This window comes from Notechis scutatus, chromosome 6 (assembly GCF_049901735.1).
Source record: "Notechis scutatus isolate UNSWTSFEM ecotype Mainland chromosome 6, rNotScu1.2, whole genome shotgun sequence".
Classification (NCBI taxonomy): domain Eukaryota; kingdom Metazoa; phylum Chordata; class Lepidosauria; order Squamata; family Elapidae; genus Notechis; species Notechis scutatus.
Genome location: NC_142014.1, coordinates 52,802,026 through 53,073,534, shown reverse-complemented (window position 1 = coordinate 53,073,534; position 271,509 = coordinate 52,802,026). Strand labels below are relative to the sequence as shown.

The 271,509-nt window shown below is 37.6% G+C and overlaps 5 protein-coding genes and 3 long non-coding RNA genes across 11 annotated transcripts; 2 read left to right on the top strand and 6 right to left on the bottom strand.

The window, feature by feature from the left end:
- Positions 1–1,075: 1,075 nt before the first annotated feature.
- LOC113432721 (extracellular serine/threonine protein kinase FAM20C-like) lies at positions 1,076–16,756 on the bottom strand. Of its 2 annotated transcripts, none has more exons than XM_087968306.1 (10): positions 15,972–16,756; positions 13,705–13,859; positions 12,401–12,479; positions 9,786–9,878; positions 7,962–8,077; positions 7,436–7,616; positions 5,858–5,967; positions 4,197–4,278; positions 3,195–3,254; positions 1,076–2,382 (listed from the first exon to the last, which is right to left on the bottom strand). In XM_087968306.1, the coding sequence occupies exons 1-10, from the start codon at positions 16,457–16,459 to the stop codon at positions 2,145–2,147; spliced, it is 1,602 nt and encodes a 533-aa protein (XP_087824432.1). In that variant the 5' UTR covers positions 16,460–16,756; the 3' UTR covers positions 1,076–2,144. The 2 variants fall into 2 exon arrangements, with proteins under 2 accessions (XP_087824432.1, XP_087824433.1); XM_087968307.1 differs by lacking the exon at positions 15,972–16,756 and adding an exon at positions 14,828–14,894.
- A 24,682-nt stretch (positions 16,757–41,438) lies between these two features.
- On the bottom strand, positions 41,439–73,758 carry NPTXR (neuronal pentraxin receptor). The gene is made up of 5 exons (XM_026694864.2): positions 72,911–73,758; positions 49,356–49,578; positions 48,476–48,720; positions 47,038–47,217; positions 41,439–46,125 (listed from the first exon to the last, which is right to left on the bottom strand). Exons 1-5 carry the CDS (start codon positions 73,550–73,552, stop codon positions 45,901–45,903), a joined length of 1,515 nt encoding a protein of 504 aa, XP_026550649.1. The 5' UTR covers positions 73,553–73,758; the 3' UTR covers positions 41,439–45,900.
- An 8,844-nt stretch (positions 73,759–82,602) lies between these two features.
- CBX6 (chromobox 6) lies at positions 82,603–97,948 on the bottom strand. 2 transcript variants are annotated; one of them, XM_026694862.2, is made up of 5 exons: positions 97,489–97,948; positions 97,303–97,346; positions 97,006–97,071; positions 96,780–96,846; positions 82,603–94,192 (listed from the first exon to the last, which is right to left on the bottom strand). In XM_026694862.2, the coding sequence occupies exons 1-5, from the start codon at positions 97,555–97,557 to the stop codon at positions 93,224–93,226; spliced, it is 1,215 nt and encodes a 404-aa protein (XP_026550647.1). In that variant the 5' UTR covers positions 97,558–97,948; the 3' UTR covers positions 82,603–93,223. The 2 variants fall into 2 exon arrangements, with proteins under 2 accessions (XP_026550647.1, XP_026550648.1); XM_026694863.2 differs by having other exon boundaries at positions 82,603–94,138; positions 97,489–97,939.
- On the top strand, positions 97,151–123,326 carry LOC148130225 (uncharacterized). The gene is made up of 3 exons (XR_015750116.1): positions 97,151–97,331; positions 99,183–99,291; positions 122,717–123,326. It is a non-coding gene; the product is annotated as an uncharacterized LOC148130225 (long non-coding RNA).
- Positions 107,311–129,002, bottom strand: CBX7 (chromobox 7). Its single transcript, XM_026694865.2, has 6 exons — positions 128,564–129,002; positions 126,722–126,765; positions 117,996–118,061; positions 117,107–117,173; positions 116,115–116,457; positions 107,311–113,164 (listed from the first exon to the last, which is right to left on the bottom strand). Exons 1-6 carry the CDS (start codon positions 128,630–128,632, stop codon positions 113,007–113,009), a joined length of 747 nt encoding a protein of 248 aa, XP_026550650.2. The 5' UTR covers positions 128,633–129,002; the 3' UTR covers positions 107,311–113,006.
- Positions 129,003–130,035: 1,033 nt separating this feature from the next.
- LOC148130224 (uncharacterized) lies at positions 130,036–149,779 on the bottom strand. The gene is made up of 3 exons (XR_015750115.1): positions 149,686–149,779; positions 138,683–138,784; positions 130,036–130,377 (listed from the first exon to the last, which is right to left on the bottom strand). It is a non-coding gene; the product is annotated as an uncharacterized LOC148130224 (long non-coding RNA).
- A 24,062-nt stretch (positions 149,780–173,841) lies between these two features.
- On the bottom strand, positions 173,842–212,081 carry PDGFB (platelet derived growth factor subunit B). Of its 2 annotated transcripts, XM_026694861.2 has the most exons (8): positions 210,687–210,998; positions 210,059–210,159; positions 191,581–191,677; positions 188,504–188,593; positions 187,754–187,959; positions 180,393–180,528; positions 180,068–180,235; positions 173,842–176,961 (listed from the first exon to the last, which is right to left on the bottom strand). In XM_026694861.2, the coding sequence occupies exons 2-7, from the start codon at positions 210,146–210,148 to the stop codon at positions 180,099–180,101; spliced, it is 756 nt and encodes a 251-aa protein (XP_026550646.1). In that variant the 5' UTR covers positions 210,149–210,159; positions 210,687–210,998; the 3' UTR covers positions 173,842–176,961; positions 180,068–180,098. The 2 variants fall into 2 exon arrangements, with proteins under 2 accessions (XP_026550646.1, XP_087824427.1); XM_087968301.1 differs by lacking the exon at positions 173,842–176,961 and adding an exon at positions 178,733–178,864 and having other exon boundaries at positions 210,059–212,081.
- LOC148130223 (uncharacterized) lies at positions 206,285–232,996 on the top strand. Its single transcript, XR_015750114.1, has 4 exons — positions 206,285–206,363; positions 207,527–208,054; positions 229,056–229,295; positions 230,545–232,996. It is a non-coding gene; the product is annotated as an uncharacterized LOC148130223 (long non-coding RNA).
- The last annotated feature ends 38,513 nt before the right edge of the window (positions 232,997–271,509 follow it).

Here is a 271,509-nt window from a genome sequence, read left to right as displayed (position 1 = left end):
ACTCTCTGATACCTTTTATGAAGTGAGGGAAGTGATTGTCCAGCAGCTAATGAATTTCAGCTCTGCTCTTTGTTGCCCAATCACAGCAGGCTCTGACTGTTTCCTCCTTGGCCCTAAGTGCTGACTGCCAAGATTCTAAAAAGAGACAGCTACTTTGGGTGGGTTACAAGTTATAATTCACAATTTATGCTTATAACAACTCCATGTTCACAAGTTAGGACAGGATATCAATGTGTCCAGATAAAAAAGAGTAAAGCATATGCCAGTGAGCATATGCTACCAAGTTAACTCAGTAAAAATTACAAGTCAGCTAGGTGGCTCATTAATCCCACTTTGGTTAATCTCAAGAAACTAAGGAGGTTTTGACCTGGTAGAAGTTGGATTGGAAACTAGCAGGCAATCTGCGTGATTTCCTACAGATACTTTGACACTACTTAAAGTTTTTAAATTCTGCTTTTTCATTTCATTTTTCCCTCTACAAAGTATATGAGCTTTAGAACAAAGTCTGAGCTAATGAATCAAATTAAGTATTCTGTTATAAAGGTGACAGATAAAAACTTATTATGATCATAATTCTCATGCATTTATAAATGTATAATGGTTAAAGCATGTCTAATGCAACTAGGATTTAGTTAGATGATTATGCATCCTGGACTTCTTGGTCTTAACATTTTCACAGGGACAATTGTTAATCTACTGTATCAAGGACCAAGTCTTTTAATTCCTTCAAAATTATAATTTGTTATGGTATACATTTTTATGGATTGAAATTCTTTGTATCTGATGACTTTAGTCTGTGAAATGTTTTTCTACAACAAACAAGTTAATTCTTAAGGTGTTTGACTCTTAATTGCATAAGACTAACAGAGCTATATCCATATCTATATATTTGTGCACAATGAATATACATCAAATCAGAGATTTATCAATTTTTGGCTTTTTCCAGATGTGCTGCCAATTGGCCTCAATAGGTCAAAATTGAGGATGACCCTGTATTGAAGCTTAATTTTCAGTATAAGATAAAAATTGTCTGTTGCATCCCATAGGTGTAGCTAACATAGAAGTTAAACACATATTTATATCATATTCTGGGTATTTATTTTCATCTTACACTCTTATTTAACAGGATCTAGAAAATCTGTTGCTGTGAAAAACTTGAAAAAGATATATATTAACATTGAGGCACAATTAATAAACATGATGCAATATTTTCAGAGTTAACACAATACCCTGAATAAACCATGGCACATTTGCTTGTCATTTTCAGCAGAAAATATATCTTGGCTTCTTTCCCCTGAAATATCATTAAAACAATTTGTTATTCATTCATTTGTTATATTCTTGGAGAAATAAGAACACTCATACCTGAAGTTCCCAATAAATTTGTTATACAGTTATTGACAGTAGCTACAATAGTATTTCTTCAATTGCTTTAAACAAAATTTCCATCCAAAAGGCCATAAAAACCAATTCGTGGGCAGCCATATTAAATCATTCATGTAACTATGTATGTATGTTTTCCTTTGAATCCACCTATCCAAGGACAGGGGTAAGCAACCTGTGTCTGTCAAGATGCTTTTGAACAGCAACCTTCATTGGCTATTTCATTGGCCGTTGCTTCTGGATGTTGCTAGCAGGTGTTGTACAAGAATATCTGGAGAACCACAGGTTAGAAGTTGTCAGAAGTAGATAACTTTTTTTCCTATCAAGAGCGGCAGAGGGAACCTCCTGGACAACTTCAAGGAACTGGTGACCCAAGAGACACTATGAACTCTCCCCAGCCTCCAATCCCTTTTTACTCCTGATACTCTTTTCTCTCTCAAGAGGCAGCCTGGAGGAATTGACTGGAAGTTGGCACCATAGTCAGAATTGATCTCTTGCTGTGCATGACTGTTAAGGCAACAGGTCATCCAGACCTTACTTAAATGAACAAATGGTCTGCTCTGGCAGTGGACAAAGTTCACAGTTCCATATTGGAACTCAAGAAACTATAGATGCCCCCCTCCCCAATAAATAGCAATGGTAGATCTGAAATAATTTCTTCATGAGTAAACAGAAATAGCAGGCTGGGGTTATTATATGTATACGGTAGGTAAGACCACTAGTGTCTTACCTACAGTAGAGACTTCTCTAGCTACTGTGAACTAAAAATACTGGTTTCCTTTTAAGTCATCGACTATTACTTCTTTATGTCCATCTGCCTTCTTGCAGTTTTCCACCATAGTCAATATCTTTTTGAGTCGTCGATCCAGTGCTTCCAGATGAGGTTCTGATAAGACTGGAGACAGGGGATCTGAGGCTAATGATTCACGCATGACATCACTCAAGCGAAAAGGCTCAGTAGCAAGCAGTTGCAGCCGCAGGAAAGTTGACTTTTTAATACTAGGAGACAGTAACAACAAGGAAAAGAGAATATATACAGGAGAAAGAAAATATATTTAGTATTTCTATTAATGCATTTTAATTAAAATAAATGCATATGGACTTGAAATACCAGTATGTATCAGGACAGTCATGAGAAGTCTTAGAACTGTCAAGGTGAGAAATGCTCATAATTATTATGGAATTCAGTAAAGTACTATAATTTCTGCACTGATTGCTAAGCTTAAAAATAATATTATGCTATGGGTATTTGGGAAAAATCCATTCCTTATGACTCAATTGAATAAACCTTAATTTGGTGCTGTTTACAAAAGGTTCTCTGGTTCAGATTACAAACAAATTATGGAAGCCCAATATCTCTTCGAGGACATTCTCTTTGAGAAAGACTGAATTAGGCTGTCAGGACCATTGTATGGGTAAATGTAATTAATGGGCATGCCTTTTGTTATTTACACAGTCAAGAAGTATCCAAATCATTAGATATGAGATGAGTGGCAAATAAATCTCATAATTAGATAAATAAAGGATTTTGAGTCGTCTCAGCAATATTGGACTAGTGGTAAGAAACAGGTCAACAGAAATTACTCTCGCTCCCACGTACGATCTACTCTCCTGAACAAACTAAACAATGGAGGATTTGGATGTGTGATGTCCTCATACTAAAAAAACAGCACTTTTGAGAGAGCACCTTGACAATCTTATTTACGAGCAACATTAGTTTTTCATTGCAGAAATCTGGAACTTTCTTAAACCATCCTAAATTATATTACCCCAGCAAATGCAAATTTTGAGAGGTAAAAAATTATCCTTACATGCAGCACTGACGAAGAGGAGTTAGAATAGACATTTCATCATGAGAATGTCTCCCAAACCTGAGAACAAGAATAAAAATAGCAGATTAGGGCATAGTTTGGGGGAGGAAGGATGCTATTCATTACAAACAATTTCCCTGTTCTTCAGAGAAAGAAGTAGCATAAAACTGCATTCTGTTCTCTAATTTTATCCACACAACAATCCTGATGTATGTTGGACTAAAACAGTGAATAATCCTGTTACTTGGAGCTTGAATCTGGATCTCCCAGTCTAATCCAACAGACTGATCAGTACATGACATGAGTTCATCTCAAGGGGTTATTGTACACAATTCAAATGCTGCTGTTGAAATACAATGTGAAAATTAAACACAGCTGGATAATGTAGTTATCTTATTCTGTTACTGAGAAGAAACGAATTATCCAGAGGTAAAACATGGTACAGTTGGTAGGAATTCTTCTAATCATACTGCTTGTAATGTTATATTTTATATAATGTCATTCTACTGTTAAATTTTAGAATAATACTATCGCTGTAGTCTTAAAGTAAATTATAATTCTCCTTATCATGCGTAAATAGTGCCAGTAGATAAGTATTCCTTGGCATTCAAACAATATTTGCCAAATGCTGAGACAGCAGAGACTATGTTCACTGGATTCTAGCACAAGGCTACTTTGCAACTAGCTCTTCCTTGTTTGAAACCCTTAACTTGTAAACTCTTGCTTTCAAAGTCTATCCCACAATGGGGGGAGGGAGTTGTTTTGAATTAGTGCAGAATAGTTGTTATTGTTTTTTTAAACTGGGACTTTCCAAAATGTGTTGGAGCTACAGTTCCCAGATTTTTTAGCCAGGCACATCGCATTCCCCATACATCTGAAGAATGTACTGAGATAACCTCTGGTGTTAGCCCTGCTTTCAAAGATACAGATAATTATAGTCAGAATTCAAAAGCTTTCCAAAATCTCTTGTCCACCCTTAGGAAGATAGCAGCACTTTCTCACCCTCTGCCATTGTCCAGGTGAAGATAAAAAGTGTGGTTACCAAACTTTTCAAATGTCTCATAGTGGTGCCTGTCCATATTTCCTGCAGATAAAGAAAAAGCAGTGGAAGAAAATGTGTCACCAAAATTTGCCCGTACCAGAGCTATAAGACCAAAAGTACATAGTACATTTGTTCTTTGGGAAATATGGATGCCAACTGTCACTCAGTACTGTTTCTGACATGATTCTGTTCAGACAGAGAATTATCTTGAGAATGATCCGGTTCTTAGGTGGCCATTAGAATATATAATATTAGGATATAAACATATATTACTCCTCTGCCACTGTCAGAAGTGTATTTGTCTGAGTCTACATTTTAAAAAGAGGGCTAAACATGCTAAATAATGGATGAACTATATTACTTATACTGCAAGAGATAAAGAATATGAATTTTGAAAGCCAAAGGTCATGTAGAATATAACCTGATTTATAGGAAGGGAAAGTGAATGTGTGTAAACCTTTTCTTCTAATCCTCTAACTGAGGAGCATTTAACAAGGCAGATTATCAGTATTTGAATAGATTATATTACCTTTTAAGATGCTATGTTTCTGCTTCTGCTGCCCATTAATCAAATAGGTTACTCTGACTGGTCAGTTAAACATTGTAATAACAATACATAATAAGCAGTTGCATTTTTGGAGCAAAAATTGGGAATAGATCGGATGGCCAATCCTCTAAATGCTTATACTGTATATGTCTATTGTTGAAATATGGGATATAGGATATGAATATGAAAAAAATGCAATGCTTCCACTAGAGGGCATAGCAACACATGTTTGCCATTATAAACTATAATAAACCATTGTATGTTGAGTAGTAATTTGAATAGTTTTTTAGCAAGCCACATTTTATCTGAATTTTCTTACATGCATCCTGAAAACCCTAAGGAAAAGATTAAAGTTTTGTCTCTGTAAGTCTGAAAGGTGAAACTTTGTTTGCATATTAACCTGAAGCTGAAAAAAAGAGCTAAAATAAGTTACACTTTTTACTATATAAAATGAAACCTGTTAATGAAACCTGCAGAGCCACTAACAGTTGGTTGGACAGAACTGGGCTAAATCAACCAACAGTAGGCCTTGGTAAATGGTGAATATATAAGGCCTTCAATGAACTTTCTGAAATTATTCAGGGTTCTGAAATTTAGTTAAGTTGCAGACCTCTACATTCCTTACTGTGACAAGTTTTAACTGGTCTGAGTTTGATTCTTCTGAAGTGGGATAACCAGCTGAGAAAAAGAATGTCCCCTTCTGGAATTGTAAGGCAATGCTAAAAAAAAAAAAAAGCCCAGAACAAGCAATTTTGAGAAACGTTACTGAAGGAACGATTGTTTTCTTGTGAATTTCAGCACAATGTATTGCCAGTGAAAGACTATTCTGGAGAAGTTGGTGGGCAGCCAGTTTTACACGGACAAAGATCCTTTGTTTTGCAAGATGCAATGGGCCTTATAGTTAAGAAACTTTAGCACCCTAGTCTCCCTCCTGCAAGCTGAGCTGAAACATCTGCAATGGAAATGCCAGACAGAGTCTGAATCAGAGGTTTGATCTGGGGCCTTCTGCCCCTGCCTTCTGCTACCACCGACCCAGGTCCCTTGTCCCCAATATAAATACATTAACATACTTACCCATGAGAAAATCAAGCATGGTCATGTCAATGAGACTCAGAAGTCGGGCCGTGTTGTTATAGGGTGGTGTCTTTTGAACCTGAGCACAGTAATTTTCATTCAGCTCCCACCTGGAAAGGTCAGCCATTGTGAAATATTATATGCTAAATTTTTGGCCTAATGTCTCTGTTCATAAAGGCCTCAAAAATTCATTGCTTTGGACAGGTTTCTAATAGTTAATCATTTACAGTAGTTCACTTTTAGTATTCTGTTTATCCAGTTTTCTCTCCTTCTCCCAACCACTACTGTTGTACACTTTTGAGCGTAAGAATATTTACCAACATAAAATATCCATGGTGTGTTTTCAAATATAATTTAGTTGTTCTTCATTTTAATGTTATTTTGTCTATTTTAAACTGCGGAGGTGTATTGGTAAATGGTAGTGTACATGTAGTCTTAATAGCAACAATAAATAAATCTCATATTGGAAAAAAGCAGCTTTGGTTGAACTGCTTCCTCAGGTCACCTTATGCATTTTGTCATTTTGCAAATGCACGTTGTATGGGTACAGAAATTCTTTTGAGCTTGTTTGCATGATGCAGCAATTACTTAAACAAAGGCCAAAATACTTTGCTGTGTGAGCTGATCTACAAGTGACTCTTCTATTTTTCCACTCATGCAGATGCATACTAAGTGATGACACTGAAACCACTGAAATCTCTGAAGCATCTTTTCCTCTTTCTGCCAGTAAAATTACCATGAGAATAAATGGCACAATGAAATTTTGCTCCCTATTCAAAGCAATGAAAATGTGCTGGCACTTCTCATTTCTGATAGGGTGAACCTTGATCCTGAGATCTTAAGAAAAGCAGCAGAAATAGAGAAAGTGGCCCAGAAATATAATGTATTTTTGTGACATACCACAGGTATGAAGCAGTATGTCTCAACCTCTTAAAATAAGAGGTTCATTTCCTCTTCTTCATTTCCAGAATATCGTACCAGACAGGTAACAGATCAGCATTTATTTATACAATGATGAATAGGGAAATATAGCTTTCTGTTGATGTCTATGGTCTGTCATGGTTGTAAGTTTACTTTTTACATTTTTTTAGATTTCTGAATCTTTTTTGATCTTCTATCTGAAGCTCAAGATATTTATCTATATTTACATATAGAAAAGAACACCTATTTCTATTAGTAACTTGAGACCCATACTTTAATCTATTTTAAACAGAATCAGCTTCTCCAAGCCACTAGTGATAAAGGAGCCACTTTTGTAGGTGTGGTATTCTTTGTCTTCTTGCTGGACTTTTCTTGGGCTCACATGAGCATAAAATGAAGAAGAATTAAAAAAAAAGTAAAATAGATGCAAAACAGAAAAAGGGGCGGGGAGGCAAGATGGCCAAATTGGTGGGCTGAGGGATGTACCTTCATGGTTTGTACAGATTCCCTTGCGTTTAGACTAAGTGACTCCCTTTCTTCTTTCTTTCATTGTCCTGTTTCTCCAACCATCTCATTTGTCTCCACTCTATCTAGATTCTAGAATATTCTTTTTGCCTTTTAAGTAGTGGTTTTTCTTTTCTCCTTTTGGATACTCACTCAGCTTTCTTGAACTTGGAATAGGAACGCCTCCAGGGACTCCGCCAAGACTGGCGTTCAGCTATCGTTTTGTCAGGCAACAAGGCTGCCATGGATCCCTCAAGCTGGTCAGGTTTGCCACACAAAGCATGTTCAGTGGAGCAATAGTAAGAGCACTCACCAAAGAAACAGGTGTTGCCAGCTGGTTGATGCAGGCAAAATGAAGGGAAGCAAAAATTAGGGAACTGCAACACAGAGACATTTTTTCTGTGATAGATCATGTCACCACCTGTCTTATAGATTTGAAGAGAGCAGGGAATACTTTAAATTCCTGTCATAGTTAATCTGTCTTGGTCTTCTCTAAACTGTTGCATTTACTACAATGCAGTGGTGAAGCTGGCCAGGAATTGTAGGAGCCACACTAAATCTAGATGGCAGTTTATTGGGAAAGATTTACACAATTACCCCCATAAATTCAAAGACACAATTATTCATTGTTTCCAAAGTTGGGGGGAAGATGTCAAGAATGGGGCAGGTAGATACTCACCAGGGGAGATGAAAAACGTTTTAAACAGTTTCTTATCTGTTGTAATGTCACGAATTTCCTCGCTTATGTTCACCAAGCGTCCAGAAACTGGAGGAATTCTTCTAAAGTCCAAGATCCTGCATGGAAAAGGCAAATGCAGGAGAAAAGTTGGAATAATGAATAGATAGCTTAGCCTATACAGTTTTAACGTCATAGAACCTACAATCAAATGATATCAATTGTTTTTTTCTAATAGTTGTATTTGCCACCACATTATGATGTAGGCCTCAAGCCTCAACCTGAGATTTGCCTTCTAGCTTAGCAAGTTGCTATGGACTGGGTGCATTGAAAGGTATCATGTATCATCTTCTGCCAGATCCTTTATGGAACTTTTTCTGTATTCTCTACAGAGGTAGATAAACTCAACAAAATATCAATACAAAGTATTTATTATTGGTTCATCATCGAGGGTCAAATTAGTGACCAATTGGGATTACAGATGTGGCCACGTGACCTGAACTACATTTCCCAGGATACCTTTAACTACGTTTACCATGATGCATTCCCTTAAGGGGACAGCTCATAATTCCTAAGTAACTATCCAATTCCCATAGACTGTCTGGGACAGCACAGAGCTCTTGGTGAAGGATTCCTTGATGGATTGCTTCTTATCTTGGAGAGTTTGGATTATAACAGCAATGCTCTGAGTGAATTAGAAGCCTCGCCTAAATTCCTCAGAATGCTCCCTTTGCTCTGAAAATTAAATGGGGCTTCCCAACTGCTTAGAGACCCAGGGCAAAGGTGTAGTAAACCCTGCTAGAAATTGGGCTGTACCCTTCAAGGATAGTTTTTAACTGAGGCTAATCTGAACTCAGTGATGGATAAGCTTTGAAATGCCCAGACCTCATATAAACATGAAACACTCAATGTAATCTTGGATACACAAAGCAGAGCTAGAGTTTCAAAATGGCTACCAATAACTTTGTCATGGTCTCAACACACTAGATCAAATGGTGAAAACCTGTGGTCGTCCAGAAGTGTTAGGATTCCTGTTTCCTTTAAGTAAACACCATAACCCTGTAATCAAGGATATTCAGATTTATATCCCCACAAAATCTAAAAGGTTATAGATTACCCAACCCTGTTCTATAGCTTGTTGTATGCCTGGATCTCATATCAGACAAAACCACTATTTTGATTGATTATGTGCCATCAAGTCATTTTCAATTCCTAGCAATGGCAAAAATAGATTTTCTCCATGGTGATTTGTCCTTATCTGGTCTTTCAAGTTTTCCAACATTGCAGTCATTGCCACTGTAACTGAATCCACCATCTTGCTGCTGTCACCTTATCCTCCTCTTTCCTTTCACTTTCCCCAGATTTAGACCCTTCTCCAGGTTTCCACATAATATGTCCGAAGTAAGATAATTTGAATCTGGTCATTTGAGCCTTGACTAAGAACTCTTGCTTGATTTATTCAGTGACCCGTTGGTGTCCTTGATTTTTTCAGGTGTCTTCTCAAACACTGTTTTAAAGCATCAGGCTAGTTATATTGTTATTTTTATTATATTGTTATTTATTATAATGGTGTATATCTCACCATTCTTTCTACTCACATTCAGGGCAGGAAGTTGTCTTCTACTACTCAGCCTTTTCTACTCTGATAACAACAGCTCGAAAGAGCCTAAGTAGAGTTCTTTTCCTGTACTACTGGGATTATTCTGCAACAGAAAATGCCAAAACCTGAATTGGTCTAGGATTAAACTATGGCATTTTTTTTTACTAACCACTTCCCAAAAATAAAGCATAGGTATATTCTGAAGAAGAGAATTAGACTGAACTTACCTGTCCAAGTGAAAAGCTGATATTTCTGCATTGTGTCGCTCAAAGTCTGAAAAGTAAAAGAAGTCTTCTGAAGTTTCCTGGTCTCGGGTTTGCCTAGGAAGGCAGAGAGAAGAGTAGAATGGGATATCAGAAACAAAAATACCAGATATCATAGTTTCCCTAAGATACTTCATCCTGCTCACAGAATTCCCCAACAATATGGTGTTACTGGGAATTCTGGGAAGATGTCAACATTTGGCAGATGCTCATATATAGGGAAATTGTCAAGAAAGTATCTTTTGGCTGAAGTCAAGTCTGTTTCTCCTTTGCACCTGGGAGATCAGTTTGCACATGAGATAAGAATGTGCAAGGTTCTTACAGCAAGTCAGCTTTCCATCCATCATCTCGGTATTTTACAGCAGTAGTAACTCGTGTGACTTCAAGTGGTGGATATTTTGTCAATCTATCTCAAGGGTGTCAAACTCAAGGCCCATGGGCTGAATCCAGCCCCCGGGTTGCTTAGATCTGGCCCATGGGGCGGCCCTGGAAATAGTGAAGGACCAGCCCAGAGTGCCAGTGAAAACGGAACTTGGAAGGCTACGCATGGCCCCTGCAGAGCTCCGTTTATGTTGGCAGAGGGCTGCAGAAAGCCATCACAGATAAAAATGGGGCCCAGGGGGGCATGCACATCCCCCCAAGCTCCAGTTTCACTGCAGAGGGCTGCAGGAGGCTGCTGGGGCTGGAAATGGAGCTCGTGAATCCATTTTCACTGGCAGAGCGCTCAGGCCACCACAGGCGCCCCTGACACGAGTGACATCAAGCTGGCCATGCCCACTCTGGCTCCCTTAGGTCAAACACCACCCTGATGCGGCCCTCAATGAAATTGAGTTTGACACCCCTGATCTATCTGGAGATGTTGGAGACATTTTGTATGCAAAGTGCATGCTTTGTAGAGTTACAGTCTTTCAGCTGTATCTGTTCAAACAAACTAGCATCCAATTAATGTTATTCAATTTTATCATTTTAAAGATTGTTCTCAATTTAGACCTTTCCAGGAATGTTTGGATTACAGTGTCCATTATTTCCCAAAGGGAAGTGTTGGGATTGTGGATTCCAGCTTGAAAAACATTAAGAACTTCAATTTAAACCTTTCACCAGCAGAGGTCACACGTCTCCATCAAAACCGAACTCTGCAGTAGCTACAACTGTGTTAGGGTGGTAATAAGGAGAACTATTTTTTACTATGGCGCCATATGTAACCATCTTGTGGTAGAAAATTTCAGAGTACATTTAAGGACATTTCTATTAAATATTCAGTGCAATCAATCCGAAAACTTATGAATATGGCACTAAGTTAGGGAAAGCAGGCATACTGATAGGGAACAGAAATGCAAGGTTGCTGTTATTTTGCTAGGATATAGGGATTACAAAATGCTTTAAAGTGTTGTAAATGTTATTTTTTTTCTGAAGCTTTGAATATTTTTGGTTCTAATTCTAATTAAAGTATGACACTGCCTGTTAGTATTTTGAGCTATTTTCCCAGATGTTCCCAATACACTGAGATGTGCCTATTTTGGAAAGAACACTTAAATTCCGCCTTTAATTTGTAATCAGATTTGCAGATGTTTATGATTTATTATATTACTCCTGTGTAATTTTATTATCTCTGTGGCCATGACATTTTTTCTGCAGATGAAACTCCATGAGAAATACAGAGCAAGTCAATCCATTTCTGTTTCAATGCCAGCCTTATAAATACGCTGTCTGGTATCAGTGGTGGGATTCAATTTTTTTTACTACCGGTTCTGTGGGCGTGGCTTGGTGGGCATGGCTGGGGAAGGATACTGTAAAATCTCCAGTCAGAGGTGGTATTTGCTGGTTCTCCGAACTACTCAAAATTTCTGCTACCGGTTCTCCAGAACTGGTCAGAACCTGCTGAATACCACCTCTGGCCTGGGATATAGAAACAGGCTTCCCAGCAAAGAGACACATCAGAAGTGGTATTCAGCTGGTTCTGCCCAGTTCTGGAGAACCAGTAGCAGAAATTTTGAGTAGTTCGGAGAACCAGCAAATACCACCTCTGACTGGAGATTTTACAGTATCCTTCCCCAGCCACACCCACCAAGCCACGCCCACAGAACCGGTAGTAAAAAAAGTTGAATCCCACCACTGGGGCACATGTATTATTTTCCTACAGTAGCCTTTATTACCTTTTGCCAAGAAACCTATATGGAGGCATCCTTCTAGTCAGTAGCCTTCGTACCTGACTTTACATTTTGATGCTTACATTTAATTGCTTTTGATAGAGCCATTTGCCTAAGTGTGTTTAGCAAACAAACTTCTTTTTCACTTGGGATACAGATGCCAACGCCAGGATTACCTTGCTATACAGCTTGCTATACAAAAATGCTTTAGCTACCAATTAATTTATAAAGTGTAGGTTTAATGTAAAGCCATCAAGGATTGGTGCAATGCATGAAAAGATGCTCAGGTCCATGATATAAGTAAAGAGCACTCTCCCATGTCAGCCTGAAATCCCAAATTTTCAGCTAGAACTGCCTTTGGAATTATACTCTCAGCATATCCAAACAGCCCATTTTGGAGGGGATCACAATTACTGTATCAAGGTGCCTTACTTCATAGGTTTGAAGAGAGCTTGGCCATTATTAGGAAAAGTCATGATAAGCTTCAGTTGAGTTCCTCCAGGCTTCTGAACTGAAATGACATTAACAAGCATTAGAGCTCATGAAGCGATTCAGATTGCTGCATTTTTTTATTTTATAGATGAGAATAAAATGATCCATTTATCTTGTTCATTCAAAGAGGATACCTCCTTGAAAAGTGTTCATTGAATAAAAACCCTGGTTTTAAAGATATGATTACGAAGTAGGCTTCTTTCTCACACTTTTAGTGTTTCACACCAAATTTCATCCTAAATATGATGGCTACCAAACTGGGTTTTGTGACCATTGGCTGCAGTGATTTTATTACCACTTAGAGACTGCTTACCCTCTGTATGTGGTTCTGCAGTAATTTAATAATAATTGACCCCTAAATTTAATTTTTGATCTGACAACCTACTGTGCTAGAACCTCTTTTGGATAAAATATCCAGTATACATACATCCAGTATCCATTAAATAGTACTACAGTGTTCTTATGTTCTTCATCAGCTTCAGGTTTTTTATGCATTTTAGATTCAAAATCAAATTATTATTCCCCCAATCTCCATCTTTCAGTATTTTTCTGTTAGAATTATTATAACAAAATACAGAATATGTATACTATATATTATAGTATGCTTGTCCACATGTTAAAGAGGAGATATAGCTATCAAGCTGTTTAATTCTGCTGTCACGTATTTGTCAGTGGCATGTGTGTATTTAAATAAAAAAAAATATTAAAAATAATAAATAGAAACATGGCTGTCTTTTGTTTGCACTGAGAATCTTGGCAAACTTTTGCCATGGGGGATATAATTAATGAGCTTATCTGGCTCCCAAACGTCACTTTTGGCAATCAAGTAGCCCAGAAACAAATTACCAAACATAAAGAGTTCATTTTCACAGCAGGTGGAGGAGGAAGGAAGAAGATAAGATGTCAGGTTGGCTTAACATATCTAAATAAAACATTCAGTAACACAAATAAACAGGAAAATCTAATCTGCCCAATATGTCATCACCTTGTACCATTGGATTTCAGGCAAAATTTGTTAACAAAAAGTGTGGATGTGGGCTACAAAAAGATAAGTCCCTAGCTTGGTTGGCTAGTACTAAGTAGCTCATCTGCAGAAGAGATCCCTCCTTCCTCTAACACTCTTCTCTGTGGATGATTTAACAGGGTTGATACCGAACCAAAGAAAGGAAACACTAGAAAAGTAAACACTAGAAAAGAGAAAACAGAATGAGAAAACAAACAATGAATTAGATGCTATGTAATACCTGAGCTGATAATTTTCTGTTTGGCCAAATCCTCCATCAAGTCATGGCGAGAAGGATCATGGCGGGCATATAGTTCATAGCGATTGATTCCAGAGTAAAAATTGAGCCAAGCAGGGTGAGCATTTTGGTTCTGAAGTGCACTGTTGCTTATGATTCTGCAGATCCAACACACAAAATCAAGCACTCTATTGAGTTATTATTACATCCTATGTATCAATACTGAATTTACACATTGAATTACAAGCAAAATGAACCTACAGGATAAAGATATCAACACATTAGGGCTATCCTGAATTCTCTAGAACAGGGCTGTCAAACTTCTGGCCCATGGGCCAGATGTGTCACATGCTGGCCACACCCGATTTAGCGAAGCAGAAAAAAGTCCCACTACATCACATGATGCTGCCGTGACAGTGTGAGTTTGATAGCCCTGCTCTAGAAGTAACCAAAAAACCAACTAACCAAACAAACAAACCCCATCCTAGGTTCTTATAAAGAACTCAGTGCAGATGAAGGCCAACACCAGCTAAAGAACTGGCAGCTATGACTTCACACGTTTTGGACAAATAAAATAATAATTAAATGTGCCACATAGCACTCCAAACTTAGCCATTGTGGATAAGAAAGGCAAAAAAAGTCAGGATAAGAGATGCTGCCTGCAAGCAAGTACTTCGTCTGGAAGGCAAGTTGCCTGCAAGCGAGAACTGATGGGACCAAAAAAAAAAAAAAAGACAAAGTAATAGTACATGTGAAGAAGTTAAAGTGCTTTGGGACTTTAAAATGTGGATAGACAAGCATTTGCTTGTTTCCTGTCTTGCTTATTTTTATAAATAATAGGTGGTGAACATTTTTAATACTTCTTCCTATTTTTCCCAGAACAGAAGAGAAAAAACCATACAAAATCACAAAATATAAAAACCTGCAACTAGTAGAACAACTGTGGCAAATGAAAGCAAAAACCAATAGCAATAGGTGCCTTGGATAAAATCCAAAACATCTGGAGCACCACTTGAACACCATTGGCATTGATCAAATCATCATTGTCAATCACAAAGGCAGTTTTGCTTGAAGAAGCTTACATCATGCAATGATACCTTTAATATTATTAAACAATAACATTTACCTATTCCAGGTTCTTGGGAAGGCCTTGATAACAAAAATGCCAAATCCAGTCTAAACATCTGGCTGACTGCAACCAACCATAGTAATAATGTAGAATGAAGAAGCTAAACATTAGAATTGGTGTGCTGGCATATTTCAAAACATAGTTGCATGACCTAACTTTCTGATTTCATTTTTCTATTACAGCTTAAACCTGTATCTGTTGAAATGGCCATGTAGTGCATCACATCCCACAGTTTCCTACCGTGGAGCAGAAAATTCTGTGCATTTGTATCTGCAATGATATATTTGTATATGTAACTATGGTTGATGGGATCTCAGTTCTGGTCAGCATACTGTATATGGGCTCCTTTTTATAGCAACTGACATTTGATAAGGATATTACATTTATTTATTTGTTTGGATCATATCTTTTATATTGAATAAATGAAACACTTTAGCAAAAATTTGTATGTCACTTTGGATGGCATGTACACCAGAGAACGTAGTTCCTACAGACCAAGCCAGGGTTGTCAATGGATGGTGTTTAATAAATGAGGGCTACAAAGGATGGGATAATGATGGATATGAGCAAAATCATATCACAGAAGAGTGGAGTGTTTTGGTACTGATTTTATATATTGTTCTTAGACATTATTATACAGGTCTTAGGGACCATTTCTGCTAGGATTACAGTACTTTCCATAATAAGTGGGCATTATGCTTCTTATATCAACAGTGGCAGAAAAAGGGAGAAAATGGATCATGATTGTAGAACAGAATTTATCTGAATGAAATGGCAACAATCAGTGATCTTCCCACCATCTCTTCCTCTTTCTCTCTCTCTTACCAGTTCACTCAGCAACCATTTCACTTTATGAAAAGTTGCTTGAACTGATTGTCATCACTAATGAGGAGAAGGTGATACTATGTCACATGGGAGGTAATGCCTCAGGGAAGAGTTAGAATCAAATTACACAATATAATCTTAGTCTGGCTTCTTATCCACACAACCTACCGTACCAAGAATCAAAATCTTCCAAAATGGGGAAAGAAAATATTATGCACTTAATAATAGAATCTGGGCAAGAATAGACACAAACTCATCCGAGAAGAGAACACACCAAACTGAATAAGTCATCCAGAAGAAAAAGAGGATCTCTCACCGTTCATCACTTTTTATGAAGAGATTCATCTTTGGCTTGATCCCAAATAGTTTGTCTTTCCTTGTGACTTTTGGGATTGGGATGTTATACAGAGGATGATGAAAAAGAGCAGACAATTTGGATTTGATTTTCTGGCTGGGTTTTTCTTTGGTTTCTGGTTGCTTGATGTTGGCATCTTGGAGATCCACATTGCTGAGGCCACCCACATGTGACACACCTTCTGTTGAGTGAAATCCTTTTTCCAGGGAGCTGTTACTGCTGCTAAAATCCTGAAGATTCCTCAGATTCAGCTTATTCTGAGCTGCTAATATGGAACTGGGTGATAAATGGTCCTTGGTACCTGTTGCTTTAGATAGACACCTGCAGGACGTATAATCAGCAGAGGGCACAAAATCTATCACGATGTGTATCAGGACAACCACAAGGAGAAAAAGACAAAGGGTGACTTTCAGTTTCCTCTGGAGAAAAAAAGGCAAGTAGCGTACCATCTTCTTGGATTATTAGATACAGCAAAATGCAATGGAATGTCAAAGATTCACATGTAAATAGAAAAAGTCTCTCTTCTTTTTTGATCCTAATTGCAAGGATGCAGCAGTAAGAATAGTATTTCCAGAACTGTAATTCAGGGAGAAATGCAGAAGTTCAACTTTTTCAAGTAAAATAAACAATTATACAACTATAATCTCTCCATTTATGTTATAATCACCTTTACTTATGAAAAAATAAATAAAGCTACTTCTGCTACAAAAATTTCCTTCGTCAAGTAATCCCCAGCAAGAAAAGAGGGGAAAGAGAGGTTGTCTATGAATTTTAACTATGTTGATAAGAGAAGAGCAGGTGGAGTCAAGGTTAATGTGAAGAGAGCAAACTCCAAATCAATAGTAGCAGATTAGCCAATCCTCTCTTCAAATCATAGTGTCATGCAACAGCAGTTGTTAAAACTGGCTATTGCAACATGATAACTTGCACTGGAACTTTTTGGCTGAAATATTTAGGATTTATTTTTTTAAAATATAGATGAAGCATGGGCTATCAATCAGATGATGTACAGGTAAAGATGTATGCACATATGTTCATTTCACAAATCTTTATTATGGAAACATGTACTTTGTCACCAGAATGTAAAAATAAAACATTTTTTCACTGTCACAGGACAATTACCCTGCTGGTTTGTTTTGGGCCTGTGCAATTGTATAAACATAGCAAGGCTGGTTTGCTAGTCATTGTTGATTGAATTAGGCTCTATGGATCAATGGTCTAACTATGGGCGTCCAACATTTTGGCTTGCCTGGGCCATACTGAGTGAAGAGGAATTGTCTTGGGCCACATATTAAATATATAATATAGCAATGTGTATAAAATCACATGATAATGTTAAAAATTTACGATCTTGTGGGGCTACATTACTAGCTGTCCAGGATTGCATGTGGCCCATGGGCTGTGGGTTGGATGTGACTGGTATATACAATAGGATACATTCTTTATGACCTTTATAGATGTCATTTATATGATATTTTTGATATGAAGCTTGTAAATGTGAGTCCTTAATCCCTCCCAATTTTTTACTCAAGGTATGTAGAAAAATATTGATTTAATGAACCTTTCAGGGAGAGTTATCTCTTTAATTCAGAATATCCATTAGATAATTTGCATGAATTTATATCACTTGTACAATTACAATTGTCATTACTGCAAATGGTATTATTTGCAGCAGTAACATCTTTTTTAATAAGCACATCCTCAAATTTAATGGACATTAGTAATTAAATGAAGGTGAAGTTTGAATTAAAATTGCTTTCATTATATCTGAAATCTGCTATACTGAGTATACTACGATACTATACTATATCTAGTATACTCATTGTTACTTCAACTTGTTACTTACTATATCCTCTGTGAAAACATAATTGTGTACATTTGCTCTGATGTATGTCAATGAAAATTCAATCATCCAGGCCAAAGGTGTCTAAAGGTTTGATCATAGTATCTGAACCAATCTTTGTTAATCTGAGACGTTTCATTGCTCATCCAAGCAACTTCATCAGTCAGAGCAAAATTAGTTAGGCAGAGAGTCAGAGGGTTGTTGGACTGTACCAACTCTTGCCATATCAGGGGTTCTCTCCAAAATGGCTTGCCATATGTCAATGGAGACTCAATCATCGATGCCATCAGACCAAGACTATGGGAAATGAATGCAAGCCTCTCCTCTGCAGAATGAGAAGGATTGCCCTGCAAACATGGAAGAACTTTTGAAATAACAAATAATACATGTTATAGCAAACGGGCTTTTTTCTTCAAAAGGGAACTGGATTGTTTTTTTTCCCTTGAGGAAGAAGAAAATGTTTTGCTTCTCATTCAAGAAGCTTCATTAGTTCTGATGTCAGGGGAGGGGATGGAAGGCTAGGATAGGTTTTGATAGGATGGGGGGTGGAATGGAAGGACTGTATTTCTTTGTAGCCATCTGGTCATTAGCATTCTCTGAGAGCTGTTGATGCCACTTGTCGGTTTATCTGTGCCCTCAGGGTCACCTGAAACAAGGTGCAATTAGTTATGGAATCTTCTTGGAAATTCTGCAAGTGTTGTGCTGTAAACTGTAGATAGGTGGTGTCTTATTCTTTGCCTTCTATTGTGGGAGGGGAGTTCAATTCTAACACAGATGAATTCTTTTACTCCTCTTTCAAACCAAACAGCTTGTCACTCTGCTAGTCACTACACAGGTGTTGCTTTAAAAGGTCTTCAGTGTGATGCCTTGCTAGATAGCTGCAGCAGGCTGTGATGGCAAGACTCAGGTCACCTCAGAATGAGCTTCTCAAAGAATTCCCCTCAGAATGGCATCTATGGGATGACTATTTGCTCATCAGCCTGAGGAGCAGCAAGAAAGGAGTCACATAGGAGTGAATGTATACCATGGGAAGGAATAGAAGAAACTCCGCTTGGCTCAAGTGGTGCTTCTCCATTTGCTTCAGGCCTTTTGATCATCCATCATATAATACACTAACTGACAAACACCCACATAACATTATACTATATGGCAATTTGTGAGCTCCCTGCTAGCAACCGAGCTTCCAAATTAAATGACAGCGTAAGAACATTTTATGCTTGTGTCAGGCATTCTTACTAAGACTCTACAGGAGGTGAACATCCAACATGCAAGAAATATCATTTTATCTGGTTTCTCAAATGTAGGCCATTTACGTCATACAGGTGAGCATTCATAATGTCACATCTGCTTCCTTTGCCACACACACAAAGACCCCAAGCTGCTGAGACAATGATGAGTTGTCTGCTCACTCATGTCCCGTGGTGCGGCTGTTGCTTAGTAACTGTCTCCAGCTAACATTTTCAGTTGCCCCAGATTCTGACAACACTATATTTCACATCAAGGCCACAGTAAGCCAACTAAGTTCTTTTTTCTCCCTGAAGCTTTTCTGGAGAAACTAGACCTTTTTTCTGCATTTGTACACAAAACCTGTTGGGAATAGAACTTTCTGCTCAAAAAAAGGGGAATTGGTGACTGATAAACATGAAGCAGGACCTTGGCATGGAACATTTAGTGGCCGTTCATCTAAATTGTGCCAAACCTGAGAGTCCCACAAGGCTCAATAAAATTTTATACATTAGTTGGGATCATATTTAACACTAGGTTAGCTATGGAGAATATTATTATGGCTGTAGGCTGCCTTTTTTGTTATATCAAGAGTTGGATTGGGCAGAGCAATAATATAAAGAGGGCAGGGGTGGGATTCAAAATTTTTAACAACCGGTTCTGTGGGCATGGCTTAGGTGGTGGGTGTGGCTTGGTGGTCATGTGACTGGGTGAACGTGGCTTGGTGGTCATGTTATTGGCTGGGCGTGGCCAACTCAATATCACTCACATCGAGGCACGCATCTCCTCTCCTGGCCTCTCATGACTGTGGGGATGCTGCAACAGTTGTAAGTGTGAAAAATGGTCATAAGTCACTTTTTTCAGTGCCATTGTAACTTTAAATGGTCACTCCACACAAGTGAAGTACCAGCAAAGGAGGGGGGAAAAACTCCAGAGATGTTCCTGAGACAGGAAGTCTAGTCCTGCCAAGAATGTAATAAGGGTTAATGGAGAAGCAGTTTCCAGAAGCAACACCAGAATATTTCCTTCCTGCCTTCCTTACAGGATTAGGCCAGTAATTTCTTCTAACAACAGGTTCTCTGAACTGCTTAGAATGTTAACAACCAGTTCTAGCGAATGGGTGCGAACTGGTAGAATCCCAACCCTGAAAGAGGGGAGAACCATACATGTGGGGGCAGGATTATCTGCTTTTCTCTAGATTTGCAGAGGTAGATCTTTTCTCTATTTTTTTTATAAAAATTTTTAAAGCCAGAATGGTTGGTTTACATATCACCCTAAAACCTAAACCAAACTTCTATTATAGATTAGATGAGAAATCAGCATTACATTCTAAATCAATAGAATAAATTACAAACAAAGCAATCTGTTCTTTTTACCTATGTAAGAGCCCCCAAACTTTGTGGACCTGACATCCAAAAAATCCTATATCCATAATGAGTGCATTTGATTTATGAATGGAAGAATGTTCTGCCCACATTATTTCAAACGTACATCTTATTTCACATAGTTCAGAACTTATATGTAGTACTGAAAGCAGAGTCTGGGCTGAAATTTGCTTCAACATAGACCCCGAGGAAAGTAAGCCATTCATCTCTCATACAGCCACTGCATCAGGCTCAGTCAAGTACTGAGAACTGAGGCAGGCTGTAGCAATCTCTTAGGATGGCCAAATATTCAGCATGGATGGGATATGTGCCAAAGCAAATGCACTCATGAACCAATTAGGACTTGCTTGTGGCTTTCTTGCACAATCATGTTCAAAATGTCATAATCTCATACAACTCCAGGGGAAATGTCATTTATTATGCACTTTACAATATGCTCAAGTACCCAGGGAATTATTTCTAGGTAAAAATCTACAGAAAAGCAGTGGTTCTTTTCTTTACACTCCTAGATGATGTAGAATGAAAGAACTTAACTTATAGCTTGAATGATAGAATTTATGCACATTAGTGTTGTTTTTAATAAAACTGTTATTGGGGTAATTGCCGGAATCCTGATAACTGTAACCGGAAGACAGGCATTTGCAGCCTTCTCCAAGCTGGCGCAACCCTCCAAAATTGTTGGGATATAACTTCCAGAATTCCCAGCCAGATTTTGATTATACTGTACATGCTGAGACTTCAATAAACTATTAACCTCAGCACATCAGCACATTTTTAGAATGTCAACCTGGAAAAGTAGTGGGATGGCATCCTCTTTTTTCATAATCTCAGTGGTCAAACCACAAGGATGTTTCACTCAAGAAAACTTTTTGATGGTCCTGTAGAGACTTTTTTCCATTACTACTTTAGGGTATATAGATAACATTCTAGCCTCCGCACCAAACAAAGTATTCAAATATTCTCCTGGCTGTGGAAAAACTGCTGAACAATGGTTTTCCTTCAATGGCATTTAAAGTCTTGTGACATAGCCTTCAGCAGACATGTGATTTGATCTCCCTCTCTCTTTCTGGATAGGATAGGGTAGGGTAGGGTAGCGTAGAGTAGGGCAAGGCAGGGCAGGGCAGGGCAGAGCAGAGTAGGGTAGGGTAGGGTAGGGTAGGGTAGAGTAGAAGAATACTCTATTCTAGAGTAGAGTAGAGCAGAAGGATAGGATAGGATAGATTGGATTGGATAACCATTTATCTGAATGCAGGGTTTCCTGCCAAAGCAGGGGTTGGACTAGAAGACTTCCAAGGTCCCTCCAACTCTGTTATTCTATTCCAATAGAATAGAATAGAATAGAATAGAATAGAATAGAATTCTTTATTGGCCAAGTGTGATTTTGCCTTCCAGCTGATCAAAATGACAAACTTGGGGAAGAGAAAACATTGCAGCAGAATAAAATTTAACACACCCTTCCAGAGTTAAGAAGAAGTGATTTGTTGCCAAAATGTTTATTGAGGTGATACCGTAAAGATGCCAGTATTTTGACAAGATAAGGAAAATACCAATTATATCAGATTTAATAGGATGAAGCATGCCAAGAAGTAACAATCTGTGACAATTGCCCAGATAATTAGGATACCAACAGCAGCAGCTACAGATAATACTCTTATGAATGAGTTTTGATAGAAGAAAATGGAGCTAATTCTGGCTGTTCTTGCTTGCTTGGTACAGATCATTGATACACCTCACATGATGACTGGTTACAGATAAGAGACAGGCAGAGCGGCCAAGAAATAGGTTGCTTAGATAAGCACCTATTTAGGCATTAGATTTTCTCTGGGTCAGCCTGACTACTAGATGGGTCACTATGACCAATGTACAAAAGATCATGGATTTTTATCTATGTGCAAAAGGTATTAATTTTTAATTTGTTTTTGTAAAGTTCCTGAAGTATCTATAAAAGCAGCTTATGTAGTCAAAAGTAGATTCAATGTTCTGAAAGAAAGGATTTCCATGGCCTTACCTTATAATCAGACAGCATTGTTGCATTCCCCCCCTTTTTTTTCTCATCGCAATACATAATCTATTAATGGGATAAGCAGGCCTGGTAGCATTGAGAAACAAAGAATGATATGTGGAATATTGATTGGATTCTCTGAATGGGATAAATTATTAAATGTCACTGAGGTGAATGGGATATTTCTACAGGTAGCTGTGAACAAATTGGCCCTATAAAGCAGGGGTCGCCAACCTTTTGGACCTCAGGGACCACCAAACTCATAATTTTAAATCCTGGGGACCACTAACTGGTTCTGTGGGTGTGGCCCAATGTGTGGGTGTGGCTTGGTGGACATGTGACTGGCTGGGCATTGCTTGTATGTAAATATTATAAATATTTATATAAATATTGAACTTTTTACACAAAAACAGCAACTTTTACCCAAAATCAGGCAAAGCAGGCAGGCAGATTGAGTTGCTCACAGAATCACAAATTCACTTAGAGATCTGTGTTTCTGCCATCGCTATCTGAGTCTGTCACATCAAATTTGCTTGCAAGCAAACTCATAATATTTGCTAGCAAGCAAGTCACAAAATTAACTCACAACACACCATGTATGTAAATATTGATTTTTTTTAATAAAAAAAGAGCACCTTTTCCCCAAAATCAGGCAAAGCAGGCAGGCAGATTGAGTTGCTCACAGAATCAGATTCACTTAGAGAACTGTGTTTCTGGCATCGGCTACCTGAATTTGCACCTAAGGAAGATTCAGTTCTGCTTAAAAGCAGAGCCGAAGATCTAAAGAAAGCAAGAAATGCAACCATTTCCTGCTTCCTAGCTAATCTAAATCTCCCGGCACAGCAGAACAGCTGATGGTCGGAAAAAAGGAAAAATAGCAACTTAGCAGGCAAGTTTGCCAGGTAAGGAGTGAGTGGGCGGGGAGGGTTCCTGCAGGCCATCTGGGCAGTGCAGCCTTGTGTTCCCCTGCAGCCTGGATTAATTGCTTTGGGGGTGCTCTGGGGGTGACATTTCTCTGCGGACCACCAAAATTTTCTCACGGCCCACCAGTGGGCCGCGGCTCACTGGTTGGCAACCGCTGCTATAAAGCATGGGTTGAAGTTGAACAACATTGGTTGTTCAAACCAATGGTTTTGTCTTGGTGATGGGACACTGAACATTATATTCAAAATACTCTTTAGATCTTTTGCGTTTCCAAATACAGTGTTGTTATCCCCTTCAAAGCATGCCTCTACGTATAATATTTTTCAGAGAGTTATCAAGTCACCTGTTCAGAATAAAAACTGTTTGATTCTGTTGAGGTAATTCCCCGTTAGGAGAATGAGCGCACACAGGGAGACATAGTGAGAGTCGTGAAGAATAACACACACAGAGCACACAGCCATACTGTATAGTAAAATGTAGGTTTTTACTTCCAGTAAACGGTTAAGCAAAGTTCAAACAAGCAGTCCAAGTCATACACGGTTAAAGCAGTCAGTTTTCAGTCCAGGGATAATCCAATAACAAAGTCCAGTATCAAAAACAGTTCAGTAACAGACTTACATCAAACCCAAGAAGAACTATGATCAGAAACGATCAATAGGAAGGGCAACACTCTCCAGAACAGAACAGAACAGAACAAGCCAGGTTTCTGGCTCCATCTTATGGCCATTTGAGGAACCACACCCAATTACAATTTTAGCATTCCCTTAAAGAGACAGTATTAAAATGTCTATCCTGGTTTATATATTTTCCAACTGAACTATTAGGTGACTTACATGCCTAACAGATTCCTTTATTCCATTATTGCTACCAGCAAACTGTCAACTCGTAAAGCATTCCTGGCACTAAGTTGTTTACAGCACAATTACAACGACCTTTTCTATAATAACAGAACTTGCTTATTAGAGAGAAGCACCCTAACACTCATCTTTTACTAAATTGAGAGTGGATGTTAACAATCAGACCTTTTACAGGAATTTTGTATAATGTTCTATTAGCTTTAAATTAGATTTGCTTTTCACTACTTTATTTCATTATTTTTTTCACAGTACTTTTCTATATTAACAATATCAATAGAGTAGTGTGTATGTGTTTGTGTGTATGTCATAGCAGATCATAAGAAAATATATTGCAACTATATCCCAATTATTTAAGTATTACATTTTCCTCATTGTAGAGGAAATCTTGAATATTTTTTAAATCTGTGGACATAAGTTTACCTGGGGGAAGGTCCATATTTATCCTTTGAGTTGGGGACTCTGCTCCCCAAAATAATGGATGGAATTAGAATAAAAATAAATTTTGATTTAATTTCATTTGTATTCAATGTACTCTCATTGATACTATTACTGATTAGATATATGTTTAATAAACTTCCCCTTTTGTTCAATTGATTTTACTATTTGGTCACAGGTTTTAGAAGTACTTAGGGGTAGCATATGGTTCTATCTCAATCAAGGAAATAAAGAACCCACTTGAAATGTTGAAAAATGAGCAGGACATAAACACAATAAACTCAGCTCTTTTCCAGGGTCAGTTGCTTATTGTATTGAAAGAATTTAATCATTTAATTCTTGCCCAAAAGTTCCAATTGAACAAGATGTCCATGTGACTTAGGATTGTATTGACAATGTCTGATATCTTGAATGAAAGATGGAGGCAAGTTCGTATCAAGGAATATGCCAATTATTGGGACACATAGTTCTGAACTAAATCATGTACCTGGGTCTTTTGGGACCTAAACTGAAATCTATTTACATACTTCCTCACCACTAATGCATGTACATACAATTCTGAGTAACTTTCTTAAATATTTATGTATGCACACATACACATCCCTCATACTCCAAATTCAAATAAGCAATGTAGAAAATACAGTTAGGACCATTCTATTCATCAAACACTGGGGTGTCCAAAATAATAAACAAACAAACAAACCAAGCTGGCACAGCAAATGTGCAATTGCAACTGCCATTTTGGCTTTGCATTTTGGCTAAAATGTCCTCATGGACCCCTTGATCAAGTACCAATTGTGACAACATTATTAGACTCTACAGAATAGACATACAATTGTACTTAAAGTTTGAGAAACTGGTTGTTTAGCTACAGCTTCTTCCTCCTCCAGTTTCTCAACAACATATTGGCATTGTGACACTCCCACCCCATCCCACATGATATGCAAAATAGTTCTATTTGTGTGCAATACGCTTCACCAACTATATCAATGCTCTGTAGGTGTAATGAGGAGGTGGAAGGGCAATTACCTTAGCAACCATTTTCTGGGTCAAAATTTTCAAGCTGTCACAGATATTTCTCACAAACAGGCAGCTGTCATATAAACAGCAAAAAATCAGCTACCTACCTCCCCAAATCCATTCTCAGGAAATGGGATTGACAGCAAGGAGTAGCAACAAGTTGAATTTAGCTTTTTTCACACTACCTATGTTGTATAGCAACGGTCTTCAAATTTGGCAAGTTTAAGACTCCCAGAATTCCTGAGCTAACATGACTGGAGGAGGTATTCTGGGAGTTGAAGTCCACAAATCTTAAAGCTGTCAAGTTTGAAGACCCCTGATGTACAGCTTCATAAATTCAGTCCCTCCTGCATTATTCTACCCTGAAACAATAACACAATAAGTCAGGTGTTTTTTGACCAATATTAAACCACCCATATAAATTTGCACACACCAAACACAAAAATATGTTTCATGAAACTGGTATATAAATAAGAAATGGCCCAAAATTACTGAAAAGAAACCTGCTCTTGTTAACTGATCAAAAAATACATCAAAAAGTCTGGGAAAAATCTGGATGGGATAAGTTTGGATTCTGAAATAATGTGTCAAGAACTTTTCCAAATATAAGCAGATAGACTTCATCTAAAGGAAGATACTTCACTTCATCAATGCCTTCAGAATAGAATAGAATAGAATAGAATAGAATAGAATAGAATAGAATAGAATAGAATAGAATAGAATAGAATAGAATAGAATAGAATAGAATTCTTTATTGGCCAAGTGTGATTGGACACACAAGGAATTTATCTTGGTGCAAATGCTCTCAGTATACATCAAAGAAAAGATACATTCGTCAAGAGTCAAGAATCATAAGGTACAACACTTAATGATAGTCATAGGGTACAATAAGCAATCAAATCATACTAGGAAACAGTCAATATAAATCATAAGAATACAAGCAACAAAGTTACAGTCATACAGTTACAAGTGGGAGGGGGATGAGTGATAAGGTATGAGGAGAAGATTAACAGTAATAGTAGTGCAGACTTTGTAATAGTTGAACAGTGTTGAGGGAATTATTTGTTTAGCAGAGTGATGGCTTTCAGGAAAAATCTGTTCTTGTGTCTAGTTGTTCTGGTGTGCAGTGCTCTATAGTGTCGTTTTGAGGGAAGGAGTTGAAACAGCTTGTGTCCAGGATGTGAGGGGTCTGTAAATATTTTCACATATTTTCAGAAGCAAAACCTTGATCAATCACTGCATTTCTCTTGATCCCATCTTATTTCTATTTGGAGACATCTTTAAAAAGCGCACAGAAGGGGATTATCTGGTCCATTTCTTAAATGAGACACAGAATTGACAATCATCACCCATAAAGGAAAGGTATCAACTTCCCCAAAGCTTGAACAAATATAGTAGATGGGGAAAAAATAAGACCAAGCACCAAGAAACCATAGAGCCACAGATTACAGAAGGTTCCACCCAGCCACCATTTTCATTTTGTTGGTAGGATATTTTCTCAGACTCAGGTTTCTTCCAACATATCTGTGTGCTGGTATTAAACACAAAGAACTTCAGTCACAGGAGACTGAATCTTCCCATCATGTCTTTTGTTTGTGCTGGACTAGTTAGGGCTGGGGGTGGTGTGGGGGAAATGTAATAACAGTAGAGAACAGGAGGCTGCTGTTACTGAGAGATTTATTTAAGCAATAGAAAATAGGTCGATATACCAGCAATCACTTCTTATCACAAAGGTAGCCCTAAGGGAAGATGTCAATGGATTTCTATTCCTTACAGGCCCCTCCTGGTAAATGCAAGATGTTAAAGCTGTTAATATATTTTGGGTGATTTCTAGTAGATTGAAAAAGGGTTTTGGCTACCAATGATTTTATAATAGCAATGACAACAAGTGTTTCCCGACCCCACTGAAATCAAACTACAGAACTGAAACGATGGCAATTCGATGTAACAAGCATTCATCTTTTGTGGAAACAGCTACACTGATTTTCTTCATTCTTAAAGTTACCCATGGCTCAATTATGAAAGGGTTCAAGAAGGGAAAAATTCTGGGCTTCTTGCCTGGTGTAATAGGTTGTTTATGAGTTTTGAATTTTACTTTGGGGTAAGCACCGTACTGTCTACATTGGTATGCGCAGATTAGTAAAAACCAAACATCTATAGCAGTGGTTCCCAAACTTTTTCAGTCCACCGCCCCCTTGGTGCTACAAACTCATCCTCAGTGCCCCCCACCCAAGGTTGGGATTCAAATTTCTGTGGGTGTGGCCTAATTTGAGGGTGTGGCTTGCTGGTCATGTGACTGGGTGGGCGTGGCCAAGTGACTGGCAAACCAAATACAAGTGGTCCTCACTTAATGGCCGCTTGTTTAGCAAGTGTTCTAATTTATGACTGGCCTCCCCAGAGCTACTTGCCCTTTTTGGGGAGTTTTGACAGCCATGCACACACATACACACACACTCCCTTCCAACCCTGCTGGAGCAGGTCATTGGACTAGAATCAGCAAAGTATCTCTGATTAGATTCTAGTAGTGAATAAAATCTAATCAGAGATGCTTTGCCAATTCTTGTTGATTTGTTTTATTTATATTTCTTTATTTTATGTTGCTGAATTGCATTGATATGTGTGTGCCTTCTTGTGCACAACCCAGAAGCTTTTGTGATTCTTTGCAGCAAAAATTACCAACCTCTGGCTTTGCTCTACTTTTCAAACGCACTGCAACTGCCGTGTTCTAGGTGCCAGCCCCGCAGGTCCACCCCATTGAGCCTGCTGCACCGGTGGGACCTGCCCAAGCAAGTCCAAGCGGAGCGGTGCACCAAGTCAATGGGGTGGCCTGAGAGAGGGAAAGAAAGAAGGAAGAAAAGAAAGAGAAAAGGGAAAGAAAGAAAAAGGGACAGACAAAGAAGGGGGAATGGAAGGAAGGGACAGAAAGAAAAAGAAATAAAGAAGGAGGGAGGGAGGGAGGAGAAAAGATAATGAGATATCTATTCTAGTCCAATCATCTGCTCCAGCAGGGTTAGAAGGGTGTGTGTGTGTGTTCTTGTAATTTACCAGTACATTTTGGTTTTGCCTTCTACAGAATTGGCACTGTAATACATTGTGGAAAAGTAATTTTTAGAATGGAGATCTGGTCCAATGGATCTTGTTTAAAGCCTCAACAAAATGTGAGAGCTTCCTGATAGTCTTGACAATGTTTCATCCACAAAACCTTTAATAGAAGCCAAAGATGTTTCAATGTGGAAAAGGGCCTCAGTCTAAATTAGGCCTCATTTCAATCTGAGGCATCAGGTCTCTCTCTCTTTCTCTCTCTCCCTCCCTCCCAGACTGGCTTTGCTCTACTTTCAGATGTGCCTGTGGGGCCGGTGCTTCAAACATGGATGGATAGAGAGACAGGTAGGTAGGTAGGTAGGTAGATAGATAGATAGATAGATAGATAGATAGATAGATAGATAGATAGGTAGGTAGATAGGTTGGTAGGCAGGCAGGCAGGCAAGCAGGTAGGAAGACAAACAGACAGACCTTTTGGACGGATGTATGGATAGGTAGGTGTTCTGTCTCACCTTTCTTCTTTCGCAAAAGATGAAAGAGTACAAACTCACACAAACACAGGCAGGCAAGCTGGCTTGGACTTCACAGAGTTAATTCTTTGGAACTGATAATGTCCTTGGCATTCCAACACGCTCTGCCTGCCAAGTCCGAACTGATAACAAGTAAAAGGCTACTCACAGAAAAATTACAAGGCAGACCACAAAAATCATTCACAAAGAAAACCTGAAGTAAGATTAAACTTTGTCCCATACAAAGTTCCAGCCGACAACACACCCACTTTTATCCCCTGTGGGGTGTGGCTCAATGACTCAGCTCACTCTCTGACCCTCCCACGCCTCCTACGTTGCTGCTCACGTTTCTCCCTACAACGCTGCCTAGGATCAAGCCAACATTCTTCCTCTTAACTCCCTGTCAGGGGCTGCTCCGATATGCCTTCCTTCTGATTAATCTCAGGCTGTTCCTCTCGGCTGTACGATGAAACCTGAGGCATTATCAGGGAGGAAGGCATTACCAAAGAGGAAGGTCCTGGGGAGGAAGGCATTCCCAGTTCCTCCTCCTTATCTTCCAAGTCCTCTAACAGCACAGGCTCGGGAATTGGAGCCACAACAGGTAGGTAGGTAGGTAGGTAGGTAGGTAGGTAGATAGATAGATAGATAGATAGATAGATAGATAGATAGATCTATATTGGTAAGGTAGGTAGGTAGGTAGGTAGACAGTAAGACAGGCAGGCAGGCAAGTAGCTAGGTAGGCAGGAAGGCAGACAGACAGACAGACCTTTTGGATGGATGGATGGACGGACGAACGGACAGACAGAATGCGAAAGTGGCAGCACTTTGGGAAAGCAGTGGTGGCAGCTTTTCCCAACATGCTGCCTCATTCAAGGTGCTGGCTCCGGTGTGGTACAACAGTCAATGGGCCTGCAGGGCCGGCAACTCAAACGCCCCTCTGCCGCCTCTTAGCACACCTCTGTCGGGCCCCTTGGGGACGCTAAGAGTCGGCAGGGGGACGTTCGAGGTGCCGGCCCTGCAGGCTCACCCATTGACTGTTGCACTGCTCAGGAGCAGCTCCCAAACAACATTGATAAAGGGCTTGGGTAATGGGTTAAAAATATAGCATTATCAAATGAAATAGTGTAAATATAGAAGAAAGATAGAAAGATAGGTTAAATATGAGAAAGAAAAGAGAAATAATATAGTAAATACAGAAAGATAGGAGAAATAACAAATTTCTTAGAGGACATTATTAAGATCTGGAGGAGAAAACATGAATTTTAATGAACAAATAAAGAAACCTATATTTTTGTGTGTGTGTTTATATTTCTCTCTCTCTCTCTTTCTCTCTCTCTCTCTCTCTCTCTCTCTCACACACACACACACACACACACACAGAGGGAGAGTGTGGGGCAATAATGGTAAATCACTCAGAAGGAGAAAGACAGGTAGCCTGAAATTCAAAATAACTTTGCTGAAGTTTGCTATAAAAGTAAAAAGAACTACTTAAAATAAAAGGAAGAATTGTTGTTATTGTTAGTTGTGAAGTCGTGTCCGACCCATCATGACCCCATGGACAACGTTCCTCCAGGCCTTCCTATCCTCTACCGTCCTCCAGAATCCATTTAAGCTCACGCCTGCTGCTTTAGTGACTCCATCCAGCCACCTCATTCTCTGTCAAGGAAGAGTTAGTATACCAAATATTCAATAAAATTATACAAAAATGTGATTGCTCCCAATTGAGCTATTCCACTCATGTTTTACATCGATCTCCTCCATTAAAAAAATATGTGAAGAGTAAAATGGAAGCAGTCTCGAAGCCCGAGATTTTAAAAAACCTATTAATTCAGAGAATATCTATTTACAGAGATTCATGTATTCAGGTCCTCAAGCACTATATTCAGAAGATTGGAAGAAATTCTTATCTATTATCTGTAGGAAATCATGGAAATTACTATAGGAAGATTATTACTTCATACATAAGATACATAAGTAACATTTTTGAGAAAGGTTTTACAGTTTGCAAAAAGAGTGTTCCGGGTTATTAATTTTAACATCTGGGAAAACAGGATATCAGCAGACCTCACAAACCGGTAAAGAAGTAGATTTAATGATGGCCTTGTAATTGTAGATGTTTTCTTCTATCTGTAGTGCCAGTTGATGTATATGAATATATTGGAACTATTTGTTTGTATTTCACAAAATGTGCTTGATACTGTACTTTGGGATTGCCTTCTAAATTTTTAATGAGCTTTACTGCTTTCATTTCCGGCTGGTTATTTTTATTCTGTCAAGATTACCGTCAGTGTTTTTCCTATTCTTTCTCTATTATGCTTTCTTAGAATTACATATTAGTTATTTTATAATGTTTTACAGTAATGATTCAAAGAACGCCTGCCATATGTACTGCCACAGTGAATGGAACATAATCTATGTAATGGAGCTAGTTACTCCCTTTATAAAGGCAATCTCCTGGGCTTTCAGTTAAACAATTCAACCGGCAATCACCACATGGTTTAAAATATCTCTACACATGACACAATTTCTATTTACTCAATAATATTTTTTGAATGAATTCCTGAACTGAGTATAAGTAATGCACCTGAGAGTGTATTTCTGAGTGTACAAACTGAAAAGACAGGCTAAGTGATACAGTAACTGATAATTATACCTTTTATGACACCTGAAATCTCAAAACATAATAAAAATTAGATAAATAAATAAACAAGTCACGTCTACTTTTGATTTACATCAGCTTTTTGATAGTTTTTAATTTTAATTGTTAATGAATATGATTTTAAGTATTAATTCATTGCTCTGACTTGTAAGCCACCAACTGTTGCTTGTTCTGTGAGATGGGTGGCTATATAAATTAGATAAATAAATACATAAATAAATTATGGCACTGCAATCTCTCTGCTATGGTTAGCGAGAACTGCTTAACTGGGTTAGAGCACAAAAGTAAATTCCTTTTTGCACAAAAGATGTATACATTGTCTTTTGCATATGATCATTTTATGCAAATTGTTTAATTTATGCAAAACTCTTCATTTTATGCAAATCTTATTTTTTTAAATTTCTTTGATAATATGCAAGTGACCACTGAGAAAAGTCTGAGGTTCAAAGTTTCTTCCTCAGTTTTTGTTTGATATTCCTGAACAAAAGTAGCTTTTTAATTTCCAGTAATCTCTTCAACATACATATTTATATTCACTGAATGTTTTGGTATGCATCTGAAAATTTTCCATTTGGTAAATTAATTATTTTTAAGAGGAAAAGAGTTTTGATGTGTATCATGTTTTTCAGCTTTCTTTATAGTTTCTTTTTAAAATCAAGATCTTCATTTTCCTTTACCATCCTTTAGAAGGTTCCATGTGGAGTTTAAACACTTTAATTTTCTTTTTTTCACCATTAAAAACATTGTGCTCCATCACATCCTCTCCCTTCACTCTACAATTGCTTTGTAGAAATGCCATTTTCTCCTCATTGTTAGGCAATCTGTTTTCAATCTGTTTTGTGTGAAACTTCTCACCTTGAAAGATATTTATAATTCTCCTTTCAACTGTATAATTTTAATTAAATTCTTTATATGGAATCCTTTGTTTTTCTTTCATGGGAAAATGTTTTCTTGATAGCAATCAACCCTCCTTGCTTTCTTTTGTAGTTCTATTCTGGTATAAAATAAACATTACCCTGTGTATGAAGGCCACCAGGTCTGATTTGAATGTATACCTCAACTGGTGGTTTTGATGCATTGTGAATTTCCTGAATACTGTGGTAGAACTGAATGGCTATACTGTAAAGGTTAGGGGACCTTTCCCTACATGCACTCTAGCTACAGCATGAGGCTGAGTCCTGACCCAGGAACATATTTTCCTGCTTGTGAAAATGCTGTCATCTCATTCTCAGAGGCTGCTTGAAGTTCTCTTTGTTCTGGTGTTACAGAAGTCTTTTTCCCCCTTAATCAAGCAACAAGTCAGGGTAATCTTGCTTTTGGTGTGAACTGACATGCCTCTCTGCAATTTGGTCTATTTTGTCAGGTGACCCTTGGGAAGGTGTAGAATCAACCCAGAACTTTTAGGCGACACACCCTTCAGTGCCTGGGCACCATCCTCTAAGGACATTTTTGAGATCAGTCAGATAGTCCAGTTCTTTCAACCTAGGCTCCCCCTTGGACCAACCAGTCCTGTGAGATGATCCCTGGCTCAGAATCCTGGATCATCCACAACAGCTACCAAAGAGGGTGGGAGGGAAATGAAGTAAAATGAGAGAGAGAGAGAGAGAGCACAAAGACGATTTTCCTGTCACTGCATGGATGCACCCACTATGCCTGGTGGGTGTTGTTGAGCTGATTTTGAACATGGATTTACCATTCCTCCAGAAATACCAAGCCACTATTTTAAACATAGATTGATTTAACTGCTGACAGATGAGCAGGTGGAATTGGTTGCAAGGTAAGCTGGAAAGAAGCCTTCCTCCTCCTGCTTGTCAGACTATTTTTAAATGTGGGCTCTAGCATTCTTCTGTAAAAAAATATTGTTTAAAAAGAGCCCGACCACGATATGAGCCATCTTTCAAAAGAATGGTGAAGTCATTGGGGTAATTGTACAATGTCTCATCTAACTTCTGTTAGATTTTCTCAGGTTGCTGAAAAAGCACCCAGGATAAAGGATGGACGTCACATCTCCCTTTCTGTTATCCCTCCTAGCCTTGTCAGTGTGGAGATTAGCTGGCACAGCTAGCAGAAATGGAAAGAAAAACCTCTTGATCTACCATCTTTGATCCCGTGGAGTTGATCCTTGGGACTGGAGACCTGGCAGAGCAGGGAAAGAGTTGTTCTATTCTTCTTCTGACACCCTTTCAACTCTGGCAGCTAATTTAGGCTGGGAGCAGAAGAAAACAGCTTGTCCCTCCTCCAGCTCTGGGGTCAACATCTAGGAGCTCCGCCTCCACTCTAGCCATCCATCAAAACTTGCCTGTCTTGCTTTCATCATTACCATTAGAAAGACACATGAGATTTGTGGTTTTGTAGAGAAATGAAATGAATCTATGATTTTGCTTCCCTGCCAGTTTAAGGGGCTATCTCGTCACCTTTTGACTGTTTCATTGGTAAATGGAAAACTCCCTTTGCTCTTCTTCATTTAAATTCCTGCTCTGTGGTATTGAATGTATTGAATAACCACCTTCTTAATCAGTTTTTGGAAATGTAGAACAACTCAGAGCTGAATTCATTCTTGAACCACATGGCAAAACAGCAAAGAAAACAACTCAGAAATTAATTTTCACAACGTTACTTGTCATTTCCTATCTCTTTTTCATGTCTTGCGCTCTGTCAGAAATATTGAATTCATGCAGATTAGAAACCACAGTGGGTGAGATGAAGCAGAACTGTACAGAAGTGAGGCACAAACTTTATTCTTTAGGTCAGAAAAATGGTAGATGTATTGCTTATGTATTTGCTATGTTTTATATTATTCCATACTTGCTACTATTGTCAGTTAGCAACAATGTGTATTTTTATTGTAAAAGATTTAAAATAAATTCAAATGTATAAGGTTGTAGAACTTTTCCTGTATGAGAGCTATTTATTAGAACACTAGATTTAAAAGTTGATTACAGTCTCCAGGCATAATTAGCTGATTTACAGCTAAACTAATTTTTTAAAACCCTATGTAAAACATCAGAAAGGTCTGTAAAGTTATAAGAATAAACAGCAATAGCACTTAGACTTTATAGTGTTTTACAGCCCTCTCTAAGCGGTTTACAGAGTCAGCATATTGCCCCAAACAATTTTGGGGCCTCATTTTACCCACCTTGGATGGATGGAAGGCTGAGTAAACCTTGAGCCTGGTGAGATTCGAACTGCCCTAAAAAAATTGCAGTCAGCAGACAGTCAGCAGAAGTAGCTTGCAGTGCTGCACTCTAGCCACTGTGCCACCGTGGCTCAATTATTAATAAACAATTATTAAGGTATTCAAATACATATCTTTAAAATATGAAAATACTAAAAATTTAACTTTTGGGGAAAAAATGAAAATTATAAATAAAAATAAGGCAATTTTGAGTATATAGTAAAAAACAACAACACAATTCTACATTGCATTAGAAAACAGCATTTCTGTTTTCTAAACCGGAATTTAATAATGAATGAAGGCGAATAGACATGTCCCTGGATCATGTTGCAGGATCCAATCTGTGTCAGGCCCCAGGACTAGGGGTTTGGCCTTCCGAACTTTCAGACTCATGCTGGAGCCCATTGTCAGGAATCTTCTCTCGAGCAGAATGTGTGCTTTAGCCTATTCTCTGTGTGGCATTTATATGGTGCCTGATGCGTGTGGCTTTTTTGATGTCGATTGGAGTATTGATGGCTGGCTATTAAGTCATAAGCTGTTGTTTCCTTGTGCTGCTACACACAAAAGGAATTTAATTCCTCTTATACAATTGATATAGAATGTAAAACTAAGCTCTTGGGAGCAAATAGAAAGGCCTAGATAAATAATTGGTCTCCAGCATGAAACAGCAACCACAAAGCAATTTTTCTATTATTAAGGTTATTCAGAGCAAATAATATAATGACTCTGATTCAAGAAATCAGCCATTTTTAAACATTTATATTTGACTTCATAATCCTAAACCAAAAGTTCTAAGGAAAAAAGTAATAATATATTACACACTTTAGAGATTGTTTAAATAGGATTGTCTACCATTTTCATTGTGCTGAACATGTAAAATGATGGAAAAGGCATCTGAATTTATGAGTTGGACCTGCTCCACTAGTACTCCCTTTTGATTTAATATCCATAAATTTATTAGTATGATTTTGGAAAGAATAATACAGTGTAAGGAAATGAGTTTTTTTTTCCAAAATCTAAATTAAAAAGGAGATACTAACATATTAAGACTGGAGCGTAGCAAGCAGATTACACTTTTAAAGACTTTGTCCTTCCTATATTCAGTTTCTACTTATGAACCAGCTTTCACAATGGAAAGACTGATTAGTCTTTCATGTGAGTAAGATTTAATGCTTTGTTTAAAATCTGCTTCCGCCATAAAGTTGTTTCCTGCCAGCTATAGACTGGTGGATAAAGCCATTTTAAGCCGTGGGGAAACCCCACTTTGCCAGCAGCTATTTCTCTCTTAACACTGGCACTCAGGAGAAATTGCAGGTCTAATAATTTTATTTGTAAATTCATCATACAGGGACTTGCATCCCATCTAGATTATATCAAAACAGCATCATGTTGCTATCATGATACAAATGTAATTTGTACATATTTGCCTCAAGTGATAAGTTATTCTTTTAACATTATGATATCATGATTTAAGTTTAATGACTTGCCTCTCTGTGGATGCCTGAGATTCAGAATTTTTGTAGAGTGAATTGGCAGAATTAATATTACTAAAGATAATAATATTTTGTAGTGTGGAGTCCTTGAGTAAGACACATGAAGGAAATCCATGTGCTTCATTTACTGTACCTATGCTTGCATATCAATTTTGTATCAATGTGTCATGCTTCAGGATTTGAAATACTGAAAATCTGCCATAAGAAAGTGAAATCAGAAGGTACCACAGAGTAGCCAAGGTTTATTCAAATTGGAAATTCAATATTCAGATCCTGGTTTGTTATTACTCCTTATAAATAACTCTGCAGGTGGCCACTAGCTTTCTAGTGCTCTGCGGATATTTCATTGATGGATTGTTTCCTAATACTTAATATTATATGGCAAAAATACCGCTGGAAGCAATCTATCATGTGACTTCTGCCAAAGAGAAATTCTGCAGTGACTATAAATTTTATTATGGAGGAACCTTTTGTAGTCTATCAGGATTCATAAATCAAGGAATTGGTGTCTACAAACAGAACTGATCAATATGATAAAGGAGGATTGGAATACTTTGAACTGAACTCTTAAATATATTTTTGAATATCCCATAATCATCATGGGATTGACTGTGCTGACGTGGAATTCTGGAAGCTGTGATATGAACATCTTGAGAGAGCTTAATGAAGGAAGTCTCTGGTATGGAATTGTGGAAGCTGTCTTATATAAACTTAAATAATTTGTAGAACTATCCCAATATTGTTTGTCTGACAACAACTCTCTAATCTTATAAACGGGACTTGTTTTCTGACCTATTCAATTAGGAGAAGCCTGTGCAATTCTTCCCCAGCCTGCTGCTGTAATCTATGTAGGATATGAATGAAACACACAAGATTGCCACTTCTTATCTTTTATCTCAGATTTAATTAGCACGAACCCTCATGTTTCTGCTTATTTTGGCACACTGCTGTAGAGGTTGTTTTTGAAGAAACTAGAGAAGAGACAATGGGAGAAAACTGAATACATTCTTACCCACAAGGGCTACCAAGAAAATTGTACACTACCAAGAAAATTGTGAACTGGGTGACCATATAAATGAAATAAGACCTTGAATGAAATTGTTCTGATGTATTGTAGAAAGTATAGAAGATAATCTTGATAGAGAAAGGCAAGATCTCATATTAAAGCACTGAGGAGAAAAACATAGCTTAAGTCCAAACCAAGCAGAAAGTATTCGCAAGCAGCTCAGACAAATATCTCCCTAATTCATATGAATATAAAAGGAGAAGGCACAGCAAAATCAAACTTGCAACATTCTGTTATAATAGCCACATTTAATAAAAAATAGTTTTAGTCATGTGTTGAGTTGACTCTTGGTCTGGCCTCTCACTGTGCATCAATTCCAGGGGACTCCTTGGTTCTTCAGTAAATAAAATTGCTCATTATTTTCTTGGAGTTGGACTCTAATGGGGCAAGTCATGTTGAGATGATGGAAAGATGGGTTGTCTGGGTAGGTGAGGTGAGTTTGAATTTGCAAGTACTGAGGACTAGAAGCTTGAGTTGATAAACCCAGTGACCTCTGTATTAGATCAATGGTTCTTTCAGCTGGAGAATGCCAGCCAGGAGGTGATATGCAATAGTATCTACTTCTTTGAGTATCCACTTCTTTCAAGAAACCTTTGCAATTCTATTCTATTCTTAATCTATTCTATTCTTATTCTTTTGGGGAAGTTTTGTGAAGGTGGTTGGATACAGCTTCAGAGTTCCCTGGAGAATATAATTATCTAAGTGCTTTTCAGTCAGGTTTCAGACCAGTGCTAATATTGAGTCAGGATTAGCTAGTATAAATTAGGCTTGTTTATGACTTTTGGCAGAATTAGGATGAGGGTGGTACAATTTATTTGATCTTGCAGTGGCTTTCAATATGACGATATTGAATAACTATGGTATTCTTCTCAGAGGTGATTTAGCAGGTTCTGACCAGTTCTGGAGAACTGGTAGCGGAAATTTTGAGTAGTGTGGAAAACCAGCAAATACCACCTCTGACTGGAGATTTTACAGTATCCTTCCCCTGCCACACCCACCAAGCCATGCCCACAGAACCAGTAGTAAAAAAATTTGAATCCCACCACTGATTCTTCTATATCAAGTGGAGGGATTAGTACCTGGAAGCATGATGTCTGGGTAGTTTTCCTCTGGATTTTTGTTGACAGAAGAGAAAGTTCGAACAAAGATCTCAGTGATGTGGGATGTTTCAAAGATTATCCTCTTGCCCTCTTGATTAACAACTATACAAGACCACTGATTAAGGTCATCCATCGGTTTTGGAACTGTTTTTTCTTTTTCAGGTTATGCATATTTATGTTTACTATTATCTTATTTTGTAAACTGCATAAAATTGTGATAGATTGGGGCTGCCTATAAATCTCATCAGTTACTCCTAGGTTTAAGCCTACTTTTGATCAAACTTTCACTGAATGGAGCTCAATCAATCCCTCTCAGAAAAAAATATTGTACTACCAGAATGTTTTTGTAAAAGAAAAAAAAATAGAGGAAATGTTGTATACTGTCTTGAACTCCTAGAGGAAAGGTGGGATATGAATTTAATCAGATCTCTAATATCCCTAGAATATTGTAAGTAACACTCAGGGGCATTTTTATTTCAAATGCAGTTTTGGCCATGCTGGCAGAAGATAATGGAATCCGGAGGGAATCAGGTTAGGAAGAATCTGCTACTAGTTGAACAATCTTGATCAAGATGTTTTGGCACATAGTAAGGAAATAGTGAATGAATTGACACTATAGGTCAAGGGTGTCAAATTTGCATTGTCATGGCAGCATCACATGATGTATTGGGACTTTTTCCCCTTTGCTAAACCGGGTGGGGGCGTGAATGACCAGCGCATGATGCATCCGGCCCACCAGTCGCGAGTTTCACAGCCCTGCTATGGGTGAATGATAGCTATGCTTGCTTGCTTGTTTATTTTTATTTATTTATTTATTTATTTTTATTTGTCAATTGCTTACAAGATAATAGGTATAAGTAAAAACATAGTTATGAATACATGGATACATATAAGAAAAATAAAAACTATATAAAAGAAACAATGGGACAGGGACGGTAGGCACCTTGGTGCGCTTATGCATGTCCCCTACAGACCTCTTAGGAAAGGGGTGAGGTCAATAGTAGACAGTCTAAGGTTAAAGTTTTTGGAGTTTGGGGAAGAAACCACAGAGTCAGGTAGAGTATTCCAGACATTGACCACTCTGTTGCTGAAGTCATATTTCCTGCAATTAAGCTTGGTGCGATTAACCTTGAGTTTGTATCTATTGTTTGTTCTAGTGCTATTATGGTTGAAGTTGAAGTATTCATTGACAGGTAGGATATTCTATGTATGATTTTATATAGTATACTTAGATCGGACCGAAGGCAGCGTAGTTCTAGGTTTTCTAGGTCTAGAATTTCAAGTCTGGTGGCATAAGGTATTTTGCAATGAGTAGAGGAGTGGAGAACTCTTCTTGTGAAATATTTCTGGACTTTCTCAACTGTGTTAATATCAGATATGTAATGTGGGTTCCAGACTGATGAGCTGTATTCAAGTATTGGTCTAGCAAATGTTTTGTATGCTCTAGTTATTAGTGTAATATTACCAGAGAAAAAGCTACGTAAGATTAGGTTAACGCCTTTTTGGCTATGTAGTTACAGTGGGCTCTAGCACTTAGATCATTAGAGATAAGTACTCCAAGGTCCTTGACAGAGTTTGGATCATCAACAAGGTCTTGACTATTCAGCCTGTATTTTATTTTCTGATTTTTTTTGCCAATATGTAGGACAGAGCATTTATTTGTTGAGATTTGAAGTTGCCATTTGTTTGACCATTCTGATACATAGTCGAGGTCTTTTTGAAGGGTAGCAATACTGTCTGTGGTGTTGAATAGCTTTACATCATCAGCAAAGAGAACACAGTTGCTCTTAATATGATCACAGAGGTCATTTATGTAGAGTATGAAGAGAGTTGGTGCTAGAACACTGCCTTGGGGGACACCACTGTTGACAGGTACAGAATTTGATAGGACGCTCCCAATTTTGACCATTTGTTGTCTGTTTGACAGGAATGCTTCTATCCAGTTATGCAGGTGTCCAGAGATACCATAAGATTTTAGTTTTAGGAGTAGTTTGTCGTGTACCACTGAATCAAAGGCTTTACAGAAGTCTATGTAGATTGCGTCTATTGCTTTGCCCTGATCGAGTTGTGTAGTCCATATGTTTTTGCAGTGTAAGAGTTGTAGATTACAGGATAATTTTTTCTGCAACTCTTACACTGCAAAAACATATGGACTTATTGTTGTTTATATTGTTACACTAAAATTAAAATGCTTGCTAAATTTTCTACTCCATTGACCAATTATGTTTTATGTATATTCTTTCTTTGTTAACAGAGTGATAAAAATATTTTCCACCAGACTCTAAAAATGGCTATATCATGTAGTGTAAGTGTGTCAAACTCGATTTCATTGAAGGCCACATCATGGTTTTATTTGACCTTGGTGGGGTTGGGGTGCGCATAGTCAGCTCGACATCATTCGTGTTGGGGACACCGGTGGTGGCCCCAGCATTCTGCCAGTGAAAACGGGCTCCCAAGCTCCATTTTCAGCTGTGACGGCCTGCTACAACCCTCTGCCAGTGAAAATGGAGCTCAGGAGGGGCATGCATGGCCCCCCTCAGCTCCATTTTCACTGGCAGAGGCACCATGGGCCAGTCCTTCACTGTTTCCAGAGTGGCCCCGCAGGCCAGATCTAAGCACCTCATGATCTGGATCTGGTCCCTGGGCTTTGAGTTTGACACATCTGTTTTAGGAATGTTTACATCCATAAGAGAATCAAATATAAACATCAAATTTATTGTCAACTGTCAAATATACCAAAAACAACCCAAAAAACCCCAAACATATGATACATACATGTGCGCACATATATCACATCCTTTTAAACAGCTATACAGGAGGATGGGAGAAAGAGAAGAAGGTGATGGTTAGAGAACTTATTCTTTCCCGCAGGCTTGGGATATTATGATCACAGTGTTTACAATTTGAACAGGATTGCTTCTCTTCCTGTGCTCACTCCTTCCTCTGAATAGTTTGGTTCCTCATAGGCAATGAGACAATTTGTGGTTAACCTTTTTAGTGGTATACATTAAAGATTAGCCTGTTGGAGTGATGATTCTTATAATTCATAGAGCCGATTTATACTTTTGTATCATTACACATATGCTGTGGAGAACTAGAGGCAAACTGTCTGCATATAATATGTATAATATGCTTCTGCACTACACACATGTTAAAAACAATGCTTATCTCCATTTCCTATGTAATAATGTACAAGTTGTTATACACTGTGTCAATCTTCCCAGTCTGGTGTTCCTTAACTGTGCAAGGCTACTTGCACAGTTAAGGAATGTGTGTCATAATTCCCGCATGTGCATCACATTATCCAACATATCAGGACACCTAATTGGAGAAGGTTGTATTAAATTTTCATTCATTAAAAGAGAATCCTCACTTATAACTGTCTCCTTAATGGTTGCCCTTATAATCTGAACAAAGCTTTTCCACCTTGCCTTCACTCACTCCGTCTGATCAGAGAGAAATTAAAAGAGAAAGAACAAATTTTGTATTGTCAGGTAGAAAAAATTACGGTAGGGGAGGGAACATAATACAGAAAAGAGTCAATGCACTAGATTCAGAATTTCTAAAACAATTGTGTCATCTGGTACTCAAAGGTAAAAGTAAGCACTGTGACTATGTCCTACTGTGTGAGCAGACCAGAGGTATTATTCAGCAGGTTCTGATCAGTTCTGGAGAACCGGTAGCGGAAATTTTGAGTAGTTCGGAAAACCAGCAACTACCACCTCTGACTGGAGATTTTACAGTGTTCTTCCCCTGCCACACACACCAAGCCACACCATGCCCACTAAGCCACACTCACAGAACCGGTAGTAAAAAAAATTGAATCCCACCACTGGAGCAGACTCTACAGCTCCCCAGTGCCCACCTCCATTTTTCTGGTTCCAATGCTTAAAAACCTGGAATGCTAAAGACATTTTAAGGTGTCTTATTTTTATCCCAGGAGAGGCATAATCAGAAGAAAAACCAGACTGGAATAAGAATAGGAACACAGCTATTTTTCTGCTGGAAAGTGTGGAGAGCTGAATATCTTTAGATGACTTTACAGATTTTAGTGCAGCATCCTGGGTTGTCTTACTCATTTGGCTTTATTTAGAATTTAATATTATTTGTTAGTAACTTAGTCAACATCACACGATACATTTGTGAAAAAATATGTCGAATAGATTCATTTGATTTAATAAAAAAATGCTTTTCCTGTGAGGAAGTCAGTGTGGGGATAGTTGTGTCTTGTAGCTGTAACGGAGGGCTTTCTTCACTCCCTAGAAAACATTACTAACAACATTATTTATATTACTAATATACTAGTGTTTGACAGCCTTTCCAGACATTGGGCTAGCTGGGAGTTTGGGGAGCATCAGATTGGGGAAGATTGAGCATCAGATTGGGGAAATTTATCATTGTTTTTGAAGCCACAAAGGCTCATAAGAGTCTTGAATCTTGATTAGGATCAAGACTTGAAAGAACATTGAGTTCTAATATGTAAGTGTTGCACTGAGATAGATTCATTTGTCATAATAGCAGCAAGAGATGCTCTACTGAGCAAAGAAATTAAATGAGTACTTATCAAGAGAGAAAGGGAGCTTTTCTTGTTCAGGACAAATGACTTGGGAAATACGTTTATGTCTGCAAATGTGTAACAATAATAAGGAAACTGTCCAATGCATTTTCTTTACTGACTGCAAGGAAAATGAAGAATTTGCAGAGGATCAAATGCTTTTATCTCACCCAACAAGCCTACCTAGGAAAATAAACATATAAACAACAGAAAGATCTGATGTCTAGATTCTGTCCACTCATTTTATATCTCACTTAGGACAGAACACTCTGACTGGCCACAAGTGGTCTGAGAATCTGTTCTGCATCTCCTTGCACACATCTGACTGTGATTGCCATGAATAAATAACGGGTATGGTCTAGTTGTTAAGGCACCAGGCTAGAAACTGGAAGGCTGTGAGTTCTAAGGCTGCCTGAGACATGCAAGCCAACTCGGTGACTTTGGGCCAGTCACTCTCTCTCAGCCCAACTCATCTCACAGGGTTATTGTGCAGAAAATAGGAGGAAGAAGGGATATTAGGTATATCCTTCCCCTTGAATTATTTATAATAATGGTGGAATAAGTAAGTAAGTAAGTAAGTAAACAAACAAACAAACAAACAAATAAACAAATAAATAAATAAATAAATAAATAAGGCAGGAGACTCCAAACACTGTAGTAGAAGCCCTATGATAGTTTTAATACATCTTTAAAAGGATTAAAAAAAAACCTAATGTCTCACTTGCCAGTCAAAGAAAAATCAGAAAATCTTAGTCCCTTAGTATGAAACAATAGTTCTCCCCACCATACTTTTTGCACCCCAACCACATGATAGGTACCAAAATACAACCCAACCTTATTTGATTTTCAAAAGCTCCTTTAACTAAGGGCTGTCTGTCAAGTAAGACACACAACCATATTTTCAGTGACACACTTATAAGTTTAGCCATAAATATGTGAGCTAATAATGAAGCAAAAGAGGATGCATACTGAAAGATCCAATATGTATCAGGGATAAGACAAATAGCAATGGTACCACTGCAGAAGAATTTCTCAGTAAACTGTGGATAAACTCTCTTGAACTGATATGTAAATTATAGTAAATGAATTCATCTCATTGCCCAACAAGCTCCCTTTCCCAATTGCACTGCCTTGCCTATTGCATTCCTCTGCAGTTTACACAGTTTTGCTGGATGTATTTGATATATTTATTGAAATACGTGCAGTGATGTAAGACTTTTTGTGGTGACATTTTTGGATGGCAGGATCAGATTGCTAGACCCTAATCATTATGTTGGCTTGTCTGTGGTCCCAAATGTTATTTCCCAACAGGTTTCTATCTGTCATGAATCAAACAATTCATCCAGTCAAATAGTTTGGCCAACTTTCTTCAACTTGAGCATTATTCAGGTACATAGATTTCAACTCTCAGAATCCTACAGTAAACATGACTTTTGCAGATAAATCTTTTGAGTTGATATTCATAGAGGAGGAGGAGGAGAATGCATGGATCAAAAAGCTATCATAGAGCATAACAAAAGTTTTCATATTGTACCACATCACATACCACATCACTTCAGACACAATGCTTTTTAATGAACACTATTCACACAACCAGCTGCAAGTCACTGTGATGATGATAAACAAAATGAGCCAAGCTTGTGAGAGTCAGCCCTTAGGAGGGAAAGGCAGCAATGAAAGGGAAAACTAGGGTAGAAAAAGGCTTGACCAGGACTGCTCATAATCTGTGCCTACCACTTAGAACTTGCCCTTCTTAAAATCTGTCATTATGGCTTATAAGAAAGGTTTAAAAAAGAGTTTGAAAATATATAATCTAGAGAAACAAAAAAAGATTGGCAGGGCAACACAAGAATTCAAGTAACCAATTAGGAAAATGATATCTCTGGTGTAAATAAAAAATCTGAACATTAAACATAGGCCTTTGTGAAGTTAAGGAAACTGCTGGCACTTTTTGATTAGTGACAATGCTTCACCTGACAAGGAAGACTACAAACTAAAGCTAGAAGAAAGATAAAACAGCTGAACATCCTGGTGAGGACATGCAGATACTAGAAGAATGTTGGGTTGTGTATTAGTGGCTTAAAGGGGGCAAATGTCAACATAGTGCTTTAATGCTTTTACAAATCCAATCAACAAAGTTCACGTTTCATCACTGAAAATATCAGCAATGGGACAGACTGGAAGTGTTGGAGATGCAAGTTCTACCAACAATTTCCTACTCACTGATACAGTTTTTTTTATCCTTTCTTGTACTGCTCTTCAGAGATTAGCTACTTTCCAACCACTTTAGTTTCCTTAGTGGAATGTCTAGTCACTCACAGAATGAATTTAAAAATATTTTACTGAAACAATGAGAAATAGTGTCATAATTTCATTTTTAAGTTTAGAAGGCTTCCTTGTGTGCATGTGCTCTCTCTTTCTCAAACACACACACACACACACACACACACACACACACACACACAACTTCCCTCTCTCCGGGCCGAATGTAAGAAGTTGCTGGATGGGAGAAAGGAACTGTTGTTCTTTCTTTCCCAAAGCAGATTGAAAGAAGGAAATGTGGCTTGCATGCTCCTTTCTTGTGGCAGGAACGAAAGATCTTCATGCCTTCATTTTTGCCTCGCAGATCTCAAAGCTTAATTTGGCTGCCCCTCCATGGACTTCAACCAACTTCTCATCCCACTGGGCTACGTTGCCCTGCAGCCGGCTGGTACAGTTGGCCAGACCTACGATCTCTGCTGGCATCAGGACATGATCCCACATGTTGAACTGAGAAATTTCCCCAACGAAGGCCTGAGTTGCATCAAATCTCCCTCCCAATGTATCCTGTGGCATCAAAATGGAGAAATAGGAAAACAAACCAAGTAAATGGGAAGGAATTTAACAACAATGGATGAATCAGCTTCAATTAAAAAGTTGATGAAAACTAGGGATAGAAAAATATTGTTACTGAAGGTAACTATTAATTTTAGTGTGGAGGTTGCCACTTCTTCAATTTCAAGGGCTGCATTTCATACTTTATAGCGGGCCACCTTTAAGGACCAGGGGGGAGAGGGGTTTGGTTTTTTACCCTAGGATCTGAGGCCGGGAAAGCCTCACCCCAGGGCCGGCCCGCCCCTCGCCCCACCTCAGGTGCCTCCTCTCCTCCTCAGGTGTCCCTCTCTCAGCCCGCCAGGCAAGGGGGCTGTCACACAGCCCCTTCCCCCCTGTCCCCACGTGCCCCTCCGCCCCTCTTCGCGGGCGCGCTGAAAAAAGGCGAGTTCAGCGGCGCCCCAAACAACCGCAGGCGGCGGCGCGGCCTGGGGCGAGCGGCGGGCGGGGGGGTGGGGAGGCCGGCGCGCGACGGCCCCCCGCTTGACACCTGGGCTGGTGGGCGCGCAGCGAGCCAGGCGGCAGGCGTCCCCCCTCCCTTTCTTTGTGTCCTGCCCAACACCCCCCCATTTTTTTTTTTCCCGGAAGCCCCCACGGGCCGCTTTATAGGAATAATGAATGATAAGGAATAGGGAAACCATGCAGGGTAGAAAAAGCCATTTCATGCTCATGGATTTCAGGGACTCCAGTTTAAACCAAAAATCTTTTAATTTTCTAAATTTTAAGGCTGATGGATTTGACACAGTCAAGAGAAGACTAATAGGGCATCTCTTAGGCTCAAATTCTGCTCCTTTAGTTCAACTGCTAGTCAAGTTGCTTGAATATTATTTTGATCATTAATTTCCAATGAAGATAAATCAGACTTACCTGTTCCTGACCCAAGATCATCACCCCATGAGGTTTGATTGAATGCCAAGATGCTAGGTTATCACTGGCACCACGCTCCACTCCATCTAGATACACAGACCATATGCCATCCCGAGTGATCCATGTAATGCAAACATGGTGCCATGTCCCATCCTTTAAAGTCATGGGCAGTTGGGCCACCTTTCCAACAGAACAGAACAGAGAGTGCCTTAACAGCCTAATGCCAATAGATTTTTAAATAGATTTTCTATTAAAGACATTTCTTGGTGCTTAGCCTAGTGCAAATAGATGTTTTTCTAGATGCCTTTTTTTCTTTCCTAAAATTCCCATACTCATCACTGTCACAGTTGGTTTCCCAATCATCTTATAGTCTAGAATGACTTGTCTGAGTGCAGCCAGTATGGCAACATGTCAGACAGATAAAACTGAATAGAATAATCTTTCTGGTCATTTTTCCAAATAAGAATCTGATTGCAAAGAAGTTCCACAGCTGGATTGTCACTACCCAAAGAAGCCCATCATGAGTACTTGGCAACATGGTATCTCTACATGGTGGGTCATATAACAGACCTCTCAATTAGAATTGTAAAATTTATATAGATTCACAGGAAAAGGTAGCTATCCTTCAGATAGCCTGAACCCAAACAATTTTGTTTTGTAGATTAAAACCACCAGCCTGAATTGTGCATAGTAGTAGATTGGAAGTCAGGAAAATATATCTAAGAGAGGTCTACAAAAATGGACCATAACCAAAAAAAAATCTGTTGCATTTGATTCTATCTGTACTTTCTGAACATTTTTCAAGGGCTGTTCCATTCAGACAGCATCACAGGCATCTAAAGAAAAAGCAACTAAACCCGAGCAAAGCCATTCCTGCTACTTCATCACTGTGGCCCTTGATTTTCCTGGACGAGAGTACAGTCACTTTTAGACTTTTTGAATCGGGAGGCTGAGCTGTCTTTTTGTGGATGGGATTGTATTTTCATTTGACAGCCCTCTAAGGGCATTAGAGTGTATTGCTGGCATGCAGACATCACTGGAAGGGTAGGGAATCAATTTTTCCCCTCCCTTTCTTTTGGAAGTGATGTAAGTAGGTAAAACAGGTACATTAAACCTATTTCTTTTTCAGATTGTTTATAGAAAAATGACTAAAACAATCACACCACTGAAAATCAACCACTGACATTGGCAGGTGCCATCTTATTGGTAGTGGCAGTTCATGTTTTAGCAATTCATAAAAAGTAAATTTGTGTCACATATGTCTAGACAGGGAGGTCATAAAAGTCAATATGATTTTTGCAGTGCAGCCCTTCCATTCTACCATGGTACTCCAGCCTAGGAAAATCATGCATTGTTACTACAGCTAATGCCATTTTTAGAGCAGGTCAGTGCCTATGCCATTCAATTCATTCTATGCTGGAAGCTTCCTTTACCTTACCTTGTCATTAATTATAAGTTCCATAGGATTGTTTCCCCACACTATCAGTACAAGCTCATTGGCTTGTCCAGGAGCAGAGTAGGAGAAAGGAGTGCCTACTTCTGCTGAATTCTTAGCTTTTAGCCACATGCTGATAGTGAAGGCATATAGTTCAGGCAAGCTTTTCTTCATCCGAGCGTACATGTAGTTGTTTCGTACAGGGATGGAGACTTTAAATGCTTCTGGAGGGTTGAAGACAGTTGTTCCTATTTGCACAGGATATAATACATAAGAGTCAAAAGAGTTATGAAAGACTAGCAGAAATAGAGAAATAATCCTGACATATGATCAGGCCATTGTTATCTGAAAGATGGGTATCAGATTTTATACATAGTCAGTACATTAGTCACGTTCTATCAGAATTTGAGATCATTTGACAAAGTTACTTGGTCATAGATTCAAGAAATGCCACCTAGCACATAACTAATTTGTGGGATCCATAGCCACAAATGGAGAAGAGATGGTTACTAGCATACCTGGCTGTAAGAGAGGACTCATCCAAGTTACAAAAGCTAGTTGTGTCAATCAATGGTTGCTAGTTATTTAACAGTGGACATATGGAGCTTTTCATTGGAGCATATGCTATCAGGTAATATTTGCTGAGGAACAGGAGCAGAAGAGACTCATTGTGTAACGAATGAGTAGCACCAGATCAGAAAGTACTTCAAAATAAACATTTCAATACCACAGCATTTTGATTCATTCTTTTCTAATTTTTAAACTTTTGTTTAAAGAGAATAAATAAGACCCATACCTAGAGTTATATAAATAGGTACTAAAATGAATGTATGAAAGTTCTGGGTTTAACCTCATATTCTGGGCTCCTAGTGGTCACACTAACCATGCTCAAATCCAACGACCCTGTTATGGAGAGCATCCAGCTCCTTTTCGACATTTTGTTGCTGTTGGTTGTGGCTGCTGGCGATGGAGGTGCGTTCTTTCTCCAGGGCCAAAAGCTTTGAGAGGATTTGTCCTTCCAGCTCCTCCATCTTGGTGTGGATGGTCTCTTGGGCTGGCACAGGGACAGAAGTAGAAGAAGCATTCATTCCAGTGGGAACATCCTGCTGCACTCAGAGAAGAAATAAAAAAGGAGATAAATAACAGATTAGAAATAACACGAAAATAATTTCACACACAAAGAATTCAGAGACGCCTTTACTGATGTATTTATATTTCTACAGTATCCAAATATGGCTAGGGTTGGGCTTTGGGAGAAAAGATCACAATCCTGCAGGCATTAGGGTCCCCAGTGATTTCCAAAGGATAAGTGCAGGGCAGGGGTGGGATTCCACCGGATCAGCCTGGTTCAGGCGAACTGGTAGCTCTGAGGATCAGCTGGGAGCAAACCGATTCAGTTTGCTCCGACGATCAGCTGTTGGGACTGCCCACCCACCCGGGCTCTAGGCTGTGCTTTATATCCTGTTTTTCAAGCTCAGCTGATTCACGTGGCACAGCAGATTGCCGCCTGTCAGCTGTTTAACACATAGGGATTGCTGGAGAAGGTCAGTAGCAAACGCTCTGCATGCGCACAAAGCACACAAAGCACATGCTCACTGAACTGGTTGTTACACCGGTTAAATTGCACCCCTGAGTGCAGGGAAGCAGTAACCCTACGAGAACTGATATCATAGCAAACAAAAACAAAAACCCTACCCACACATACACACATAGCTACACATGTATCAACCAATGGATGATTGAACATATATAATGACATATTACAATTTTTGTTATTTTTAATTAAATATACGTCTTTTTAAGAAATAAAATGGGGCTTATAAGATGGAGCAATATCTAAAGTTCTTCTTTCCAACATATTGGGGATCTAAAGTTACTTGATTGCATTATTCCACCCAGATAGTTAATATAGATTCAGCATAAAAAGCGGAGAGCCATAATACTATGAATATGTTAAAACTGTTGAGTTGACCCAAAACAATTTAAAGAATCTTTGTGCATCTACCAGCGTCTTCTGTCCTGGGCCCCAGAGTCACCGGAAGGATAGGAGAGGGATTGAAGATCAGCAATAAAACCCAGGCCTGATGTGAAAAAGACTGTTTATGGGTTCCTTGCAAATTCCATTGGAAAGATTCATATAGCAGATGAGGGGAACGGTTAGAGTAGTGGGTTTTTTTTAATCTTGGCAATTTTAAGAGGTGTGGACTTCAACTTCCAGAATTCCCCAGCCAGAAGGCTAGCCAGGAAATTCAGAAAGTTGAAGTGCATACATCTTAAAATTGCCAAGGTTGAGAAACACTAGATTAAAATTATAGCTGCAAAAATCTGGACAAAACTTCAGCAGAGGGGGGAGGGGGAGCTGGCGTTGCGACGATATGGCATGCAATCTTGGAGATCTGAGATTGTAGCCGATATCTTTGCTTCTGGACGGTCCAAGTGGATCTAAACCGTCCCGAAGAGACGGTGAATGTAAAGAGCACATCCTGTCGATCCCAGGGATATCGCAAAGTCCCTGTTAGATCCAGGAGAAGCTCTTTTTGCCAGCGGCAAAGAGGCAGCCATCAAAGCTGCTGAAGTTGGGACAGCTCCGAAACAAAAGAGAATGGAAAGAGAGAGTGTGCTGGTTTGGTGAGAACTTTTTCTTTATTTTAAGACTTGAAAGGACACCCTAAGGGAAAGAAAGAATCTGTAAAAGTTTTGATAGAAGTGATTAAGCGGTGATTTTAAACAGGAATGTCAAAGTAATATTTTTTTTTCCTCATTGCTGGATTTTCTACACATGATCTTATATTTTGAAACTGGACTGGTTTTTCTTTCTTCTTTTTATATATTCTTTCTCCTTTTTGATTTTATAATATTTTAAGCCAGAGACTCCCTTTTAGTTATTTTTTAAATATCTTTTTCTTTTTAATTAATTCTTATTATATTTTGCTTGGAAAAGGAGGGGGAAAGTGAAAGCTAAAGAAACTTTGTAACACTGCCAACTAGAGGCTTGGAAATATTCTATTTTTCTTTTGACCAGACAAAGCTGAGAAAGAACTGAGACTTTGTTTCAAGGACATTGCCTGCTTGATAAGATAGAGGGAAGAGCACGGGAGAGTATTATTACAGGTGCTCTTCTGGGTTTCTATCAACAGCTGGAGTCTGGTGTTGAAGCTTAGGAAAAGAAAAGGTGATAAGTCTTTGGAGAAGAGAGTTATAACAAGAGCCTTGGATAATCAAACAAAGTGCAGTGTGCTCTTTTTATTCTTTATAAGCTGTGCTACCCCTCCTCATCAGTTTACTTTTCTTTTTGCAATAGCTATTTGGATTTTTGGCTCTTTGGAACTTGTCTTTTTTTTCCTCTTGTCTTTGGAAGTTAAATTTCTACGTCTGCTTTTTATTTTAAAGGAAAAGCTTTAGTATTAATGCTTCCCTTCCTTTTCTTTTTAAGGGAGTAGCCTTTTTCTTCTCTTTCCCTTCTTGGTATTTTTGTCTTTCCATCTACCTTCCATATTGGTTTTTTTTCTTTTTCTATTTTTTGGTTTATTTTTATGCATACTTTTATATCTGAGACCTCTTAATTGGATTAAGGTGTTGAAGAACCTGAAGAATTTTTCCTTTCTTTTTTAGCCTTTTTCTTCACTTTTTCTCCCTTTTTTAGGATTTTACAACTTTTTCTTTTTTGTGTGTGTTCATGGTGTGGTTATGGTCTTTTCCTTCATTTTTGAATTTTTACTGTCATCTAACCAACCGACTGGATTAAGGTATACAAGAACCTGAAGAAATTTTTTCTTCTTTTTCTATTATTATTACTATTTGGCTTCTCTTTTCTTACTATTCTCCTACTTTTTTCCTACTATTTTTATTTGGAACTGCAATTGGTTATTTTACAACTGGATTAAGGTCTAGAAGAACCTGAAGATTTTGAACTCCTCAAAGTGAGTAGGAAATTAAAAGCTCCTGGTTCTTCAACTTCCACCTCTTCCTCTCCACCATCTGGAGGACAACGTTCAATACAGACAATATTAAGGCAAGAAAAAGAACATGAAAAAGTGACCCTGCAGATGATTATGCAAGGAATTCAAAATATTCAAACAAGATCAGAGAATATTGAAAAGAGAATAGAGAACATTGAACAAAGAACAGGGAAAACTGATGAAAAAGTGGAGAACATCCAACAAATGATGATGAAGTATGATGAGAGACTCCAAAAGAAGATAGATAAACAAAGAGACAAGGAGATTGGAGACATTGATAACAGATTAACTGTGGTTGAACAAGATAAAAGTGTTGAGTGGGAGATGGACAGATCAGAATTTTATCTTAGATTCCAAAACATAGAGGAAGAAAAAGGACAAAATCTAGCTGAGATAATGATAAAAATATTGGCTGAAGTTTTGGAAATAACTGAAGAGAAGATGATGGATGGAATAGATGAGGTTTATTGAGTCTTCACAAGATATGCGATGAGGAATAGCTTACCAAGAGAAGTTCACATCAGATTTACAAAGAAAGCCATTAAAACGCAAATATTGCAAGTGGCAAGAGAGAAAATATTGAAATACAAAGATAAGGAGTTTGTGGTCTTGAAACAAGTACCCAGAAGAGTGAGAGAGATGAGAAGGGAATACCGATTCTTGACCAAATTATTACTTTAAAAAGAGGTGAATTATAGATGGCTGATTCCAGAAGGTTTAATGTTTACATGGCAAGAACAGAGATGTAGAATTGACTCAATTGAGAAAGCTGAATCATTTTACACAGAATTTTTCAGAGGGGAGGAAGAGGCAGAAAAAGAAATTTCACTAATTGAATTCCAAGAGGACTCCCAAATGACGACTGAAAAAGAAGAAGGTGCAGTAGGTGGAAAGGAGGAAGCCAAAGAACAACGTGAACCAAGATCCACGAGAGCTGTCAAACCTAATTACAAAATATAACCATGGAAGAGAAAAAATTGATTACAATTAATATAAATGAACTTAACTCAGCCGTTAAAAGAAGGAAAATCTTTCATAAATTAGAGAAATTAAAATTTGATATAATCTGCCTACAAGAAGTACATATTAAAAAACAATATGAACAATTGTTGATACAGCCAAAATTAGGGAAAATATTCACTTCCTTGACACAATGTAAGAAAAGAGGAGTGGTTTTATATATTAAAGAGACCATCTCAGCGAAATTGATTTATACTGATGACGACGGAAGAATATTAATGGTGGAAATAATGGACAATAATACGAAAACACTCCTGATTGCAATTTATGCCCCGAATGACAAACAAGAAGAATTCTATAAAAAATTACATATGAAAATAGTTGAACTGGACTATGTTAATATAGTTATGATGGGAGATTTTAATGGAATTGTAGACAATAAACTGGACTACACAGCACAGAAAACAATAAAGCAAAATAGAAAGACTCTCCCTAAATCTTTTTTTAAAATGGTAGATGAAATAAACTTAAAAGATACATGGAGAGAACGAAATGCTAAAACTAAACAATACACCTTCTACTCAAATAGACACTTATCATGGTCCAGAATAGATATGATATGGATGTCAACAGAATTGTTAACTAATATTCAAGAAATAAATATTGAAACAAGTACTTGGGCAGATCACAATCCAATGACAATTAAATGGAAAGGACAAAGAAGAAGATCTAGATGGACGTTAAATAATACTATTTTAAAGGGAAAAGACTTCACATAGTGGATGGAGAAAGAATTGACCTTTTTCTTCGGAGAAAACAAAAAAGAAGATACATCAATCCAGAATGTATGGGATACAATGAACGCATATGCAAGAGGCTTGATAATAGACTATACAAGGAAAAGAAATACCATGAAAACATTAGCCTCTAAGGCATTAGAAGATGAGTATAAAGGACTCGAAAAAGAGCTACAGAAAATGCCACAGAGAAAGGACATTAAGTTAAAAATGGATATAACCAAACATAAAATGTGTCTAATAGAAAAAGAATTAGCACAAAAAATTAGACGTGCCAAACAGAACTATTTTGAAGATGCAAATAAACCAGGTAGATGGTTAGCATATAAATTGAGAAAGGAGAAAGAATCAAGGAAAATATCGCAATTAATAGATGACCAAGGCCAAGTTTGCTATGGTAGTAAAGAGAAGAAGGAAATTATTCGAGATTATTATGGGAAACTATACACACAAGAGAATATTGATGAGGAAAGCTATATATTATAAGCTTCTATATCTATCGATATAAGAAAAGGAACAAGACAAGGGTGCCCACTATCACCTCTGTTGTTTGTGTTAACTTTGGAAGTGCTAAACAGAAATATTAGAGATGAAAAGAATATAAAAGGGATGAAAATTAAAAAGGAAGAATTTAAGTTGCAAGCATTTGCAGATGGTCTGGTTTTTATCTTAGAAGACCCACTAGAAACAGCATCAAAATTGATAGAAAAGATAGAGACATATGGAAAGGTGGCTGGTTTGAAAATAAATAAAGATAAGACAAAGATCTTGACAAAGAATATGCTATCAAGACAAAAGGAAGAATTGGCAGACCTATTGAAAATTCAGGTCACGAATAAGATCAAGTACTTGGGGATATACTTGACAGCAAGATGCAGTACACTAAAAGAGAATAATTATATCAAACTTAAACAGCAGATAGTGCTATATTTGGCAAAATGGGAAAATTTACAACTGTCATTAATAAGGAAAATATCAACAATCAAGATGAATATATTACCCAGATTTTTATATTTGTTTCAAACAATTCCAATTAGGCTTGGAAAAGACTACTTTGAAGATTTAAATAAAATTGTGTTGAAATATATATGGCAAGGTAAGAAAGTGAGAATAAAGCTAAAACTTTTGCAAGATGCTAGAATAAGAGGAGGATTTGGTTTGCCTAATTGGGAGTTGTATTACCAAGCTACAAATTTGATGTGGGTTAAGGAATGGATAACATTAAGAAATACTAAATTGTTGACATTAGAAGGACATGACCTGTTGTTGGGGTGGCATGCATTTTTATGGCATAAAGGAACTAAAACACAGGGGTACTTTAGAAGACATTATATACGGGAGTCTCTGTGGTTAAATTGGGAGAAGATTAAAAGACAATGTTATTTGAAAATTCCAGTCTGGCTATCGACTATTGAAGCATTTTCTTATCCTATAATATATAAAAAGGAACAAACAGTTAGATATGGTGAAATATTGAATGAAAAGGGTGAACTTAAAAACTAGAGGAACAAGGTATAAAGATGAATTGGTTTTCATATGCGCAAATACATTCAAGGTATGATAAAGATTCTAAAACAGAAGGTTTCTATGATAAATTGACTGACTTAGATAAGATTTTGACAGGTACTGATGAAAAGGTGATTAAAAAATTGTATGGATATTTATTAGAAATTAAACTAGAAGAAGAACAAGTTAAAGAAACTATGATTGCTTGGGGGAAGTATTTTGGATATGGGATTGATCTAGAGAAATGGCAAAAATTGTGGTCTCAAAATTATAAAATGACAATGTCAACAGCATATAAAGAAAATTTGTATAAGATGTTTTACAGGTGGCACTTTCCCCAACAAGAATAGCAAGAATGTTCAAGAATAAATCCGAAAAATGTTGGAAATGTCATCAGATACTTGGCTCATATTACCATATGTGGTGGACTTGTGCGGATGCTAAAAAATACTGGACTAAAATCCACATGTGGTTGGAAAAAATGACAAAAAAGCATATAGATTTGAAACCAGAAATATTTTTATTGGGAATTTTACCTGAAATATATAGTAAAAACTTGAAATACCTGATTGTAAATGTATTAATAGCAGCTTGGATTGTATTTGCTAAAAACTGGAAAAATGAGAAAATACCATCACAGGAGGAAATCATTAAGAAAATATTGGAATGTGCTAAAATGAGTAGATTGACATTTGAAATTAGAGAACAAGATGATGAACAATTTTATAAAATTTGGGTTCTATTCTATCAATGGTTAGATAATAAAATATAGTAATGGAATATGTAGACTTTTAGAAAATAATAAATATATAAAGATGTATTCTTTTCTTATTATATCTACAAAATGATTCTAGGATAGATCTGGGATGATAATATGAATTGTCATAAAACAAATTAAGTAAAATATGATCATTTTGGAAAACATGAATGAATAAAAGTATAATCAAATGATTGATTAATAATATTAATGTATTTAATATATTGATTGAAAATACGAGATTATATACAATGTAATTATAATTGAAGACTATGAAATTGGAGCACAAAACAATTTGTAAAGCAACCGGCACACTGTATGTACATATATGGAAGATGATTTCATGTTTTTGTTTTGTTTGTTTATGTTTGTTTCAAAAACCAATAAAAATTTATAAAATAATAATAATAAATAAATAAAAAAGAAAACATATAAAAAAAACTTCAGCAGAGGGATGGCATTTTCTGTATCCATTTACTGCCATCTATTGGCCATCTGGATTTGTACAGCCCAAGTACAATAAGAAAAAAAACTACTCTGAGACATAAAGGAGAGTTCCCATCAATCAGAGGTAAAAGGCTGGTCTCTCTCTCTCTCTCTCTCTGTGGAATATTTTGGATTTAGTGTATAGATCAAATTATGCTTAAAGGTGACCACTTGAAATGAAAGGAACAGTTAAGTCATATTTAATATGACTCAAAATTACTCTTGGTGGCCAAGTAATGAAGGAAGTGTTGCAAAATGTTGCCCCAATCTCCTTGCACTGATGAGCTGTTTTGACCAATTAGAAAAGATGAGAGATGGAAAAGAAAATGTTTTTAAACCCTGTTCCTATATCTGTGTTGTGTGTTGTGTGTGATGAAGTGACAAAGTAAGCTTCCTATTTATCTGTATTTCTTCATGATGTATTTTTGGATAGAAGTGCAACTTTCCTGTCCTATGCATTTCTTAATAGTGTAAGTCCAAATATAAGTTCAAATGTAATTTATCTTTATCACAATAAGGATGCTGTACCAGTTGATTACATCTTCAGTGGCTAAAAACTGTTTGGACATAAGATTTTAACATTAGTGATAAGCAAAAAAGGAACAAGAGGCGAAATATCCTCCCTCACACAGGAAATCATTGGTGCCTTCAGATCTTTTCCAGCTTTTGGACTAGGAATAGGTCTTCAGCTAATAGTTTTATATGTTGTGCTTTTATGCCTGTACATTAGTGGTTGAGAAATTTTACTTTAAATTGGAAAATGGCTGCCAATATTTGAAACAAGCATAGTGTATATGTTTTAAAGCATTTTCAATTAATGTGCTTGCTTCTGCTTTTCCACACCCAAAAGTCTGGAAAAGAATGCCTATAAGATCTTAAGTTGCCAAGGATGGAACTGGGTTTCGGTGAAGAGTAAATTGACTTTTTCTTGCTCCTTTGATCAATCAGTTTTGTTGACACCATATAATAATTTTAATTTTACAGTTCTATATGCTCTGTAACTTCAGGTGCTGAGGTCACAGCTGGTATTAAAGCAGAGAATATCCATAACTAGAGCAAGTCCTTATTACTGTTTGCCAGAACAAATAATATTGCTGGGAAAAACGTTCCCATATAGAGAAACCTATTTTTCCTTCCTGTACTCTGATTACACATCTTTTCAGCCCCAGAACCCTATTTCACTTAGTCAGCCTTGATGTTAGACTTCATTAATACAAATGGAATTAAAATTGCAGGAAGCAGTACATCTACTCTGTTATGCCAGACCTACAACAAATGTTGCATCCAGCCTGGGAAAGAGGATTCAGATAAACTGGAAAGAGTTTGAAGAACAATGGGGATGGCAGGAAATTCAAAATAACTATGTGTAACTCTTTTAAGGGACATTTTGCTTTGATAAAGATGTAAGCTAAGTATCCCTTTGAATTGCCTAAGGGGAGGGCCATAGCACCAGGCTTCCGATTGCTGGAACAAAGCAGCTCTGAGTTTCAATACATTCCTCAAAGAAACTTCTGTGTATGTATAGAAACCATTGTGTTGAAGTAAAGGAAGTTACAAAGACAGTGGTTCTTCATTGATGCTTCATGACCTTTAAACAGTTTGTTCCCTGAGTGTTTTTAGTATCTCTGGAAGGTAAAGCACCATTGAAGCAGATGGTATAAAATCCTCAGTGGCTTAACAATTAAATTCCTTGAAGAAAGATTAAGGAAGTCAATTGCAGGACAATATAGCAACACTCTTCAAGTACATGCAAGAATGTCTCCCAGAAGAAAACTGTGACTCAAGACATGGAATAATGAGCTTCAGTCCAGGAAAACACATACTGCTTGAATGTTAGAAAACATTCGTTATGGAGAAGAACAATCTGACAGTAGAATTAGTTATGGAAGGAAATAATAGCTTGAACTGAACGTTCAAGAGGCTGGATAAGACATTTGTAATGAGCAGCATCTGTGACTTTGATTTTAGAATCTGTTTTATAATAAATCACGTTGGGGTTAACAATGATAGAACATGCAGTTCAGCAGTCTTGTCTGCTTTTTGTGTGTGTGTGTGATTCTTATTTTTTGTAAAAGAACATCAGTAAAAGCAGATTGTTCTAGAAGAAAAATGGAAAAGGAAACACTAAAGAAGGTGTGAAGCAGACAAATCTGGAGAATTTTGTTTAGCTTGGATGCCAAATTAAACCAACATTCTGCATATTTCCAAGGCTGAAATGCAATTATCTTTCAGATTTAAAGAAATATTTTAGGGCCAAATACTGTTAGAAAGTTTTGAGAGGAAATATATCTAAAACTAAATTAATGATCTGCTCTATAAAAGAGAGTAGGATATTGCTATGATGGGGCTTATTAAACCACCGTTAAATAAAAATTTAATGTTTGAATGTTTAGGAGGAAGTCAGTCACATCTTATGGTACTGTAGCTGCTTTGTGTGGCCAAATCTTTAGGAAAATCTGAAGAATGGGTAAAATGCCAGGTGCCTTAAGGATGTTCTTATTTTCAATTGCAGAATAGGGAATTATAGATCAATCTTTCTGACATCAAGTCCTGGAAAAAGGTGCAGAACAGTTCATAAAACGATTAGTCTTTTAGTCTTCCATCCTTCCAAGGTGGGTAAAATGAGGACCCAAATTGCTGGGAGCAATATGCTAACTCTGTAAACCACTTAGAGAGGGCTGTAAAGCACAGTGAAGCGGTATATAAGTGCTATTGCTATTCTAATTAACATAGCTAGTTAAGAGCGCATTAGATAGTTTAACAATTGTGTAAATATGTAGCTGGCTTGAAAATTGTACTCAGGAAGAGCTTACTAATGGAGTGCCACAAGATTCAGCAGTCCAAGGTCCTATATTCTTTTTTTGTAACAAAATTGGATGGGATAATTAATATAAAATCTGAACCAAACTTTATCACTTAGAGAAATAGGATGAAAATTCCATCCAGCAATATAATAGAAACAAATGCAAAGCTCATTACTTATGAAACAGAAATCAAATTCAAATTCAGAAATCAAATTCATTACTTATGAAACAGAAATCAAATCCACAGTTGTATGAATATGTGCCCTGAAAAAGATATTTGCTGATTGAAAACTGTATATGTTACCTGGATGATGTGGACCAAAAAGAAAAAGAAATGCAACTTTGCTTCAACAGAAGTAAACTGTCCAAATCACAGGAAGCAATAATTCTGTTTGATTTTTTTCTTGGTCAGACCTCAGCTCAAAGATTAAGTAAACTTTAAGAAAGATTCAGACAAACTGTTCAGAAATGGCAATAAGAATGATCAGGGACTATAAACTAAAGAAGAGAAATGGAGAGAAATAGGGATAATTAGCATTCGGAAGACTGAGGTGAATCTAAAAGAATGCTACACAGAATAAAATCTTGAGATGTTTTCTATTGTTCCAGGATTCAGAACATAAAATAATGGATTTAAAATAAAGGAAAACCGATTAAATGTCACAAAATCTTATTAAAACTTATTAAAAGTAAGTGAATTTCAAGTAGTGGGTGATTTATCTTCACCAGTTATAGTCAGACGCTAACTACTAATTTGTTGGGGATGCTTTACTATGGATTCCTGCATTGAGAAGTAATTAGATTTAATAACCTAAATTACCTATTCCAAAACTTTGAGCCTGTCTGTGCCTCTTTAGAAATATCTATTTTAGAACCATATGTTAAAAAAGTACTTTTCAATGGACCGAAACATTTAAACAAATATTCTATTTTATTCTAGGAGATGGATGAAGAAATGGAACAGAATGGATTTATAAATGTACATATGAGAAAATAACATGTAGACTACATTAGTATGCCGCAAATTGATGTTCTTCAAATATGAAAAGCTTCCAAACAGATCTGGAGACCATCTTGCCTGGGGACACTACCTATCCTTCCTTAGCATGGGTTTAATTAAAGGAAAAATAAGGAAGTCAAAGGTGGAATAAAAGGCAAAGATAGGCAAGAACCAAATAATAATAATAATAACTGAAAGATTAAAGTAACTTTTCACCCTCTTCTACTAGTGTTATTTCTCAGTCTATCCACTATTAGCCCCTTACATCAGATATTAATAAAAATGAAGGCAGAAAAGACTCCCTGCTGTCCACAGCTGCCTGCTGCTCTCATTCATTATTGCAAAAGCTGATCTAGAGAAATGCATCTATTATTTAAACCCCTCTCTGTGTTTTGATGAACTACTCCTAGGTGTTCCTAATTAAGGTTGTAGCTTTTCTTCTCATAATTAATCAGCACATTCTCTCTTCTTGGTAGAAGATAGGGGGGTTTTTTGCCAAGGGAAAAAGTATGTCTATCTATGTATGTTAATCAAGCGCATCGATCCAAAAGAATATTTTGTTTGTTACGGTACTAAAGCTGTGCTTTATAGAAAAATCAGGCTGTGAAAGCCAGGGAAAAGGATTTACTGGTTTTGCTTTCTGCTCTTTCTGTTCCTTGGATGTATAATAGCTGACAATCTAAGAGCAATGGCAGAATAGATATGATGAATGGGCTTCTTAAAAAGAACAGGTTATTAATATTATAAGCTTTCTCTTCTCTATAAGCCAGCATGTGTAGAAGCCCTCCTGTGGGTTCCAATCACACCCAAGTGGGACAAGGAAGTCGGCCTTTTCTGATGGCTATTCTCAGAGGACATCCACATTAACAGTCACATGACCCAGCCATCAGTGTGACAATTTAAAGCTTTTCAATAAAAATTATTTATCACCATAACAATGGCTGTAGCATGCAATAAATTGATCCTATGAAAATGTTTCCGAATTATGAAATTCCTTGTTCAGGGAGTTTATACCAAATTTCTCTCTCTGTGTGTGTGTGTGTTTGTGTGCTGTTATTGTGTTATTGAAATATTTTTGGTTGCTGAGACGTAATGTTTCCACTTACTTGTTGCTATTTATTTTTAGTACTTTTAATATATTTATTCCATTATCTACATATGTATCTATTGAAAAATATTTGTAAGTCTAAAATGAACTGATATGTTCTAATTTTTACAGCATTTCTTTACCTATCACTCTCAGATTGGCCCCTTCCTCTCTGTGGCAGCCCCTCAAATATTGGAAGACTGCTATCATGTCTCCCCTGGTCCTTCTCTTTACTAGACTAGCCAAGCCCAGTTCCTGTAACCATTCTTTGTATGTTTTAGTCTCCGGTCCCCTAATCATCCTGGTTGCTCTTTGTACTTTTTCTAGAGTCTCAACATCTTTGATGTGCTCCATGATAGCTTAAAGTAGGGGTTCCTAAACCTTTTCTCATCACTTCTCCCTTCAGTTTAATCTTAATGCACACACCTGCTCTAAAAATCCAAAACCAAGATAAACACAAATGAACAATAGAAACAATACAACAAAAATTTGGAAAAGGTGGATTTATTAACTAAAGGTTCTTTACAACTCCCTTCGACTTTGTCTGAAACTCCTCAAGGGAAGTTTGCCCTGCAGTTTGGAACTTGCCTATTTAAAGAATTGCTGTATTGATGGACATCAGCAGTCCCAAGTATGCACTTACTAGAAGGTGAAAAAGCAACCCAGGTGGCTGTCTCTATTGTGTCAGAGAAATTTTTGTGGGTACCAAAGCGCCATAAATGCAGTGCTGATGTTTGTACTTGGTTTTGCTGGATATTGACTTCCCATTTGGTGTTTATATTAAGAGATACTTTTTAAAATTTAAGTAGGGCAGGGATCCTGCTGAGCACCAAAGATGCTCCATAGCAGACTGGGCATGGTGATATCTATGGACATGATTTTACCCATCTTTGCATTAAGTAAACAAATTAATAACAAAATTTCTATCTGTCAATTACTGTTTGGGTCTGGACATATACTATACTGATATATTTCACAGATTCTTTCTTTTTGGGAATAACTTAATACATATGATGGTCAACACCAGCTAAAGAATTGACAATATGATTCTACATTGTTGTGTATATAATAATAATCCATATAAACATGTGGCAGATTATGCAACCAACAGCAATAATAAATAAACCAATAGTGATAGACACCCTGGGTGCAATCCCAAAACAGCTATAGCATCACTTGAACACTACCAGCAATGAAAAATTGCTATCAGTCAATTGCAAAAGGCAGCTTTACCTGGCACAGCTTACATGTTGAGACAATGCCTTTAACACTATCAAACAACAATATCTGCCTATCCCAGGTCTTTGGGAAGGACATGTTAGCTGGATAAAAATGCCAAATCCAATATCTGACAAACTGTGCAACCAACCATAAGAATAACAAACAAATGGTATGACAAAGTAACAATATCTGCAAGAAATACATTTGCCTGCAAGCAAGAACTGTGGGAAAGAGAAAATAATAGAAAATTAAAGAGCTAATGTGCTCTGTGACTTTAGAATTCAAGCAGACAAGCACTTGGCACATAACACCTCAGACTTAACAATTGTCAGTAAGAAAGATGTAAAAATTTCTGGATAGTGGATGTTGTGGTACCTGGAGATAGGAGAATAGAATAGAAGAGAAGAGAAGAGAAGAGAAGAGAAGAGAAGAGAAGAGAAGAGAAGAGAAGAGAAAGAATTGGGGGAGGGGATCACAAAATACCAGTATCTCAAACAGAAATAGAATGAATGTAACAAAAGATAGTACCAATAGTAGAAAACACTTTTGGTGCAATGCCAAAACAACTAGAACACCACTTGAACTCCATTTGACATTAAAAGATTCACCACCCATCAATTGCAAAAGCTTTACTCAGAACAACAACTATCCTTCGATGATACCTTTACTGTTATTAAACGATCGCATCTGCCTATCCTGGGTCCTTGGGAATGACTCAGTGGTAGATAAAAATGTCAAATCCAGCCTAAACTCCTACCTGATTGTGGAACCAACTATAACAATGAGTAAAGAAAAAGCAAAATCTTTTTCACATGTCTCCAAACACTTTTTGTAGCCCAAATAACCTTGTGTTAATTACAAAAATTTCCTCAAATTAAGTCTTAATAGTTCAGAAAGGAATGAACTCCACCACTGTGGTAGAATCACAGAAAGGCCTTCATCCCTCATAGCCATAAACTGAATTTCCAAAGAAGGCAATTCATAAGCCTACAATATTCTTTCACCAGCATTCTCATAGTGTCTTCTTAGTCTCAGGCCAGAATATCTACCCTGGTTTTCCCTAATCATAAACTCTTTAAATGACTGGAAATTCTAGGGATTCAAACCCCAACACACTAGTTTGGGGAAGGCTTCATAATCAAAACTGTACAACACAAGGGAATCAGGCTATTTTAAATATTGTTTTGGTTTCAAGAGAAATCCATTTATAGTTGGCACACCAGAGAACCCATGGGACAGCAGTAAGATGCCACAGTCTCTTTCAGGATTGTCAGTGCTTGCTGCTCTCTGTCTTATCTTAGAGTCCTCCCTCCCTCTCTCTCTCTCTCCCTCCCTCCCCCACCCGCCATCATTTTGAAGTCTTCTCTTAGGAAAAAGGAAGAAACCTCTTTTCTAAAAGAAATGGCTGAAGCCAATTGTTTAGCACCACTCTGGAAAGGCTTAATTTTCAAAGTTTGTGCCCAGGATGATCAGTGTAATATGTAAAATGCCCAACATTTTGTCACACAGAGAGAGAATAAATCATAGGAGTTTGTCTTTAAAGTAAAATATGAAGGAAATTGAAATTGAGCAAAGAAAAATTAACTTTTTTTCTAATGGCAGGCAATATGTTTCATATAATCCGTACAGGATTAAATATATAAATATACCATAAAATTATTGATTTATTTATTATAATTTTACCCCACCTTTGTTGCTTTATAAGTAACCCAAGATGGCAAACTTATGCAATATTATTCCTTCCTTCTACTTTTCTTACAACAATAAGGCTGTGAGGTGAGTTGGACTGAGAGAAAGAGCTGGCCCAAGATCACCCAGCAGGCTTTCCTGGCTAAGGAGGGGCCAAAACTCACAGTCTCCTGGTTTCTAGGTCAGTTTAACCACTACGGCATGCATTTGGGAAGCATATTTATTCATTATACTTCTATTCAGGAAAACTTACAGGAAGTTTCCAGTTAATACACTGATGAGGAGCAGATCTGATTCTTACTATACAACCTTAGATGGTGCACCACATCTAGGTTGAAGAAGAGCATCTAAAGCACATGTGATGGGACTTCGTGGTTCTGAGGATTCTGGGGAAAGCGAAGCCCTTTTTTCAGACTTGAGCTCATAAATGGCTTTCCAACAATAGGAAACTTCTGAGTGACTAGGCAGCTATAGATTCCCTTATCATACAGTAAGGTTTCACCTCTAGCCCTATCAAAGCACATTCTGAGTTCAGTTTCAGCTTTTATTGGCGTAGCCTTCAAACTATTTTTTTCATATCAAATTCAGTCTAGAAAGAAGTAAATCAATAATTAAGAAATGAAATCAGTCTGCAGCTACCGCACACATGTCCATTTTTCTGGTATTGTTCTGCTCATTATTATGTAGATAGATTCTTGGGAACAGATATTGGTATTGATAGTAATAAAACAGCCAGCTTTCCTTCCATTTCAATAAAGTAAGAACTTTGGAAAAATTCAATTTTCCCAGAGATGGGCATTTGTCCCGGTGCTGTATTTGTAGACATGACATTTTATGAATAATAACAGTCTGTTCTTACAAAACTTGTCCTCTCCATTTCATTTTGCTGTCATGAGAACAGTGTTGCACCAGAACAATAATAGCACCAGGGTTGCTTTGCTCCCAGTTCAATGAACATTTGTCATTATGTCAGTAATAATAGGTTTCCCACCACAAATGACTCAAGTACTATTCCTATCAAGGGAACAGAATCATCACCTCTGTGAGCAAACCAAGGCGTAGAGCACATTGTGCTTGGAGGGTGCCCTTTACAAGAAAAGATAATTGATAGGAAAATGCTAGATGAGAGGAAGACAATTATAGTTCCTATATCACTCCTGTGCAGTGGACAAAGAGAAGGGGGGAAAAAAGCTGAAGCAGCTTCAGTTTTGTCATGATCATTGATTAAAAGATGCTACGAAGGGGAGGCAGCATATAAGATTATCTACAGTACCTCCCTCTCACCAGGACTGCATTTAGGATGGTTCACATTGGTTCATGTCACCAGGCTGGATTCCGTTTTCATTTTCTTAACACAAAAATTCCAGCTGAGCCCTTGAGAGGCTGTTCCAGATTGTATTAAATAAATCAATAGCCATTAGGGGTCTGCTCCCAAGTCTTCAACTACATCCTCCATTTGCTTTTCCTTTACCTTTCCTCCCAATTAGGCTCATGCATATGTCCTTCAGGTAATGTGCAGCAGAACATGTGGCCTGCTCAAAAAGCCAAAACGTTACAGAATACAGGCAGCGGGAATTAAAAGAGGGAATAAAAAGAATGAACTGCTGGTAAGGAAGGGACAGCATTTTTTATAAAAAGCATTGACTGTATTTCATAATGGTGTTTGGCGCTTCACTGTTCCTTTCATTCTTTTTCCCCCTTTATGTTGCCAAACACTAGGGTAGAGTTCTGAATTATCCTGGTTTTGGCAAAGGCATAATGATATTGTTTGTGACCCCTCTTAGATCTAGTTCTCAATTTAAATGTCACATTTGTATCTTCACATAGAACTCTATCTGTTAATATCAAAGACTTCTAGGTTTAGCTTTTGAATTTAGCACCCATCGTTAGCCTGAAGACAGTTTCTCCTATAGTGAATAATGAAGTTTTTATTACCCTGTCTCTTTCCATCATCTATGTTGTTTATTTTTTTCTTTTCTTTTGAATAGCTGAAATGTAACCTATTAAAACTTTCTTCCTATCTCCCTCCTTCCCTTATGCTCTCTCTCTCTCAGAATTTATGTTAGAGAATTATCAACTTGCCACCAATATTGCTAAGGAATGATGAAGATTTTTGTCAACATATTACAAGTGCTTCTGTTATGCCATCAGATTTTAATTTACTTTAGCGATCAATAACTTAATATAACTTAAGTTTATTGTTAGGTTATTAAATTATTATTATTAAGTTTTCTCCCCTCATTACCGCCAGCTCTCTCTGTCTCTATAATAAATGAACATCTATTTATTATAATTTACTCAAAATCTATGCATCACTGTTTAATGGCATTTATTGCCATTTCAGTTAGATACTTAATTGCATTTATTGCCATTTCAGATATTTATTTGCATTTATTGCCATTTCAAATATTTCATTGCATGTATTGCTATTTCTGTTAGACATTTTGAGTCTGTCTAGTCTGTCTTTTATTTTGTATTGGAACCATCCACAGGCAAGAGATGAGATGGCATAATACATACAGATCACACATACGCACAGAGCAAGCTTAGACAGGAAGATACAATTCTCCCACATCCCCTACCCAGTCTTTTCCCAATGTAGTCACTTCAACATTTATTGAATTATAGTTTCATCTCCAGCCAAAATGACTAGACCTCTGGAAAGGAGTAGGGTAAGAAACTCCTATAGCCCAACTAGTACATTTGGCTGTATTAGTTTTATCTAGATTAAAGAGTGTAGAAGCTGAACCTGGAACTGATCAATTAATTACCTAAAATCCTGAAAATCTTTCTTCACTGCACCCTGAAGCTGGTAAAAATAAAAGAATGATAGGAAAGGCTAGAAGGGTGATATTGTGGTGGTGGTGAATGGTTGATATCCAAAATATACACAAAATATGGGTAGTAAAAATTATGCTTCTTATTAAGACATCATTTTGATCTAGATGTTATGAATTTTACTAATCACAGATTAGTTTATTACCTCTTCTTACAATGTATCCTTGTTTCACCTGTTTATTCCAATTGATTATATAGGATCATAGAATGTGGACTTGGAAAGGATCACAAGGACCATCTAGCCCAACTTCCTGCAGGAAAACCCACTAGACCATTTCTGAGAAGTAGCAGCCCAGTTTCTTCTTGAAAATCTTCAGAGATGGAGAAGCTACAATCTCCATAGGCAGACTGTTTCGCTGTTGTACAGATCTTAACCATTATAATTTTTCCCTAAATAAAATCTAGGTAGCTACAAGTTATACCCATTATTTCTAAAATAACACAAGCAAAAGCTTCCCTTGTTATATTATATATGTTATGTTGTCTCTCAAAGACCCAGAATTTTAAAGTTACAAGAATATTTATACTTTTTGCTGAACTAATGCAAAACAATAAAATTCCAGCTGTATAACAGAAAGCTGCGCAGAAAAAAATGATCTTGCAATTTTATTATTTGTTGTCATTTAATGAAAGAAAAAAACTATTTTGAAATGTATTTCAAAGAAAAGCATTTCAATAACATTCTCATGAATGGAATGAGGTCTTATTTTACTTATTTCACTACAAAATAGCTACAGTGAATGTGGAAAACACACAACTCTAAGAGAAAATGAGAATTTTCAGTCAGGAGATATGGTTACATATCACACCATTTTCTTTTACAAAAAACTGCCTTCATCTTTAAACAAAGCTACCTGGAAGCCCATGGTCTCCTTATAAGTAACAAGATTGGGAGATACCAATGTATCTTCACTAGCTTCCATTGTATCTCCAGTAGGCAGGTATATATAATGATGGGGGGCAAATGGGAGCTAATTGAGCTGTTTTGCAAATATAGTCTAGCTAGGGGATGAGTTGCGCTTAGTGGCTGAATTATTTGGGCAAAACCATATCTTGCCAAAGAATGTGCATGTCTGATATTTCATTCTTGGCTCAGATGGCTCTGTAAATTGCCAGAGAATTGTAAACTTTCTAGAACTTATAACCTGAAGCTTTTCAGTCTCCTGTACCCAATTAACTTCCTGAACTCATGATGCAGTGGGTGGTATTTATCAAAAAAAAATTTGGAAGGAAGAAAAAAAATGTTCAGAATACATATTTAAAAGCTGTTGGGTGAGCTCATAACTTCCCATCTGTTGAAGCAAGAGTGGGGGTGCAGAGTGTGCTTCTTGATTTCTGAGCCTTCCAAAAGTTTGTAACATGCCAAACAATATTAGTCATGCAAGATGTCAATGTCTGAAGTGAAAAAAGTGAGAGGAAAGTGGATGGAGAAACACTCCATTATTTTATAATATGTGATGCAACTTTTGGACTTTTGATGAATTTAGCCCATTGTCAGATATTCACGTATATTTCTATAAGCAAAAGAAAAACCATCAGTAGTTAGAGCATAAGAAATCCCCTCACATTCATTTGGGTTTTAGCAAATTTCTTTTTACTGGCTATGATAAAGACACCTGTCTAAATCAACATTAGAGGTTGATTTATATGAATAACTTCAGAATGTATGAGATGTATCCCATTCTTATATTCAAAGATTCCTTGGTATCTGAAACAATTACTGTGTATTTGAAACGTTGATACTATGGCTTTCTTGTATAAAATCTCACAAGACTAACCTGACTCAAAGAGTATTAATATGTGGTTAATAGTAAGCTTGATCATTATGATTAATACAGAACTCAAAACTCCTTGAAGAAAAAGTCCCTGAAAGAAAATTCAGACTGCAATACTAAAAACCATTCTTTTAAACTTTAATAGGTGTAGAAAATAATCTATATAAAACTGGAAGATGCCAAGAAATTATACCTGCCTATCCATAGGTAGAACAACACAGGTAGTCCTGACTTAAAGCCACAATTTAACCCCAAATTTCTGTTGACAAGTAAGACGTTCGTTAAGTGAATTTTGTCACCTTTTATGACCTTTCTTCCCACAGTTGTTAAGTGAACCACTGCAGTTGATAAGTTAGTAACCCGGTTATTAAGTGAATCCGGCTTCCTCATCAATTTGGCTTATCAGAAGATGGCAACATTTGATCACATGGCTCCTGGGGACACTGGGACTGCCATAAATACGAGTCAGTTGCCAAGCATCTGAATTTTGATCATGTGACCATGGGGATGCTGCAACATTCATAAACGTGAAAAATGGTCATAAGTCGCTTTTTTTAAAGTGCCATTGTAACTTTGAACGGTCACTAAATGAACTATGGCAAGTCAAAGACAACCTGCACACCTACTTAGTGTCTCAAGCCCTGGGAATGGGTGCAACATACCAAAGGTTTCTTGCACATTCAAGCTAGTCAAATGTATTTTACAGCATGTGTGTGTGTGCCCACGGGCATGTACGTGCAAGATACCATGGAGATTGACAGATTGAGCATTAGCGTTATTTCCTCTGTGAAGGCTCTTATGTGGCAGAACTTCATGAAAGCGATGAAACTTCCAGTCATTCCTTTCAGCAACATGGATTTCTAATCAGTGCAGTTCAACCAATAATTATTTTTTGACCTTGAAGTTCTTAAAGCACTGCTGTCAAAATTAATAAGAGAGGCTTATACTCATGTCTAATATAGGCAAGACACTAAGTAATAATTGACAGTTGCAGCAATATCAGTATATTGAATTTGTAACAATTCATTCAAATAACATAAGTTGCAGCCTAGCTGGATGCAATCCAAGAAAGAGCCATGCTGTTTAATGTTTGCTGTTGTAGACTGTCTAGTCCAGTGGTGTCCAACCTTGGCAACTTTAAGACTTGTGGACTTCAACTCCCAGAATTCCTCAGCCAGCAAAGCTGGCTGAGGAATTCTGGGAGTTGAAGTCCACAAGTCTTAAAGTTGCCAAGGTTGGACACCCCTGGTCTAGTCCATTTATATTTCTGGGGGGAATACAGTCTCTATAAGTCTGGATTCCGCCAAATCCTGCTAAAACAGCTACAAAGAAATGTCTTTACTTATCTCATGAATTTATATACCTTTTCATATGGGAAAAAAATACAGGGCGGCTTGTAGAAATTAAACTGAAATTAATATAGGAAATAAAAATAACAGGTTAGAAATTAAGCTAAAATTAATATATAAAATGGGGAAAACAACTTTTCAATCATTAAAAAGGCAAAAATAAGTTATTAAATCAACATCTTGGGAAAATGCTACAGTTTTTATTTGACTCTAGAAAGAAATAAAAGTTTGCCACTGGTAAGTCTGAATAGATTTCTCAGTGGTCATCTTCCTAAAGCAAGACACTTCAAAGAGTATATAAAAGCAGTATCATTACAACAACTTCAGAATAATTATAACAAGTTCAAGACTTCACAAATCCTCAAAAAATATTATGCTTCATTTTTATTACTTAATGATTAAACTTATAATTGTGGGAATATATGGTCCACATAGTAATAAATCTTCTGAAATGGTTTTTGAAACTATCACAAGCTATGGGGTATCATGTATGCAGAAATATCAAGTGATTACCTGTCTTGAAACTGGCATCAAATTCCTGGAGAAACCTTGATGACAGTGAACAGACATACATCAAACTAGACTTGAGCAACTTAAGAACTATAGTAGTGCCTGTATAGACACTCTATTGTTATTTTATGTCTGCATCTATATACTGAGATCACAAATTTTTAAAAAATGTTTACATATACATTTGATAGCAGGTGCACTATCTGGAAAAGTGGGATTGGCTTCTGCAACCTTCCAAATACATATTTGGTTTTAAATTATTATCTAAAATGTAAAATGGCACTCAATAGTTAAAACTCCAATCTCAATGGATTTCTCATCTTCTAAAAATCATTGACAAAGAAAATGCAAACTACTTTCCCTTCCCCCCCCCACCAATAAATTTCAAGAGGAATATCATTCATAGTTGACCTAAATGAAGTATGTCCTTATTCATTTTAATCAAATAGAAAAAAGAGATTTGGAGAAGAATTTCAAAAATTCTTCTCAAAGAATTTTCTTCTCAAAGAAAGAGTAAAATGGTTTTAGATCGACTTCTTGAATAGGTGTGAAATTATCACTTGCTGTATGAAATTTCTTTCTAAATATTTGAAACTGGTCTGTTAGCAATAGGCCTTGCAATGAATAAGTCTACAATCTGATAAAATTCTGAGGAGGAGGAATTACTTAACTTCCAATAATATTCATATTTATTTTGAAGTAGCTTATGGTAGTGTTGACAGAAAGTGCCCAATATCATATGAACATGAACAAGAAGTGTCCAGTATACCAACTGATCGACACTCCTTTCTCCATATGTGTACAACTATTCTTCATTTTCATAACATGCCACTTGACACTTTCGTCTTGCCCATTTAAGGCCAAAAGAAGGTAGCTTTAATTCAATTATCTAAATATCTAAACTGCAATTTGAAAAAACGGTGGACAGAAAAAAAGAGAAGGAAACAAGAGAAGCAAAGAGAAGTTTTTGCAGGACCCTGGCCAAAATAACAACAGAAGGAGGAGGAGGAGGAGGAGAAGAAGGAGAAGGAGAAGGAGAAGGAGAAGGTGAAGGAGAAGAAGAAGGAGGAGGAAGAAGGAAGGAAGAAGAAGAAGAAGAAGAGAAGAAGAAGGAGAAGAAGAAGAAGAAGAAGAAGAAGAAGAAGAGAAGAGGAGAAGAAGAAGAAGAAGAAGAAGAAGAAGAAGAAGAAGAAGAAGAAGAAGAAGAAGAAGAAGAAGAAGAAGAAGAAGAAGAAGAAGAAGAAGAAGAAGAAGGAAGAAGGAGAGGAGGAGGAGGGAGGAGGAGGAGAGAGAAGAGAAGAGAAGAAGAAGAAGAAGAAGAAGAAGAAAGAAGTAGTAGTAGTAGGAGGAGGGAGAAGGAGAAGAAGAAGAAGGAAGGAGAAGGAGAAGGAGAAGGAGAAGGAGGAAGGAGAAGAAGGAGGAGAAGGAGGAGAAGAAGAAGAAGAGGAGGAGAAGGAGAAGAGGAAGGAGAAGAAGAAGGAGGAGAAGAAGAAGAAGAAGAAAAAGAAGAAGAAAAAGAAGAAGGAGGAGGAGGAAGGAGGAGGAGGAGGAGGAGGAGGAGAAGAAGAAGAAGAAGAAGAAGAAGAAGAAGAAGAAGAAGAAGAAGAAGAAGAAGAAGAAGAAGAAGAAGAAGAAGAAGAAAGGGATGAGATGGGGACATTGGAGGGGGAGAAGCAGCGGGGTCTTTTTCCTGATTTTACCTCGATCTTGTCAATCCTGTCTTTCAGCGACCTGACAGCTTCCTCCAGTTCCCGGATCATAGCAGGCGAATCCCACGACAGGTCATCCATGGGCATGGCGTCTTGCCTGGGGACCCCCCAGACGGAGGGACTATCCTGGAAAGTGAGTTCCAGCCCATTCTCACACTGGCTCAGCTTGGTGGTCAGCTCCCGGATCGTCTCCTGATCGGTGCGGATCTGCTCCTTCTGCTGCTGCGCCGTCTGCCTCAGCTGCTCGGCTGTGCTTTGGAGAAAGAACAGCTCCTCGCTCGCTGCCGCCGCCGCCGCCGCCGCCGGACTGTCCCCTTGGGGGCTTCCTTCCGCGGGACACTCGACCGTCAGCGGGGTGCATAGGAAGCGGCTGAAGAGTTGCTGATGCTGCTGCGGCCGGGCGCTAGCCAGGAGGTCTAGCACAGAGTCCTGGGAGCCTGTCGAGAAGCCCCCGTAGCTGCTTTCGCCAGCCCCGTGGAGGGCTCCCAGCGTCTTGTCGGCACCGGTGGCGGGCAAGAGGGCAGAGGCCGCGGCGTTGGAGCCATTATCAGCACCTTGGAGGGCTCCGGCATGGCTGGCCGCAGGGTAGACGCTCGCGATGATGCAAATGATTGCACCAAGGAAAGCGAGCATCCCTGCGGCCAGCAGCACCACCAGAAACTTCAGGGTGGCAGTTTCCAAGGGGGCAAAAGCCAAGAGAAATGAAGACCCCAGAGGTGGGGAGTGAAGGGAGAAAGGGGAAGGAGGAGAGAGAGAGAGAGAAAGCGCCCGAAGTGACAGCGAGCAAGCTGAGTGGCAGGACCGCTGAAGAAGCCTTTCCTTGCTTCCTTCTGCTTCTTGAACCGGGGCTGTTGATTATATCCTGATTGGAGAAAAGGAACCGAGACGTCACCGACTCTTCCCTTCTGGGCTCTTTCCAACTCCTTCCCTGTAACCCTTTCCAGGCTGGTGAGAGAGAAACTTTGGCTCTTGCTTTCCTGTGTGAGGTAGTCAGAAGTTTGGGAACATCAACACCAAATGTGCTAGACTAAAAAAAGGTACTATCGGACTCTGTCTTATTTTTGGCTGCAACAGACTAATACTGCTCTCTTCATATGTGTGAGATACACAATTTTCAAGGGAGCAGAGGAAGGAGGGAGGGAGGGAGGGAGGGAAGGGAGGAAGGAAGGAAGGAAGGAAGGAAGGAAGGAAGGAAGGAAGGAAGGAAGTCTTTTCTTTGGTGAGGCAGAGTGAAACTTTCCATGCTGTTGAGTATTCTGTTGAGTATTCCAAAGTAGTGCCATCCATTTTGTTAGAGTATCAACTTTGTTTTTTAAGGGAGCAGAGTTTGTGTTAACAGATGAATAATTTTCCTGGTTTTCCTTTTCCCCTTTAAAAAAAGTGCTATATCCAATAATGTAGCTTCCAGTTTCACCTAAAAGGCCATTTCCCAAAAATACATTAAATATTTATGATAAGCAACAGACTGAAAATTCTAAAATGCAACTCATTCTTGGAGGCATACCAATTTAAATCACTCTGGGATGTAGTCTTTAAAAAATAATCACTTTAAAATAAATTAAAATAAATTAAAATAAAATAAAAATAATTTAAAATAAATTGCTTCCTCTATTTAGAATAATCTTCAGGTATAGAAACAAAAGAAAAAAATTGGTCCAAGTGTAATACAGATGGAGGAATTGCTTCAGTTTGTGCATGAAATAAAGAGTAAAAAAGTGTCTCAGCTCTTTGCCCCTTGTTCTTTTACATTAATGTGTCAGTTATTTCTCAGGTTAGCATTCCCTTTTTGGTGTATTTATGTGCCCATTTTCATTTCTAATAAACCAGTCTTCACTAGCAGTCATGCCTGGAATTGCTAAAAACGTAATTGTACTGCCAATGACATGGCAATTCACCCCTAGTTGGATTCCCACTCTCCTATCCTTTCTTCTTACAGTCTTGCTTTCTTAAATGTGTGTTTCAGTAAATTTATTTTCTATTAACTACCTGCTATGAAACATTATGAGTTTTTTTAGGAACCTTAAAACAATATTTATGAAAGCTAAAACAATATTTATGAAAGCTAACTATATTACATGAAATAATTCCTTAATGTACTCTTTAAAACTTTTTTAAAAGGTATAATTATTTTACAGTAAAAAGAGGAAATATTAATATGTTGACAATGTTTTTAGAATGCAGTATGATTTAATGATAATGCTGATAACAGATATAATTGTGACCTCTCTTTAGCAGATCTCTGGATTTAAAATATTTTTTTGTTTTGTGCAAAAACATGCTTTACCCTGATTAGGTTTTACTTCAAAATTCCATTCCATAATTACCACTTTACTGTAGTAAACCAATTTATCATTTCCAGATCTTTTAATGACAGATTGTTTCAAGACTGAATTGATGAACAAACTAATTGGTCTGAGCAGATTTTACTTCATTGTGCTTTATTTAAAAGACAACTGACTAGTTTGGGAAGAGCTAATTGGAAAGTACATAGGATTGAATTCATTGAGCATTGAATGCTGAAATGTTGTGATTTCTGCATGTGATAGGGGTTTACATGCCTTGGAAAGGGGTTTAATTATATCTTTATTCTGCTTCCATGACTTGCTTTTGCTTATGTTTCTTATCTGCAGTGTTGTCTTGTATTTTCTCTTTCTTATTCTTTCTTTCGTAAATTTAGATAATTAGGTCCTAAAAGGGTAAAATCATGCATTTCATGTACTGTTTTACAAACCAGAAAACATTATCCTAAGGGTTGAAATGCAGGGTTTTGTTTTTGCTTTTGTTTTGGTCTGCCCACCATTATCTTCGAAAGAATGGTTTAAAAAAAACCATAAATCATGTCAATCTTTCCCTATATATACAGACACACCTTAAATGATACTGTTAATTCTATACTGTTCAAACAAAGCAAATGAAATGTTTAGATAGAAAACATAGGATATTCCTTTATTAAACCAATAAGGATCTCTTTAGATTGCCTGAATTTTTAGCTGCTAAAGGGTACTAATCATTAATAGCACAATTATGTGCCTTTCCTCTCAGTAAGTGCCTTTCTGACTGCAACATTACATCTATAACATGACTTCTTTAATTTCTTATATTGGGAAACTGAAATCTGATCTGATGTCAAAGTTCATGACTTGGAGCAACATGGAGGAAAACAGTAGTAGCAAAAACCAGTATGTGACAAAAACAACAACAACAACAACAAAATTCAGGGTATTAGAAAAATAAGTTTCCTTAAGTATTCTTAAGAGGAAATCAGTGAGGAAAGAGACTGTCTTCTTCCTCCAATTGATGAAACTGACCTGGAGAACAGCTAGTTAGATTTGGTTAAAGAAGTCTAGACTCTAGAAGATGGAGAAGTAGCCAATTGGCTTTGTCTGTGTGAAATACTTATAACTAACAATCAAAACACTTCATTTTTTCAGAAACCAGCCAGCAGTGTTAAGAATGAAATACTGAAGCAATAGATGAAGGAACAGGAAAGATACCTGGAAAATAATATGCAGAAATTTAAGAAAGAGAACCCATGGAACACAGAGGAAATTTGTAATAATCAGCAAAGATAGAGAAAACTGTTTTGAGACATAGGCAAGGACAAACATAATAAAGGCAGTAAGTAGGATCAGACTCTTACAGTGACAGATCCTATTATTGAGTCCCTGTAGTCATTCAGTTCCTTGATGGAGGGCTTCTTTGGCACTGGGATGATAGTAGAGCATTTGAAGCAGGAAGGAACATAGCACATCTCTAGTGATCTATTGAAGATTCGGGTGAATATGGGGGCCAATTGGTCAGCACAGACTTTTAAGTAAGAAGGAGTTATCTTGTCTGGCCCTGGTGCTTTTCCTGGCTTTTGTCTGTGAAATAGATCTTGCACTTCTTTTTCTGTGATCACCCGAGGTTGTGAACCCAATGGGTTGTGGCCAGTTGTAGGAGGCTTGACTGTTGTTGGTGTGTTTGAGATGGGGGTTGTGGAGATAAGTGGCTGTAGTTTCCTTTCAAACCTGCAGTAAAACACATTCAGGCCATCTGCTAGTTGTTGATTTCCTTCTGCCTGGGAAGGAGGTTTGCTGTAGCCAGTGATGTATTGGAAGTATAAGGAAAAACTAACTGTATAAAGTAATAGAACATGCTTGGAATTTTGTTAAGAGTTCAATTACATGGAACAGGAAGTTAGATACAGTGAAATAAGCTTAATTTCTCTGTCGTTTGGGATCATCGTTAAAGCTATTGTGCCTCAGTCAAAAGACAAAAATAAATATGTTATTGCCAGCATTACACTGTCTCTCCCATCATTTTTATTTGGTTTACTAAAATGAATAAAGCACACTTTCCCATGGGAAAAATTGGTGGGGTTCAGATATGTTCAGTCTAAAAGTAAATACTTCTATAAAAAAGGGCAGGACTTTGATTGCATGATTGGGGACACCCAATCATGATCCTCTCCCTATGAACACTTCTGGTGGAGTTCAAACATTCTACTAAGCCAGGGGTGTCAAACTCATGTTGTCATGGCATTGTTATGTGATGTATTGGCACTTTCCCCCCCTTTGCTATACTGGGCGTGGGCATGGCCAGTGTGTGATTCATCCAGCCCATGGGCTGGGAGTTTAACAAAGCGGTTTACAGAGTCATCCTATTTCCCCCAACAATTTGGGTCCTCATTTTACCCACCTTGGAAGGATGAAGGCTGAATCAACTTTCAGCCTGGTGGGATTCAATTTGCCAAATTGCAGGAGGAGTAGCTTACAGTACTGCACTCTAATCACTGCGCCACCAAGGCTCTACAATAGTGTAGCTTGGCTTTTTAAAACCTAATTGTATTATATTTATGGATACTGATAGGGTATCCTCCTCATGGTCCAACTTGGTAGCAGCCCCTAAACACCCATCTCTGATCTTAAAAAGTTAAAGAGGTTTCTGGTTGGATGGCAGACTATTAGGAAACATTAAAGTTGTAGGCTAGACTGGGCAATTTAAAAAAAATCCTGGAAGAAAGTAGAAGCAGTTGCTGATTTTGACTTCAGGTAGACATTCTTTTGGCATTTTTACCTGCACTTTGGAAAGCAAGTAGCCTACTTTTCACCAATAGGAATTTCGTTATAAACCAAATGCAATAATTTCTTGCCATTTAAAAGTGTTTCCTGTTAAATACACCTCTCTGGGCTTGTATTATGCAGACTGCATTCACACGTGGTGCTAATTCATAGATGGCGTTGCTTGATACATGTTCTTTTGTTTAGAGCAGAGCTTTTCAATCTTGGCAACTTTATTGGACGTTTAACTCCCAGAATTGTATAGCCAACTACTGTGGCTGATTTAATAAATCCTAATTTAATTTGATGTGAAATCTATCAAGTTACTTGATAAAGGGATATTTTTAATTTTAATTTAATCCTTAAAATGGGGGGGGGGGGAACCACACAAAAATCCCTAAGACAAATACTTAAAGCAAAACATTTTGCAAGTCTGCTACAGGTGGTCTTTGAGTTATAACCTCAAATGGGACCAGAATTTCTGTTAAGTGACTCATGCCCAATTTTACATTTTTTTGCTATGAATCGGTGTAATTGAATCACTCACAGTGATTAAGTGAATCCAGCTTCCCTCATTAAATTTGCTTGTCGGAAACTGGGAAGGGGATAAATGGCGATCATGTGACTTCTGGAACTCCACAATCATCATATATAAATGCCAGTTGCCAAGTGCCCAACTTGTGATCATGTGACCATATGTCATGTGACATATGAGGGCTAGTCATGTCACTTTTTTCAATACCATTGTAAGTTCGAACAACTGCTAAACAAATGGTTGTAAGTTGAGGACTACTTGTTTCACAAAAGCAGCTGTAGCTTCTTATTTGACCAAAAGTTTCCATCTACCAACCTCACCTGTTTTCTTAAGGCCCATTGTTTCCCTTCAGCAGGGAAAGCCTCATGCAGCTGCTTTACCACAAAAAGAACCAGGATGTCCATGCCAGTGCTGGCCCAGCTTTTCAATCTGCTGCTGCCACAGGCAGGGTTTTAATTCTATTGATTTTGACCTGCTGTAATAGATTGCGCTCTGTATTTTAATTTTATAGCTTGAAACCCAATTGAGCAGAAAAATTAAAATCGGGAGAACATACATTGCTTAATTTTTCCATGAATTGAGGAAGGAGAATGTCTTCACAAAAACTCTTTAATCCACAAAATCATAATTGTTTTTTTTTTTTTTAATGTTTACCAGTCTTCAGGCTCTTTTCTTGTAATGGAGTAACAAATCCATTTTGAATAATTTCCAAGACAAAAGCAAATGTTGGGTTTTGGAAGTTTGGTGTTCTTGAGTTTTCCAGGCAATGTTTGATACTTTTAAGGATACAGAGAAAGGCACTATGATTCATATGGGACAGATGGTAGTCCTATTCAAACACGTTTTCAGGCTATATTTAATTCAGTGAGAACTGGCTGCTGCTAACCTATTCTCTCTTGATATTCAACACATCCTGAATTACTCAAGCTGTACAAAGTCATTGGCATGACAATCAGCTTAGGAGAAATTAGTGTCATTTCCTATTAATGTAGGTGTACCAATACTTATACTCTGTGTCATCACTTACCATTCAGTTATCCTTTGAATTGGAAGGAATGCATCTCTCAGGGAAATAGATATTCAGGAATATCAGCTACACTAGGCAGCAGTATCTGGTATCAGTAGGTATGCCACACACTTAGCCTAATGTTATATGCACTTTATTTCAGAGTCTTTGTAGCTCCCCAATACTCTATCTTGGACATGTACAACAAAATAACTATCAAGAATTTTTTAAAAATCTCAGAATTAATAAAAAATACCCTGCATGGGCACCCAAATCCTTACATTTGGATTAAAAGCACAACAAAAAATGGCATATTATCAGCTTGACAAAATGCCAGGAAGGGATAGGGAAAAACTTGGTGGAACCACTGCCATCATGCTAAAGATTCTTGAGATGGTTATATTGGCTTATTTATTGCCTATGCTAGACTCCCTTTAACATCTCTCACTTAAATTTTTGTCCCAGTTACTTCAATAAGGAAGTTGCAACGGTAGGTATTTTAGTGATATGCACTGCAGAACAGCATCTTTTTAACATGTATCAAACAAGAGAATAAGGAATTTCTTTCAAGATCTCCATAATGAATACTGGCTAAGTGTCCTAGGTTCTAGGAGACTGCAGACTCAAGCAGGATCCAGGGTACTCTATTGGAAATGACTTTTTATTGCAAATGTAAAGTATATGAAATACGTCTTGCTTTGAATCAAAAAGTATCTCTTACTTGTAATTGTATTATTCTTCACCCTTTGCTCTTACCTATCATCACCATGATCATCTAACCTCTACCATGTTCCTATACAGCATTCCTATTTTATGCTGCTATTCTATCATCTATCACCGATTTCTCATTCCCTTATTTCTATTTTTCAATCAATGATCCTATTGTTTCTGCTCATTTACTAATGTCTACATTTCTTTTTCCTTAATCTTTATCTGAATGCCATTTATACAGATGTGTCTGTCTCTCAATTATTCTCTTCTTTTATCTTTCTTCAGCTCCCATTTACTCTGTCAGTAGCAGCTTGGCACAATTGCATCTTTGCAACTACATCAGATTTTAGTAGCAGGACAGCACCTGAACTCTAGAGTCCGGGACTCTGCTTTCTCTTTTTGCTGGTTCCTTTCTACAGTTTTCTTCGGCATAAGCTGCCTCAGGGACTTTCTTGGCCCTTCTCCCTAGCCATGGACTGTCTTGGTTTCTGGCTGTTGCCTCCTCTGCTCCATGCCTTGTCCTCTTGCCTGCTACTCCAGCAACAGCTTCTGCCAGACCTAGAAGCCGCCTCCTTCTGCTACCTGCTGTGGTTTCTTTTATACAGTTGTTCTTCCTTTGGAGACCTATATATCAGCTTGCAGGTTTTAAATTCAACTCCACCCAACACCTCTTTGTAAGTGCCTAACACAGCATCGGAAAAAAAAACCTTTTACAGCACATATAACATTTATGTTTCAGAACAGTTCGTCCTTCCAGAGTATAACCTTCTGCTAATATGCAAATGATTTTGCAGAAATATCTGTTCCTAACTTCATTTTGGTAATGTTTTATTTTGTCTAGTCAGTCTATAAATTGAAGCAAATAAAACGTGATACCACTAGGCCTCTGTAAGAATTTAGATAGGTATAGAAAATGCAGTTTTATCTTTTTGACTTTTTTTTACTCAATCTAGGAATAAAAATGTCAAGAAAGCCCTCTCAGTTGATAAATCTGTACTTATCTTTGACTTGCTGATCCAAGTATTTATTCCATATTAGGGGTAAGATCAGTGTAGAATTTAAATGAGTGAATTTATAAAATATTAACCTTGGTAAGGTTTTCATTGTGTAAACATTACCTGTTGGGAAAGGGAGATATAATTTGCCACATGTTCAGCTTTATTGTTTAGCCTTTGTTTTAGCTTGTTACTGGTTCAAAGGTTTTCAGAATTCAATCCTTCTGTATGCTCAATTTGAAAGTTATTGACTTTACATATAATGGAAAATATTGAATTATTTGTTCTGTCCATCTATTTTAATGCCTGCACTTAATATTGCAACATATATAGTGTATGGGAAATAATGGGTTGCAGGTTATTTTACCACTGGAAAAGCTTACAATACAAGCTTACTCTAAAATAATAGGTTAATGTGAGATCTTTAAGGTAAATTTGATCTTCAGAACATTGTGAATTTATAAAAATTATAACTTGTGTTTTCATAAATCAACTTAATCTTATCTGTCCCATTTTAATCCTGATGCTTTTAAGTTCCATAGCTGCTATTGGCTTTGGAAAAAGTTTCATTCTAAAATGGTAATCCCTACGTTTACAAGAAACTAATGAACACTAAAATTTGTATTTATTTTTGTGTACAGTGGATCACTGTATGTCATTATGTGTGACTGAATTCATCTTTTTCTGACAAAGGGAGAAGGGAAAGGGTTTTTAGCAGCAATTTAGTTGTTTTCCCACTAAATTCCCACTAAAACCATATTCAGAGAAATTAATACTAATTTTTGAAAATGAAGTTGACGTGTCATTTGGGGAAGATGGGGTTAAGTATCATAATAAGTAACAATTAGCTTGATATAGTCTGTAATTCAGATCCATTTAATAAAAACAGAACAAAGATTTCCATTTGCAGTCAAATAGGGTATTCATCAGAATAAACTTTTGAAGAGAAACAAGTAAAACTTGAGATGATTTTTCCTTTCTTTATACACAGCTGTATGTTTATGACACATAATAATCAATATAGGAAGGAAATATTTGGTTAAAATATCATACTTACTAGTCAATACTATCTTAGTATTGTTAGATTTAGAATTTTGTAATCCATCCAAATCAATGTGATTAAAAAGATAGTGGATCCTTCTGAAAGTGTTCTGAAAACAATAAAACAATTTGTTGGTTCAAAAGATAAGAGGAAGAGGAGGGAAAAAGAATTGCTATTAATTTTAAGTGGCTGTAGGCAAAATAATTATATGTATATTGAAGTACAATACCTATAGGGTATTGTCTGTAGCACAGACCGATTTTGCTAAAAGATAATCAGTGAAATCAAGAGATCAGATCTGTCTTTAGTGTAGCAATACAAGATGGTTGAACATAAAATTGAGACAGATAGCTTGGAATGTAACAATTTATTGGGGTAATCTCTTCTTAATTCCCCAGTTCTGGCATTGATACAATATTCAAGAGCAACAGAAAGAACAAATGTACAAGGATACAAGAATAATTAGCATAACTTCCCCGCACTGCAAACTCGAAGCAACCCCCTTCTCTAATAAAAATGTCAATGGGTGATTAAATCACCCACTGTGTAATGCTTCCCAGCCATCCACTCTAGACAGTTTAGCCAGTTGAGCACTGGATTTTAAAAAGCAACCAAGCAAATGCAAACACTATATTTAAAAAGTAATTAAGACAACATAGTATTAGATAACATTTAATTCGTGTACAACTGTTTCATTAAATGCATTTTTATCATAATACAAAATAGTCACCAGATATATAGCTCTTGTTTTTAAAGCCTATTTGTATGCCAAGAGATAAGAACTTAATAAATTTAAACTTTAGCTTACTCTTCACCATAAGGTCTCAACTTTGTAAAAACTAAATGCCCAAGCTTATGTAGATTCACTCAAATATCTGAGTATTTGTAAGGCTCACATTAATACTCTAAACAAGTTACAAAACTCTTATGTGTTATTAAGGACCACAAATCCATTAATTCTCTTGGAGATTTCACTGTACCTGAGCATCTGTTTTGGCAAGATTGAGACCTGGTCTTGAGAAACCTAACAATGTATGCAATAAAGGAATAAGCACCAATTCTATGCCTCCCTGTAATTGTTCATGTGAAAGTATGAGATTTTCCTTGAATAAAAATAGTACGACATATTGTGAAATTTGAATATAGCATTCAGGATTTTAGAAGGAATAAAACATCAGGAACTTCACTAGAGCTACTGTTAGCTCTATTAATATCTATGTGGCAGCACTAAGATTATGAAGCAAATCTGATGTACTTAGTTTGTCCCCCTTGAAAATACTTACATATTTTCACATCATTTTATTCCTGCTTTTTTTGCATTTCAGGTCCTGTAAACTCTTGGATTTAAAATTATTAAAGCTTGCACTATTCAGATTCATTTTCAAAAAAGTATTTTGGAGAACATGTGAGTGAAAACATAATCTCTCTCTCTACAGATCTTTAAAGAACCAGTACATCACTGAGATGATATGGCTGCTTTAAAGAAATACAGGGAAGTGCTACATTCCTGCTCTTATATGCTCCAAAAGGCCTTTTTGGAATTGAACTGGAGTGATGCAGCTATAACAACTTCTTAGTTATCTACCTTATTGCTGATAAGGTCCTATAAACACCACAGGACTGTCTCCCATTACTAACTGCAGCCTGCAAGAACAGATACAGATAATTGTAATATTGGCTTGGTAGAACAGTGATAATGCAGCAGAACCAGGGAGTGCTTTCCTGACAATGAAATATGAAACATGGAAAATTTCCTATTTGTTGAAGTGCCTTAAACTATAACAAAACAAGTAAATACATATAACTATTTCCAAATGCTGCAAAATTAAAGAATCTTATCAGGCTCTCTTATTGTCTTCTGAATAATAAATACTCGCTGCTACAAGTCATTCCTATAAGTAGGAACAGTTAATTATCTGACAGACACAATCAATCACTAGGGAATGGGGAAGCATTCTTAGATAAAGGGGAATCCTTTAACATGGCACAAAATGTTTGCCAATATGATAATGCAGAGTTTAAATTATGTGCTTACAATATTTTTAAGTGCTATATAAACCAGGGACCAGGTTTTTCATGATTCTAAATGATCTGAATGAATTCAATCATAGGAAACATTTACAATAATCTCCCAAGCAGCTTCACCTCTAAACAATAATTTACTGTTCACTGCAAAAATTAAATTCATTTTAAAAAACTGTATACTCCTTTGTTTCCTCCTACTTCTCTGCCTTGCCTATTCATATAATACTAGATGTGGTCTCTTTCTCCTAAAGTACTTTTTCTGGTAAGTACTGTAAGTAAAACTGCACTGCAGCTGTCTTCCATCTTCACAAGCAAAGAATGTGATGCCTATTCAGATGTTCTCGGCAGCCCTAATGAGGCAAGTGCCAGATAAGGGCCACTGATTAAAAAATTACCAGATTCAGGAACCAGATATCTCTGGGGCATGTGTCTTCCTTGTCAACATTTTAACTGTGATATTTAGAAAAAATTACGTACAGGGAAAATTTATCTACCCTAATGAAGAATAAAGAGTGCAACCAGGTAAATCCCAAAGGATTTATCTGAGCACTAGAATTTTTGTACTTAAATGAACAATTGCTATCACTAACTGTAGGAAAAAATGGCTTTTCAGATGTTGTTGGACTACAACTCTCTACAGGACTGATAATGAAGATGCTATAAGTTACATCTGTCAATCTCGAGAGAAATTTAGCTTTCCTAATACCATAACTATTACATGTTCATGTTATACACTAACTGAGATAGCATTGGTTTTATTCAGCAATTATTTTTCCTTAACAACTAGGCCTTATGCATTTCAATGATCTTATGTGCATGCATGTGTACATATGCATTCATAGAACACTTATACGTATGTATGAATGAAATTTCACAAAAAACCAATCTAGATCTTGCAGGATTTTAAGTTATACAAATTAAGAACAATTGCATATAATTATAACGAACAGGGGTTTGAAACACCGAGTTTCAAGTTCACAAGAGTTGTTTCAACTTTAACATGATTTTTTCAAGAATTATTTTGAGCTCGAAACCATTCAAATTGAAACCATTCAGATAAATCTTGAGTATCAAAGAGCTCACGCTGATTTCAAAATACCTCTGGAATGGTCAGAATTGTTTCATACTTAAAATATTTTAAATTTGAAACCTTGTGCACCCTCCCTAAAATAATACACGATACTGAAAATATGTTATCATTACTCAGAATTCTGCTAAGAACTAATTTTGACATTTTTTTCCATCAAGCTTTGCTTACAGTTAGCAATCATTTAAAAAGGAATATAAACAATCCAATATTTTTAGATGTTGAATAACAATTGTACAATTTACCAATTGTAAAATACCAAACTTGGGGAAGGTTCTGATTCTATATCAGTATTAAGTCTGGATACATAGATGCAGGATAGCTTCATCTACCTTTGAGTTTTAGAAGTTCCCTCAAAGTATATAGTACAAAAAATATTCAGAACTTGGTTATAAGCAAAGCAACATACAAATTATATTGGGAAGCATGTAGCTTAACAGCAACATATTTTGCATGGAATGGAAGCTTGAGCTCAATTTCAAGCATCACCTATTGAAATCTCTCTGTCTCACAGAGATCATGCCCATAAGTATAATCAGTACTCAACCAGACTGAATAAACAGCTAACACCAGTGTAAGGCAGTTTCATGTTTTTCACATCATTTACTCATTCAGAAGTAACACTGATAAATAATCTTTAAGCCAATAAAAAAACAGATCATGCATAGGTCAGATTAGAGATTGTATTACGTTGAAAAAAAAAGCCATGTGGGGAAGGAGAATTTTCCAATCCCAAACTTCATCACTCAGGATTCTCAATGTGTAAGTTAAGTGAAAGCTAATATTTAATTAGGGAAATATTAAAGGGAAATATAAATATTCAGAAGTGTTTATAAGCACTGAGAACAGCAAGTTTCTCCTCTTCCTCTAAAAACCAATTTCAGCTAGAGAAAAAGGAGATCTCAAAAATAAAATTAAACAGCTTATAAATCACAGCATTCTTTCAGACCACAACTAGCTATTCCTAGTTCTCAAAATTATGGTCACACTACTGGCCCAAGCTGTCTTTGTTATCACAAAGCATGGTGAAGGGTTAAGTGGAGGATTATTTATTTATATATACATAGTACATATACTTATACTTATACTGAAAATATCCCAACTTTGTACTATCAGGAGACAGTCAAAAAAGCAGCAAAGCAAGCAACACTGGAACGTGAATGCACCAGGGAAAACAGTGCAAAGCCTTGGGGCAAGAAGCAAGGAGTGCGAATAGAGACACACCTGACCAACTAGAAATACATTCCAAATCTATTACATTACTCTACCCATGACCCAACAGGAATTCTAGAACTGTTGCATCCCAACAGTTTCCAATTTACTGCATAAACTTAATTCCCCAACAGGGGCAATTTGTGAATTCTCTTCACTATCTTGTTTTCTCCTCCATATCAATTATCCAAATCTAGGCTCTATAGAAGGTGGACAGCAGGAAATGCAGCAAAGAAATCACATTTCTTCTAAACAGAAAAAGAGAAATCTGATACTTAAGTCATCCCTTTTAAATAGAAATTAAAATAGAGGGATTATTTATTTCAGACAATTTATATAGTCACCCACCTCACAAGCAGCAGTTCTGGGCAGCTAAGATTATTTTAAAAATCAATTAAAAACAACCAATTACAATAGTATACACAGAGAAATAATCTTCAAATGGGCAGGATTGAGTTATTGAGCAACAAAAGAAATTATCCCCTTGAGAAGGATCCACAGAATCTGAAGAGTGGCTTATTGTTGCCATACTTTAATCTTTCACAGCCCGTTTCATGTATCAAGCCAACCAACAACTCAAGGCTATGCTGTGGTTGGATTTATCTCCGGAATGTATCTGGGAACACTCAGGAGTATGAATATAACATCTGTCTGCAACATCATAAAGTGGCTGTGTCTTTTCCCAAGATCACGAGAGCTGCCACATGATACTGAGAAAGCTACTTTAAGGAGACACAGAAAGTTCTACGTGCTGCATAGCTGTAGAAGCATTCCCTTCTCTAGTCTTAAGCTCTCCAAATAGGTTGAATTACAAGCCTTCTCAACGTTAAGAGTGTGGTCTTATCTATCCAGAGGGTATAAGAAAGTCTGATTAGTATGGAGTGAAATAGTAACCTCAGTGAGCAAAAATATCATAGTTCAACCTGTAAAAATAGCTGAAAAGCTTTTCTAAGAGTGAATAGATGAAAAATAGTTATCTGTAAAATATAGGTTCATTAGGGAGCAGTAGTTTGTTTCCTTGGGAATACATCTAATATTTCTTTTTAAGTAGATTTCAGTTTTCCATTAACTCTTGTTGCAGGTAATGAGACATTCAAAATTAAGAGCCAAAACAAAAATGCAAATTTCCATGCAAGCAAAACGATCAAAATTATAATACTATAGCACTACACTAGAACAGCTATTCTTCCCCATTCTTGTCCAATGCCTGCCTTATAATTTCTACATCAATGATCTGATCTGTATTTGCCCATATGACTAACATGGTATTCACACATTTAGATTACACGGACTGTAATAAGAAATCTAATATAGGCATTACTGTTACACTGCCATTAGGTTGTGTGAATTCTTTCCTAGCACTTGTTCACACTCAGCTTCTACAATCAGCACTTCACAGGTGATTTTTATGGATAACATAAATATACAATTACCATCTTGGGCAATTGTGAATTTACATCATATTACCCTTTCATTATATATCTTCCTTCAATATTTTAACAGTATATTTCATTTGCAAGGCTACACTTACTTTTTTCATCTCATTTTCCTTATGTTTCACAATGAATATAATCACCATGGCCCAAGCCATCAGAATTAGTTTAGTGCAGTTTTTCCCATGTTGTGGTTCTTCAGACTGTAACTACTGACTGACAGGGAATTTTGGGAGTTGCAATTCCAACGCATTTGGACTGTGCCAATGTTGGGAAAATTGCTTTAGTTTTTGCTTTCTTCAAGAAGGCCCTGATCATATCTCTTAATGTAGGAGAGCTACATATTGCCCACTTGTAAAAATCTTGGTTATACAAGTATGAAAGATGTATTTGGTTAGAAAAAGTATTTCTGGTATACCAACTTCAGTATGAATGAACTGGCTTTATCACTGAACATTTTGCCAGATTATAAGGGTATGTTTCCTTCACAGCTACCAAACACACATACATCTTGCTTGTCAGAGATCCCAGATCTTACTGAAAACCACAAAGCAGCAACATGTCCCATTCAATTCAGCAGATCATCATGAAGTACAACTGATAACTTGCATGAACAAGTTAATAATAAAATGCCACATAGTCCCGCCTGACAAACAGAACAAGGCTAAATTCTGGCTTCATAACTATGGAAGGAGGCATTCTCCCTACTCCTTCAAGTTAAGGGTGGCAGAAGGAAGAATTTTCTCTAAGATAAGGATTTGCTTCCTCAGTTTAGAAGCTGCATCTCTTCTTACATTCTTTGCTCTTCCTTCCCAATTTAAATTATCTGAATGCCTTCCTCTACCACTCACAATTGTAAAAATACTCTTTTCTTAAAGGACCAGCTAATATCACTACATTTGTGCAATTACTGCATTTAATATTTTTAAATCTCTATCCTCCTCTGTCTGTAAAAATCTTAAAAAGAACTTTTCCTTTTTTCTATTTTTTTCCTTTTATTTGCAAAACTAGTCTTCTTTCTCAACCCCCACCCCATCAAACTCTCCTAATAACAAAAGTGGCCACAAGCATGGCAAAGATACAAAGAAAACCGATACATACAACTCACATGGCATCTTTGCACAGACTGTACGCATAGAAGGGCTTTTATGCTTTATGATATAAGGAGAAATTAAGATTCAAGGTAATAAACAAAGCTCAAATCATTAAAACACAACAATAGCTCTATATTACCCTCTAGTGGTTTGACTCCATCATGAAACAAGGTTTCATTTTAACAGAAAAGATCAACACAATTTGCTTTCATAGAGCATGTGCCAAGGAAGGGAAAAATGATCTAAGGCAAGAACAATCTTGCATTCCAGTATTACACATAACTGGTCTACCCCTGCCCTTAAAGGAGATGATTCTTTCTGATGTGAAGAAATTTTCTAGCTCCTGGGAGACAGGCAAGAGCAACTTGGCTGGTATGTTACAGAACCCCTCAAATTAATGAGAAGCTGCTAGGAGGCTATTTATCCTCCTTTTATTTTGTCCAAACAGCAGGCATTTCTTTGCATCAAATTGGCTCAAATCCCTTATATCTCTGTGAATTAATTACTCTAACTCACAACCTTAGCCCGTTCTTAAAATAGCCTGCTGGTTGTAATCAGATAGAAGAGATAATAGCAATACAACCAACAATTAGCACCATATTCTGTTTTACCAGACTGGCTCAATAGCAACCTGCCAGATATTTCTTACTCAAACACCACTTGTTTAAATATTTTTGGCTAAATCTCCAGTGATCAGCACAAGCAATGCAAAACTAGACAAATCTACTAACTGCAAATGCTACTACTCCAAATGGATTTAAGGAATCCTACAGTGAAGGAGCGCGCAATTTTCATTAACTCAAGAGTTACATCAGATGTAACATGTGACATACAGAAATGGGAAAGGCTAGGCTCCATTTGAGAGGTGGGGCTCAGGAGTACAGTAGGTGCTACATTAGTTTGTTGAGTTTTAAAACAATCATTGCATTCCTTAAAACACCATGAAGGAAAAAAGGCCCAAATTTTTAGCCCAAGAAATGCTGGAGGGCCACAGGCAGCTTTTGGACCATAATTTTTCTACCCCAATTTACTGCTTTTCATTTTTAAACACTTGCTACAGTGGCAATTATAGCAGTCTAGGAATTGCTATTCAAGCAACCTGTGATAAGTCCTAGAAATTTCAGCCTTTGACTTTTCCTCAAGCACCTTTCATGTGGAAAAAAAAATTCCTTATTTATTTTCCATGTATCATAGTAAAGAACAAAAGTGTGTGGAGTAAATTTTATGCCTTAAGAGGCAGTAAACATGTACATGTTAGTTTTAAGCAGATATACCTCCTCAGCAAGTATTTAGTGCATAAATTGTATACCCAATATCTTCATGTTAAAATGGTCATAAAAGAGGAAGGAGAAATTATTTAATTTCCTCCTTTCATTTTCTCCAGGCACACACTCCACTATTTCTAGTAGTTGATCTTTCGGGATGGAATAAAATCAAACAAAACCTGTTTGATGCATTTGGAGGAGCTTTTTGTTGAAATCAGCCAGTTTGTTAATGACTATTTTTTCATAATACCTCTAAGAAAGGTAAAAACCATATTCTATGGACACTCCCAGAAATTAAAGTGACAAGAGACTCCAGGGAACAAGGGGAAATCGGCCGAGATTGTGTGCTAAAGTATCTGAAGAGTTTCCTATTGAAATTCCTGTTTACAATGGCTATCTAATTTGTTTCTAACAAAATGCCACAAAAATAAACAATTGTAGAACATGATTGACTATTCAACCACCCTTATATTTCCTTTTGAAGTTTCATAAAATATTTCTATTTTTTCCTCTTAAAATCTTTTTAATACAAGTCTCCCTGTTCTCTCCCTATTATATATCTCTATCCTCATCCCAGCCCACCCACCTTTGAAGCCATCAAAATAAACTCTCATGATAATGCCTCCCATTCTTCTGAGGCAATACAATGATACAACTTGTCTTACTGACTTCGCAAAAAATTACAAACAGTGAATTCCAAAGCATACATTTGTGGAACATCAGAAAGCCTTGGAGTTATATATCAGTGGGAGGAGCATGGAGGTAATAACCCTGCACACTTTGTAGAGTTCATTGATTAAAAAAAGATACTAAAGAGAATGGATGACTGGATAACAGTAAAACTTGAATATCTCTTCAATATTCACTGCACTCAAACTGTCACAAACAATACAATGCTTAACATCATAAACTTTGCTTTTGGTAGGCATTTATGTATAGACACTGATATTTAGGACTCTTAACACACATCAGCTCAATCTTTTTTCTAACAAAGTTCTGATTTCTTCTTAAGTATGGATATAAACAAATGGAATTCTGCAAAGTCCTTGAAGAGAAGAATGTTAAAAAGAAAACACAGGGGAAGGAAAAGTCCATCCTAATGGAGAGAATGAAATCAAATCACTATTTTTTAAAACCTTATCAATCAAGCAGTAAATGCTACAGTATTTGCAGCACCAGGTTTCACGTATATCGCTAATAAACTTTGAAAGAACAAAACCAAATGAAACAAAAAAACAACAACCCCTAAGCAGAATCTTAAAAGACAATTGTTCAGACTGGAACATAGAGAAGAGACATGCCATTAAGAACAAGAGTTAGTTATTTCAGTGACAGCATAGCATGCAGTTGAGCCCTTAAGAATCACCTCATACACATCCTTCCCATCATAATATAACAATGTATAAATAGTTTGCTGGACAACACTACATACATACATACCCACATGTGCCACTACTAACAAATTGGAGGCATAGTATAGGGGAGGAGAAGTTTGCATCAAAGCTGGAACATGTGACAAAAGAACTATGAAGTGGAAATTTGAAGAAAGTTACTTCAGTGAATGTTAGTCATCAATATATGGAGTCATTGTTCCGAACATTTGTAGGTGGTGGAGGTGGAGGCAATATAGCAAAAGCAACTACATTATTTGCTTACAAGGCAGAGTATTCAGGTTTCAATAAGAATGAATTAAATGAAAGGAAGGCATGGCGGGCAGGTGGATGGGAGGAAGAGGCAAGCACACACTAAACATACACACTGTCTCCCAACAAACATACCAAGATCCAAGAGACATATAATAAATGTTTACAATATGTTCTTAGCACCTTTGGTTGGCAACTGTACAGGCAACTTGAAAACTTGGGAACTGCAGAAACGAATGTTCTTCCATCTTTTACCGAGAGAAAAATAGAAAGAAGCAAGCACCTTTTTCCTACTTCGCTGACATATAACTAAATATACCAATGTAAATAAGTATAGTGGGTTGTATCTCAATGCACTTTTCTAAAGGAGTATTAGGCCCCACTTTTTTTGAAATAAGGTTTCAGAAAAAATAAAACTCATGCATCTAATATGTAAAGAAGAACAAATGATGCAAGATAAGATTAAAAGCTTCATAAGACTGAAGCAGCTTTAGCTTAACAGTAAAAAAAATACAAAATGTATTACAATCAGGAACTATTACAGATACAGTTCAAGGCTAATGAAAAAGGGAAAATGGGCCTAAGCCATCTACAAGTGCAACAGAACGACCTTATTTGCACTTCTAATACATGCACAGTGGAACAACATTCAGAAATGCACTGTAAGATTAGTCATATCCAATCCCTATGAAGTTCTGTAGCGGTTTCTAAGTTCTGTAGCAGTTTCCCATAACTATGGTGACATTTTCCTTGTCAATCCTAATTATCTTTGTCAAATCACAAATATACAGGAAAAGTGACAGGAATAAAGTGGCAATTCATGGAAAATAACTCATTTTGAGTTTGGCCAAAGGGTCACTTTTTTTTGTTTTTTGTTTTGAACACGAGGGGAAAATTGATCATTCACTTAATGTACCCACCATTCTCCCAAGCTCTTATTTACCAGGTTCCTGTCAAAAAGATGCACTTTTTGAAGACCTCCAAATATGCACAAAAGGAAAAATTTATTTCCCAGCATGAGTCCTAACAGCTGTGGCATTGGAGAATTTCAAACACATCTATTTCCATTCCTCTATCACCTTAACTCCCAAGCAAAATAAGAACAGATGAGAAAGGAGAGAAGAAAGCAAGCATTCATATCATGCATGGTCTTGCAGTATAGCCTCCTTGTCTCCTCCCCTCCCCCAACATTTGTGAAAGAGGAATACATCTCTTTATTTGCTGCCTCCTCCTCCTCCACCACCTCCGGCTGCTGCCACTTTTTCAAAATCTTCAGCATTGCAGAATTCCTTGATTGTGACCGTTAATAGATTGCTGGTGACATCAGTAACTACCACATTAGAGCATGGAGACATTTCAGGTCGCCAATCACTAGCCTCCTGTTCTGGGTCAGAAGACAGTGGAGATGATGGGATCTGACCTACTCCATTCCCTCTGGAAGGTGACTGCTTACTGGTCACTGCTGACTCAGGTGGAATTGACAGATCGAGGACCTCAGATTCACGCCAGTCAGGAATGGCAGGATTTAGAATCTCAGGAAGCAGCTTTGGTGGGGAATCATCTGGATCAGATGAGGAGTGTGGAGCTGGTGAGGGGCAGTCAGAGGAGCTGGAACTGCGGGCATCATAGGCAGAAGAGCCCATGAGTCCACAAGAAGCACCTTGAGAACCTCCTGCCTCTGTCTTCCCCTCTAATGATGGGGTTGGAACAGATGGCTTGTTATACAGAGGGAAGCTTCCGAATTTCATGTGGCGGATCTGATTACGAAGCATGCTCTCACTAAACTTCTTGCTCTTACCAATTACCCGATTTCGGGAAGGGATCTTAGAACGTGCCAAGTTTCCTCCCCCACTTCCTCCTTTGCCACTTTTATCAATGACTTTCAGATTGAGAATAATACGACTACGCTTGGGCTCACGAGGTTTCACTTTGCGGTTGATGATGCGTACGGTCTCTGAGAAAGGAGAGACAGGAGGGCGTAGGCCAGTGCTCCCACCCACTCCACTGTTCTGTGGATCCGGGCGGGGCAATGGGCGCCGAGACATGCGGTGGCATCTTCGGATGTCCTTCTTGAGCCGGTGCACTGCAGCACTGGAGTGCAGTTTCGGTGAGGATGTGCTAGAACTGGGCTTCACAGAAAAATGTACATCCCCAATGTGTAGGGCCTCTGCTTGGGCCCGAGCCTGCAGTAGATGGGATAAAATGAAAAACATGGAGTTAGATTGAAATAAAATATATTCTATGTGCTGAAGTCCAGGATCCTTACAGTTGGGAATACAATTCTAAACACAAAGCCAAAAAAGATGAAGTGAAGAATGAGTTCTGGATTTCAAATACAGCTTTCCTTGTAGTTCAAAGCAGTTTTGCCTAAGCTTAGTCTAACCTAAACATGATATGGTTACACTCTATGAAATGTATTTCCATTTTTTTTTTAGCATATTAGGATGTTAAGGAACACAAAGAGTCAAGGGTTTATGTTTACTAATTAAGAGTGATACTAGATAGTTAACTTTGATGCATACATTTGAGCACAGTAATACAGTACAAATTAGTTTGCCCAAATTCGAAAAAACACAAAGGTGAGGCTTATAAAATTAAGAGTTCTTAGGACAAGCGGTTTCTGTGAATATACTGTTAGCAAAAGTATCCTGACATCACTGGAGTTTTCATGCAGACCATTTTTCAGACCATCCAATCAAATCAGTGCTTGTACTTATTCACTAGAGAAGTGAGACAGGGGTAAATAAATAAATACTACTATTTATTTATTTATTTGCCATCTATCTTGCTGTGGGATTACTCTAGGCAGCCATACTAGTATTTATTTATTTGATTTATATTGCCGCCTATTCACCCATGGCGACTTGAGGCAGCTTACACAATGTAAAATCATATTTAAAACAAAAAATAAAAATAAAAACAATAAGAACTAACAAAAAGAATCAAATACATTAGTAAAGTACAATAGAACAAAATTTGGGAAAACAAAAAACAAAACAAAACAAAACAAAACCCAAAAACCAACTCCCACCCCTCACCCTGACGACAGCGGATCACACTAGCCATTTGATGGGTTCCATCCCTCTCTGGGTTCCCCAGGCCCGCTGGCAAAACCAGGTCGTAAGTGCCTTTCGGAATTTGTTGGAAACAATATCAAATTTGGATAAAAACAAGAAACAGTATTTCAAGTAAAAATATTTAACCATTAAATATAATTTATGTCATACAAAATTATTAGGAATATAGGCAATTTGCCTGTAAGATCTGGAAACTGTTTTGATTTTAATCAAGAAAAATATATTTAGACTCTTTGATTCATGGGTAACTAGCAACAGCCTATAGACAGATTAAATATGATTCTTCTAGATAGTGTCAATCATTATGATGCCTAGTCACTTGAAAATGAATCAACTGCAAAAACAAGCAATGTAATGAAATGTACTTTTCCAGGATTTGCAAAAATATTATTTCTGGTCCTAAAACATTGTAATGTACTTAGTAGCAATCATTAATCTTTTAGACACATCTTCTCTACTTAATACTATGCTACAGATTAGCATATAGAATTAAGACTGTAATGGTATCATTAATGTTCAGGTTAAATCAATTACAGGTAGTCTTCACTTAGCCACTGTTCAAAGTTATGATGGATCCCACAAAAACTAGAAAATCACCCCCCCCAAAAAAAAATCTGGCTGTGGAGTTCTAACCCTAACCCCTCCCCCTACTCCATGGTCATATAACTCCCATTTCAGGCACTTGGCAACAGGTTCACCTTTATGGCCAGTTGCAGTGTACCCTGGTCATATGACTGCAATTTATGGGTTTTGTCAGTTTCTGTCTTTTTCAGCCAGTTTCCAGCATAAAAATGCCCATAGGAATGAAAGGATTTGCTTAACAATTGTGGCATTTGCTTAAAGATGCTGTGTTCCCTTAACCACCGCTACAAAAAAATGTGTAAAATCAGGTTAGTCACATGGGTGCCTCAATTTTACAACTCTCATTATTTACTATGGAAATTCTGGGGTCAATTAGAATTGTAAATTAGAGAGGGCAAGTCTGTCAAGATCCTTTTGCAAAGCTTGTCTTCTGGGGTGTTTTCTATTCCTGCCAGCTTAGTGTCTATTCCTTCATCGAAATAATTTATGAAGATATTGAAGAATACTGGGTTGGAAACTTTTGGTACTGCACTGCTTACTTCCCTCCATACAGTGGGATAACTTGTGAATGTTCAAACATGTAGTAAAGACTTTAATTTATGCTGATCTATGACAATAAAAAACCGTTGGTTATTTATTTAAGTGATTTATAAAGCTGCCCAGCTCACAGTTGCTTAAACTAGCAGACAACGTCCTTGTAATTTTCTTGATAACATAATAATTATTTACCACTTCTACTGGCATTTTTAAAAAACTGGGGTTTTCTACTTATCTCACTTGAATGATAATAAATGATAATTCGGAGTAACTTCTTCGCTTTTTTGAAATCAAACAGCTATCACATTCAAAATAAGGCCATTTTTAAAAAAAGTCTGACAAATTAAAAATGATGGCTTATAGCCATTGGTCAGTGCCAGTTCATCACACGCATCACATTTAACAAATGACAGTTTGTCAGATTTATCAGTTAGAGACTGTATTCAACCATAATAAAGAAGACCAAATAACATTTGATTTTTTAATCTATTCCTTTCCAATTCCAGTTTTTTAATATTTAGACAACAGAACCCCAAAACTTTAATCAACCATCAAGTTATTAAACAGAAGTTACCTTTAGCAGAAAAGTTTTAGGCTTAGGTCCTCTCTTCTTAGGTCCATAAAGCTCACGCTCACGTTCCCTTGTTGAGGTGGGAAAAAGAAATTAAACTTTTTTAAACGCCCAAACATGAACAATTAAAAAGAGAACGTTCTTCTAAAATAAACAATGTTAACTTCCTGACTACAGGAAATAAATTCTCCTGCAATTCCTCCTCTGATTTTCAAGACTTTCAACTCACTTTTGCTCAAAGGCTGCAATCAAGCGAGAATCTAGGATATTTTCCTCGGGTTCCCAAGTGCTGTACCTGCACAGATTCAGACGAACAGAGCGGGTGACACGGGGTTCACTCGCATCCGAGGAGTTTGCGGGGTGGGGTGGGGTGGGGTGGGGGGGACGGGAGAGGAGACAGCAAACCGCCCACTGGCCCCGTGGGTCTGATCTCCAAGAGAGGAGGAAGGGCAGAGCGCCAGCCCGGCCAGGCCCCAAGAGGCGGGAACGGGGCTTCGCGCGGAGAGGCTGGAAGGCAGCAACTCACTTGATGGCCCAGCCTTTCCATTTCACCAGGTATTCGATGCGTCCCTGCAAAATACGTGGGCGGAAAGAAGGGAGGGTGGGTGGGTAGGAGAGCGGGAAAAGGGGGGAAAGAGAGGAAAAAGGAGCGGGTTAGAGAGGGTGGCAACGGCAGCGACCCCAAGCCGAGCCCCGCCGGCCCGCAACTCACCTTTCGGATCCGCCGCTTGATGATGGATTCGGCCGCAAAGACCCGCTCGCCCACTGCAGAGAGCTCCATCTTTGCTCAGCCTCAGCAACAGCAGCACCCACAGCCCATAATAATCCCGCCCGCTCCCTCGCCTTCCCTTTCTCCCCTTTCTCGGGGCTGGCTGGCTGGCTGGCTGAGTGACTGAGGCGGGTTGCTGGCGGCGGCGGCGGTGTTCCCGCGACGGCGGCTCAGAGCGATTGAATCGTGCACACGCACGAGGGACGAGAATGCGCCGGCGCACGCGTGCAGGCCATCTTCGCCTCCGCGCGCGCCCGCCGAACGCACGCGACCAGGGACGCGGCGGGAGGAAAGGGTACGTGACGCGAGAAAAAAAAAAACAGCCTTCCCCCTCCGTTTAACGTTCGCTGCCTCTTGAGAGAGTCCGTGCCTCCTTCGCCCCCACCCACCCGGGAAAAAGCCCACAGGGCGCAAGCGCGGGCTCTTAAAGGGGCCGCGCTGTTGACTTCCGAGCACAAAAAAAGGACGTGGACGTGCGAAGAGCGAGAATAGGAAAGTACATAGTGGACTCGCTCGCAGGGGTAGTGCCCGCTCCTCTCCCCTCTCCCCCAGTAGGTTTCCTGCTAGTCTTTCCATTTTCTCGGCGAGCGCCTGTCATTATTCATAGCTGTCATTTCCTGCCCCCTCCTCCTCCTCCTCCTCCGTGCAGTGGTGATTTCTCCTGTAGCAATTAAAAAACAACTTCTGATGTTATTCATATAAAATACAAATAGGTGTCAGAAGGCATTAACTACCAGATAGGTCTCTGCTTTAGAGGCACGTAACTCGTTCAGCCCAGTTAGCTGAGATTCAAACCATGTTTTCGATTCTCGGCTTGTCTTGCCGTTCAGACGCCCTGCCGGGAGATGAAGAGGTTGTAGTCCAAAACATTTATGAAATCGGGGGAAAAAAGTGGCTTCAGCAAAATTTATTCTGAGCCTCAAAGATTGGATTTGTCATGCTGTCTGCCGGTTTTATTTGATCTTGAAATTCACGTTCGTTAAAATTGAACAAGCAAAACAAAGACCTCTTATCCGTAAAAGTAGAGTAGGCTTGCTCATATCGCGTTACTATAATACATTCTCTCCCTTTTAAATAGTAACCCCCTCATCCTACTTCTGGGCATTTATTTGCTGTATCTTTATTTGTTGGGCATTTATTTGCCTTATACTAAGTCTGCATTGTGGGAAACCAGAAGAGAACAAAAACAAAAAACCAATGAAGATTTAAGCTATTCATATTACTTTTCTTTTAGCCATCAATCCATAGTGAATAAACCAGCCAACTATTTGTTGTTAAATAGCAAATTCTGTGCTTGGACACATTAGGGAAAAAATGGAAAATAAAGCAGTGTAAGTAATATCATTATATAAAAGTGCAATGAGCCATTATTTTGAATACAGTGTTTAGTTTTGAGTACGCCATCTGAAAAAGGATCTTGGAAAGCTAAAAAAAGGAGTGCTCAACATTTTAGGATGCTCCCTTATTCCTTATACTTTTTTAAAAATCTTACTGTTTGTACTGTATGTGGGTATGTCATTTAGGATTTCTGAATTGGAATAACATATACCCTATAAATAATGGTACAACCTTTAACAAGAAGGTAAATAAGAGGAAATCATGTATTTCCCTTTTCCTTCTTTCTTTCCCGTTAAAAGCTGGATCTCTACACATTTGAGTGGATGCCTTCAACCTCTACTATTGTTAAGGAAAAGAACCTATGTTTGTATACAAAATTAAATGTCAGAGATTCATCATTGATAAAAGGTACAAATTATTTACATAATATATAATTTGGAACGTGGCACCATCAAATACAGTGATAAATGCCAATTTAGACTATTTTAAGGGGGAACTGAACAAATTTCAAAGATAAGTATATGATTAATGACTTTATTAATTGATGGCTATTTGTAGCTCCCAAAATTGTTGATTGCCTACTCTGTACATCAAATGCTGGAAAGCAAAAGATTATGACTTTCCTTTTCATGTTTGTGAGCTTCCTGACCTAATTGTCTTTTGATATTTTGATCTCCCAGGGCACCTCATAAGTCTTTAATTCACAACTGCCTTTTTAAGGTATGTTGGGAGTAATATGAAATAATAAAAATTCAAGTAATATGAAATAATAAAAATTCTATCATACTTGATTAATGCATGCACTTGATCAGATCCAGCATGTATTTGCAACCATACGCATCAAACTGGACACATCACATGGTGGATAAAGCTCTTTAAAATCCAATAGTGATCCTATCACATAAACTACTATTTGTAATTCAGAAAGTGGCACCTAATGCTTAAAAACAGTACAGGCTTCTTTATGTATAATGAAGTGATTATTGTCATGACTTGCCCACTTTCTTGACACCATGTATAGCAATTAAGTGCTCTGATATGCTTCAAAGATATTGGACGAGATTGCCAAAGCAATCAGCACTCTGGAGAGCGCTTGGCACCTTGCTTTGTTTACAATCTGTAAATACTCTAAAACAGGGGTGTCAAACTCACATAGTCATGTCGGTGTCATGTGATGTTATTGTGACTTTTCCCCCCTTCGCTTAACTGGGCGGAGGCGGGGCCAGAATGTGACACAACTGGCCCGCGGGCGGTGAAAGCACAAAAGGAAATTAAACTTGCAATCACTGTAGTATGAAACTGATGAAAAATTAATGGATAAAGGTTCAGGTCATTTAAGCCTAGAATAATCTGGAGGTCCTCAGATTCCTTACTTGAGGAAGAATCCATGTGTTTTAACAAAAATCACCCTGAAACAAATATGATTGCTTGGACTAAAACAGCAGTCCCAACATTCAGGGAAAAAAACTCAGCCGGTCTCAGCAGGAACCCTAAACCTAACAGAACCAGGTTTTAAGGGTCTTCCAGGTCTTTTGCAACTATGCATAATTCCAGGGGATGCTGTTCTAGAGCAGGGGTCTCCAACCTTGGCCACTTTAAGACTTGTGGACTTCAACTTCTGGCAGTTGGAAGTCTACCAGTCTTAAAGTGGCTAAGGTTGGAGACCCATGTTCTAGAGGACAGGAGCTGCAATATAATTACTCCAAGATTATTATATGTGCAGAGATGGAAAGATCTGACAGTACCTCTGTGGTTGGTGAAATTTATAGATCTTGTTGAACGGATAGACTTCTTTGATTAGAGATTATCTACATTTATTGGTGACTGAAAGCCTCTTATGCACTTTTTACATAAACATGAATACAATGAAGTTATTTATGGTTTTGATGATTAGACAGGAGAGATTATAGAAAGAATATATTGTAATTTTAGAGAGATCATAACATACTTCTACTTAATAACTGCTTTGAAGAATATTGGAAGCCACTTCATTTTTCAATTTTTTATTGCACTTTTTTTCTTTTTCTTTCTTACTTTATATTGGTTTGTAATAGTTTTTATTTACATTTCCTATTTCTTAACTATCCATCTTTATGGGGACTTTTATTTTCTTGTTTAAGTGTTAATAAAAATTATTTTAATTTTTAATAAAAATCATTTCCCATAGTGCTCCCCACTTCAAAAGGTTGATAGCATTTAGGGACTTCCGGTTTGTCGGCTTCGCGAGCGGCAGGGATTTGCGAAGCTTGCGCGATCCCTGCCGCTAGTTGCGTTTTGGGGCTCCACCCAGCCGGGTACGGAGCTAGGCCCCGGCAGGGGCAGCTGAAGTAGGGGGATCCGGAGAAGGGACTGGGGTGCTGCAGACTCCCTCCCTGGCCGGCAGAACTCCCTTTTCCCAGGACGGTGCAGCGGCGGCCGTAATGGCCGCCACAAAGAAGCTGGCAGCCGGGTAAGAATGCGCAGGAGGAAGTGGAGAAAGTGATTGAGAGGAGAAAGTTTTCTTGGCTCCTAGGACTCTAAGACATATTTAATAAAATTCCTGAAAAGTATGATTCTCTGAATAATACCTGCCAGAAGAGGAAAAGCGGCTGCTTGAAGGTGCTGAAAGGATAGCTTTCCCTCTTTTCCCACGGAATAAATAACTGGATATTAAGAAACCTATTTTTTAGGTGGAAATTGGTTTTAAGCTTGAGTGAGGAAGAGAGAGGATTAAGAAGAAAATATTTGTATGCTAAGATTTGTTGGAGCAGATGCCTTAAGGATTTGAAGACTAGAATATATTGTAATAAGATTTTAAACAGATTTGGACTTTCTTTCTCTTTGATTGATATTACCCCAGAAGGAGAAAGTGAGAACTCTGCCTTGGTTTGGACTGATTGATAACTTTGGGACTGTTTTATCTTTTTTATTTTCTTTTTGAATATTCTGGTTGTTGTAAGAAGAAAGAAGGAGAAAAGAAAAGAAAAGATTTATAATGGCTCTTTCTGTTGAGGAACTAAGAAATGGTGTGGAAGAAGCTTTCCTTTCTTAGAAATGGCGCTTACTAATTATCAACAAAAATTACAACAGATGAAGACAGCAGAGGAACAAGAAAGAAAGGAAGGAGCCATCTTTAATGAATCTCAGAATTTGATCCAGAAAAAGGAAGAGAGAAACAAAAGAAGAGAAGAGAAAAGAAGAAAACTAAAGGATTTAAGGACTTAAGATCCAAAAACATTTAAGAAAGGGAAAAATAAAGTGCAAAACCAATATGATGATTGTAAACAAAGGGGAAAAGAAATACGACAGAGAAGGGAAGCCGGTAAGGCAGAGGCTAGAAGAAGGGAGGTAGAAAGGTTTGTTGGGAAAAGAAAGAAAGGGAAAAGGTGGAGAAAAGCTACAATGTTTTGAAATTAAATGGAAAAAGGAATTTTTATGGATAATGGATAAAGTATAATTTTTAAAAAAAAAAAAAGATTTTGCAAGGTACATAAGATGAGATGGTAGTATTGTAATGGTTTAAGAGTTGATAAGAGATTAAAATGTTAAAATGTTTAAAAATGATTGGCTTTAAAACTTAATAATAGGAGAGGTTTAGAATATTGTTTTAATTAAAGAGTTTAATAAAATTATGGTATTGATGTTATTATAAAATTTTTATTATAGTATTTCTTTTTAATATTTGGATTTATTGTCTAATTATGCACTTAATTGTGTTGGATGTATTAGTTAGATAGAATGTACCAAGCAAAATCTGATTGGGTATTAGATATTATTTTAAAGATTAATTTGATTAACTTAGGGGGAGATAGAAAGGCATCATACTCTGATTAATGATTTCAGGAGAAACTGATTTTCTTTTTTTTCATAAGGGATGAGACAAAGGGATGATAAAAATGGACAAAAGATACAAGTATAATGATTTAAACTAAGATGATTAATTAAGGTAGAATTAAGAAGTGTGAAATATGTGGAGAAGTTAATATAGAAGGTTTAGAATGGTAAATAAAATAAGTAATGATATGTAAGATGAGCATGAATATAATTGAAGTCCATGAAGAGAGAGATACCTGGGCCCAAGTTACTTTCCAAAAGATTTTTTTTATGTTTTGTGTGTTGTGTGTATATGTCTTTTGGGGGGAGAATTGGTAAAAACTTGTAGAAATATAGAATGAGAATAATGGTAACTAAGTCAGAAAGAATCAGATGAAATAATAATAATGATATTGAATAAGAGTAAAGAGAAGTAAAGAGAAATTGAATAAGAGGTTTTGGTATATTATATGGAAATGGTTTAAAACAGAATCATAATTTATCTGACTTGTTAAATTTACAATGGAAAAAGGTTTAAACATGTAATGAATAATGATAATTTGTGTGTTTTAAAAATTAATAAAACTTGTTTTAAAAAAAAAAAAAAAGGTTGATAGCATTTAATCATTTTCCTCAAATATAACTTTCCTCCATAGCTTTCCAATTTTGTTTAATTAATTCTACAGAATAAACAACTTTTTCTTTTGTTGTAATAGATCAATAGTGCATTCAAATTATTTTGATTAGATTTAATAGCTGACTTAAATAAGTCAATTGATCAGTGGAACAACTTGCCTCCAGAAGTTGTAAATGCTCCAACACTGGATGTTTTTAAGAAGAGATTGGATAACCATTTATCTGAAGTAGTGTAGGGTATCCTGCCTAAGCAGGGGGTTGGACTGGAAGACCTCCAAGGTCCCTTCCAACTCTGTTATTCTATCCTAAGTCGTGGCTTTGTGGCGCAGTGGTTAGAATGCAGTACTGCAGGTTAACTCAATGTTCAGTCCAGGAGTTTGATTCTCACTGGCTCAAGATTGACTCAGCCTTCCATCCTTCTGAGGTAGGTAAAATGAGGACCCAGATAATTGTGGGCAATATGCTAACTCTGTAAATCACTTAGAGAGGGCTGCAAAGCACCATGAACGGTATAGAAGTCTAAGTGCCAAATGATCAATAACATCCTGAATTCTGATGTAGAAGATCAATGATAGTTTTGTCTACCCATGCCAAAATATATTTTCATTGGTCAGTTTGTTCTAGATCAGCAGGATTAACAATAAACTGCAAGGGAAAAACAGAAGTTATTATTGAAAAAAGAAAATTGGACATGTTGCCCTTTTCAGAAAAATAGCAGAGAAAGATGGCTCAGGTAGTTACAATACAATTAATTGGAGATTAATCCATATTTACAGTCCTGGCTTTTGTGACTGGGAATAAAGTAACATGTTTTCCTAATTGGAAGATCAGTTCCCACCCCGCCCAAAAAAAAGAATGAAAAAGAATGCCATATATGGTAGCTAGTTTGAAATATATGTACAAATACTGTGTTGCCTTAATCCCCCCATTAAAAAAATTATTTAGTCTGCTGAGTTAATCTGATATCTCATGAGATCTATAATTATTTTGAAACGAACATCTACAAAGCATTTTTCCCTTCTGTTCAGTCATGTTCAATTATCAGACAAGTCTGCAGAAAATGTGATAGCTCCAAACTAAAGCATATCCCATGTCCCAGGTTTAATTTTTGTTATTGTCATATTTGTTTGGAGAAATTCCTGCCTGCATGTCCTTCACATTTTACAAACATAACTGACAAAATGTAAAGAGGATAAAGAAAATGATGGGAAGATCTTTCAACTGGGTACATTTAGCTTGAATAACAGATTAAAGGAAGATACTGTTGATTTCAAATATATGAAAAATTGTTAACATACAAAAAATGAGCCAGGAAGCAGATTCCAGCTAACATTTAGGGACAACTGCCAGAGAGTTAAGAATTGCTTGACAATAGAGTTGATTATTTTGGCATTTAAGTAGAGGCTGGGAAGTTCTAGTGAAGTTGTAATTGCTAGAATTGCAACCATTGTAGCTGCTAGGTTTGAGAGACTTGAAAGATGATTTCTCAACTTTCTTCCAGTTCTGCAGTTCTATTATAAAGATGCTCAGCTGCTTACCAAACTATAATCTCTAATTTGCTGGCAACTGTTATTCAAAATAGTCATAAGGGCAATGAGACTTAACTGCTTCCACTTCTGGTTGGCATAATATTAACCATTATATTACATTATCCTATTGTCTCTTCTTGTAAACATTTAAAGGCAGCATATTTCTTTTTATGTGATCAGTAGTCAGATCATCATACCCATGTTTAAGGTGTCCAATCAATGCTTAATCATGAAGTAGACCAAAGGACCACCTGTTTATTCATATAAGGGAGTCAAGTACTGATAATTTCAGGCCAAATTGTATGAGTAAGTGATCCCAATATATTCAGAAAATGTTATATTCTTTTCCAGAAGAGGGTCAAAAACCTTATTAGGTACAAAACTCTGGTTACAGTTTTTAATATTATTGCACCAACCAGTCATGTAAGTTTTCTTGGCTAGAATAGCCAAGTTTGAATAGCCACCTGACAGAAATGCCCACCAGATTTGAACTAAATACTCCATATCATTCACTCACTGATAATTGGATGACCTGATCTGAACTACAGTACTTGCTAAATTAGGCTATAGTTAAGCGGTATAACAACTTAAACCAGAGCAGGCATTAAATTGTAATGGAACATATTAATCAAACTTTGTAGTCATGATTGGTAGAAAATTTACTTACCTCCACAATTTATCATCTCACATACTGTAGATTGGAGAAAAAAGAATATAGGATGAATTTCCCATTCTAACGTTTAAACATAGAGATGGAAAATAAGGAAGACCACAAAATGGGGATAGTTCAGCATCTTCCTTCCCCTTGGCCGTTTTCCACCACCATGCTGAGGTTAAATATGATCACCAACAGAGTGGCTTTATTTGAAATAGAAGACAAAACAGCAGAAAATGTACCAATCAAGGCAGAGAATGATAATCAAGCTGCAGCTAAGTATAGTTTTGCTTTGTTCATTACTATACTGTAAAACCAGATTTGTTGAGCATACTAGGTTGAAAAGCTAGTTTAGTGTAGTGTTAAGAAGCTGGAAAGAAACACAGCCCATGAGTTCTTGTCTTTCATTAGGACTGAAGTCCGATGGGTGCCTTTGGGTCATCAGCCCGCTCATCTTTTGTAGTAGTAAAATAGGCGAAGGAAGGGTTATGTATGCCACTTTGAATTATAAAGAATAAAGGTGAAATATAAATCTTAGAACTCTCAATTTTGTGGACCTAGTGTCCTTTAATTTTGCCTTTGCCCCCGCATGGACATCAGCTTTCACATAGACACCCTTGTTCTTTGTTTTGTCTTGGTTGCCCTCCATCACTGCACATCATTTCACTTATTCTAAAACTTGGTCAAATCTAGCAATTGCAGAAAGTATACATATGAAATCAGGGTTCTTTTGATACAGCAATTGTTGGCAAAGATAATCGTATCTTTTTCTTGAGGTGGAATGTAGCTTCCATTTGGCACATGTCTAAATATCAAGGTAGTGGCTTCCCCATGTGATGGGAATGTTGGAAGAAGTGTTCTGTGCATTCTCAAGAACAAGAACCTCAACTGAACAATGATGAGTGAAACAGGTAACTATAACATAAAAGGAAATTATTTGCAGGACATACTGGAGTAAGCAAAATCTAGCACCTATTTAGTTACATGCTACCAGGAGGAAAGCTGAAGAGCATGTTCTCTGCATATGTGTGCATGGGAAGAAAGACAAAAGGAAATCATCTCCCATAAACTCTCTTACACAAAAAGTATGTAGAAGAGAAAAACCTAACTCTTTATCTGTGCCCTACCGCCCCCTTGTGGTCATAAGATGCTGAAGAGTCAGTTCCCACCCATCTTTACCTCTAAATTTGGACTTCCATCTAACAAGCAGTAGAAGTCCCAGAATTCCAAGGTATCTGTTCATCCTGGAAATTAATGCCAACCTAAATAGGTATTGCTTGATTGGGAGATTGATATACAGAGGCTCAGTATGCAAATATTCACAGTATCCAGGGAATTGTTTGGAAATCCGTGTTAAAGTTCCTTGTTCTTACTCAAAGGCTGACATGATGTATTTATGCCAGCATTTTCAACCCCTTCTCCCAAAAGCTCAAGTGATTTGCAAGTCCATGGCAATTACTTTTTGCTAACCTACCACTTCAGGTCTTTTTCAATTTCTACAGGACTTGGAACAGTATTTATACAAATATTTTATACAAATACACTATAGAGCAGATTGGACTGCAAAAGACTGTAAATGCCATAGCTGTCCACAGGGATTAAATGTATGGTGCTTCACATCAAAATCTAATACCCTCTAAACATTACGTTATATTGTACTTGCACTATTCCACTGTACGAAGAGAAGACTGAATAGCAGTGAGAGGAAATAAGTATTATATACATCCACAATCCAAATCACAGATGCTTCCTGAAAATTGGCCTAGCATAGAATTGTAGACAATGAAGATCAAAGGAAGACACAGAAACAGGGTGTTAGCTAAATGTCAGTTCTCATTTAATGCTCTTAGCCTGATTTGCAACATTTACCACATAAATCATCTAAATAAATAAATGTACAGTCTTTTAACCATCATCAGTACAAAAATAAAGCCACACATTGCATCAATTAAAATTCGCTCTGTCCTCCTTGTTTGTATTACAATCTCTGTTTCGCAGCAAACACTCATAAAAAGGCAACAAAACTGCAATTTCTACATTTTTAAATTTTTGTTTGGAATTTGTTCCCTGAACCCTTCCCTTTCCAATACATTCAATTAGTCTGTACAAAAATCCCAAGAAGCTCATTCTGTGCAAAGGAAGCTTTTGTGTGCAAAGGTAACTTGGGCACTGGGGTCAGGAAAATATCAACTCAAGTACCATGCCATTAATGAGGGGTTAACCTCCCCCCCCAAATAATACACCAAAAAATAAAACACAACTGGCCTGTTTTTCTCCCATCCATTAAATACATTGCCATATGTATGCCAAAGAAAACTATGACTATGCGAATAAGCAATTAATCCAGGAGTCACTCTGACACATCAAGCAGTGCAAACAAGAACACAGCTCAAACCCTCTTAAATGGGATGTTCTTGGCACTAAAATGTTTTCTAAGTTCAGTAGACAAATAATGCCCTGTTTTGATTTTTTAATTTTTTTTTGATTTTGTGGTATTTCTGACCACACTTTAAAGAAAAGGTTACCAATGAAAGATTGTAACAACCATTAAGAAAAAGCTGCTGTTTATATCCCATAAAATAGCTGGATACAGCCCCACATCTCTAATAAGTTATTAAAGTGCAATTTGTTAGGGAAAGGTGAACTCTGAAAAATATGCATTAAAATATACATCATATATACAGACATAAATGGAAGAGTGTCACAAGGCTGCATTTGACTAGTGCGCACAAAGCTGGAGGAATCTATCAGAAACAACTTATTGCTGGTATCTGGAAAGTTTTTCGAGTTCAAGGGAAATTTGGAATTGTTCTAAAGAACAGTCATTCTCTTTTTTCTGAAATGGGGAACCTACTGTGTAGTTAGGTCTGAAAGGCTAATCACAATTTATAAAAGAACAGCAGTCTGGGGTCTACAATGGCTAACTTTTTATCTTAACAATGCCATTACTAAAAATATCAAAATAAGCATTTACAGTGCAATCTTACATTCAGAAGGAAGCATCAATATGCTCACTAGTATTTAGTCCCAGTAAGATGCATAGGACTGCACCCTTTTGTGTATTTTAGATTGGTTTTGCCATAATACAAACCTCCAAATTGGTTGTCAGATGTACAGACACACCATATTACAGCCAAATAAAATCATTAGTGCAAATATACTTTGTATCTCTTCCCACTGAGGGTGTGTGTGAAGTTTAGTTGGGCCAATTAAAATCTGTATTTTTGATATATTAAAATTTCGCTTCCTCCAATAAATTCTGTTCACTGTTAAACTTTTGGGCTGATGCCCAATATCTATATGGGTCTAAAATTATAAATTTTTCAGGATTCTTCAAATCTGCTTTAAACTTGTACATGTTTAATGTTTAGCTCCAGGAGGTGATGAGAATTTGTCTTTTTTATATTAGATTGTCTCTTTCAAGAAAGTTTCCTATTAATGGAAAGGAAAACCTAGTACATGTCAACTTTTTTAACAAGTTCATATTTCCTAACATTTCTTAAAGAATGCCATACAGTCTTGTTCAACTGACAGTCCAATCTCATCAAACAAAAATAATTGTATAGTCATATTACAGCTGCTTCTATTTCATCATCAATCTGCACAATCAAGAAACATCATAATTATACAATAACTTGTAGTAGTTTTCATAACTATTGCAGTTTTTTTTCTTTAATCCTTCAGTGGCTTAGGGAAAATAGTATTTCACAAGGAACAAAATCTATTAAGGTACTGGAGGATATCAAATTGTACACTTATGTTAAATTTCCTTAATACAGAACTTCATCTCTCTCTCTCTCTTTTTTACATTTACTCATATCTCTGTTGTTATCTAGCTTAAGAGGTTACTTTTCCAAATCATGCTGAAAATACAAACATGAAACATCAAATGATCTTACCTTCTTTGGCACAAGGCATTACAGCATATGCACAAATAGCATATATACATCTTAGCTGCAAGCAAATTAAAAAATGGCCCTTTCTCTACATACTCTTTCTCACATAAAGAACATGCACACCAAAAATATGAACAGCTCAACTATCTATGCATATAGGAATTATTAAACAGGAAAAAATGTACAGTAATAGGATTAGATCTCAATCTGGACTTGAACTAACTTTGTGACCACTGAACAACTTTAAAAATGTTGGTACTATACTGATCACTTTGGCATATTTTTTTAAATGGGAGAAACTAAAGGGTCAAAAAATCTACAGCCATAATATGCTACATTTTGCTGAAGCAATGCATCTAATCCTGATTAGTATAGCAAAATGTTACTAGAAACTGAGAAGCTACAAATTTTCTACTTGTCTTAGAAACCAAAGAAAACATTACCAATGTAATGTACAATATAATGATAATATGAAATGTATATTCATTAATCATACACCAACATATGACAATGCTCTTCTTGAAGATCATCTTAAACTCAACTTATAGTCAACTTTTCTTATTGGAGGAAATGGTGCATTTTAAGCAATGTAACATGCATTTTCTGCTCTCTCAAACAAACACCATTCCTTTAGCAATTGTGTATTTACCAAAATTACTGTATTCCCTTATTAAATCTATAATAAATTAATGCCATCATATAAGTTTGAGTTGAAGGTGATCAGGTTTTATTAATTTCAGTTTCCAGCTTCACTCACATAACATACAAATGGAGCTTGTTTATCATACTAAGCCATGATTCATTGCCTCTTTGGGGAAAGCATAGCTTTCATATTTTCTCTGGAACTCATATTAAGAGCTCAGAAGAATTGGGCTCTTACTATGTTAATGCTGCCTGCAATCTAATGTAGAATAAAGGAGGCTAAAATAGTTCAGAAAGGTGGGAATTGAACATATTCCTTCACCACTTTCAAGAAAACAGTCTTCCTTTGTCAGTGTGAAATAATGTGAACTATCCCAATTTACACCTTCTGACCCATAATGACGCCTCTTCCTTTAAAACTTTTGAGAAAGAAAAAACCCACAGCTGTTGCACAACAAATAGCTTCTTTGAATTGGCAAGCAACAACTTTGTCCAAATTACCCTTCCAAAATTTGACATCAGGTTGGTAGTTGAAAGCTTTGATGGAAGACTAGTTGTTGAAGCCTCACATGATTTTAACATTTCTATTTTTGTAAATCTCTGAATTAATAAAGAATTTAATCAATCAAAGGGAAAAAGCATTTTTGTGGGATAAAAGTTGAGAGCAGTAAACAAATCAGAAGTGATCAAAAGATGCATTAGAACATGCTATACACGTTGATTTTTCCTTTCAATCCTTACTCTTTTTTTCATTTCAGCTGACTTAAATTCTTCAAAAAATAGGGTTTGGACTCAATTCTACCTTCTACCATTCCATTGTCACTTTCCATAGGAAAATTATTTTCTAGAGTTCATCTGTTCAAGCCAACTTAAAGAAGCACGTATTCACAAGAACATATGCTAAAGCTATACAATTCATAGGTACAACAGTTCCTGTAAAACAAAACAAAGCATTCACAAAAATGTCCAGCACAAATTTCAAGGTACTAAAGTGCAAGACAGGGTCCTATATAACTGCAAGCAGCTTCTCCTGGCAGAGATCTTCATAAAATATTTGTACAGAAAAATATACAGAAGTATCAACACGAAGAATAAATCAAACAGTGTCCTTTGGAGAACAAATTAATAAAATTATATTTTTGTCTCACACTTATCTTTCAATCAATCCATTTCTCTGGTCTTGTATTTCTGATCCTGTATTGGATCAGTTAGCACAATGAAATCAGTGCCAATATGCAACTTCTGATTAAATTTCTAAACAAAACTGGTAATTGTTTTGACTCTACTAAACAATCCTTCACTCTATCAACTACTTCCACTTTTAATTCATGCAACATATTGTAGATGCAGGAAGTTCCCCATCCACTTGAGTAAGAGCAGAACACCAATGCAGTGTTCTTCAAACCATTTCAAGCCTAGCAAAATATTGTTTCATACATAGTCACACAGTCCAAATGTCCTTTTAAATGTACATATCTTAATAGTACCAAACTGACAACCAGATGTCCAACAGAATCTGGTTTCAAAAAAAGTCTCCCAATTATTTACGTATTTAAAAATTTAAATACACTGGGAAATTCCTTGTGTGTGTGTGGCAGGTGATTAACTGCATAAGGAACAAGAAACATATATAAAGCTAATTGAAGGAGTAAAGTTCTTGGGCTCAATTTTTTATTTTAGGAACTGATTGTATCTTTTCCTCTTGGGGTACGTTTGGTGTACCGAAAATTTTTCACTGATCAACATGTACATTAAAGCATGTCCTCTCTCTACATCCATCTACAAACCTGTAAATGGATATAAGCTTGAGTTTCCAATAAGCAATTCAAATTTCATATATTTCAAGAACTCACTATATATCTAATTAAATATTAAGCCCTCCCATTGCATATTACAAAGGCATCTGAAGTAAGACAGAATTTTTGGGATCTGTAACAATTCCATTCAAGCCATCTTCATACTCAAGGACAAAATGGAAACATGTTTATGACTACATACTGTAGGGTTGCCAGTGATAATTATTGAGGAATTCCTATTCTGCTGAAAAGCTGCAGGCTTCCTAGGATAAGACCATAAAAACTACTGGGCTTACCTCATCAGATAAGGAACAAGCCAGGTTTCTCTTATACCGGTATGCCTGATTATAGCAATACCTTTTTCTTGTGCTCCTGTTACTAATAAACCATAAGCAAGGAAAAAACCAGCACGATTCTTTGGAAGCCCAAACCTGAAAGCCAGTATAACAGCTGTAGTTGGTTTTCTAAATCATAGCATCTCTGGAAGCACTGTGGATGGCAGCAAGCCCCATCACCAACAGTACTAGTAAATGAAAAAACATTAAGAACTGAATGGCAGACACCCAAAAGAAAAAGGGGAGTAATGTTTTTATATATGCACCTGGAGGGAAGCAGATCAGGGAAGCAGTTTGAACTAGAGAAGTCCACTGAATTTGGAAGAGGTCATGGATATTTATATTTGGCCTCTTTCCTATTTCAGACACCGAGCCCTTAACTTTTGAGTGCAGAAGGTATATGCCATAACTAAGAAATTGATATTTTTCCACAATGCACCATGAATAAGTATCTTTGCCAGTGAAAAAAAGCTTCAGTTTCCCAGACAGACAAAGCAACAACAGACAAGTAATATATCCATACACTCTTTTTCTATCTATAGTAACAAATGAAGGGGGGAAAGCACAGGTAATCCTCACACTGCTCTACCTTTGCTTTGTATATTTGAAAGGTGAATACAACCAAAAAGAATGTCAGCATGATCATTTGTTCAAAAAAACCAAAATGCTCTGTAAACATTTGTAAAGGGATTCCCCCCTCCCCCCCAAATTCTCTTTTTTTCTAAATAGTACTGAAATTGTAATGAAACCTGTGATTGGGAATGAAGGAATAACTCAAACTCAAAAATTCCCTTAATAAAGAAAGACCAAGAGAGAGAAAGAAAAGTTAACAAACAGCAGATTTAGAACTGGATGCTCCGGTCTCGGAAGAAGCCTTCTGCCATCTGAGCTTCTCTGAAAGTCACGGTAATGGAGTTTGCGGTGATATCTGTAACTGTCACTTCATTTGGGGGCAATGCAGGGCTCCAGGAAAAAGGACCTTCTGCTGTCTCTGGGCCCACTGTGGAAAGGGGAGAGGGCAGAAAAACAAATAGTGTGATGAGGAGGAACAAACTGAAGGGAAACAAAACCCCACAGGTATCAAAAGTCATGCCTGCTCATGAAACAGATCAACTATTGTAGAATAGATACACATAACTCTAGGAAGGGAAAAGTAGCAGGAACACAATCACCTGCCTGCATAGATACAGCAAATACGTAATTGTGCAAATACTGCTATAATTCCAGCAATTCCAATCAGTGCGAGGACGTACTTACATTAGCATTTATCTATCCCCAGAGAATCTCCAAGACTTTAAAAGGGAATATTGTACAACTGAATTCAGATCCCACATACCTTCTCCCCAATCCACGGATGCACTAGCAAAGTACCTTCGCTCCAATTGTATTTATACTGTGAAACTAAATACCACAGGGATGTTTTCCACAGTCTTCCATTAATACTTAATACAAGAAAATAGCAATTGCACATGAAGATCTAAAAGAAGGACTGTTTATTACTGTTTACAAAACTCTTAAAAACCTTTCTTTTTAAGGGTTAATTGCAAAGGCATAGGAATTAAACAAATTCCTCTTCACAGTGACAGCAAACTGAATTTACAATGTATTCTCTAGCCTTTTCTTGTTTCATTTTTATACAAATGAAAACAAGAGAAGAGGGAAGTTCTCATTTTCTGTTCTTTATCTATATTGCACCATTCAATTTTACTTGAGGATGGAATAAGAATAAGCATCTTTTAAAAGGGTATTTTTGGCTTCTGAATGGATATTTGACTGGGATCTAATCCACCCAAGATTCTATTTCTATAACTACTGCAAATTTCTTACATATATCCCATCCAAGAGGCATCCAATGGCATTCCTTATGTCATCCCGTCCAAACAGAAAGGTCAATTAAAAATGGTATTTACACATATCTGATCATCAATTATACTTTATGGGAGATGCATTTCCTACTGATTTTTTATTATTATTTTTTTAAAAGGAAAAGCAGCACAGATAGGCTTTATGCACTTGTAAGTCCACCACCCTCAAACCAAATCCCAGCTCTGCCCACATACATGATATCATACACCATTGTTCTACCTACATTATATACATAGTATAAAACATTAAGTTCTTGAGTTTAAATAGTTGACAATACACAGCAGAACTTGACTGATCTTAGGATCAGATCTTAAAGGCATTTGAATGGGAGACCTTAAGAAACAGGACTGTAGACCAGGTTGGAAACTGAATGAATGCCCGAGAAGAAAATAATGCCAAACCTTTCCCACAAAGTTGCCAAGAAAAAGCATGCTCAAAGGAAACTTGGCTTTTTAGTAAATTCTAAAGTCAGTACAATTTCAGAAATACACTTCCTATGGATATGAATGCAGACTTTGCAATTTGTGGATGATACCTGGTGAAGTAATTTAAGCTGGTACATATGCTTTTAAGCGTAACCAATCAAATGACAATATCCAGAAGGCAACTCTGCTTTAATCATAATATATAGCACGTTATCCTGGCAAACAGTCCAGGTTCTGATGTGAATATTCCATTTGAAATCAAAATTATATGCATACAATAGCTTCACTGATGTTAATATACATCAGCTACTCAGTTGTTTCATACCATGCATAGAAGGTAATGTAAACATAAACATAAAACTGCCCTAAATATAAAATGTTTAATGACCAGTAAAATTCATATATACCTACACTAGAAATTTTGTATGAAACATTTATAACATTCTTGATTCCTCACAAGCATACATCTGTAGTTTTGCAGAAGTGCTGATCCAATTATTTCAGCCTGGAGCTGTTCAGATGTGCTGGACATGCTGGCTGGGATATGGAAATTACTGTCCAACATTTTTGAGGGTATTCAGTCAGCAGTGTAAATACCACAATGTTTACTTCTAATTTTCTTCAACCATGATTTACAAATCTTTTAAGTTTTATGAGAAAAGGGAATAACTTTTGCAGCGTATATTAAAGAAGAGCCAGCAAAGAAGATCAGTGTATTTTGTCCATCATATTAGAAATATTTTAGATAGAATATGCAAGATGGTGTTAAGAGCTCCTACCAAAAGTGGAGCTTGAACCATCCATAGGAAAAAGCATTCGCTCCTGTGGAATCTGTTGGCAACAACTGCAAGGCTACTCTACAAATGCCACCTGACCCAGCAAGCAACTGGTTTTCCATCAGTCCAACCAACCTTGTTGACCTGATGCTTGGATTTAAAGGGCCTATTGTCCAACACTATAGACAGTCTTTGACATACAATTCCAAATGGGACCAGAATTTCTGTTACTAAGTGAAGCAGTTGTAAAGACAACTGCATCACTTAGTGACAACAATCCCTGCAATCCCAGTTACCACTGTTAACCAAGTCCTGCTGGCTTCTCACAACCAAAGTCAGTGGGGAAGCCAGCAGGAAGTTGCAAATCCCAAACCAGCAGGTAGGTAAGTGGTTACTTCCAGGTGTGAGAGGGACCAAGGGGTCCATAGGAATGGAATGGCAAGGGTGCCCAAGAGATGTGCTGAGGGTTGGAGAGGTGCACGGGGCTGCAAAGGTGCGTGAGTGGCCAGCACAAGGACAGAGGGTTTGAAAAAGAATGCACAGGTGGGGAAGACATACCACAGCAACTTCCAATCTTTCCTACCAGCTTCCCTATTGACTTTCTAGAGGTGGTGTTACTGCAACGATCAGAACTCTTGAGGACCAGTCATAACTACAATTGCTTCAGTTCTGTCATAACTTTGAACAGTTGCTGACTGACAGTAGTTTGGAATGACTCTTTGAGCTTCATGCTGCCAAAGAACTATGTGTGCCCGAGAGGTATGAACAGCAAATTAAAGATTCCACATCCCCATTTATATACCCAGAATGCCTCAGTCTAGGAGAAAATCCAGCCAGCAAGATGAAGTTGGTATCGCAAAGCTGGAGATAGTTCCAGGCTTACCTTCCTTGGCAGGAGATTGTGTTGCATCATCCCAATCACTGGGTGGCTGCCTGTCCTCAGGGACCACAGGCTCCTTCAAGAAGAACTCTCGACGACGATTCCGATTCTCCAGGCTTGACATGCGGGTGAACTTTTTCCGTGAAAGGCGTAGATACTTCTGGTTCTTGCTCTGTTTCCGAAGAGGAAAGGGCAGGACCGCTCCCCCACTCTTCTCAGACAGTTCTGTCTGCCCTCCCTTGGCCCCTGCCAAGTTGTTTCCTCCTCCCCCAAACCTCCGGGACAGAGAAAAGCAGAGTTTCTCTTTCCCTTTGTGGGCACTCCTCAGGTCCATGCTATATAGTCTCTGAAAATGAAGAAAAACACTCTCAGCTCAAGATGTTTGTGATGCAGCTTGGTTCACACAAGACACAATTTGCAAAAACTCTAAGTTCTTCCAGTGCCCTGGGCTTCCAGCTCCGCAAATTCAACTAAGCCAAATGGCCTATATAGTCATTGTATATATTTTGTGAGTAAAAGTATTAAGGTTTATCTGCACAACAGCAAAAGCTTCCATTGGACAATGACTGTTACCAGTGGAACATACAAAATTCTCTGAGCTATGGGCAAAACATTTTTTTAAGTTAAGATTTAACTCTGAAAATCAATTTTCCATTCACAATATATGAGAGAGAAAAGGAAGGTTAAATACCCCTAGAATTTGCTTGACTACAGTTCCAATTTTCCCCGAACATGTTAGTTGAAATTGAAAGAACTTAAGAATTTAGTAATATCTGCCAAGAAGATCTTGTGATGTCCTATTGCATATGCTTTCAGGAGTCACAATCTATTATATCAGATACCAGAGGATTCTGAGCTTTTTCTGCAATAAGACTAGCACAGCTTTCTCTCTGGCCCATGGTATCTGGGAATTCAAAACTGGGAGAGGCTAAACTACAGCATTAATACTGGGATTTAGGAATAGGCATCAACATTTAGTAAATCTGAAATATTACCTGCAGCAAGAGACGCTTAGGTTTGGGACCTCTCTTTCTGTAACCTGAGGCACGCTCCCTTTCTTCCCTAAAGAGACAGAAAAGACCTAGCAGTTCTGTTTGTTGAAACAGCACAAATACACAAAGCCTTTTGTACAGACATTTCTTCACATTGCTTACACATACTTCCAAGGAAATGCTGATTCAAGTATAGATCAAATTAAGACAGATTTCATGTGAATTGGGTTGGTAATTATAGCTTCTAATTTTCTCCCGAGTTAATACATCATTATAACTAAAAAGTGTTATTTAAACATGCACACAAAACGATCTTCCTTTGTCAACAAGTTAAATAAATCTAAAAGTGCTTTCAACAAAAAGGTTGACATTAGCCTTCTTCAATCCAGTGCCCATCAGATGTGTTGTACTTATAGATTCCAGAATTCCCGGCCAAGACGGCCAAAACAGCAAATTGACAGTCTCATCACAGGAAGAAAGAAAGAATCTAGGCAAAATGTTGTATGGATGTCACTGACTGTTTTTATCTTGCTATCTATTCTGCATCTCATATATAAAATCTTGTAAGCTGAAGAACTCATCAGTAATATGATTTGCTTTTATTATATTCCTTAATGACAGCTGATCTTTTGGAAGCTTTTCACTTCCGAAACATGTTTGGAAACCCTTTGTTAAAGTTCACATTTTTTAGCTAAGAGTGTGACCTTACCTTGCCTAGATAAACTGAGATAAATGGTTTTAGTCTATATGTTGGCTGGGAAATTCTGAGAGTTGGAAGTCCAGACATCTTAAAGTTGCTCAAAATTGGGAAACACTCGTATAACTATGCTTTCCCAGAAAAGCCAGAGATTTTGGTTTAATTTTTCCAAAATGAAAAAAGAAATGGTCTTACTTTTCTTCATAAGCCATCACCAGACGGGGGTCAAGAATGTGTTCCTCAGGTTCCCATGTGCTGTACCTAAGAGAAAAGTGAGAGAAAGCAATCAAAACATTTTGGGTAAATTTGGGGCTTTTGTTCAAATGACCTACATTCTAGTATCTCCTTATTCATTGCATGGAGTTATGAAATAAATAGGTACTTAAAGCTTTACTATATACTTCTAAAATGTTTTTCTTTTACAACATGGAATGGATCAAGTAAAACTGACCTCTTGAAACAATAAAATAAAATAAAATAAAATAAAATAAACTTCCCATTCACGGGCTACATTAAATAACTTAATTCACTTGCAGGTAAGATTTCCCTTTGACTGAAATTAATCTCTGGTATCTACATAGATATGGATTGACTACATGGGTTTTTTTCCCCAACCCACTCAATTTAGGCCAATGCCTTGGGATTTTTAAGCAGTCCAAACATAACTTTTTCAAGGGAAGTCAAGGTCAATTAGGTTCTCCTACATAAGATAGCCAGGAAAAAACAAGTGTTTCCACCCAGACAACTTTTTTTACAGTGATAGTAAACAGGAAGAAGTTTATTTTTTATAAACAGTTTTTCTTGCTTGCATTAACCAGTATGAAATGTAACTCATGGCTATGCTCTGAGGAGTATAGCGTATTTTTTATTCCCTATAAGTTCATAGAGGGACAGTTAAAACATTGAACATAATAAAACCACTTAAAAACATATTACAGGTAGACAACAATTTATAACCATAACTGAGCCCAAAAATTATGTTGCTAAGCAAAACAGTTGTTAAAGTGAGTTTTGCCTCATTTTACGATCTTTCTTGCCACAGTTGTTAAGTGAATCACTACAGTTGTTAAGTTAGAATCACAGCTGTTAAGCGACTCTGCCTTCCCCATTGACTTTGCTTGTCAGAAGGTTGCAAAAGGGGATCACATAATCCTGGGACACTGTAACCATCGGAAATATGAGTCAGTTGCCAAGCATCTGAATCTTGATCATGAGACTGTGTGAAAAATGGTCATGTCATTTTTTTCAGTGCTGTTGTAATTTCGAACAGTCACTAAATGAACTGTTGTAAGTCAAGGACTAATTATAGTAAGACTACAGATAGTCCTCAGGTTATGATCATTTATTCAGTGATAAAAGTTACAATGGCACTGACTTATGACAGGTCCTTGAAATTCCAGCTGTTGCAGTGTCTCTGCAGGAATGCGATTCCAATCTGAGCCCTTGCACCCAGCTCACGGTTACAGTAAGATATGGTTACATAATTGTAATTTCCAACTTTCCCTGTCAGCATCTCACGAATGAAGTCAATGGGGAAGCTGGCAGGAAGTTGGAAGTTTCAATCACATGAAGTTTCCATTTAACAATGGCAACTGGGTCTGCTGGAATGGCCATCGACAAGCAACCAGGTCCTGTGAAGTTATGCTTCATGACCAAGTAGCTTCGCAACAGAATTCCTGTTCCTAATTGCCTCCATAAGCTGAGGATTACTTGTAGTACACCAACCTTCTCCAATTAAATTCATATTTCCACCAAATTATTCTACCACCAAAATAATTTGTCTCTACTAAATTAGAACAAAACAGTACCATGAATATTTCAAAGCCCCCCCCCAATCTTTATCTTAAATATAAAGCAATGGAGATAGAGGGGATTTAATAAAATGAAAGTCCTTAGCAGAAAGGTCCACAAACACGATGCCCCTACAGAAGAAAGTATGCGGCCACAGAGGACCTGGAAAATAATTCAGATTGTCAATTAATATAAAAGGATATCTTCCCTATTCACATGACTTAGAAGCTTTAATACAGCCAAATTCATTCTGAATAAATAGAATAGATGAAAACCATCTACAAATGTACATATGCTGATGATACAAAAACTGAAGTTATTCTCTAAATTAAGGGCAGGCTGATTGTGGACCCGTAAGTCATTTAGCCCAGGATGATCTGCAATTTCACCTTGTTTATATTAAATTTCTGTAGCAGTTATCCAGATTATTTTTGATCTCAGATGCTATTTAGAGCCAGAATGAGAAACCTACAACATTTCAGATTTTCTGGATTCCAACATAATCCACCAGATTTGGTCAACCATCAACCACAATGGGAACTGTAATGTAACTTTTGGAGTATGATAAGTGTCACATAACATTGGTTATGTTTTAACCATTTGAAGGCTTAACACATACATTTTTATAGGAATTCCTACTTCAAGGAGAAATTATCTGTCTACTTTGATGTTTCTCAACCTCAGCAAATTTAAATTATGTGGACTTCAACTCTCAGAATTTACCAGCCATATGGAGTTGAAGTCAACAAAGCTTAAACTTGCTGGGGTTGAGAAACATTTGTCCAGCTTGTTTAATCTCATGTGAGATCAAAGGAGAGGATGATGTTTTTCAGGGCATGCCTCAACACTATGAGCAGCTAAATTTTAAAGACCTGAATAGCACCCTCACAAAACAGTCTTTTGGAAAAAGTTAAAACAGAGGTCTTCCGCATAATTTTGAATCAATAAGGAACATTAAAAAAACTGTTTACCCATATTCATGCACGTGATCATCGCAGAAGTTTATAGACATGGTCTAGACGAAGCCATATACAGAGAGACATCTGTTTGTGTGTAAGTACATATAGAGGGAGGGAGGGAGAGGGAGAGACGGGGACAGGGAGATTAAATTTGACTAGGCCTTTTTGAATAAAGAAAATTTGATCATTGTCTTCATACCAGCCTTAAAATGTGGAGGTACTTGCTCAGTGTGATACAACTATCTTATCTGGCCTGCTGTTTCTTAGCTCACCAGTTCAAGCTGTTGAATAACCACAGAGCATTTAATTTCAGATACAGAACTGAGCATCTTTAGGCTTCTAAAAATGCATAGAAATGTGTACTTCAGTAAGAAGAAACATGCTGAAATCAGAAGCATTGGCTATATTCATTCTATACTTGGACTAAACAAAGGTAATGTTAAAAATGACTATTCAATTTGTCCCAGAATTTCCAAATTGTCAAGAAACAGTTCCAGGAACAAAAAGTAATTGTTAAGATGCCCCTTCAGTTTGTCATAAAATGTACTTTACACGCTATCTAAGGAAAGTTATTCCGTTGGGTAAAAGATAATAGAATCCTTCTTCTAAAAATCAACACCTTAGAACCAAGATATTTGGCTCTACTCATTTGGACATGAATAAGATACTGGTTTCTTCTCTGCTTACAGAAGGAAAGGTAATACTAGGAAGATAGCGTTTCCATACTATTATTCCAAACAATTACATAAATAAGTGTTCAGACTATACTTACTGCATTTCATTGGCTCTGAAGCTGGAAGATCATTGTGCTAAAGAACACAAGTTTCTTCCCAGCCTGCCATATTTGCTCAGAAAACACTAGAGCACATGTGGGAGGAAAACTGGAGAAAAGCAATTTTACTGCATATTAGATGAAAACCAATGTTTACAGATCTCCACATCTATAGCTATGGAAATTGTATACTGTATGTGTACACATCTAAAGTGTCATCTGATTCTTATCCTAAAAAATACAACATATACCCTGCTGATAATTATGCTGTATTCTGTTAGGGTTCCAGAGGAGTGTGGATAAATCTTTGTGTAGTTAGAACTACAATGTCACTTTGGCTCCGAGTATAGCAATAGCAGTAGCACTTAGACTTATATACTGCTTCACAGTGCTTTACAGCCTTCTCTAAGCAGTTTACAGGGTCAGCACGTTGCCCCTCACAATCTAGGTCCTCATTTTACCGACCTTGGAAGGATGAAAGGCCTTGAACTGGTGAGAATCGAACTGCTGGCAGTTGGCAGAATTAGCTTGCAATACTACATTCTAACTACTGCACCAGCATGACTCTTACTGTACCACCACAGCTCTAATATACATCTCCAACCCTTTTTCTTTATAATTTTAATGACATTTAGATTTAACATAATGCCTTTTCCACCAAAATGGCTCATTAAACTCAGGATTTACTGTGCTCTTAATATTTAACCCAGATTTCGTATTTTTTTAATTTTTACTTTCATAGTAAGCTCTTCCAAGTCTATCAGTTTTCAGCTAACAAAGCGGTGTTATCTGTATAACTCAAATTGTTACAGTTTTGGCCTAATATTTTGATCCCGTATATTCTCTCTTACAATGCCTACAAAGACAATATACATCTTTGTTTCCTTTCCTTTCCTATCCTGAAGTAGTCTTTTTCAAATCCAGTTTTTACAATAGCTTCTTGTTCATTGAAAAAGTTTCACAGAATAATCATGCACTCTTGTCATATCAGTTAGCCTTTATAATATCCACAGTGTAGCATGAGCTATAGAATTGTTTTTCAGTCTCTTTTTCTCAAATTTTCTTTTAGATAAATACACTGAATCCTGTTCATTTTTCTTCTACTACTCAGTCATGTATGATTCTTGGAAACCGAGTAAGTCCTGCAGTTTTCTTAGCAAGATTTTCCAGAAATGGTCTGCCATTGCCTCCTTCCTAGAGCTGAGAGAAAATGACTGGCTCAATGTCACCCAGCTGGTTTTGTGCCAGCAGAATTAGAACTCACCATCTCCAAGTTTCTAGACTAATGTCTTATAACCATTGCACTAAACTGCCTCTCATACTCATCTTACAATCTAGCTCTATATTATTCAGGTCCAATATTGTTGGCATAATTGTGCTTTTTATTTTTCTAGGTTTGTCCTGTATATTTCGATACCAATATTCATGGTTTCCATAATCTGTACCTGAAAGTGTCTTGGCTGCCTGAACTGCACTTCTCCATCTTCTGTTTCTTATTATATAGTTGATTTGATTCTGATGTTGTGTATGTATTGATGTCATTATAAAGCCTATGTTTATGTTGCTTTGGTATTAGCACTGCCAATATCTTTTGAAACATATTGATTTATCTCTTATATACTTTATTTACACAATCCAACTCTTCCTGTGAATCCAGATTTCTACCATTGCATCTATAACACTCATATATTTTTATGGAACATTGATATTTATTGTACAGCCACTAACTGTAATAGATGTAATTTTTCTAATTGGGCTTTGTTCCAGTATGAATGGACCAATGGTCTATTTTAGAATCTTTGCCAGAACATCCCTTTGTACAATTGCATGCCCTGAAATTATACAGTGTTATCAGAACCATCTGAATTCATTTAGATCCAAAACATTCTGTTTAGTATGCTTCATTTCAGTTTTGACAATTTCTCTTTTCCCTGGTTCATGCACCTCACGTTCTGCATTACAACTGTGTGTCTTTGAAAATAAAGAATAATTCTTTCAGCATGGGTTTCATCATCTCTTCCAAATGTGGTTTTGAGTGTTTAACATTTTTTTCTAATAGTTAAAGGAGTATTTTTGACTGAAGTGGGAAGGTGATAAGACCCATACTTAAACATTTCAACCAATGTCATATTGTTTTCTTGGCACCAATGCAGAACTATTTTGCTGTTGCCTTTTTCCATAATTAATTTTGGGCTTTTTTCCTCCTAAGTGGTTGTTTTTGTCATATTGTTTTCTAGAACCTGCAGAACATCCCTTGGGGGATTTTTCTTAGGTTTCCCTTTCTAGTTTTGACCTGCCAGCAAAGGTAACTTCATCAGGAGCTCCAGCTGCTATGGGTGTCAATCTCAAGGCTATTGAAGCTACTGAGTCCTCTCATAACATTGGAAAGATAATCTCCAGGGAATATAATCTTTTGCTTTTCAGCTACTTGGATCTCCAATTTCTGTTAATCTTAGCCAGCCTGGCCAATAGCAAGGAGCTACTGGATTTAGGAAATAAATTTCAGGGCTTTAGATTGTCCACCCTCTGATCTCAGTTCAAATTCCAATCTTGGAGAATATTAAGCAGATTCTTTCTCTTATTTGTGAATGTTTTGCTAAACTGGATGATGGAAAAATCATTTTATGAAATAAAATATTCTAGCTCGCCTATGATACAAAATAGAAAAATAACAAGTTTTACACATGTCTGACTAGAAAACAACTGTAGCAAGGAAACTGTTTACCTGCCTTGAGGCTGAGGGAAAGAGATAGGATGTTAAGTCAATACATTTACTTTAAAAGATGCCTTTCAGATTCTTCTCATAGAAGAAATACAAGGTTAAAAATAGTTAACATCTTCAGCTTCATTTTCATTCATTTATATTCTGTTCCCCCTTTTAATCCAGCCTTTTAAAATCCCTTCCTCCACCCCATCTCTCTTTTATGCCAATGTCCACAATGAAAAGTAATTAAACCCAAAAATGCCATTTGAACAAATGGTAATGTTGTTTCCTTCCTTTCTCCTGGGGAGATTTTGGCAGCACTTTTAATCAGTGAATAAAGAGCAAACTAAGAATTCCTGGGAGGAAAAGGGAATCAGCACTGGGCGGTGGGGGGAATCTTAGATCAGAATTTCTAATAAATATCCTATGGGTGTTGCCCATTCCTCTGCAGTTCAGTTTCTTGCTTGACTGCGGTAAGAAAACACTGCATATAGGAACACAGTGCACTTCGCCACACAAGACAAACGCATACACTACCACCACACAAACAAAACGGACCAGACTGCAGCAGAACTGCAGACCACGCATTCTGGAAAATACAAGTCATATGATCACTTCTCTCCTTCCCCCTCCCTTCCTCTAACTCAAGTTGTAAACAAGCTTGCAGCTGACTCAGAGCTGTAACCAAATTCTTGGCTCTTGCCTCTGATGGGTGGGGCATGAAGGCAACTTTCAGAGAGGCACACAAATTATACTGGGGGGGGGGAGAAAAGTCACAAAATAAACAGCCAAAAAATCTTGATCTGCAGCCATTTGCCTCCTATCTCACAGAATGAAATATCGTAGACATTTATAGGTACCGTCAGAAATTAATTCCTTCATAAAATTAATCTAAAATAGAGCCCAGAACAATGCATTTTTAATGTTCAAAGACCTCTGTCAAAAAAGGGGCATTCAAATGGAAAACAAACCGTGATCTGCAAGAGAGTTTCTAACACAAATCAATGGTTAGTTTTAAGCCCAATTTCCAATTGATTCTGGCAGTTTTAATAGCCATTTCAGCTTCCCCCCACAGCAGAATAAGCTAAAAGACCCTAACCAAACCATATTTTGGGTTTATTTTATTAAAGTGAATAGGAATGAAAAGGGAATACACCAAAGGATACTGTGTGGTGGGTTTTTGCTGCTTTCTGAAACTATAAAATTCAGAAATATTTCTGATGTAATAGAGGAATATTATGAATTAAGAAATAGAATTAACTTCTCTTCAACGTAGTCTCTATAATGCACAAAATTAAACCAAATTTCAGTCCGATATTTAAAGGGAGGCTAAAAATTCTGAGAGGATGTTTGCGATGTTTCTCATCCCAATATATGGGATGAGAAACCTATTTAATACCTCCATGATTACACTAAGAAACACCATTAGTACTGATAACAGAGAGTATAGTTTGGATATCTTCCTTTCTGTTCAAGATCTGATGCCCATTCAGAATCTGAACTCCAGGATTAGCAGGAACCTAGTAATATCCTGGCAGATTATTTGCCTACATCTATGTTCAGTGGTGATGTAAGAGCAAGATTTGGGAACCAAAATCCAGGGCCTTGAGCAGCAAAGTTTCTAAACACAGAAGGCCTTGTTTACTTCAAAATTACAAACACATGCTTCATCAATAAAGCTGTGCCATCTAGAACCTAAAATAAATTGTGCCAATCACTGGCATTTGGCCTATTTTAACTTCCAATGAAATATATAAATTATTATATTTACAATACAATTTGGTAGAATAATGAAGACATCCCTATGGCTTGGATTAATAGGACTATTTTTTTTTTACATACATGATTTTATTGCTTCACACTACAGCGTATTGCAAAACAGATTACTACTATGCCTGTTGAAATGTAATTAACTCTTGGAAAGCACAATATGCTAGTAACACGAAGCAACTATCTTGTAGATGCTTAAACAATACAATGTTATCTGAATGGATGCTATATACTCTACATTCTAGAAAGAAATAATGTGGCTGATTCTATGCTATTTGAATTAGTAAAACAAAGGCATTATATTGCCAGATATCTAAGACTAAAATAAAATTGGGCACTGACCAATTTACCATCTTGTCAAGGATAGATATACACACAAGTTCTGGTGAACAACACAGAGAACCCAGCTCATTTCTATAGTAGTTTTCGATCAGTTAAATGGAAACTTTTCTAAACTGTACAAAAGAGTCCTCTGCTATTCTCTGTATCACACACAATAAGTGGACCTGCTTCTCTTTACCTCATCACTGTCTGCCAATACAATGTCCCCTTACAACTACCTCAAATAATGAACGGGTGGCAAGCAAATTTTTATTTATTGTTAACTAGCAAAATCACAATCTGCTCCTTATTCATTCCATTATCTCCAAGAACAATAACTCTTTTTTACATAATTATTCCAATTATAACCTTTTATTTTTAAAATATATGTTTCATTTGGGTCGGTGGACTTCTATTCTTGAACTATTTTCCACAATACCACAAGTTTTTTTTTAAAAAAAAGATATCAGTTGAACTCAGTTCAAAAGAATCAACTAGGAAAAACCAAAGTAGATCCTTTCCTTGAAGCTGAGGCCAACAGAGGAAAATAAAAATAAAACACAAGACATGGTTACAAATCCTTTCAAATATAATCCAAACTTACTTGGGGGGCCATCCTTTCCATTTCACCAGATATTCCACCTTACCCTATAGAAAAAGAAAAAGATAGTAAAATCAACTGTGCCATCAAGCCCCACAAAAACAGTTAGATCTATAAATTATTCTAACAAACAGCACCCTTCAATTTGCCCATTCCCGTGCATTTATAATTAAACGTTGCCACACTCTGAACTGCAATTCCTGGGCTTGCCCTGGAGGCATATCCAAAGGCTTCCCAGGGCACATAAAGAAACTGCAAAGCCCCACAAGGGCAACAAACCAACCCATCTATACATGATCCAGAAGGAATGTTTAGAAATTGGGAGGGGAAAAATACTGCCTGCTAGATAGGCTGACTGATTTGAGCACCTTGCTACTTTCATCCCTTTGCCTGCAAGGGCTTCTGGTACATCACACAGGAGCTCTGCTTATAGCAGATTACAGTATAATTAATTAGGGGTCTTATGCAATAGTCTGAACACTGGGCTACAGGAATGATTCTCAGATTATCGAAGGTAGTGCAGATAATTGCTGGAATTGCTGCACAAGATTCTCAGCCTCCTCCCCATCTATAAACACACACTCATTGGTTCACAGGACAGAATGCCAGCCTACTCCTTACTTCCATCAACTGAACACAAGAAATCATGGAGAAAAAGGCATACATGATCGTTTGTGTCTAGTTGGTGGGAAGTAAGGAGGGAAGTGATGGTTTCATCTCCCATCACAATGGAAGGCCATCGGCATAGATTTTTTAAAGCAAACAAGTATGAGGCAGTAAAAGCTTGAGCCGATATACTATTTTCCAGTTTATTAAGACGCACTTGATAAACTATTGAGTTCATTCTCTCCTAAAATTATTGATATTGTGCTTCATATTATAAAAAAATTCATAGTTTTTTTTAAAAAGACGATATAGTCTTGCAATCCACAACTCATACAATAATCTGACATTTTTCACATCAAAGAAACTCATGGATCAACACAAATTACCTCTGAAAGGCAGCTAAATCATGCAGGCAATGGTGAATATTTATGGCCTAAATAACTTGATAAAAATTAAACAAAACCCCAATATTCAGGTCATCTTAGAACAATCTCAAAATTCACTAAAGCTTATGAAAATAGCTAACCTTCTTCCAAGATATATCCAATTTCTCTGTTCATCAGGATACTTTATGACTATAGAGCAAAAACGTGGGAAGCAAAAAATGATCCAATCCGAGAGGCAGAGTTTTTTTAAAAAAATATGACATCCACCCATTTTGACATATTTATTCTTCCTCTAGCAGAAACGTCTGCCCTACTCTAACACTCCCACTCTGCAGCAATTCTAAATTTGCAATCCAAGATACATTAGTTACTTGTCTGGAGATGAGATCTGTTAAACTCAAGACATTTTGAACATGAGTAAGTCAGACCTAACACCGCACTGGGGAACGCTGCAACAACACTTGTGCACATTCCAACAGGGATATCACCACGTGATAAACGTGCAACAACCATCATTTCTCTGCACTTTTGCGAGTCAGCCCTCTCTTGGGCTTCACTGGCGCCCCCTGCCGGCGGGAAAACGAGAAGTTCCGCCACGCCCCCCTACTCGCACTACGGCGTGTGTACAAACTGGGGGGCGAGAGGATGAGGTACTCCACTTCGCTCGCGCTTGTTGTTGTTTTTTTGGATTGGGAGCAGAGCAAGAGCAACTACCTAACGGTTTGTAATTAAAGGTCCCAAGAGGCGGCTGAGCAATGGAAGAAATCCAGCCTTGCACATTCTTCCTCCCTAAAAACGCCGTTTATAGCCCTGCAGAATCAATGCAAAGTCGGCGCAGGCAAGCAGCACCCACCTTTCTTACGCGCTTCTTCCTGATGCTCTCCACAGCAAACACCTGCTCCCCAATAGCGGAAAGCTCCATACAGGGAGGAAGAAGGTGGCGGAGGTGGTGGCTGTTCGCAGATTGAGGGAAGTACCCAAGTGCGCGCCGGCTATCGTTGTTTGTTCTCGCTCTTACTTCCTCCGGCCCCCCCTCTCCACTCTAGAGCTCAATCACGCCGCCGCTAACGTTCCATTTTAGAACCTGCGTAACATTTTCCCAAGCGCGCGCGAGGGAAGAGCGAGCGAGCGAGTGAGCGAGCGAGCCCTCGCCCTCCCCTTCTGGCCAGCGCTAGTTTGTCAAGAGGAGCCGGGCGCACGGAAGCCGCTCCTGCTTTAGACCTGCTTGAACGGCGTGCTCCACCCCCAAGGAACCTGCGCGAGCGTGAAATAAGTCCGAATTCGCACCGCAGGGCCTAACACAAAAGGCCAGCCTTGGACTTGGTGTGCCGGGGGGTGGGGGGGTGCGCCAGGCTTTATTTATTTATTTATTTCCTTCAGGGAAGGGGAAACGGATTGAAATAGGCAACGAGAAGAGGGGGAAATTGGCAAAAAAAAGGGCTCGTTCTTTTTCTTTTCTCTGGTGTTTACCCTACTGATGTTAGGTGTTGGCGCAGTACAGAGATCAACCCTGGAGCGATGGCATCACAATTCTCTCTCACACACACACACAAACAAAAAGGCGAGGCGGCTGTAGGTTTCATGCACACATTTACCTGCGAGCGTTCCCTATGGCACCGAATTGCCCTTATTTTTGAGGAAGGAAAAGTGCGTATTGCAAAAACCCTAGCATCAGTGACAGGCGCCTTATTTATGAAATCCCCGTGGCTCTACTACGTGAATGCGCTTTTCGACACCAGCCTCTGTCTCAAAATGCATTTTGTGTTGTGCTCTGCAGAGGATAGCGGACCAGCCATTCTTTAAACCAAATCTTATTCCAGTTATCTGTCTAATTGGCATCCGCAAGGTGGTAGTCGTGGGAAGTTTCTAGAACAGCAGTATTCAAAATTGAACCCAAAGAGAACGTCTGTCAAGTTGGAGCTGCAAAAAAAAAAAAGGCACCCTCCCTGCAGTGCACCAACTCCGTTAACTCCAGTCAGAAAGCACACATTTTTGCCCATTTTCCTCCCTCCCGCCACGCGTTCTTGCAAGACTTTTTCTGCAGCTCAAAAACAGGCAGAATTTCCCGGGGTCCGAGTTCTCTCGCATGGTTGGGAAAATCTGAACAGCGCAGTCGTATGTGGGTTTATTGGAAGTAAATTGGATTAAATTCAAAGAACGTAGACATGAAAAGGACCGGTCCTTAAATGTGTATCAGTGCCTGCAATTTTGCCTGCCCCTATCAGCATTTTTCACATTCGTCATCATCCTAGGGGAATAATGTGGGTGAAAAATAACATGCAGTTTCTGCAGCGGCCGATTGTTTTCATGCGGTCGCCCATCCTATACCTTTTTCAGAAGACACCGTATTTTTATTTTTTAAATAAAAGGCTTGCAATAAACGCTTCAAGTCGTCATCCTGCGATGTTTACAAAGTCGGAACTTTCGTTTTCAACATATCCTTTTACGTGCCCTTATTGGCCCTCAGTTACCCGGAGGCCTGCCTTCCTAAACCTTCATTGGCTTGGAGCTCCGTTTGTTTCCTTCCTTTGCACTCTAATTGGTCACGGATTAATTATTTTGGTTTAATTGAAAAATCCTCGACAGATGAACTCGGGATGAAAGTCAGGTCTGGCACCACGCCCAAAGGAGATGACGAATGTCTCCTGGCTGGAGGGAGCTTGTCCTCTGCGGAAAAAGGGACAATAATGAGATCCTTACTGGAGAAAAGCCTCCTCCATTGGAGGTTTGTGCACAATTAGAGTCCAGGCTGATATATTTCGCTATTCTGAAATCTAGTTTATATTACAGTGATTGAGTTTATTTATTTATTTTTATTTATTTATTTGATTTGCCAATTGTTTACAAGATAATAAGTATAAGTGTATACATAGTTGTGAATACATGAAATGGGTACATATAAGAAAAATAAAAGAAGAATAAGAGAAACAATAGGACAGGGACGGTAGGCACGTTGGTGCGCTTATGCACGCCCCTACAGACCTCTTAGGAAAGGGTGAGGTCAATAGTAGACAGTCTAAGGTTAAAGTTTTTGGGGTTTGGGAAGAAACTACAGAGTCGGGTAGAGTATTCCAGACATTGACCACTCTATTGCTGAAGTCGTATTTCCTGCAATCAAGTTTGGTGCGGTTAACTTTGAGTTTGTATCTATTGTGTGCTCTTGTGTTGTTATGGTTGAAGCTGAAGTATTCATTGACAGGTAGGACATTGCAATGTATGATTTTATATACCATGCTTAAATCAGACCGAAGACGGCGTAATTCAAGGTTTTCTAGTTCTAGAATTTCAAGTCTGGTGGCATAAGGTATTCTACAACGAGTAGAGGAGTGGAGAACTCTTCTTGTGAAATATTTCTGGACTTTCTCAATTGTGCTAATATCAGATACGTAATGTGGGTTCCAGACTGATGAACTGTATTCGAGTATTGGTCTAGCAAATATTTTGTATGCTCTGGTTAGTAGTGTGATATTACCAGAGAAAAAGCTACGTAGGATTAGGTTAACAACTCTTAATGCCTTTTTGGCTATGTAGTTGCAGTGGGCTCTAGCACTTAGATCATTAGAGGTGAGTATTCCAAGGTCCTTTACAGAGCTTGGGTCATCAACAAGATCTTGACTATTCAGCTTGTATTTTATTTTCTGATTTTTTTTGCCAATATGTAAGACAGAGCATTTATTTGTTGAGATTTGAAGTTGCCATTTGTTTGACCATTCTGATACATAGTCAAGATCTTTTTGTAGGGTAGCAGTGTCTGTGGTATTGAACAGCTTTACATCATCAGCAAAAAGAACGCAATTGCTCTTAATATGATCACAGAGGTCATTTATGTAGAGTATGAAGAGAGTTGGTCCTAGAACACTGCCTTGGGGGACACCACTATTGACAGGTACAGAATTTGATAGGACGCTCCCAATTTTGACCATTTGTTGTCTGTTTGCCAGGAATGCTTCTATCCAGTTATTCAGTTGTCCAGAGATACCATAGGATTTTATTTTTAGGAGTAGTTTGTCGTGTACCACTGAATCAAAGGCTTTACAGAAGTCTATGTAGATTGCGTCTATTGCTTTGCCCTGGTCGAGTTGTGTCGTCCATATGTTTTTGCAGTGTAAGAGTTGCAGATTACAGGATAGTTTTTTCTGAAACCAAATTGTTTATTGGAGAGTAGGTTGTTTGTCTCTAAGTGGAGGATGATGGATTGGTTAATAATTGATTCCATGACTTTACAGGTGATGCAGCATAAGGAGATTGGTCTGTAATTTTCAACTAGGCTTGGGTCTCCCTTTTGAAGATGGGGATGACTGTGGCTTGTGACCATAGGTTAGGCAAGGAGCTGGTCCTGAAAGATTTTTCAAAGATTATGCTTAGAGGTTTGGCTATGGCAGTGGATAGCTTTTTTAAGAAGTAGGCACATATTCCATCAGGTCCAATAGATAGAGATGGTTTTAGATTGCGTAGTGCTTTTTCAACATTGTCTTCTGTAAAATCGATATGTATTAGATCATTGTTGTTATCTGTGGTACGGCTAGGAAATACTGGGCATGATCCATTGCTGTTTACAAATACTGAGCTGAAGAATGTGTTAAAGATGTTGGCTTTAGTGGTGTCGTCGTTGCAGTCTTTACCATCAGGTCCTATCAAGGGTGGGATAGACCTTGAGTCTTTTAGTTTGTTGTTTACAAAATTGTAAAAAGCACGGGTGGAATTGGTGCTTAGAAGGTTTTCCTCTTGTTTAATGTGATAATTGATGCATTCGGTCTTTATCTGGTGGCATAAATTTTTGTATCGGCTTTTGAAATTGGCAACGTGACCAGATTTGTTTTTCCGCCAGAGTGATCTCTTTTTGGATTGAAGTTTCCTTATTGTTATGGGTAATCTGCTTTTTTGTTTTGTTTTGGGAGTTGTTGTTGGTACATATAGTTTGATGACTCTTTTGACTTCAAGTAAAAATATGTTGTAATGGTCTTCAACAGTATTGCATCCAGTGAATAGAGATTGCCAATCAAGGGATGAGAGATCGTTGTCTATAAGATCATAGTTGCCTTTTTTGAAGTTACAATTGGGGATTACATCATTGTGGTGATTTTTGTGTGGGCGTATGTTGAGACAAAAGTCAATCATATTGTGGTCACTGCTGGAAAAGGGTTCTTTAGTTTGTATTCCGTAAATTAAATTCAAACTATTGCAGAAGATGAGATCGAGGCAGTTGTTTAGTCTAGTGTTGTTGGTTACTAGTTGTTCCAGTCCCAGATTTGTAATAGCATTGTAGAAGGTTGTGTGTATGATTTCAGTTGTACATTCATTTAGGGTCCAGTCAATATGAGGTAGATTGAAATCACCAAGAAAGATAAAAGAGTATGGGCAGGATGCAGCCCATGTTAGTAATGTATTTAGCTTGTTTACATGTTCGATGTCATAATCAGGTGCTCTGTAACATAGTAAGAATCGAATTGTGATATTTAAGGATAGTTCACAGATGATGGTCTCAGGAAGAGCAAGCTCCTGGGTAACTTGGATATTTTTTAGATGTAAGGACTTTTTATAGAAGATAGCAACACCACCTCCTCTACGAATTTCACGATCTGATCGGTAAACATGATAGTCCCTTACTGTGGTAATGGAGTCAGGGAGAGATGCATTGAGCCATGTTTCACAGACAAATATAATGTCGAATTTAGCCATATTTAGTAGGAGGAAAAATTCAGGTATTTTATTCACGAGGCTTCTTGCATTGAGTAGTTTGCATTTAAGGCCAGTAGTAGTTGGAATTGAGGTAGTTAGGGGCGTGCATGCCTAGTCTTGGGTGATGGTGGATCGGTTGAGGTAGGGTTGTGGTTGAGGGTTAAAGCTGAGTTGCGGGTTGTGTGGCTTACTTTTGATACAGTCAGCATGGTAGTCAATGTACAGGTCCTTCTCTCCATTGTCTAGACGTTTTTGAGTTCAGTGCGGAGTACACGGGAGCGGGCACGTTGCTGTATGGTTAGGTCAGGGCGACAACGGAGGTTCTTATGGTTGGTGTTGGTTTTGGCGAGTGAATTTATAGTGTAAATGAATTTACGTTTGCTTGATTCATTTTTGCAAATGACCCTGCACAAGCGTGGGGCCACAGAGCCGTCTCTGTTTTTGAGCTCTCGCCAATGCGGAAATGTCAAGTATTTCATCAGCGGAGATGGTTGATGCTTGATAATCACTGATGATGTTTCGGACAGTTGTGATGTCATCATTGTCATTGATGTCCTCTAGACCAAATAAGATGGCGTTTGGACGTTTCCGTTCACGCTCAACGGCTTCTCTGATGAGGATTGGGATATCAATATTTGTCTGGGTTGTGTTTATTTGTGGATTGGGTTTTGGATTGGGTTGTGGTTGTTGGGTAGAGATGTGGTTTGTAGCTATTGGATGTTCAGGTTTTTGCGTTGTGTCTTTTTTTTCAAGGTTGGATATTCTTTCTTTTACGGCGTCCAGGGATGCTACTATGGTGTTAAGGGATGTTTCAATGGTTTCAATGGTATCAATTCTTTTTAGACAGATCCAGTTTGGGTCTGCATGATTTGCAGAGATATGGAAACTCATTGGATGATTCTAGGTATTGAATCATTTGCTCAAGTAATCCCAAGCAGTCATGATGAGCGTATTTTTTACACAGAGAACATTTGATGGAGTTTTCATATCCTTTAGATTTTTGTAGCATTTAAGGCATGTGCAGGAGTCTTGTGGTTCATTGGTGGGGATTATCTTCTCTTTAGGTTGTGGTTTGGCGTTGGATTTTCTTTTTGGCATGGTAGGTTTGTTAAGATAGTATGTTGATTGAATTAATTAAAGGAACAATTTTGGGTAATCTATATAGCCAATATCAAATCAAACAATCAATTGCAGTAATCTCTCTAGTCAGATAATATTCCTGAGCAACAATCTGCCTAATCAATTAATTACTCTAATCACTAATCAATTAATTACACTAATCATTAATCACACTGTTCATTTAAATTCACTAAATCATTTATAGGCGTTACATTAAAACACTACCAAACAAACTCATTGTAGCTTAATGTGATATGTGATTCCAAAGACAGAACTATGTGCCACTTGGATTAGAATGTTTATTTTTCAAGGATGAACAAAATGTTCCTAAGTTTTTCTTCTGAACACAGACTCAGACAAAAGACTTGCCTCTAAACGTGAGATTCTTTTTATCATAATATTCTGAATCTTCTGTCAACCAATTTGAAGCAATTCTGTTTCTTCTAACCAATTTCTGGCCTCAATAAGAAGTGTAAATTATTTAAAAAGTCCCATTTGTTTGGCTTTGATTCCATTGCATCTAATGAAGTGTATTCAGATGAATTTTGTGTGAAAATAAATGTTTTGGTTTGACACATATACCAGGAATCTTGTGCTTGTTTCTTGTGATAATCAAATATTCAGCAATTTAATTTTTAAAAAAATATGGTTGGAGTATGCTTAGGCCATGGAGAGAGGAGAAGGCAGATAATTTGTTTTGTTGCGTGTTTGAATTTTCACAGGCATCCTAAAAAAAAAAAAAAACCTGCAGGATTGGGAGAGCCAACAGCTGGATTTTATTTTTCTCAAATGCCCCTAAACCTTATTTTACATAAAAATTTTAGACTGTATGATTGATTATGTGCCATCAAGGCATTGATTTCTAGCAACCACATAGATATATTTTATCTATGAGAATCTATCCCTGAACTGGTCTTTCAGGTCTCCCAACAATGACCTAGTAGCACTGAAACTGGGTTCATCCACTTAGCTTCTGTTTGTCCTTTTTTATTTCTTTCCAGCTTTTCCAGAGAGCTAGGTCTTTGCATAATGTATCCAAAGCAGTATAATTTATCTTGTAAACAATTGGCAAATCAAATAAATAAATAAATACATTTGAGCCTGATTATTTGTGCTGATATATTCAATAATCCATTGTTTTAATTTATAGGCTTTAATTAATTTATTTATCTGTGATATTCTCAGCAATCTTCTCCAATACCAAAGTTCAAAAGGGTCAATGCTATCCTGCTTCTTTAAAGTCCAACTTTCATTTCCATATAATATTACAGGAATATCATGGCTTCTAGAATTCTATATCTTTGTAGGTAGACATATCACAGTATCACCTTTTTCCAAGTCTCCTTCATGGCTGTATGATTATGTTATTTGTTAAAGGCTCCAGTGTTTATTTAATTGCCCAATTTTCTGAGTTCATACAATACATCTGGCAAAAAAGTTTCTGACAAGTTTTTTTTTTTAAACAAATTTTATTAATTTTAAAGACAAACAAATCATCATTAACCATTACATACTTGAACCTTTTTCCATTATAAATTTTACAAGTCAAATAAAACCTTATTTTATACAATATAATTCTATTTTAAACCATTTCCATATGAGCATACAAATACCTCTTTTCCAGTTTCTCTTTACTTCTCTTTACTCTTATTCAATTTCACTATTATTATTTCATCTATTTCTTTCTGACTTGGTTACCATTATTCTCATTCTATATTTCTGCAAGGTTTTATTAATTCTCCCAGAAACATAAACACACAACACACAAACATATAAAAAATCTTTTAGGAAAGTAACTTGGCCCCAGGTACCTCTCTCTACATGGACTTCAATTATATTCATGCTCATCTGACATGTCATTACCTATTTTATTTACCATTCTATGTCTTCTATATTGGCTTCTCCACACATTTCACTCTTCTTAATTCTATCTTATTTAATCCATCTTAATTTAAGTCATTATATTTGTATCTTTTGTCCATTCTTTATTATCCCTTTGTCTCATTCCTTATAATAAAAAAAAAAAGAATTTCTCCTGGAATCACTAAACAGAGTATGATGCCTTTCTATCTTCCCCCTAAAATAATTAGATTAACATTTAAAATAACACCTAATACCCAATGTGACTCTGCTTGGTACATTCTATCTACTAATTTTTTTTTTAATAAAAGAAAAATAATAAATCCAAAATGATTAAATACATAGTTAAATAATAGATCTAAATATTGAATCTTATAACATTCCCATTGCCTTTTCCAAAAACAAATGCTACAATAATAATTTTATAATAACATCAATACCATAGTCATATTAAACTCTTTAATTAAAACTCAATATTCTAAACATTCCCTTTAATATTTTATTAGATTTTAAAATCAATCATTACTAAACATTTCAACATTTTAATCTCTTATTAACTCTTAAACCATTCTAATTTTCTATTTCTAATACAAATGCTACAATACCATCTTATGTACCTTGCAAAATCTTTTTTAAAGAAATTATACTTTACCCTTTGTCCCTAAAAAAGATTCCTCTTTTCCCATCTAATTTCAAAACTTTGTGGCTTTTCTCCACCTTTTCCCTTTCTTTCTTCTCCCACCAGACCTTTCTACCCCCTTCTCCTAGCCTCTGCCTTACTGGCTTCCCTTCTCTGTTGTGTTCCTTTTTCTTTTGTTTACTATCATTATATTAATTTTGCACCTTATTTTTCTCTTTCTTGAGTGTTTTTTTAAATCTTAAGTCCTTCATTTTCCTTCCTTCCTTTCTTCCTTCTTTCTTAGTTAAATTTTGAAATTCATTAAAGATGGCTTCTTCTTCTTCTTCTTCTTCTTCTTCTTCTTCTTCTTCTTCTTCTTCTTCTTCTTCTTCTTCTTCTTCTTCTTCTTCTTCTTCTTCCTCCTCCTCCTCCTCCTCCTCCTCCTCCTCCTCCTCCTCCTCCTCCTCCTCCATCTGTTGTAGTGTTTGTTGATAAGTAACAAGCGCCATTTCTAAAAAAAGGAAGGCTTCTTTCACACCATCTTCGCCATCTTTTTTTGTTTGCTCATATTCTTTTCTCAGTTCCTCAACAGAAAAAGCCATTATAAATCTTTTCTTTTCTTTTTTTTTCTCCCCTCTTTCTTCTTGCAACAACCAAGATATTTCAAAAAATAGAACAATCCCAAAGTCATCAATCAATCCACGCCAAGACAAAGTTCTCACTTTCTCTTCCTGGGGTAGTATCAATCAAAAAAAGAAAGTCCAAATCTGTATCTTAAAGCCTCATTGCAATACATTTCAGTCTTCAAATCCTTAAGGCATCTCCTCCAACAAAATCTTAACATATAAATATATTTTTTGTCCTCTCCCTTCCCACTTATCACATAAAGCCAGTTTTTACCTAAAAAAGACAGGTTTCTCAGTATCCACTTGTTGATTCCGTAGGGAAGGAGAGTAAACTTTCCTTTCAGCACCTCAAAATTGCCGCTTATTTTCTCTTCTGGAAAGTATCATTCAAAAAGCCATAATTTCCAGGAATTGTGTTAAATATGTCTTAGAGTCCTGGGTCAACCAAGAAAAACTTTCACTCTCAAAGGCTTTCTCCTCTTCCTCCTGCGCATTCTTACCCAGCTGCCGGCTTCTTTGTGGCGGCCATTACGGACCGCCGCTGCACCGTCTTGGGAAAAGGGGTTCTGCCGGCCGGGGAGAGGGTCTGCAACACCCCCAAACCCCTCTCCGGATCCCCCTATCTTCAGCCGCCCCCTGCAGGGCAGCCTTAGCTCCAAACCCGTCCGGATCGGAGCACCAAAAACGGCTAGCGCAGCAGGGATCGCGCAGTGTCGCGAATCCCTGCCTCTCGCGAAGCCGACAAACCGGAAGTCCCAAGTTTCTGACAAGTTTAAGGCTCTCTTTGTTGTACAAGTACACTTTATGGAAAGGATTTTACAAAATTAATGGTTTGATCTATGTGGCTACTACGGCTACTGGAACCATGCCCTTTATTGTACAGTTGGAGTGTCTCATTAAAGGGTGCGCTGGAATGCAAACTTGCTAGTTTCAGAACTATCAACTATTATTCATCTCTAGATTGCCTGGTAAAATTGGGCATTGCAGACAACGTTTTGCAGTGATCCCAGTTCTTCCCATTGTGCCATGTTTAGAAAATAATGCTGAGAGAAGACAGCTGCTGACTTACGGTGCCCTTCTGGGTTTTATCATGTGTGTCATTCTGTTCAACATTTTGAATGAACCATTTGGGGAGGTCATCCAGACTTGTGGAGTGCTCCTTACCACCCACCTATAAGGAAGTAGACAGATATGTTGAAAATTGCCTAAGTTTGAGAGTAGGCTGGATGAAGGAGCTAACATTAAACCAAGAACAAGATGCTAATCATAAGGTTGTGTTCCCTTAGAAAGTTCCTTAATTATTATTAGATTCCAGATGAAGGGAACTTGGAAGAATTATTCCTGGTTTGCTAGTTGGAAACCCTCCTTAGCTCCTCAGATTTGTTGATGTATTGGTTTATCTCATCTTCTGCAACATGGGGACACTAAAGAAAGTATCTGAAAGCTTCAGTTGGTACAAAACAGTTCACCTAATCTTATAACTGGCCTCATATGATGCAAAGATTTGTCCTGATTGCCCATACTTGTTTATGTGTCACAATTGAAGGTGTTGATAATTTCTGATAATGAGGGGTCTTTAACTTACTGACATTTCAAGCCCTAAATAGTGTAGAATCTGACTGAAGGATGTTCAACTTCCCTCCATTGTTAATAGCCCATCTTTCTGGCACACCAGAAAGGCTTTGCCGTGAGTTGCTCCCATGCCACGGAACACACCAGCTTTTACCTTCCATTCTCTCAGCCTTTTGGAAATGTACAAAGACATACCTCTCTTGCTAGATTTTGAAGGGTTAAGCTATTTTAGATCAAAGTATTAATGCTTGTGTTTGGTTTTTTTAAATGTTGGTAGTCTCCTTGAGAACTTGCCAGAATAAAAGAGTTGGGTATAAATACAGTTCTGGTATATTCAGTAAAGCATCATCAAACAATGTTTGGCTTAGTGAAATATATGAATCCAGCCCCAGTCTGCCTAGCTAAAATGATTTCTTTTCTTTTCTTTCTTTCTTTTCCTCCCTCCCTCCCTTTCTCCATCTATCCATCCATCTATCTATCTCCTTCTATATATCATTGCTCAAATCATCAGCAGCTTGCACTGTTAGGGTGACTATTTATTTAAATTAACATTATAGAACATGCAACATTTCCAAGTTAATTGATAAGAATCTTTATGAAGGAGGTCCCTAGAATATACACAAGGAACTCTGTAGCTTCTTGCCCTTTAGGCTTTTATTTCTATGCAATGATTTCTACATGCTGGAAGATGGGTATGTTGAACAATAAATGATAGTTTAGTTTCATATAAGGCAGCAGAAAGTTAAAATCTTACTTATTAGGACTATGCAAGCTTCGAAACTGGCTTGGAAATTCTTAATCTACAAGCACAGTATTTCTTACTTACTCCTTACAACAGTCACCTTTTTTTTGCACAAGCCTGAAAGAAAATGCTACTTGATAGATGTTCTGTCTTAATAACTTCTTTCTTAGGCTCTTGCAGAAGCCTAAAAAAAGAGAAAAGGGCTACTTTAAGGAACAGCAGAGAAGGCTTGTCCTTGTATACATGTGAGATCTTAAGTATTTTTTTCCAAATCACTTTGAAATCCTGCTTAACTATAAGATTTATTATGTTGTTCTTAGGTTGATAGTAATAAGATTTGTAACTAAATAAGATTTCTAAGTCATAATTATGGCTGGACATGGTATGTGAATCCATCCAGTTATGGTTTATTCAATAAGTCAGGGTTAATCAACCTATGACAGTGTGATTAGCCAAGTCATAAGATTATTTATCCATCCATTCATTCATTGTTTTTATTAACTGCTTAGTCCCTAAGGACACTTGGTGATTGGCAAGATACAGTTCCTGAAAAATCATGGTTGAGTAATGTATTCCCTTGCCCACTAGATGGTACTTTGTCCCTTTGTGTGGCAGGCAGGCAGCAGCTCTCAGGTTTGTTCCGGTAGTGGCTGCTTTGCTTTATGCAGAAGCTTCTACCAATGGCGCCATTTGTTCACATGCAAATGGCATCCGTGCATAAGAGTGCACATCATCAGGAGGGAGAGAAGAAAAAGGAAAAGTGGTTGTCATTTTGACTTTTCATATTAGGTGCAGAAAACTCTGTTAAACAGAATACAGCCAGAGTTCCAAAGAGAACAATGATGTGTTCCCCACAGAAAACACTTCAGGCCTATTCAAAGACATTGTGAATTTATGCTGCAATTCCAGGATACTTTTTGCATGACTATTCCTGTAGTTTCCTTACAAAGATTACAGAACGCCCACAGGGTATTTTGTAGCCTTATCTAGCCTAACTATTGTTTTGAACTCTTAAATAATGATTCCTTCAAGTCAAGATCTACGCCTGGCATTTCATGAATGCACAGAGTATTTTTAGCAACAAAAGGGGATATGGTTTGTCTGTGCCCTGTTTGGAGATGTTTTTCTAGTGTCTCTTGCAGATCTTGGAGGCCGCCCAGCTCCATCTTAACTTCCAAGCCCAGATGTAGTCACATGGGTGCTAGCACTTTTTAGAGAACAGCAAAAAGCCGTGGAGAAGAAGAGCAATGCAGTTTTCAAAGTATGAAAGAAAAAAAGAGTGCAAATACAATTGTAAAATGGCTTGTGATATGATCAGACTCCAGCTGGGTTTAAAAGCTGGGAGCAGGATGATCAGAGCCTGATCATATCAGGATGACTGTAGAAAAATACAAATGAAGGTGAGAGATCCTTGATGCTCTCTGAGCTTGGTTGTTTTCTTGCAAAGATTTCATTACCCGAACTAAGTAGCATCATCAGTGATGGCAAGAAAGCAACCAAGTGTCTGCAAGAAAACAACCAGGCTCACAGAGCACCAAGGACCCCCTCATTTCAATTCTAAGCTATAAATATTCTCCTTTATTGGTACAAATGAAGGTGCTAACAAGTTGAGGCTTATGACAATTGCACAAACACATTCCTCGTAGTGAGCTATATCCAAAGTTGAATGAATAGATTCCTGGGAACATAGCAGGAATTCCTTTGCTCTCCCTGTCCTTGGACCTGCTCAGGCCTAAATATGCTCTATTTTTATAAGGACTGTGTCTATTTCAGAGGATATTTGAAGCGTGCCTTTTCATGAATGCATCAACGGGGGTTAAAAATCTGATCTGCAGGCAGAACATCATTCATCAACATGAATGACAAATCGAATATAAAAAAATAAAAATGGATACAAAAATAGTCACATTAATTAAACACACACACCACACACACACGTGCGTGCGTGCACATACAAACACAAACCAATTGGATGCAATTTGTTTGGTTTAGCTTATTGTGTGAACCTGATCATTTAACAATACTATGCGTGTGAATTCAGTCTCTGGCTTGCAAAACAGGTATAAAAGAAAAATTAGTGCAATATGTGAGTCCAGTATATAGTTTTGAGAAAAGGCAACACTGTTAAACTCAGACTCACCGTTATATATGAAGATGTTTGGGGTGCCTGAGGCACAAAAATAATACAGGTAGTCCTCAATTTATGACCAATTGTTTAGCAACTATTCAAAGTTACAAAAGATCCCCCCACAAGCTACCAGTTTCAAAGTTACACTTGCTGCAGCACCCCAACAGTCATTCACCCTTATGAATAACCGCAGACACTGCAGTGCGGCCCTCCCACCTATCTGCCATTCATCCAGCTTCACCAGGTCCCTACAGATCTTGGGCCTGCTATCACCTATGGATCCCTGCGGGGCTTGGGCCTCTTCCCTACTCACCGTCAGTCATTTTGCACTTATCTTTTGAAGATCCCCAAAGTTCTGGTCACTCTGTCCTTCAGCGTCCCTAGGTTGCACAGCTGTGACATAGAGATTGTAGAGAATGGCTCGTCCAGGGATAGGAGTCAAACAGGGACTTAGTCTAGAATCTCTATGTGGGCTCAAGAGGGCAAAGTCCTAACCCCCCACCCCCCTTAATATCATTGAACCACATCTAGCCTCATCTAGGTGCAAATCATCAATCCAAGAAGTTTCCTGTGCATAGGCTTGAGCAATAAATCAATTAATTGATTTTTCCATGTATGGACCAGGTTGTTTGTGCCTGTTGGAGACTTTAGGTAATTGTGTGATGGGAGCGGGAGAAGGCCCAAGCTCTGGGACAGAAGACCTGTGGGGACCTGATGGGGTGGGAAAGCAGGCTCAAGGGCTTTGGGGACCCTGAGGGGCAAGAAGCAGGGCGTGGGCTCCTAGAGGATGGGACAGGCTTTGGAGGCCTGGGATAGATCGCATTAGGGAGAGCAAGGAATGGGGTGATTAAGAGAGGCAATCTCACTTAATGACCATCTCGACATGTGACCATAACAGGCAGGCTCCATTACTATCATAGATAGAGGAATACTTATAAAAACATTTGTTGGTTATAACAATTATGCGATTAAAAAATAGTTTATTCCGCAAAGGAAATTCCCATCTCTTATCATGAGACAGAGCTTTGCAACCAGTTTCTCTGCTTACAACACAATTTTGCAAATCTTATTTGCAAAGTTCCCCTTTGGTGGTTTATTTGTTGCTATTTATTTACCATAGTAGTTAATCACTTCAAGCAACCCCAGAGTATTCTCCAAGCGATGCTCAGAAGATATGGATTGTACTTAAATAGAATAATTGTTTTCTTTGAATTTCTAACACATAGATATGTCTGGGGGGCGGGGGGGAGATATAGGATGTCTAGTTATTTGCATAATTATTAAACATTGCATATTTATTTATTTATTCCATTTGTATCTCCCCAAAATCCAGAGAGTCTCAGTGGCAATAATAGGACTCAAGTGGCATTATTGTGGCTTCTACCAGGGATTCATGACCTAACAGCCATCTTTTTTTCCAAATAAGAAAATACTCTGTTTTATCAGCGAGCTGCACCTTCCTTCAATTCCATTTTCTGTGTTATGCTTGATATAGAACTTTATCCACATTGAGCATATTCTTTATTTAATGCATGTTTATATTGCTTCCTATGCAAATATATCTCAAAGTGGTTTACCAACTATAGAATGCAACCATAAAAACAATCGATTGAAGAAATATATCCAGTAAAATGTATTCAACAAGAAGGAAAGAGAATCCAAAGACACATTTCTCTTGGCATCCCATCCATGTGGGGAAAAGCCCAATGAAGAGACAAGTCTTTAGTAGGTGCCTAAGTAATAAAGAATCACTCACAAGTTTCAGAAGGAATTTATATTCCAGAATATCAGTGCCCCAATCAACTAGACCCACAAGTATCAGTTCTCTGTGACTGTTATAGAAGACAATGTGAAACAAGGGCAGGGCTTCAGTTGTGCATTTGCCATCTTTAAATTTTTGATATTTGCTTTGCCCCTCTGATGTCTCTGGTCCAATTGGATAGACAGAAAGCCTGAGAGGAAGGTTTCCTACAGTGGTTCATTGAATCACTGCAGTTGTTAAGCAAATCTAACTTCTTCCATAGACTTTGCTGGTAGGAAGCCAGCTGGAAAGGTTACAAATGGTGACAGTGCAGTTATCATAAATACATGTCAGTTGCCAATTGGCCAACTTTTGATCACATGACTGTGGAGGGATGCTGCAACAGTCATAAGTGTGAAGACTGGTCATTATTTTCTTTCCTCTGCCATCGTGATTTCGAACAGTTACTAAACGAATGGTGGTAAATCAACTATTACCTGTATATCCACGTCCCGCTTTGGGGCAGTCCTGTCTGCTTATTGTTTTCGATTCTGATCCATTCTTCTTGAATTAGCCCTATTCCCGAGTCTCTTGACCTCTAGGCCAACTAATGTATGGGTGGGTGGCAGGTTAAGGAAAAGGAAGATTTGAATGGTGCATTGTAATAGGTTGGGACATGAAAATATTTCATCTGCATGTGTGGGAAAGCTTTTTGTTTGGTTTAGGAAGCAATTAGGACTAAAAACGTTACCGTATTCTGAGCCATGTGTGTTTTTCTCTGTGTGTGTCTGTATAAATATAAAGTATAAGTGTAAAACCAGATTTTTTAATGATATTTTGTCACAATCAATAGTATTGTTTCCCTCCATGTGCTGACATGTCTCAGGGAGAATACTTGATTGTATCCTTTTAAGCAAAAATTCAGTCATTTGTGAAAGACAGAAGTGGAAAGAAAAGGAAATAAGCTTTTCTTAACGAGGAGCTGGGTGCCAAATGGATTTATTCATCAACATTGTTGGGCAGGAGAATAGAAATTGTTATGTTTTCTAAATGGAAAAAATGGCTATCTACATGGTTCTTTATGAAAGGGGTAAATGCTATAGCATTATAGCCATTAAGGGGATGGGTCCTTGGAGGGGAAAAAAGCCTAAAACAAAATATGGAATTAGCATTTTATTAAGCCTAACAAATATACAAAAATTGTGCAAGTGTTTGAGATTCAAAAATCCCCTTTAAAATCTATGATTTTTGAACCTCAAACGCTTGAGGTTCGTTTTTGTATTTTTGTTGGACTTTTTGTATTTTTGTTGGACTTAATAAAATAAATAAAATCTATGATTTTAAAGCTATGTCTGCCTAGGGAGTTTTCTTGTATACATTCTGAGTCTTAACCAAGTGGTATTAGATTGTGATTTAAAAAATTCTAGGAAGACACAACAAAGAAAGAAATTGAAATAGTGCTTTAAGAATACAGATAGATTACAGCCTATACGTTTTTAATTACAATCTTGAGAAAGCAATTTGTAGGATCCAGAAAGGAGAACCAAGTAAAGAACAGTAAAACTGCATTAATCAAAAGTATAGACGTTCAAGGTTCTAACAGGCTCTAGTTCACTAATATAACTGATGAAGCCCGGTGTACTGCAGTGTTCTTCTACTTTGCATCTTTAATCTCTTTCGTAGTTTAGTGTATTGGTTAAGGTGTTTATCTTCGATTGGGGCATTTCAAGTTCAAATTTATCAGCAGCTGTGGAAAATGCCTTCTAGTATTATTTTGGTGAGGGGTAGAAATGAAAGGAGACACCCTGTAAGTCACTTTGAGCACCTAGAGCAAGGGTGTCAAACTCACGGGCCGGATGCGTCACGTGCTGGCCCTGCCCCTGCCCAGTTTAGCAAAAGGGGGGAAAGTCCCAATAAGTCACGTGATGCTACCGTGACGATGTGAGTTTGACACCATTGACCTAGAGGAAAGATAAGTTGTAAACCTAACAAATGAGTGATGCATGCATTCATACAGGTATGCAGTACAGGTGAAACAGTCGTGGTTGGCTGTTGAGTTATTACATATTTCCAATAAGCCTCGCTAGATTCCAGTAGAACATAACTTGATTTAATGTAGTCTGGTCCATAAGAAATAGGTGAATATGTTATATTCATGAATTCCTCAAGTAAAATCCTGACATTTACAAGTCAGTTCTGCTTGGGATGACATACACTCTCCTAATTGCTTTTGCATGTAAGTGCCTTTAGTATAAAATTTATCTCAGTGTTAACAGAACTTTTTATTTTAAGACCTAACGTTTTTCCCTTGTTTCTTTGCCACAATTTTTAAATAGTAGTTGCTTCTTTCTTTTTCATCTACTAATGTATTAAAATAGCTGATGCAGTAGATTTTCTGGAACAGACATTTCTGTTAAACAGTTTTGGCTAGCTGTCTGGATCCTGCAGGTCCAAATGACCTCCAAATTTTTATTAAAGATACCCAGTCTAGGTTCTGCAACAGATGCTTACTGTTATGTCCGTCATGGAAAGAGAGACTCGGAGCCAGTGACTTGGTTTCAGCTCTTTATTTAGTTCCCGAGATCGGCTCGGCTCCAAAGGAAAAGCGGTGGCTTTTATTCCTTGGCCGCAGCGGCCGTGGCTAATGGCACCGCTTTGAATCTCCCGCGATTACTTTCCACCAATCGCGGGAGATTCGTGGCGGGCCAATCCGTGCAGCTCGCTCGGCCAATCAGCTCGCCGTGTGTCTTGACCAATCACTGCACGGCGTTTACAAGTATGTTAATGACTGTACAGAACACTTACCTTTCTCTGTTTCAGTTAGTATGTCAGGTACTTTGTCTAGCCAGGCCATAGGTTATGAATCAAATACACACATTCCAAAATCCAGACAGATTCTGATTTGAAACAGATTATAAGACATATTCCAAAGATTTACAGCAAGGCTTTCAGTAGCATCTTCAGATAATTTGCTGCTTAACTGAGCAATTGACTCAGATCCTTATAAATAGAGCAAGACACAAATGGCTTGCCAAAATTCTCCACCAAACCTTCAAAGAAATTGGGTGGATAATTTCTTAGAATTTCTCCAACAATTTCTCAAGGGTAGGAATGTCATTTATTGTAGTAAAACTGTGAAATCACCACTCTAAACATTCCTCGCTATTAACTGTAATGGGTAGGATGGCTGTTGTAAGATATAACAATGCCTAAAGGGTCATAAACTTTATAACCAGTTTTCTTATCTTAAAAGTCTTCTCGTTGTATTTAGCCAAATAGTCACTTTCAGGACTCAGGATAGAATGCTGTGTCTTCTTGCACAGATGCATTGCATAGTAGTCCACTAAGGCTACATATTATAATATTTCCACTGATGGTAAACTAGCTTTAACTATATTTTGCTGATTAAGTCTAATTTGATTATTTATTGTACCCTATGATTATTATTAAGTGTTGTACCTTTTGATTTTTGACTCTTGACAAATGTATCTTTTCTTTTATGTACACTGAGAGCATTTGCACCAAGACAAATTCCTTGTGTGTCCAATCACACTTGACCAATAAAGAATTCTCATTTGAGCAAGACATTAGCTAATGTGTTGGTCTCCAGCAGTTGTTCAGTTTCAAAACTCACTAGTTCTAGCCACCATGGCCAACAATAAGGGATATGGAAACTGAGTTGAAGTTTTGGAAGGCCCACATGGTGCTCATCCTGAGAAAATATGATTGATCATAGACAGCAGACAACAGGAAACATGTTTAAAGCCTTAACTTTGGCATGGGTGCAATGTTATAGAACAGAGGTCTGCCAACTAAACTGGTATAGACTATTCTAATGTACAGTATATGACTCCTTAGCTTTAGTATGGCATTACAGTCCCCAAAATACTTGTTAAATTGACATCATACTGAGAAACCTGAATATAGTTTAGTCTTTTTTTCTCGAAATATCTTCCATATAATCTCGTATAAATAAAGACAGAACTGGTAGAAACCAACTTTCTGATTAGGTCCAGTATATCATATATTTTCACTTTCCTTCTATAAAACTGAATGCAAGTATTCAAGGAGAAAGAAAGAAGAGGAGGCAGCAGTCTGTGGATAAACATCCAAACAAGACTTCTAGAATAAAGATGTACACAAAATGGAAAGTGTGTTTTGTTCCAGACGTTCTGCCAAAATCTTCTGGATTATATATAGTTCACCAGGCACAAAAACCGCAACATTTTTATGTTTGGGATTTTGACCATAATAAAACCTTATAGTGATTTTATGAGGAAGGTAGGATAAGGAGAATATGCATTGCCTTTCCCCCCCACCCCTGTCCTGCTCAGGAGCTTTCAGTACTGTAATACCATACCCCACAGGTCATTTGTCCCTCAGCCTGCTGTTTCCCTTACTACCCCTCTGTCAAACTTTTCAGGTAGACACTGCAGGGAATCCAGAAATGTAACTATTTTTGTTATACTATGTATTACAGAATCTTGAAAGCTTGCCTCAAAAGTTCACTGTCTGTTTTTAAGGAGACCAGTTTTAAGGCAGAGCTGTTCAAACTGTTCATACATTTTCATAGTGCATCAAGAGGTAGATGTCTTTTTATACAGCCATTTAGCAGCTATGATTGAAGTGATCCACAAGTTTAAATAATAAAGTGATAAGCAACAGGCCTAAGTAATAACTATTAGCAATAAACAAACAATAAACGAAGTTAGCCATAGGGATTTTCTTGGCTTTCTGTTTTGACAGAATGCAAGAGAATAAGACTTTGCCATTGAAGTCTTATCATTATCAGAAACCCCTTGAACTGCTGTAAGAAACACTGTTTGCAAACAATCTCTGTCTTTGATATCAAAGAACATCTGCGATGGAGTAATAAGCACAGTTGTAAAAATAACAGGCTTTGATTTCACCCCTCAGTTACGTAAACATAACCACCTCCTATAGCCTTGAATACAGTATATCACACTTTCTGGTGCCTTTTAGCCAGTAACTAACTCACTCACTCTCTCTCCCCCTCCCTCCCCCGTTATATTTCATGAATTTTTATGTATGTTTTGCTATGCAGCACCTGAGATTTGAGGTGCATTTGTTGCTTCACTCTGTATCTGAGATCCCATTTATTCAATAGGATTTGTTCAATTTGAACAAATTAACTGTTTGCATTCACATAACATGTAAAGAGAAACTTGAATATACTCCATTTTGGCTTGTGCAATGGCTGACTATCTCTCTTTCTCTCCCTACCTAGCTACCTTACTTGGATGCTTACTTTACAGATAGTATTTGTAATCTTCCCCAATTATACTGACTCTAAGGAATGTCTACTACAAAAATAGAGCATAATGAAATAATAACAGAGGCAGTCACCCCCAACCACCTAAAACTAAAGCTCGAGCAGTTCAGTTTTCAAGTGTTTACATAAAATGTTAGGAGGGTCAAGGCCAAATGTACTTTTTAGGAAGAGAACACTTAAGACAATCTGACTGCCCATTCTGTACCAGGTGCAGTTTTCCACTCACCTTCAAAACGAGTCCTACATAACAATCTCTAGCAGTGGTTTAGCTACATGGCAATCAGGCATAAATTACCACTGCAAAGGAATCCTAGCCTAGGTAAGACACACTGGTTGGAGCAATAGGTCATACCGTCCACTTCCTGCTCCAGTAGGAACCATAAATCCTGGGAAGGATGGGGGTCTCCCCAAATCTCATTGAGGGACTTACAACCTTCACACTATAATATTTTTAGTATAGTATTTTTATAAACAAAGCATTTTCATCTGAACTCAGTAGAAGCAAAATAAAAACATAACAGACCAAAATCAACAATTCAATAATTTGTAACATTTCCAAATCTTTGTACACTTAATTTAAAATCACCAATACATACTTGCCACTGCAAAGAAAGGCTAGTGCCACTTCATAAAAATCATGTAGAAGGAATGTTAAAGAACCCCTTTTAACCTCAAAGGATCAGAATGCAAGCATAGTTCAAGGAGGAGCTAAATGAGAGAAACATCTAATACGTAAAGTGGCCATTTTGTTGGAAGGAAAAACCAACCAAACCTGATTTTATGAGTGAGACAAGCTCAAAAGAACATTAACAGTAATCAAGTTATTCAAATAACTGGGTGTTCCTGTACAAACGGCTCAAAGGTTAGCCTCAAAATTTTAAACTGGTTTACAGGTAATTATCAAGACCAATGTTAGTAGATAACTGAAAGGTTTATGGGTATACAGCAGCTTTGTTGTGGTAGGATTTAATCTGACCTTGTTTTTCCCATACAATTCCTAATAGCCCTCAAGAACTAGTATAGAACTTCTACATCTTGGGCTTGGTCTTGGATGGAAAAAATCATCCACATAGAGATGATGCCAAACTGATAGATGACCTTCCCTAGTGGTTTCCTGCAGAAGTTGCATAGATTGTGAACTTGAAAGCAGGAAACTTTTTGTTGATCTATCAGCCAGTTTTAGAGCTTTTCCAGCTGAATGGCAGAATGTAAATATTTTAAATGAAGTAATGAGAGTAAAATTCAGATTTTGACTCTGCCCACAGTCTCCATGGTCCATGGTCTACTTACTTCTTACTATGTTTTATCCTTGCTTTTTCCTTTTGGGTCAGAAATCTAAAAAAAATACAAACAATAAAAAGAATCCACCCCTCAATAGGTCTAAGCAGGAAATTGGGCTACAGGACTTCTATAAAGTACTGCACTTAAAAGCAGGAGGGGAAGCAATATATGTTCATCAATATTTTTTTCCTGTATTTGCATTGTGGTTTTAAAGATGCCATATGTGCTTTGTCCATAAGTAATACATATCTAGCTTACCTTTTGTATGTGTGTGTGTGAGGGTGAGTGCATGCCTTTGATGTTGACTTCTGGTGAGTCCCTTGACTATTCCCTGCAGTTTTCTAGGCAAGGTTTTCCAGAGGTGGTTTGCCATTGCCTCCTTCCTAGGGCTGAGACAGAATGACTGGCCCGAAGTCACCAAACTGACTTTGTGCTTAAGGTGGGATTCAATCTCCTGTTTCTTTGCTGGCACTTTAATCAGTACAATATGGCAAACTGCCTCTCTTGTCATAGTAGGGCGCTTCTTAATAATACTAATAGTAATTCTTTAGGAACTCAGTTTTCCATTGTCTGCAGGGTGCAGTCAAAAGAGTCAAGTGAGTGGCTGTGATTATGTACTTGAGGCTGCCATTTTGATTCTTTTGACCACTTCTCCTTTGATGTCCCTGCCTATTGAGCTCTTCAGTTCAGTTCAGGGACTGGTAATTTGAAATAGCTAAATAGCATTGTTAAGGCCTTAAGGATAGGTGTGCATCAGGGCTTCTAGGCAGAAGAAGAAAGCAGAGAGAGTGGAGAGTGTGGAATGTGCTAAATGTGCTAATATAGCAGTGATAACAGGAGCAATAATCTAAGCCTTCGGTGCCTTTAATATAAGCAAAAGCCAGTAAACACTTTCTGATAATAACCCTGAGAAATCAAGAATAGGTTGGTGCAGACAGAAGGATTCTTTCTGGCAACAGAGGGCAGGGAGCTTATGAAATTAATCCCCCCACCCCCCACTTTCTGGTTGGCAGGAAATCTTTAATATGTATTGTTCTGAAAAACAAAACAGAAGGTCCTTGGCCTTTCTCCCATTATTTGGCCTTTTTTCCCCTTTTGTTTTTTCTAATTGTTCTTGTAAGTCTGTATGTTTGTGCTTGAAAGACCTGACAATGCCCATGGCAATTTCTCAACACACTTCCTGTGTTTTGGCATGTAGAAAACCTGGTCCTTAGGCCTCACTTCCCGTTGCAGAGACACTTTCTGGAACAACAAAAGAAAATGGCTGTCTGTGTTAGGAGCAGAGAATAGGTTACATCACCACAATGGTAGGAGACTCTTGTTTGGTCTTGATTGTCTTCAGGAGAAAAGGGGGAAGAAAGAGAAAGCTGGTGTCAGGAGCAGTAGAATTAGAGTGACTCAATACCAAAAAGCAGCACATTTTTGAGACCTGACTCATTAGCTATTAGGAAAAATTTCCAATCACATATTTTCCCAGAGAGGTAAACAAGGTCATCACAGTTAGCAAGATCCTGTTTATCTGAGAATGGACATGTTTTTAATGGAGATAAGAATACTCGTAAAACCTGGTATGAGTCAGTAAAGTAGAGGTGTTGTATTTTACCTGGGGAACTGAAAGTTTCTTTGTCAGATATATTTCATAAAGAGCCAATGACACTTGTTTCAGCCAAATTCAGAAAGTGCTGTGAACATAAATACAATATGGACCACAAGATTTTTTTTTTTTTGCATTACACATGCCTCTCATCTTATTCCCTTCTTGTATGAACAGGGAAAAGGAATAAAGATAGTTTATGCCAAGTAAATTAAGTTTTATATTTAAACATGATCTGAGTTTTGCAAATACAGTTTTAAGCTATTCTTGGGGCCTAACTAGACACAACAAGATAGTTGGGATAATGTTTCTCCTGCTTTTTAAAATACAAAATAAAAATCTCACACACAATTTTATACGAGGACAGCCTTATTACTACTGTCCTATATCTGCCTGAAGTTAATAATGAACAACAGGGGGTAAAATATTACATGATACTCTCCTCTCTCATATCCACTTGACACTGATGATAAGTTTTGCAATAAAAGTTAAAAAAATGTTTTGCAAATGAAACATGGGCACCTTGACATACGAATAAGGATTTATTGAGAATTACATGAGAATTTACCTGCTACACAAAATAAATGAAGATTTTTTTTCTTTTAAACACCCATAAACTAAATGATTTTAAAAATGGCTTATAATGTGGAATGTTTCAGTAAATCAGCTTTTCCAAATTATTGTTCTCCTTTATATATTGGTAAGAAATTCTGAAACTGTAGTTAATTGCATTGGTGGGACAATTGGAGAAAATTGCTTTACTGGTAAGAAATTCTGAAACTGTAGTTAATTACATTCGTAGGACATAAGATTGGAGAACATTGCTTTACTGAAACAGTCCTCTGCACAAAACCTGCATTCAAATAGGTTGGATATATTCTCACATAACATTTAGTAAGGATTTATTAAACTATGATTGAACAAGCCATTGGACTTCCAAATGATGGTCTCTCTGTCTATCATTCTAAAATGTCAGCAAAGTAAAGGTTCAAATTATAATTTATTATCAAAAATAAACCTTACCTCCTTTTATGGAATGATTTATATATTAGGTGTTCTGTATTAGCTGTATTAGCATTCTTGTAATACTTAATTCTGATTGGTTAGAACGCACCGCGCTCGGATTGGCTGAGTAAGCCGCAGTGATTGGCCCGTTGCGAATCACCCGCGATTGGATAAACCGATCGCGGGAGATTCGAAATGATGTCATTGGCTGCGGCGCCGAAGGCAAGTTCTATATAAGCCGCCACCGATCCGAAGCCCGATGAGCCGATGTAAGCATACAATAAAAAGAGCTTGAAAATCACTGTTCTCGCGTCTCTCCTTTGGGACCGATCTACCGATATAACATTAGGCTAAGCCAAAACTCAAAAGAACAGTTTACATAGATTAATGTTATTTATTAGTCAGGCCACAATGTCTTCTTATTTCAATGTGACTGATGTTTTTATTTGGATAGCAACATGCTTTGTTCTCTTTGCATTTATACATAGAGATTATATATGAGATATGGATAATCTGGATAAACATTAGATGGCAGCAAAGAGAAAGAAACAACTCGTGGCTGCCATCTCATGGTTGTCTAGATTTTTGCAGTCCATATATGGTAGCACACCTTATGTTCCACTTTTATGGCAGCTAACAGTTGCTGAGCCCTGGCCAAATACTTTTACCAAGATAATATGTCCAGAGTTTTAATGATCAAACTGATTGCCACATGATTCATCAACATCTAGACGCTGACTGGGTGTTTTTTCCTGATAACAAGACTTGCCTCTTCTATGGCTCTGCACCCCCTTGTTGGTGTATATCCTGTCCTTGTCCTCAGCTCTAGCTGGAGCGGGAAATTGTAGAGTGACTTCACATTCCTGGAATTTTTGGCAGACAGTCAAGGACCTAACTATAGCTAAGTGGCTTTGCGGGGGACAGCGTGGCACACCACAGCACTAACTAGATGTACCTGGAAAAACAACTTGCCCTTGAGTGACCAGTCACCGTGGTCAGAGCCATTATTGCCCCCCTCAAAATGAGAATCCAGCTGGAAGGGTATAGATTTGTCAATGCTGCAAGCAAGTTGTATAAAATGTTCAAAATAATACTTTTCATATGCAACCAATCCACAGTGTGTAACTGATTTTTGCTTGTTTTTCAATTGAGGAAATATGTTGTTTTCATTTCAAAGTATGAAATTAAGTGCTGAAGAATGACTAGTCTTAGTGAGATTTTGATGTTCAAACCTAGCAAGAGTCATTGCTTTTGCCCTGCTTGATTCTGCATAATGCTAAAAAGAATTACTGTAAGTTCAGGTGTTTAACATTTATATTTACTCATGTATATAGATTCAACAATTATAGAAGCATTTTATTAATTTTTGAGAACTGGTTTGTAAACTAGAGCTTATACTAAGAAGCTGGATCTACATATACTTAAATGAGAGAGATTTGATTATTTGATTTCCAACTAGCAGTATGAAAATGAGATTATCTGATCCAAAACTGATAGATCTAAAGGGGCTTCTGTGAAACTGAATTCTCAAAGGTACAGGGTAAAATTGTTTTTGTGTACCATCCACATTATGATCCCTGGCACCAATGACAGTAACACTGATAACACTTTACAAATGAAAAAAGTATTTAAAAAATGCCTATTCACTTAAGGAGAGTCAATTCTTCATTTCAATTTTGAAAGAAACACCAAAAGACTTGAACTGAGAATTAAAGGGTGAATTTTCAGTAAATTCTTAAGATACTTGGTTTGGTTGTAGGCTCTTTGAACCTAGCCAACTGTGATTTATTTAATAAATGATGCTTAAACAAACTATCACATAACACAACATAGAAACCCACATTAAAAGTTCACATTGTTCATTAGTCAGAGGCTGATGTCTGTATAGGCACAGTTTAGATGCTTACTATGAGGACAAGTAGAATGCTTGATTATAATTTCTTTTATTAATAGCTTCATGCAATAAAACATTTTAGCTATACTAGTAACAATGGAAAATGTAAAAACAGAGTAAAATTTGGAAAGTTAGCAATAATTTTCTTAAAACAGGAATGGAGAGTCTCTGAACTTTCAAATATTAAATGCCAGATGGCATGGCCACTTTTCAGAATTGCAAAAAAATGAAATGTGAAAAATCAAAGGTCTACTTGTATATGATTCATAATGCAAACCATCCCTCAATCTTAACTTGTACTCGTTTCTAAGGGGAAGGTCACAGTATACTGCGACATACACACCCCATGCCAGAGAAGAAATTCTTCGTTATAAAGCTCTATCTTTCTAGTGAAAGAGAGGAACTAAGAGCCTGCATGGATGGATTTTAGAAATATTCTATATAGGAACATCCATCAGGGGTTGTCTAACTATTAACTAGCAAGCATAACAAAGTTGGTATGGGAATTCTAAAAGTAATTCTCCGTGGGATTCTAATGTGCATGCATTCCATTATATACTTTCTTAAAACTCTCTTTAGATATGGAAAAAAAAGTAATTGTCTCAATAATTTGACATTGAAGATACAAGTAAAGTGTGTATTGATTCCTTTCAGTTTTGAGAATTCAGAAATGGTTATTTCTATCAAACATTAATTAAATATTAATGATTGCATGGATTTGGTTTTTTTGATCTATTTAAAATTGCACTGATGCCTGTATCATTACTTATGAGGGTTTTTAACAATATCATTACCAATAAAATACATAATGCTGATATTTTTCACTCCAAAATAGCTATAGTGAAGAAATGTATTTATAGCAATGCTGATGCATGACTATATATTTATCTGTTATTGTGTTCCTAATTAGGATGCCAAAACCACAGCAAAAATCCTACTATTTCTTTTCCAGTTTTGATCCAAACTGGTGTTTTTTGCCTAGATTATAATGTACCTAATACCCTTAGATAACGATTAAAGAAACCTGCAGTTTTGGGGGATAACATTTTTGTAATACTGCATTGCGACATAAAATAAACTGGTATCAAGGGACTTGGATGGTTTAAAGCTGCTGGTAGTTGCTAAGCAACAGCATTCTGTTCACAGGCTGATGGATTGATCAATTTTCTTAGTGATAGTGTTGCAGAGCTAAGAATGTGTTTGATGGAATAGGTGATCATTTATTAGCAGTTAGAACCTTGTTTGTAAATATATTGTAAATATACTGAAATTTCAAATATCAATACTTTGCTTTAGAGATAGGCTCTTAAATTGGCTGGTATTCCTCAATCTTGAGAAAGCTGCCTCAAGCTTGACTAAAGAATTCTGGGAATTGAAGTCCACGCATCTTCAAGTTGCCCAGGTTGAAAAATGGACTAGGCAACATGGCGGTTCCCTGCCCCCTAATACATGTGACCAAGAATGCCTTGTCCCAGTCTGAAAGATTGACCACAGAGATTTATATACCAGAGATTTATATTTGACTCCTCTCAATTCTGCTGGGTCACATTAATAAGGACAGTTTCAGCCCTATTAAAAGTGTGAATATAAAGGTAGTTTTGCAGCTATAGAAAATGAAGCTGCTTTTCACCATACATCAAAAGCAAACAATAATAACTCCTCCTGAGAAATCCTTTTGGAATGGACAAATTAAATAATTTTAAAACAGAAGTGATATTTTCTGTGGCTTATTCTGGACCTTCCTCTTTTAGACAAGTCTTGCTTCCTTGCTCCCCATCTGATTTTAGTAACTTTTTGAATGAAAAGAGTTTCCTGAACTCTTAATATTTTAAAAAATTGTAGAGAACTAGAAAGTGAAAAAGAACTAAATTGTGTATTCACCAGTTGCAGGTCTATGTATTTGCAGAGAGGAGGATATGTAACAGAAAGAAAAAGGATTTTAAATTGTCATGCAAGGAACAGGATTTATAATGAACTGAAAATATATTTTTAGAAATCTCCACTCAGAAAATGTTCATGATGTTCTAAGAGCACTTCTTAATGGCCTACGGCTTTGATGCTGATTAATTGTTAGGTCTCTTATCTTCAAAATGCAATTCAAGATAATGCTGAAAATATATTTAAAAAATCAAATGTCCTGAATTGCAGTAGGGCCCATCGATTCTAAAAAGTGTGCAGGGTGGTTACCCTAGATTTTCTCCTAATTCCTCTCTTGTAGCAGTTACTTTGGGAAGATGAAGTTTTGTAGTAGTGTTTTTTTACCTTGGCAACTTTAAAATGTGTGAACTTCAACTCCCAGAATTCTCCAGCCAATTTGTTGTGCATTAAATTGTGGAAATTGAAACATAAGGACAGTTTTCCCCTGAATGCCATCACTCTGCTAAACACTAATTCCCACAACACTGTCAAATTACTTAGTAAGACTGCATTACTATTCTTCTTCTCATCTCTTCCCACTTATGACCATAACTGTGTTGCTTGTATATTTATAATTTATATTGTTTTATTTGTTTCCTAGTATGATTTGATTGCTTATTAGTAACCTATGACTATCACTAAGTATAGTATCTTATGATTCTTGATGAATGTATTTTTATTTTATTTTTTTCTTATGTACACTGAGAGCATATGCACCAAAGACAAATTCCTTGTATGTCCAATCACACTTGGCCAATAAAGAATTCGATTCGATTCAATTAGATTATCAATAGATGGCAATGATAGTGCATGAAATCATAGACCAGGGTTTCCAAACTCTTCAGCTCATCGACCCCTTCATAAAGTTTCAGCTTTCTCATAAATTCTTAAACATTTATTATATGAAAATAATTTAATAAATACTGTTTTAGCCATTAGTACTGTTACTACTATTAATAATAATGAAAATTCAAGGTCATTATTGACCCCATGAATCAACACTTTGGGGTTGATACTGACCACTTTGGGAAATTCTTATTATAGACCATATGGTACTGATATGATACTAAAGATAAGAAAATAAATATTGTTATTTATTTATTACAGTTTTATGCTATGATCAAGGACATCCATGGGGATAAGAAAAAATCAAGATGGCAGCTGCAGTTGTACCTCTTTTTGCATATATTACCTGTCTAGAAAACAAGGAATCCTCACATTTTTTCCTGCAGAATTCTGTGGGGTAAATTAGGTTGTGAGATAGTGACTAATCTAGAGTCACTCATGGAGCTTCAATCATAATTGCTATAGACTCCCTAGACCGGGTGTTTCCTTTTATGGTATGTCTGATTTCTCTGGGTTTCCTCTTTCTTCTGAACTATTCCCTCCCTTTCTCTGTGTCACTAATGGTTTTCATGGTGCTAAAATTAAATATTAGCTAATACACTTCTGCAATGACAGTGTTGCAATCTTCACTGATTTAATTATTTGCTTTTCTGCAATATTTAAAGACAATAGTACACAGAAACTGCTTGGGTTGAAATTTCCTCTTTCAATTCTGCAATCTCTTTCTCATACTGATTCAGTCCTAAACAAATAGGAACAATCCGGAGTGAGGAGGTGGGACTATGATGGAGTTTCATAGGAAGAAGACTATTCTGAATGTAGAAGAGAAACAGCAAAGGAATCCCACCAGGTTCACAGTCAGAGAATTTTCTTTGTAAACCTTTTGCCCTTTTGACAGTGTCTGATGGCATTCATATTTATTCCTTTTTCTTCCCTCCTGGACTTAAGATGTAAATAAATTAAGTTTGGGACTTGTTAGAGGAAAAACTTCCATGATAACTTCACCATAACAAGAACAAGTATAAAGACAAAAGCAATCTTCCACAAATAAAAAATAATTTCTGATATACATTTTTTAACCTTTATGCTATTTTCTTGGCACTTTTCTTTGCAGAGGTCATTTGTCATTGGTTTCTTCTGGAACATTATTTCAATGTCCTAGCCTATAGCAGTTGTTTAAGTAACAAACCCCAATAGTATCAAAATGATACTATGGGTATTCTGATGTCATTGTGAAAATGCTGCAATTATGCATTGTATCTTATGGTCTGATGCAAAGGTATAAATCATAGCAGTTGTATGATGATGTCACCAGTCACATATCATTCGTCCCATACTTGCCTCCAATGTGGATGCCCATGTTCTACAGTTTGGATTTTTTTCTGGTTTCCAATGTAAATAACAAATAAATCTAACCCAATATGGCTTTGTTGAGTGTAGCCTAAGTTGGCTAAATATTACTCTATAACCTGAGCAAAAGTTTCAGTGCCGTTGACATGGCATTCCCCATGCTCTATTGCAGTGCTCTCTGAAAACCCATGACTCTTGCTTAATTACACACAGGGTGGAGAAATTTGGTAGAATTTTGGATGATTTCATTTGGTCTGATTCTTTATTTTTTTAACAAGAGCAGTAATAAAAATTTTGGGCCATCACTATTCCTATCAATTTCACTAATGCAGCTGAAAGTGAAAAAAAATGAGGATATTCCAGAACAAATATATACATGAATTACTATGACTACTAAAAATGTGATAGTTTTCAGTGACTGGAGGAGGTTCAGTCAGTTATCCTTTATACTTTTACATGCCAGTGAGACATGGACTGTATACAGGAGGCATGCTAGGCAACTGAACCACGTCCACACAACCTGCCTCTGCAGACTTCTGAGGATCTGGTGGCAGGACAAGGTGTCAGACACAGAAGTCTTCTCCAGAGCATGCCTGCCATCAGTTCACTCCCTGCTAATGAAAGCCCAGACATGCTGGGCAGGCCATGTTGCAAGGATGCCAGACCATCGCATTCCTAAACAGCTCTTCTATGGTGAGCTGTCTCAAGGAAAGCAATCACAAGGGGGACAAAGGAAGCAATACAAAGACACGTTGAAAGCCTCCTTCAAGTCCCTGGACATCGACACCACCTCCTGGGAAACTCTGGTACAAGATCAATTGACATGGCGCATGTTGATCCACCAAGGCTGCCAGACATTTGAAGACAAAAGAACTACTACAGCACAAAAGTGAGCACTCCGCAAAGCCAGAGCTGCAAATGTTCCAATAATGGTGCCCACACATGTCTGCCCGACATGTGGCAGAACATTCCGTGCCCATATAGGCCTTACCAGGCATCTGCGGACACACCATGGACAGCCCCACAACCCATTAGATGTCAAGGTCCGCTTCAAACACAGTGGATAAACATCATACTTTTGCAGAGATGTAAGTTAGTATGGAGAAACTGTAATAACGCAACATAGCAAGGAGTTCCTACTCAGGCCTTAAATTAAGTAGAAAAGATGTGATGCCGAGTGGCTGGCTTTCTCTCCAGCTCAACTTCGAGTTACACTGCCTAGTCTTTCGAGCCTTGTTCCTGCTGTGGGGTGCCTCTAGTTCAATTGTGACTCTTTGCTTAGCAGCCAACACCCACTTTCTATTTCTCCTGGAGCTGCTACCTTCTGTTAGGCAAAAGAATGCAGTGCCAGCTCAAATTGTGTTTGATAATATCTAGCAATGGCTTCTAGGCATTATACAGATGCTTTCAAATGATAAAATGAAAAAACAATACCGAAAAGCACAATATAAATTCTACCACAATAAAAATATAGATGTAAATGCAAATCCAACCCAATTGCTTGTACTGTTATAATGCAAAGTCAATATGATAAATTAAGTGTGAATTAAGAGCTAAAACCAGCTAAGAGATAAAATGGCAGGTAATTTTTGTTTCCTCCACCTGCAAAATATATTAAATTTAAAACCCCATCCAAGCCTCAGTCATTATTAAACATGTTTTCAACTTTTAAATTGATGGTTCCAACAATTTGGGGCCACACGGAAAAGAAAAACTATAGTGAATAGGAGAGGGAGCTACACAGTATAGGATTAATGTTAATGCTACATTATGACAATGGAGCCACTTTTTCCAGCCTTGGATCTGGGCTGACGTTCCTGCCTTTCAGGTTTGAAAGGAGAAGACTGCATAGTGCTTATTTGTTCTTTTTGTGATGTATTCATCACTTTTTTTTGTAAAAAATGAAGTTACACATAAAATGTACTGCAATCCCCCATGGAATTGACAGAGGGAAGGGAGAAAAATAAAGAGAGAAGCCTTGTCAAGGGAAAAATAGCTAAATCCCTTTGGTTGCTCTTTCTCTTTCTTGGAGTACAGTTGAAAAGTACATAATTGGACTATTGTACTATTCTTACCCTTCATAGCTGAGCCAAGGAAAAGTTTTCTGTGCCAGAATCGAAGATGGCCAATTTCAACCTCTGAAAAAGACTGGCTTTATTATTTATCTGTGATATCCCAGGATGTTTTGGTGAAATTTCTGTAACAAGATATTTCAAGGTGCAGTTCTTGATTATTGTGGCTCTGTCATATACAGAATTAATTATTGAAGTAAGTGTATGCATTATTAATTTGAGCATGTAATTAAATTAATGTTTTTCAACTTTGGCAATTTTAAGAGGGTGGACCTCAACTCCCAGAATCCCCAGCCATTGCCAATACTATCCTGCTTCTTCACTTCTATAGAGTACTATAAGAATATCATGGCATTTTTAGAGATACAGACACATCATGACATATGAACATCTTTTCCATGGCTGCACCACCAAGTGCTAGTTTGAAGAATATTTCTTGATTGCTTATTCTTTTAATGGATGGTTGGTCTTAAAGGGCAGGTTCTTCATTGTCAGTCCTACAGTTGGTTGTTCTATTCTTGTCATTAGTTTGGTCTTCTTTATGTTTAATTTAAGTCCCATTCTTTTCACTGTGCTTCTTGACCTTTACTTCCAGATTCCTGCATTTTGGCTATCAATATAGTGTATCAATATAGCATAAAGCAGGGTATTGATGTTTCTTCCTTCAGTTTTAAACTCATACTCACCTTCTTCCAATCCAGCTTCTTCTAAAATATATTGAGCATTTAGGGTGAATAAATAAGGAGATAGTATGGGGTCTTGTTTCATTCCTCTGCTAACCTGGAGCTAGTATATTTCACTATGTTTGGCCCACACTGTGGCTTCCTGACCTGTATACAAATTTCTCATAATAATATAATGTTCTTGGACTACTAAATTACAAATTAGGATATCTAAATGCTAATTTTGGCTAATTTGAATTATGGCAACTCTTCTTTGATACATCCATTTTGTCTATGATACATCCTGTACATTTGAAATCAATAAATCTTAACCTGGGAGTAGCAATGAGAACTATGCCAAAACATTCATTAATCTGAAAGGCATGCTCATACGTTGTAATTCACCATTGTTACAAACATTGCTTTAGGCTTTCCAATTCATAGTTTATTTAGGTTAAATGTTTTGCCTGTGGCTATCAGGTTTATGGGACATCAGGGATCCCTTCTCTTCCGTTCCTCCTCACCAGACAGAGGGTTTTTGTTGTTTTATTCTTTATTTTCTTAATTAATGGAAAAATCTGTACATGTAATGTGGAAGGAAGGTATTCTTTCTTTCTCTTCTCAATAATTAGTAAAACAAACACTTTCCATTATAACAAGGAACACGCTCTTTCCATGTAAATCATCATCCAGCTAATACTTTTGCACAATTCTGTTCTATTTTCTCTTAGAAATTATCTGACAGTTTGTTGTAATGATGCAGTTCATGGGACATCCTTTTTGTGTGGTTGGTTGTTCACGGCCTAAATCTAGCCACCCTTGATGTCCTTGAGCATTCCATGTACATTCCCAGATAGTTTCAATCTTCTGACATAAGTACAGAGAGAAGTCCTCTAACAATTTCAAAGGTGTTATGTTAAAGCAGACAGTAAAATAAAATTTCCTTGATGCATTTTCTGTGTCTCTCCTTGCTAAGCATATTCTGGATTGTTAGTCTTTTCTTTCCTTCATTTTATTCTCCAATGTTTGTGGCTAAGAGGCTACAGAAGCTTTCTGGCATCTTCTGGATATTTTGAACTAAAAACACCATCAGTTCCAGTTAACATGTGAATAGTGAACTACCGGTAGAATTGTGATCCAAAATATCTGGAGGGCACCAGGCTAGAGAAGTCTGGATTATGGAACATCTTGGCCCCTGGAGTGAGGTCGGCTCCAACTCTCCTGACCTTCCGCAAGAGCTTAAAGACCTGTCTCTGCCAGTTGGGTTAGGGTTCCAATAGGCCAGCTTCACATTCGGGGTGGTTGACAGATTAATAACAGATCCCCCTCCCCCACTCATCCTACTCCCTCCTCTCTTTTAGTTAGGGGCGAGTACTTATTTTTAATAGTATTTTGTTAGTATTGCGTATAGGTTTTGTAAAAACTTAACCCTTTTAATATTGTGAGTCACCCAGAGTTACCATGTGATAAGATGGGTAGCCAATAAATAAATAAATAAATAAATAAATAAATAAATAAATAAATAAATAAATAAACAAACAAACATACATACATACATACATACATACATACATACATACTGTCAGCCCATATTGGAGCATCTTCAGGGCTGCCATAGCAAGGCCAGTTGAAGCTATGGGAACGGAAGTGGGGGAGATAGAGATAGCTGGGGATGTGTAACCAAAATAAAATTCTTTCTCCTGGGAACCAAGGATGTTCTCAATAGGTGCTGGGAAGACATGGACTGAACCAACTGAGGTTGAGACTGTGACCTGGTTGGACCATGTGATGGATGTGTGACCTGGGGGCAAGGACGTTGAGTGGGGAAAACCTCGGGTCTTTCAGAGTCGGGTTTTCACCAGCTGGGCCAATATTTGACATTCCTAATAAATTCATACGTAGAGGAAACTCCAGGCCTCAGAGTTTTGATTGCATTGGGTCTGTTGCTTGGAACCCTGACACATACATATATACCAGTGGTGGGATTCAATTTTTTTTACTACCGGTTCTGTGGGCGTGGCTTGGTGGGCATGGCAGGGGAAGGATAAAATCTGTAAAATCTCCAGCCAGAGGTGGTATTTGCCGGTTCTCCGAACTACTCAAGATTTCCGCTACCGGTTCTCCAGAACTGATCAGAACCTGCTGAATACCATCTCTGATACATACATCTAAAATGGGCAGAAATTCATATCTCTAGAGCATGAGTCTGCTTCACTGTAGTTTATAAAGTACTGACCAACTGCTGTGGGGTTATGATGTTTCATCAGCCAGGGCTCCAATATGCTCTTCTACATACGTGATGGGTTTGCCAACCCAGGTGACATACTTGCCTTTTGCAAAGATTGAAGACATCGCATGCTATTGAGATGGTAGGTAGTGCTGGTAAGAAGCCAGTGGCTGTGTTGCACATTGGTACTAATGGCATGAAAGAAATTAATCAGCCAATCTTAAAAGTCAAATTTAGGTTGATGGAAAGAAGATTAAGATCGATAGAATATTAATATTAAGACTATCAAGGGGACTTTCTCAGAAATGCTCCATGTGCAGAGCTAATTAGGCAGAGTGAGCAGTCTCAATGCATGAATCAGTTGATGATGCCAGGAGGATTACTTAGATTTGTAAAGCACTGGATACTTTTCTAGCCAAACAATAAAATGGATAGGCTGCACTTTAACCTGGAAGGTGCATTAGAGCAACCAACTTTTAACTGATTACAATGAAAAAAGCCAACAGACTGAAAAGCACATCTCATTGGAAAAATCACTCATGAGGGATGAAGGTGAAAGGGACAGTGTCAATCTAGGCAATGATATACATCATTACCTCCTGAGGGCCAGCGGCCCTCCTGAGCTCCCTTTTCACTGGCAGAGGTTGCAGGAGGCCATGGCAGCCGAAAATGGAGCTCAGGAGCCCATTTTCATTTGCAGAAGCACCACAGTCCAGTCCACTGTTTCCAGGGCCAGATCTAAGTACCCCATGGGCCGGATCCGGCCCATTGAGTTTGACATCCCTGATATACACAGTCAGGAAACCACACAGGCACATAGGCAAAGCCACACGCACACAAAAAGGGAAAGTTTGCAAACTTGCACATATACAAACTGCTCCAAGCCAAGGTGGGAATGTAGAAGTACTAGATGTTAGATGAAAATATAGATACAAGCATGAGAGAAACCTGGTAAAGTGGATATAAATAGTGGGATATAGTTTGCTGTGGATATAAGATCTGAAGAGACAAGAAAGGGCATGCTGGGGGCACAGAACCTCATAAACCAGGACTTAGAAGTGGATAAACTGTTTCATAGCAACAATAGTCCCTTAAAGCAAGTTAACATGCTATCACCAAGTAGCTAAAGTTAGCTTACGAGTGGAAAATAAAATTAGTATGGGACCTAAAAACAATAATAACACTAATGGGCAAATTCATTGCCCTCAGATAGCCTGGAATAATGCATATTCTGGACATGACTTCTTAAAAAGCTTTAACATGAAATCACTGATTAAAAAATCTGCAATTTCTAACTTTGCCCTATGTTTCCAAGGACACAAAATAGCCAGTTTGACCTATAATTTTAAAAAGGGACTTTGCAAGGGTAACTTTATCTCATTAATTTTCTAGAATGTTTTGAGGGTGTCAGCAGACATATCGACAGAAGTGACCCTTTAGATAATTGTATACTTGGATTTTCAAAATGCTTTTGAGAATATAAATCCTCACCAAAGGTTCCTAAGCAAATTCAGCTGCCCTGTGATAAGAAATTAGGTATTCTTGTAGCTTGGTGACAGGTTTAAAACAGGAGATAAAAATAAATAGGCTATTCTATATTGACAAGATATGCATTGTAAAGTCCTACAGGGGTCATACTGGGGTTGTATATAAATGACCTGGAATTAGGATTGAGCAGCGAAGATAATACTAAATAGTTCAAAGTGGTAAAATCAGGAAGGATTATGAGAAGTTTCAAAAGGATCTGGCCAAACTCTGTGAGTCAATTTCAAAATGGGAAATGGAATTCTGAATAAACAAATACAGAGTTGAAATAAAAAAGAGATTCACATTTTATTGTATACATTAATGGGAGCTGTCAAGGAGCTAGTATGAGTCATGATAAAAATGTAATAGTAATGTAAAAAAGAAAAAGAGGGGATGGCAAATTCATGCTTGGAGTCATTAGGAAGGGAAGGAGAAATAGAATGATCAATACAGGTAGTCCTTATTTAGTGACTACAATTGGGACCAACAACTCAATCATTAAGGAAGTAGTTGCTTCAGTTTTCCTTTGCCTTACAAATTGTGAAGGTCGTCAATTTATACAGCCAGGAAGTTCCTCCTGATGCCTGCTCCTAACTATTTCCCTGTAATTATTCCATTAATTTGGTTCTACATCCATTCCCTCTTCTATGTGCTAACCTTTTAGATATCTGAAGCTGCTATTTTATCTTTCCTCACCCATATCTTTTGTAGGCCAATATGGATGGTTTTAAAAGGAAGAGATTTACAGATCAGGCCATCAGCAGCTAATAATATTGATGGGCTGTTAGCTACTCTCAAAATCATTAAAGCATCCTTTTAAGTACAGATCATTGGGAAATAAAAATGGTAAAAGACTGCAATCTAGGATTGAGAGCGCCCTGAATGCATTCTGTTGATCACTCAGAGGCACAGAAAGCTGAGCTAAAAGGACCTTTACTCTGATCCAAGGAGCTCTTTTTTTTTTTTTAAAAAAACAAGTTTTATTAATTTTTAAAACACACAAATTATCATTATTCATTACATGTTTAAACCTTTTTCCCTTGTAAATTTAACAAGTCAGATAAATTATGATTCTATTTTAAACCATTTCCATATAATATACCAAAACCTCTTATTCAATTTCTCTTTACTTCTCTTTACTCTTATTCAATATCATTATTATTATTTCATCTGTTTCTTTCTGACTTAGTTACCATTATTCTCATTCTATATTTCTACAAGTTTTTACCAATTCTCCCCCAAAAAAACATATACACACAACACACAAAACATAAAAAAATATCTTTTTGGAAAGTAACTTGGACCCAGGTGTCTCTCTCTTCATGGACTTCAATTATATTCATGCTCATCTTACATATCATTACTTATTTTATTTACCATTCTAAGCCTTCTATATTAACTTCTCCACATATTTCACACTTAATTCTACCTTAATTAATCATCTTAGTTTAAATCATTATATTTGTATCTTTTGTCCATTTTTATCATCCCTTTGTCTCATCCCTATGAAAAAAAGAAAATCAGTTTCTCCTGAAATCATTAATCAGAGTATGATGCCTTTCTATCTCCCCCTAAGTTAATCAAATTAATCTTTAAAATAATATCTAATACCCAATCAGATTTTGCTTGGTACATTCTATCTAACTAATACATCCAACACAATTAAGTGCATAATTAGAGAATAAATCCAAATATTAAAAGAAATACTATAATAAAAATTTTATAATAACATCAATACCATAATTTTATTAAACTCTTTAATTAAAACAATATTCTAAACCCCTCCTATTATTAAGTTTTAAAACCAATCATTTTTAAACATTTTAACATTTTAATCTCTTATCAACTCTTAAGCCATTGCAATACTACCATCTCATCTTATGTACCTTGCAAAATCTTTTTTTTTTTTTTTTAAATTATACTTTATCCATTATCCATAAAAATTCCTTTTTCCATTTAATTTCAAAACGTTGTAGCTTTTCTCCACCTTTTCCCTTTCTTTCTTTTCCCAACAAACCTTTCTACCCCCTTCTTCTAGCCTCTGCCTTACCGGCTTCCCTTCTCTGTCGTATTTCTTTTCCCCTTTGTTTACAATCATCATATTGGTTTTGCACTTTATTTTTCCCTTTCTTAAATGTTTTTTTAGATCTTAAGTCCTTAAATCCTTTAGTTTTCTTCTTTTCTCTTCTTTTCTTTTCTTTCTCTCTTCTTTTTTTCTGGATCAAATTCTGAGATTCATTAAAGATGGCTCCTTCCTTTCTTTCTTGTTCCTCTGCTGTCTTCATCTGTTGTAATTTTTGTTGATAATTAGTAAGCGCCATTTCTAAGAAAAGGAAAGCTTCTTCCACACCATTTCTTAGTTCCTCAACAGAAAGAGCCATTATAAATCTTTTCTTTTCTTTTCTCCTTCTTTCTTCTTACAACAACCAGAATATTCAAAAGAAAATAAAAAAGATAAAACAGTCCCAAAGTTATCAATCAGTCCAAACCAAGGCAGAGTTCTCTCTCCTTCTGGGGTGATATCAATCAAAGAAAGAAAGTCCAAATCTGTTTAAAGTCTTGTTACAATATATTCTAGTCTTCAAATCCTTAAGGTATCTGCTCCAACAAATCTTAGCATACAAATATTTTCTTTTTAATCCTCTCTCTTCCCACTCATCGCAAAACCAATTTCCACCTAAAAATAGGTTTCTTAATATCCAGTTATTTATTCCGTAGGAAAAGAGGAAAGCTATCCTTTCAGCACCTTCAAGCAGCCGCTTTTTTCCTCTTCTGGCAGGTATTTCCGGTTTGTCGGCTTCGCGGCGGCAGGGATTTGCGAAGCTGCGCGATCCCTGCCGCTAGCCGTTTTGGGGCTCCGACCCAGCCGGGTACGGAGCTGGCTGCCCTGCAGGGGCAGCTGAAGGTAGGGGATCCGGAGAAGGGTTTGGGGGTGCTGCAGACCCCCTCCTGGCCGGCAGAACCCCCTTTTCCCAGGACGGCAGCGGCGGTCCGTAATGGCCGCCACAAAGAAGCTGGCAGCCGGGTAAGAATGCGCAGGAGGAAGTGGAGAAAGTGATTGAGAGGAGAAAGTTTTTCTTGGCTCCTAGGACTCTAAGACATATTTAATAAAATTCCTGAAAAGTATGACTTTCTGAATAATACCAAGGAGCTCTTCTTATGTTTATATATCAGACCAGTGTCTTCTTGAATCAAACAGGGTTAAATGGACTGTAGTTTAGCATAAAGGTATCTAACAGAATCCTAAAGCCAGCTAACCTTCAAAAGCCTTGAATAGAATAGCTGCAGAGATTACCAACTCTGAACATCATAATTTTTAAGTTGAAGAGGAAAATGATGTAATGTATGATTGGAGAGTAGTCACATTAATAATCACTATCTAAATTATGTTTTAAGTAAATGTAAATGTCAATGAAAGCAAATCTTTTCATTTTTTTCTTTGACTAAATTCTGCATGAAAAGAGTTAAGCAGTCCTGGCTTGGCATGATACAATACATTTTTCTATGTTTGTCTGTTTAGCCATTTATATATTCCATAATCCTCTAGAGTGTTTTTTTTCTTCTTTAGAAAACAAAAGGCTGTGAACTTGAAAGAAAATGTTTTGATTCTTGTGGAAATGGGAAAAGTTCAATAATAAACAATGCATTATTTTTTTTCTTTGGAATTGAGCATTATCTTTGGTATTTCCCCAACGAATCAGGAAATGTATCAGTACATACCCCACCCCACATGTACATATTGTAACTTGACATTGGCATAGTAAAAACAGCTCTGAGGTTCTCAGGAATTGAAATGTTTTTTCGGATAACAGTTTCCAGGTAGAGATTGAACAGGTAAGCTGGCAAAAGTTATTTCAATGTCTGGTATTGAATAAATTGGACAGAATATTGCCTGACCAATTTAGAGTATTATACCCTGGAAAAAATCATGGATTTGTAGTGTAATACATTATTTGCACGTTATTAGATGAGACTTGATTGAACCTTTTCAAAGTAAACTATGTAAGAAATAAAATACCAGGGCTATCTCCAAAGATGGTCAAAAATGTTAAAATGGCAGCTTTGATCTTATGATTGTGGCAGCCATCTTGATTTTGTTTACTCCACAATCCCCCGGTGAAATTAAATAAGAATTTACTATCAGCTCTAGTAATCTTTGGGCTACCAGGTATCCATGCTTAATCGCTTTCCAAATTCTTATCCGAAGGGGCCATCATCATACAGCATGTACTGTAAGCTTCTACTAATTTAGGGCTCTCAAAGAGATCTTGAAACTCAAGAAATAAATCCCAAGTTACTACCATTCTTTGTTTATTTCTAGAGATGGCAGAGGAAGTACAGCTTCTAATATAGTCTCCTGCCATCATATCATCTTATTGGTCCCTGAGATATAGTGTTTAAAAATATAAACTATCACTTCTTTCTTGGAATGGTTTTATATACCATATACTACACCAAAAACAATCAATCTGCATTATAGCTTAGTATTATGTGTGAATTGTGGCCATATGCTGAGAGTTCAGGCAGAGCAAAAAGTGGGGTAGCAACAAAGCAATAAAGAAAGCTGACACAAAGCTGACCAGAAAAAAAATTGCAATTCATCTCCATGTGTCAAACCATTGATAAGTCTTTGGACAAAGACTTCAAAAACCTTAACATTGGACTATATTCAGGATGAATCTGGACAAACAAAAGAATAGAAGTATCATGACTCAGAACTATCTGGCTGCTTATAATGTAACTGTTTGCCAACAGGCAGTCTGATGTAGACAAAAGAGGTCATTGTGACTCTGCTGTGAATTTTTGTGGCAAGATTTCTTAATTCTGTTATTTTTCTCACTAGAGCTCTGGATTGGTCATTCAAAGTGTCTTGAGTGTGATGACTCTAGTAATCCACTGGGACTTTCCTGTTTTCCTGTCTATCCATCAGATGGAGGGGAGGGATAGAGAGAGGTGTATATCTTTCCTAATTCACTGAAGGTGAGCCATATGGCAGCAAAAAAATCAGAAGGAGCTTGATAGTACCATTTCCAATTAATACATTTTAATAAAAGGCATATGCTTTGGTGAGCTGCAGCTCCCTTCCTCAGATGCAGAAAGCCACCAGATAGATGTATAATAACATTGCATTCAAATCATAACTAACTAGCAAGGTAATGGTTAGGGTTGGGTTTTCCGTTTTGCCAACTCTGCTAATATTCTATTTTCCTGACAAATTTTATTAACAATCTCTGTAATGAGAGATCACTGATAAAATCTGGTAGTAAGCTTTTGAACTAACGGGATCATCAGGACACACAACCACTGTTATTTTAGCTTCAGTTCCTTCTTTCAGAGGAATTTAATATCTGCACAGCTCATACATCTATCAGGTATTTGAGTGTGCATGATTTCAAATGCAAAGTAATCCACACGTATATGAAACAAAAAAATCAATCCAATTTATTCCCCTGTTCTGGAGAAATCTTTCTGCACTGCACTTTTTAAATTTACCGTCTTTGAAACTTTATCTCATTTTGAAATATATGAATGTAATGAGTATTATCTATTTTATTATCCTTCACTGTCATATTCTATAGGTAATCATGCACCCAAGATTGTTGTGGTCCTGGAGAATATCCTTGAGCACTACTAGGACCAGCAGTGGCAGGCAAGGCCAGATAAGTAGCTTAGTTTGCAGAAGTAATGAAGGCATGGCAACATCTCAAAAGGGACACACCCTGATTTCTTGGACTGTAAAGCCAATGGGGGAGAGATGTACTTTCAGACTTGCAAGATTCTGTTATTGCAACCTTACAGTAATGATAGTAGTTTAAGTATTTGTGATTGGTGCTTTTGCCTGGACTACCTCTAATGGCAGACAAAGTTATAGGTTTATCCAAGATGTAGACTGTAAACCTATAGATCATTTGTGTGAATACTTCTTATAACAGAAGACTAAACAGTGCCACATACCATGTAGATGAGTTAACTTGGTAGATGTAATATACAGAGCTTTCATTCCCTATGCAGCATTGAAGCAGCTACCTCAGGGACGGATAGTGCAAGGTGAGACAGGCAGCAATGAAATATTGGATGAGACAGTTGTGTATGCGGTATGACCTGCCCTGTGATCTCTAAACTTCTCCTGCTGCCCTTAAACTTGATGAGAGGTTTCTCACTTAGTGAGAAATGCAGGAAGGGACATCCCCCTGCAAGAAGCCATACCCAGGGCTCCTCCTGGGAAAAGCTATTAATTGTTCCCTACTCCATTAAAGGAGGGGAGTAAAGAATAGGAGATGCTATATTTCCATTGCACCCATACATTGTGAAATAGTCTCCCCTGCAAAATTATATTTGTCCTTTAATATAAGGCATTCTGGAAAGTGTTAAAAATAGAGTTTATCCAATGCACAATTGTTGTCACAGATTTATTTGGGTTGTTCTAGATGTTATAATAATTGCTTTGGCAATTGGTGGAACAGCTGGTGGATTGGTGGGTTTATTGATTTTAACTTTTGCTGTGAATGAGCATTTTGCGTCTTTTTTATGTCTGCTAATTTTTATTATTGTAAACCCTGTGGTTGTCTACGGTTGATTTGATGAATTATAGATGTAATTAAGAAAGAAATCAGCAAAATGTTACCTAAACTGCTGTGGTATGGTGGAGGCAACATCTTATCAATCCTCTTGGTAGTAACATTTCTTGATGTTCCTTAATAGTGAATTCCTGATAAACCCTTTCCCACATCCTTCTTAAGTACGTTGTTGTATAGTCCAATTCTTCGCAACCCCATGGACCATGGCACTCAGGCCCACACTATCCTCCAGTGTCTCCCTGAATCTATCCAAACTGATGCCCACTGCATCGATGACACTACCTGACCATCTCTGGTTAAATTTCATCCTCTGCCATCCCCTTCTCCTTTTGCCTTCTGTTTTTCCCAATATGAGGGTCTTTTCCATTGAGTTCTCTCTTCTCATTTATGGCCATTAGAGTGGTATTGGCTGCCTATCTGAGGTTGTTAGTATTTCTCCTGGCAATTTTAATTCCAGTTTCTGATTCATCCATCCTGGCATTTCAATGATGTTCTCTGAATATAAATTAAATAAGCAGGGTGACAATAGACAGCCTTTTTGTATACTGTCGCTTTTGACAGGAGATTAGGCATTCCAGATTGTGAGTGAAACCTCTGAGAAGGTACATTGACAGATTTCTCCTCCTATTTCACACAAGGTGAGCACCTTCTTGCCTTGGAGAAACAAGCACACGCTGAATCTTTGCCAGGAAAGTTGGTTTAGTCAAAGCTGAGCCATGTAAAGCTTTAAAGATAGTCACCAGCATTTTGATCTGGATCTGGAACAAACTGAAAACCAATGCAGTCGAACCTTAGCGTGTAGTATTAAATATGCTATCCTTGATTAGAAAATACATTTTGGACCAATTAAAGTTTTCAAGCCTCAGTGCCTGGGAATGTACAATGTCATTGTCTAGTATGGACTGTAATTAATAATAATTGTTATTGATAATGTCTTATAAATAACAATTAATGCTGTAGTGGTTAAGGCATTAGATAAAACTCAAAATGGTGGCTACAGTGATACAATTCAAGCTCAATCTATTTCAAGATGATAGCTGTGACACAGGGGTGGGATTCTACCAGTTTGCACCTATTCGCTAGAACCAGTTGTTAACATTCTAAGCAGTTTGGAGAACCGGTTGTAAGAAGAAATTACTGGCCTAATCCTGTAAGGAAGGCAGGAAGGAAACATTCTGGTGTTGCTTACAGAAACTGCCTCTCCATTAACTCTTATTACATTCTTGGAAGGACTAGACTTCCTGTCTCTGGAACTTCTTTGGAGTTTTTTCCCCCTCCTTTGCTGGTACTTTGCTTGTGTGGAGTGACCATTCAAAGTTACAATGGCACTGAAAAAAGTGACATGACCATTTTTCACACTTATGACTGTTGCAGCATCCCCACAGTCATGAGAGGCAAGGCGAGGAGATGCGTGCCTCGATGTGAGTGATATTGAGTTGGCCACACCCAGCCAATAACATGACCACCAAGCCATGTCCACCCAGTCACATGACCAAGCCACGCCCACAGAACCGGTTATTAAAAATTTGAATCCCACCCCTGCTGTGACATGCATAAAAAGCGGATAAATCTTCAGTTGTACCATTACAGCTACTATCTTGATTCTCCCCCCCCCCAATTTCCTATGGACACCCCTGCATTTTGAACACAGAACACTTAGGGAAAAGAATGACTAGCAATAAACAATAATGTTCAATAACTTCTAAATGTAAAATATAGTTTGGCTTCAAAGACTTTTCACTTTCTCTTCAACCTGTATAGTGGAATTAAATTCCAATGAAACATAAAACCATTAAGACTTTGGATTTTAAGATTTTTTAAAAACAATTTTAAATACAGTACAGAGTATAAATTAATTGTACATAAAATGAGGGATGATGAAAGACCCACCTCCCACCTTACAAATAAAAGTATGCAAAAAAAAACCAACAACAAATTGCCTTTGAAAACAAAGTGAAATAGGACTGAATAGCAAATATTTTAATGTCAGAAATAAACCATTGAGTATAAGTGAGTAGACAGGAAATGCATATTTCCAAACTGTTTTGAGCAGATTTTTCATACATCTTGGTGCCATGGAATTACATTAAGAGACCACAGCTATAGCATTAATGCTTTTTTTTTTTTGTTGTTAACCAGTACAATCTGGCTAAATACAAGTAGTTTATTTATTAATGACCACAAATCTCAGTCTTATCAGGTGTTAGAGAACCATGGATGTTTTCACATGAGAAAAACTGGGCGGAAGCAAGATGTGTCATAAAAATTTATCTAGGGCACCCAAACTTCAATAGATCACTCAAATGAAATCAAGGAGATTATTGAACCCCATTCTCTTTGGACAACAAAATCTGAACTAGGAGGTAAAGTAAGTATTCCAACCAATTTTCTATTCTGCTTCCATAGGGAGATGGACTGAAAATGGAACAAGGGAGGAAAAGGTGCATTTTGAGAATCCTTCATTAGGCAGGGGAACATGACAAAAAACAATTTTCTCCTGTTAGAGCCCTAGTTACTCCACGTCTCTGTAGTAACTATTACTTAGTTTGCCCAATTTTAGCATCTTCCCTTTTGTTTCAACTGGAGTAAAATAGATTGCTTTTCAATTGCACACCATACGTTATCAAGTAGGTGGTTGCATTTGGCTTTACTATCTTGCACAGCCACTGTAATCTATAAACCGTGGCTAATAGCTCAGAACTAGGAACAAACCCAAATGTGGCTTACCCAAAGAACGTAGAATGACCACCCAAACTGCAAAAATCTGGGTTAGATAGCAGTAAAGACAAATGATAGAACTCTGTTCTGCCATTTAATGATCAGCTGGAATTTTGCAGCACCAAACTATTAACTCTAACCAACCATGGTTTGCATAGCTCATTTAACATGTTTTAAAGATTGCAATAGGCCTTATTTCTTGTCTTGATGCCTCCTTACCAAGAGCTTTTCACAGTTTCAGCTATTTAGACAAGATTCTCTTAACAAAGGTATTTGTATTACTGCTGGATTCTATCACATGTTCAGTCACTGAGGATAAAACTAGAATGTTTTCAGTTAAAAACTTAAGCACGTTTTTCCATCATGAGGTGGCCAATAGTATAGAAATTATAGAATTTAGACCTTAAATGCCGAAACCTTGTTCAAACTCTACCCATCTATGACCTCAGCAATTTTCTTTTTGTCTTTCCTCTTTTATAACAACACAGTAAATGACCAGGGCTAAAATACAATTGGAAAGGGCATGTTACACATTCATATATCTTTCTTTTTTTGTTTGGTATTCCCTCAGTAAAGGTCCATAGGCAATTAAACCACTTTTTTCTTTTTTTTCTGATAAAGTGAATATCTTTTGTTGTTTTTACCAACTGATTCCTGGAAGGAAGGCTACTGTTTTGACAGAAGAATCAGCGAATTTTGCATTTAGTGACAGGGAACAACTTATTCATCATCTTTTTAAAGAGAACAAATCCCAAACTGGAGACCCTAGGAGAGAGAAGTCTGCCATCTCCATCAGACGTTACTAATTGGACTGGGACAGGGCCAGCAGCACTTTGTGTAATGATATTCAGCACCACTTAACTTTTATATATATATATTCAATACATTGTGCAGCATTGTATGGCTTTTCTAAGATTTTACACAGCTTGGTTTTCATAAGATTGGAAGATATTAACCTGAGATTAGTGCTGTAAGACTTGGGGTACCCAGGATTGGGGTGGGGTCAAGATGGCAAGGGCAACTGCCATCTTTACTTTTTTTTTAACTTCTGACCCCTAACCCAATCCCACCAATGCCCCTGTATAAGACTGTATCTGGGCATAAATGACTGCTAGAGAAATAAATGACATACAAATGAAGGCTGATGCTATATACCTGTATCCTAACAATGACTGGTTGAAACTGCTATTTACTTGGAGTAGCAAGAGCTTTTGTGGTCCTAAGTAGAGACCTCTTTACCTCCACTGTCATTTGAGATCACTTATAGAGATTGATGATGATGATGATGATTGCCTCTATACTGCCTAATCTTAAAACAACATGCTGAAACATTGCTGTGGCCCCGCTTACTAAAAAGCAATGCTTTATTCTAGCAACTACAGAGGCAGTGACTATAAAAATAGCCCAACATGGGTGCTATAAGCCCCAATTTGTCCATAAGTCAAATTGTTACTTTCCCCGATGTAAATTTAATAACAGAAACATCTCTAAACTCAATTGACAGGAGGAGCCAAGTCTTTCTTAACATCACTTTCAGAAATTACTTCTTTGACCCATGAGGAAGCTTTGAATGGGGGTGGGTAAAATGGACTCCCAAAATAACTGTCCCCTGTCTGTTTCCAGAAAGAGCCAGGAATGGGTATTTAGTATTGATTGCTTCAGTTCCCCAAGGCATAGTATGAAAAATGAAATATACACAAAGACCACGTTTCCACCTATCAGTGGAAACATGACAGTAAAAGTCCTTAGTGCATCTGCTGTCACTGTTTGCCATACTGTCTTACATGCCCACTGCCACAGTAAACAACCTGAGTCCAGTTAAGTCCAAGATGGGACAAGGAGGGGAAAAAAAAAGGAAAAAATAACCATGTTATATTCCTCTTTTCCCCAAACCCACCATTTCTAAAATGCATTTGAGCCACAAGTCTTGCAACATTTCAACAGTGTTTGTTGCAGCAAAAAGCATGTTGTCCATCCCCATTGATGTCATTTTGCTCTTTATTTCCTCTCTCCTTTTTTCTTCTTCACAAGATGGATGTAATGCCATTATTAACTTAAATGGCAAACTTTGGTGAGAAAACATTCAGCGAATGAAGAATTGGGAAGCACCGTTGGCCGTCCAAAAGGGCATTGAGGCAGATGGACGGAGAGAAACTTTTGATAACCCCATGGGGGCTATACAGCAAATATATTAAATAAACCTGAAACATAAGGAAAAGAAACAAAAAGGGTTAGCATTCCATTCCAGAGAATAAGTCATCTGCTCATGGTGCCTAAATCAGCCAGGTATGAGGTTGGTTGTGGTTTTCTTATACCACTTCACATTTTCATATCCAGAAGATTTCTGTCCTGACAGCTAAATTTAAGGATTGCTTCCATACAAAACACAGTCACTAGGTGGGCGGCATAACAATTCATAAAAAAACTAAATAAATCTTCATTTCAGACCACAACATTTTGTGCCCAACATTCAGCCATAATAATAGAATGGTGTGGTGGCCTAGTGGTAAAGATGCTCACTGCCCACTGGAAAGTTGAGAGCTCAATCCTAGGTAGCAAGAGATGTTTATCTCGTAGAGTGCAAAGAGAAAATATCTGCTGTGAACTCCATTTGGTGTCAGGAAGGGCATCTGGCCAGTAACAACTCAACTCCATTCAGTCACCCCAACTCTACCCTGAATTAAGGGATTACCTAAGGGTTGCAAAAAGAAAAAGAATTCTGTCATAATACCCCATCAGATGCCTACCAGGACATGATTGTGGGGACACTCTATAGAAATTCATACTGACTTTAATAAAATCTGATAATAAAAATCCTTCAAGAATATCCTAACAATGCTGATGTCAATTTGTAGTATTCTGATTTTCCTAAACTGTCTTGTCATTTTTTCAGTTATGATTTATGACAGGATAATTTTGAATCTTTCAGAAATAGCACTTTTTAAAGCTAAAGGTTTATTTTTGTTTGATCTCTGCAACTTTCTCATGAATTATATATGAACTTCTTGATTTGGGTTGGGTGGGCTTTAATAACTAGCTTCATTTATATTTTTTCTCATAAAGCTTGACATAGTAATGGAAGATTCATCACTATAACTTTACTATGCTGAAAATATTACAAATAACATTGCACATCATGTTTGTTGAATGGCAGTAATTGAATATTATAGAAATTTGATCATGTCAGAGGCACTACTGGGCAATTGATTGGCTCTTTCGGGACTTCTTAGTTTAAAAGACATTTGGAACAAAAGTTGGCATTTTAACAGTACATCATTTTGAGTGTCTTGGGTGATGTGATTTACTGTTGTTTCTCAGGTTGTGATTAGCTTATCCATTTCTTTTTCCAATACTAGGAAACACTCATGTTTCTACTGCAATAGGCGGATGGATGCTTGACAGGGTGAGAAGAAAGCAACAACTAAAAATGTGGACAGGCAGAAGATAGCTTGCACTGCAGGTACCAGATGGACTGGTAAGTTACAACGTAAAAATGTTTACTGTATGAGGAATTTAGAATATTGGTGGGTGGGTGGATTACATTGTGTTGGCCTTTATTTTGCAGAGAGGTATCTTTGCAAGTACATGCTACTGTGCTTCAGATACAAGTGTTGGTAATATATTTAAAGTTTTGTACATGCAAAGAGAACTAAGATAAACTTGGCTTAGTTGGGCTGTTAAGCTTTCATGTGCATGCATGCTTCATATGCATGCTGTATTTTTTTTGTTGGATTCTTGAGCTTTAACATGTTTATCGTTGCTCTATTATTAATAGAATTTTTGCAGTAAACATTTTTGCAGCAGCTTCCATCCTTATTCGCAAACAATCAGACAAATCAATGAGTTAATTTTGCTGAGGTTGTATAGGGCAATGAGGCATAAAAGAAAACAAGACGTGCCAAATCTACTGATTGATCTTACAAAATAGCTGGTATAAAGATTATAATCTAAATTAAATTTGCAGTGGCTAATTGCAAAGTTAAATTTCCATTGTTTGCTTTAATAATTTCAAAAACATTTCAAAGCTCATCTTTTTGGTTGATTTTCCTGCAACTTAGTTAGACAGAAGGCAACACAATAGATTGTCCTCATAGTCTTGTAGATCTGGGATGAGAAACACTATTAATGGGGCTTTTCCCAAATTCACTGTGTTTCTTATGTTCCTATAAACAGAATATTTTATTTGTTTTAATTTTAGTTCAGCTGGAATACAGCCAACTGTTTCAACAGATTGTTTCAAATTGGACTGTTTTGTCTCAAACTCATAATAGACACACATATTTTTGCACTCCCCAAATAAAATAAGGAATTCAGTCATCTGAATTCCTTCTCCAGCCAACTGTGAAAAAACAATGTCTCAGTAATTCAAATGGATTTAGTGTGAAAAATAACCTTGGTTAAGAGTCTCCCAAAATACGGCAATCAAACAGGACATGTACAGTCTCCAATGGATAGTTAAGAGTGCAGAAAGAATAATTGCAACCAGCCTGCCTTCCATTATGGTGGGATTCAATTTTTTTTACTACCGGTTCTATGGGCGTGGCTTGATGGGCATGTCTTGGTGAGCGTGGCAGGGGAAGGATACTGTAAAATCTCCATTCCCTCCTCACACCTGGAGGAAGGTTACTGCAAAATCCCCATTCCCTCCTCACACCTGGAGGAAGGTTACTGCAAAATCCCATTCCCTCCCCACCCCACTAACCTGCTTTCCAGCTCTGTTCTCCTGTGCAGGGCAACAAAGGAAGAACCAGCCGATCAGTTGGGACTTGGGAGGCAGAGAATAGATGGGGGCAGGGCCAGTCAGAGGTGGTATTTGCCGGTTCTCCGAACTACTCAAAATTTCTGCTATCAGTTCTCCAGAACTGGTCAGAACCTGCTGAATACCATCTCTGCTTCCATAGAAGACTTGTATATTGTGTGGGTCAGAAGAAGAGCTGAGCATAAACTGTTTCAACTCCGCCATTATAGGCCATCGCATGCCAAACAACTAAACACAGGGACAATTTTTTTCCTTCATGCTATCACTCTGCTGAACATCTAATTCTTATAGTGCCGTCTAATGTCTATAATACTACTACATAGTACCCATGTAGTATGGCTGTAGTATTATTATTTATCTTCTTTAGACCCCTTCTTTTTGGTATTATTATGATTATGATTATGATTACTCTATTACTTTGCATGTGCACTGACTGCTTCTGTACTGGAGATAAGTTCCTTGTGTGTCTAATCACATTTGGCCAAATAAAGTTCAATTCAATTCAGTTCAGTTCAATTCAAACGAGTGGTTATATTTAATACATTTACCTGACATTTGTACTTCTGCCTGCCAGCATTTTTATGCTGGGAAAATTTCTTTCAGTGCTTTCTTATCATGTACGTGTTTGAACTTTCGATGCTTCCTCTTTTGTGGCAGCAACCTGTGTGCTCTTGCCCTTGCTGGAAGAGAAGTTACAGCACTTACTGGGGGCTCACCTGCCAAAAAAAGAGGGTGCACAATAAACACCAGTATATAAGAGCTTAGTGACACTGACTGACAAACATATTTTTAAAGGAATTCTTTCAACTTATTATTTCAAACTTCTTTTCATATGTACCCAATTCTCATAAGCATAAATTCCACATTACTCACCTCTGTGCTCGCGTGAATTTTCCTGACTGGGAAGTCTGGGTGATACTGGCTCACATCGACATGCCAGGTGGTCTTCTAAGGCTACAATTGCTTTATTAAAGACTGGCCTTTTTTCAGCAACTTCAATCTTATTTACCTATCAAAAAGAAAGAACAAACTCTGTGATATATAGCACTGTGAATTCATCTCAGTTCAGCCAAGCATTATTACTATTAAAGATTTTGCTTGTACATTTTAAAGCTTTTTCATTGCCTTAGATGTAGTATTGCCCAGATGTAGCATGATTTATCCCAGTCAAAATAGAATCTTAGATTATTCCATTAGCATATCCTAAAGAAGGACTGAAGCTAAAGTCCACACTGGGAAAACTGAAACATTTCACTTAAACTATCAAATTCCCCGGCTTAGAATATCAAATTATTTCACTAAAACAAATTGTAAAAATGCATTATGAAAGACAGTGCTGGCTTCTATTCACTGCTCAAGGTAATTCCTCTTAGCTGATCCTATAATAACCTATATAGAGCTGAAAAAGACCAAGAAGTTACTGAACTCATTCTTCTTGCAAGAAATTATCATCCATTTACTTGCCTGTCACCTCCTGCCACCCTGGATCAAAGTGCAAGTCACTGTCACAAGTGTAACATCAGATTTCTTACGAAAAGGCAAAGGAAAAACTCTATAGCAAACTACCCTAGCTAACGGCTACTGTTTTTCTTAGCATTTGTTCCATAGCACTGCAGGGCTTACCTGTATTTACACTACACTTGTGCAGCTCTTACAGAAAAGCATTCAGTGCACAATACAACAAGTTTTTTTTCTTTATCAGCAAGCCTGTTATATTGATTAGGGCCAAGAGGGAGTAATTGGCCCAAGTGTCATCCACCTGGCTTCTATACTTAGGATCTGGATCTCCCCATTCCTAGTACAGTACTTTAACTACCATATAACAAGGGATCTCTGAACTGCCTCACCTAAGTGTAAGAGGGTTAAATCTGTAGTGTGACTGTGGGCTTTGGGAAGGGAAGGATGCAATTCTACTAAAGTCTGTTTTAAATGTGACATGAGGCTATTGTTTGCACAGCACTCTTAACAGAGGCATTTTTGGTCCTATGTGCCATGGAAACCCAGTACCTAATCAATTCAAGGTCAGAAGGAGGACCATTTTAATCCCCAAACTTGGATTCAGTTTTTACTCAAAACATATATTTGGATAAGATAGTGTCACACCAATTCAAAAAGCCAGAAACATCTATACCAGCCAGTCAGTCAGTTCTCCAATGAAATGAAACCAAAGCAAACAACTCTGAAAAAGCAACATGCTGCATTATAACATTCACTGGCAAGGTCTGACAGTCACAAAACATACTGTTAAAACAATGAATATCTGCTTGTGTGGCTAATAGGGAAGCAGCCATAAATGTAATGAAGTTTTGCCAACATTCTCCTGGCATTAATGGGATGGAAGAAGTGGATGGAGTCCCTGTTCCTCCGATGGCAATCCTTGAACCAGGTTGCATGACTGATTGGTGCCCATCTAAGAATAAGGAACCACAATTGTGTCTATCTGGTTAAACATGTGATGCAAATGTAAACATAAAGTGTGAGTATCATCTTCCCAGGAGCCTAGCAGTGATCAAATGTCCCTTCAGTTTAACTTTTTTTAAAAGTCACATTCTACTATAGCACACAAATTACTTAGTAGACACTGTTTCTGCATAAAAAATACAGGCTTTTCTATTTTCAAAGAAACCATTTCAGGATCACGTTACAGACTATCCTATGAACTCTTTGTTTTTTTCCACAACACTAACACATCCCCATCATTCCACCCAACTTCATTCTCTTCTACTTCATAAAAATTTTATGGAGAAAGGAATTTCCCATTTAGAAATGGTGTAACATTTTCCTTCCTTTGTGCATTGTTATATGAAAAAAATCCAAGGAATTTGTTCTCAAACAGATGTCAAGCAAGGGATCTGTATTGTAAAATACTTTGTCCAGGAAGAAGCATAGAGATCCATATTGACTGGAAACTGAACAGCACCAGAAGAGGTAATTTGCAAGATATCAACTTACAATACATCCAGAGAAGATAATTTAGAAGAGCAGCTGGGAATGTGATATTTATTAAGTGCATCAGCACAATAAAGAATCGAACTGTTTGTTAGTATGTATATTAATATGTTCATTTCTGCCAGTTCTACCACTGGACTACTGGATTTAATTATTGTATTACATTTTAAAGGATAATTTGTTAGAGAGTTCCTTCTTCAGAAAACTTAAAATAAAGTCATTGATTGCTGTATCTGCAATCTTTATAAAACAAGGAGGAGTCAATACAGATCTGAACATGGCTTTTTTAAAACAGGCATTTATAGGACTCATTGTATATGAAATATAATTGGCAATATTTGATCCAAACACTATGCAGGAAACAAACTCCTGAATATTATGATAAATAACTAAACCCTTATTAACCTTAACCTGTGAAACTATTTATATATCATTGAATCAATTCTTGGTGTATACATGATTTCCATTTGCCTAAAGTCCCAGAACAAAAAGTTTCCAGGGACATTACAATAATATAAGTCAAGTCGCCATAGGTGAATAGGCGGCAATATAAAACCAATAAAATAAATAAATAAATAAAATAAAATATCCCTGAACCCATTCATCATCACAGGTGTCATACCATTCTTCTTTTTCCTTCAAACTTGACAATCATTAATTTTTATGGTCCACTTGCATTATTTGTCCATAATATGTGACTTTCTGCTTGCTAATCATCATCTCTAGCAAACAGTTTTTCTTTTCATGACCTTTCTGCAACCTATGGCACTCTTAATGACTGCCTGCAGGCTCATAATTCAAATACAACTTCTTGTATCTTCTTTCTACGTCATTTCTATGTCATTTTCTCAGTGTTCACCTTTCACAGTGGTTCAATATTTGACTTTCATAGGGGAAAAAACCTGTTTGTATATCTGTTGACATAAAAAAAAAATCCCCTAAACCTTTATGATCTTGCCTCAGTTTGTATTTGTTTTCCTTCTTAAGATTAATCTATTTTTCTCTTGTATACTATCCATCTTTGCCTATTCTTCATCCAAAAAATCCAGAACTATCTACCATACCCGTAAATCCACCAAGCATACTTAATGCTTTCTTATGTTTAACTAGTCCAGATTTTTCACTATTTTCACTTTCCTAATGAACTCTTCTGCTGTTGTTTGTACATCTCAAATTCTCTGTTCAGTTTCCAATTTTTACAATGTCTACTGTCATTTCTGCCAATCCCTCTAATAATATACTTGTGCAAGTTTAACAAATAAGGAATTAATATACATCCATTTCCTCCACCTTTCTGAACTACTCTATTTTTCCAAATTCAGTTTTTATAATAGCTTCGTTGTGAAATTTATTCAAAACAATTCTGACATGCCCATTAGCCTTAAAATGTCCAACTGATATGATCTACAAAACAAAACAAAAACCTTTCTGTAGTCAAGCAATAAATATTTCTTAAACTTTGGATATTCTCTGACATTGGCTTTCTTTAATATAGATATGTACATTTACGTTTCCATTATTTGTTGGCTATAAATCCAACTCTCTTTTTCCTGAGCATTTTAAGCAGTTCAACAGGCATTTCATTTATACCTAATGCTCTTCTGTTTGACAGTGTTCTGTTGTTTTGCATCTTACTTTCTCATGGAGTTGTTTCCTAAATATATTATCTCCCTTCAAATATCTCCATCATCTCATAATCCCATTGGTAAAGAGTTTAATTAATTTCTCAAGCAATTTTAGACTCATTTATTATTAGATCTCTTGGATATTCCTATAACCTTTAATTTTTCTATAAGTTCTCTGGTTTTCTTAAAAGTACCTCTCTTTTCTTGTGATTTTCCTCTTTGGGTTAAAATTCTTGATTGATATATATTTCCTTGTCCTTACTTGCTTAAAGCTGGAAGTTTGCGATTAGTTGCTGTACTTCCTTCTTGTTGCCCAAGGCTTTCATAATGTCTGCCTGTCAAGATAATTTGTTCTGGAAGCCATTTGACATTTTGAGAATCTTCTTTCTATATATATTTTTCTGACTCTTATTTCTTCCCATAGTTTCTCAATTCCTTTTGCTATAAGTTAATCATTACACTGATCTTAAACTCTAATCGTACCAGGTCATATCCTGTTGGCATAAATACTCTCTTTAATTTCCAAGGCTTAACTCATATATTTAACACAATAATTCATTATTGGTTCCTCAACGTGCACCTGGAAGTTCTGGCTGACTGGATTGTACCTTCCCATCTTCTGTTCCCTATACGTAGCCAAATTGATAGCAGTGATATTTTTCTGATGCTGCCCAGGTGTACATTTCAGTTCTATTGTTTTAAACAGGTGCTGGCAAATGAACAAAGAATTATCTTTGCAAAACAATATTAACCTACCTTCGACATAATTTTGACCATACTTTGCATCATGCTGTCTTTTTGTTCTTTAAATTTTATTTCATTCCTTTGAAGGTCTCATAAAGTCCATCCAAACATGATTCTTTTGGTAGGGAGCAGCAGCTTGCAATTCTGATTCTGGACAGAGAGGACTGCTAGTTTGCAAGCGGAGTCAAACAGCCCAATAAGATTGAGCAGCTTCTCCCAACAGAGGGGGAGGGATACAACAGCACCTATTCCCTGTTTACAACACAGTCCTTTTAGCAACTCTAAAAAGGTCCCACACTTATTTGCACCATTCAGGTGACCCTGACGGTACAGATAAATCTCCAAGTGGCCTCAATGACTCTCAGAAAGAGGGCTAACCATCAGATGACTACACCTGTCAACAGTGGTGTCCCCCAAGGCAGTGTTCTAGGACCAACTCTCTTCATACTCTACATAAATGACCTCTGTGATCATATTAAGAGCAACTGCGTGCTCTTCACTGATGATGTAAAGCTATTCAACACCACAGACAATACTGATACCCTTTAAAAAGACTTTGACTATGTATTAGAATGGTCAAACAAATGGCAACTTCAAATCTCAACAAATAAATGCTCTGTCTTACATATTGGCAAAAAATCAGAAAATAAAATACAAGTTGAATAGTCAAGACCTTGTTGATGATCCAAACTCTGTCAAGGACCTTGGAGTACTCATCTCTAATGATCTAAGTGCTAGAACCCACTGTAACTACATAGCCAAAAAGGCATTAAGAGTTGTTAACCTAATCCTACGTAGCTTTTTCTCTGGTAATATCACACTACTAACTAGCGCATACAAAATATTTGCTAGACCAATACTCAAATACAGCTCATCAGTCTGGAACCCACATCACGTATTTGATATTAACACAGTTGAGAAAGTCCAGAAATATTTCACAAGAAGAATTCTACATTCCTCTACTCATTGCAGAATACCTTATGTCACCAGACTTGAAATTCTAGACCTAGAAAATCTAGAACTACGCTGTCTTCGGTCCGATCTAAGTATAGTATATAAAATCATACATTGCAATGTCCTTCCGGTCAATGAATACTTCTGTTTCAACCATAACAATACAAGAGCACGCAATAGATACAAACTCAAGGTTAACCGCACCAAACTTGATTGCAGGAAATATGACTTCAGCAACAGAGTGGTCAATGTCTGGAATACTCTACCTGACTCTGTGGTTTCTTCCCCAAACCCCAAAAACTTTAACCTTAGACTTTCTACTATTGATCTCACCCCTTTCCTAAGAGGTCTGTAGGGGGCATGCATAAGCGCACCAATGTGCCTACCATCCCTGTCTTATTGTTTCTTTTATTTTTCTTATATGTATCCATTTCATGTATTCATAACTATGTTTTTTACTTATATCATCTTGTAAGGAATTGACATAAATAAACAAACAAACAAACAAACAAACAAATAATAAATAAATAAAACACAATTTGCCTGTTTTCTTTAATGCTATGTAGTTTTTGCCATTGTGTCCTAGGGTTGCTTTTAAAGATCCTTTTGCTGGTTGAGTTGGTTTGAGGGCCTCAACTTTGTTATGGATTACATTTAGGTTTCCCTTCCTCTTTTGACCTTAAAACTAGAGAGAAACTCTACCAGAAGTCATGTTCCTGCCAGCACTATTCTTGGAATTATTAGACATACTTAGCCATCAGATCATCTCAAAGCAGTAACTCCTGAAATAGAAATGCATGTACTACAAATAAAATAAAATAATATACTCTGAAATCAGATACAATCAAAGCAGAATAACACGTAGATTCCCCATTTGATAAAGCAAACACATCAAGTTTTGAAACAGTGTAGATACAAATTAAGCAATTCAAGACACTATTTATAAAGATAACTGTACAATAAAGATATGAGGTTTATGAAAGGTGAGAAACAGATACTAGCATGGAGAATGGTGTGAGATGGCTTGGAGAACAGTGCTCGTTTGTCAGCTGTGGGAAAAAATGACTGAAAATGAGTGAGGTGCAACAGATCCTGTAGAGCTCAGGATGGTGGGGGCAATTTGGAGCATGACAGAATGGTGGGGCTATGGCTGGTTGAGGTGTGGTGCTTGAGGCAACATTACTCAGTGGAGCTGGTGCTAGACTAAAACTTGAGACCTGGGGGAAGTGGCAGCTGGTTAAGATTACTGAAGGCCCCAGGCCTTTACTTCAGCCCCAGTGCTGCTGCAGTAAGTGTCACTATGTAAGGTGGCCAAAAGGGCATAGATCATGGGGTAGACAGGTGGGTGGGGGAAACTGCAACACCCCTGCAGTCCTAAGTGTTGAGGGGAGCAGGTGGACAGCTGAGGCTTCCCAGGTCGCAGCAACTTTGTGCCACGTTGATGAGTCGGGCAGTTGGCTGAGGTATCCCGGGTTGCAGAAGCTTTGCATTGTGCTAGTGGGCTAGGTGGGCTTCTGAGATTTTCTGGGGTTAGGGTTAAGGTTCTACTTGCATAAAGCCTATATTGGGCCTCCCTCAACTCTCTGAGGAGCCCCTGCACTCTTTACTTAGGACTCTGTTTAATGACATGCAATTATTGCTTAACAACCACAACTAGGAATGTCAAGATCGTGGTATTGAATGAAGCGATCATATGACATCTCGCTTAACAACCATTTTGCTCAACAACTGAGATTCCAACACCATTTCTGGTTGTAAGTTTAGGACTGCCTGTATATTAATCAAGAAACATTCACAACCATTAAAGCCAAATTTGTTCCAACACCAGGAGATAATTTAGCACATAAAGGGTGTATATAAAGTGAAGTGTGTTTATTGCACTTTATCAACTTTCAAACAAGATTAAGTAAGATTCAAAGAAGATTGGAAAACTGGGGGAGAAGAACAGAGATATCTGTATACCTGGATATGTCGTACCCGAACCTGTGTGGGACGACATTGCATCGCTCGGGTATTGCAACAGCCTGTACACCGTTGCACTTCTACACAGGGTGGCCACACAATAAAATTGGCATTTGTTGAATCTACCATGCTCCGGGAGATTTCAAAGACTTCAGACCGTGTCTTGCACTCAGCAATTACTGCTGGCTCAATAGGTTCTGCTCCGCCTAGAAAAATCCAGAGGAAAAATTCATGGTGAAATCAACTTTGAAACTCATGATTGTTTTCCTTATTGCATGTTTAACTGTGTCTCATTTTATTCAGAAGTGTTTGGGGGCATTTCTGCTGTGTATTTTGAAGTTGTTAGAGGAGTCTTTGTAAGTTTTCTATTGGACAAGAGATGAAAATATTTCACCAAATATATATCTTAATTATTTACCAATTATTTTATATATCCCTCCATTATAACCAAATTAATTATTCTGCTCCTTTAAAAAACAAGGCATTTTAATTAGTTGATTCAGTTAAAGGATTATGATTTTCCATTTGCAGAATCTAAGATTCTTTTAAATGCATGTAATTAACCAATATTCTCATCTCTGAACCAGCGGCAAAACAGATTCCAAAGATTGAAACTGTAAAAAAGACTTCATTTGGTTTGGTAGAAGATAGGGCTGATTTATATGTGCAAAAACTAAAACTCAAGTATTTCTGGACAAAACCTAACCCCATACTTGTTGAAATATAGTAGCCAGCATGTCTACAGCTTACCTAAACTTCGTCTTCCACGGGACAAAGAAACAAGATTTTCACCAGCATACATTTGGGTAAAATTCATGTATGAACTAGAGGTATCTTCATCTGCAAAAAGAGAAAAAAAAACCCAATGTCATTAAGTAAATTAATATATAAGTTGCATCACTACAGCAAATACCCGAAGGTGCACAAAATCATAAACAATGAAATGACTGGTTGTAATTTAGCAAAATACTATAATTATCCCTCTTAAGAAGGCCAAGACGTATTATAGGCAATGTTGTGCTACAATAATAAACTCAATAAAATTCTACAACCTGTAACTCTACCTACCTTCTTAATTCTTTTCAAGATGTATTATATAAAATAAAATATATAATGATTATTCAGCATAAATATTTTAAAATTAGGAGGGGAAAATGTGCAGGTATTTTCCCTTGTTTGAAGGAATTGTAAGTTATAAGCAGTGATATACCTGGAGACTGTAGGAAAAATGCAATGATGCAAAGGTAAAGATTCTCCCCACCTTAAAAAATGATTATTTTTTTTCCCCAACATGACCCAAAATGTATTTCTAAGCAAGGAGAAAAATAAGAATGTATGTTTTGGATTTTTGCTTTTCAGTTACAAGGTGAGACTATAATTCTGTAGTAGAAGCCAAATTCTAGAAATCTGAAACTATGACAGTGAACCTCAAAATCTGCAGTTCTTATCATATCCCTTAACAGCTACAGTGGAAACTATTTGACACTTTATTTTAAGTTCAGATAATGCGGTGCTTAACACCGCAAGACCATTTCAATGGAAGTTGGTAATAAATAGCACAGCAAATTAATCTGATACAAATTTTATAATATATTACTCTTCATTCTGTGTTTGTTTGCAGACATCCTCAGGTTACATCATATTTCCTATTACATTATATTTATTTTATACCCAATAAATCATTTTAATAATAACATTTATCTTTAGATTACTAATATTTGCCTGTAATAAAGTGCTGCTTGCATTGGACATGTTTTAGGTGGTTGTTGTTTTTTAAAAAACTCACAAAATTGTAAATATGAATAAACCTGAATGGTAAAATAAATTATTTGACTGATTTCAATTGCCTCTGAACCAATCTGGCTATTTATCCCTCTATTCAAGTCTGTACTTCATCAAACTAATAGAGACACTTCAAGATCTCAGGCCTTTGTAATTCTATCCTTCCAAAGTGAAGATGTAGGTAGGTATAATAGTTCTGTCCCTCCTACGGATGATGTATTCAATTTTAGCCAATTGGGTCTTCTGGGGGATGGGTAAAACATAAGGCTGCCAGCTTTCTTTATAAACATTCTCTAACATTTTCCCATAGGAAATGCTGAACAAAGCAATTCCCATCACATCACCCAGAGCTTCCTTGGAGTCAACAAACCCCTCCAGATTCCAAAGTCAATGGCAGTATTTGAAGATTGTTCCTACACAGTTGCAGTCTTTTCATTTATGAACTACTTAAAGTAAAGCAGGGCATATTTTATTTCTGGGGAATAATTCTGAATGTAAGAAATAAGTAAATAGAAAGCCTATAGAAAAAAAGAGAATTAAGGCAAAGTTGCTACAAGCATCTGACTGAATTTTGTGTTTACGGCTAAAAGAAATAAAGGCTCGGGTTTTCTACATCAGATTCTGCAGAAATCAAGACTCGATATATTGGAGATTCAGCACCCAACTATATAAATTTTGATTCTACAATATTCTAAAAGGCTATTATTCCAAGATTCATTGTTCCTAAAACCTCCCAACTCCCAAAGGAAAGAGCAAGATGAATCATGACATCAAAGCTTTATCTCTAATCCATGCCACTGAACTTAATTGGATCTTCCCATCTTCTTCCATCCATCCCCCATTTTCTGGAATTTTAACAGGGCAGGGTGGGGGCTGTATTTGTGCAAAGGTTAAACAGACAAGGGAAAAATAGCAATGCTGTTGACTTGAAACAAATCTTCTATTGAAAAACAGAGCTCTCCAGTTAACCTCACCCTTCCCCCAAGGGTGTCTTTTCAGACAGGGCAGTAAAGCTACTGCTGACCAGGGCAACAGGCCCAGCTGTGGAAAAGCCAGTGCTGCTAATTTTGGAAGGCACCCCATTGTATGGCTTGTGTAGTCCGGGACAGGCGGGTAGAGAAGCCAAGCAAGTTTAAGGGAAACAATAGCAGAACACAGCTGGTGCCCTCCCTCTTTTTTTCCCTCCTCCCCTTACAGGCATTTTGAAAGGGAGCGGGAATGCTTTTGAGAACGTGCCAATGGTCCAACTGGCATCGGAAACAAAGACAGGAAATTCTGTTCCCCCGTAGATAGTGTCTCGGCAAAGATTACAAAGCTACCAATAGACAAACACAAAAGAGAAGGCAGGGGGTGGGGAGGGGACAGGCGGGAGCAGAGGTTGGATCAGAATGGAATCTGTGAAGAAAATGTTTATAAATACATTCCAGGGCCAACCCAATGGCCATGACGCGTGCTCACATTCCTGCACGTGCCAAAGCCTATTCAATCTGGTCTGTGACCTCAGTCCTGAGACAGGTATCCCCAACTCTCTCTGCAGCCTGGTCCAGTCACCACATTAACTCTCCTCTCATTACCCGATGTCATTCATTTTTCCTTTCATATAGACTAAAAATCAAAAGCCAGGGAAATGAATTATGGAAGACTGATATCTAATTTCAAGCACAGAAGATTATAACACCACAGTCTAATTTTTTTCCGAACACCAGAAATAATTACAGACTGATTAGAAAATCATCATCATCATTAAAACCTATTTGCAAGTAATATGCCCCGGTTACATTATGAATTGCATGCTAGACTTGGTTCACGCCAAACATTAAAATATGCTATAGAATTATTCTGTGGATGAACTGCCACATACCATCTTGGGGGAGAAGCTTTTCAACCCAGATATAACCTATGGTTTTACTTTGTGTAATCTGAATCTAGAAAACACATAATTCACAATGGTATTTCTCAGGTGGTATACAAATGCATTTGTTGTTGCTTCATTGTTATATCTGTTAAAGATTTATTAAACAGGAACATTTGGTGTGGAAATTTACCTACGGATTCTATCTGCAGGACCTGCTGGAGGTCTCTGATGGAACGCACGGAGCTGTCACGCAGCAATTCATATATTTCTTCAGGAATGGGATCTCCCTGCCAAACCAAAAAGAAAAAAGTTTATTTAAATAGCTCTCCTATGCCAGTTTTGTACCAATTTTATACATTTCTCACAGAGCACATTCTTATACACCCTTTTCCAACCTGGTACCCGCCCCTTATGTTAGAATTGCAGTTCCAAGATTCCAAAAGCAGAAAACTTCATAGTCTTATTGCACCTGGAAAAAATATTTGATTAAGAAAGGCTGAATTAGCCAAAAAAGAGAAAATGATAAGGAGAAACGTGCACACATTTTACAGTGCAAACATCAGGAATAGTGTGTTCACCATCCATGTAATAATCTTTCATATTTTCTCTTTAAGAAAAAGAAGTATAACTTTGGAGGCCTTTACTGTCATATATCCAAGGATTCAGAATATTCCACTGATCAGCTGATCTTGAGATTGTTCCAAACACCCTCATCTGGAAATGGTTATTATTGTATAATCTTATGCAAGTTTATATAGGTCTACCAGCATTTATTGGAGTTTACTCACCTGCTTAATACTGCAACCTTATTACGTCTCTGATATTAAAGTCAATAAATAGTTTTTAATCTGCAGTTCAACTTGATGTTTGCATTAAATTGTTGACCCATTATATTGAGATCATGCACTATTAAAATTAAAACAGGCTTTTTCTGTATTCGGAAGGAAATGGACAATGTCATTTAATTATTTCAGGAATATAAAAACTGCTGGAAGAGTTACTCAAGATGTATTATACCTTACAGATATACAGTAACTACCCTGGTCATAGGAATAATTCATCAGAATAATGTTGAGGTAAATCTTCTGTATAAAATTTATCCATAAAAATTAGAAAAAAGTAAGAGGAAATAAATCTGTTAAATGCAATGCGAAAAATGTTATCTTTGTTGCATGTTGCATTTTAAGTCTCTATGCTAAATTTTTAAAAATCCAAAACCTACCATGATCAATACATTAGTCATAGAAACATTGAATTATGTGGAGTCAATGATAAAATACTAGTTCTGCTCTCCCCAAGAAGTTCTTCCAAATTAAATGCATATTCATATTGCAGTATCCTTCCCTTGCCACGCCCACCAAGCCACACCCACAGAACCAGTAGTAAAAAAAATTGAATCCCACCACTGATTACTGGGATAAATTATTTGAAGTGAAAATATGGAAAATGGGGAAAAGGTTAAGTATCCCAATGTTCTCCTTTATTTACTAAGTTAGCAGCTACACAACCTGTTCTGCATTTTTCAGACCATTGTCAAATGCATACCCTCCCTCCCTTTGCTTCTAGTGTATTAGCTGTACTAACATTCTATTAATACAGCTTTGTATATGCAGTACATGCAGTTTTCACTTGTTAGTTCCATTCTCAGCATTGCAGACTGTAAGGCTGTGCATGCTTCACAACTCTGGAACAAGTGCAAGCTCAGCATCTCTCTGATTCAGAATGGATAATACATGCCTTCTTTTAGGCTTCTGTCTGAGGCTAAGAAAAGATGTGGCTGCTTTAAAAATCAGTTTAATGATAGTTACTTTAATGAGTTGATTTTGAAAAAAGACTAGGTTCCCTTAAAAAGCAGCAGAGAGGTGCTATATTCATCCGTTGCCAAAAATTAAACTGTAATGCAAAAACAGCCTGAAGAGTGTTGCAGTGTCACATGATAGGACAAATGAATACTTTTAGAGTTAATGAAATGTTTTAAAAAATGACACGGCTTAATTTTTTCTTCTTCAATTGTTAACATCTAATACTTTATACAGCACAAACCATTTTAGATGGTGTTTTGGGTACACCAAATTAATCCTCACCTTGATAAAAAGGGGAGCAGAAATCCCTAGTTTGTGAGGTCAAATACAATTTTGTTTTTAAAAAAGGAGCCTAGTCTTTCAAAAATCATCATCTTTTTCTGGTAGTGATTTGAAAAAGAAATAAAGCTGTGAGACAAGTGAGGCTAGTATCAAATGGAAGCAGTTCAGATGCCTACTTTAAAGACTTGCACGTCCAAACATATTGGGCTTGACTCGCTAAGAAGTTCTGCTCACAATTGAAATCTATGGAAGCCACTTAAAAGATAATGCTTCTGGTCAGTACTGTGGAGCTCTACCAGGATATAGGTGGAAGAAGAAGAAAACTTGTGATCTCCATGCTAACCACACACCGATTTTTGCAGTCTCCAGAGCTCCATAATCACACTGGCAAAATACAATGATAAATGGTGATTTTTGAACGGTGCTATTTTTTGGTCTCTAAAAAACAGTTTGTAAGCTTTAATATCAATCTGTTAAATTTCCAAGAGACTTCATGTATCTGCTTTTCTGTTAAAATGTTAATTCAGTGCTCTTTAGTGATACCTTCACATCACTAACAAAGCTCCTTGTAGCCCTCAAGACTAAAAATAGCTTTGGAAATAGAAATGCATCCTCTGGAACAGCTGACTAGCCCTGCATTAGAGTTTGCATTGGAGAGCCTTCTGTTATTTTGCAATCATAGTCAATAGCATAAAACCCAGAATCCATAGTAACGTCTCTTGTGCTGAATCAGATCATTAATAACCCAACAGTAACTATTTAAATTTTCAGACAAGAATCTTTCCAGGAACCGAGCCTGGGACTTTTTGCATGCAAAGCATGTGCTCTACTACTAAACCATGGCATCTTTCCTAATGAATAAGTCACCAATGCTTTTTTCTTTTAAGATTTCATTACATTAGTTTTAACCTTTGCTTTAATAATAAATTGAGGGAGATCTATTTTTATGATACAATCCTCACAATTAGAGGCCCAACCCTGATGTATAACCACAGTTAAGGACTGACTGCAGAAACAATAAAGAAACATTTCTGCATAAATGTTTATTAATGATCATAGTACTCCCTATTGTTTTCCTTAACTAAAAAAAAACCCAATCTTTTAACTGCTGTACTGGGATGTGAGTGCTAGGGATTTTGCTTCTGCAATTCAGGATGTAGCATGTGGATTAAACTAAAGTACTTGGTAGGATAAAATGGGCTCCATTCAAAAAGAACATTGCCTATATCTGAGTATTATCTTTATGAATCTTTCCCATTTCCTCAACATTTGGCTAGATTATAATCAGAAGTACAATATTAGGTGTGGAAATGTACAAAATGTCATCCGTTCACCATGTTTCCTTCACAAATCACCCTTAACTCCAGATACCCGAACTTAAGGTATTAATCCAAAAATAACAAACTGCGATCATCAATTCTTGTTTTACATGTATAGGTTGTTCAAAACCTTCCAACAATACTAACATTTGAGCATATGCATGTAAAATATTCATTTCTGTATATACTTTATATGCCCAAATTATAGATTGCATTGCTTTGAGTTGACCTTGATTTGGAGATGAAACAAAAGTGTGTTTGACACTGCTAAATTATTCAGGAGGGATTTCCCTCTCATCAACAAGATTAGGCATCTTTTGGTCTTTATAGCAAGATACTCATGAGGTAATTCAGAAACAGGAACTTTTTATTTTATAAATATAAATAGGACTAGGCATATCTAGTTCAAATCTTTACTTGGATATGACGTTTCTCGAGTAACCTTGAGCTAATCACTAACATACCAGCCTATTATTTTATTAGGAGGATAAAATGGGATGAAATGGGGAGGGGGGGGGATAAAGTATGTATGACATGACTGGAGTGATCCTCCATATATTATTAAAAACTACAGTCAGCATTACAAATAAATACGAGTTTCACAGAGCTATAGAATTTCAAAGGATTAGTTTAACTGTAGTTTCAAATGCAACACAGCTGAGCCAGAAATAAACTGGCTCAATTCTCAAATATGCCATTATTGTGGGATAAGAATAGTTGAGAGTTGCTTTCGAATTGTTGAAGAATCCATGGATGAAAGGGTTTTCAGAGTCATAGTTTATTAATATTTACAGAACACAGATTCATCTACCACTGATAAATGCCATCTTAAGCTCAATGGATGAAACACAAAATATAATTATCAAATTAGGGGTAATTTAAATATAGATCTTCCCTTTTCTATAATAGCTTAAAGCAGCTTCTATGGAGATCTCCTTTCATTTTATTCACTGAATAACCTCATCAATTGTCCTATATTCTAGAACAGGGGATAATCCTCTGAACTTTTGTTCAGCCAAAGCATGATTTAAAGAAATATTTTAATAGGGAGAAATACACCCTGAACTATCCACTTGTAGTTAGCATCTGGACAATAAACTGATCAACTGAGCATTCTAATATTCTTTACTATAGTTAAAAATCAATTGTGTGTGTGTGTGTTCATCTGTCCATACAACCGAGAGCCAGTTTGGTCTAATGGTTAAAGCACCAGACTAGAAACTAGGAGACTAAGTTCTAGTTCTGCCTTAGACTCCTTCCTTCCTTCCTTTCTTCCTTCCTTCCATCCATCCATCCATTTTCAGCCCCAAAATTAAGCCTGCATTAGCTTGGACAGTATTTACCTAGAAAGGAGAAAGCAGTCTTCCATCCCAATCAGCTAAATAAAATATTATTGTTCCTCAAAGTATTGTGATTTTTCCTGTGAATTTTTTTGGACATTCTTGGATCCATATTTATTTTATCCTGCCTTTTCCTCTGGGAGTTCACCATGGCATAGGCAGATGTCTTTATTTTGTTCCCACAATAACTCCCTAAAGCAAGCTGGAAATATTCTGACTGGCCCAAAGCCACCAGTAAATATCATGTTTGCCTAGGGGCTTTAGAAACAAATAGACACATCTGGAATTTTAAGAATATATGGTATGCATTATGGCTATGCAATGCTTTGGATTTGAAGGAGAAAAACTGTTTCAGAGTGTGCATCGGTGCACACATTGCACCTGTTGACAACTTCTTAAACTAAATGTCTTTTCCCCAGGATTATGCTCCCAGGAAAAGACCCAGCTGTTTTAAGGAATTGTCCCCATCCACAGTCTGAAATATAATTTTCCCTTCAGATCCAAAGTCCTGCACTATCCTTATGCAAGCTCTCCCAAAATGGCTGCCACAGATGACTTGCCTATTTAACTAACTGCACAGTCAATCATAAAGCATACTTTTACTAGAAAATAAGTTATTGTTCTCTGTCCATTAAATCCTATCCTCTAGGACAGCTTAATTTTGATTGTAACAGCTTAATTTTGTGTTAAAAACAAAATTTTCAGACAGGCAGATATATACTTCTCTTCAAAGCACATGGTGGCAGTCACCAAGGGGCAGCTATGGGAGGAGGAGTCTGGCTTGTTAGGGACCAAGGGCTGATGAATGCCATGCAGAAGAAGCTTGGAAAATATCACTAGCCAGACCAGCCAGATAGTGAAGCATGATACTGAGTTGTTGGAAGGGCTTCTGCCTGGGGGAGGAAGAAGTTAGTCCATGGAAAGGGAGGCAGGATAAAGCAGGCAACGTATTGGTTGTATTGGGAAAAGGAGATATGGCAAGTGATAGGGGTGGATGAAGGTGCTTGGCAGGGTCCATGAATGTGGCCCTGCCAAGCCATGTACATTGGTATCCATAGATAACCTTTTCCCTTTGGCAACATTATTTTTGTCTATTGTAAAATTTCCTGGGACGTAAGAATGATAATTAAGACAGTGAGAGAATAAGACTGGTGGACTTGGGATCAACTATCTTAAGCATCATTAGAAACAAACTGAAAAAAAGTTTGCCGAGATGTGAAACAAACAGTACTGATTTGAAAAGAAAAGGTTAATTGTTATCAATTAAGACTTGGGATGATGCTGTTACTGGTGAATGTTACTACTAGTTCTGAAACTTTTAAGTAAATTGTGTGACCGCATAAAAGACACCAGACCATCCTGATTCTTCATAGATAAGACAGAAGATTAATTTAAAGTCAAGATACTCACAAATTCTGGGTGCAAAATGATAGAAGTCAGGTGACAAAATGCATTGTAATAATCAGAGAAAGGGAACTTGACAAAGCATTTATAGACTAACTGCAAACAAACAGATCATTAGAAGGCAACCTTCTGAAGAACAGATTATAAGAATAAGTTCCACTCCCTGTTCAGAGAAGTATGTTTAAGTGCCAACTTTTTCTTGTCAGAGATGTTATCAGTTGGACCAAAGCATGACAACACACCCAGCTTGTAAAGTTCTTTATCCTCTGCCTCAGAGAAGGGTGTGCAGCCCTGGGGTACAATGTTTCTTTATTCTCTTTTTGGAGCAGTTGAAGTCCTCTGTGCTCATATTCAGGTGTATGTACCACTGAATACAGATATTGTTTTCAATAAACAATACATTAGAGACTAATCTCTACATTTTAAGGTTCTCTGTATTTAGCAGGAAACTGGTCCACTTTAAAGTGCTTCTGGGAAGGGACATAGTCCACTTCAGAAAAGGGGCTATGTGCAGGAGATGATACACATAAGCTCCAGGCAAGGAGGTACTCAAACCTAATAAGGAAACATACGATCTGCAAATTACCATTGGAAGAAAAGTAGAATGGGAATGAGGCGGTCTATCCATGAACCAATCAGAGGAGTAAGAGATATTTTCTGTCAGATGCTATGAAGGTAAGGTTGCATATAGAGTAGGTTATAATAATCTCCTTTTAACTGGTGTTCAAAGAAGGGCCTTGCCTGGTTAGTTATTGAGTGCCTTGGAGCTGGCCTTGTATCCCTGCAGGGCTAAGGATGCCTAACCCAGTGGGCCTTGTAACTTCTTTTCTCTCTTTGCCCTTTCCTTCAAAACTTTCTTGTGGTTTTCCTGTGAAGAGGATCTACTGGCATGCCCACAAGCTAGCAACCACACACATCCAAGAGCATGTGTGCACACCAGAAATGGCTGATGGGCTCTACTATTATAGAAGTCAACACCTGGAATGCAGCATGCATCTCTAGTAAATTGCTTAGTTTTTGAGTTTGAATCAAGGTTAAAAAAATATTTCCATTTCAGCAGGCAGAGATTCTTCAAATAAGGACAAGCAGTCAATTACAAATCAATGTTGGTGTCAAGTCTTTCAACAGGTCAGCAACTTTTTCCTTCTTAAGAGGAAGGGGGGTTTGAGCTAGGTTATTCGTTTTCTCCACTTATACATATTTTGGATTCACAAATAAAGTAAACCAAAATATGACATTTCCTTTTGCTTAGTGCACTGTACAAATCCAGTCAATGAAATTCAGTCTGAAAATGCCACTTAGCACAAGTGTAAGTGTAAATACAGGCATTCTAGTTATTCATCAACTCATCTTTAAAGCATATCTTTTAGTGTATTGCATGTATCCCACAGGCTGACCTCCCCACTCATTCACACACATTTAGCTCATCAATGTAATCCCTCCCATTCTTCCAAAAAGATCTGGATAAATATCCATTTTTCCATAACTATTATACTTGTTTATGCTAAAACCTTGATTGTATAATATGGAGATATTTCACTGGAATTGCAAGGGAATGAAAAAGTTAAATTCTCATTTATTGACAAGAGTCTTACTGTATTCCAGCTTGAGTGAAGCCTACCAAAGATCACATAAAGGCCAGGTTTTATACATCACAATAAACTATAATATGATTTGTACTATATGCAAAATCATAACAATACAAATGCTGCACAACAATTAAGTCCCTAAAGATATAAATGACAGAAATGGAGAATAAGGTAGATCAGTTGAAAATCAACTCAACAAAACCTGTACACAGTCTGTACAATTTGACTCCATGTATACTATAAACATTCTTTTTGATATTACAGTTCTAGGAATGACACATGACTCTTTTAACTTAACCAGGTTCTCTCCTATCACAGCTATTGCAATTTTAGCTTTAAGGTATATTTTTTTTCCACAGACAGGCTTTTGCCTAGCTACATGAAAGCTTGCTTCCTGGTTTATTTAAATCAACTCTAAAACGCAATAACTTGATTATTACAAAAGTTTTAGCCTAAAGCAGGCTGCATGTGCAGTCTCTACCCAATAGTCAAGGTGAAAATAAAAAACCCTACAACCATATTTGCTCTCCTCCCACTAGTAACAAATATAACAACAATTTGCCATTTTTTTCATGATCACTCCAATTCAATTGCCTAAAGTAACTACTTTCTTGTTTCTTGTGGTAGGGCCAACTCTGTTTTTTCATTCTCTATCACTCTTTATAAATTAGGTATCCCAGATAATCCAGAATATCTGCTGTGCAAACAGGAGAGAAAAAGCACTCTGTACGTATGAAATAAAGGCAACAGTATGGGAAAGGCTAGGAATTGCTTTTGCACAAAACTTATATGAAAGGTGGAAAATTAAAAAGTACTGGGTACTGCCACTAATCAAAAGCACAAGCAACAGTGCTACAAGATTCCTCTGGATTACTAAAAGTTCAGCAGTTCATTATATTTATTCTGAACTTCCCAATGGAAATATATTTCATTCCTACAATTACTCCAAGGAAACATACATAATTCAAATAGGTTGGAGATAATTTTGAAGATACTTCCCCAAAGGTTATTTTTGGATATTGTTGGGATTGGTTTTGAATTCTTAAAGCTAAAGTCCTAACACATATCCAAAAGGTACCCTGTTGTTGTAAAAAAAAAAAAAGTACACAGTTGTATTGTAAAATTTTATTTGGATGCTGATTCTGAAATCTAGAATGCCAAATCAGGGAATGGAAGATAACAAGGAAGAAAAGAACTTTTAAGTTTGTAAATTCTTCCAATCCAGCCCCTTTTCTGCCCTCAAAATAGAATTATTTTATTATCTCATTATTGAAGTGAAGAGAAAAAGATATTAACAGAAGCAGATCAAAAACTGAATGAAAATTAAAGCAGATGAATTTCCACATACTTCGATGGTACCAAGGTGTTAAAGGCTGCCCTATAATGATAACTTTCCCCCCCAATAAAACAGCTCATCCATACTGTTGAATAGTCCACACCCAACCTTGAAATCCAATTTCACATTCACTCATTGTCTTGTGGTATTCAAACGCTTAGCAATATTTTGAAAAGGGGTGGATTCTTGTTAAGTCAACACATTTCCATTCTTCAAAGGAAAATGAAATATAGACTGAAGAAAGATGGGGGCTGCAAAAAGAGGACAGAACACAAAGAATCAAGCATGAAATATTATCCAGGCTTTAATATATGCAGTCTACTAGCCTATCTAGCAGATCCCCATCAAACATATGTGGACCAGTGTTCCTTACAATAATTAAAAGTTATGGCTTTGTGCTAGACCAGGGTGCAATGGGTATTATACACCTGTATAAAGAGAAAAAAAGCAATAATATTCCACATACATATAAGCATGTTTGCATAGACACAGATGTAAGCATGCATATGTTTGCATAGACACAGATGTTCTTCACTCTGAAAATTGTGCTTGAGGTGGTAGTGGGAAAATACCATGACATTCCTCAGCATGGAGTAACATCAACGAGTCCCAGCAGAACCTGACAAGATATACTTAAACTGTCTTAACCCCAAGGGCCCCAGTTTCCATAGCTCAAAGTATGTCTTTAACTCTTCTGTTGCCATAACCAAGAAATGGTATCCCCTGAAATTTTAAAGGATTTCCATTCTCACATGTTGGTGGACAAGCCTTTGTTTTTTGATGTTTTCTTCCATGAGTATGGAATCAAACACTATTTGAAATGCTATTTTAAAATAAGAATATTTAAAGTGATTTAAATATGGTGCAGTCCAAATAAAAGCAAAAACTGGATGCATACACATGAAATCTGGTAAGAATGTCATTCTCAAGGGGTCATCACATTGAAGTGCAACATGAATTTGTTTTGCAACCTGCTATCTGCTTTAGGATGCTGCAGGCCCATTTTTTCCTCAATCACTGGGCACTCCATGACTAGTTTACTTGGCTGCTGGACTCCAGGCAGATACATATATCCATCTAATGCATGAATGGGATTACAATGGGCTCCTTATATATGGCAATTTTGTACTTCTCTAGAAAAGCGCTAGACTTATTTTTGAATAGAGTTATTCACCTTTTGAAATGATATTAGCTCTGTCTTTAAAAAGAAGCCTAGCCCATTTAAACCATGAAAGAGTTCAGGTTCTGCCAACTGTGATGATGGTTCTACCAGTAATAAATGAATTATAGGCTTCCCCACCAACACATTTGGCAACAAATGGCTTGTACAGCTATGCTTTTTACTGCTACTTTGATGCGGGATGCCATTTTGTGTATCTCAGTTTTTTAGAGGTTACTTCCAGGCGCAGCCAGCTATAACCCTTCATTTCCAGGACTTGTATTCTCATAAGCACTTACCAATTGGGATACTTAGGAGCTGGGGTGGATATGAGGAAAGTTCTACCCCTTTCTGAACCCAAGTGACAGGTCAGAGGTACAGCAGAGTGACAGAGGCAGCAATCTGGCTGTCAGAACCATGCAAATTATAATGAAATAGTTTTGTGCTGGCTCAGGAATGGGAGAAGGCACATTAATGTGGTGGCCATGAGGAACCTTCGACACAGACACCCAGACAGACAGATGAATTGTCTGCTAGCTTACTTTAAACATTTTTCTCACACTTTGATTGACGGAATCTCTGCTCTTATGGAATCCAAAATGGGTTATATGGGTAAACATATAAGCAAATTTCCATTGCTCTCTGAACATTATTTTGCCCTTCATCCTAATTAAAAGTACTCAAAACCTTCCCTTTAGCTCTCCCAAGTATGTAAAAGTTGCCTACAGCAGAGTACTGAAAATAATTAATAAATATGATTCATAAGAATAAAATAGAATAGGACTTATAAAGAATCTTTATAGAAATCTAGACAAGAGACATAGTTTAGAAGTCATGTATACCCACAGACACATTCCACTACATACATACATACATACATACATACATACATACATACATACATACATACACATACATACATACACACATGATACTCCCAAAAGAATGCCATCAAAGAGGCTGCAATTTCATTCAAAATGCAAAAACTGTAAAATTTAGGCATGACTGGAGCAGCCATTAAGTCTTGTTCAATAAAAACATTCAGATCCTAGCAAAGTAAATTCAATCCCTGGCAAAATAAAAACAGTCAGATATAAACATTTCTTATTCTCATCTATGCACTGTGACATAGGACAGTTTTATCACAGACTTATTCCTGTAAGAACTATGTGCAATTAAAATAGCGAATGATAATGGAAAGACCTTCACTGCAGCGAACACAGAGCTCTAGATGGCCTTCAATGGCACCCTGAATGAAAGTAGGGATTTCCTAGTGGGCAGATGACATTTGCAGCAAAGGGATAGCATACACTGGGATAACATATACTGCCAAGGGCTAGAATTCCTGCAACCCTATCCTGCCCACAAATACAAAGCAGCACATGAGCTGCTTTGCATCTGAAGATACAAACTTAAGGCTGGTATGTATGATTAGCCAAATGCTATGAAGAATCCTGCTTTCGAGACTTAAACCACAAGAACAAAATGGAAACAGGAGAAAATATAGCTGGTCACATATGTACAAACCAGTAAGCCCAACTCTTTAACCGCATACCCTTTATGGATTGAGTAACAATGAAATGACTCTGGAAAGTTTCATAACCACTTTCTTGCAACCATAAAGAACTTCTCTAAAAGGAAGAACTGACGTAATTCTATAGAACTTTTAAGGAAGGGATATCCTATATCCAGCATCCACTTGTTCCTACTCTGCTTTATTCTATCTTCATATCCCTTTAGACTGTTAATTGTAATACAAATATAAACAGCTGAAGTGCACTGAGGATTTTCAAGGCCCAGGACAAGAACACCCAGGAAGATTTTTAAAAGAAGAAGGCTATGCAACTTGCAGCCTGGGGTCATATATCCCACAAATCTTTTATTATTTTTTCCAGCCCCTAAGATTACTGTATATTCTCGCATACACTTATATATGTACTATACATACTGTATATAGCACTAGCACTGTAGCATTTAGACTTACATACCGCTTCATAGTGCTTTGCAGTACTCTCTAAATGGTTTGCAGAGTCAGCATATTGCCCCAACAATCTAGGTCATGGGTGTCAAACTCGTGGAGTCACATTGCCATCATGTGACGTATGGCAATGTTTTTTTCCCTTCATGGAACTGTGGTGAGCATGGTCTGCGCGTGATGCAACCACCCCGTAGGCTGCCAGATGGACACCCCTGATCTAGGTCCTCATTTTACCAATTTTGGAAGGATGGAAGGCTGAGTCAACCTTGAACCAGTGAGGATCAAATTCCTGGCTGTGGGCAGAGTCAGCTTGCAGTACTGCATTCTAATGATTCTGCCACAGAGGTGGTATTCAGCAGGTTCTGACTAGTTCTGGAGAGCCAGTAGTGGAAATTTTGAGTTCGGAATACCACCTCTGACTAGCCCTGCACCCCACCTATTCTCTGCCTCCCAAATCCCAGCTGATCGGCTGGGTCTTCTTTTGTTGCCCTGCACAGGAGCTGGAAAGCAGGTTAGTGGGGTGGGGAGAGAATGTAGATTTTACAGTATCCTTCCCCTGGAGTGGGGTGGGAATGAAGTTTTTGCAGTATCCGTCCCCTGCCATGCCCACCAAGCCACGCCCACCAAGCCATGCCCACAGAACCGGTAGTAAAAAATTTTTTGAATCCCACCACTGCAGCAGATAAATCTATCCCACAGATTTACAAAGGTGTAAAGTCACATGTCAAGAAAAGCTCGCTCAAAAGATATCAGTGTTTCAATCAGGAACAAACAGGGAGTGACCAAATCAATCTCAAGTTTATATCGATCTCAGAACAAATGCAAGTAGCATGAACTCTATCCTTATTCTGAAAAGCATTGCAATAGACTTTGCATCACTGATTCATTTGTGTAAATATGCTATGTTCCCCCTCAAGAAGATGTATTCCTGCTTGAACTGCTTGGAAAGCTGTTCATCCCTTCAGTTTAGGCTAAAAGTGGACAATGAATTCTCCCAAGAGGCCACATGAGAAACTGGGACTGTTGTGGAAGGCTGAACCAACAGGGCTGTGAATGTCTGTAGGCATGCACACATATATAAATTGGAAAAAAAATAGCAGTTGCCTTCAAAATAAAAGCAATGCAGTTGTACTGAGTGCTTGGCATACACTTATTTACATTTGGTTTCTAATTTCAGATTGATTTCACAAGCACTGGACCGGGACCGCCAAAGGGCCAGATGTGGCACAAGGGCCATAAAATGCCCAGGTCTCATTTAGGTGAGCAGCTGCCTTACTAAAGAGGAGAGCTTTTTTTACTCTTTCTTTCCTCCACTGCTCAGATCCCCCCATCTTTTTATTTCTTGAAACAGGCAAAGCTTTTTTTCTAAAACTTCTTTTAATGACAATTGTATGTTCCTAAGGGCAGGGACTCTGCCTTTACTTGTCTCTTGCATATTCTGGGATACTTAAAAGCAGGATGCACATGGTACCCAAATGCAGGTGTTTGATGGAATATCGTTTACCTAACTATAGACAAAATAGATGGCTGATTTAGCCTTAAGCAACTCACATGTATATGTTAGAGTGATATCCAGCTCTGTCTTCAAGAGATCAAGGTGGCTTATAAGTAGATTTGATTTTATCCAAACAACTACTGCGTGAGGTAGAGTGGGATATAATTAATCCAACATTTCCATACTTTTTCCATGACTAAGGATTATCTTGAAACTGGGTCTCCCTAGTTCCATTCTGACACCTTAATATCACATTGGCTCTGTTGGTTGCATTTTAGAAGTATTAAAAACAAACAGCTTTACCTGGAAATTTTATTCTTCCTATTGCAACAGTAGCAAGCAGTAGAATACTTACCTGTCCCATGAGCTGAGCTAATTTATCTATCGGCAAACAAATGGAGGCCCTTTTATATTGCTCAAATACCAAAAGTAGTTTTTATTTTTCAGAGTACATACAATCAAATCATAACGCATATCTTTAAGAAAAAAGGTACAATTTATACAAATGTATCTTTTATAAATTTATGCTGTTTTGCACCCTATTCATGCCTTTAAACAACTATGGCACCCTATTCATGCCTTTAACTATGGCAACTTCATTTGAGAAATTCCATCTTTCAAAATAAATCAATCTACCTTCTCTCTATAGCAAATTTCCAAACTGAATTTTAAAAAGGTTACAGAATATACAATATATATATATATATATATATATATATATATATATATATATATATATATATATATATATATATATATATATATATATACATATTCGTAGATTTTCACGGGTACAGGTATGCAGGTCTTGGCGTGTTTGGGTCTTTTCCCATGTAAGATTGAGGGTATTGACAACGTTTCAATGAGGTCCAAGCACAAGACCCAGGATGTCACAACAATAGAACTCAGAAGGTCATCACACAGCCCATGACTCAGGTCATTACAACCCAGAAGATTACAGCACAAGACCCAGGATGTCAAAACAACAGAACTCAGAAGGTAATCACACAGCCCATTACCCAGGTCGTTACAACACAGGAGGCTGATAGACACACAGCCAATACCTCAGCCACACATGTTCTTACGAAAAAGCCAGCCAATCTGCAAACATCAACTCCATCAACCAATCAAGAAATGACAACACAGCCAACCTCCCCACCAGTATATATAGGGAGATGGCAGTTCCCATCACGCTTTGCTCGCATAAGCATGAAGCCGAAAGCACCAGCCTGAAGATGGCGAGTGGGACCTCGTCGAAACGTTGCCAAGGTACCCTCAATTTTACACGGGAAAAGACCCGAACACACCAAGACCTGCATATGTATGTATGTATGTATGTATGTATGTATGTATGTATGATATGAGTATTCAGTTGGGATTTTCCACGTCATTATTTGTGCTTTTAAAGTTGTAGCAACAACTTTAAAAGCACAAATATAATGACGTGGGAAAATACCCGAACAATAATATAATATAAAAGGCACAATGCCTAATAAAATTTTTGATGGCTACATAGGCAGCTGCTGTATCATTTCATTGCAACCTAGAATACATGTACTGTATTTAGAAGTATTTAGAAGAGATACAACACCAAAGCTACCTATGAATAGTTCTGAAGCATAAGTCCTTGAAGAGAACTTATCAATATGCTATCCTTTTTCTTACCAATCCTGCTCACAAACCAAACTTTATTATTGCTGCAACAAGTGGAAGGAAAAGCATGATCAGCAACAAGGTTGGCATATGCAACTACAGCGGCAAGGGATGCAACCTTGGAAAACCTGGAAAGCCAGGTTAGAGAGATGTCATGGAGAAGGTCTGTCTATATGATGAGATTCCACACCAAAATAATTTTGGGGTGTCAAACTAGCGGCCCACAGGCCAGATGCATTAGGTGCAGGCCACGCCCACCCCAGCTCCACAAAGGGGAAAAACATCACAAAACGTCAGGTGATGGCAACATGACACAGCAAGTTTGACACCCGTGAATGAGACGATACAGAACCCACCAATATCAAGACAAGGGTGAGAAGGTCCTTGTCTGAAGGGCAGAGAAGGAATAATGGATGGACACTGAACAAGGAGAGATTCAACCTGGAAATAAGGAGAAATTTTCAAATAGTGAGAGCAATCAACCAATTGAACAGCTTGCCCTCGTAAGTTGTGGGGGCTTTATCACTGGAAGCTTTCACGAGAAGATTGGACTGCCATCTGTCAGAAATGGTGTAGGGTCTCTTGCATGGGGGGGGAGAAGGGGGGGTTGAACTAGATGACCTACAAGGTCCCTTCCAACTATGTTAATCTGTTAAAGGTCTTTTACCGCACAGCAAGGCTCTAGGAATTTTTACTGGGGCCTCAAGCCCCCTTCACTACTGGCCTTTACCTATTGTTAGTAACGCACTACTGTAGTTTACTTTTTTTTTTTTTAATAGGTCACCATTCAACTTGCCACTCCCTGCAAAGAGAGGCGCTACCGCGTTGCTAGATACTTAAAAACCTCTGGAATTACCGCCGCAGACATTTATCCCAGTATTTAAAGGGGAACCTCTAAGGAGACCAAGAGGACTGCAGCAAGGACAACAGCATTGGGGAGGTGCTACCCACACAGGCTGACTGCCACTGGAGGCCGAGAGGGCTGCCCACTCCGAGAAAATCTCTTAGCAACACCCCCCGCCTGTTTCGCTTTAGCCCGGGAGAAGAAGCGAAGAGGGGCTTGGCACCGCCCGCGAGCAGCGAGAGGAGGGCCCAAGGTGCGCCTGTCCCCCTTTCCTCCCCTTCGGTTGGATAAAGCCCGGGCGGGTCCGGCGGTTTTCGTTGCTGCGACCACCTCCAGCGGGATTCAGAGGAGGCCGTCGAGGAGCGCGTGACGCACCTCCTTCCCCCTCCCTCCCTCCCTCCCCTCCCCTCCCCTCCGCTCCGCTCTCTACTCCCGGAGAACAAAAGAAGAATTCTTTGCACAGGTTTGTGGGCACACAAGTAACCTGAGGTTTGGCAGCTTCCCAGATATTCTCTTGCTCAGGAAACTGCGTACCGATTTTTGTCTTAAAGTCTCTAAAACAAACCGTCTGGTAGGGAAGCCTCTGTCGCTTTAGGAAGGGGGCAGGCGAGCCGCAGCGACCCCCGGAGGAGAATCCCCCCCCTGCCCGGGTTCGCTTATACAGCGTTTCATTAATTTCTGGGCCGGTCTTAGTAATAGGTACAAATTAAGGGCAAACGCGAAGTTTTTTGTTGGCTTCCTTCCACCTGCTTTTTTTTTTGGCAAAAAAGGGGTGTGGCATGATACAGGTTTATTTGAACCTCTGCGCCTCTGTAAATGGTATTGCAAGATTGCCTCTTTCTCCGAAAATGGAGGCAGTTTCCATTCTTTAAAACAACCCTATTGTGCAGTCTCTCCCTTAAACTAGGCATTTCCAAATTTGCTGCATCTTTCTTGGCTGTGTGCTCACTACCCCCTTTTGATTATTTTCTGCCGGTACCAGGTATGGCTTCTTGGCAGAAGAATTCTTGCCATTTTTGGATTCGTGAAAGCAGCACACCTACTCAGCATTAAAGAACTGGAGCCTGCCTCTTAAATTGATGTTTGGTTGACAGTTGGCTGTACCCTTTTTTCAAGAAGAGGTCCAAAGAATACAAAACAAAAACAAAAAAACCCAACCCCCACATCAAAGAATTTGATGTACCCCTAAGTGTCAACAGAGGTGAGTAGGACCAAAAGTAATGCATGTAGAAATTGCAGGGAGTTTCCTCTCCCAGATCAAAGGGAAATCCAGCAGATCTGGCCCTTTAAGAACTCCTCCCTACCCAATCTTCACATTCCCTGTCTTTCCTCTTGGGCATTTGTTTGGAACCGATACAGGATCTCTCCCGTGGCAGCTCCAACTTGGAACAGCTGGAAGACTACATCCCCAGCTAAGTATCCCTCAGTTGGAATTCAGTTGCCAGCCAGTACTCTAGCTTCTCCAACTCCTTTTAGTTTGACCCTCCCACTGTAGGAGTGTGTGAGAGAGAAACCTTTGCTTGTTTCATTCAGACCAGCTCCCTTGGGCATAGTAAGAAATATGCCAGGCTCCCTCCATTAACTAACAGAGGCTCTCTCACTCCCACCCTCTGTATGGCAGGTACTTGGGCTGAATTCCCAAGTAGAGTTCTTCCATTTCATCCATGCCCTATGTTAGGGATCTTCTAAGATAATCTGGTATTGTACAAGATGCTCCTTACCTTTCAAAAGCATAACAAACCATATGCATTAGTTAGCAGTGTAGCTAGAATATACTGGAAATGAGGGTGCCAATGAAACTTTTTCCCCCTTCGGTATTTGAGAAATAAAAATCACTGGTTACAAGTGTATCAATCACAGATGGACAAACGGTGTCACAGCATCAACATTATGTTCTCATGTAATATGATATTGATAGCTTAACTTGAAATCTTGGCTTGCAAAAATAAAAAAGATTTTCTAGTTCTGACAAACTGGCTGTAGGAGCATTTTTTCCATGTTAGGAGAAAATGAAAAGGCCACATGGACTGTATTTACCCAGACTGGACAACCATAAACAAGGCACTTCCAGGAGCAGCTGCTTGACAATTATTATGATTAAAGTCCAATTGTATTAACACTTTCTGGGGAGTAAATCACATTTAATTTCCTGGGAATTCCAAGTAAACATGCATAAGATTGTATTGTCTTTCTAAATATTGGAATCAATAACTCCCACCCCCCCAAAAGAATAATTCTTTCAGGATTTTTTTTTTCAAAAAAAGTGACCAAGATGTCAGTTTAATTTAATTAATTTCTGCGCTCTATAAGGGAAAAAGTGGGGATATCCTGCGGACACCCTTTTGCACTGACCTCTTGCTGGTATTTACCTACTTGTGTTTCTTACCCTTTGCATATAGTTTTATCATTAGTTTGATGTTCACCAGGAGGTTTTTGTTATTTTGTTTTTTTAAAGGCAAGTACTTACCTCACTGCTGATGAGTGGCAGGTAACAGAGAGACACGAAAAGCAGTCCAAAATTCATGCCGACTCCAATCCCCAAAAGTTCCAGACACATTGAAGGAGAGTCTTTTCAAAAAAAAAAAAAAAACACCAAAGAATTAAGATTTCCCCAGTTCAGGCAGACTTGAGAGTGAAGATCTGCCCTCAATGGAATTGTCTGTATATCAAGTGTAGAGTTCTTCACTGCCTCATTTCAGTCACAGTAAACTTTCTCCAAAAAATAATATATACTCTTAAGGGGAAAAAATTAATAGTTCCAGAGTGGAGGGACTTGATTACTAGTCTGCCTTCTCTGTAGAGAAGAAAAAGGTATTTGTAAAAATAAAAATTTAGTCATGTCCCCATCAAAACCTTAGCCATCCAAAATCAGTCTCTTCCATCTACATACCCCTAGGAGTGCAGTGTAAGGTCTGTTTCCCTAGATTTGGCAGTTCACATGAAATCAGTTCCTCTTAAAAGATAAAAAAAGTCTGCTGGCAAAAGCAAAATTATTTAGATTGTTTCTTCAAAGCATTAAACTTCACTCATTGAAAACCATACAGGGAGAATGAAGATCTTCAAGTCCCTCATTTTTTTTTTCTGATTTGACTTACACTAGCCCTTGGCTTGGAATCATTGGGCTGAGCTTCCCCACCAGCCGTCTTTCCAAAGAGCAGTGGTAGCCTTGGTTGAGGAACAGTTTTGAGCCTTCAGTTGTTATGTTTGCAGACAGGTGAGCAAATGGTTCTTGCTGCAGCAAATATGTGTGTAAAGTCTTGCAAAACCTCCTAGAATTGCTGCAGTTGGCTCTCTCTGATCCTTGCACTCTGGTTGCAGCAAGGAAGCAAAAGTTCCACTCTGGTGGAAACAGACACAGCACCAAGGAGAGAGCAAGTTTGGATCTCAATTTTAGTCTGCAAGAAAATAAGGTGCTAGTATTACAGTTCCTTCTTTTAAAGGAGACGAGGGGAGGGAGAGGAGAAGGGGAGGAGACAGGGCTGCCAGGAACTCCTCTCTTGGCTATGAATCAAAGGGGGGGGGAAGAGAATTTAGTCTCAGTAGAATTTTTCAAAATCTTTAGCTAACAAACACAGGGCAAATGGAGAAACACCTCTGCTTTCTGAAGGAAGAACCTGGGAGATTCTGCTCCTTCAGGGCAAAGGGAAAAGGGGGAGGATAGTTCTCAGGCTAGTATTGCTGTGTTGTATTTTTGGCTCCTAATATTCTCTGTTGAAGCATAGGTACTTAGCGACAAGATTAATACATGTTCTTCTAGCTCTGCTACTTCAGTGATTCTAAAAAAGAAAGAGCTTGAATATCTTTGATCTTCCTGCAGAAGAAGCTAAAAGAAAGCCAAAAAGATATACATGATATTAACAAAAGAATCCACCGAAGTTGGCACATGTCATTGCCTTCAGTGCTGGAAGGCAATTTGTTGTTATAGTAATAATTTCCAGAATGTAATAAACATCCAAGCTTCGGAAAATTGAATAGGAGACATTTACTGAGGGAAGTTGGGGTAATTAGTTGTTAAATGAAAACAAAACAAGAGTCAACATTTTCTATTAAAATAAAAACATAGCCCATCATGGTATGGAAACTACATTTGATGTTATTCCTTTTCTACTTACATTCCAAATCCCTGCTCAAGAGGATTAATTCAGTTTACACACCTTAAGCCCTAATATGGGTTTATTTTGGTTTACAATACTACATTATGAAAAGTCAGCCAGTAGCTATCCATTTGCAAACCAGAGTGTTTCATTATATTATGGGAAATGAGCCAATGGTGGTTTACTTAAACTACAGATTAAGCCACTATATGTGAACTGGGTCATAAAAAAAGCAACTGTAGACTCTGGTCTGATAATGCTAGTCATAATCTGTGCATCTAAATTCCACCTGGTAAATTGTTACAATCATTTTCTGCTGTGTCTAGTTATGTAATATTCCCCAAGAATAATTTGTTACACTGCCAGTAAATACAATGAATAAATAAATTTGGTGCCTTTTTGCAAACTCCAGGCTTTCCTTGATCTATGATCTAACTTATTATTGTCTGCTGCAACAGCTGCTGCTCATGCAGAACTCTTTTCTAAGTGCATCTGTTCAGACTCTTTAAACTCAGAGTGTCCAGGGTGGGGGGATTCCATATACAAAATATATATACTGTCTTGTGGGGCTCTGACCATTCTGCCTGTGAGATCCAAGGTGCTGCTGCTCGTTATTTTTCTGGCAGTTTCATGATGTTTCAGGGCAAGTGATTTCAGAGCAGCCCCCCCACCCCCACCCCACGGTATTTTTAAGACCAGACATATGCACATAAATTTTATATTATAAAGCTTCTCAGCATTGAAAGGAGGCATGGAGGCTCTGTTGTAAAAGATTGATTAGATGCAGAAACCAGGCAGCACTGCTGCCAACCACTTTGTTGCTCTTTAAATGGAACCATTTTTACCCTGTCATTCCTTTTTCAGCAGATGTCATCCTAAATGTTTTCTCATCAATATGTCTGGATCCAAGTGCAAGCAAGCACATTCCAGTAGTTCTGCCTTCTCTCTCCTGTGAAATGATGTAGCTACCTACATTGCATTTCGTTGGATGGTAAAAGGGCCAGGCCACTTATTAGCAGTGAGCCATCCTGAGGATGATTAGCTTAGAGATGCTTAGAGATGCAGTGCTGTGGCTCACTGAGAGGGTTTTATCAATGATAAAGACAAACTCTATAAGAGCAACACAGAGAAAGTAGAATGATTTTGATGGTAGCCTGAAGAATCCTATTAATCAATGACTCTTAGGATGATGACCCTGCACTATGAATGTTCCTAAAGATTTGCAGGAAAGGGCCAAGAGGGAAACCGCACAGTGCAACTGGAAGCAAATGGATTATGTAGTGCTTATTTGATGGGGGCAGTATTTAGTCTAGAAAGATGTTCCTCTTCAGTTGTGCCCTAAATAGAACAAAAAGGATTGTGTAGATTCATAACAGCTCAATAAACCAATTCCTATATATCCAATCGGGACAGCAAGCCCCCATTTTCCTTCTGCTTCAATACATTGACATACATACATAGAATATGCTCTAATGTCAATATCTTGGGATCCTGAACAAGGCAGAAACTAATGTGGCAGAGAACAAAGCCAAGTGAACGGAGAACCTGCAGCTGTGGCAGGAGTTCAGTTGTCAACATCTTTTGCCCATTTTGTTAAGGCTTTGGGGTTGTCCTGTTATCGATGTAAAACTCCAGGACATTTTGTTTGTTGTATTAAGGTTTTTCTAAATGCTATTTATCTGAGCCATTCTTTAGTAGTCTCTATTGTGACTTCACATAACATCTAGAGTTGCCCAGGATTCAGAGATTTGTATGATTGTACATGTCATAACCGGGTACATAGCTGCTTCATAGAACCGCTGATTGTGGAACGGAGCTCAGAAGGAAAACTCTGCAATAACATAGAGGTTGGTTTTGCACTGCAAACGAACACATTCGTGGCTTGCTTAATTATAGTTTGATGAATAAACCAAAATGTGCTGAGCTCAGGCTCTTCTTCGCCCCCTCCTATTCTTCAGCTGCAAAGTAGCTTCACTCCCAGAATTTCCCATTAGCAATGCTTGTTGGGAATGCTAAAAGTTGTAATCTTACTATGTTTGGGAAATATTTCTAGTATTGTGACCTTGAGAAAATTCTGTTGCCTTCAATTTGCATTTTAGTGCAGTGAGAAAGCTCCAGCTGGCCATCACAACGATTGCTATTTAAAGTATGTAAACGATACAATTGGCACGTTTAGTTCCCTGCAGTTTTGCTGTGAGTGGTAGAAAAGAACCTTGGGTCATTTCATTTCTCACCACTTCGTCCCAGCTGCAGTGGTTAAATTTTATGTACTTGTAATAGGAATTTAGGATGAAGAGATGACTAGCTTTCCAATCACTGGAATATCCCCCAGAGTAGACAGTGGAAGGGATTCCCTCGCACCCACCTCCTCCAGAAAAAAAGAGCAGCTGGTTTATTGACCACAAATATTGGATATTTCACAGTACCGGAGAGGACATAGCCCTTCACAGAAAAGAAAAGGTTTCCTTGACCTTGCTTCAATATATGTTTAGCTTGAATAATTGATGTGTTTCCATGTTTTTTCCTAAGCTGTGGGCATCTTCTGACCAGCAATGCTAGCACTGCAACTTCCAGAAGTCCCTAAAACCTACTTCTAAACAGCAACAACAAAACTCATTTTTTAAAATTTTCTTACATTGCATTCCTGTGGACCCACTGAACATAGTAGGACTAAATCACTTTTAAAGTCAACTTTATAGGGCCACCCTGTTAAGCATCTAGACATAGTTCTCCAATCTTCATAAGTGTGTGTCACCAAGATTAGATGAAAAACTTTTTTTCATGGTGTGAACTTCATAATCCCTTTTAAATACATCAAAGTGAGAATGTGCAGAGTCTAGAGTCAATATAGTAGGAAGAGTGATATTTGTGGCATGAAAACCCCAAGTTTTGTTTTTTATGTCTTTGGCGCACTGTCTTTTCCATATCCGGCTAAATTACGTGAGATCTAATATAGGGGAAAAGGTTATTTATTTACACTTGGATGATGTGTGGCAGAATTTTTAGAATCAGCTTTAGAGACAAGCTAAATCTTAGCAATTCAGACAGTGAGGAAGAGGATGTTTAGAAAAAGACCTACAGTTCTGGATGGGTCTTGAGGTAAATACATTTCAAAGAGCTTAAGCTTTCTGTGGCTATTTATTTATGTATTATTTAGTGAATGTGTACAGAATATAAAACTGCATATTTATTGACTATGAGAAAAAATACATGATCTTTACATCATCTTTAGCATCAGATAGATGCTAAAAATCAGTTGTTCTTGAAGAGTATATTGTAGCTTCTCCAAAGCAAACTTCTCAAATTTGGGGGGGGGGGAGTGAAATTTTAGAGCAAAATGTCAACCTCTTTTGGCTTAAAGTCCTCACATGGCCAGGAGGTTAGGCCAAAGATGAAGTAATGGACAGGGGAAAAATAAATTTAAAAATAAAAATAAGTAAATAAAAAAATTAAAAATAAATATTTTTATATAATTTGATTGTAAATCAAATTTATAATTTTGATTACTCATATATACTTTGTTTCTTCTTACCTCATATGAAAATTGAATTTTATGCCAATCTGGGGAGCTCTAGAAACTGCATGTTAAACTGCACCAGCTGTATGTAGAAGTTATATTAAGTCATAGAGTTTCTCAGGAGCAATATGTTGGTTATGTGGTGGAGCTGTGGTGGTGCAGTGGTTAGAATACAGTGTTGCAGGCTAACTCTGACCACTAACCAGCTCAAGCCTTCCATCCTCCTGAGGTCAGTAAAATGAGAACCTAGATTGCTGGGGGCAATATTTGTAAACTGCTCAGAGAGTGCTGTAAAGCACTATGGAGCGATATTTAAGTCAAAGTGCTATTGCTATTGCTATGTCAACTGCCATTGGTCACTAACCTCTAAGAGTGAGAAACTCAAGACAGAATGTTTATTAATCTGTGGAACAGACAGGGTAATGAAGTGCCAAAATAAAACAACCCCAGGTATAAGAAAGTCTCCATTTTATGTTGGCAGAGAGTGTTATAACTTAAAGATCAAGCTTTATATACAATATAAATCCTTGTGTAGTCTGACATGACAACTATTTGGATAGCTTCTGCCAAGTTTAAGCCAGAGGATCTGACATCGCATGTCTTTCTGAGACCCAGACATTTGTAGCTAGCTACAGTGATGACAAAATGACAAAATGTGTGTCAGGACATCATAATATAAGCTCTGCCCTTTCATACTTGTGAGTCTGCATGCAAATATGTAGACGGCACAATTTCTGACCCAATATAAGTGTTGTCAGTTGGCACCTACATGTTCCCCCACTGTAGGTGCCCATGCTGACACATCAGGTTGTGAAACCTCTTCTGGAATATCATAATTATAGCCATAGTGAAAGCAGATGATAGAATCTCTTGCCATTGAAGTCCACATAAATGAAAATGCACTTTTTCAATCCAATATTGTGGTTGTTCTGGTTGCTACAACTATTAACCAATCCCCCTCCAGTGCTTCTAGATAAGATATGTGATGGTGATTAAGATAGTGATCACATTAATACTCTTAAGCAATCTATTCCAACCTAGTATCTTCCAGATGCCTTGGATTATATGAAGAGTTATATAGACTAGTCACTAGGAGCTCTGGAAGACATAGGGCTGGGGCGGGGGAACGAGCTCCTGCTTAGAAAACTGCATTTTAAAGAAGTGTGGAATATTGGCATATTGGATTAAGAGATTAAAATATCTTGGCACTGAGTAATCTGTTCTTGTGCTGAACCTGGAACCCAGAACCTGGAAAAATGAAGGAAGGCTTTGGGATCCAAAATCTTTCCAAATGTTAAAGGAGATTGTGGCATTTGGAGCAATGTGCCATAGGACTGTAGCATAGCAGAATCTGTCATTCAGTTTCTTTTTCTAGGTCATTCATCTGACATGAAGAAATAGATTTAGCAGAGAAAGAAATTGACTTCCACACATCTAAAAACTGGTATCTTTAATTCTAGTTTACAGATTCAACAGGATATCTAGGCTGGTGTTAGGGAATTCTTCCTTAATATAATGAGAAAACATTTTTGCCTATCCAGCAACAGAAAACATCACAAGGGTCAGGCACCAAAACTATCTCAAGCCCACTTGAGAATCAATGACCCATATGAACTAAACTAAAGCAATTGGAAAACCAATTCCAATTTCTCAGAATGGATTTGGAATTCCAGAAGGGGAAACATATTTTAAAGTGGAAGTGAGAGAAGAGAATTGGAGTATGAGGAACAATTTCAAAGTTTGGAACTGGAGAGAATGATGAAAAACAAGGAGCAGACTTTTCAATTAGGAACTGAGAGATAAACAGAGGAACACCAGTCCAACATTTCTTACTATTCCTAAAGAAAACTTGCAGGTTTCCAAGGTGAAATTAGTTAAGTGAACCTTACTGCTGTGAACCTTACCAGAATTTGAGAGTGAAGTTTTATCCATGAGAAAGAGGGATGTCCCTTATGTAACTATTGTATGTGGGTAGCATATCTTTTCCTTGGTACATTTTGGAGGTGTTCTGAGGGCGAGTGGAATTTTATTTTCCATTTTATATCAGCTATATTTTCAGAGTGCTTAGTTTTTTCCTCTTGAGAATGTAGAGGATATAGTGGCTGTTCCATCACCGCAGTGGTGGCATGTCTCCACCACCCCCTCCTTTCCAGAGATACCAAAGGATGAGATTGCATGTAATAGGTTTGTGGATATAGAAGGAAGACACAATGCCTATCAAAAGTGAGGAGAGGAGAAACAAAGAGAGGAGAAGAGAAGAGGTGAAGACAGTTTTCCTCAAAGGTGTCCTCTGCTCTCATATCTCCCTGCTTTCATCAACAAAGAATTAACTTTCCTCTTAGAAAGTTACACATGATTTTATTTTCATTTTTCTCTTTCAAGCTTCAGGACAGAATGGAACTCTTCAACCATGAAGAGCATTTGCTCAAACAATTTTCTATCACTGCTAGTTATTTCCTGTTTTGATGGAATGAAAAAATACCCAATTTTCCTTCTTTATTTTTCCAAAGAGCCAAATAACACTGGAAAAAATATCTTCTACCTGCTCTCCTTTCCATATTAAATCCGAATATAACAATCATTTATGTTATTTGTGTGTGTGTGTGTTCTGGTGTACATCGCATGCTGCTCCTTTGGGATTTAGCATATTAATATTCTTGATTTGGGGGGGGAGTGGAAGCGTTTAACTTCCCTTTTTCCAGTCTGCATCATTGTCCAGTCCTACTCCTTCTACCCCCATTCTTTGTATTCGTATTCTGTAGAAGCAGCTGAAGAAAGGAAGCCTGCTGTACAAGAGTAAAAATAGATCCGGCAGTTACTCAGCTCCTGAGAACATGATGGTATGACTCATGAAGTAAAATAAAGAGATGTGAAAATCAAAAGCTGTTGCATTCCCCCCAAGCATTACACACATACCCCCCCCCTCACTTTTCCTCCTACCTGGAGAAGTTTGTGGCACCTCAAGTCTAAAGAAAACCAAAGGTAAATAAATAGTTGAAGTTCCAGGTAAAAGCAACTGGGTTGGAAACCCCTAAAATCCATCTATATATCTATACTCTACTCTCCTGCAAATTCTATATTGTCTTGGAGAAACCATTGATGGGGGATTCATTTACTTTTGTTACAGGGTCCTTTGTAATTAAACCAGTGGTTGTTGAGGATGGTGACTTACTGGGCCCACTTAACTGCCCCTGCATACTTTGTCTTGGAAATGTAGAAGATGAATGCCTTACCTCCAATCCATGGAGGTTTTATGCCTTTATCAAACTTGGCAACTTTTAAGATATGTAGATTTCCAGAATTCTCCTGCCAGCATGCCAAATTTGAAAAATATTGTTTTACACTGTTTCGTTGTATGTTTCAGAGGACCAGAGATGGTATTCAATAGGTTCTGACCAGTTCTGGGGAACCAGTAGCAGAAATTTTGAGTAGTTCAGAGAACCGGCAAATACTACCTCTGGCTGAAGATTTTACAGTAACCTTCCCCTGCCATGCCCATCAAGCCACACCCACAGAACCGGTAGTAAAAAAAAATTGAATCCCACCAGAGGACTGAAGCAGAACTTTAAGTAGGAACATCCTTTTATATTCAAACACCAAACTGCTGCACTCTGGACCACAATTATAGTACCTCTTAAAAATAAGTAACTATTTTTAATAACTAACATGAAAATAAGTTTGCCAACTTGCAGGACATATTTTACCATCTCAGTCATATGTATCTGGAGAGCTTCATATTATTAATGTAACCTTCCTAATGTGATGCCATCTACATGAATTGAATACATTTCCTATAATAGGCAATCTTGTACATGGGTCTCTTTCCACCTCCCTGAATTGTTTTCTTTTGGTATGGGTGCTGATTAAAGGTCTGAACCTTTTGATTATTCTAGCATAAACTAAGCCATAACTTGTCTAATGATAATGTATTTAATTAAACTGTAGGATTTGTAGAAGATACTAAGTCACAATTCCCGGTTTACAAACTGCATTATCATCATATACCAAAATACTATATCTCAGATGCCTCTGTGAACCTAATCATTATTATTATATGGTGGTTACATTTTTGTCCTTTTCTGATGTTTTCTCTCTCCATGCACCTTTTCCCACAGGTCTTGCACTGCAAAACTTCCCAGCCCATATAAGTTTCCAACCCATGAAAATAGGGATTACACAGTTGTCACGTATCTATTTTTTTCATTTTCTTTTCTTTCTTGACTTCAGAAATCCACCTTATTTTTTGAAACACTTTTAGAAACTTGAAGATTTGCAACCTCTTTCATACATGTATCTCAACTTCACTTAATAATGGCATTGTATTAATTAGGAATTTGGATTCTTTTTCCCTGTATGACTAATAAGAGATAATTTTGTTTTTTTATACAAGGTGGTTGTCAGAAATCATGTCTCCCATACTTTCAGCCCTTAATCTTCCTTGTGAGAAGCAAAGTAGCCTTTTTGAAATGTAGTCATCTTTCAGTAAGTTCATCATTCCAGAGTCATTTTCACACCATCCTCAATTACACAAATGAAATACTTCTGCTGAGAGTAACAATAGTGAACTTTGTCTATAAATCCAGTGAAGATTCCATCTATCCCTATATATTCTGTGTACATTCTGTTGATCCCTTGTATCTTCCAAGTAATCTAATTATTAACATTTTTTCTTTGGTGAGTCTGACATTATTTTTTGTAGCTGAAGAAATGGGTTCCAATTTGTTCTTCTGATACTACAGCTAAAATGTAAACTGGTAAAGAGGCAACTTTCTACCTTCTGCTCCACCCCCAGCCCTTTTTTAGCCATTTTGGGAAAAAGAACAATAGCCCAACGCATTCAGCACTTCCAACCAGATCATCTGCTCAAACAAAATGCCCCAAATGCACATCCATCCTATTGGAATGGGCTAGCATGTCTTACCTCTCCCTCCCTGGCTCCCTGCGCCCAGACAAAGTGGCATCTCTGCAAACAAAGACTTTCAATAGCTCTCCTGCCCTCTGCCCTCTGCCAAACAATGCAAAGTTACAGAATATTGTCCACAGCTGAGTAAAAAGCCCTAAATATAGAACCTCTGATGTATTCTTGGTTTCCTGCCTGTCGAGCGTCCATCTCCCCCCCCCCATTTGCTTTTGGCTATACTGTCACTAATCTCACACACTCACAACTAACACAAAGGGAGTGAGATCACCAAGACCACCTCCTCTCCATCTTAGAGACATAGGGGATTTCCAAAGTTTTGCCCTTGCTTTTAGCCAGAATTGGAGTGGGAATAAATGTCACCAGGCACAAGCACTGCATGCGAGGCAAGCTCACTCTCAAACAGGGAGCCTTTCACTTCTCTTCCTCTGCACCCATGTTTAATTCTGGACTACCGACATAGTCATGCCACGGCACGTGGCCTTTAAGGCCCGTATTGGATCTCTGCTCCATTCGGTCAAGCCACATTTGCTTTCCCCCCCCCCTTCCTGTTATTGTACTCAAGTTAACATTGACAAATTTGTCATACAAATTTGAACATTCCTCTGTACCACAGTGGGGCATGCAGGTGATAATATCAACGAATAATAACAAATTGTTAGTTTGGGGGGAGGGGAATGACATTGTCTAAAGTGAAAACTCAATTTTCTTATTATTTATTTATTTATCCCGATTATAAGATAATATATATAAGTATAAACAATAGGACAGGGACGGTAGGCATGTTGGTGCACTTATGCACGCCCCACAGACCTCTTAGAAAAGGGGTGAGGTCAATAGTAGACAGTCTAAGGTTAAAGTGTTTAGGGTTTGGGGAAGAAACCACAGAGTCAGGTAGAGTATTCCAGACATTGACCACTCTATTGCTGAAGTCATATTTCCTGCAATCAAGTTTGGTGTGGTTAACCTTGAGTTTGCATCTATTGTTTGCTCTTGTATTGTTATGGTTGAACCTGAAGTATTCATTGATAGATAGGACATTGCAATGTATAATTTTATATACTATATTTAGATGAGACCAAAGGCGGCATAGTTCTAGATTTTCTAGGTCTAGAGTTTCAAGTCAGGTGGCATAAGGTATTCTACAACGAGTAGAGGAGTGGAGAACTCTTCTTGTGAAATATTTCTGGACTTTCTCAACTGTGCTAATATCAGATACTTAATACGTTACTTGGCAATAGGCTGAGAGTGCCCCAAGACACCTCTGTAGAGAGATTAATAGATATCCTGCTAATCAGTGTTAATCTCTAGTTTGGAATAGCAGAAAATACTCCCCTAAAGAGTCTGAAAAATTCATCATATGCTGAAAAAAACGAATAGAAGGAATTCCATTTTTGTCATTTCTCTGCCCCTCCTCCCAAAGTTTTTGTTAGCTAATTTTATTTATACAAAAGCACAAGTGAAAAATTAGACCACACCTTTATAATTAATTAAATCAAGGGTTGTTGCAAGGACGGATTTACACAATTTATTATTTGCTGGGTTGACTGCAGAGATGAGCATTCTACTTCATTGGGAAGTCAGTTTCCCAAAGATGCTGGCCTTCATTTAAATCAGACACACCCCTTTTGTAAAACTGAGGATAGTTACTTAAAAGGGCGGGGGGGGGGTGTCTGCCTACAAATATCTCACAGGAGGCCCAAATGGCATCTTTCTAATTACCCTCTCTTTATGAAGCTGTATCTGTTTCCTGTCATCACCTTTTCCCGATGCTGGTTTCGGAAGAAAATTCTCATGACAATATTTCTCACATGCAGGGCTGCATGTTTACAGAATTGGCATAGGATTGAGCCAAGATGGTTAGATTCTGCATTTCAGAACTGAAGGGAGTTCTGCTAAGGTTTAAGGGTGGTTTTATTGAACCTACAATGTTTGTTGCTCTCTTCAGCATAAAGAAAGCAGCATTATGACATTAGAAGGCAAGCCCCGCCCCTTTGAGGTATGCATGAAATATTGCAGTGCAGGTAGAAAAAGGGCAGGGCCTGCATGTGGTGATGCTGCAATGTTCCCAATATCAGGCTGGCCTCCTTGTCTTTTCTCTTGCCACAGATGCAGCCGTGTCTGTGTAAATTTAATTGAGACGGTTGTGAGAAATGCTGCTTTAATGGAAGAGACGGACTTTAGACATATGTCTATATCTCTCTCTATATATATCTGCATGCTTATGAACTTCTGAAATATGTACACACACACACACATACACTGCATATGTGTATATGTTTATACAGTGTATGTATACAGTGTATGTATATAATTCACTTTGATTCATAGAAAGTGATTTGAATCACAGATGCATGCATGCTCAATGGTACATACAACACTCCGAATAATTCACTGAATTGGAAATATAATTGTCAGTGGGGGTCTTGTTCAGCCATCAAGAACACAAAATTGCCTATGTAATTACCTATGTAATATGCACAAGCCCCAATGCATCCCATTGCACTTTATATTTTTATTTATTTATTTATTCATTATTTATTTATTTACATTATATTTATATATAAAGTTCTGAATTCATAAGTTCTGTATTCAGAACTTATGATATATTGTGTGTGTGTGTGTATGTATGTATGTATGTATGTATACATGTATACATACATATATATATATATATATATATATATATATATATATATATATATATATATATATATATATATATATTATTATTATTATTATTATTATATATTATGGCGTTTGGCTTTGTTCAGGTATTTTCCCACGTCATTGTAGTTGTTCTTTTAAAGTTGTAGCAACGTTTCAGCAGAATCTCATCTGCCATCATCAGGCTTATATATATAGTAATATATATAATAAATTCTGAATTATTAAGGTCTGAATTTATGAATATAATATAATATATATAAGTTCTGAATGTATGAATTCATAACTTATGAATATATATATATATATATATGGTATTCAGCTTTGTTCGGGTATTTTCCCACGTCATTATAGTTGTGCTTTTAAAGTTGTAGCAACGTTTCGGCAGAATCTCATCTGCCATCCTCAGGCTTCTGTATTGTGTTCGTCTGTGAGTCAGACTTTCACAGCCGTTTCAGTTTTAAATTTGGTGCTAGCCTACTGCTGTGCCAGAATGGTTTTTTCTTCATCCTGATTGGTTGGGAGTCTTGGTCTGTGTTTATTGGTCTTGGAGTTTGCTGTGTTCTGCTTGATTGGTGTTTCTAATATCTTCTGTCTGTTTTGTGGCTTTTTTTGTCTCGATTGGCTGGCATCATTGGATTCCTGTATTGGAGGCTTTTAGTGCGGCTTGGCTCCGAGTAAATGGACGGCTATCATTTATTAGGAAGCTAGGTTTCATCTGGGTGCCTGGTTGGGATGTGTTTGAGCTGGAGATATTGGGGGATCTGTTTGTGCCCAGGTGTTTGCCTGGCTTGTGGTGTGGAGATTTTTTTATTTGTGAGTGCAGGCTTCCAAATAATTGACAGTCTGATGGAATCATCTCTTCTATTCATGCTTTCAGGTCTTTTTTCAATCTCTATGGCTTCTCTGATAATTCTGTGGCTGGGGTTTTCTATAGTGGCTAGGGTTTTGGTGCCATTGAAGTCGATGCTATGACCTGTGGCTTTCATGTGTTGGACTAGTGAGGAGGTGTGTTCCAGCTTTTTTACTGCATTTTTGTGTTCATCTAGGCGGGTACTTATTCTTCTATTGGTCTGTCCAATGTATGTGGCAGGGCATGATGCACAGGGGACTTCATATATGCCTTGGTTTGCCAGGTCAATTTTATCTTTGGGGTTTCTTAGGATGGCTGCTATTTTTCTGTCTGTTTTGAAGGCAGTCTTGATGTGATGCCTGTGTAGTATCTTACTGATTTTGTCTGTAGTACCTCTTATGTAGTGCAGGACAGCTGTTCCATAGGTCTGTTCATCTTCTAGGTCTCCATTATGTCTCAGTGTGTTTTTGTGGATCAAGCTGGTGATTTTGCTTTTGTGGAAGCCGTTAGCTGTCAGTACTTTAGTCAGGGTGCATAGTTCAGTCTTTATGTGTGTCTTGTCTGCCAGGCGTTTGGTTCTGGCGATTAGTGTTTTGGCCACAGAGTTTATCTGTGCTGACCAACCACTGCCTATCCATTACTTACTTCACCTACAACAGACAAAAATACAAACAAATAGGAATTTCCGGTTTGTCGGCTTTGCGAGCGGTAGGGATTCGCGAAGCTGCGCGATCCCTGCCGCGCTAGCCGTTTTTGGGGCTCCGACCCGAAAGGGTGCGGAGCAAGGCTGCCCTGCAGGGGCAGCTGAAGGTAGGGGGGATCCGGGAAAGGGTTTGGGGGTGCTGCAGACCCCCTCCCTAGCCGGCAGAACCTCCTTTTACCAAGACGGTGCAGCGGCGGTCCGTAATGGCCACCACAAAGAAGCCGGCAGCTGGGCAAGTATGCGCTGGAGGAAGAGGAGAAAGTTTTTAAAAAGTGAAAGTCTTCTTGGTTGACCCAGGACTCTAAGATATATTTAATTTAATTCCTGAAAATGATGGCTTTTTGGATGATTCTTTCCACAAGAGGAAATAAGCGGCAATTCTGAGGTGCTGAAAGGAAAGTTTACTCTCCCCCCCCCGACGGAATTAATAAATGGATATTGAGAAACCTGTTTTTTTTCAGGTAAAACTAGCTTTTTGGGATAAGTCGGAAGGGAGAGGACAAAAAATATATTTATCTGGTTGGATTTTGTTGGAGGAGATGCCTTAAGGATTTGAAAACAGAAATAAAATCTTAATAAGGCTTCAAAACACAGATTTGAACTTTCTTTTTTTCTTTGTCTGATACTACCCCTGGAAGAGAAAGGGGGAATTCTGGCTTGGCTTGGATTGATTGAGGATTGTGGACTTTGGGGTTGTCTTGTTTTTTCTTTTGGAATATTTTGGTTGGTGTGAGAAGAAAGAGGGAAAAAGAAAAGAAAAGATCTATAATGGCTTTTTCTTTGGAGGAACTGAGGGATGAATATGAGCAAACAAAAGCAGCCTGTAAAGATGGTATGGAAAAAGCTTTTCTTTTTTTAAAAATGGCGTTGGTTAACTATGAACAGACAATACAGATGGAAGCTGAAGAACAACAAGAAGAAAATGAAGACGCCATCTTCAATGAATCCCAAAATTCATTTAAGAAAGAAGGAAGGAAGAAAGCGAGGAAAATGAAGGACTTAAGATCTAAAAAAACATTTAAGAAAGAGAAAAATATGATGCAAAATAAATACAATGATAGCAAACAAGAGAAAAAGGGAATACAACAGAGAAGGGATGCCGGCAAGACAGAGGTTAGAAGAAGGGGGGTAGGAAGACTTGGTGGGGGAAGAAAGAAAGGGGAAAGGCGGAGAAAAGCCACAAAGTTTTAAAATTAGATGGGAAAAGAGGAATCCTTTTTAGGGATAATGGGTAAAGCATAAATTTTTTAAAAAAGATTCTGCAAGGTACACAAGATGGTACTGTAACATTCGTATTAGAAATAGAAAATTAGAATGGCTTAAGAGTTAATAAGAAATTAAAATGTTGAAATGTTTAATAATGATTGATTTTTAAAATGTAATAAAATATTGAAGGAAAGGCAATGAGAATGCTATAAGATTTATTATTTAGATTTATTATTTAACTACGTATTTAGGAGGATATTATGTATTTAAACATTTTTGATTTTTTACTCTGTTTTTATTGTTACTAAAAGTAAAAATTAGTAGATAGAATGTACCAAGCAGAATCAAATTGGGTATTAGGTGTTATTTTAAATGTTAATTTAATTAATTTAGGGGAAGGATAGAAAGGCATCATACTCTGATTAGAGATTTCAGGAGAAATTCCTTTTTTTTTTTTCATTATAAGGAATGAGATAGAGGGATAATAAAGGTTGGGCAAAAGATACAAATATAATGATTTAAATTAAGATGGATTGAATAAGAGAGAATTATGAAGAGTGAAATGTATGGAGAAGTTTATATGGAAGATACAGAATGGTAAATAAAATAAGTAATGATCTGTAAGATGAGCATGAATATAATTAAAGCCCATATAAAGAGAGGTACCTGGGGCCAAGTTACTTTACTAAAAGATTTTTTATATGTATGTTTGTGTTTGTTTATGTCTTTGAGAGTATTGGTGAAACCTTGTAGAAACATAGAAAGAGAGTGATGATAATCAAATCAGAAAGAAATTGATGAAATAATATAGAAATGTATTGTATAAGATAAGGTTTTATCTGACTTGTTAAATCTATAATGGAAAAAGGTTCAAATATGTAATGGTTGATGATGATTTGTTTGTTTTTTGAAATTAATAAAACTTGCTTAAAAAAAAAATACAAACAAATAGAAGGAGCACCCATGGGATCACCCCTCTCACCTGTCATCGCAAACCTCTACATGGAACACTTTGAAACACAAGCTCTAGAAAAATATGATCACAAACCCAAACTCTGGCTCAGATACGTAGATGACACCTTCATAATCTGGCCACATGGGAAAGAAAAACTGAACAACTTCCTCACACACCTCAACAGCCTACAGCCCAAAATACAATTCACCATGGAAAAAGAAGCTAACAATCAACTTCCCTTCCTAGATGTCTTAGTATACAAAAAATCCAGTGGCTCCCTAGGACACACCATCTACCAGAAGAAAACACATACAAACTGCTATCTACACGCACTCTCACACCACCACCCAGCACAGATCAATTCCGTAGCCGAGACACTCATCTCCAGAACAAAATGCTTAGCCAACGAACAACACCTAAAAACCGAACTACACACTCTCGCTAACATACTAACAGCCAATGGATTCCAAAGAAAGAAGATTACCCACCTAATCCAAAAAGAAACCCCAACCAAAATCCAAGACAGAGAACAAGAGAACGGCAAAGCCCTCCTCCCATATATAAAAGGCACTACAGACAAAATCAGCAAGATCCTCGAAAAACACAATATTAAAACAGCATTCTGCACAAACAGAAAAATATCCACCATCCTAAGAAACCCTAAAGACAAAATCGAGTTAGAAAACCAAGGAGTATACGAAATCCCTTGCACCGCCTGCCCCACCACATACATTGGACAAACTAACAGAAGAATAAGTGCACGCATTGAAGAACACAAGAACTCAATTGAAAAAGAAGAACCGACCTCTTCCCTGGTCCAACACCTCAAAGCCACAGGACATGAGATTGACTTTAAAAATACCAGAACTATTGCCAAAACCGAACACTTCAACAACAGAATAATCAGAGAAGCCATAGAGATAGAAAAACGCCCACACAGCATGAATAAACGAGATGATACCTCCTGCCTACCAGCCATTTGGAAACCCGCCCTCATTAACAAACGAGTACCGGACATGAAGAATGACACCAGACTCACACATACAAATACCCGCGAAAACCTCAGAAAACAAATATATGTATGTATGTATGTATGTAATATATATCATAAGTCCTGAATTCATAACTTCTGTGTATGCAGTGGGATGCAGACTTGTGCATATTACATTGGTAATTGCATAGGTAATTCTGTGTTCTTGATGGCTGAACATTACCCCCACTGATAATTATGTTTCCAACTCAGTGAATTATTCAGGGCGTTGCATGTACCATTGAGCGTGCATGCATCTGTGATTCAAATCACTTTCTATAAAAATAATGCATGAGAATGCTGGAATGATGATAATGCATGAGAATGCTGGAATTGAGGTATCAATATGTGAACCAATTGCTAGAACACAGTAGAGCTTTTTACAATTTTCTCTATATTGCTTGTGATATTCATTTACAGATCATTGAATGATGTCTCTTTGCACACCTAAAATAGTCACCCAAGCCATTGCTACAAAGTAAATGTATTTCAAAGCACTATTGCTCATGGAAGTGTTAAATCATTACTTCGTTGACAAATGTACCACCAATATTTTGCAGTAACAAGGGAAAAGACTTTGATGGAAAAGACTTAGTCTGGAGGCCTCCCCCTTTTTCTTTATCATGACAGTTTTTCTGTTGAGCAAAAATGGATAGAGAATTTGTATGGCTGGAGAGTATTACTTTAAAAGGGGTGCTTTGGAAAGCATGTGAGCGAAGCATGCCTCCTTAAAGCATACATGTGTGCATGCATAGACAATACTCTTGTAATGAGTAATGAAACTAAGTACCTATATGCGCAAATAAATAGGGGAAACCTTTGAAATAGTAGCCCCAAGTTTTCCAGAAGATAAGGCTGCTTTGATGTTTGAGGGGGGGCGGATCCTTTGCTCATGCATAAGTGGGAACAGATAAACTGTGATGTATGACCCCAGCACAATAAGAATCAAAATGCATTCCCGCATAACTCTTTTTCCAGATTCATTTTCACCCATGTGTGTGAGAGCCCCCTCCTCTTCATTAATGTAAAATGTGGCCCTTGACTCCCAATTGTTGTCCATTCTTTTCTTGATAGTCTATTTCTCACCGGTGAAAAGAAGATTCTAATTACACCGACTCTTTAAGTACAAAAAAAAAAAAAGAAAAGAAAACCACAGGTTAAAGAAATTAAATTGCCATATTTTACTATGTATCACCCACTCAGCTCCGAATGCTAATGGGTAATGCACCTTCTCTTACAAATTCTAACGTTTGGAATTTTTCAGAACTTTTCATCAAGGATGTTATAAAGAGGAGTACGTAAGTTCTGTTAAATAAATGCAAAAGACTGATTATCACTTAAAAAACAACAACACCCTCTTGTTTTGGCAACTGTAACCAGGACCAGCCTATTCTCCTCTCTTCCCACTCCCAATTCTGTGTACATGCAAGGAACAGGTGAAACATGCTATGCATTCTCAGAGTCTTTTTTTTTTAACTGTAAAAATTTAACATTTTCCTCTTTTTTTTTTTTTTTGCCAAGAATGGAAAAAGGAGGAGGCATTCCTTTGGAATGTGGCTTCTATCTCCCATGGTAGTTGATTATCCAATTCAGTAGAAGCAGGGAGGTGGGAGAAACACCAGATCTGTACTATCCAAGAAGCGGGGGAAGAAGAAACAGCAGCTACAATCTGAATCACAGATGGAAAATAAATAACAAAACTGAGGAGCAGAAAAGGGGAAAAACGATTTCCTCTAAGTTATGGGGAAGCTTTTCAAACAGGTAAGAGATTAAAGATAATCCGCCTGTGGGCTATGCAACCAATGATCCATGAATCACGGCTTCTAATTCTATCCCAGACAGAAAAGGAGGATAAGGCAAGCAGTGATGGAGAATGATGATATAATGAGGGATCAGTGGTGGAGAATGAAAACCACCACTTAGAGAGAAATTCTTTCAAACTTGGATGGAGTCCTGGAAGAGATTTGATGCACCTGGAGGATGCCCTTCAAGCTCCAGTAAACAGACTTGTTTCCCTCCCTAGATAAGATCCAAGTCAATTAGGAGTCTGCTGGTCTGAGATTCTCTCAAGTCCACATTGAGCTTGTGGACAACGACTGAACCTTTATTCTAATGTAATTTAGAGAGAAGGGAGTGATGCATGTTTTCCTATGGGGGTAATCAATAAGAAGTGTTGCCTCACCTTCCAGACCCTTAACTATAAAAGACATACAAAGGGTGCCACATCCACAGAGCTACAAATTGTTTTTATTTGAAGATATGAATTATTCTGCAAATATGCCAAAGTAAGAAAACCTGCACTCATTGCAGCTGCACACTAACATCTCAGTTTAAAATGAAATCAGTAAAACGAAGACTTTTTCACCATTTATACTGATTGTAGAATTTGCATTTTCCTTGTGTGCTACAAAACGGGAGCCACTTTACTCTGCCTCCTTTTGCATGTTGTTTGTTGCTTGTCAATCAAATTTTCCATGTAAAGGCCATGTTCACTTGTTCAGCAGTCAGAACAAAGAAGAAGCACAGCTAGTAAGATGCATTTGAATTAATTATTTTTGAGTCATATTTCTCTGTCTTTTGCAAGATGCTGGGTTCCCCCTACTAAAATCCACGCTAAGAAGCTTTTGTTTTTAAAATTACAAACAATAAATGAGTAGCTGCTAAGATCTTGGAGGAAAATTATATATACATTTTAATCAGCTCCTTTGAGTCCATTTCCCTTCCCATCATTCATTAGCAGGCACAGGTGCCAAAATGACCCTCTAACGTCTTATCTATCAATGGAATAACTTATTTATATCCTGGGACACCTGGCATTTTTTATGATATGATGGATGCTTAAATCTATTATCACAAACAGCTCCAACAGAATATCTCAACTTTCTGAACTCGCGTCTTTATATTTATTTGCTTGGATGATTGATTGATTTCAGCACTAGCTGACTCCAAATTGACTTGAGCATTCACACTATTAAAAAAAAACATAAAACCCACATTGTTTACCTTGAAGGTACAGAAAAATGCAATAAAATAAGATGGAAATCTAGACAACCAACATCAAAATACAGTAAATGCCAAATATGTCTGAGAAAAGCTTCCATCCGCTACTGGGAGAACAGCCACGACTTCAAGACTTTCCAGAACATCATCAGAGTGAGAGTCATCCAGATGGGGGGGGGGGAGTGACATTCCAGAGAGCAAATTAAATTAAATTTGGACGTAGAATGTGTAGCGGGCTAACACTGCTATAATTGGATAGTGTCACCTTCTTGTAATGATCTTCCAGCATCTTTTATATTATGACCATATGCATCATACCAAACTGCATTAATGCTACACTGTGCATGGTCATGCCCACTAACATTTCTCCCAAGCGAGACTGGCAAACAAACCTTTTAACAACTTTCTCTATAGCTTCTGTAGCATGAATGGCTAAACTGGTTGTCTGAATCAATATTTGGTATCAATATCCTGAATGAGTATTCTCTTGTGGCTAAGGACCCACAAAATACGTCTAAGCAAAGTACAAACAATGGGAGGCATCAAACAAGAATATTTGGAGCTCAGGGTTGCAATGAGGGGTCCTTGGTGCTCTCTGAGCTTGCTTGTTTTCTTCCAGGAGGTTCATTATTCTAACAGCACTGATGATGTTACCTACTTAGGGTAATGAAACGTCTGCAAAACAAAAAACAAAAAAACAAGCAAGCTCAGAGAACACCAAGGGCCCTTTAATGGGAGGTATTGTATATAAAATATCAGATGGATTAATCTATATTATTGAAACCCTGTTGTAGATTGTTGTGGAAGTACCTACCCACTCCCCAGAAAAACAAACTTAAACAAATTTTTGTATTTCCCCACAACCTATATCATGTTTTTGAGTCAGAATGGAGGCACATTTGATGCAGTAGCTCTATGTGAAAGCTGATTCATGATCGTGTTAAGACAATGGCAGTGTTATACTGAAATCCAGGACAATGGTTAAGTTTATGTCTTTCTCTATTTGCTGATGATTTTGCTCTTTCCTAAACATTTGACCAGATCCACACCTTTGCCATGCCTTGCTGTTCCACTTACATCTGTTCATTGAATCTTCCCTGTCCTCTCTGGGTATACAAATAAAACAAGGACCTGAAATAGCATCTTCCATTCACCTGGCTTCTTCCCAGAAAGACAGATTCTGAGTCACAGATGTGCTATTTTTCTCAGCTGGGGACAACACTTGACATTGAGTGCCGTGGTGGGCAATGTGCTAAACAAAGTAGACGGGATCAGGAAAAAAAACTGTGGGCACGGTAAGATCAACAATTAAATCTAACATTTAATTTACAATTCAGGAAAAATAAAGTTGAGATGATTAGTCCCAATGTGTTCCACAAGTTTCTACTTCTGCCACATTAAAAAATATAATTTATTTTTCATCAGCTGATGTCTCCAAGTCACAATTGAAGGTCAGTTCAGACGCAAAGTATTGGCTCCTGCCACAACTATGGAAGGAGTCTGAATAGGTCACTCTTATCTCAAGAAAACATAGTGATAGCCAAACACAACAACTAAGTCAACTAAGTCCCTGTGCTTGTCACCTTCTCCAGCCTTCCTTACAAACATACTTGTGCCCTTTTCCCTCTTTTGTTGCACAGACTTCATCATAACAAATCCTTTGCCACACCACCTAGCTGATGAGCAATGCCAGTGAAATAAGTGAGAATAAAAGACTCCTTGGGTGGGAACGCTCCCAATACCCCTCTTGGAGTCTGGCACCTGCTGCTTAGTTGTCCTGATTTAAAAAAAAGCCTCTGAGCAAAATTCCTCAGCCAACCCAAGAATGCCATTTGGAACAAGGAGGAGAAGGCTGGCGAAGAAAGTCATGCAAACAAATGAATGTTTGCACTCTCAAAACAAATGTATGTCCTATTCCTGGTTTAAGGGAAGAATATTTTCTGATCTAATTGAAGCCTGAGAGGCTGCAGATTCATGGAGACACGACTCTAGAATAAAATGGGACATTCACATTTGTACATCCCTTGACCTGCTCATTAGTGAATTAGTTTAAAAATGCAATACTGCCCATATGAGGATTTCAGTGAAATTCATATTTTTTTTTTGCTGTAAAATATTTATACAATAAATTGTGTATAATCAAATTGAATCAAACTCATGGGAAAAATGCATACTAATTTTACCACATGGTATTAAACAATGTAATAGGCCAGATAAATTCCTGAAGCAGTTTTATTTAGTGTTTATAGTTCCAAATTGTTGCTGCTGCTGTTGTTCTTCTTCTTCCTCCTCCTCCTCCTCCTCCTCTTCCACCTCCACCATTTTACCATCTATTGAAATTCAAAGGAGATAATTAGCATTTTTTTACTTCAAAGACTGTGTTGCATAGCTGCTGTTCAGATCGAGTTTCATTGCCATATAACATGAACCACAGTGTTCTGTTCAATAAAATCTATTCAACCAATATCCATGATCTGGGCATTTCATGAGAAAGCAATCTCCATGCAGAGGACAATTAATGGCTATTAGACTTCTTGAATTCCATTACTTATGAACTATATAGTCTACAGTGGTAAGATGACAATAGCAAAAACAGCTTGAGCTCTCCCAGGCCTACGTAACCTTCTTGCAGTCCCTTCCTGATAAAAAGGGAAGAGGAAACTATGCATCCCCTGGGGGGCAGTGTGTGTACAGTAAGTGGGTGAGGGCAATAAAGTCCAGCCATTCCCTTGTCTTTGTTAATATGCAATAGGAATCACATTATTATATGTAAAAGGCATTCTCTGCATTCCAGGGCTTGCAGCTCATAGTTAAGCTTTATGGTTCATTGGTATGCTGCATGGTGGCCAGTCTGCTTCTAAAGAAACATTTCCATCCTAGAAGGAGAAACCTCTCTGCCTGCAATAAGAACTGTTAAGACTAAGACTAAAACTTCCAGCTTCTATCCTGCTGCCATTAACCATAGCACCAAACAACTCTCATTCCTTAATATTACTTTTCTGCTTCAATAATGTCAGTGCCACGTTATCTTATTCTCACGTTTGTACACCTCTGCATATCTGTTTGCTACTACTTTTCTCAAGTTGGAAAAGCAACACTTAACTATATTTCTGTTCAACTTACAGAGGAGTATGTCAGGAAACAGAGGAAGTGTTGAAGGTAGTCTCATGTAACATGTTTTCTACTGTCAATGAAGTTTCCTCATTTGCCTTCCTTTTCATTTCCAAGTACCCACCCACCCCTGTTATTCCTCTTCCTCTTGCCATTTCTAAAAAATAAAATCCATAGCAAAAGGCAGAAAATGTGTTTTCTACTCCTTTGTTCTAGCTAAAATACGGTAATTAAATTTCAACCACAGATTGTTGTTGAAAGCAGCCAAAACACATAATCAGTTTTGAGAGATAAAAAATATAAAATTATGTAGGTTGGAGAAAAGCTTTTAGAGTTCAAATCAACATAAAAATGTTAAATTAATTAATTAAATATGTATATATTTGCATATAGCTAAATATAAGTATAAATATTTGTTTAAGGAAAAATATACCTCATAATAGGTGCCACCTTAGAAGAAGCATATACTTCCCATAAGATGGAATACCTCTTCTAAAAGAGTAGCCATCATACAATGACATATTTCCAGATTATGAAGGATTAATTTAAGAAGGCAGCTCCAAAATTTTCACAAAAGTATACTATCTTGCCATTTTGGGGAAGTTCTCAGTGAAGAAATTCTGCTTTCATTGAAATTTCAACTTTTAAATGTATCTTGTCCACTCAGGCCTTTGTTTACCCTAATACTGCTTGATGGTGTTGCCCTCTGTTGACATGGTTAATTTCTATTGTATCCACTTTAACTGAGTGTTTTTACATTTTTAAAATAGTTTTGCTACGTACTTTGACAGTGTTTAAAAATGTAGGCTACAATTTTATTAAATAAATAGATGTACTATGGAAGTGTTGCTTTGTTATAACATCACTTTGTAATAAAAACTTCAGTCAAGATAATGTGATACAACCAACCAGTATCAGTGCTAATTCAATGCCAGAGAATACATTCCAACCTTCAGATTTCTCTTATCAGTTTCATACCCACTTATTTTTGCTGCCTCTTAGATTTTTATTGAGAAAGGAAGGAAGGAAGGAAAGGAAAGAAGGAAGGAAGGAAGGAAGGAAGGAAGGAAGGAAGGAAGGAAGGAAGGAAGGAAGGAAGGAAGGAAGGAAGGAAGGAAGGAAGGAAGGAAGGGGAAGAAAGATGGATGGAGTTCTAGCTGACAGACTTCTTAGCAAGAGAATGGAAGAATAGAAGTTGAGTTTTTCTCCAGCATGAAAGATGGTCACACTGTAGTGGAACAATTCTAGTCTCAGGACAGGAAGTCAAGTCCACCCATCCCCACCCCAATTATAGCTTATGATGTAGATAAATAAGTAGCTGGACTGAATTTTATTTCTTCCACTGGAACCAAATTTGCTAGAGGAGAAGAGAAAATAGCATAAAGGAGATGGGTGACATCAGTTTGACCCCAAAGTCATTGGCATAAGGAAGCTAAAAGCCTGAGAAAGTGGGTTCATATGAAAGGGAACTTCCTTTTCTTTTCTTTTTCTCTGCAACATCTCTCTCCCCACTCCCCGCTCCCATTTCCCAGCCTTATTGAAGCAAAGCAGAACCTCATGGTCTTGTCATGTCCAAGGCCAAGATCAATGCCTTTGTCTTGACAGTCACATTTGGTGTTCCCAATCAATTTCAAAGGCAGCTATTGTCCTTGGGAAAGGTCATCAGTTTTTGCCAGACATTTTGGCTGGCCCCAGAGCTGCAGAAGAAGCTTGTCTGGGAAAGATAGTTGACTGGAAAAATAGAACTGGAACTAAATATTTCATTAATCCAGTTACTCCATATGACAGCCATTCAAATTCCAATCTGCAGTTTTCAAGTTTCACTGCATCTACATTTTTCTTCTTTATTAGTTGTAATATTTACCCTCTGCAAAACAAAAGCTTAGTCCTTTGAGCCACACTGCATAGTTGCATCTGTCTGTCTATCTATCTATCTATCTATCTATCTATCTATCTATCTATCTATCTATCTATCTATCTATCTAAATATCATCTATTTATAAATATGCTCCAGAGGGCAGATGCAGCAGGAGGGAACACTTTTCTCCTGGACCCTGCTAGTCAGATTAATTGGGCCAACAGGGCCCACAGCATGCCTCCTCTGCCGGCATGGATGAGACGGGCCAAACCAGTGGAATGAGATGGTCCTTCAAGTAGCCTGGACCTATGATTTCTTCCAAAAGTTCTGATATTCATTTGAAGCCATGTTTGACAATGTAAGTGGTGCTTAGCCCCTCAGCGGTATACAGTGGCAGCTGAAGTCTAACTGAGATTGGTGAATGGGGGATATCTCTATAGACCAAGACCAGGACATCATCACTGTATTGGCAGAACCAAAGGGAATTGATTTTTATTTATTCCTCTCCCCCACAAAAACACCTATGTCATGCTGAAAGAATAATATTTAGAAAAATTGCCAAGAATTATATTTTCTCTGCCCCATATGGCTTAAAAGAAAAAAAAAGACATCGGGACAGAGATTAATCAGGAAGTGTGCATATACATGTATGGACATCCATGCTTGTGCCTTACACTGACATGTAAACATACATATAGATGCAAACCAGAATCTATAATTTTTAAAAGATTTTGAACCAAAAAGTAGACACCTATTTAGAGAACCCATAATTATTAAATGGCAATCTTTCAGGCAACTTAAACATGAAGCATACACAGCAATTGCCTTCTTTTAGAGGAGGAAGGATGCATAGAATGAATCCCACTCCTGTATCCTGTGCTGCAGACAAATATACATGATGCTTACTCAGAAGTCAGCATGGTTTTCATACCCTGGAGCTGTGCAAAAAGACTCTAAAACATTTAAAAGACATTATTAAAAAGGGGTAATTTCTGCTTCCCGGTACCAAGGAACAATAAGACTCTTCCAGAGACTTGCAGTTCCCAGAAATTAAATGCATACATCTAATTATTCACATGTCTTTTGCATATGGATACAAGATCAAGGCTTCAAAAATCCTAATAAGTTCTAGTACAGGGGTGTTCTAGTAGCAACACAGAGGGCTGTCTAGATTTGTGCAGCCCAGATTTGGTAGAGCTGAACTATATAAATATTGCTGAAAATGTTAGATTTCTGTGAAATGTATTTTTACATACTTAACTGTTCTGCTTGGGAAAGGAGAGAAAATGAAATAACAAGAGCAGAATCACAAAGTATTTGGGAGGTGTCAAATGCCTTTGATCCAAGCGTGTTTGTTTTGTACTCTTTCTGCTGATATATTTTTCTTTCTTATTCGTTCTTTATCTGAAACCCAGTTAAGATTCTGGCAAGTCTGTCAGCCTGATGGGAAGTCATTGCATCTTAACCACTTATACCAAGGATGGTAACCCATAGCCTTAATTTCAGCCCTTTCAGTTTTCAAATATTGGATTAATAGCTGTGGGTCCCATGTAGGTCTACTGCCTAGGAGGGAATGAACACAGATGAGAATAAAGAAAAACAAATAAAGTTTCATGTGCCAGAGAGAAAATGGACATCTCCTGTTATTTTTCATTTCTTTCATTCCAGTTTTCCAAGTGGCTGCCAAGGGATTATCCAAGAGGTAATACAGCTTTCAACAACCATTCTGGCACATGTTCTCTAAATCTAGGCTTTGAAAGGGATAGAAAAGTGGATACATAACACTACTCTGAAAAGGATTGCACTGCAGAGCTAATTAGCAGAAAGTTCACTCACAAACAAAAACTGTACATTTAATTTATTGAGACTCATTTTTCAATGTGGAAGAGGAATTCATATTGTTCAGTTTAAGAGTTATGCTTGGGTTTTTTTAAAAAAAAACATATATAAAACATTCAGGAAGTGCACCCTTAACATCTGGTTCTTGGTATCTTGCATAGGGTACCACAAGTCTAAATGTTCACTTCTGGAGTTCAGAATAGCCTGATACTGACCCCTGTGAACTTAGTTAGCAAGGTTTTCATACTTTTCCTATTAAAAAAGCACATGAACAATAGCAGGGCTGTCTGTTGCTGAATACAGAGAAAATCAGGAATAGTATGGCTGATGCATATTGCTGTGAAGAAATGTCAAAATGCTGGGGACTTGTTAATTTAGGAAAACAAAAAGCATGTTTGATAAAACATGATGATTTATTTACACAATGTGCCTTTTGCCTTTCATTCCTTGGAGCTCAGAGTATTATGTTTTAGATTAAACTGAACTGTTTAAGCAACTCATCACAGTTGCTTTTGCAACTACGCTGTTGCCAGCTATCCACAGTCTGGAACTCTTGATGCACCTTATCCAGCCAAAAAGTACATAACTATCAGCCAAACTCTCTGAGAGAGAAACATCCATTTTCCCGATGATTTATAGCTTGTGATTGGTATCTTTGAGAAATTTTAGTTGGGAATTGTAAATGACAGGCATCCAATTTGTTTCTTTTTCCATCTGGATATAGGCATATGCATGCATCTATATGGGTGATTAATGTATTTTGAAATTTAAATCATTAAGATATAAATCTGGGTTCAATGGGTCGGCACCAATGTAGCTATATTATAAGGTCTGGATGTAGACACTTCATATACTCTTCCTCTGGGAAGTGCAAACTATTCAGTTATATAAAGCTGTTTGTATATTTACTGGATATTAGTTGTATAATGTTATCCAGAAAATAAACCTGTCATGTGGCCTGATTGGCTCTGAATATGCAAAATCTTTTGGACTAGGGATCATACTTAGTCTCTGGCTGAGAGAAGGGTACGTTCCAAAAAGAAATAACTGAATGAAATTTGATTTGCGTTATACTTAATTAGTAGCACAGTAATTAAATAAAGCTAATATGATTGCTCCCTGTATAGGTAATCATTTCCCACTCTGGCCACATTATAAAGATTGTTTGAAGCCCAAAACATCTAGAGCCCAGACTGTGGGCAGGGGGCACCGTTGGGGGTAAAGAAGGAAGGTTTCATTTGAAGTCAAAGTCACCCAGGCAAAACGGTTCCAGAACTGAGCTGGTCCCTTACTTCATGACCCTTCAGCAAAGAGTGTGTGTACATTGTCAAAACTGAACTCTTTAAGAAGCCGAATTATTTCTAGATACTAGATGCTTATGTGCCTCTAAATTTACTGAAAACGTTCATCACAGCAGTTAGCCTAGTAGTAATCAAGTAGGATTGGGGAGCACGGGGGAAAATACTGTGGGACAAGAACGGTGTGTGGAGCGACAACTGAGTTGTTCAGGTGAGAAGAGAGGGAGGAGGAAGACCTCTTCAAGGAACAACAGCACACTGAGACTATGGTATCTCTCTGGGGCAAAGGAAACGGAAAATAGATAAGGAACTGTTTTGGATCAAGAATTCCTTCTCGCTTTCCACTTTCTGTTTGTCTTTCACCACAGATAAAAAAGCTGTACAATTTACCTGTATTCAAAGCTGCCAAGTCTAATGTACTTTCTGTTATTTAAGCTGAGGGATTGTTGTCTTAATCAAAAGAATAGGCACTCCTAGGCTTGTGGCTGAGGGTGATGGGAGTTAGAGTCCACAATGGTTGAAGGTCACCAGGTTGGGGGAAGACAACTGCTGTGTGCTCTGCACTTGCATTTCCTCTCTCAGTGTCCTCTTGAACCCTGCATCATGCCCAACTAATTTATCTTGGGCTGCAGTAACTTGAGGAGTGATTCGGAAAAAAACCCAGAAGCAAAGCAAGATAGCAGGCAATGAAATAGGGAGAATTGGAAAGCCAAAAGCTTGATGCAGAAGGGAGAATATTTGGATAGAGTTTTATTTGTCACCTGTGTTTGCTGTTGCAAGGGGCATACAGGAAAGGGTATTGTGAAGCTCTATGGAGAGGGAAAGGGGAACTGGATTATTCAGGAAGCTAGGCCAAAGACTCCTCTCTTGGTTTTGAAATGGGCTGTTCAATTATTTTGACTCATAATGGGCTACATGTTGCTTCTATTTCCACTTTGACTACCACTCCAAATTTCACAACTTTATTTTTTGCCATCTCAAGGTGAACATTATTATTTCCAAGCTGAAATAGTAGATTTTTCTAACAGTAGATTAAAGAACAAGTAGAAAATTCCTTCCATTTTAAGATGGATAGTATCTGAATTCTCCATTTTTCCTCCTTAGTTCTCAAACTTTACTAGTCTATATTTTTTCTTCTGTTCCTATTATTATATAAGTACAGAACTATAGTTTCAATTTTGGACAAGTTTCTTTTATTGTTTGTGGGACAGCTTCTGTTCCACCAATATAGATGTCCTTTCACTGATGCCATTAACGAAACCTTTTCCAAGCTTCTAATTAACTAACAGCAGAGTTATTTAATGCCAGAAATTCATGTGCAGTTTGTAACTTCCATAAAACTTTATCATCAGCATCAAATATGTTTGCTTTGTGCAGCAAACAAACCTGAGCTAGCCCTCTTGGAATGATTTAGGGCAGTTAATATATAATTTTTCTAAAAAGCACATGAAGACTTGCTTTACATTATTTTTCCCTCAGCCCATAGATAGGTGAAGGGATTTAAGCTTGGCAGGGCTCTTATGGAGAAAAAAATCAGTATTTGGTCCCTCCTAGAAGCATAAATGCAATTCATAGAAGACTTTTTCATTCAATTTATTTATTACAATATGTTAATACTGCAGTTTTTTATAACATATTCCATTAGGAAATTGATGGCTACTGCATTTACTGACTTCCACTTAAACTAGAGAAAATGACAGACTTCTCAATTTTATTTTTGGCTTGTTTGCCACTGTTCTAGTTGACGTAGACAGTCTAGAAGTTAAGGGAACACAGGAAGGCAGATGAGTCAGCTCCAGTGGCCAGATGGTGGTTCTAGCTAAAGTACACCTGAAGAACTCCAGAGTGACAGGAAAGAGATCGGAAGGGTGAATACTCCTAAGGGATGGATTTGGGAACTCCAAAATAATAAGGATTTCCCTACTTTATTGTTTGCCTTTGCATCTGGAAAACTCATCAAGCCAATGCATTGAACTTAGCTCATAGAAAAGCAGGCAATGGAGGCCTTGTATTGTATGTACAAGGATGAGAATACCCTGATGGAAATAATAAAGACATACGTTACATGTTCACATTCTCACTGTTTACTTATCTGCATGAGCTAAGCAAAATCCCTTCTTTGGCATTACAATGCTTTTTTTCTTTCTGAAATGCACTTATGAGATCTGATACACAGAAGTACATTGAAATCTCCCTAATTTAACAATGCATCTAATTTCCATGACTTTGTCGGCCTTCCCAAGTAGACCAGAGAGGAAACACAACCAGGTGAGTTAATTCTACTTCTATATTAGCAGAATCTTGCAAGACAGAAAGTACAAATCTTTCAACGTCTCCTTTATGCACTTAGGAGCTAGAAAGGATCCCTTCTGAGCATTTATCCCCACCCCCATTATACGGCTGTGAGTTATGGTCTCTCTTATCTGACCATTCCTTAGGCAACATTTTTTCACCCCACACTCAAGGTCTATCTCACATGCCATAGCAGAATTAGACTAGACAAAGAAAAGTAGGAAACTGACCTAGCTATCTTGTCTTTATTGTGCTAGAGAACATTAAAAGTTAGTAAATGGTATTTGGATTCAGCATTCTACCATATATCTGTAGTTCACCCTTGATAAACTCATGCTTTATCTCCAGTTATCATCCAATCCAGTTTCCCATATGGCTTTGATAACTCATCTCCTCATGCCTCAAGCAGCTCCTTGTCATATAATATCAAAACCCTGGGATGGAGCAATTTTCGGATTATCTTCAGGCATCCTAAGTTCTTTGGAAAGTTATCAAAGGTTTTGCCATGAGAAAAGCTTCCCTGAAAAACAAAATTGTCCCACTTTATCAATCTTTCCTATAATGAAAAGCCTTGGAGGAATGCTGGGAACATTTTAGCAGGTAGGTGGGGATTTTATGTTTCACCAAACAGCTCATTCATCTTGGGTGATCTCTTCCGTCTTAAAAAAGCAAAGGCAATTTGAATGTCTCTTCATTCAGGCAATCCAGACCTGATGAAATGAAAACTAATTCTCTCTTGACAAATGTACCAGAAGTTCCACATAGCCATCTATATGTACTATTAAAGAACTGTAAATCAGTTCTAGCAGTATGTTTCAAAAATGTCCTTTGGCATCTGATTTTTCCGACCTGGCTGTTAGATCTGAGGTGGATCGGTTCGAATGAGACGCGAGACCATTCTAGTGAGTTCAGCTCTTTATTTAGAATAGGAACAGTCTGAAGAATACAAGCCGCGGCAGCCCTTCATATAGGGCTGGCTCGCGGCTCGGCGGCCAATGGCAGCGCTTTGAATCTCCCGTGATCGGTACAGCCAATCGCGGTAGATTCTTAGCGCTCCAATCACGCCCGGGGTTTCAACCAATCAGGTCGCTGTCCGTCTGGACCAATCGGTTGCGAGGGTTTGGAGTATGCTAATACAGCACACTGGCATTTCCCAATTGTATGGGATAACAGCTATTATCCTAACCAGAATTGAGGGAGGCTAATATAAATGTGAAGAACTTTCCTTCCAATTATTCTCATTAGTTTGCTATAAATTCTGTATTTTTTAATAAATGCTTTCAAAATAACTGCAGTTTAGCAAGGGATAGGAAGGGAAGAAATGCCAGAAGCTAGTGAAAAGAGCATGTCATTTGATTGAAGAATTCCCCTGATGCCCTATATACTATAGAAGCAGCAATTTTTCATTTCTTGGCTCAAGAAGGAGATGGGATATCCTTCGCATCTTGTCTAGTATCCGGCCTCCTCTTGCCCTTGCTGAGTTCCTGTGCCCTGGAATGTGGGTGATGATCTAATCATTCATAATACCACAATGATACCCGAGCTTCCACTGCTGTCCTCGGCAAATCAGTGCCATCCTGAGCCGGAAATAAATCTGCTACTTCAGAGGAGCTTTCTTTTTCTCCAGCTTAGTTTCTTCTAGACTAGCAGCTTCCTGTGATTAAATTATATCTGAACTTTATTTATGCACTGAATTTGACTTTCTTATTTGAAGCAGCAATCTGGCCCTAATCCCAAAGGATACTTACTATGAAAATTATGATTAACTCCAGCATGCTTTGCTAATGCAATTCAGCTGTTCCACTTGCAAAACTTGTTACCTATAGTTTGGTGGCCGATGGTCTTGGAGATCCTAGATTCTTAAGTATTTTCTTTTCTTATATTACTATTAGTTCTATTGCTAATGTATTTCACCTTGCAGTTCCTCTTCTCTATAGTTTTCATGCTACCTGAACAAAAATATCTTACTATATAACATTGTGTTGCATATCATACGTTTTCCTCTATGATTCTATTTCCCTGTCTATATATCTCCACCAAAAAAAAAATTTGTTTTAATTCTACCTGGAGATTTGAGTACTGAATCTCAGATTTTCTGAATGCAAAAAAAAATGCGCCATTATGAGTTGGGGATTTTTTTTTAACTACAAAAATAAGAATGTAGAAAATTGCCTATTTTTAAGTTGAACTATTGACCCCTAAGCCCAACATTATTGATACTGATTTACAGTGTTTCTGCTAAATTTCTGAACAAATTTACTCCCAACATTCAGATTTCATGTTGGTATATTTCAGTTTCAAAGAAAATGCTCCACCAATGAGGCTCATTTCTGCAAAAACAGGAATTCAGAATGTTATCTGTTTTTAAGTTGAACTGCAGGCACATTAGGCCCAATATTATTGATACTGATTGATTTTGCCAGATTTCTAAATAAAATTACTCCGACCATTCAGATTTCATGCTGGTGTATTTCAGGTTCATTGCACTTCCTAATTTCCTGTTCTTTGTTATGTAGCACCCCACATCCACTAGCAAGCAGGCTACTACATTTTGCATGAACTACAGTTTCTGGGTAGCCTTCAAATACTGTCTCAGATAAAGAACATAGATGTATCTGTCTATGGAGATTCTCAGTCATCTAGGTCATGGTTGTCCCAAAGGTGCTTTTTCAAGAGGCAACTGAACTTTCTTGTTTTTCTTTGAGGATGTTTTACTCCTCATCCAAGAAGCTTCTTCAGCTCTGACTGGATGGTGGGGAATGGAAGGATTTATATTCCTTGCAAACAACTGGTCATTTGCATTCTTTTAAAGAGTCATTGAGGCCACTTGGAGGTTTGTCTGTGTCTTCAGAGTCTCCTGAGTAGTGCATATGGTTGTGGAGCCTTCTTGAAAGTACTGGAAGGACAGTGTTATAGAGCTGTGCTTTCTGCAGGATGTTTTCTGCCCTGTGTCCCTTCACTGTTGAACAGAAGGACAGGTTGCTAGGGATGAGTCCATATTGTCTGCATCTAAACTGAAGCACAAATGATTCCATTCCCCACCATCCACTCAGAGCTGAAGAAGCTGAAGAAGAGAAGTGAAATGTCTTTAAAAATACCAAGGAAGTCCAGTTGCCTCTTAAAAAAACACCTTTGGGACACATAGATGTATTCTACTAATGTCTTCAAATACTAGTCCTACTGTTCAGCTCTTTGCCATTACAAATTTCAGTCTCTATAACCTTTTATTACATTTCATTCTCCTTTGTCATATTTATAACTCAAGCACTGAAGAAAATATGGGTAGTACCATATAAAGATTGCTATTCTTACTAATTGCTCCTCTAGTAAAAGCAAAATACAGTTTTACAGACTTAATATGGAACTATATAGTGCTTTATATCAAGGTTAGTGAAGAAGGAGGTGGGTTTGAGGCTGTTGGTAGATCTCAATTTCTGATTTGTAATGTCACCAGTAGCTCATTTTATTTGACTTTGTTCTTCTGTGACCAGATCATGTTTTGAAATCCATGAAACTACCAATTTGATGGTTGCTGTGTCTCAAACATGCATATGCTCTTCTGGATTCTAGTATGAATATTCTATTCATGAATATTCATGAATATAATTTAGCACTAAATGTTATGAATGCTTTACACCCGGGGAAGAGATATACTTTGCTCGCAACAGTTTGAATGGGGTCGAAGAGGGTCAAGGAAGAAGATTGTTAAATAATTTGGATACGTTTCTTTGTGTTATGAATTTCCATATTACATTTCCTGCTCCATATGTGATTATATATTTAGCTTTTTTGTGTTTAATTTATCCATCATATTTGCATTATAATTATTATCTTGGCAATTTAGATCTCATCCTTTGTTAGTGTTTCAAATACGGTCACTCATGCTTGTTTTGACTTTAATAACTAGACACCCACAATGAAATGGCATCTTCTTCTCCTCAATTATGTTTGCTGAAATGAAGAATCATATCTAATCTGGCAAGGCCAACCCTATTATTAGGCAGGGTGAGGTAGCTGCCTCAGGGTGCAGATGCTGGGTGCCTATATATAAAACAGTGGAAGTTCCTTTCCCTTTTCCACCACAGTTCTTTCCTTCTCTTGAAGTAAGGAGTGATGGTAAGTGGACTGCCTGGTGCTCACAAAGTTACTTCATTTATCGCTCAATGAACATGCCTAGTATTAAGCTGTCAATCAGAAAGAGCAGAACCTTTAATTTGCCCCTAATTTTGTGAGATTTTTACGCATGTAAATGGTTCCCTAATAAAAGCCTTCTGGGTGGGCCTGACTATAAATTTCGACACAAACTAACACATAAATCTTTCTCTGTCAGAAAGAGAAGAATACTTGAAATGAGCTATTACCAAGTGCCACAGTTCTTCATGCTGCATTAGAACAGTTTATTTCTGTTTTCTTTACCTCCTGTCAATTTTTCATTATACATAGAAATATCCTAGTAGTAAATTTATTTTTTATTGGGGATCCTTATGAACCCTGTTTCACGAGGGGGATATTAAGCAGCTTCAATGTAGAAAAAGAAATATATCATACAGGTAGTGCTCATGTTTTGGCCACCTAGTGAGAAGAAAAGAAAAGGTCCTGATATTGGGAACGATTGAAGGCAAAAGAGGAGATGACAGATGATGAGATGGTTAGACAGTGTCATTGACACAATGAACATGAATTTGGGCAAATACTAGGAGACAAAAAAGGGATCTGTTGTGCTACGGTCCATGGGTTTCACAAAGAGCAAACACAATTTAGCGATTGAACAACAAAAAATGCTCATTTAACAACTGCTCTATTTAGCAACCATTGAAAGTTGCAATGGCACTAAAAAAAAAAACTTTACACCAAACCACAGACTTAAAACCATTGCAGCATCTCTGTAGTCACAAGAGCACAATTTTCATGCTTTGTTGCTGGCTTCTAACAATGGACAAAGTCAATGGAAAAGATGGCAGTAAAATCACAAGTTGAAGTGACACGATGACTTGCTTAACAACTCTTTACCAATGGAATTGCTGGTCCCAATTGTAGGGGTTACGTGAGGTCTACCTATACAGAAGTTACTTTGTGTTCAATGATTTTGTAGTGATCTTAGTGTTTATCCTATTTTTTAAAGCACAGTTATCTGTGGTTACCTGTGGTTGGGTCACCTTGGTTCTAGTTACAGTACATTCAGTCAAGCTCACAAAGCATCTTTGCCAATCATTCATCTATAAGCATGAAGATTTTAAAAAAGCTGGACAATATAGGACATTGGAACAGGACTTAATGTTTTCACCCAGATTTCTTTCTTCTAGTTTAGGCCTACTTATGACCTTTTTATGAGCTAGCAAGACAAATTGTTTAGAAATGTTTGCATGTGTGCAGTGGCGGGGTGGGGGGACACACAGAAAAGTTCACACTTTGGTGAAACATGTAATCTGCACTCAGAACAAATTCTTGGCAAGCTTAAATTCTCAAAGTGGCAAGAAAGTGGGAAGAGCCAGAAATGGTTCTTTAGGCCCCAGGAAACCAGCTGCAGCTGTTATTTATCCCAAGCAGGAGGTAGAAAGGACTCTCTTGAAGGAAGTGATGCAACCCAGCAACTAACGGAAGTCCGTCTAATTGAGTTGCAGTCAAGATGAGGTCAAGGGAGACAACCGGAACAATTCTTGAAGCTGCCAAATTCCCCATATGGTAATTTCTGGCTTCCTTGAAATTACACAAGAAAGGGCAAAATCTTTCCTATGTTGTCCACTTTTTCTGAAACATTGAGATTTCACTTACAGGCCACCATCAAAGAACCAACAGGAAATCTATAGGACCAGGCAGAGGATGAATTGCTCAGTTGTTTCATTGGTAGCCAATGTAACTGGAGTTGTTGCAGAAGCTGCTAAAGATAAGAACTTTGCGAAGCTCAAGGTCAAGTCTGCACTACATAATACTCTAGCTAGCTAATCCCTCAGTTCAACTTTTGGAGAAGCTTTAGAGACTAGTGAGACAGCACATGCTTTCACTTTCTCAAGCCTTGCTTAATTGCAATCAGTCAGTGTAAATGGATAAGCGAAGAAGATGCTTTACTATCAATTTTCTATACATAGAATTGTTTCTTGGAGATGTAAGATGCTAGAATGTTGGGAGAAAGAGAGAGAGGGGGACAAAGAAAGAAAGAAGGGACGGAGAGAGAGAAGGAAGGAATAAAGAAAGAAAGGAGAGAAAGGAGAGAAAGAGAGAGGGGAGGGAGAAAGGAAAGAAAGAAAGAAAGAAAGAAAGAAAGAAAGAAAGAAAGAAAGAAAGAAAGAAAGAAAGAAAGAAAGAAAGAAAGAAAGAAAGAAAGAAAGAAAGAAAGAAAGAATTAGCAGAGCCACTGGCTCTTTCCATAAGCAAAGGCTGCACTGGAAATTGAAGCTGATTTTATTCCTGGCTCAGTTTCTGCACCAGAATAAACTCTGAATATATTGCTTTGCAACATTTCCTCTCCAGCTATGGGGCAAGCAATTAGTGGAAATGCATTGATTGTCCTGTCACCTGGGATTTCTCCCCCCATATGAAGTCCCCTCCATGAAAACTTGCTGCCACTTCCCCTGCATTTTCTATGGCCATTCTGATGAATGGCATAGCCATTCCAACGAGCAGTGGACAATTATTGTTTTAAAATTTGTTATTCCCATCTGAAAAAGTAAGCATGAAAGAAAAATGAGAAGAAAGGTGTGGTGTCATTTTGTGCCCACTCAGTGATCAGCAGAAGAGGACACTTATTAACAACTTGGAGGAATTGAACAGAATGATGGGGCCTGGGACAGCAGCAAAAAATTGCTAACATGAAAATGTTTTGTATCATGAAAAAAGAATAGCTCTATATAGATGTATATATCAAAGAGATAGAGACAACTGAGACTGTTTTCCTAAATGTTTTGTGAGAAAAATTAGCTGGATTTTTTTTGTAGCCTTTCTGTTCAAAGTTTTCCTTTGTGCACACTGGACAGAGAACTTGTTGTATGCCTCCGGCTTGTGAACAAGATAGCTGTTTTGGCACAGTGAAGTGGAAAGCAGAGCCCTTTGAAATGGCAGAGAGAGACCTTCGCCCACACCCTGAAGAAGGGCTACGAGTTATTATTCCCATCCTCATTCCAGCTGTGACCAGCCAGTCTATGGTTTTGTGGTTTGTTTGTTTTTTGTCTGTGGTAACAGCTGCATACAAGCTAGAAACTGTTGGGGTCTCCTGTTGCCAGTCCAATTTTGCAACTGGACCTCCAGTAAAATTAGGGAAGTCAAACACTGGAAAATTAATGCTGATCCAGTAATTGTATCTATTGGTTAGATACAAGGAGATATATAGGGATTGATTCCCATGTTCTGTAATTTGCAGAACTTCTGAATATATTGATTGTAGAACGACTTACTTGTCTGCAATAAGGTATGGATTTTTGAGACTTCTGCGGTTAATTGTTTACCGAACACGGGTTCAATTTCTGATGCATTGAAATGCCGGCATGAGGCCTGAATAGGCTGGAAGAGATTGGCCAAATGAGCCTGTGATGTTTCTTATCTTGGACAGCTGCTTCTAGACCTCTATTTTTCCTTCGGTCTCACCCACCCTCCCATCAGATCAAGCAAACATAGAACAGTGTCCTAAGTGGGAATAGTCTGTAATCAATCCATATCACTCTTCAGTATTAGCTTGGCCTAAAAAAAATGGACCTGCTACAAAAATGTCATGTGTTATGCACAAAAATAATGTACTCGAATATTTACAGATGCATCTTTGGATACAGCCAAAACAGATACAGATATTTGATTTCCAGGTTGGTCTTGGTACCTTAAACTGGGTTGGTCAACCAATGAAGTGCCACCTTCTTGTCTCCAATTTCTTCTTTTGGGTATTTTTAAAGCAGAAAAAAATTATAATTTTAATACCTTCATTTGAGCAGAGAATATTTCTGCTGTCAGCATCCAACTAGAAAGAATTTGGAGAGGTGAGGGAATCCCATACTAGTATGCCCTAAAAAGGAAAGAGAGCCCTGAACATTTTGTGAACAAAATTGTGAACATGATTCAAAGCTGCCCAGTTTAGATCTTTCTGAATCACATTGCTTCTTGTTGGCATCTTTGAGCAACAATTCAACTTCTGTCCTGTAATTTCCTGTATTTCCGATTCTCCCCATCTCCTTTAGTACACAAGCAAAACAGTAGCATAAAAACAGGATCTGAGCTTTTTGAGAAGTCTCCTGCTGCTAATCTACTGCCTCAAGGTCATGAATATCAATGATATCATAGCCATTTCTGTGGATACCAGATGTATGCAAAAGTTCATTTATTTAAAAGGTGAACCTAATATATGAGGTAGACTCATTACATGCAAAGCAAGATAGTTCAAGCCGTGATTTGTCATAGTTGTGATGATTATGGCTTACAGCTCATGAAAACCCCAAATCCACAATCTCAGAAAATTAGAATATTACATGGAATCAATAAAACAAGGATTGTACATAGAACAATATCGGACCTCTGAAAAGTATAAGCATGCATATGTATTCAGTACTTGGTTTGGGACCCATTTGCAGCAATTACTGCCTCAATGCGGCATGGCATGGAAGCTATCAGCCTGTGGCACTGCTGAGGTGTTATGGAAGACCAGGATGCTTCAATAGTGGCCTTCAGCTCTTCTGCACTGTTTGGTCTCATGTCTCTCATCTTTCTCTTGGCAATGCCCCATAGATTCTCTATGGGGTTCAGGTCAGGCGAGTTTGCTGGCCAATCAAGCACAGTAATCCCACGGTCATGGAACCAGGTTTTGGTGCTTTTGGCAGTGTGGGCAGGTGCCAAGTCCTGCTGGAAAATGAAGTCAGCATCCCCATAAAGCTCATCTGCAGAAGGAAGCATGAAGTGCTCCAAAATCTCCTGGTAGACGGCTGCGTTGACCCTGGACTTAATGAAGCACAGTGGACCAACCACCAGCAGATGACATGGCTCCCCAAATCAACACAGACTGTGGAAACTTCACACTGGATATTCAAGCATCTTGCAGTGTGTGCCTCTCCATTCTTCCTCCAGACTCTGGGTCCAAATGAGATGCAAAAGTTGCTCTCATCAGAAAAGAGGACTTTGGACTACTGAGCAACAGACCAGTTCTGTTTTTCTTTAGCCCAGGTAAGACGCTTCTGAAGTTGTTTGTTGTTCAGGAGCGGCTTGACAAGAGGAATACGACATTTGAAGCCCATGTCCAGGATCCCTCTGTGTGTGGTGGCTCTTGATGCACTGACTCCAGCATCAGTCCACTCCTTGTGAAAGGCCCCAACACTTTTGAATGGCCTTTTCCTGACAATCCTCTCCAGGCTGCGGTCATCCCTGCTGCTTGTACACCCTTTTCTTCCACCCTTTTCCTTTCCACATAACTTTCTATTAATGTGCTTTGATACAGCACTTTGGGAACATCCATCTTCTTTTGCAATTACCTTTTGAGGCTTTCCCTCCTTATGGAGGGTGTCAGTGATGGTTTTCTGCACAACTGTCAAGTCAGCAGTCTTTCCCATGATTGTAATTCCCACTGAACCAGACCAAGAGACCATTTAAAGGCTCAGGAACCCTTTGCAGGTGTTATGGCTTTATTAGCTGATTAGAGTGGGACACTTTGAGCCTAGAATATTGAACCTTTTCACAATATTCTAATTTGATGAGATTGTGGATTTGGGGTTTTCATGAGCTGTAAGCCATAATCATATCAATTATGACAAATCATGGCTTGAACTATCTTGCTTTGCATGTAATGAGTCTATTTCATATATTAGGTTCACCTTTTAAGTTGCATTACTGAAATAAATGAACTTTTGCACAATATTCTAATTTTTCGAGTTTCACCTGTATGCTGTCTTAAATAAACAAAAATGCATTATAATATTTTCATCCACAGATACTACAGCAAAAAGGCCCTGTTCCCTCTCTGAATACATGTCCTCTGCTATCACTCCTGAGTCCCTGACAATGCTAACCACACTTTGAGGAAGAAAAGGATCTCCAAGAATACAGTAGCAAGTTAGAATTAGAATTAAAATAATAGAGTTGGAAGGGATTTTGGTGGTTTTGTAGTCCAACCCCCTGTACAGGCAGGAAAGCCTATACTATTTCAGACAAATAGTTGTCTAATTCCTTCTTTAAAATTTCCAGTGTTGGAGCATTCACAACTTCATATCACAAGTTCATATCTGTCTTCTGAGACTTCAGTGTTATGTGTAGTGCATTAAGTTGTTTTAAATTAAATTAAATATTTTTCAACAGCACATCTTAAAAATAGTCTGTTATTTGATACTGGGTGCACGAAATTGCACAGAAGAGCAGCTGCTTGAACTGGTCCATTGCAATGATAATTACTTCTTTTTTGATAAAAGGCAAAGGGCTCGTGCGTGATGCAATCCAAAACCTGGATATGAGCATATCCCACTCCTTACCCTTCAAAAACAAAATAGCAAAACATACATGCTGTGTGGAAGAAACCTGGACATCTTATTTTTATGCACAGATTGTCTGTCACTAGATTGGATGTGTGACTTATGAGTCAGCTAATAAAGGTGAAAAAACATATTTCAGCTCTTTAAAATGAAAAATAGGCTAGTCGTTTGTCCTACTTAGCAAAGGCCCATCATCCCTATTTGAATAAAGCTCCATAAAGGAGGGAGAGAATTGCTCCTTAATTTACCCATCAATTCTAAGCACAGGGGCTACAGCTTGAACTGGCAAAAAACGCTAGCTGATTACAGTCTTTCCCTTTGTTAAGCATGATATACAGGGGTGGGATTCAAATTTTTTAACAACTGGTTCTGTGGGCGTGGCTTAGGTGGTGGGTGTGGCTTGGTGGTCATGCGACTGGGTGGACGTGGCTTGGTGGTCATGTTATTGGCTGGGCGTGGCCAACTCAACATCACTCACATCGAGGCACACATCTCCTCGCCTGGCCTCTCATGACTGTGGGGATGCTGCAACAGTCGTAAGTGTGAAAAACGGTCATAAGTCACTTTTTTCAGTGCCATTGTAACTTTGAATGGTCACTCCACACGAGCAAAGTACCAGCAAAGCAGGGGGGGGGAAACTCCAAAGAAGTTCCTGAGACAGGAAGTCTAGTCCTGCCAAGAATGTAATAAGGGTTAACAGAGAGGCAGTTTCTGTAAGCAACACCAGAATGTTTCCTTCCTGCCTTCCTTACAGGATTAGGCCAGTAATTTCTTCTAACAACCGGTTTTCCGAACTGCTTAGAATGTTTACCGGTTCTAGAGAATAGGTGCAAACTGGTAGAATCCCACCCCTGATGCTATACTTTGTTCACATTTCAGAAATTTGTTTCAAATGTATGCCAGTACATATAAACGAACACATGTAAGTTTATGCAAATCAATCTCTAGGGATGGCTTATCCTTTTTTTTTTACATTGCACTCTAAGATATATATGTATATTTGTATGTATATATGTATTCATTCATTCATTTGCTCAAAGTATATAGCCTCCCATTTCTCTTTTGTGACTCATATGTGACCTTACCATTAAAACATAAACAGTACCCAAAAAATAAAATATACCAAAAGATGGAATGGCATGAGAACTGTATTTGTATTTTCTGTATCCGCATTCTGTATCTGTATTCTGTATTTTCTGTATTTGCTTGTTTAGCATTGGCAGAGCTGTTGATAGCACCTTGCTCGTGCTGAGAAGGCTAAATTTATCTTTTACTGGAAGTAAATATATACCTCAGATTCAGGCTGCTTCTCTCTCATGCTTTGCTACTGGACTTGAAAACAAAGTTCAGGGGGCTCAGGACAGTTCCAGCTATTGCCACAATAAATGAATTGCAACATGATTTTTTAAAACTTCTTTCCGTTCCCTCCTTCATGCAGTATTTTTTAGTTTTTATTGTATTAGATAATCCTTCACTGAACCATCTTGGATGAATTTAATATAGCCAACAAACCAAAATGAAATGGAATGGAAAGCAAAACATGAAAACACTTTGCTCCTTCCTTCATGTGGGTTGCTATTAAATTAGTGCAGATTTACACAGGGCTTATATCCCAACATATCAGACAAGTGACTCACGCAGGGCTTGCTCCAAGCGATGGTCTTGGTTCTATTTCCTGAGTGGTTTTGTGGTAGATTTTTTTAGGCAATCAGAGGTTCCAGTTGCTGTTGAGTACTATAGAATATGTTCATACTCTACATAAATGACCTCTGTGATCATATTAAGAGCAACTGCGTTCTCTTCGCTGATGATGTAAAGCTATTCAACACCACCAACAATACTGCTACCCTTCAAAAAGACCTCGACTATGTATCAGAATGGTCAAACAAATGGCAACTTCAAATCTCAACAAATAAATGCTCTGTCCTACATATTGGCAACAGAAAATCAGAAAATAAAATACAAGCTGAATAGTCAAGACCTTGTTGATGATCCAAGCTCTGTAAAGGACCTTGGAATACTCATCTCTAATGATCTAAGTGCTAGAGCCCACTGTAACTACATAGCCAAAAAGGCATTAAGAATTGTTAACCTAATCCTATGTAGCTTTTTCTCTGGTAATATCACACTACTAACTAGAGCATACAAAACATTTGCTAGACCAATACTTGAATACAGCTCATCAGTCTGGAACCCACATTAGTATTCGATATTAATACAGTTGAGAAAGTCCAGAAATATTTCACAAGAAGAGTTCTCCACTCCTCTACTCATTGCAGAATACCTTATGCCACCGGACTTGAAATTCTAGACCTACTATGCCGCCTTCGGTCCGATCTAAGTATAGTACATAATATTATATATTGCAATGTCCTACCTGTCAATGAATACTTCAGCTTCAACCATAACAATATAAGAGCACACAATAGACACAAACTCAAGGTAAACTGCACCAAACTTGATTGCAGGAAATACGATTTCAGCAACAAAGTGGTCAATGTCTGGAACACTCTACCTGACTCTGTGGTTTCTTCCCCAAACCCCAAAAACTTTAACTTTAGACTGTCTACTATTGACCTCACCCCTTTCCTAAGAGGTCTGTAGTGGGCGTGCATAAGTGCACCAACGTGCCTACTGTCCCTGTCCTATTGTTTCTTTTTATTTTTCTTATATGTATCCATTTCATGTATTCATAACGATGTTTATACTTATATCTGTAATCTTATAATCGCTTGACAAACAAACAAAAGAACAAACAATGTTTCGGATTAATGATGTTACCGATGTTACTTGTGGAAGGCTATTAAGAATAGATGTATATAATTTTTATATGAGCAAAGTGGAGCTTTTTCTATCAGAATTCCAGAATTGATTAGATTAGAGGATGATGAAACTATTTCTGGTTCTCTGATGGAGGAATGAAACAACTAGAGAATGGCCGAAGCATCACAAAATAATGTGAGAGCATTCATTGTTTATTCCAAGGGATTACTAAGTAGAAACACGTTATTGTCTTGAAAGATCTGTATCCAATGTGTAGCAGCAAAAGAAGTACAGTCCAAATATAGATCCATTCAGAAATGAGATACAAACAAATAAAGCAGTGATTAAAGCCTGCCCTGCAAGGCTGTTGTCATAAAAATATATCATTTTTGTAGCATATACTACTTCTTCTATAGTTTTTTACTCTGCGTGTTCTTTATCTTAATTATACCTGTTTGACCTTAATATTTTAGATAAATATTTCCCACCCCCTTTAAGAAAAATTAATACAATTTAGAAGCCTCCTGATTCCAAATTACTCTGGGCAGCTCATAATTTATAAAGTAAACAATAAACAATAAAGCATCATAAGTATCTAGAAAGCAAATCACATCTTTAATTAACCAACTGCCCCAATTTCATATCAACTGGGAGAGTATGATGAACAATTCTGGTAGAAATCAGCATATGATATTACAATTTCCCATAAAAAATAAACGTATGAAAAAAGTGCAAGAGGTGTTGGCTGGTGCTTAGCTCACGGAAAAACAAGCTTGTATATCAAAGATACATTGCTAAATATAAGATGCATATATCGTGCTTAGCGTACATAATTGCAAAATGAGATTTCCTCTTGTGTGCAGAACTCTTGATGGAATAACATCCTGGAAAAATGAGGTATCTGGACAAGCCCACTTCCCAAGAGTGCCTCCTCCTGGGAAAACCTAGTGTTACAATACTTCCAAAACTCCAACCTTAAAAAGCTCTTTGTTGCCTATCTACCAATACTTTCTCTACAATTTTCCTCCTTGGCAACCCAGCCGCCCCCAAACTAAGCCATTAACAGCTCAAAGGAGGAGGAAAATAATGTGGCCAATAAATCAGGTCTGTGAGGTTGATGACATGATCCCACTATAGATACCAGTATATGCAATTAGCAACGGGGATGACCAAGTGTCCTGTTATAGATTGGTTGTGTATTAACCCCAGGAATGTGTCAACAGTATTGAATCTGATAAGGTGCTTAACACTGTGTAGAATGAAAAAAAAGAAAAATGGGACTGCATTCTTAAAGTCATATTAAGATAATAAAATAATGATTATTAATAACAGATGCTAACCTGGCTGGGCAGTGTCCAAATCTGATTAAATAAAGATATATTCGATGACCGCTTTAACTCTGATGTGGAGTTCTATGCCACCATTGTCTGGATGTACATAATATACAGCTACATACTGAGGTTTACAGCAGCTGTGTTTATCTAACACACTGAGCCAAAATCACCGTATAGCACAGTGTATTGCGTGATTCAGACCATACTTCTTTGGTTCAACAGCATCATAAATGAGTTGCAGTTAAGACCACACTTTATGTTCCTCAATAAAAGTCAGAAAAGTCTCCCATTGCTTTGGTGTTTCTCTTAAAATAAAAAGCCAGCTTAGAGGTTGTGATTAGGAGTGGTAGAATAGTGATAATGCAAGCAAAAAGATCTGTGCTTCTACAAAGAAAATCTAGCTTGGAAGAGTGCACAGAGTCAGAAGGGCAAGGCAATTCTACTTTTTTAGGCTAAGATTAGCAGTGTCCTTTTGCTACTCTTTGTCACTAATAGTTTCTAAATGAAATTCTTTGAAAAGTTTACTAGGATTGTAAAAGCTTGGGAGGGGACATAGAATCAGTAGCAGTGGATTTTTGCAGTTGAATAGATCATTTTTTCTGATCTGAGAGCTACCTTTGGCCAAAACATACATCGGCAAAATGACTACTGTTTACTACCTCTTTCCATGCCCCATATAATTGTAGGGCTACAGTGATTTTTTAAAATCCAGTCTAACTTTAAGGAATTTTAGGGAACTTTAAAGAATTACTATGATCAATTTCCACTTATATGGTAGACCATCTAATTTAAGTTTGAAATTTGAGTTATTTATTACTGATTAAACTTGTTGCATGCATAAGAGGAAATGCTGGTCTTTAAAATTCTAAATATCTCCTTGTTTTAGTAGATAGAATGTATTGTGCTACCAAGTGAAGACTACAAATGTAAATCAGCTGTCAAGTAATAGTCACTAAATAGATCTTCTGGGATTTTCTGGGATCACTTCAACCTAATATCTGCAAGTTCAATTATTATGATCAAGTAGTATGTCACAGACTGATATGACTTGTGAATCAGTTTTTAATGTCCCCTTACATATCTCTTTTCCGATTCATATAGAATTCACGTGGTACTGGCAGCTTCACATACTTTTCATCTGGAGCTTTTTGGAAGCAAGTCAGCCAAGCTACTTTCTTTCCACATATGTGGAATAGAGGTGCTAACAAGGAGTTTATTTGGTTTTGGATTTTGGCAGCATTATGACAGCATTAATACATCATAATTTAGTGGCTGTATTACTTGTGGCTTATTCTGCAAATCCTGATTAAAACAATCCTTAGTAAACAGTGTGAATCCACACCAATAACCACAATGAATAGATTTTACGGCTCTCATTAGGACAAGCTGCTACAGTAAACAAAGGGATTCAGTTGGAACTGCTGTGCCAAAAACAATTTTGTCCCTACCTTTGCACACGTTTCTTCCTCATATCTCTTGACAACTCTTTGTCTGAAATCCAAATTTATAAACGTGGCAGGGAGGAGGCTGCAGATAGATAAATTAGTCTTGGCAGGCCATGCAGATGACATTTTGAAGGCAAAACTGAGGTGACTATGAAATCAAAAGCTGCATTGTAGTGAAGTCCCTATCAGCATGTAGGCGATATTGTCTGATGGAAAAAGTGCACCTTCTTCATTGTATGAGTCAGGCCCGCCTTGCTGCCCTGACTAACACCTGGAGTGAGGCAAGGCTCTTTCAGACGCAACTTCTCCTGAGGCCATGATATTGTCTCTTTTGTTTCCTTTTTTGGCTTTGCTAAACTTGTTTAGCCCCTGAGACACTTCTACAAGGACTATGTTAAAAGAAAGTTCCAAGAGAAAAAGATAGTTTGCTTGATATTATTTAAAATGGCATAAGGATTACTCTACTTATTCAACTTTTTAAAAGTGGTACAGATTGGACATATACAGTGATATTGTGAGTAGCTGAGTCTATTGCTTGCCACTCAAGAACAAATTAATTTTGTGCTACTTTTCAAATGTTTTCTCTCCTGCCTTATATTATACAGCTTTAAAAATTTTGATTTTACAGATAAATTATAGTGAAAGAGAAACAACTGTCATAAAATCCACTTTGCAAGCATTCACAGCATACCGATAGCAATTTCACTACTTGTACGGGCCCCTCTGAACCTGCCCTTAGGAATTTAAAGCTTATTTTAACCCATTCCAAAATTGATATTCTCCAGGATGAATTACAACTCCCATTATTTCCAGACATTTTGAAGGCAAAACTTGGCACAAAGTTGGAGAAGGTTGGTTTATCTAATGCTGGATTTGGGCATTCATAAGTCTAATTAAATAGTTGGAGTGAAAGCATTCTTCTATCTGACAGATGTGACTTCAGCTTGTTGTAATAAACTTTAAAAGTTGAATATTGAGATTTGATAATCTATAGTCCTTTCCACCAAGCATTGGATGCTGTATCACCACTCCCTAAGTCCTGGCCAGATTTCAGGATAATTTGATTATTTGCTTTTGATGCACATGGGGCTGAAGTTGTCGAATCTATGCATGCATAATTTAGCAGTGCAGGCCAAAAGTCAGGTTGTTCTGTCCCTGGGGAGAGATGGAAGTATATTTTTAGTAAAGAGGGATTGGGCCCAGGCTTGACTGCTGATGTGGAATAGCTGCAGGCATTAAAAGAGGATGGATCATAGCTATGATGTCACCTAGGCAAGTCCCATATCATGTTGTCATGGAACTGGGTGGGAAAGCAAAGACAAGAATACTGACAAAATGGGGAATCTAAGGCAATAACAAATCATCTCCAGTCATCACATTCAGTGCATTCATAACTTTGTTTAGAACCCTACTTAGGCCAGAATTATTCTCAGATAGCTAGTATAAGGTGGAGTTATTTGACTTTCCAGTAAAGCTACAGGGAAAACTCTTAAGTTCATATATTCTACTCTCATAACAAGTCCTTCCAGATATGTGTCAGATTTATGTTTCTAGTGTTCTGTTCTATTAAACAAGCTGATTGCAATGGATACTATATGGGTTGTAGCATAGTAATATCTGAAGGGTCTTAAGTTATGTACCAATCTCCTATTATAATTCAACTAAGCATATACTAAGACTAAGCATATACTACTGAGATATCCAAAACAATGTCTTTTTCTTTCCTCTGTTGAATTCCAGGTTATAAGCAAAAAGACAGAGGTAAGACCAGTGGCCTTTCATCTTTAGTGAACAGTTAATAAGTAAACATGACCAAGTCCAAGAAAATGTAAAGTTGTCAAAATGGTTTAATTTCAAACAGTTGTAGGGCCAGATGTTTATATGGTTGTCTTAAATGAACGAGGAATTTGAAATAAAAAGTGGCTTCTATCTTACTGCTAGCCTTCTAACTTTTGTTTCAGAAATGAATAAACTCACAGGTTTACTAAAGTGATGTGTTCCAGTATGAAAAGCAGAAAGATGACATGAATTGGAAAAAAACACAATGCCTCATTTCCTTGGCTTAAAAAAGAAACAAGAGGGGAAAAAACCCTCAGAATTGTAGCCAAGGAGAATCGCACAGTACTTGGATCTCAATCTTTGCAGCACACATTTACTTAATGAGTAATGAAATAGACTCGGCCATTCTGTACCTGCAAGAGGTGCTCAGGAAGCAGAGTAATGACTGTAGCAGACATTAGTAAAGGCTGAGTCATGACAACCTCACCATCTGTGCTCATAGGCAAGGGGAATTCTGATATTCTGAAACCATAAATCAATCTACCTGCATAGTGGAAAGGAATATTACATATTCTATTTTACACTATTAAGGGAATTGCTTGAAAGAGGGTAAATCTGCTGGCGGGCTAGCTAGACAGCTAGTCAACCTTTAGTAGAAGGGTATTTCCTTTCTATTGCACATTATACCTTATGTCACAGATCTGGAAAAATGTACACAGCTGTCTGGGAATGTGACTTCATTCCTTCTGATATATCTCTTCTTTCCTTCCTTCCTCTTGGCTAGTTGCTTTATCCTCGTGCTGTGGGCCTTTCTAAGATTAGGTAAGGTTGTTTCCAGCCATTCCGAAATGCCAAGGTTCTGCAGTTCTCCATCGGTCCACAAGAGGAAAAAGAACTTTGGTTGAAGTTTGAATTCCTTAATGCCAGTTTCTTTATGTCCAAAAATGTATTTTAACAAAATACTGTATAAGACTTCTTTGGCCCCAGCAGGGCATGCAAAATAGGAAAGCAATTTCATCTGACATTGGGACTGATGCCAAAGGCTGTCCTTGATTGTATTGCAATTTTTCCTTCAACAATGATTGTTCAAGCCAAAGAAATGGCAATCTGGACTTGAAAAATCTGTCAACTTTTAATTGGATGCTGGCTGGGTTTTTTTTTTTTTTTTTTAGATTTGTATTTGTGTTGAGTGGCATTTTGTTTTAAAAAGTTTCAGCAATTCTATTACATAAACTGAAATATAGGTCAGCCTTCCCTGCAACAAGGTTTCAACACCTCTGCAAGCACAGTCTGGCAAAGGCTGATGCACCAGGGGACAGTTGACTAAACAGGTTTCATATTTTCTTTGAAGCTTGAATAAACCATAATAACTCAATTAACACATCATACAATGGCATAAACCATGATTTGCAAATCACAAGAGTTAGGTTCACACAGCCCATTAAACCAAAACAAAACTGTATTTTGACTTACTGGCAAAACTACACTATACATTAAGGTAGAACACTGTATCCTGATATTTATTTTTAAAATCTAAAACTGTAACTCTCAGCATCCTTTTTAGTTATAGAGATGGTGGGCGGGGGAGGAAATGGGTTAATCCAGGGTGGCAAAAAACAGCACCTTTTTTAAACTAACAAATTATATTAAAGGTATAAGCTTTCACCTGATACATAGATCAATCTGTTTTTCTTCAATCCCCCACAATCAGCCTGATGACAGTTTAAACGTCATATCTATCTAGAAACTCTATGTATGAAGAAAGCTGCAGCTGATAAATGCTCCTGCTTTTTCATAAAATATGGCAATTGGAAAGATGCTACCAGACTCCTTCTCATTATAAATTATGTTTCCTGGCTACTGGAAATTGAAGTTTGAAAAAAGAGGAGATGAAAAACAACACCAAGGATATATATATTGCATATGAAGTTAAGCAGACTTTTCTTAAAAGAAGAAGAAACTGCTCACCTAGGCTAGATAGATCCAGATCAAAAAATTTATCAAGCTGTTGTTTTCCTCCAACCCAAAAATGCACTTGCAACTCAGTTTGGAGTTCCATGTAAGTATATGCCATACTCATTGTTGGCCACATCATTCATTCCAGCCCACTCCTTGCAAGTCCATCATGGTCCCTAATCAAAAAATAAATTTTATCGCAGACAAGTTTGATCAAGTCTTGTCTTTTTTTAATATTCCCATCCTAGCTAAGACCTTTTTTTTCACGATCAAGAGGCCTCTTTCAACTCACTGGGGTCTATAATTTTCCACGGCTATACTCAGCCCATGGTTAAAGGGGAAAATGATTGCACAATGAACGCAGAAATGAGGGAAGTGTGAAAAGTAGCACCTACCCCTTGCATAGGCCCAGTTTTCCCCAAACTTTATCCAAAATAGGAGGGCTCTATGGCAACAAGGTCACCTGGGAAAATCATCTTTCAGCACTTCACACACACTTCTTTGTAGAAAGAGACAAATTTGCAAAGCAGGAGCAGAGCCAATGTGGTTTGTCACAACATGTTCAGGAGGGTCTCTTTCCTACTCCATTTCTAATGCAACCTTTCTTACAAAGGCTCCTAATACCAGTGAGAGTGTCCAAGGTTTCCTTTTTATTCTTATAATCTTTCCTAGTGTAACTGTTGTCTCTCTATAGCTGTCTTTTAGGCAACTGTTTAATGTATGTTCTAAATTATATGCATGTGAATACAGATAGTATATTCAAAATCCCGTTTCACTGTCAGCAAATGCGATCCCAAGAAAAGATGGATTCTGAAATATGTGTAACTTGTGCAGCAAAATCAGGGGATTATTATACAGATTTGTAACTCTACATTTCAGATCTATTTTGAATTTATATTTGTCAACAGTTTGGTGAAGAGTTGTTTTAGGACCTCTTTTCAGAGCACGATACCATAGTCTCTTGAGACTGAAGGATGGTAAAGGGTCAGTATTGTAATAGTTGGGGGATGTCTGGTCTCTGTTAACACTACAATTCCTAAGATTCTCTGGCCAGAAGAGAGACATAAACAAAAATGAGTAGAGGCAAAGAGCAATAATTTGTAAAATGAATACATAATGAGCATCAAATTTTTCATGGTCATCTATATGCCAGGAGACTGGTAACTGCTGTAACGATGTAATAGTGTACTGCCTTAGAATAGAGGAGACTCCAGGGCAAATCCCTACTCATATATAGTATTCATTAGGTAGTTAATTTCCATCTCTATTAATGAAGATACCCTGCACCTTAAATTCTCAGAAGTAAGAGGAGATTTCATCATATATTTTTCTCCCATGAGCTATTTTAATCACTGGGGAAACAACATAAGTAGATACAGGAAGGGAAGGGATTTTCCTACACTGTCCTTGTATCTATTTCTTCTCTGGCTTATTGTTAGTTTAATGCGTTTCTGTGTTTAAGAGACAAAAGAGAACTTCCTATTTTTCTCTCAATTCAAGATGGAACAAGGTTTTACTGTCCTATGTATTGCTCAATAAATTTAACTGCTTCAAATATAATGGATAACATTCATTAGTAGCTGGATGTAGCCCACACTCAAGGCAATTATATTATGTTTATTTTATTTTTTTAACAGGGTGTTCTAAAATTTAATTATTCAGTATCAGCCAATCAAATCATTATTATGGTGATATATCAGCATAAGTGATTCAATATTGTTTGTATTCTGGATATGCCCAGTTGCTCATCTTTTTACAAGAGTTCCTGCTGAATTCAAATTTTCAGCAGAGTAAAAAAGATAAGTGCAATTGATAATCTCCCGCATATTTCTGAAATATCACCTCTGATATTATAGAGCTGTACCAAACATGGTGGCAAGCACATTCCCACATCAGTCAATCTTCATTTTCCATTGGAGAGAAAGACTCAGCAGCTGGTGCATTGCAAATTGCATGAGCAATGCAGAGCCCCAGTGGCATGAATTGGCTCTTTGTAGGGATGGTTTACAAACCCAGAGTGCTGAAGTAATAAACATGCATAAAGGCTCAATGAATTAAGCTCATAGACTCCCCATAACTCCTCACAAGAGGAAGTGGGTGCTAAACAGGTCCTAAAAGGCCCTTGGTGCTCTCTGAGCTTGGTTGTTTTCTTGCAGATATTTCATTACCCAAACTAGTTAACATCATCAGTGCTAGAACGATGTTACCTAGTTTGGGTAATGAAACTTCTGCAAGAAAACACCCAAGCTCAGACTAGTACCAAGGACCCCTCGTTTCACCAAGGACCCGAGCTGCAAATATTCTCCCTTATTGATAAACAGGTTCTCCTGCTCACTGTGGAGTCTCTGACTACGTACCAACTCTCTGCATATGGCATCCTGCAGTCTATATTTCTTAGTCTGCTCTCAGGTCTGTCAGTCTATCAGTGCAGACAACCATTTGTTTGGAACAAAGGAGAGCCTAAAATGTCCAATTCTTTCAATTCCTTTCTTGCTCTAAGGTTCTTCAGATGTCTCATTTTACTTCTGCCTCTAAAATGGTAGGAAGCCTTTCCGTGATGAGTTTCTGCTATGCATCATTTTCCTGGCTTCTTGCAGATCATTGGGCTTTTGTCCCAGGTCAAATCTCTTGCTGCTGCTGCTGCTTCCCCACCTTCCATCTTCACTCCCTCTTTGGGCCCAGAGAGAATGGGTGTGAAAAATTCCTGGCCCAGCTTCAGAGAAGAAGCCTGTTCAGGCAACAGCAGTGAGGAGTACACGTTGGGGCTGCTCTGAATTCCACTTCCAAGAGGCAGAAACGGGAATAGAGCCAAAAGGGACTTGTCAGCTGGAGAGGGAAGCACCAGGCCACCTCCCCTAATTTCTTCAATGTCCATGCAGAGCCCGACTTTCAGCAAATGATGTTCAAGAAGAAGCCATGGGAAAGTCTGGGAAGAAAACATAGAACAGTTTATTGTGGAGAGCCGGCAGGAGTTGAAGTACAAAGATGAGGAATGAAAGAAGAGAGAGAGAGAGAGAGAGATACATGCCTAGGAGGGGGCGGAGGTCTTCAGTGCATCCATATGGCAAAGACAGGTGTGAAATGAAGACATCACAGGCAACAAGGTTTGCATAAGATAAATGCATTCCTTATGTTCCGTCCCTGGATATGTGTCAATTGGCAGATGATTAAAATTATAGAACTCAGTCTCAATAATATTTACCCAGTTCAGGCTGATGCTATAATCCATGGTAACATCTTAGTCCCATTTCTTTACCTGAACTAGCAGCAGCAGCCAGCTAAGCTGCCATTCTGAATATTTTTCTTATTCCTGTGAATAACTTAATTGGAGATGTAAGGAATAGGTTCAGAGATTCCATGACAGAACTGAACAAATTCAGACTCTATCAATCTGCTCCACAGTGCAAAAGCTGATATAATAAGGATTAAGAGAATTCTGAACTCTAATACTCACCATCAGAAAATTCTGAACTGAAGAATTACTTTAGTTATCCAAAGTAACCAAAACTTTCCATATGAAAATCAATTTGTGGCTAACCTCTATTTTCTTCATTTCAGCATGATTTTTAGGGAGAATCATTATGCTGTTGATCTTCTAATAGCTACTGGCATGAATATGAGTTTCAGATCAGTAGAATACAGTGGCTTTTGATAGCAGGTCTTACCTTGGCCATCAAAGCTGATGCAATTGGCCAGTATCCATCACTAAAATGCTGACATTGCAATATAAACACTTAATATAGAAGGGCCAAAAAGTACATAGAAGAATGTTTGAGATCACACTCTAAAGCTCAACTGTAATACAAGCATTAAAAGAATTGAGAACATAGCACTGTCTATAATCCATTATTGTAGCTTAACTTTCCTGAACCATTAATATCTCTGCTGTCTGGGGATAACTACAGTAGTAGTCCAACACATCTGAAGGACATTAAAAGTTGGAGAAAGTTGAGGGAGGTGGAAAAGTGTGGGTGAGAAAATTAGTATTAGCTATACTATATTTATTCATTATTCTTGACCTCCAATTCCAGATGGTAACAAACCATTCAGACCTTACTCCCTTGGAGGAAAACATCCCACAGCATTTCAAATATTGTCTAACTGGCTTTTTCAGATGCTTATAGAATTTTACATGTCTCTAAGTCGTGGAAAAAAATCAAACATACTTCAAAGAAGAAGAGAAACTGGAACCGGGTATTTTACTTTTCCTTATGAGGAAATGAACAACTTGTTGTACTATATTGAGTCTTGATTGTTGTGTTTCTTTGTTGCTTTCTCAACCCAGATGACAGCTGTTACACAGAATTAATTGTTATCTTTTAGCTCATTGAAAGAATAAGGGAGGATAGTGTCTTCTCCCTCTATACAACTTCTCTCAGTAGAACTGAATACAGTGTAAACATCCTCTCCCCTTCCCTTAAAAAAAATGGAAAAAAAGGATGGCATTGTTACATTTGAGAAATGCCCATTATGGCTAGGAATCAATAATAATGCCTTTCCTTTTCAAGAATTTTAGAAAGCAGTTTAGATTGTTAACTTATGGGACCAATTGGATGATAGTAGAATACATTCATTGTCCTGAGAAAGTCCTTGATTCAATCTCTGATTATCTCCAGTTAAAAATATTGGGTAACAGGAGATGGAAAAGGTCATTCTTTTCCCAGGACTTCCAGAGGAGCTGTCAATTAGAATAGGTAACGTTGGACTACATAAACAAATTAGGGGATGAGTTTACATGAACCTTTCTGCACACCCAGAGCATATGCAATTGATGATTAAACAATTCATGAGATCTAGGCTGAAATCCTTGTTCAAACATGATGCTCCACTGCAGCCTTGGGCAAGCTGCAGTCTAATTCAACAATTTTACACTAAAGTTATAAGAAGAATATGGGAGAACTCCAGCTATGCCACCCAGAACTTCTTTTGGGGAGGAAGAATGAAATGCAAACAGGATAGAAGCCTCTGTTTAAGTAAGATAGGCAAGAGGCCAGGTAATAATTATTAAGAAAAAAAAAATCCCACCCAAGTGTTAAATTTTACATTGTAAAGTATGGATAGTCCTCAACTTCCGACCACAATTGAGCCCAACATTTAAGTTGCTAAGTGAAACAGGGGTAAAGTAAATTTTGCCCCATTTTATGACTTTTCTTGCCACAGTTCACTGCAGCTGTTAAGTTAGTAACATGGTTGTTAAGTGAATCTGGTTTCCCCATTGACTTTGATTGTCAGAAAGTTGCAAAAATGATCACATGACTCTGGGACACTGAAACTGTCATAAATATGATCCAGTTACCAAGTGTCTGAATTTCAATCAAGTGACTATAGGGATGCTGCAACAGTCGTAAGTGTGAAAAAATGGCCATAAGTCACTTTTTTCAGTGCCAGTCAGTGGTGGGATTCAAATCTTTTTGCTACCGGTTCTGTGGGCGTGGCTTGGTGGGCGTGGCAGGGGAAGGATACTGTAAAATCTCCCCTCAGAGGTGGTATTTGCCAGTTCTCCGAACTACTCAAAATTTCTGCTACCGGTTCTCCAGAACTGGTCAGAACCAGCTGAATACCACCTCTGGTGCCATTGTAACTTTGAACAGTCACTAAATGAACTATTGTAAGTCAAAGACTACCTGTATACCTACATTATACCTATTCAGCCTTCCACCACCTGCCAATTGTAGATGCATTCAACCACAAATTCTTATCAGCTCCAGACAATTATAGCTATTGGGAAAAAAGAACAAGGGGAGAAGAGAAGAAAGGAAACCAAGTGCCAACATCTGTTGCAATATAAGGGGCAGTATAATTTTTTTTAAGTCTGAGCAATAATTTCTGCTTTTCTGTGAGGTTTCTGGGACTGTACTTTGAACCAGGTAAGGGAATAGCAAAGACCAAGGGAAAGAAAGTGAAATTCAATGTACAGAAAAGTAAGATTTTACATTTAGACAAGAAAACCAAATGCACAAGTATAGAATTGGGCATGGTTAGTATAGTGAAGAGAAGGATTAGGAGTGACATGATAGCAGTGTTCCAATGTTTGGGAGGTTGCCACAAAGAAGAGGGCATCGTCAACCTCTTTTCCAAAGCGGTTCAGGCAGGGCTAGAAGCAATGGATGGAAACTAGTCAGGGAGAGAATCAACTTAGAACTAAAGAGAAATTTCCTGAAGATATAACAATCAGTGGAATGATTTGTCTCCAGAAATTGTGGGTACTCGTAGGGTTTTCTGCTAGAGCAGGGAGTGGGACTAGAAGACCTCCAAGGCCTCTTCCAATTCTGTTATGTTAACTCTAAGAAAGTTTTTTATTTAAATTTTAAATGCTAAATTGCTTAATTCTCATGCATTTAATAGTTGCCATTTATGGTTGAGTGCTATTTTTAGTAGGATGTGGGCTGCTCTAAAAGCTATAAGGCAGGGGTCGCCAACCTTTTGGACCTCAGGGACCACCAAACTCATAATTTTAAATCCTGGGGACCACTAATATGAATTTTGACTGACGGTGGCTTGCTGACATTGGTGGGAGAGAGAGAGAGAGAGAGAGAGAGGAGATCTGATCTAACCTCTCTCTCTCTCCCCCCCTCTCATACACACATACATACACGCAAACACACAGGCAGGGTTGGGATTCAAATTTCTTAACCACTGGTTCTGTGGGCATGGCCTAATTTGTGGGTGTGACTTGGTGGTCACGTGACTGGCTGGGCACGGCTTGTATGTAAATATTATAAATACTTATGTAAATATTGATTTTTTTTTATTAAAAAAGAGCAACTTTTACCCAAAATCAGGGAAAGCAGGAAGGCAGATTGAGTTGCTCACAGAATCACAGATTAACTCAGAGATCTATCTTTCTACCATTGGCTACCTGAGTCTGTCACATAAAATTTTCTTGCAAGCAAACCCATAAAATTTGCTAGCAAGCAAACTCACAAAATTAACTCACAACACACCATGTATGTAAATATTGAATTTTTTATTATTACCCAAAACCAGGCAGAGCAGGCAGGCAGATTGAGTTGCTCACAGAATTACTTAGAGATCTGTGTTTTTGCCATCGGCTACCTGAGCCTGCACAGAATGGAAGCTTCAGGCTCAACTCTGCTTTTAGATTAGGTAGAAAGCAAGAAATGCAATGATTTCCTGCTTCCAGCTAATCTAAATCTGGCACAGCACAATAGCTGTGCTGGAGAAAAATAGCAACTTAGCAGACAGTTTGCCAGGTAAGGAGTGAGTGGGCAGGGAGGGTTCCCGCAGGCCATGTAGGTGGCGCAGCCTTGTGTTCCTGCACAACCTGGATTAATTGCTTTGGGAGGTTCTCTGCGGGTGACATTTCTCTGTGGACCACCAAAAAATTTTCACGGACCACCAGTGGTCCCTGGCCCACCAATTGGCAAACACTGCTATAAGGATCCACCTGTGCTCTTAGATTGTGCACTTCTACTCTATTATCTCAAGAATATCATTTGATCTGAGCAGTTGGGCCTTCCTTCAGTGTATATTCTTGGCATTCTTGGCACTCCCAAACTAAGAAGAAACTGGAGTGAAATGTTCTTTCTGGGAAGAAACTGCAATTCTTCACTAACTAATGAATGGTAGTAGATTGGTCTTCTGCTGGAAGCCTTCCTCTCAGCAGCTTTAAAGTCATGGAATGTGTTATCTCATCACACTTCCAGAAAATCCCCTTCCATCACCAAAACTTAAGTAGGCTGTATCTTGACAGTATTTTGAAGGAAGTTAAGTTTTCAAGACAGGGTGACTATAATTAGTTAGTGTACCTTAAAATCTGCCAATGATGGCAATGAAACTCATGACTTCTCCTAATTGAGAGGAAAAGAACCACTTCCCATAAAATATCACACGAAGCAGTGGCTTTTTCTAGGAAGTCCAATGAACTCATAGTTCAACAGTTCTGCTGACAGAGCCCTATGCATGGTCCCATGGTCTCTTCTGTTAAAACATATAGGAAGTTGTAATCATGTAGAATGTACCTTGCTTTGATTCCTAAGCTCTTTCTTACATCTCTTACTCTTCTGTTATAGTTTTTACTCCTTTGTTACAGTTTATTTTAGGGCAAAATAAACACATAAAACTATAACGGTCACCGTGAATGTAGACTCCACATGCCACTTCCAGCTATACATGAAAAACAGTATTTTGGGATTGTTGCCAGCATGGGGGAAAATATTCTCTGCTTTGACCACTTTACAGCATTTCATTGTAGGGAAACATGTCCGCTACAATGGGTTCCTGTGTGAATTTGATCTCCTATGATCACTGGTGGATGCCCTTTGTGCCAGGCTGCTTGCCTGATTCTGAAGGGACCTCAGCTAAACATTTTCCCTCCATTTTATTGGTGGACCAATAAAATAGAGAATTTTTTTTGTTTGCTTACCAGTTCACCAGTGGAAGGATGAATGGTAGAACGTCTTTTCAATCAAGTGAAATTAACAGATATTCTGTCAGTTTCCCCTTGTAGTTCAAATGACTGGAATAATAAGAAAACTATGGTCCTTTTGTTTTTAAACCGGTCCACTGTTAGACACATCAGATGTCTAGTACAAGGGGGTGACTCCACAGGGGGTTCATACACAAATTATATCAATGCTAAACCACACATCCTTAAGGATCTGCCCACAGGAAGGAAAGCAATTGGTGCTTGCTTTCTCAGCTTGTGTGGGAAGGGCAAAATGCAGGGGAATGCATCAATTGGGACCATGGATAGTCCCTCCCGTCACACTATGACTAATGCAGAGAAAGGGGTTGAAATTCACAAGGGATTTCTTAAGCTGGTTTCATTGCCAATCAGCCTACACATGGGAATCAGACAGTTGAAATGGCAATATTAAAATTCTAATCTGCTGATTTTTTTAATTTTCTGAAATTTTTAAAAATTATTTAGTTATTATCTTGATGTAAACGGCTTCCCAATAAAACATCCCTCATGAGGGAGGAAGCACCAAGAAGCTTGTAGCCTAAAATTTGACGCTGTAATTGAATTCTTACATTGTGCCAAACCTTAAAGTATTTTGATTTGTTTTTATTATCAGGTTGTGCACATCCAGTCACTACAAATTACCAACTATGGGTTAAAACTTAGCATATTGTACATATTCAGCAATTGTACTTTATTGAATTAATCAAAGGTTAAGTTATGGCTTGGTGCTATTTGTGAAGCCAGTCAATGACAAGGAATGAAGAGAAAATGGAAGAATATGTAATAGTGGTGTGAAAATTTAATCATAAATTCTGTGAAAAGTTACTATTTAAAAAGTAAAGCGAGAGCAACTCTACATTTCCTACAATGGGTTGGTTTAGGTGGCACAAGCACTGCCTTCATATAACTATAACTGTTTACTGGTTTGGATGTAACATTTTGCAGTTGATCTGAGTAGAGATAGAAATTCAGAGAAATCATTTAACTTTATTCCAAGCATGTCCTTGTAACTTTCACCTCAAACTATCTTGACAAACATGACTATACCTATCTCTGCAGTCAGATAATATGAGAATTTGTTTCTGTGGAAATTCTCCAAATACCGGAAAATCTTGTAACTAGGATGAAATTTGGCACTTAAAATCATAACTCATAAATGTGATTAAAGACTCAGAATACAGTGAACAGAATGACAGAGTTTGAAGGACCTTGGAGGTCTTCTAATCCAAGCCCATGCTCAAGCAGGAGAATCTATAACTGTTCTAGACAATTTGGTGTCCAATCTCTTCTTAGAAACCTCAGTGATGAAGCATCCACAACTTCTGGAGGCAAGGCGTTCCACTGATTAATTGTTCTCACCATGGATCTCTAGACAATAATCCTATTTTCTTTCTAGTCACCTTCTCTAGAAAAGTGAGCCTTTTACTGGAAAAGTTATGGTCTAGTTTGCCTAAATAATACATCATTTCAGTCCAAAGGATACTGCCAGAAAGCTTAACTTAATTAATCTTAAATCAGTACTTGTTATGGGGAAATTATTTCTGTCATAATGTATTTTGCAACTTTATTCCAATTCAAAATACTTTATAGCTTTTTTTGAATGAAAAGTTTTGATTTTAAAATATTATAGAACTACCCTCCCAAATGTACCATCTTCCAAATGGGTAGGAACTACTAGGCAACTGTGCTCCTCACCTAAGCCAAGAAATTAGTTTTGTGAGTCCCAGACAAGAATGTGAGCTGAAAGTTGGATATATGAGACTTTCTCAATAAATTTGCTCTTTTCACCAATTTATAAAGGCTTAATATAGTTAGATAGATATAGAGGATAGAAGATATAAAGATAATAAATATATGCCTATAAATATATACATACAAACATATGTATTTTATTACTCCCTGGATTATTTTCTTTGCCATTCTTTGCCACTCCAGATTAAATGTTCCTGAATTGATGTTGTTTAGGATCTACATTGTAGGAGAGTCAACAGCTCCATTTTCTTATATGTGCATACAGTAATTCATTTAAAATAAAAATAGAAACAGAAGTAGAAACCATTTTCACTTCTCAAGATTTTTTTCCTCCTCAGCACTTTTTCAGTACTGTTTAATAACAAGCCTAATGAATCTCTCTCAATCTTCATTTTAATGGGGAAACAGACGAAATAATGAAGAACTTTAAAGAGAAGGTAATGAGCAAGAAGGATAAGGAGAGGCCTCTGTCCTGTGCCCAGGGAAAGGAGAAAAAGCATTAGAATTTGTTTTAACTTTGCTGCAAACTGGTTATGAAAGAGGGAACGTGCAACAAATCAAGTATGTTATGATATAAAATAGGGTCATAATGCCTCTTTTATCCCTACTATTCAGGGATTTTAAAAAATCACATTATTACAATTTTATGGTGACTCATCTGAGGCCTCCAACTGCTGCTGTCATAAACCA

Bases quoted from the DNA above. Each gene is read 5' to 3' on its own strand.
- LOC113432721 (XM_087968306.1), bottom strand. From the start codon at position 16,459: ATGGTACGCTACTTGCCTTTTTTTCTCCAGAGGAAACTGAAAGTCACC. The intron at 9,879-12,400 runs GTAAGGCACCTT...CTGCCTTCCTAG, and splicing joins GCTCTCTTCAAACCTATGAA to GCAAACCCGAGACCAGGAAA. The intron at 5,968-7,435 runs GTGAGTATCCAA...TGACCTTTCCAG, and splicing joins TCCAAGTTCAAGAAAGCTGA to GTGGGAGCTGAATGAAAATT.
- NPTXR (XM_026694864.2), bottom strand. From the start codon at position 73,552: ATGCTCGCTTTCCTTGGTGCAATCATTTGCATCATCGCGAGCGTCTAC. The intron at 48,721-49,355 runs GTTAGTGTGACC...CTGTGCAAATAG, and splicing joins GGTCGTTGGATTTGAGCATG to GAACAACTGTCTTCAACCCT. The intron at 46,126-47,037 runs GTAAGTCTGATT...TTGATGCCACAG, and splicing joins TGATCTTGGGTCAGGAACAG to GATACATTGGGAGGGAGATT.
- CBX6 (XM_026694862.2), bottom strand. From the start codon at position 97,557: ATGGAGCTCTCTGCAGTGGGCGAGCGGGTCTTTGCGGCCGAATCCATC. The intron at 97,347-97,488 runs GTGAGTTGCGGG...CGTATTTTGCAG, and splicing joins TCAAGCGGCGGATCCGAAAG to GGACGCATCGAATACCTGGT. The intron at 96,847-97,005 runs GTGAGTTGAAAG...CACCTCAACAAG, and splicing joins ATTGCAGCCTTTGAGCAAAA to GGAACGTGAGCGTGAGCTTT.
- CBX7 (XM_026694865.2), bottom strand. From the start codon at position 128,632: ATGGAGCTTTCCGCTATTGGGGAGCAGGTGTTTGCTGTGGAGAGCATC. The intron at 118,062-126,721 runs GTAAGTTTGGAT...CTTTTCTCTTAG, and splicing joins TGGAAAGGATGGCCCCCCAA to GTACAGCACATGGGAACCTG. The intron at 113,165-116,114 runs GTAAGCCTGGAA...CCCTTTCCACAG, and splicing joins ACAATCTCCTGCCAAGGAAG to TGGGCCCAGAGACAGCAGAA.
- PDGFB (XM_087968301.1), bottom strand. From the start codon at position 210,148: ATGTGTCTGGAACTTTTGGGGATTGGAGTCGGCATGAATTTTGGACTG. The intron at 188,594-191,580 runs GTAAATTTCCAC...CTCTTTTTGCAG, and splicing joins CCTGCAGATAGAATCCGTAG to ATGAAGATACCTCTAGTTCA. The intron at 180,529-187,753 runs GTATACAGATAT...TCTTTTTGATAG, and splicing joins TTCGGGTACGACATATCCAG to GTAAATAAGATTGAAGTTGC.